At 41.9% G+C, this 288,358-nt stretch overlaps 9 protein-coding genes and 3 long non-coding RNA genes across 26 annotated transcripts; 6 read left to right on the top strand and 6 right to left on the bottom strand.

Moving 5' to 3' along the window:
- Positions 1-27,321: 27,321 nt before the first annotated feature.
- Positions 27,322-37,917, top strand: LOC113009250 (NXPE family member 3-like). 2 transcript variants are annotated; one of them, XM_026147449.2, is made up of 7 exons: positions 27,324-27,576; positions 29,432-29,585; positions 31,911-32,336; positions 34,449-34,741; positions 34,964-35,034; positions 35,965-36,171; positions 36,255-37,917. In XM_026147449.2, exons 2-7 carry the CDS (start codon positions 29,466-29,468, stop codon positions 36,806-36,808), a joined length of 1,671 nt encoding a protein of 556 aa, XP_026003234.1. In that variant the 5' UTR covers positions 27,324-27,576; positions 29,432-29,465; the 3' UTR covers positions 36,809-37,917. The 2 variants fall into 2 exon arrangements, with proteins under 2 accessions (XP_026003235.1, XP_026003234.1); XM_026147450.2 differs by lacking the exon at positions 35,965-36,171 and having other exon boundaries at positions 27,322-27,576.
- A 560-nt stretch (positions 37,918-38,477) lies between these two features.
- On the bottom strand, positions 38,478-41,195 carry LOC113009251 (angiopoietin-related protein 5-like). 2 transcript variants are annotated; one of them, XM_026147454.2, is made up of 7 exons: positions 41,036-41,195; positions 40,683-40,763; positions 40,536-40,563; positions 40,343-40,434; positions 39,623-39,740; positions 39,237-39,422; positions 38,478-39,043 (listed from the first exon to the last, which is right to left on the bottom strand). In XM_026147454.2, the coding sequence occupies exons 2-7, from the start codon at positions 40,755-40,757 to the stop codon at positions 38,745-38,747; spliced, it is 798 nt and encodes a 265-aa protein (XP_026003239.1). In that variant the 5' UTR covers positions 40,758-40,763; positions 41,036-41,195; the 3' UTR covers positions 38,478-38,744. The 2 variants fall into 2 exon arrangements, with proteins under 2 accessions (XP_026003239.1, XP_026003238.1); XM_026147453.2 differs by lacking the exon at positions 41,036-41,195 and adding an exon at positions 40,918-41,029.
- Positions 41,196-41,515: 320 nt separating this feature from the next.
- LOC145421384 (uncharacterized) lies at positions 41,516-48,918 on the top strand. Its single transcript, XR_013902726.1, has 2 exons — positions 41,516-46,468; positions 46,611-48,918. It is a non-coding gene; the product is annotated as an uncharacterized LOC145421384 (long non-coding RNA).
- A 4,176-nt stretch (positions 48,919-53,094) lies between these two features.
- selenoo2 (selenoprotein O2) lies at positions 53,095-60,145 on the bottom strand. The gene is made up of 10 exons (XM_080291626.1): positions 59,667-60,145; positions 58,590-58,793; positions 58,305-58,482; positions 58,079-58,209; positions 57,679-57,956; positions 57,414-57,576; positions 56,820-57,005; positions 54,059-54,215; positions 53,596-53,787; positions 53,095-53,506 (listed from the first exon to the last, which is right to left on the bottom strand). The coding sequence occupies exons 1-9, from the start codon at positions 60,098-60,100 to the stop codon at positions 53,620-53,622; spliced, it is 1,899 nt and encodes a 632-aa protein (XP_080147752.1). The 5' UTR covers positions 60,101-60,145; the 3' UTR covers positions 53,095-53,506; positions 53,596-53,619.
- On the top strand, positions 59,937-69,127 carry LOC113009072 (uncharacterized). Of its 5 annotated transcripts, XM_026147146.2 has the most exons (10): positions 60,381-60,681; positions 61,474-61,676; positions 61,814-61,912; positions 62,024-62,116; positions 62,431-62,541; positions 65,163-65,286; positions 65,382-66,272; positions 66,342-66,483; positions 66,699-66,751; positions 67,736-69,127. In XM_026147146.2, exons 1-10 carry the CDS (start codon positions 60,648-60,650, stop codon positions 69,001-69,003), a joined length of 3,018 nt encoding a protein of 1,005 aa, XP_026002931.2. In that variant the 5' UTR covers positions 60,381-60,647; the 3' UTR covers positions 69,004-69,127. The 5 variants fall into 5 exon arrangements, with proteins under 5 accessions (XP_026002935.2, XP_026002931.2, XP_026002934.2 ...); XM_026147150.2 differs by lacking the exon at positions 60,381-60,681 and adding an exon at positions 59,937-60,057 and having other exon boundaries at positions 61,524-61,676; positions 65,382-66,483; XM_026147149.2 differs by having other exon boundaries at positions 60,382-60,681; positions 61,524-61,676; positions 65,382-66,483.
- Positions 69,120-72,836, bottom strand: apex1 (APEX nuclease (multifunctional DNA repair enzyme) 1). Its single transcript, XM_026147151.2, has 5 exons — positions 72,678-72,836; positions 71,010-71,128; positions 70,736-70,899; positions 70,462-70,654; positions 69,120-70,083 (listed from the first exon to the last, which is right to left on the bottom strand). Exons 2-5 carry the CDS (start codon positions 71,068-71,070, stop codon positions 69,569-69,571), a joined length of 933 nt encoding a protein of 310 aa, XP_026002936.1. The 5' UTR covers positions 71,071-71,128; positions 72,678-72,836; the 3' UTR covers positions 69,120-69,568.
- A 142-nt stretch (positions 72,837-72,978) lies between these two features.
- On the top strand, positions 72,979-82,555 carry osgep (O-sialoglycoprotein endopeptidase). 4 transcript variants are annotated; one of them, XR_013902725.1, is made up of 12 exons: positions 72,979-73,136; positions 77,063-77,191; positions 77,288-77,407; positions 78,168-78,343; positions 78,490-78,585; positions 78,689-78,738; positions 78,840-78,918; positions 79,021-79,086; positions 79,770-79,860; positions 80,130-80,384; positions 80,808-80,883; positions 81,511-81,552. XR_013902725.1 is itself a non-coding variant. In XM_026147388.2 (12 exons), the coding sequence occupies exons 2-12, from the start codon at positions 77,077-77,079 to the stop codon at positions 81,879-81,881; spliced, it is 1,008 nt and encodes a 335-aa protein (XP_026003173.1). In that variant the 5' UTR covers positions 72,980-73,136; positions 77,063-77,076; the 3' UTR covers positions 81,882-82,555. The 4 variants fall into 4 exon arrangements, 3 of the variants coding, with proteins under 3 accessions (XP_026003173.1, XP_026003174.1, XP_080147753.1); XM_026147388.2 differs by lacking the exon at positions 80,130-80,384 and adding an exon at positions 81,842-82,555 and having other exon boundaries at positions 72,980-73,136; positions 81,511-81,609; XM_026147389.2 differs by lacking the exon at positions 80,130-80,384 and adding an exon at positions 81,842-82,555 and having other exon boundaries at positions 73,006-73,140; positions 81,511-81,609.
- A 1-nt stretch (position 82,556) lies between these two features.
- On the bottom strand, positions 82,557-86,186 carry LOC113009203 (uncharacterized). Its single transcript, XM_026147390.2, has 4 exons — positions 86,028-86,186; positions 83,694-84,479; positions 83,557-83,589; positions 82,557-83,376 (listed from the first exon to the last, which is right to left on the bottom strand). The coding sequence occupies exons 1-4, from the start codon at positions 86,041-86,043 to the stop codon at positions 83,327-83,329; spliced, it is 885 nt and encodes a 294-aa protein (XP_026003175.1). The 5' UTR covers positions 86,044-86,186; the 3' UTR covers positions 82,557-83,326.
- A 4,752-nt stretch (positions 86,187-90,938) lies between these two features.
- Positions 90,939-97,924, bottom strand: LOC113009311 (uncharacterized). Of its 2 annotated transcripts, XM_080291624.1 has the most exons (9): positions 97,639-97,924; positions 97,366-97,563; positions 95,686-96,676; positions 94,593-94,795; positions 94,410-94,502; positions 93,771-93,866; positions 93,564-93,674; positions 92,634-92,757; positions 90,939-92,482 (listed from the first exon to the last, which is right to left on the bottom strand). In XM_080291624.1, the coding sequence occupies exons 3-9, from the start codon at positions 95,711-95,713 to the stop codon at positions 91,011-91,013; spliced, it is 2,127 nt and encodes a 708-aa protein (XP_080147750.1). In that variant the 5' UTR covers positions 95,714-96,676; positions 97,366-97,563; positions 97,639-97,924; the 3' UTR covers positions 90,939-91,010. The 2 variants fall into 2 exon arrangements, with proteins under 2 accessions (XP_080147750.1, XP_080147751.1); XM_080291625.1 differs by having other exon boundaries at positions 94,593-94,767; positions 97,366-97,924.
- Positions 97,925-98,553: 629 nt separating this feature from the next.
- On the bottom strand, positions 98,554-280,483 carry nav3 (neuron navigator 3). Of its 5 annotated transcripts, XM_026148159.2 has the most exons (41): positions 279,416-280,483; positions 229,194-229,311; positions 225,427-225,479; positions 204,748-204,820; positions 198,633-198,807; positions 190,558-190,626; positions 184,251-184,393; positions 177,350-178,454; positions 174,315-174,430; positions 163,047-163,155; positions 153,714-153,947; positions 152,262-152,381; positions 135,523-135,646; positions 132,989-133,298; positions 131,732-132,458; positions 130,073-130,498; positions 129,321-129,362; positions 126,663-126,820; positions 126,202-126,396; positions 125,770-125,822; positions 123,437-123,460; positions 122,228-122,251; positions 121,941-122,018; positions 118,069-118,152; positions 116,904-117,015; positions 116,533-116,657; positions 113,722-113,745; positions 113,092-113,258; positions 112,787-112,873; positions 111,815-111,968; positions 108,694-108,880; positions 107,476-107,573; positions 107,285-107,380; positions 106,873-107,041; positions 106,473-106,708; positions 105,882-106,036; positions 105,448-105,519; positions 104,708-104,904; positions 104,362-104,480; positions 103,485-103,688; positions 98,554-101,669 (listed from the first exon to the last, which is right to left on the bottom strand). In XM_026148159.2, the coding sequence occupies exons 1-41, from the start codon at positions 279,671-279,673 to the stop codon at positions 101,550-101,552; spliced, it is 7,140 nt and encodes a 2,379-aa protein (XP_026003944.1). In that variant the 5' UTR covers positions 279,674-280,483; the 3' UTR covers positions 98,554-101,549. The 5 variants fall into 5 exon arrangements, with proteins under 5 accessions (XP_026003944.1, XP_026003945.1, XP_026003948.1 ...); XM_026148160.2 differs by lacking the exon at positions 113,722-113,745; XM_026148163.2 differs by lacking the exon at positions 112,787-112,873 and having other exon boundaries at positions 279,416-280,481.
- On the top strand, positions 210,254-210,647 carry LOC113009706 (uncharacterized). Its single transcript, XR_003270236.2, has 2 exons — positions 210,254-210,364; positions 210,446-210,647. It is a non-coding gene; the product is annotated as an uncharacterized LOC113009706 (long non-coding RNA).
- Positions 260,891-261,278, top strand: LOC113009704 (uncharacterized). The gene is made up of 2 exons (XR_003270234.2): positions 260,891-261,065; positions 261,145-261,278. It is a non-coding gene; the product is annotated as an uncharacterized LOC113009704 (long non-coding RNA).
- Positions 280,484-288,358: the final 7,875 nt, after the last annotated feature.

Genomic DNA, 288,358 nt, shown 5'->3' with positions numbered 1-288,358 from the left:
TTGATTCCATTCACATTACACCAGGGCCTGTGGTGCTGGCCATTACCATCCAGATTACACCACGGCCAGTGTGATGATGCCATCCACATTGCAACAGGGCCACTGCTCCCTGTGAGGCCATCCTCATTTCACCAGGGCCTGTGCTGCTTGTTGACACCATCCTCAATTCACCAGGGCCTGCATTGTTGGCTGATGCCATCCACATTACACAAGGGCCAGTGGTGCTGGCCAATACCATCCACATTTCACCAGGGCCACTGTTGTTGGCTGAGGTCATACATTTTACACCAGGGAGAGTGCTTCCTGTGAGGCGATCTTCACCACACAAGGGCCTTTGCCCTGGGCTGAGGCCATCCACATTACTCCTAGGCCTGTGGTGGTGACTGATATCATGCACATTTCCCAGGGCCAGTGGTGTCGGCTAAGGCCATTCACATTACACCAGAGACAGTGCTTCCTGTGAGGCCATCTTCACCCCACCAGGGCCTCTGCTGCTCGTTGATGCCATCCATATTACGCCAGGGCCTGTGGTGCTGACCGATATCATGTACATTTCACCAGGGCCTGTGGTGTTGGCTAAGGTCATTCACATTACACCAGGGCCTTTGCTACCCGCTTAGTACATTTACATTACACCAGGGTGTGGTCATGGCTGAGGCCAACTACATATCACCAGGGCCTGTATTGGTGCCTGATTCCATCCACAATATACAAAGGCCTGTGCTACTGGCTGATGCCATCCACATTACACCAGGGCCAGTGCTCCCTGTGAGGCCATCTTCACCACACCAGGGCCTTTGTTGCTTGCTGAGGCCATCCTCATTTCACCAGGGCCTGCGTTGCTTGGTCATGCCATCCACATTACACCAGGGCCTGTGCTACTGGGTGAGGCCAACTACATTTCACCAGGGCTTGTGTTGCTGGCTGACGACATCCACAATACACAAGGGCATGTGATACTGGCTGATGCCATCCACATTACACCAGGGCCAGTGGTGTTGGCTAAGGCCATTCACATTACACCAGGGCCAGTGGTGCTGACCAATACCATCCATATTTCACCAGGGACAGTGTTGTTAGATGAGGCCATACACATTTCACAAGGGCCTGCATTGCTGGCTCATGCCATCCACATAACAAAACAGGGCCTGTGCTACTGGCTGAGGCCAACTACATTTCACCAGGGCCTGTGCTAGTCGTTGATGCCATCCACATTATACCAGCGCAAGTGGTGCTGTCCTAAACCATCTACATTTCACCAGGGCCTGTTGTTGGATGAGGCCGTCCACATTACACCACTGCCAGTGCTTCCATTGAGGCCATCATCAACACACCAGGGCCTGTGGTGCTGGAGGAGGCAATCCACATTACACCAGGGCCTGTGCTACTTGTTGATACCATCCACATTTCACCAGGGCCATTTAACAGTGGTGTTGGCCGAGGACATCCACATTACACCAGGGCCTGTGATGCTGGCTTCTACCATCCACATTACGCCAGGGACAGTGAGGCCATCTTCACCACACCAGGGCCTTTACTACTTTCTGAGGCCATCTACATTACACCAGGGCCTGTGTTGTTGGCTTAGACCAATTAAATTTCACCAGGGCCTGTGCTACTCGTTGATGCCATGCACATTACACCAGGGCCTGTGGTTTTGGCGGTTACCATCCACATTTTTACCAGGGCCAGTGTTGTTGGATGAGGCCATCCACATTACACCAGGGACAGTGCTTCCTGTGAGGCCATCATCACATTTCACCAGGGCATGTGGTGCTGGATGAGGCCATCCACATTACACCAGGGCCTGTGCTACTCGATGATACCATCCACATTTCACCAGGGTTTGTGTTGCTGGCTGATGCGTTCCACAATACGCAAGGGCCTGTGCTACTGGCTGAAGATTTTCACATTATGCCAGGGCCTTTGGTGCTGGCCAATACCATCCACATTTCACCAGGGCCAGTGTTGTTGGATGAGGCCATCCCCATTACACCAGGGACAGTGCTTCCTGGTAGGAAATCATCACCATACCAGGGCATGTGGTGCTGGATTAGGCCATCTTCACCAAACAAAGGCCCGTACTGTTGGATGAGGTCATCCAAATTACACCAGGGACAGTTCTTCCTGTGAGGCCATGATCACCACACCAGGGCCTGTGGTGCTGGATGAGGCCATCCACATTACACCAGGGCCTGTGCTACTCGATGATACCATCCACATTTCACCAGGGCTTGTGTTGCTGGCTGATGACATCCACAATACGCAAGGGCCTGTGCTTAGGACAATCACATTACACCAAGGCCAGTGGTGCTGGCCAATATCAACCACATTTCACCAGGGCCACTATTGTTGACTGAGGCCATCCACATTACATCACGGTCTGTGAAGCCGGCTTCTACCAACCACATTACACCAGGGACAGTGCTTCCTGTGAGGCCATCTTCACCCCACCAGGGCCTCTGCTGCTCGTTGATGCCATCCACATTACACCTGGACCTGGGCTGCTGACAGATATCATGCACATTTCACCAGGGCCAGTGGTGTTGGCTAAGGCCATTCACATTACACCAGGGTGTGTGGTCCTGACCAATACCATCCATATTTCACCAGGGACAGTGTTGTTAGATGAGGCCAACTACATTTCACCAGGGCCTGTGGTCATGGCTGATGCCATCCACATTACACCAGGGCCAGTGGTGTTGGCTGAGGACATTCACATTTCACCAGGGCCTGTGGTCATGGCTGATGCCATCCACATTGCACCAGGGCCAGTGGTGTTGGCTGAGGACATTCACATTTCACCAGGGCCAGTGGTGCTGCGCAATACCATCCACATTTTACCAGGGCCTGTGGTGCTGTCCGAAAACATCCACATTTCACCAGGGCCTGTGATACTTGCTGATGCCATCCACATTACACCAGGGCAGTGGTGTTGGCTAAGGCCATTCACATTACACCAGGGCCAGAGGTGCTGACCAATACCATCCATATTTCACCAGGGACAGTGTTGTTAGATGAGGCCATACACATTTCACAAGGGCCTGCATTGCTGGCTCATGCCATCCACATAACAAAACAGGGCCTGTGCTACTGGCTGAGGCCAACTACATTTCACCAGGGCCTGTGCTAGTCGTTGATGCCATCCACATTATACCAGCGCAAGTGGTGCTGTCCTAAACCATCTACATTTCACCAGGGCCTGTTGTTGGATGAGGCCGTCCACATTACACCACTGCCAGTGCTTCCATTGAGGCCATCATCAACACACCAGGGCCTGTGGTGCTGGAGGAGGCAATCCACATTACACCAGGGCCTGTGCTACTTGTTGATACCATCCACATTTCACCAGGGCCATTTAACAGTGGTGTTGGCCGAGGACATCCACATTACACCAGGGCCTGTGATGCTGGCTTCTACCATCCACATTACGCCAGGGACAGTGAGGCCATCTTCACCACACCAGGGCCTTTACTACTTTCTGAGGCCATCTACATTACACCAGGGCCTGTGTTGTTGGCTTAGACCAATTAAATTTCACCAGGGCCTGTGCTACTCGTTGATGCCATGCACATTACACCAGGGCCTGTGGTTTTGGCGGTTACCATCCACATTTTTACCAGGGCCAGTGTTGTTGGATGAGGCCATCCACATTACACCAGGGACAGTGCTTCCTGTGAGGCCATCATCACATTTCACCAGGGCATGTGGTGCTGGATGAGGCCATCCACATTACACCAGGGCCTGTGCTACTCGATGATACCATCCACATTTCACCAGGGTTTGTGTTGCTGGCTGATGCGTTCCACAATACGCAAGGGCCTGTGCTACTGGCTGAAGATTTTCACATTATGCCAGGGCCTTTGGTGCTGGCCAATACCATCCACATTTCACCAGGGCCAGTGTTGTTGGATGAGGCCATCCCCATTACACCAGGGACAGTGCTTCCTGGTAGGAAATCATCACCATACCAGGGCATGTGGTGCTGGATTAGGCCATCTTCACCAAACAAAGGCCCGTACTGTTGGATGAGGTCATCCAAATTACACCAGGGACAGTTCTTCCTGTGAGGCCATGATCACCACACCAGGGCCTGTGGTGCTGGATGAGGCCATCCACATTACACCAGGGCCTGTGCTACTCGATGATACCATCCACATTTCACCAGGGCTTGTGTTGCTGGCTGATGACATCCACAATACGCAAGGGCCTGTGCTTAGGACAATCACATTACACCAAGGCCAGTGGTGCTGGCCAATATCAACCACATTTCACCAGGGCCACTATTGTTGACTGAGGCCATCCACATTACATCACGGTCTGTGAAGCCGGCTTCTACCAACCACATTACACCAGGGACAGTGCTTCCTGTGAGGCCATCTTCACCCCACCAGGGCCTCTGCTGCTCGTTGATGCCATCCACATTACACCTGGACCTGGGCTGCTGACAGATATCATGCACATTTCACCAGGGCCAGTGGTGTTGGCTAAGGCCATTCACATTACACCAGGGTGTGTGGTCCTGACCAATACCATCCATATTTCACCAGGGACAGTGTTGTTAGATGAGGCCAACTACATTTCACCAGGGCCTGTGGTCATGGCTGATGCCATCCACATTACACCAGGGCCAGTGGTGTTGGCTGAGGACATTCACATTTCACCAGGGCCTGTGGTCATGGCTGATGCCATCCACATTGCACCAGGGCCAGTGGTGTTGGCTGAGGACATTCACATTTCACCAGGGCCAGTGGTGCTGCGCAATACCATCCACATTTTACCAGGGCCTGTGGTGCTGTCCGAAAACATCCACATTTCACCAGGGCCTGTGATACTTGCTGATGCCATCCACATTACACCAGGGCAGTGGTGTTGGCTAAGGCCATTCACATTACACCAGGGCCAGAGGTGCTGACCAATACCATCCATATTTCACCAGGGACAGTGTTGTTAGATGAGGCCATACACATTTCACAAGGGCCTGCATTGCTGGCTCATGCCATCCACATAACAAAACAGGGCCTGTGCTACTGGCTGAGGCCAACTACATTTCACCAGGGCCTGTGCTAGTCGTTGATGCCATCCACATTATACCAGCGCAAGTGGTGCTGTCCTAAACCATCTACATTTCACCAGGGCCTGTTGTTGGATGAGGCCGTCCACATTACACCACTGCCAGTGCTTCCATTGAGGCCATCATCAACACACCAGGGCCTGTGGTGCTGGAGGAGGCAATCCACATTACACCAGGGCCTGTGCTACTTGTTGATACCATCCACATTTCACCAGGGCCATTTAACAGTGGTGTTGGCCGAGGACATCCACATTACACCAGGGCCTGTGATGCTGGCTTCTACCATCCACATTACGCCAGGGACAGTGAGGCCATCTTCACCACACCAGGGCCTTTACTACTTTCTGAGGCCATCTACATTACACCAGGGCCTGTGTTGTTGGCTTAGACCAATTAAATTTCACCAGGGCCTGTGCTACTCGTTGATGCCATGCACATTACACCAGGGCCTGTGGTTTTGGCGGTTACCATCCACATTTTTACCAGGGCCAGTGTTGTTGGATGAGGCCATCCACATTACACCAGGGACAGTGCTTCCTGTGAGGCCATCATCACATTTCACCAGGGCATGTGGTGCTGGATGAGGCCATCCACATTACACCAGGGCCTGTGCTACTCGATGATACCATCCACATTTCACCAGGGTTTGTGTTGCTGGCTGATGCGTTCCACAATACGCAAGGGCCTGTGCTACTGGCTGAAGATTTTCACATTATGCCAGGGCCTTTGGTGCTGGCCAATACCATCCACATTTCACCAGGGCCAGTGTTGTTGGATGAGGCCATCCCCATTACACCAGGGACAGTGCTTCCTGGTAGGAAATCATCACCATACCAGGGCATGTGGTGCTGGATTAGGCCATCTTCACCAAACAAAGGCCCGTACTGTTGGATGAGGTCATCCAAATTACACCAGGGACAGTTCTTCCTGTGAGGCCATGATCACCACACCAGGGCCTGTGGTGCTGGATGAGGCCATCCACATTACACCAGGGCCTGTGCTACTCGATGATACCATCCACATTTCACCAGGGCCAGTGTTGTTGGATGAGGCCATCCCCATTACACCAGGGACAGTGCTTCCTGGTAGGAAATCATCACCATACCAGGGCATGTGGTGCTGGATTAGGCCATCTTCACCAAACAAAGGCCCGTACTGTTGGATGAGGTCATCCAAATTACACCAGGGACAGTTCTTCCTGTGAGGCCATGATCACCACACCAGGGCCTGTGGTGCTGGATGAGGCCATCCACATTACACCAGGGCCTGTGCTACTCGATGATACCATCCACATTTCACCAGGGCTTGTGTTGCTGGCTGATGACATCCACAATACGCAAGGGCCTGTGCTTAGGACAATCACATTACACCAAGGCCAGTGGTGCTGGCCAATATAAACCACATTTCACCAGGGCCACTATTGTTGACTGAGGCCATCCACATTACATCACGGTCTGTGAAGCCGGCTTCTACCAACCACATTACACCAGGGACAGTGCTTCCTGTGAGGCCATCTTCACCCCACCAGGGCCTCTGCTGCTCGTTGATGCCATCCACATTACACCTGGACCTGGGCTGCTGACAGATATCATGCACATTTCACCAGGGCCAGTGGTGTTGGCTAAGGCCATTCACATTACACCAGGGTGTGTGGTCCTGACCAATACCATCCATATTTCACCAGGGACAGTGTTGTTAGATGAGGCCAACTACATTTCACCAGGGCCTGTGGTCATGGCTGATGCCATCCACATTACACCAGGGCCAGTGGTGTTGGCTGAGGACATTCACATTTCACCAGGGCCTGTGGTCATGGCTGATGCCATCCACATTGCACCAGGGCCAGTGGTGTTGGCTGAGGACATTCACATTTCACCAGGGCCTGTGGTGCTGCGCAATACCATCCAAATTTTACCAGGGCCTGTGGTGCTGTCCGAAAACATCCACATTTCACCAGGGCCTGTGATACTTGCTGATGCCATCCACATTACACCAGGCCAGTGGTGTTGGCTGGGGACATGCACATTACGCCAAGGCCTGTGGTGCTGGCCAATACCATCCACATTTCACCAGGAAAAGTGTTGTTGGCTGAGGCCATCCACATTACACCAGGGCAAGTGCTCCCTGTGAGGCCATATTGACCACACCAGGGCCTGTGCTTCTGGCTGATACCATCCTGATTTCACCAGGGCCTGCGTTGCTGGCTCATGCCATCCATATTACACCAGGGCATGTGGTGCTGGATGATGCCATCCACATTTCACCAGGGTCAGTGTTGTTGGCTGACACCATCCACATTACACCAGGGACAGTGCTTCCTGTGAGGCCATCATCACCACACCAGGGCATTTGGTGCTGGATGAGGCCATCTTCACCACACAAAGGCCCGTACTGTTGGATGAGGCCATCCAAATTACACCAGGGTCAGTTCTTCCTGTGAGGCCATCATCACCACAGCAGGGCCTGTGGTGCTGGATTTGGCCATCAATATTACACCAGTGCTACTCGATGATACCATCCACATTTCACCAGGTCTTGTGTTGCTGGCTGATGACATCCACAATACACAAGGGCCTGTGCTACTGGCTTAGGACATTCACATTACACCAGGGCCAGTGGTGCTGGCCAATATCAAACACATTTCACCAGGGCCACTGTTGTTGGCTGAGGCCATCCACATTACATCACGGTCTGTGATGCCGGCTTCTACCATCCACATTACACCAGGGACAGTGCTTCCTGTGAGGCCATCTTCACCACACCAGGGCCTCTGCTGCTCGTTGATGCCATCCACATTACACCTTGGCCTGGGCTGCTGACAGATATCATGCACATTTCATCAGGCCCAGTGGTGTTGGCTGGGGCCATTCACATTACACCAGGGTGTGTGGTGCTGACCAATACCATCCATATTTCACCAGGGACAGTGTTGTTAGATGAGGCCATCCACATTACAACAGGGTGTGTGGTGCTGGCTGAGGACATTTACATTTCACCAGGGCCTGTAGTCATGGCTGAGGCCAACTACATTTCACCAGGGCCTGTGGTCATGGCTGAGGCCAACTACATTTCACCAGGGCCTGTGGTCATGGCTGATGCCATCCACATCACACCAGGGCCTGTGCTGCTGGGTGATACATCCTCATTTCACCAGGGCCTGCGTTGCTGGCTGAGGCTATCCACATTTCACCAGAACTACGTTGCGGGCTCATGCCATCCACTTTACATCAGGGCCTGTGCTACTCGTTGATGGCATCCACATTACACCCGGGCCTGTGGTGCTTTCTGAAACCATCCACATTTCACCAGGAATTGTGTTGCTGGTTAATGACATCCACAAAACACAAGGGCCTGTGATACTGGTTGATGCCATTCACATTACACCAGGGCCAGTGGTGTTGGCTGAGGACATTCACATTACACAAGGGCCTGTGCTGCTGGCCAATACCATCCACATTTCACTAGGGCAAGTGTTGTTGGCTAAGGCCATTCACATTACACCAGGGTGTGTGGTGCTGGCCAATACCATCCACATTTCACTAGGGCCAGTGGTGTTGGCTGAGGACATTCACATTTCACCAGGGCCTGTGGTCATGGCTGAGGTCAACTACATTTCACCAGGGCCAGTGGTCATGGCTGATGCCATCCACATTACACCAGGGTCAGTGGTGTTGGCTGAGGACATTCACATTGCACCAGATACAGTGCTTCCTTTGAGGCCATCTTCACAACACCAGGGCCTGTGCTTTTGGCTGAGGCCATCCACATTACATCACGGCCTGTGACGCCGACTTCTACCATCCACATTAGACCAGGGAAAGTGCTTCCTGTGAGGCCATCTTCACCCTACCAGGGCCTCTGCTGCTCGTTGATGCCATCCACATTACACCTGGGCCTGGGGTGCTGACAGATATCATGTACATTTCACCAGGGCCAGTGGTGTTGGCTGAGGCTATCCACATTTCACCAGAACTACGTTGCTGGCTCATGCCATCCACTTTACATCAGGGCCTGTGCTACTCGTTGATGGCATCCACATTACACCTGGGCCTGGGGTGAGGACAACTATCATGCACATTTCACCAGGTCCTGCGTTGCTGGCTGAGGCTATCCATATTTCACCAGAACTACGTTGCTGGCTCATGCCATCCACTTTACATCAGGGCCTGTGCTACTCGTTGATGGCATCCACATTACACCAGGGCCTGTGGTGCTTTCTGAAACCATCCACATTTCACCAGGAATTGTATTACTGGCTGTTGACATCCACAAAACACAAGGGCCGCTGATGCCATTCACATTACACCAGGGCCAGTGGTGTTGGCTGAGGACATTCACATTACACCAGGGCCTGTGCTGCTTGCCAATACCATCCACATTTCACCAGGGCAAGTGTTGTTGGCTACACCAGTGTGTGTTGTGCTGACCAATACAATCCATATTTCACCAGGGACAGTGTTGTTAGATGAGGCCATCCATATTACAATAGGGCCTGTGCTACTGGTTGAGGACATTTACATTTCACCAGGGCCTGTGGTCATGGCTGAGGCCAACTACATTTCACCAGGGCCAGTGGTGTTGGCTGAGGACATTCACATTTCACCAGGGCCTGTGGTGCTGGCCAATACCATCCACATTTCACCAGGGTCTGTGGTGCTGTCCGAAAAAATCCACATTTCACCAGGGTCTGTGATTCTCGCTGATGCCATCCACATTACACCAGGGCCAGTGGTGTTGGCTGGGGACATGCACATTACGCCAGGGCCTGTGGTGCTGGCCAACACCATCCACATTTCACCAGGGCAAGTGTTGTTGGCTAAGGTCATTCACATTACACCAGGGTGTGTGGTGCTGACCAATACCATCCATATTTCACCAAGGACAGTGTTGTTAGATGAGGCCACTCACATTACAACAGGGCCTGTGCTACTGGCTGAGGACATTTACATTTCACCAGGGCCTGTGGTCATGGCTGATGCCATCCACATTACACCAGGGCCTGTGCTACTGGCTGAGGACATTTACATTTCACCAGGGCCTGTGGTCATGGCTGAGGCCAACTACATTACACCAGGGCCAGTGGTGTTGGCTGAGGACATTCACATTACACCAGGGACAGTGCTTCCTTTGAGGCCATCTTCACCACACCAGGGCCTCTGCTGCTCATTGATGCCATCCACATTACACCTGGCCCTGTGCTGCTGACCAATATAATGCACATTTAACCAAGGACAGTGTTGTTAGATGAGGCCATCCACATTACAACAGGGCCTGTGCTACTGGCTGAGGACATCTACATTTCACCAGGGCCTGTGTTGGTGGCTGATCCCATCCACAATATACAAAGGCCTGCGTTGCTGGCTGAGGCCATCCACATTGCACCAGGGCCACTGCTCCGTGTGAGGCCATATTCACCACACCATGGCCTGTGCTTCTGGCTGATACCATCCTGATTTCACCAGGGACTGTGTTGCTGGCTCATGCCATCCATATTACACCAGGGCATGTGGTGCTGGATGATGCCATCCACATTTCACCAGGGTCAGTGTTGTTGGCTGAGACCATCCACATTACACCACTGCCAGTGCTTCCTGTGAGGCCATCTTCACCACACCAGGGTCTGTGCTTTTGGCTGAGGCCATCCACATTACATCACTGCCTGTGATGCAGGCTTTTACCATCCACATTACACCAAGGACAGTGCTTCCTGTGAGGCCATCTTCACCCGACCAGGGCCTCTGCTGCTCGTTGATGCCATCCACATTACACTTGGGCCTGTGGTGCTGAACGATATCATACACATTTCACCAGGGCCAGTGGTGTTGGCTAAGGCCATTCACATTACACCAGGGCCTTTGCTACTGGCTTAGGATATTGACATTACACCAGGGTGTGTGGTCTTGGCTGAGGCCAAGTAAATTTCACCAGGGCCTGTGTTGGTGGCTGATCCCATCCACAATATACAAAGGCCTGTGCTACTGGCTGATGCCATCCACATTACACCAGGGTCAGTGTTGTCGGATGAGACCATCCACATTACACCACTGCCAGTGCTTCCTGTGAGGCCATCATCACCACACCAGGGCCTGCATTGCTTGCTCATGCCATCCACATTACACCGAGGCCTGTGCAATTCGTTGATGCCATCCACATTACGCCAGGGCATGTGGTGCTGTCGGAAACCATCCACAATACACAAGGGCCTGTGATACTGGCTTATGCCATCCACATTAAACCAGGGCCAGTGGTTTTGGCTGAGGACATTCACATTACACCTGGGCTTTTGGTGCTGGCCAATACCATCCACATTTCACCAGGGCCACTGTTGTTGGCTGAGGCCATACATTTTACACCAGGGAGACTGCTTCGTGTGACGCGATCTTCACCACAAAAGGGCCTTTGCCCTGGGCTAAGGCCATCCACATTACACCAGGGCCTGTGGTGCTGACCGATATCATGCACATTTCCCAGGGCCAGTGGTGTTGGCTAAGGCCATTCACATTACACCAGAGACCGTGCGTCCTGTGAGGCCATCTTCACCAAACCAGGGCATCTGCTGCTCGTTGATGCCATCCACATTATGCCTGGGCCTGTGGTGCTGACCGATATCATGCACATTTCACCAGGGCCAGTGGTGTTGGCTAAGTTCATTCACATTACACCAGGGCCTTTGTTACTGGCTTAGGACATTTACATTACACCAGGGCCTGTGGTCATGGCTGAGGCCAACTACATTTCACCAGGGCCTGTGCTAGTCGTTGATGCCATCCACATTATACCAGGGCAAGTGGTGCTGTCCGAAACCATCCACATTTCAACAGGCCAGTATTGTTGGTTGAGGCCATCCACATTAGACAACTGCCAGTGCTTCCATTGAGGCCATCATCAACACACCAGGGCCTGTGGTGCTGGATGAGGCCATCCACATTACACCAGGGCCTGTGCTACTTGTTGATACCATCCACATTTCACCAGGGCCATCCAACAGTGGTGTTGGCCGAGGACATTCACATTACACCAGGGCCTGTGGTGCTGGCCAATACCATCCACATTTCACCAGGGCCAGTGTTGTTGGATGAGGCCATCCACATTACACCAGGGCCTGTGATGCCGGCTTCTACCATCCACATTACACCAGGGACAGTGAGGCCATCTTCACCACACCAGGGCCTTTGCTGTGAACTGAGGCCATCCACATTACACCAGGGCTTGTGATGCCGGCTTCTACCATCCACATTAAACCAAGGACAGTGCTTCCTGTTAGGCCATCTTCTCCCCACCAGTGCCTCTGCTGCTCGTTGATGCCATCCACATTACACTTGGGCCTGTGGATATTGGTCAGCACCACAGGCCCAAGTGTACCAGGGCCAGTGGTGTTGGCAAAGGCCATTCACACTACACCAGGGTGTGTGATGCTGACCAATACCATCCATATTTCACCAAGGACAGTGTTGTTAGATGAGGCCATCAACATTACAACAGGGCCTTTTCTACTGGCTGAGGCCAACTACATTTGACCAGGGACTGTGCTACTCGTTGATTGCATCCACATTACACCCGGGCCTGTTTTGCTGTCCGAAACCATCCACATTTCACCAGGGCTTGTGTTGCTGGCTGATGACATTCACAAAACACAAGGGCCTTTGATACTGGCTGATGCCATCCACATTACACCAGGGCCTGTGGTGTTGGCTGAGGACATTCACATTACACCAGGGCCTGTGCCAATACCATCCACATTTCACCAGGGCCAGTGTTGTTGATGACGCCATCCTCATTACACCAGTGCCTGTGCTACTCGTTGATTCCATTCACATTACACCAGGGCCTGTGGTGCTGGCCAATACCATCCACATTTCACTAGGGCCAGTGTTGTTTGCTGAGGCCATCCTGATTACACCACTGCCAGTGCTTCCTGTGATGCCATCATCACCACATCAGGGTCTGTGCTACTGGGTGAGGCCAACTACATTTCACCAGGGCTTGTGTTGCTGGCTGACGACATCCACAATACACAAGGGCATGTGATACTGGCTGATGCCATCCACATTACACCAGGGGCAGTGGTGTTATCTAAGGCCATTCACCACACCAGGGCCAGTGGTGCTGACCAATACCATCCATATTTCACCAGGGACAGTGTTGTTAGATGAGGCCATCCACATTTCACAAGGGCCTGCATTGCTAGCTCATGCCATCCACATAACAACAGGGCCTGTGCTACTGGCTGAGGCCAAATACATTTCACCAGGGCCTGTACTAGTCGTTGATGCCATCCACATTATACCAGTGCAAGTGGTGCTGTCCGAAACCATCCACATTACACCAAGGACAGTGCGTCCTATGAGGCCATCTTCACCCCACCAGGGCCTCTGCTGCTCGTTGATGCCATCCACATTACACTTGGGCCTGTGGTGCTGAACGATATCATGCACATTACACCAGGGGTGTGTGGTCTTGGCTGAGGCCAAGTACATTTCACCAGGGCCTGTATTGGTGGCTGATCCCATCCACAATATACAAAGGCCTTTGCTACTGGCTGATGCCATCCACATTACACCAGGGCCAGTGGTGCTGGCCAATACCATCCACATTTCACCAGGGCCACTGTTGTTGGCTCAGGCCATACATTTTACACCAGGGAGAGTGCTTCCTGTGAGGCGATCTTCACCACACAAGGGCCTTTGCCCTGGGCTGAGGCCATCCACATTACACCTGGGCCTGTGGTGCTGACCGATATCATGCACATTTCCCAGGGCCAGTGGTGTTGGCTAAGGCCATTCACATTATACCAGAGACAGTGCTTCCTGTGAGGCCATCTTCACCAAACCAGGGACTGTGCTTTTGGCTGAGGCCATCCGCATTACATCAGGGCCTGTGATGCCTACTTCTACCATCCACATTACACCAGGGCCAGTGCTTCCTGTGAGGTCATCTTCACCCCACCAGGGCCTCTGCTGCTTGTTGATGCCATCCACATTACGCCTGGGCCTGTGGTGCTGACCGATATCATGCACATTTCACCAGGGCCAGTGGTGTTGGCTAAGGTCATTCACATTACACCAGGGCCTTTGCTACTGGCCTAGGACATTTACATTACACCAGGGTGTGGTCATGGCTGAGGCCAACTACATATCACCAGGGCCTGTATTGGTGGCTGATCCCATCCACAATATACAAAGGCCTGTGCTACTGGCTGATGCCATCCACATTACACCAGGGCCTGTGCTACTGGGTGAGGCCAACTACATTTCACCAGGGCTTGTGTTGCTGGCTGACGACTTCTGTTAGGTTTTGTATTGTTGATTGTCATTTATGCTTAGAAATATTTAACCATACAGTGGGGCAAAAAAGTATTTAGTCAGCCACCGATTGTGCAAGTTCCCCCACTTAAAATGATGACAGAGGTCAGTAATTTGCACCAGAGGTACACTTCAACTGTGAGAGACAGAATGTGAAAAAAAAATCCATGAATTCACATGGTAGGATTTGTAAAGAATTTATTCGTAAATTAGGGTGGAAAATAAGTATTTGGTCACCTCAAACAAGGAAAATCTCTGGCTCTCACACACCTGTAACGTCTTCTGTAAGACGGTTTTCTGTCCCCCACTCGTTACCTGTATGAATGGCACCTGTTTGAACTCATCATCTGTATAAAAGACACCTGTCCACAGCCTCAAACAGTCAGACTCCAAACTCCGCCATGGCCAAGACCAAAGAGCTTTCGAAGGACACCAGGAAAAGTATTGTAGACCTGCACCAGACTGGGAAGAGTGAATCTACAATAGGCAAGCAGCTCGGTGTGAAAAAATCAACCGTGGGAGCAATCATCAGAAAATGGAAGACATACAAGACCACTGATAATCTCCCTCGATCTGGGGCTCCACGCAAGATCTCATCCCGTGGGGTCAAAATGATCATGAGAACGGTGAGCAAAGATCCCAGAACCACACGTGGGGACCTGGTGAATGACCTGCAGAGAGCTGGGACCAAAGTAACAAAGGTCACCATCAGTAACACACTACAACGGCAGGGAATCAAATCCCGCAGTGCCAGACGTGTTCCGCTGCTGAAGCCAGTGCATGTCCAGGCCCGTCTGAAGTTTGCCAGAGAGCACATGGATGGTACAGCAGAGGATTGGGAGAATGTCATGTGGTCAGATGAAACCAAAGTAGAACTTTTTGGTATAAACTCAACTCGTCGTGTTTGGAGGAAGAAGAATACTGAGTTGCATCCCAAGTACACCATACCTACTGTGAAGCATGGGGGTGGAAACATCATGCTATGGGGCTGTTTTTCTGCCAAGGGGACAGGACGACTGATCCGTGTTAAGGACAGAATGAATGGGGCCATGTATCGTGAGATTTTGAGCCAAAACCTCCTTCCATCAGTGAGAACTTTGAAGATGAAACGAGGCTGGGTCTTCCAACATGACAATGATCCAAAACAAACCGCCCGGGCAACAAAGGAGTAGCTCCGTAAGAAGCATTTGAAAGTCCTGGAGTGGCCTAGCCAGTCTCCAGACCTCAACTCCATAGAAAATCTGTGGCGGGAGTTGAAAGTCCGTGTTGCTCGCCGACAGCCCCAAAACATCACTGCTCTCGAGAAGATCTGCATGGAGGAATGGGCCAAAATACCAGCTACTGTGTGTGCAAACCTGGTAAAGACCTATAGTAAACGTTTGACCTCCGTTATTGCCAACAAAGGTTATGTTACAAAGTATTGAGTTGTATTTTTGTTATTGACCAAATACTTATTTTCCACCCTGATTTACGAATAAATTCTTTACAAATCCTACCATGTGAATTCATGGATTTTTTTTTCACATTCTGTCTCTCAAAGTTGAAGTGTACCTCTGGTGCAAATTACTGACCTCTGTCATCATTTTAGGTGGGGGAACTTGCACAATCGGTGGCTGACTAAATACTTTTTTGCCCCACTGTATATGCTTAGAGGTGTATAATCAATTGTGTAGTGATAGGACTGTGATCTTTAACAGGCTGCAAAGGCTTGGTGTGTATTCCACACTAGAATGCACACCCACATCCTGGGAGCACGAGAGAGGTCGTACCTTCTCTTATTGTTTTATGGTAGGATTAACGTAGCTACGTCTGTTCTAGTCTAAGTGCTTTTTGTTTAGATGAACTGTTGGATTTTCCAGACCAGCAGGTTAAGGAAGTCGTTTATGGGGTCACACTCTGACCCCCCCCCCCACCCCCCCCCCACCCCACACACACACACACACACACACACACAGTATTCTTTGTTTACATGTATACCTATGTAAGATGTTATATGTTAATGACCCTATGCATATTCATGTAACCACAATTAAAGGAGTGCTATGGGGAACCTGGCTGAGAGTCTGACGGAGGTCAAGTGGTGGAACGACACTTGGCTCCAGGCAGGACTCCCTCATGCATGAGTAACATGAAGAACTTTGCCTACTTGTGTCTTGCTTTGCAGTGTAATTATATTGTCTTCAACGTTCCAGCAGATGGGTTCAAGCTACAAACCTATCAACTTCCACAATACACAAGGGCATGTGATACTGGCTGATGCCATCCACATTACACCAGGGGCAGTGGTGTTGGCTAAGGCCATTCACATTACACCAGGGTGTGTGGTGCTGAACAATACCATCTATATTTCACCAGGGACAGTGTTGTTAGATGAGGTCATCTACATTTCACAAGGGCCTGCATTGCTGGCTCATGCCATCCACATAGCAACAGGGCCTGTGCTACTGGCTGAGGCCAATTACATTTCACCAGGGCCTAGTCGATGATGCCATCCACATTATACCAGGGCAAGTTGTGCTGTCCGAAACCATCCAGATTTCACCAGTGCCAGTGCTTCCTTTGAGGCCATCATCAACACACCAGGGCCTGTGGTGCTGGATGAGGCCATCCACATTACACCAGGGCATGTGCTACTTGTTGATACCATCCATATTTCACCAGGGCCATCCAACAGTGGTGTTGGCCAATACCATCCACATTACACCAGGGACAGTGAGGCCATCTTCACCACACCAGGGCCTTTGCTGTGGGCTGAGGCCATCCACATTACAACAGGGCCTTTTCTACTGGCTGAGGCCAACTACATTTCACTAGTGCCTGTCTTGGTGGCTGATCCCATCCACAATATACAAAGGCCTGTGCTACTGGCTGATCCCATCCACATTACACCTGGGCCAGTCCTCCCTGTGAGACCATATTCACCACACCAGGGCCTGTGCTGCTGGCTTATACCATTCTCCTTTCACCAGGGCCTGCGTTGCTGGCTGAGGCCAACTACATTTGACCAGGGACTGTGCTACTCGTTGATTGGTTCCACATTACACCCGGGCCTGTTTTGCTGTCCGAAACCATCCACATTTCACCAGGGCTTGTGTTGCTGGCTGATGACATTCAGAAAACACAAGGGCCTTAGATACTGGCTGATGCCATCCACATTACACCAGGGCCAGTGGTGTTGGCTGAGGACATTCATATTACACCAGGGTCTGTGCCAATACCAACCACATTTCACCAGGGCTTGTGTTGCTGGTTGATGCGATCCACAATACCCAAGGGCCTGTGCTACTGGCTGAGGACATTCACATTACACCAGGGCCTTTGGTGTTGGCCAATACCATCCACATTTCACCAGGGCCAGCGTTGTTGGATGAGGCCATCCAAATTACAACAGGGACAGTGCTTCCTGTGAGGCCAACTTCACGACAGCAGGGCCTGCGCTGCTGTCTGAGGCAGACTACATTTCACTAGAGCGCATGTTGCCGGCTGAGGCCATCTACATTTCACCAGGGCCTGGCTGCTGTCTGAGAACATCCACATTACACCATGGCCTGTGCTTCCTGTGAGGCCATCTTCACCACCCCAGGGCCTGTATTGTTGGATGAGGCCATCCACATTACACCAGGTACAGTTCTTCCTGTGTGGCAATCATCACCAAACCAGGGCCTGTGGTGCTCGATGAGGCCATCCACATTTCACCAGGGATTGTGTTGCTGGCTGATGCGTTCCACAAAACACAAGGGCCTTTACTACTGGCTGAGGATATTCACATTACACCAGGGCCTGTGGTGCTGGCCAATATAATCCACATTTCACAAGAGCCACTGTTGTTGGCTGAGGCCATACACATTACACAAGGGACAGTGCCTCCTGTGAGGCCATCTTCCCCACACCAGGGCCTGTACTGTTGGATGAGGCCATCCACATTACACCAGGTACAGTTCTTCCTGTGTGGCAATCATCACCAAACCAAGGCCTGTGGTGCTGGATGAGGCCATCCACATTTCACCAGGGATTGTGTTGCTGGCTGATGCGTTCCACAAATCACAAAGGCCTTTACCACTGGCTGAGGATATTCACATTACACCAGGGCCTGTGGTGCTGGCCAATATAATCCACATTTCCCAGGGCCACTGTTGTTGGCTGAGGCCATACACATTACACAAGAGACAGAGCCTCCTGTGAGGCCATCTTCACCACACCAGGGCCTCTGCTGCTCGTTGATGCCATCCACATTACACCTGGGCCTGTGGTGCTGACCGATTTCTTGTACATTTCACCAGGGTGTGTGGTGCTGACCAACACCATCCATATTTCACCAGCGACAGAGTATTTAGATGAGGCCATCCACATTACAACAGGGCCTGTGCTACTGGCTGAGGACATTTACATTTCACCAGGGCCTGTGGTCATGGCTGAGGCCAACTACATTTCATCAGGGCCTGTGATCATGGCTGAGGACATTCACATTACACCAGGGCCAGTGGTGCTGGCCAATACCATCCACATTTCACCAGGGCCAGTGTTGTTGGATGAGGCCATCCAAATTACACCAGGGACAGTGCTTCCTGTGAGGCCATCATCACCACACCAGGGCCTGTGGTGCTCGCTGATACCATCCACATTAGGGCCTATGATGCTGGCCGATATCATGCATATTACACCAGGGCCAGTGGTGTAAGCTAAGGCCATCCACATTACACCAGGGTGTGTGGTGCTTACCAATACCATACATATTTCACAAGGGCCAGTGTTGTTAGATTATGCCATCCACATTACACCAGGTCCTGTGCTGCTGGCTGAGGCCACCCACATTGCACCGGGGCCATTTGGTTGGATGAGGACATTAACATTACACCAGGGAATGTGTTGCTGGCTGAGGCCATTCACATTGCAGTAGGGCCTGTGCTGCTGGCTGAGGCCACCTATATTTCACCACGGCCTGTGTTGATGGCTGATGCCATCCACAATACACCAGGGCCAGTTATTTCTGTGAGGCCATCTTCAATAGACCAGGGCCTGTGCTGTTAGCCATCCAAATTACCCAAGGGCCTGTGTTGCTGGCCGAAAACAACCACATTTCACCAGGCCCTGTGGTGTTGCTGGATGAGGCCATCCACATTACACCAGGGCCTGTGCTACTCGTTGATACCATCTACATTTCACCAGGGCTTGTGTTGCTGGCTGATGCGATCCACAATACACAAGGGCCTGTGCTACTGGCTGATACCATCCCCATTACACCAGGGCCAGTTGTGTTTGCTGAGGATATTCACATTACGCCAGGGCCTGTGGTGTTGGCCAATAGTCAAAGGAGCTTGCAAAGAAAAGCGTCTGGACTTCTTTAAGTTGCTTGAAGACGTTTCACCTCTCATCCGAGAAGCTTCTTCAGTTCTAATGTCAAATGGTGGAGAGTCCCAGATATAAACCTAGTGGGAGTATATCTGGGACTCTTCACCATTTGACCTAGCCGAACATCATGAAATCTGTATGTGTTTCATAGTGTCGAACAATCTTTGTACAGTTAAAGCCAGCAGTTAATACATGACGGAAACACCAACGTTATCTCTTTTATGTGTTTATACACAGGTCACGCTGATTACTGAACAAAAACCCAAAGATCAGATGTTAAACAGATTTATTTGCTCTCTCTCCTCCTTAAACATGTTTTTAATGTTAGTTATAATTCAGAATTGGCGACTGAAACACGTAGGACACATAAGAACATCAGGAAATAAAACACCGATAAATATAACCTCAGTAAAAGAAGTCAGCGGGGGTTACTACAGCTGTGTACCGGGGCCTGCGCTTTGTCGGTGGGATTGCTTGCGAGGCGAGCGGGTCTATCCCACGCTTTGCCGTGAGACTGGGCAGACATCTCCAAAATCATCGAAACACTTTTGCAAAGAGGCTGTATCTTGACAAACCGACCAGACACATGAAGATTAAACCACTACATTCTCGGCTAAAAAAAATATTAAAACGGTATTTGGTAACACACAAACAGGGTTTTTCAAAGCTCAGTTCTGTTAGCTTCCACATGCTGTTGTGTGCTAGAAACAATGGCCACCAGGCCAAAGCAATGGTTTTGACTCGATCAGCGTTAACCCCGCCCCCTGAGTTTGATAAAATTATTTCATGATGAGAGCCAGGCGCCAGGACTGCCAAAATGAAATAAATAAATATATCATTAAATAATTAATTAAATGTGTCAATAATTAATTAATTACATGTGTCAATAATTAATTAATTACATGTGTCAATAATTTATTAATTACATGTGTCATAACTATTTATTTAATTAATTAATTCCAATTTTAATTAATTATTGCCACATTTAATTAATTATTTAATGGTGTATTTAATTAATTCATTATGGCAGTCCTGGCGTTCCATAACATTAAACATTATCTTTGTTAGAATTAGCTTTGAGTGTATATTCCAGATATCTATAGTATTATTAGAATCATGAGATTACAACACATTTACCTCTCCTCCACTTCTTTGAAGTGTCTCCCAGTGCCACTGGTTAGCATGTTTTGGTTCGTGCAACTGGTCCGTCGGGTTATTGTCTCCCCAGGAACATTTCCGTTGTCTTTTTTCCTATTTCCGTTGTGCTTTGTGTGCTTTTGCAGCGTTTTTCTTTTTGCAGCGTTTTTCTTTTTGCAAGTGTTTTCTGAGGTTGCAGTCCGTTTGGCCTCTCAGGGCCACTGTAAGGAGCTGAATAACGCGACTGAAAAAAATCGCAGTGTTTGCCCAGCTTAACGCAGACTGTTTAAATTAAGCTGCTGTTTCACATAATAAACCCTGTCAGCCGCAGTATTGCCTTCTGTCTTAACAGTTAAAGCAGTAGAGACGAGCTGTTTACATGTGCGTGGAACTCTAGCGTCATTAACCATGCTAGCTGTTAGCTTATAGCTCATGCTAGCTAACCAGCGAGCAGTTAAAAGGACAACCGAAGCTGCACAAAACACCCACAAACTTATCTCACTACAACGTAGCGCCGAAAATATGACTCGCAGCTCGAGCTCGACACAGCGTCTGTAACATAAGACTGACATCCAGCTAACCACAGCTAAAAAGATATTTAGAGAAAACTTACTGTTTCCTCAGGTTACACGAGTTTTTTCACGCTGAAAAGTTGTTGTTTTGGCTCTCACTGAAGACACTGACGCTGAAGACATAGCTGTTCTTTTGTACTGCTTTTAAGCGAAACATCCTTTGTATGTAAGGTGTTAAGGTTCACATAATTGAGGAAGGAGAGTACAAACAACCAGGTCCAGAAGATCTTGGTCAAACAATTGATTTTAATGAATACACGCGTGGGAAGACCACTGTACGCAGACAGCACTTGATCTTCGACTTAATCAAAGCATACACAGATTTTTATAGCATCAGGGTTTGAATTAACGACACCCCTTCATACGTCACAAACAGAATATATACATACGTCAAATCAAAACCACAATGACTTTTAACACAGTTTAAAAGAACGTTGTCTTCGTCTCGTCTGGAACACGAGCCCCACATCCTGCCAGACGCTGTTCCTCTTTCCAGAGACAAACATGACCAACTTCTCACCTATAAATGAGTCTAACTAGTGTGTGTGTGTGTATGTGTTGACCTTACATGCTCTCTCATCTCACCCGTTGCACTTCTGACCTTTTACCAAACCAGAGGCTCATCCTTATGTGTAATAACCTAACTGAAACTACATGTACTATGTTGAATAAATGTTTTAATCAAGAACCTCTACTAAGAGCTTAGTAAAAGAATATAAAAGTATAACAGACAATTTGAATAACCTAGTAATTCAAATAGCCTCGTCTAACCTGCTACTCAGAATAACTTAGACTCTGCTTTCACTTCTGCTTTCACTTCTGCAAACTCTCTGCAACTTCCTGTCAGCCTGCAACTTAGTCTTTCTAAAAGACACACACACTGTTTAAACCTCTGAATACAATATCAATGCTGCAGATTCTATTATTAATGCAATGGTAATGATGATGATTATTTAACAATAGCAGTAAAATAATTTCCCTGCTCCACAAAGGCCAAGGGTGTTCATCCTCTTCAGCTCTAGCGTAGACGACTGGCTCTGCCATGTTTTTAATGTTTCTTCTTTCCGTGTGTCCGCTACTTTGAAACGCTTGGGCCGCTCTGCCCGCCACAGGTTCAAACTGGTCATATCACTGCATGGCCACATCTGATTGGTAAAAAAGTTACCGGAAACTCCACTGGCAGCATGTTATCTAATGTGTTAAACTAATTATTTTTTAAAAAGTAACGAGTCAAATTTTGCAAATGTAGCGGAGTAAAAGTACCGTTTCTTCTTCACAAATGTACTCAAGTAAAAGTAAAACCTATCGTGCAATAAAGATACTTTAAAAGTACATTTTTTTCAAAAACTTACTCAAGTAAATGTAACGGAGTAAATGTAACTCGTTACTACCCACCTCTGAGTACACAAGGGACTGAGCTGCTGTTGGTAGAGGCCATCTACAGCACACCAGAGCCTGTGCTGCTGGCTGAGGCCATCTAAAGCACAGAAGGGCATGTGCTGCTTGCTTAGGCCATCTACATTACATCAGGGTCTGTGCTGCTAGCTAAGGCCATCAACATTGCAACAGGGCCTGTGCTGCTGTCTTAGGCCATCTACGCCACACCAGGGCCTCAGTTTCTGTTGGTAGAGGCCATCTACAGCACACCAGGGTCTGTGCTGCTGGCTGAGGCCATCTACAAAACATCAGGGTCTGTGCTGCTGGCTAAGGCCATCTACATTACACCAGGGCCTGTGCTGATGGCGGAGGCCACCTACGTTACATCAGGGCCTTAGCTGCTGTTGGTAGAGTCCATCTAAGGCACATCAGGGCCGGTGCTGCTAGCTGAAGCCATCTACAGCAGACAAGGGCGTGTGCTGTTGGCTGAAGCCTTCTAAATTACACCAGGTCCTGTGGTGCTGGCTGAGGCCTCTTTTTTTTTTTTGACTAAATAATATCAATGCAGTTTATTGTAACAAGTCCTTTTTTCCAATAAGAATATAATTTAAAAAAAGAAAAAGAAAAAGAAGGGCCAACACTACAAATACTGACTCTTTGCATAAATGTCATGTAATTGTCGATAAAAGCCTTTGAAACATATGAAGTGCTTGTAATTATATTTCAATACATCACAGAAACAACTGAAACAAAGATCTAAAAGCAGTTTTTTCCCATTGTGATGTTTTCAAAGCGTTCCGCTTAATTTTATTTTGAGCAGTCAAAAATATTCAGATGAGCAGTGTTTGTTGCTCTCAAAAGGAAAAAATAAAATAAGGTGGTTTCTATGAGGGAATGATCTGTTTTGGCTTTTCTTGATCGAGCTGTTGTTATAGGTCAGTTAAGAAATAGAGAGATATTTTTTAATGCGTATTTGCTCATTAGATTGTTTTATGTGTAAAAGAAGGCCAGCTTTGAGACTAGGTCACAGGCTGAAAGGAAACTGCATGTTTTTTGTAGACTATGAGCTCCAGACAGAGTGAAACTAAGTTCAGAGAGGTTGCCCTGGCAACAGACCTTAGAAAGGGGAAGTTATTGCAAGCTGCACAGGAAGTTTTAGTGCACAGGCATATTCATAAATCAGACACAGAAAAGAGGAACTGAATAGAAGAAGTTTTGTTTGTAATGAAACTGTGTGTGTCACGTGGGACGTGTGTGACGTCTGAAGTACCGAAATAACACCATATAAGACACATGTTGAGCTGGTAATGTTAGAGATCCTGCAACTGGCGTTTTGGGCTGTGAAGGGGTCTCTCTCTTCCGGAAGATGATTGAATAAAAAGAAATATAAAATGTTTTGACCGCTATGAGTTGGGTTTTCTCTGTTCTATCATGGGGACTGTCATGAAACGCTGTGTGGCAGGCAGGAGATGTGGACCCAAAATGCAGGACTCACAGACTCAGGGGAAGAACTCAAAATCACAGCTTTATTTGCTGGCAGGAAAAAAAACATATAAACTAAACTAGGGAAACAACAAACTAAAACTCACAGGGAGATCCACACAGCATGAGGGACAACACGACACTGACTCAGAGAAACACAGGGTTTAAATACACTGGGAAGTAACGAGGGGAATGAGACACAGAAGGAGAGCACAGCTGGGAGAAATCAGAACTGACAAGACAAGGGAGCAAAGTAGGATACACTCACATGAGACATAGACCTTCAAAGTAAAACAGGAATTAGCACAGACGCAAACTAGACTAGGGGAGACAGAGCAACTAAGAAACACAGACAACACCAACTCAGAGAACTAAACAGAATACAAGAAAACCAAACTAAGACACTACACTAAAGAATAAGCTGGGACAACAAAGAGAACTAAGAACATAATACAAAAAACTCAGAGGCACAAGAAACTCAAAACACTGGGTCACTGACCCAGGACCGTGACAGGGACAAAAGAGTTAAACTGTGGTTTAATACTGTGTACACATTGCATGGTCTGAATGGTCATCTGAATAACTGAGTTCAGACTAAGTCAGGATTAAACATTGCATTCCCTTTCATCTGAGAAATGTTTCAGGTCAAGCATGCCCATATGGAAAAGAAATAGTAAAAACGTATATGTGATTACTCATGAAAGTGGCCACTTTCATGAGTAAATCATATAAGGCTTACATGATTTACTCATGAAAGTGGCCACTTTCTCATTACTTTCATATATTGTTTTAGTAAGTATCCACAAGTTTCATTATATAATTTTTCAAGGGATCTTACAGTGGGGCAAAAAAGTATTTAGTCAGCCACCGATTGTGCAAGTTCCCCCACTTAAAATGATGACAGAGGTCAGTAATTTGCACCAGAGGTACACTTCAACTGTGAGAGACAGAATGTGAAAAAAAAAAAATCCATTAATCCACATGGTAGGATTTGTAAAGAATTTATTCGTAAATCAGGGTGGAAAATAAGTATTTGGTCAATAACAAAAATACAACTCAATACTTTGTAACATAACCTTTGTTGGCAATAACAGAGGTCAAACGTTTACTATAGGTCTTTACCAGGTTTGCACACACAGTAGCTGGTATTTTGGCCCATTCCTCCATGCAGATCTTCTCGAGAGCAGTGATGTTTTGGGGCTGTCGCCGAGCAACACGGACTTTCAACTCCCGCCACAGATTTTCTATGGGGTTGAGGTCTGGAGACTGGCTAGGCCACTCCAGGACTTTCAAATGCTTCTTACGGAGCCACTCCTTTGTTGCCCAGGCGGTGTGTTTTGGATCATTGTCATGTTGGAAGACCCAGCCTCGTTTCATCTTCAAAGTTCTCACTGATGGAAGGAGGTTTTGGCTCAAAATCTCACGATACATGGCCCCATTCATTCTGTCCTTAACACGGATCAGTCGTCCTGTCCCCTTGGCAGAAAAACAGCCCCATAGCATGATGTTTCCACCCCCATGCTTCACAGTAGGTATGGTGTACTTGGGATGCAACTCAGTATTCTTCTTCCTCCAAACACGACGAGTTGAGTTTATACCAAAAAGTTCTACTTTGGTTTCATCTGACCACATGACATTCTCCCAATCCTCTGCTGTATCATCCATGTGCTCTCTGGCAAACTTCAGACGGGCCTGGACATGCACTGGCTTCAGCAGCAGAACACGTCTGGCACTGCGGGATTTGATTCCCTGCCGATGTAGTGTGTTACTGATGGTGACCTTTGTTACTGTGGTCCCAGCTCTCTGCAGGTCATTCACCAGGTCCACCCGTGTGGTTCTGGGATCTTTGCTCACCGTTCTCATGATCATTTTGACCCCACGGGATGAGATCTTGCGTGGAGCCCCAGATCGAGGGAGATTATCAGTGGTCTTGTATGTCTTCCATTTTCTGATGATTGCTCCCACAGTTGATTTTTTTCACACCAAGCTGCTTGCCTATTGTAGATTCACTCTTCCCAGTCTGGTGCAGGTCTACAATACTTTTCCTGGTGTCCTTCGAAAGCTCTTTGGTCTTGGCCATGGCGGAGTTTGGAGTCTGACTGTTTGAGGCTGTGGACAGGTGTCTTTTATACAGATGATGAGTTCAAACAGGTGCCATTCATACAGGTAACGAGTGGGGGACAGAAAAGCTTCTTACAGAAGACGTTACAGGTCTGTGAGAGCCAGAGATTTTCCTTGTTTGAGGTGACCAAATACTTATTTTCCACCCTAATTTACGAATAAATTCTTTACAAATCCTACCATGTGGATTCATGGATTTTTTTTTCACATTCTGTCTCTCACAGTTGAAGTGTACCTCTGGTGCAAATTACTGACCTCTGTCATCATTTTAAGTGGGGGAACTTGCACAATCGGTGGCTGACTAAATACTTTTTTGCCCCACTGTATGTATATATGTAGCTGTAGCCAGTCTTATTCATGATCTCACTGAGGCCTTTGCAGAACAGCAGTGGGGACAGCGCATCTCCTTGGTAGCACTTGATGGTGACTTATCGTATGGGCTTGAAGTTGGCCTGTAGTGTTGCACTCCACATAGAGTTTCCGATGAAGGATCCAGGTGTGGGGATATTCTTCTTTTTGACATCCATAATCTAGAGGGGTTTTGGAGCCAGCCTTTGGACGCAATTCCCAGAAATAAGGAGTGACAAAGAGTGAGCAAATGTTCTCTTGTACAGCCACGACAATAATCAGGTGGTGAAAGGCCTTGTAGGAGGAGAACATGTTCAGAGGTAAAAATGTGTGGGGGGGCAGGAGTGCTTGATGAGGAACCCAACGTGGTTGTGGAGAGTCTCCCCTCTTCCAGTTATTGTGCCGTTCTCATCCTCCATCCCACAGAGTAAAAAAAATACTCAGTAAAAGCAAAGGGGTATAGAGAGAAACACACTGACACTACTGGCCAAGTAAGAACAAAATCCAAGTCAATGCTGAAGTACTCCTGTCCATGTTTTTCTATCCTCCTGCGTGGAAAGTGGCGCCGCATGACGTCACACATAAACAGGAAATAACGATAGTGAGCGGTGCTGTGGAGAAAGAATTAAGAAATCACGACCTGTCGGATTTAAAATATTAACACACAAATACAATGTAAAGCTATCAGTAACAGTTAAGACGGACGAAGTCTGAGTTTGGTCCCAGTACGACGTGTCGTTTTCCCAGCTCCAGGAAATCAGCAGGCTCAATGGTCCAGAACGGCACAGATCAGGTCCTGCAGCACGTCAAACCTGTGAGTCACGCTTTGTGCTAAGAAAGACTTAAGTAGGGGAGACCGGGGATAGTTGTAACATTTTTGACATTTCTGTCTGTAAATTGGAGCTCTTTTAAGGTAGTGGATTCAAAATGTAATGCAAAGTATTTACATGTCTCGGCTATTAAATAGTGCAGCTATTTTCTCTGCAGCACAATTACCCATTGCATGGTATGGCCTCAAACACAAAGAGTGAAATGTTACAATTAACCCCATAGTCTGGGTTAGTTGTAACATATCCCGGGGTGAAATGTAACACAATGAAATAAGGGTACTAACAAAACATTAACATGTAATCTTTGTTTATTCAACACATGAATGCACTTAGAGCCATTTATGTAGCTGTGTGTGTGTGTGTGTGACAGAATGCAGAAATCTAGCTTTTGAACATATTCCAACCCCCCAAAAAAGACAAATTATGGAATTTTCTGTTTTCTGCAACTGAATATTTCATTAATTTTGGTTGGTCTTCCTTGCGTTTGGCCTCATTGGCTCAGTGGGCATTATAACCTACAACTCTTGCACCAATTTTGAACATAACAATGAAGCTGAAAAAATTTAGTTGTTCACCAGCATCGCAATTCCATTACTTTTTATCATGGCTTACCTTGGTGTGGTTTGCAGAGTGCTTCAGAAAGATGAGGAAATCTGTTTCTTGCACCCATCCTGATTTATTTCCACTACCAGTACTTCCTACTGGTCCATCTCTGACACAGTGTGGGAATGTGTATGTGTGGGAACACAAACAGTGGAGGAATTTTGTTCCCAATGGCATTAACCGCATATACAAAGGTGACCAGTGAACCTCTCTCTGCTGATGTCATTGCCCCAACTTGTTTAATATAAGTTAAAGTAATAGTGTGGTAAGTTGTAACATCTGCATTAACCCAGACTGTTGCTGTTACAACTGACCCAGACTCCTATAGCCATGAACTAGCTAACATTACAGCCAACGGCTAAAACATTAGCTCTAAAGACTTACACAGAATATATCCCCATAGACATACAAATAACATAATTTAAGTTTGATGAGTTTAACTGCAAAGCAGATAATGCTATTAGAAATTGAAATAAAGTAGAAAAACTTACTTTTTGGCATACAAATTACTTTTTTTCGTGTTAAATTGTTTGTGTTTGACAAAATGTGCTGATTTTTCACATGTGATAGCAGAACTGAGTTGGGCATGCACAGGATTAATCACATCATTTGAAACTTAGCCCTGATTGGAGAAATTGGAAGTGTTACAACTGACCCACGTTACAACTATCCCCGGTCTCCCCTACAATAACTAGAGTCAGTTATCCGCAAAAACAAACATGGCGAGGTCATATTTGTTAGGATAAGACCATATGTCATTTATGTTTATTTATCCCAAAGTTGTGAAATTCAACTACAGCTGTCATAAGTGTGCGTGCGTGTGTGTGAAAACCTAGATGAATATGGAAATGCACAGTAGTTTATACAGGAACCATTTTCCTTGTTTTAGTTTTATATTGTTTTAAATGCAGGGAAAACGTGCTGCTGTTGTACTGAAGGGTTAAAGTACCAAATAATCATAAACAGCCAAAATAAATAAATATCTGCTTACACCTATGAGTAATGTTGAAAGCTCATTTATATTTTACAGGCTGGGCCGCAATCATTATAACGTTCAAATATTTTGATGAAAAATCACTCCATGTTTATTAGCTGGCAGATGTTCATCATCTTCTATGATTCCAGAGAAGTTTTATGAGAAGTTTTATGAGAACTTTTCTTTTCTTTTCTTTTCTTTTCTTTTTGAATAAATAGTTACCAACCCTTTTTTTTTTCTTTAATTTTTACCTGTACCAGGTGAGCTGGGAAAGATGAGTACTGTTCATCGATCATGAAATTCCAAGTTTATAAAAGAAAGGTCTGCACATGCCTTCCAAGGTATGGCTGCATCTTCCTATTCTTGGTCGTGTTTGCCTTAAGCTTCGTGATAGATTTCATGGACATCCTGGAGGTGAGGAATTGTTTTTTCATTCATTTATACATCTTTTCTCTTACGCTTGTCCAATTCAGGGTCATGAGGGCTGTCCCAGCTGTCTTTGGGGAGGAGGCAGGGTGCACCGTGCACATAGAGACAGACAACTATTCACACTCACATTCACACCTATGGACAATTTAGAATCACCAGTTAACCTAACCCCACTAATTGCATGTCTCTTTATTCATTTATTTGGGACTTAAATCATTTTAGGCAGTGAGATAAGGTTCAAGAACTGTGTTTTTAGAATAGTTTCATTTAATGACAGGCATTGTTTTTGTTTTGTTTTTTTACATTTCAAAATTAGCAGTGTAGTTTTCTTGCCAATGGTTTCTGTATTTAACTGGAATGTTGTAAATATAACCAGCAGACATGATGGTGAAGGATTGATCTGTGAACTCTATGTGGCAAATAAATGTCTACCTGTGCTAACCAAGAAGCATTGTAAACAGGTGTATTTATCTTATTTCCACCAGTCCTGATACGAGAGTAATTCTTTCACCTAGCATGTAACAAATAAATCTAAACCAATTTAAAAAGTGATTGGTGATTATACCCCCACATTCCATACATTATACACCTCTCCAGAAGTCCCACAGTCACTGTGAGTGGAAACACATGTAAAAAATGTTTGTACAAAATGGCCTTGGGCACCTTAAATAGCAACATAATGGCTTCTTACACAAAAAATACAATTTCTAATCTGACAACTTAACTATAAACTTTGAAAAAAGTAACAAAATAGGAGTATATTTCACAAATAATTATTTTAAATATTGCTTCAGTAAAAATGTTTAAAATCCACAGTATACTACTAAAAGTTTTCAAATCTATTACAATCGACTGTGCTGTTCTCATTGTCAAATACAAATTCTTTTCCATTATGTGTATTTTGTCGTATATGATAGGAAAGGTCTAGAAGTTACTCCATAGTCATTTGCAATTACACTGTAAGGAGGGGAAGTCTTATTTCCTATTTACCCATTGGTAAAACTAAATACCTACACTAACTGAGCAAAAGAATGAGAAACAATATACAGAATCTTCAAGTTTTATTTGTTTTGTCCCTTTTACCAGGACAAGGTAACTCCATAAACCTTTTTTTAGGTTTGCCCCCTTATGATTGAGGAGACACGCTGAAGCTCACTCACCAGATAGCTTCCAACTCTCTTTACTTGTAAGCACAATCAATGAAGAGCAGTTACAACCCACTCTCTGAATAATGATTTGTATTCACAATGTAAGAAGAGAAGGTTAACATGCTCCATAATATGGGCTGCATCAAAAATATTGTGCAGTTAAAATGTGCAAACATCATTGTTTTTTTTGTTTTTTTGTTGAAAAACAACAAAAATCTATCTAGTACGACCATCTTTTTTTTTAACTACTCAGAAGGTACTCATTAGTTTAAAAAAAATAGATGAAGTATCCATCCATGTAATTTGAAAGTTTTGTCATAATTTCTTTCTCTTGCAGTGTATTTTTAATCTTTACTGTAAAAGTCCAGGTCAAAAGAAAATTAAACCATGAGTCACGGGCAAGCAACATGACTTACTATGTGTTAATAGACCTCTCTGCATTGACTCATACTTGTTATTAATCTCTGTCTTCCTTCTCTCTCCCCAACCGGTCGCAGCAGATAGCCGCCCCTCCCTGACCCTGCTTCTGCCGTAGGTTTCTTCCTGTTAAAAGGGAGTTTTTCCTTCCCACTGTCGCCAAAGTGCTTGCTCATAAGGGGTCATACGATTGTTGGGTTCTTCTCTATATGTATTATTGTAGGATCGATCTTACAATATAAAGCACTTTGTTTGTATAGCGACTTTTGTATTGATTTTGTGCTGTATAAATAAAATTCAATTGAATTGACCGTGGACCACAAATTACGCCCTTGGAACTGTTCTGTAGGATGGATGTCTGGAAAGATGGCTGGCTTTGTTGCCTCATTGTCCTAAATAGAGCCAACATTGTGATAAAGTGCATGTTCATGGTAAATCATCTCTTTCTGTCAGTTTAATGTTAATGTTAACCCAGACAAACCTGAAGTAACTCAGATATTGGAACAAGCTCGGGTTTAGTGCACTCATTTGTATTTGACATCTTCACTGAATAGTTTATTAATTTTACTGAAGATTGAAGATCAAGCAGATGTGGATCATTAGACATTTGTATTGGCACAAATAAGACATGAAAGTAGGAAATACAATTTCAAGAGAAACGTTTTATTGTAATTTGTTAACTGCTGGCCATTTATTTGATGGATTTTTGTGTCTGCTGTGCTCTCTCTCTGTTTCCCATTTTCAGAATACTGTGAAATCTACCATCCATAGCTCATATGCAGACAGACATTATGACTTCTGCAAATTCCAACCACTGTCCCTTAAGGAGACTCGTGAAGAACACCTCCTATTAAAGTCCATCGCTTGGCCTGAAACTCCACCTTTACCATTTCCTCATTACCTGAGCAAGACCAGTGATCCCTCACACAGCAGCTTCACCATTCTCTCAGGGAGGGAAGACGGAGAGTGGCACAAAGATGATAACCTGGAGATTCTGATCAAAATGTACGACTTCCAGGGGCTTCCAAAGAAATTTGGGGGAGACGTTTTACTTGCCCGGCTCCATAACCCGACTCTTGGTGCAGGTGTGGTAGGGCAAGTGGTGGATCATCTCAATGGCTCCTATTCTGCTGTGTTCTATTTACCCTGGGAAGGAAACGCAGAGGTTGAGGTGATGCTAAAACTGAATTTCAATGTGATCATGGTCTTTCAGTCAACCTTCCTTTTTAATACAATATGATCTTCAGACAAAGGTAGGATTCTCATTTCAAGATAGTAGACTAAACAAGACACAGGTGCAAACGATTAAAATAAGGATAGGGAAGTAAAATTCAGACACAGGAGACAACTTTCAAAGTAAAACACAGAAATGGTAACAGAATCTAACCAATCAGACACAATTCACACTTGACATAAAATGAACTAAATCTGAAAGCCAAGCTATAAACACTGAAAAAAAAGGTTTCAGGTCCTAAAAGGACATGGAAGTTAGCTCTAATTTGGCACTTGTCACGTTTAACTTTAAACTTTGTTAAAACTTCAACTGCACCCAGTCAAAAAGCCACACTCTAAAGCCGAGACCACATTTTTGTGCATGACTCTTACTGCAACCAACTTTAAGCATCAATATTATGTGATACATCATACAACCTCACTTCCAAAAAAGTATGGACGAAGTGATTTGCAAATATCATAAATCAAGATTTTCTTCATAATAGAACAATATAACAAGTTTAAACTGAGAAAATGTCCTGCTGTAAGGAGAAAAAATGTCATTTTGAATTTAATGGTAGCAATACATGTTGAAAAAGTTAGAACTGGGTCGTGTTTACCACTGTGTGGCATCTCTTCTTCTTTTAACAACTAAGGAAACCAAATTTTGTATCATCCTCACTTGATATAGGATTCTAGTGGCTTAACAGGCCTCATTTTATTTTCCTAATGTTGGTCAAAGTCTGTACTGTAGGTAGCCCAATTAAGCAGTATGTGACTCTTCTACTATGAAGCCATGATGTTGCAAAAGATGCACTGTTTGCTTTTGCATTCTCTTTCTGAAACATGAAAGTCTTCCCATGAAAATGCCATCATCTAGATGGGAGCATATATTCCTGTAAAACCTGTAGAAGAACGGATCCTCCCACCAAGCACTGATGATGCTTTTCCACATGTGCAAGCTGCCAGTTCCAATAGCATTAATGTGGTGCGCCTGACATCAGAGAAGCAGGCTTTTGAACGGAGTGCTACTAACATGTTTCCTTTCCTCTTTATTAGAATTTCAATTCATATGACCACAGAGCAGTTTTTTCCACTTTGTCTTAATCCAAATGACCTTAGCCCAGAGATGATAGTGGTGTTTCTTTATCATGTTCACATGTTGCGTCTTCTTTTCAGGATAGATCTTTAACCTGCACTTGTGAATTGCATGGTGAACTGTGTTCACAGAGTGATTTCTGGGAGTGTTCCTGGGGTCACACAGTGATTTCCATGACAGAATTATGCATGCTGTCTGTAAGCCTGAAGGTCATAGCTATCTAATATTTTTTCCCCTTATCCCATGCTTACAGAGATTTCTCCAAGATGCTTGATGATATTATATATTGTAGGTGCCGAAATATGCTAAGTGTTTTCAATCCTACATTTTGGAGCATTGTTCTGAAATTTTTCCACAATTTGTAATTTTTGCATATTTTCTTTTATTCAAAGAAACTGGGCCTCTCTGAAATGTTCTTTATACCCAAATATGTTACTACCATGTTGCCCATTAATCTAATTACTGCCAAATCCAACTGTGTTTTAGTAGAGCTCACTTTTCCACTTTTCTTTCCATTATCCCAATTTTTTTTGAGATGCTGCCATCAAATCCAAATTGAACTTCTATTTCTTAGAAAATAGTCAAATCTTCAAACTTCTAAAAGTATGTTTAAAATGAACAAAGAAAAAAAATGTATATATATAAAATGTATTTCTGTTCCCTTACAGATAAATACTCAGAGAGTGCACTGGTGTGGTAGCGGTTTGCACTCTTGGAGTACTTCTTTTGCTTGTTGATTTCTAAAGCAACTAAAACCATATTAATACTGATAAGATGACCACTATACATCGATATACATGATGTCTAAAAGTGTGGTTTGCATATTTAACTTCAACCATTTGTTCTTGTCATAAGCAGTATGCCGAGGCATGATCATTATGACGTCATCATGATCTAAGGGAAGTTTAGCTGTGCTGTATGCCAATCCACAGGGAAATACACAAATAGGAATGTCATTCTTTGTCCTCCCAGGTAACACTGGTTCACCCCAGTGAGGCAATCACAGTGCTGCGCAGTCTGACCAGAAAACACCCTGACAGGATTTACTTCAAGAGCTTCTTCCGCTCAGGCTACATCAATGAAACTACTGTCTGTAACGTATGTTTGCGTCCAACCCAGCAGCCTGTGTGCAACTACACTGACCTCAGTACAGGCGAGCCGTGGTTCTGCTACAAGCCAAAGAATCTGAGTTGTGATACCAGGATCAATCACTCCAAAGGAAGGCTTAAAAAAAACCTCATGACCACAGAGACCCTTTTTCAAAGGTGTGTATATGCCACATTATCTGTGTGACCTAAATGGGGAATTTCTAAAGTCGAGGCAAAAAGTGGGTTTTGAGGCTTTTCTTCCAAAAAGCTAATTATTTTCACTCGGATATGAAGAAAACTTCGTCTGTACTTGTGTTAATGGTAAATGGGCAAAAAAAAGGGTATTTTTGTTTTGTTCTCTGCAATCTAAATCATTTTGTTGCGTGTGCTTTGCCTCAGTGATGTCAACATGAAAGTCTCCATTCCAGCTTCAGGACCTTCCTGTGTCACTGTTTTGCCAAAAACTAAAGGTAAATTACAAGTTTTCCAATTTTTTACATTTTTTTTAGTAGTATGGAGTAAGCTAAAAGTTTTTGGATGCGATGTTAGTGTTCATGTGGAGAGATAATCCCTAAGAAGTTTTTTTCAGTGCTCCTTCAGAAGCTTGACTGCTACACATGGATCACTCCCTGGAAGCCATGTTCTGTGCCCTTGCAGTGCTGGGTCTTCGTAACTGTGTCAAAACACAACTTGTCTTGATCTCACAATTTTCTTTGCACTGTGTGTGGGCCCACAGTTGTGTGCTGATACATACTACATGTTCAGTTTCCAGTGGATATACTCAGACTTCCCAAAATGTTACAGTACAGCTGTCCTTCAGGAATTCACCTGCACAAACCTGTAAATGTCAAACAGTGACTACAGTTCCAGTTGATCTCCCACTGGATGTGCTCTCTGCACAAATTTAAGGTCCATAAGTAAATGTAAGTGATTATAACAGGACCTTCCAGATGCAATTTAAAAGTAGCTGCAACAGAAGAGTGTCATAAATGAACCATGAGCAAGAGATAAGGTTTTTGGTTTTTCTGACTAGTTTCCAAAATGTTTTGATCACAACACAAGCTGCACTTAGCAGATAAAATGCTGAATGAAGTGCACCCTCTCTCTTTAATCTTCAGTTTGAGGCAAGTTTTCAACATCCACATATGTGGTGAGTTGTAAGGTTTACAATCAAGACAGATTATGATATGTTCAAAGCTGCCATGATTTCATGTAGATGGCCACAGGGTTAAACTGTTCCAAAACTAATATAGTGGTGTGAAGTCTTGCATCTGTAGTATGATGGTAGAGTGGCTTTTTTTCTCTGGAATTTGCTTAACTTACGCATGATTGCCACAGTAAGATTAGACTTATCAGCTGGTTAAAAATATACTATTATTTATTTTTTAACGTCTTCTCAGGTTGGTCCATGGTGAGTAGGCGCACTGTGAAGTCTAGACCCTCTGGGTATTATTTCCACGGTGTGTGGCGAGCATTACGTGGCCACAGAGTTCCTCACTTCAACACTTCCTCAGCTATCACTCAGTGTCTGAAAGGAAAGGTGGTTCATATATACGGAGACTCCACCGTCAGGCAGTGGTTTGAATACTTTAACGCAACACTACCAGGTAGCTGCTCCACAAACCTCTCTGGCAACAATTTGATTTTTTTCACAGTGAAACTTAAATCATTCTCTCTGTATTATTTTCAGATCTTAAGGAGTTTAACCTGCATAGCCAGAAAAAAATTGGACCTTATATGGCTCTAGACTATGTGAACAACATCTTGGTGACATACCGCTGCCATGGTCCTCCTATCAGGTTTTCCAAAGTCCCAATCAGCGAGTTGCGCTATATTGCCAACGAATTAGACAGCTTGACTGGAGGCAGCGATACCGTCGTAGTTCTTGGCATTTGGTCGCACTTCAGCACTTTCCCCGTTGAGGTCTACATCCGGCGTTTGCAGAGCATCCGCAGGGCGGTGGTGCGGCTGCTGTCCAGGGCTCCAGATACACTGGTTGTCATTCGGACTGCAAACCCAAAAAATCTGACGCTCTATGAGACAATCACTAACAGCGACTGGTACTCGCTGCAGCGTGACAAGGTGCTCAGGGCCATGTTCAAAGGACTGAATGTCCATCTGGTGGATGCTTGGGAGATGGTCGTGGCCCACAACCTGCCACATGAACTCCACCCACAGCCTCCAATTATTGAAAACATGATTAATGTTCTCTTGTCCTACATATGCCCTAAAAAAGGTGGCTAGATGTGATTGTTTTTCAGCAGCCCATGCACACACACATTTATTCCTTGCTTATTTATAACAGAGATAAATAGTAATTAATAATTAAACTGAGCCTTTGGATTCTCATGCAACAATCCAGGAAATACTGGAACTCCTTATCTGACACACAAGCAGGATTTACATAAGGGAATATTGCCTCATACAGGCTCATTCCAATGAACCAATCTATGACACACTATGAATGTTTTATTGACAGTAGGTTGTAATTCAAAGTCACTTATTGAGTAGTTTACTCATTACCACAAAAGAAGTAAGCTTCACTATGCTGCCTTGCTTCCAAAGAAAATGTGTTTCGCCACAGTCATCTTTTCAGTGCAACTCTTATTGTGTTTTCTGCAGCAAATCAAATAACACAAAAAGGCAAAATAAAAACGTAAAAAGGGGTAACATTGAGCAAAGTTAGAAATAATTCAAATGTTTGCCATAGATATATATTCAGGTGGACATAAAAATACCGAAATTAATGCTACTAAGAAGGGACATAAGATGGGATATAACATCTCGAAATAGTCACTGATTGTTAATTTAATAATGCTAAACACTACTTTATAAAATATGTAAACCCTGTAAAATGACGTCAGATTTTACACAACACTGCCAGTGAATTTGCATCTATTTCTAGAGTACTGTTGGGAGCATTAATCTGACTGACTTCTCAGGTATTACCTCTAGAGTTAAGTGTTTACTGAAAATATCACAAGACACGTGAATGTATTTTCTGGATTCATGAAAGGACAAAAACAAGAAAAATGTTCTCCAGCTGAATGAAAAGAAAAAGGAAGTCCTTGTCTTTGCCCGTGACAGATTAAGTTAATGACAACTTAGGTTCTCTTGCCACATTTGCTAAATCTTCTATCAGGAACCTTGGTGTAACGTTTGACTCTGTCTTCACTGTCAATGCTTACTTTAAATCTCTGGTTCGTTCTTATTTCTGTTACTTGGATCACCAGGTTGAGTTCTACTGTGTCAGGCTTTGGATTGATATTTGTTATTTATGCCTTTATTTTATCACATCTGGATTACTGTAAATTCATTGTTTACTGGTTTTAATAAAGCATCCTTGGAATGCCTGCAGGTTGTTCAGAACGCTACCCACATACATTAATCCAGGTGCACTGACTGAATTATGCTAAGGACAATTTGGAGAAAAATTATTTATACCAAAAGCATGACCTGTGGTCAGATGAGACTAAACTAGGTCTATTTGGGTAAAGAGATACTGCTCATGTTTGAAGAATGAATCCATCCACAACCCAAAGAATACCGTCCCCAAAGTAAATATGAAAAAAAGATATGAGAAGATTTTGAAAGTAGTCAGCAGCAAAACTTGGGTTCTCGTGTTCTCTTTCAACACGACAATCTCCAAAAATATACGTTGGCATTCTGGTCTGCACATAGCCCTGACTTGAATCCCATTCTCAGGGGTGAAGACCAAGAACCATGCCAGAAGATGGTCAAATCTGGAGAAGTTTAAGAGATTTGCCAAAGAAGAATGGTCTAGGACTGCTCAGGTGGTGCATGTGAGACTTGTTGAAAAAGACAACAAAGGACTGCTGGCTGTTATCCAGCAAAAAGGATTTTCAACATAATTACTGGCAACAGAGGGGCTAATAATGTTGACTCTGGCATATTTTAGTTCTTGTAAAATTATTTTTAATACATAAAAAGAGAGGGTAAGCAGTGCTTTAACAGGAAGAGACCTCGGGTAGAACTTGATTATCTGGAAGGCATGTTTTTCAGTTTAGTACAGAAATGACTAAGCATTAACAATACACTGATTTTCATGCTTTTAGCATTGTATTTTACATATCTCCTTCACAGTTACTTTTCTTAAAAGCTTTGTTGAAAGTTTTTTGCAGAATGAAAATCAGCACTTGATAATTTGAGGAGGTTCCTTTCACACCGACTTGATCATCATTCTTGTGGCCTTGGCTGAGTATGGTGCAGGTGGTTTCCAGGTGCGCCAGTGGAGGCCCGAAGCCCAACCTATGTGTTCACCGTAGGAATGCCAGTCACCGTTTAGATTGGCGGACCCACACTTGCTGTACCACCACCCGCCGCCCTCTCTAACGGTACATGCTCCAACAGCAATGTCACCAAAGATGCAGGGGGAGCAGCCATCATTATCGCGGTCAACTGTGCTAAAGCCATAGCCATTCTGATCAATGCCTTTATAGGCACCACGGATGGCATCACCTTTGGATAGAGTGGGAAACAAATCAAGAAAAATGAATTTTTAAAATTCACAGGGTTTCTTTAAAGTACAAAAAAAAGAACAATATCTAACACCTGATTGCATTAACAAACAGTGAGTAACATTTATGTGTATATAAAAAGCAAAAGAAATATGGCGACAGTAAAAACTTCAACAGGCTTCAGGCTTCAGTACCTGCATTTCCACGGTACTTCCCAACATGTAGTTTGAACGCAGTTTTCTCATTTCCCAGTCTAAAGTTTTTGTACTCAGCGAAAGCAGTCCCATCTTCATGATCCCACAGATCCACCCTCATTGTCCACTTCTTGGACTTGTCTTTGGTAAGATAAAAAATCTTATTCAGCCCGAGCCAGTGGTCCTCTGAAAATCAAAGCACAAAGAAATAAATGGTAAATGGCCTGTATTTGTATAGTGCTTTATTTAGTCCCTAAGGACCCCAAAGCGCTTTATACTACATTACACTACAAAGAAAAGATTTAATATTTTCATGTTAGATCCATTCTTGATCTCTAGGATTATATATCACTACATCATAATAATAATCATTGTAATTTATTTACGTGTCAGGTTTCCAAAGCCAGTTTTATATGCTGCCCATTTTCTGTGGAAAGAAACGGCTCCTCCGCTTCGTTTTTGAAACACCGTCCAGCCTCCATCTGGATGCATCTCACAGTAAACCTGAGTAAGAAGTTCATTCACCACATATTAAGAAATTCAGCTGGCATTTACTTCTACTTTTTATCTAAGGAGCAAGAAACATTTTAGAATATGGCCTACAAGTAGTGGAGTAATTCACCTGTAATAAATGGAAATTGAATATTTTATTTGAAATTACAATCTAATCATACTAACCTATGAATACTTAAAAGTAGGTACACTACAATAACTCGGGTTTTTACAGGAAACAAAGAAATTATTATATTGTATGTTAAGTACAGTGTAAGTAATTTTAGCTTGTGTAAAATGTCATGGTAATTTTGCAGAAAAATAAATATTTATGTATCTTACATCCATTTAGATAAGGGGAAATTACACCCTTGGTCGGGGCTATATTATCGAGTATATAACCAGAAGCTCAGTGTGCTTTTTGTTTAACATTATTGTTAACTTAATAGTTATGAATATAAAGTAAACTGTATCCTGTTATCTATAACCAAATGAAACCTTGTTCTGGTGAAATCATTTGATAGATAAATTGCAGTTATAGTTTACAGTGCTGCTTCTGTTTGCTGTGATCTTATAAACATGACTTTGTTATTATTTCTTGGCTCGATCGATACCTTAAACTTGGTCGCGGCTCCATTTGGCTGGATCGTATAAACGCCACTGGATGCTCGTGGTGACAGAGTCTTAATCTGTGTGCAGTCTGTTCCTGAGGCGTACACCATAACAGAAAGAAACACAATAAGAAGCAGAAGAATAAGACTGAAATAGTATACTTATCTGAGTAATAACAAACAAGATGATCCATACCTTGAGGAGAACCTGCTTTGTCCTGTCTCTAGCAATACAAAGAAACAGTTTTAAAGTGAGTCTTAACCTCGTTTAAATATCCATCTTAAATACTGACAATACAGAAGCAGGACAGACCAAGTAGGGAAAGAATTTTAAAGCTCTTACTTTTACCCCGGCCTGTTCTGTGCAGCTCGAAAGAAATGCCAGGATGAGTCCACAATACACAACCAGACTCTTCATTTTGACCTGTGTTTAAAACAGACCAGACTGTAAACAGTGTTTAGTCCGATGAAAATTGCTGGTAACTCTGCTCTCAGAAGATGACTGGCTGCTCAGAGTAACTCTGTCCTGTTCATTACTGCAGCAGTAATAGTCAACAGTTTTTTCTCCAAACACATACTTGCGTGTTAGGTGAACCTTAAACCCCGTCTCAAGATTAACAACAGCAGCAGTCCCTTTATCCAATAGCTTAACTACCACACCCCCTTCACTGCTATGACAAGCGCGTCACTTCCTACCTTAGGTCAGTGTGAGTGTGACAACTCAAATCTGAACAACTGATGCAGTCATCCAACATGAACTGCACTGTTCTCTGAAAGAGCTTGTTTACCTAATGTTACACAACTTTCACAATGCTAATTTCTCAGACCTCTCTGGCTACACCTCTCTCTAACATTCCAACTGAGTAGTTCTATTTGCACAGCAATAAAGTCAATGTTTGTGGAAGCCAGTTACAGACATTATCTTTTTATTGACTCGGATAGCAAGGGATGTTTACAATTGCTCCTTTGGCGTCTGTAGTTAGAAAAATTACATGTTTCCCTTAAATCTAAATTTCTCTTCAGATATTGTTATTCCCCAGAGACTCTGCTCAGTCATTTCTTCTTATTCTTGAAGATGATAAATTTGATGTAGATATGAAACTGAAAGAATAAATTCTAACTACTTTTAAGCAATTGCCTAACTTTTTATTTAATGGCTCCACCAGATGAAATGTTTTAACCATTTAAGCATGGCACCAAATTTTCCAGTTATTTATGGTTTGTAGTAGTTTCAGTGATCGCCAGGTGTCCCATGAGACGTGTCGTTTTAAGTAAAATGTTTTTGCAACTTTTAACTTCAACTTTTTACTATGAAACACAGAGGTGCCACAGTTCTCAAACCAAACTCTGGAAGTTGATCAAAAAACGATTTATGTCTTATTTTTCCAAATGTTTACAGTAACTTTGGATAAAGCACTTGTGAGATGCTCCACATTTCCCTTGTGTATCTGCGATAATGTCTATATGTACTCTAGCAGGATGATTTTTGTGGTTGTTATGCTACAATCACAGTAGGAAAAACAGTGGTTGGAGAATGCAACACAACCAAAATTACTGTGTATGGTGCGCAATGAACTTGGTTGTTTCGAGTGATTGTTTCGACGACGGGGCCAGCATGACGCACAGGGTGACGGCTGAGGGAGTTGCATGCTTAATCTCTGGGTGACCTTGGTTAGAGCAACTACTTCCAACTGGTTTTTGACAGCAAAGAAATTGCAATTGTTTCTAGGGAGGTTGCAATCTACTCTGGTGTGACTGAGCCATTAAATACAAAAAAGCTAGACTGTGGTGAGTAGAGCAGACAATAATAGCAATTAAGTATGTTATTGTGTGTACCCAATAGGGTAAGCATGAACATGCATGAAGATTGTCACACATACAGCGATTATCAACAGCTATACATATAATTCTTTTGATTTTCACATTTATCATCCCCCTGTGAATCCAATGTTATTTGTTTCCACAATGGAATTTCACCACTAAATAGGGAATGAAGAAATTGAAAAATTTGATGTAATTTGGTGTCATCGAGTCAAGTGCTGACTTGGAGTCAAAATTGGGACCAGTCATTGGTTGGGAGCAATGGGACATCTGCAAAAGGGATTTTTAGTGCAGCTATCAAGTTGAAAGCTATCAAGTTGAAAGCTAGCAGTTACAGTATTAACATTTTATAACCTGTTACCTTGGTCTTGAATATTATTAATGGAATGACCATAAAAATGACCATTTTTATGGTCTTTTTTTTTTTTACCTCTTCTTTTGTGGCAAACTAGTAATGGAGTGGGCTCATTGGAGGGTGAAAGAAGGTATCTTTTGTAATTAACTGATTTAAGCCTTGTGTAACAGAGATGACTGTTAAGCTGTGAATGCTAAGTTATGAAATTTGGGCATGTGCTATGGTACTAAGGTTTATCCAATTTATTGTAAATCTATTGTGTGATATGTGTAGTGTGGTGTATTTTCCAGTTGTTTAATGATTCAAAAGCTGTATATTTTAATTATATAAAACTCTAAGTAGCCAATTATGACCAACTGTCACCAACATGATTATCACTATTGTTTTCATCAGCAGTGATTTTTGAATTATTTGCCACAATTATTCATCGGTTTTAGTGACAAAAATATTTTTAATGCACTGCCATCTACACCAAACACTGCTTTCGCATTTTCTCACCTGTACAAATCTTTACATCCAAGTAAAACTGGTCTTCCGCCTTCCTCCTGCTTTAATTCAGTGCATCTCTTATCAGAAAAATAAAAAATTGACACCAAAACTTAAAGAAATTACATCAACAGGGCATTGCCTTCACTTTTACATTGTCCTACATTCCTGCTAATTAAAATTTCTTTGCAGGAAATGTGTTTAGTATAAGTCCTTCACTACATGCATTGTAGGGGGGGCGTGGTATGAAAAGGGGAAAAAAACCCAAAGAAAATGCTTGGACACTGCTAGCATGGGCGCCCACACAAAGGCAAAGCAGGAGATGAAGCATCGCTGAATATGTTTCCAAAACAACTTCATTCTAAGCAAAGACTAGAAAATATGGTGAAGCATATCTTCCCTTTGGCTTCACCTGCACAAGTGCCAAGATAGGTCTCCCTTGCATAATTGGTTTTCCCTTTGTTGGAAGCACGCGTTGGGCTCTTCAAATCGCGGACAAACAGTATCCCACATTCTTAATTTTTAGTTCACAAACACTTCTTTAATGACTAACTACTGACATTTTGGGGATGTTAGCTCTTTATACAGTAAGGTTACAGTGGGATACAAATAATATCAGGCTGATCCTGCCACGATTTGTTCCCTCAGTTCAAATCACGGACTAACAGTATCCTACAGTTGTTTATGTTTTTAAACCCATTTTGCACAGAGAGGCATTTTTTGACAAATGTATTGATAGCAATGTTGAATATTATTATCCATCCATCCATCCATCCATCTTCATCCGCTTTATCCGAGGCCGGGTCATGGGGGCAGCAGCCTAAGCAGAGAGGCCCAGACCTCCCTCTCCCCAGCCACCTCCTCCAGCTTATCCGGGGGAACACCAAGGCGTTCCCAGGCCAGCCGAGAGATATAATCTGTCCAGCGTGTCCTGGGTCTGCATGCCCGGAACACCTCACCCAGGAGGCGCCCAGGAGGCATCCTTGTCAGATGCCCGAACCACCTCAGGCTGGCTCCTTTCGATGTGGAGCAGCAGCAGCTCTACTCTGAGCCCCTCCCAGATGGCCGAACTTCTCACCCTATCTCTAAGGGAGAAGCCAGCCACCCTTCGGAGGAAGCTCATTTCTGCCGCTTGTATCCGCGATCTCGTTCTTTCGGTCACTACCCACAGCTCGTGGCCATAGGTGAGGGTAGGGACGTAGATCGACCGGTAAATTGAGAGCTTCGCTTTTACACTCAGCTCCCTCTTCACCACGACGGACCGGTGCAGCGTCCGCATTGCTGAGGCTGCAGCCCCAATCCGTCTGTCGATCTCCGGCTCCCTTCTCCCATCACTCGCGAACAAGACCCCGAGATACTTGAACTCCTCCACTTGGGGCAGGAACTCATCCCCGACCCGGAGTGGGCACTCCACCCATTTCCGGCTGAGAACCATGGCCTCAGATTTGGCGGTGCTGATCCTCATTCCCGCTGCTTGACACTCTGCTGCGAACCGTTCCAGTGCGAGCTGGAGGCCCCCATCCGATGAAGCCAACAGAACCACATCATCCGCAAAAAGCAGATTCTGAGGCCACCAAAGTGAAAGCCCTCCGCCACTTGGCTGCGCCTAGAAATCCTGTCCATAAAAATCATGAACAGAACCGGAGACAAAGGGCAGCCCTGGCGGAGCCCATCACCCACCGGAAACAAGTCAGACTTATTGCCGGCAATGCGAACCAAGCTCTTGCAACGGTTGTATAGGGATCAAATGGCCCATAGCAATGGGCCAGACACCCCATACTCCCGCAACACCTCCCACAGGACAGCCCAAAGGACACGGTCGAATGCCTTCTCCAAGTCCACAAAACACATGTAGACTGGTTGGGCAAACTCCCATGCACCCTCAGGTATCCTTGAGAGGATAAAGAGCTGGTCCAGTGTTCCGCGACCAGGACGAAAACCGCATTGTTCCTCCTGTATCCGAAGTTCGACGAGTGGACGAACTCTCCTTTCCAGCACCCTGGCATAGACTTTCCCAGGGAGGTTGAGGAGTGTGATCCCCCTGTAGTTGGAACACACCCTCCGGTCTCCCTTCTTAAAGATGGGGACCACCACCCCGGTCTGCCAGTCCAGGGGTACTGCCCCTGATATCCACGCAACATTGCAGAGGCGTCCACAACGTCCTACAACGCCCAGAGCCTTCAGGAACTCGGGGCGGACCTCATCAACACCAGGGGCTCTGCCACCAAGGAGTTGTTTAACTGCCTCAGTGACCTCGCCCCCGGAAATTGGCGGGTCATTCCCCTCATCCCCAGACTCTGCTTCCTCCCCGGAAGACGTGTCAGTAGGTGCACCGGGTCTGTCCAGCGTCCTCCCCCGCCACCTGATCCAACTCATCACCAGGTGGTGATCAGTTGACAGCTCAGCCCCTCTCTTTACCCGAGTGTCCAGAACATATGGTCGCAGGTCTGGTGATACGGTTACAAAATCGATCATCGACCTGCAGCCTAGAGCGTCCTGGTGCCACGTGCACTTATGGACACTCTTATGTTCGAACAAGGTGTTCGTTATGGCCAAACTGTGATTTGCACAGAAGTCCATTAACAAAACACTGCTCGGGTTCAGCACGGTGGCACGGTGGTTAGCACTGTTGCCGCACAGCAAGAAGGTCCTGAGTTCAGTTCCAACATCAGGCTGGGGTCTTTCTGTGTGGAGTTTGCATGTTCTCCCCGTGTCTGCGTGGGTTCCCTCCGGGTACTCCGGCTTCCTCCCACCGTCCAAAGACATGCAGCTAGTGGGGATAGGTTAATTGGATAACCCAAATTGTCACTAGGTGTGAATGTGCAAATGAATGTGAGTGCGAATGGTTGTTTGTCCCTGTGTGTTAGCCTTGCGACAGACTGGCGACCTGTCCAGGGTGTACCCCGCCTCTCGCCCTATGACAGCTGGGATAGGCTCCAGCGCCCCCTGCGACCCTGAAAAGGATAAGCGGAAGTGAATGGATGGATGGATGGATGCTCGGGTTCAGACCAGGGAGGCCATTCCTCCCAATCACGCTGTCGTTACCCACGTGAGCATTGAAGTCTCCCAGGAGGACAACAGAGTCTCCAGGTGGAGCACCTTCCAGCAATTGATTAAAGCAAAAATGAAAGCTTTCACGTAATGTCAAAATTGAAAAGCTTCGATTTTTGAGTTCATATATTTGTTTATCTGACTCAGAGGAGTCAGTGCCTTACCAATCATGAACCTCACTGCACGTCACTGATGTGAGTTATGAAACACTGCTTAATCACTTATCTGGATTATGTGTTAATATTTTTGACTTTGTTTTGTAAAGAGGTTGAAAGGAACCAAAATAGGAAACTTCCCTCATATTGAGTTCTTATCTCCACCAGAATCCCAGCGTTGATGTTTGACGGGAATGCATTCTGAAAGCTGTCTGTGTCTACTTAAATGAAAAGCCAGATAACCTGTTCAAGGAATTCTTGGTAAGTTAAAAACGGAACGATCAGTTATTTTCCTTTTTTTAAATTTGGGATTGGAAATGGAAGGTGGACTTACTTGTCCATATGTATATGTAATTAACTTATCTTTTTCTTTTATTTTTATTTATGTGGATCTTGGAGCAAGCAGAGAAACAGAGAAGCTGACTTTGGGAGTCTATGTTGTCAGACATGAAGGAGCAAGCTCTGCAGATACACCTTAGGACATTGGTGTCATCGTAGAAGGATGCACTGTGCAGCAAGCTCTTAGTGATGTGGCAAAGGGTTGTGCCCTCCTGCTTGGACTAATCTACACTCTAAATCTGAGCATTTGAATTTCTTCAGAAGGTACTGATGGAGTTAGATGGGAACAACCTATCCATGAAGGTGCAGGTTCTGAAAAACAAACTGCTTGAGTTTGAGCAGCCTGCACTCTATAGTTCTATAGAGGACACTGAACTTCTGCAAGGCCTTTCACTTTTCTGCGTTCTTTGTTCTTGGACCTTTACCAACATCCAACTACACTGAAAAAGACTGCTCCTAACTTTGGACTTCAGTTTAAGTTTTGAAGCAAAGGTTATTTTTCTAAATATGGACAAAAATGACACTAAAGTAATTTCTCCCTGCTGTTTGCAGGGCTGTATTGTGGGCTTTTCATTGTAGCCCAATTAAGTTTACATTAAGTCATGTTAATGTTAAAAGGGCGATTGTGGCTCAAGAGTTGGGAGTTCGCCTTGTAATCGGAAGGTTGCCGGTTCGAGCCCCGGCTTGGACAGTCTCGGTCGTTGTGTCTTTGGGCAAGACACTTCACCCGTAGCCTACTGGTGGTGGTCAGAGGGCCCGGTGGCACCAGTGTCCGGCAGCCTCGCCTCTGTCAGTGCGCCCCAGGGTGGCTGTGGCTACAATGTAGCTTGCCATCACCAGTGTGTGAATGTGTGTGTGAATGGGTGGATGACTGGATATGTAAAGCGCTTTGGGGTCCTTAGGGACTAGTAAAGCGCTATACAAATACAGGCCATTTACCATTTAAAAATGTTGGAATCACAACACTTTCCAGTTTTAATCATTTCAGTTTAACACGACATTCTTTATCTTGTCTTCCTGCGCTTAAAATGCACTTGAATACATGTAAAGATTGTTTAGGAAAAAAGATCTAGAAGCATTTGAATTGCTCAAAGTGTGCTTCAACAAGTTTTACACAAAGTGTTATTAAAGTTAGGTTAACTGAATAAACTTGTGTTCGATTTTTTAAATTTACAAACTTAAATAGAGTAAGTTGCAATTCTGTTAAAGTGATTTAATCCTATAGTTTCAGTAGAGCGTGTTTTGGGTGAGTAGATTTATCAGATTTACTTAAAATTTGTTGTTCAAATTAAATATATCATACATTTTATATTTCACTAACCCAGTTGTGTGGAACCGGTTGACATAACTGGGTGGAGTAAATACAACATTTTATTTCTTAGAGTGTATAGAAAAACATATTATAGCTCCCATATCAACAGCCATAAAAGAGGGGTGGCCATTCTTATGGCGAACAATATGTCATTCGAACTCTTTAAAGAAATAAAAGATAAAGAAGGACGGTACATTGTTGTAAAGGGCAAAACCTTAAATAGTGTCTTGACTTTTGTCTGTATATATGCACCACCAAATAGTCCCAAATCATTCTTTAAAGATCTTTTTGACCTAATCTCAGTGGAGGCAGAGGGAATTTGTATTTGTGCAGGGGACTTCAACGTAATATTGAATTATAATTTGGACACGACTAGTCAAACTAGATGCAAAACACATATAAGCAGACACTTAAACTTGACACTTGAGGAAACGGGACTGGTGGATGTCTGGAGATTACTGCACCCTTCACAAAGGGACTACACACATTACTCAATTCCACACTCAGTGCACACCCAGACTGATTATTTTCAAATGCAAAAGGAAGAATGTCACAGAGTGTTAGACTGTAGAATCGGGGTAGCGGATGTCTCAGGGCATAATGCGATTTTTTAAACAATTCAGTTGGACTCACTTCCAAAGAACACGGTTTGGCACCTTAATGTTGGGCTTCTGAATAATTTTAAAAGAATTTTTTTTTTTAAAGAGCTGGAACAAATCTTCAGGACTAAAAAGGACACCATAACACAGAAACAAATTTTAGAGGTTAAAATACAAATAGAAAATTTATTGAATCAGGAAGCAGAAAGAAAGGCAAGATATTTGAAACTAAATTATTATGAGATAGGCCCTAAATCTGCCAAATTATTAGCTCGCAGACTGCGAAAACAACAGATAGATACAGCAATACACAAAATTAGAAACCCTATAACTCAAAAGTTGGAAACTAAACCGGAAGAAATAGAAAACATTTTCAACAATTACTACCAAAATCTCTATCTGCAAGAAGGAAATGTAGATGTACAATCAATGAAAAACATTTTGTACTCCCTAGATCTACCTACCATCGGGAAAAACCAAAACGAAGTACTTACTAAGGAAATCACAGTAGAAGAACTGAATAAGGCAATCAGTAGACTGAAAGCCAACAAAACCCCAGGCAGTGACGGGTTCCCCGCAGAATGGTAAAGGTATTTCGGGAGAAGCTTAACCCTATATCCTGCTAAGAACTCTGAATTGGACATTAAAGAATGGCCAGATACCCCCGTTGTGGAATGATGCTATCGTATCTTTGATCCCCAAGGAAGGAAAGGAAGGATGTAATATTGTATCTGAGGGACTTGAACACCTCCCTTCCTAAGCTTCTGGAAGTAATAGCAGAATTTCATGAATGCTCGGGATATAAACTAAACATCGCAAAAACACAAATGATTCACTTCAATTATGTACCGAGCAAAGAAATTAAAGAAGGCTTTAATATCAATTGGAAAACTAAAAAAATCAAATATTTGGGTGTCTTCATAACAAGAAGCCCAGCTTCATTGTACATCCATCCATCCATCCATCCATCCATCCATCCATCCATCTTCATCCGCTTTATCCGAGGCCGGGTCGTGGGGGCAGCAGCCTAAGCAAAGAGGCCCAGACCTCCCTCTCCCTCCAGCTTGGAGGAGGTGTACAGTTCATTGTACAGTTCAAATTATTTTCCAATCACGGATGATATTAGAAAAGACTTGGAGAGGTGGTCAACATACCCATTGGACTTTAGCAGCAGAATAAATGTGATAAAAATGAATATAATGCCAAGGCTGCTGTACATTTTCCAGGCACTGCCGGTTGAAATCCCATCTCAACAGTTCGAGGCCTGGGATAAAATGTTGTCGATATTCGTATGGGGAGGCAAAAAAGGCAAGAATACACTTCTCCACCCTGCAGTTGCCAAAGGACAAAGGGGGTGCCCAACCTTAAATTATATTTCCAGGCAGCACAATTACCCTTTATGCCTATGGTGTGATAATTCATACACTGCAAAGTGGAAACAGATTGAGACACAAGATAGCACGGACTATAATGTCCAGACACTGTTAGGAGAAAATACCTTAACTGACATTATTAAGTCAAAACTCGATCCCATATCCCAGTTTTCATTACAAATGTGGTACTCTACTGTCAAACATTTAAAACTGCAAAATGGCCGGAGGAAGTTGAGATGGATAGCCTTGGACAAGAGTTTTAAACCAGGACAATATGACTGCTCTCTGTTTAATTACCAAAAAGGACAAAGTTAGGAGCTTTCAAGAGCTTAAGGACATGTTTGAATTGGAAAACCAGGATTTTTTTCGATATCTACAACTTCAAGATTATTACAATAAAGAGATAGCTGAAGCTGAGATGATTAACCCTCTAATTGAAACATTGTGCGACGCCTACCAGCAGAAAACTACTAAACTAGCATCCAAATTATGCTCTAATTTGATGAAGAATCAAAGATTTACCTCTTTATATGTAAAGACAAAATGGGAACAGGAACTAAAACTATCAATTACAGATGAAACATGGTACCAGTTATGGGGTTCACTTCAAACGTCTACAAATCCCCTACAGTGACGGGAATTTAATTGGAAATGTCTTATTAGGTTTTTTATCACTCCTCACATTAGGAGTAAGCAGTTGGGCATACAGCACCCTTGTTGGCGAAACTGTGGTGAAATGGCAGCTAACCACTCCCATATCTTTTGGTCTTGTTCTAAAATTAACCCATTCTGGAAAACAGTGAATGATACCTTACAAAAAGTCTTTGGTTACAAGGTCCCTGAGGATTGTACTGCTTTATTTTTAGGAAATATTGATGATAGAGTTAAAAGAGAGGACTTATATTTAACTAAGATTCTTCTTACTGCAGCAAGAAAAGCCATTACCAGGCTGTGGCTTAAGCCTGAGGCCCCAACTTTCCTTCACTGGACAAACATAATTCAAAAAGTATACATAATGGAAAAATTAACTTTCGCATTGCGACTGAAACTACAGCTCTTTACTCAGAACTGGAAGAAGTGGTCAATGTTTATCATTTCTGATGCAAGAATTGACTTTACTCTCTGAGAACTGTCTCTTATCTGGAAACCATAACAACAACGACATGTAGTCCTGTAGATTTTTATGGATGTAACTTTTATTGTTATTATTAATATTATTATTATATGTGTGCTTTATCTTTATCTACCTGCATATAATCTGTACGAGGGGTTCAGTGGAAAACCAAATTACTGTCCTTTATGTGTACAAACGTTCTAATCTCTACAAATTTTCAACATGAAGGTTTTGGTTTCACATAGGAATCTTAAATTTTAATTTAGTTTATGATCAAATTCTAACTAAGAAACAAAATGCTAATAAAAAGAGATTTGCAAAAAAAACAAAAACAAAAAAAACATTACCTTGTATGTATGTGTGTGACTGTCCTTTATATTCTTACTTTTGTCCACATGATTGCTGGGAACTGATAAGGAAGCAAAGAAAAGAAAGAGCTGTTATGTAACCAAGCTCTTTTGCCTTTCAAACTTTAAACACTAAAGTTTGTACCTGTAAAAAATGTTTAACCTTTACTATAATCCTCCTTTAGAGTATCAGCCCACAGTTTGAGTTTCATTCTCATCAGTATATCCTCAGTAATAGCAACAGCACCATCGTAGCCAAATGTTTGCACCAACAGATCCACAGTGCCTGTTCTGTCCATCCCATCAACCCGAGACTTTGGAATGTGTGTGAATCCTTTCAAGTAATGTGCTCAAGCACATTACTTGAAAGGTACCAGTGGAAAGTCCTGAGTTGCTCATCGACCATTTCTTCCAAAATCCCAAGAAGCAGCTCTGGAACACGGGCCATAGTTACATGTCGTGTAATTAGTTGCACTGCTTCTGTCCATCCTCTGCTTGAGTTCAAATGCAGAAGCACTTTCAGTTTTGAGTTCATCTAGTCTGCTGTTGTTGTTGTCGTCTCACCCACTTCCTGCTGACCTCACAGTCATGTAATCAGATAGAAACTGCTCTCACTGCACACAGTTAAGAGCCGGGTGTTTACTGTAAGTGCTTTACCCCTGCCCTTTCTGCCTATTTTTCATAGAAGTCAGTACAGTATATGGAAGAACAGGTTCAGCTAGTCCACTGAAGGTGGTTGTATGTGGATTTGGGGGTTTCTTACAGTAATAAAGTAATAATAATGTAAAGTAAAAGACAAGATGCCTTTTTATAAAGTGCTTTGTACAAATAAATGTGACTCACATTATAAATTTATGAAAGACATCAGGTAAGATTTCACTTTATTGTTGTCAGAAAAGTTGAATCTGACCTGATTGTTATAAGCCTTACCTTATATACCTTATAATATAAAGTGCCTTGGGGCGACTGTTTTTGTAATTTGGTGGCATATAAATAAAATTCAATTCAATTCAATTGAGAAGTGTGTTTGTGTGTGTGTGATTAGTCCCAGCTGTGTTTCCCTCCTGGTCCTCATTCCTATGCTTGTGATTATTTTTACATTTGTCTTATATAAATATGATTAAATAAATCCTACTTTATTGAAAAACTGGCTATACCATGATTTGATGACTGGAACAGGAACTCCCTTTATCTACTTGTTGTGCTCCATTATCCCTAGAATCTAGGGATCTCAAAGTCCTCGAGGGCTGGTGTCCTGCAACTTCTCCATGTGTCCCTGTTGCAGCACTTCTGAATATAATTGGTAGGGTCATTAGCAAGACTCAATAGAACTTGACTGCATGCTGAGGTGGCAATTTAGTCATTTGATTCATGTTACAGCAGCGCATAAGTGAATGAACATGCTGCAATAAAAGTACTTTTAGAAGTACATTTTTCCAAACACTTACATTTACTTCAATTTACTTGAGTAGGGTTAGGGGTTGCCACTTCAAAACATGCAGTCAGGTTCTATACTCTTGCTAATGACCTACTAATTTTATTCAGAAGTTTTGCAACATGAAAACACATGAAAAAGTTGCAGGACACCAGCCCTCAAGGATTGGACTTTGAGACCCCTGCCCTAGATGGTATGTAACTAAATCACACTGGCTTTCTTACTAACGGTCATCTATCTGTATTGCTATTACTATTTCTGAGTAAATGTAAGACATGTACATGATTATAGTGAACAAATGATAAAAAATAAACACATTTGAGAAATTACAAAATAATTAGGAATGAAATGCTGTAAAGTATACAGGCTATTATTTGCAAATGATTTATTGGGACTTTAATTAACAGGTCTAAAATCATGTTATTTAACAAACAATATATTGTTATTAACTAATACCCACAAATTCTCACATGCTTATGCCACTAATCATATCATGTTCAGCAATTTAAACTTCTTCATTTTGTTACTATTAAGCTATATCCTGATGTTCATTTGTGTTTCAAGCCCAGGCAGATCATTGTGTGACTGGTAGCCTGAGCCATCATACTTCATCAGCAGTGACGTTTCTGTTTGTCTATTTTTTAGTCTTTTCATCAGACACATTTGCACACTGAAATAAAAGTGTGTGATCACACAAATACCAAACTAATTGCACAACAATGAACACCAGAACACAGAGGACTGCATCACATCCTCCTAACAGGAAGCAGGAAATACAGTCTGAGAAGAAAATGGAAAATAAGTGAGTTGTTGATAACAAAATGGCAACAACAGATATCATTTGCTTGTAAAATTGCTGTCCTACAGACCTTCCTCCACCTGCCTCGGAGGCTTTACGAGGATCATGTGACACAAACTGTTTGTGCCCAGGCTGGAGGCTTCCCGTCATATGCGACATCAAGCTCCGCCCCACTGTGCTCCATCTCACCACATCCATCAGGTCCAAACAAAGTTTCAGGATCAGAATATGGTTTCTTGAGAACTTTGAGAACCCTAACAATCTGCAGGACACATTGATAATAACCTTTAAATGACCTGTAACTGGAGGTACAATAAGTTCACTCAAAGAAATGAAACAGCTGCTAGACATGCAACAAGGCAGGTGATGACTGAAACATGTTTTTCTCCACCTAGTGACGGACTCAATTTAACTGACTTGTACTCACTTCAATTAATTCCAACAATAATGCTGAGGTAAACAAGCACTTCAATGAGAAATTCACTACTTAAGGACTACATTAAAGTTTCATGAAAAAAAAAAAGTTGCCTAACCTCAGAGAAGTCTCCTTTTTCTGCAGCTTGAATTGCATTCTGAGCAATGTAATTGCGTAAGACCACACGGGGGTTGATGCCGTTCATCACTTTGAGTCGCTCCTTTATGATAACAGGTAAGTCACTTGTGCTATCACACTCCCGTCCTAAACGCATCCTGAGATTTAAACACATAAAAAAGCAAGATGGTAGAAAAATGATGGGGGTAAAACAGATATTCCTGCTGATTCATACAATCTGAAACATTGTGTAAATAAGCATGAACAGATATTTAGCTAGGCAGCACTGTGGTGCGGTGTTTGCATGTACTATTTATATGTGGCTTCTTTCCAGTACTTTAGCTTCCTTTCATGGTCCCAAGACATACATGTTTGGTTAAACTGGCAATTCTAAATTTCCCTTAGGTGTGAATGTGAGCCCAGGTGGTTGCCAGTCTCTCTGTGTGAGCTCTGCAAGAGACTGGAAACCTGTTCAGGATGTACTCAGCCTTTCACAGCTCCAGCCACCTTACAGCCCTGAACTGGATAAGCAGAAAAAGCTTTTTGTTTCATATTGGATGGATGGATAGATAGATAAATCACGGCCTTGCTGTATTGGTCCATTTGATCAACCTTTGTTGTTACTATTTATTTTATTTTCAGTTGTTACAAACGGGACAGACATGTCTGGGGGATAGGAAAGGGAGAAAGAAAGAAAGATGAAGGAAAAGGAAAAACAGAGGGGAAGAGGGACAGTGAGAAAGGACACTTAAAAAGAAAGAAAATCTCCCGGATCACCTGTTGAGAGAAAAAAAAGACAGAAAACATGCAAAAAAAAAAAAAAAAAAAAAAAAAAAAGCGCAACATAATAAACACAACACCATCCATCCATCTCCATCTTCATCCGCTTTATCCGGGGCCGGGTCGCGGGGGCAGCAGCCTAAGTAAAGAGGCCCAGACCTCCCTCTCCCCAGCCACCTCCTCCAGCTTATCCGGGGGAATACCAAGGCGTTCCCAGGCCAGCCGAGAGATATAATCTCTCCAGCGTGTCCTGGGTCTGCCCCGGGGCCTCCTCCTGGTGGGACATGCCTGGAACACCTCACCCAGGAGGCGCCCAGGGGGCATCCTTGTCAGATTCCCGAACCACCTCAGCTGGCTCCTTTCGATGTGGAGCAGCAGCTGCTCTACTCTGAGCCCCTCCCGGATGGCCGAACTTCTCACCCTATCTCTAAGGGAGAGGCCACACAACACCATCGCATTAATCTAGCTAAGTGTAAATAACAGTAAATACTAAATATTGAATGTTGTTTTGCAGCACGCAGGACCAACAGCACAATGTGCTTTGAGGTAGCAGCCAAGAAAGGTGTAGTTTGTGTCTATGAACAGTGCACACCTGTGTGCACACCTGTGTGGATGACCGCGCTTGTATTCAAAAGGTTTCTCCATGTAATGATCTACTAGATGGTGTAGGGAGACATAGCTCCGTCCCCCAGGGCATCAAGCAGGCATGGAGGAGATCCAGCCAGTACATACCTGAGCAGCCAGCCCCAGACACCAAGAACCACCAACATTTTAATAAATAAATAATAAATTAAAATAAAATAAATAATGCTGTTCCATCCCAGCGGTGCTGAAGGTAGTCAGGCCATTAATGGCAAAGGAATGGGCTATCTGAGTCCGGCTCTGGAGGTCATCCATTCAAGGCCTTGACATAACCCCTCTCCCATAAGTGCACAGCAGGACTGTATGTGCCACGCCTGAGGGCATCAGCAACCAGCAGGGAGTGTGGTGAGGGGAGATAGGCCTCCATACTTTGGAGGGCCTGAGATGTTCCCAGAGAGGTGGAGTCTGAGACCCGACCTGACATATAGACACAGACAAACAGGCACACACAGACACAAATGTGCATTCCCACCCTCATGCACACATATACAAACACTTGGCACTCACCCAATGTAAAAACAGACACAAATACATATTGCACACACAATCACACTCCCCAAACATACTCTATACCCCAGGTCCAGGTACCCTCGCCCCCAGAGGGGGAAACCACACCCAGGAGACCCAGGAGGTGTTACCCTTTCCCCTGGGGTGGAGGCAAGCAGACTGCCCCCAGCTCTGCAGCAGCAGGGAGGCCTCACATCCCAGACCCCAATTGGACAGCTAACACCTTCTCCCAGCCCATCCGCCCCAATGGATAATAGAGAACGGGGGTGTGTGAAGATGTGTGCTGCCCACAATATAAAATGAGTTGGATGTGGAGCAGCAGTCCCCAACCCCCAGGCTATGGACCGGTACTGGTCCGTGAGTCGTTTGGTACCGGGCCACGAAAGTTGAGGCTCAGGTGTAAAATTCATGGTTTTTATCGTTTTTATTGTTAACTGTGTTTCCCTGGGTCTTTTCCTGTGTGTTATGAAAAAAAAAATTTTTTTGGTTTTATACTGGTTTTATTTTGCTGTATTTATCCGCTACACCTTAAAGGCCGGTCCGTGAAAATATTGCTGAACATAAACCGGTCCATGGTGCAAAAAAGGTTAGAGACCGCTGATGTAGAGTACAACAATTATTCTTTTGTTTTGCATCTTCTTTTCAGTTTTTCTGGTAAACATTCATCAGCGATGCTATTCCAACAAATCAGAGTGCAACACAATCAATCACAAGTACCCTCAGTGCTCTTGCAGATTGGGGGATCTAGGGACCAAATCAGTTTTTCAATTAATGTGCTGCACCAGCCGCTTTTGTAGAAGCCATAAAAAAAAATTCTGGCTTTCTTTTCATACCTGTATCGACCAATCCAGTGGATCCAGTCATCACGTTGCTTCCTTTTAAGGTCATCTTGGTTGGTCTCGACGAGCTCCTTGAGTCGGCCCAATAATTCAAGCTGTTCGGTCATACCTGGGCTGTCTGCCACCATGCCATACATGAGTGGATTGGTTTGTGCCAGAGACAGGATCATTGCCAGTTCACTAAAAAGAGACATGGTTATGTTTAAAGTTCATTTTAACCCTGGGGTCAAATTTGACCCCATGGTTTCCCTAGAAAACCAATGGGGTCGGCTCTGACCCCATGGGTTCTCCAGGGTTAAGTCCACCTCTAGTGCTTCTTGGTTTTTCCATATATACATTATTTGAGTCCTCCACAATATACCCATTTAAAATACCAGAAAACTTAGCTTTAACTTACAGATTATCCTGGTAAGATTGGCTCCCGAATTGCTAGCATATAAAAAGAAGAACAGATGTAACGATTTGAAACTACAGTGGTAAGCAAGGATTCGAGTAACATTGGGAGTATATGGTGGGCAATTGGCAGATCTTATATACATGTTCTGGTTGTTCTATGAAAAGAACATCAGCCACCATACACCCCCTCACCGATCTTCCATTGTTGGCTTATTAGCCACCTTTAGCTCCTCAATAGAGGCACACTGCTCTAGGATGAGGTCCACCACTGAGCCCACAGTGGCTCTCTCACTATCGCCCTCTTCAGGCCAGGGGACACGACTCAGCAAGCGGAAGGTGTTTGTGAAATCGGCACCTGGAAGGCATAATACCAAGGCACAATGGTGACAGAGTGAGAGGGAGAGGACATATAGGTAGCTTAATGATTAGGCTTCCAAGAATCCTTTTTTTTTTTTACCTGTGTTGTGCATGACACGCAACAGATCTGATACAAGCTCTCGGTCCTCTACCTCTTCTATTCTTACAAGGCCCAGCTTTTTCCTCATGATAGATAGGTAGAACGCCTTATACGTGGGCATGAATTCATCCAGGACGGCTCCTGCCTCTGCTGGATCAAGCTCAGAGCCCAACGCCTCAGCTAGGCGAGCCAGGTTCCAGCGGCACACAGATGGCTGTGCTTGGTACGAGTAGCGCCTCTTTTTGTCTGAGGCATTGCTGACAAAGTCTGGATCAAATCTGACACACAGAAAGACGGTCATCATGTATCATATAATACAAGCACAGAATGTAATTTTCAGTTACTATGCCTCCAAACACTGCAGAGTTAGACTGTAAGGCTTCTACTCTCCGCTGCATACCTCTCCATGAAGCCAAAGGGGCCATAGTCCAGGGTAAGACCCAGGATGCTCATGTTGTCTGTGTTAAGGACACCATGGCAAAAGCCAACACACTGCCACTGGGCCACTAGCCTAGCAGTTTGCGTCATCACCTGAAAATAAACAGAAACTGAAAACTGACACACCAGCATGGAATGAACCAACCTAAACGGAGAGTAAAACACGTGAAATTTTTGTTAGTTCTCACCGCTCTGAAAAAAGCCAAATTCCTGTCTTTCCGGATGCTGTGAGCCTGCTGAATTTCAGGATAAAAAGTGCCACCAATATAATCCAGCAGCTGAGCACGGATATCATCCCGCCCGGCACTGGGACCCTGCAGACCTGAGAATTCATCTCGGCCCAGAAAGATTTCAAAAGAGCCAAACCTTCAAAAATGAAAAAAAAAGAGAGAAAGAGCCATGATAGCATCTGTTTTTTAAAAACACCATTATTACTTATATTTTTCTCTCTATACTGCTTCCTGTGTGGCAACCTGATGAATGTAGGAGCGACACGAAGGACAACTGAGCAGCGCTCAAGAATGCGTTGGCCATTGTTGAGTGGATCTCTGCTGACATAAAGGTCAGAGGTAACAAGGGATGCTGCTCGAGTGCTGGGTATCCCTAAGGCAGCCATGGCCTCGCTGCAAAGGAACTCTCTGATGCTGGAGCGCAGCACCTTCCTGCCATCGCCGTCTCTGAGAAAATCCAAAAATATGTCAGATTATTCAGCTCTCAGTAACCATCAAGTGGCCAAGCTATTTTAGCAACTCAAACAAAGGCTGAGATAATTTATGATCAATTCCAATCAAGTCATAATACTAGCACAATTCTTAAAATCTGAGAGGGGCTTTCCCCCTTAACTTCAGCTGCATCCAATGGTCCTTAAAGGTGATTTTTTTAAGCTAACTTCATCCACTGGGAAGCCATGGGAAAAAAGTTTTTCTTCGAGTGCTAGAAATGTGGTTAGGAAAGATTGAAAAACTACATCCTTTTGTTATTTATTTACTGATTTATTTTTAATTTGAAGAAAACCTTTTCAAAAGCTCTTTACCCCCAGGTCAGTGTGAAAATAATAATAAATAATGGATTAAGACTGCTGAATTATAGCTACTTTCTTTCTTTTAGTTGACAGTCAGATGTTTGCTGTGCATATAACACTTTTGGAATAGTATGATTATTTCGACCTCTGTTAGAGGGAACTTTCTCTGTTTAACCTCCTTAACATTTAATTGAACACCCCTACACTAATCAAATAAGATGGAAAGGCTGGGTGCGCTTATTTGTAACAGGCACACAGCTATTGAGCAGCATTTAATGTGTGCCAGGCAGTTAATCTCTTAAGCAGCTCTGCCCGGGTGAACGCTTTCACGTGAGCTATACTAATGTTTGCTATGTCACTTACTGAAGTGACCTTATTTATCATTTAGCAAGAAGAAAAACGGTCCCGGATGTATAAATATCAACTTTGTCCATGAGATGAGTCTGTATAATGTTTGAAAACTGAGATTAGTATTTTGGTCTAGACAACCCAAAACGTGGTGTCCACATATGTGGGAAGCAAACAATACCTGGAGTAAGGTGTGACTCCTGCGCCTTTCACCTGAACCTCCCATCTCCCGTGTGCACAAGACTCCACTTCACCGAGATACATCACAGCCCCATCTCCGAGCTGACCCGCAAACAGCCCGAACTGGTGCCCGCTGTAGCAGTGCGCCGCTGGCTCGGAGCCTGGCAACAGCCTGGAGCCACTCATATACTCCGGACCCAGAGGATCGCTGAGCACCTCCTGCGCACTCAGGCCCAGTAGCGAGAGCGCTGACTGTGATAGTGCCACAAAAACAGGTCGGACCAGCGGTTGGAGAGCCCGAATTCGGGAGAAACAAGCCTCTGGCACCACCCGAGACCCGGGTTGGTCCGAGTCATCTATTGGTAGTTTTTTCAATACGGTGTTATTGAAAGGTAAGCGCCCCAGAGCCGACGGAACACACTCAGCAGACTCCATGAAGACGTCGTGCGGCTTAATATGAGCCAGTCATTCATAATCACAGCTGTGTGGTGGTGTCTGGGACTTTGTAATGTCAACGAGTGTGAAATAGCCCCAAGGATTCAGTTCTATGAGGTCTAAATTATGTGTATGAAAATATTAAGTTTAGAAATATAATAATTTGTCATCAGTGTTATTTGTAAAAAAAACAACAACAAGGGGGTGGGGGGCAAAAGAAGTTTATTTGGGGGAACATGGGACGTTATACAAAGAATCTCCAGCAGATGGCGGTAACAAGACGAAGAATGTAACGTAACGTAAAAAAATATATATATATAAAGAAGAAGAAGCCCTTAGCAACAAAAATGCAACATGTATGATGTAAATATGTGTGTTTTTAATATTCATACGTTTTTCCTCTAGCAGCTCGCTTAATTTAGAAAAGAGCTTCCAGTTGGATAACGACCGCGTTCAGAGCTGTGTCTTCCTCTGGCTGTGTGGGTAGTTGTCAGGCTAACAGCTAATAGCAGCTAATCAAACTTTTCAGCACCGATCCGAGAAGAAGATGGATTCAGGGGTTTTAATGGCCACCTCCAGAGGTCGGTTTGTGGAGGAACACTTAACACACTAAAACACATTTTCTAAACAATTAGGAGCAGGTCACAGTTGGGTTAACGCAGACATTTAGGGATTCGTTCCTAGCAAAATTAGCTTAAGTATACAACATACCTTTGAAATTAGCTCTGTATGCTAGCTTATTGTCTTATTCCTGTGTGCTAAGGTTACCTTGACAAATAATTTTACAGCATGTCTTATGAACGTGAATGCTGAATGTACAGACTAGGTAGCAAACATGGGGGAAATGAAGGTAACGGAGTTTGAGAAACATTGTTGTTGTTGAACATTCACTTGGAGGTTGCATTCAAAAACAAAAAGCTCCAGTAGGTAATGAACGAAAACGCTTTTGCTCACTGTGAACTACATAATATTATTGTCTAACACCATATTTGTTTTATTGATTATACCGTTTTTTATTATTCAATACAAAAAAATCACATAATGTCTCGGAAGTAACTGTAAATGATAACTTAAAGTTTACATCCCAAAATCATATATATATTTTGGTGTAATGTAATCGTTAACATCACAAGCTAATGTGATTTTCCAATATGGTGTCTATATACAATTTTTGTCCTATTCTCAATTAAATATAAGATGTAAATTATTTGCATAATTACATTTCATTGTTATTAATTAAATTTTACAGGACATGCAACCTTTTTTTTTTTTTTTTTTAAAAAACAACAAAAAAACTGGATAGTCTGAAACGATGGGCTTTTGGTTAAGCATAAATGGAAGTACAGATTTTAGTGGTTTCTTTTTCTTTACAGGTGACTCATTACCTCTGGCATCACTGCGCCTTCTGGTATCTCCTTTGCAGCTTATGACAGCGTCAATGTGGCAGGTGCTAAAGAAACAGGACGTGATGAACTACTGGAAGGTGGCAGAGTTTGTCTCATTGGTGGTGGATATGGTCCCTGAGCTGCTAATGTGCAAATACAGGACTCAACTGAACCTAGGGTTAAGAGCTAGAGTGAGTACTAATGATAGTTATTTTAAAAAAAATAAGGCTTTAGGCTCATCACCCTCATGGATGCAGATAAACTACATGACTAGTAAACTGTGCTGTGAACAAAGGGCTTTTCTACTTTTTTTCTTCCCCTTAAACAGTATATTCTTGAATTGTGTCGAAATGAAGACCTTGTGAAACCTGAGTTTATCATGCGTTACCTGGACAAGGTTAAATCGTCGCACACCACCCTGGTAGATGTGAGTGTTTATACACAGATTAAGTTTTCATATTCAGCACACCTGTGTTTGACCCTTAATCCACTTAGTCATGGCTTTATGAGGAACATAATTTTTATACATGTGTTGCAGATAGAAGCCTCAAAAGAGGATGTTACAGTTACCTTTCTTGAGTTGATTCAGACTCTCCTCAAAGACCCTGAAGAGAGACAAGACTTTTTCACGGTGAGGCAGCATAATTTACAACCCGTTAAACCAAATGCACCCAATTGTGTTATTTGTAGTGACAGTAAATTTCATATGAAGCAGATTTCTGTTGTCATTATTGTTATCAAGCTACAATACACCATGTTCTTTATTGTTTACTGTAATTAAGAATGCATGAATGAAAATGCCATAAAAGATAATAATGATGACAGAAACAAAATATCCAAAATGTATTATTTTTAGGGGTTAAAATGTTAAAATAATATATTACACTGCTGCAGTGTCTGGGTGTGGTTTTTATTTGGGTTCCAGTAACATTGTTTTTATCACAGGAAGTCTTTCCTGCAGAGTTTGGATCTCAGTATGACCGTGATCTGCAGACGCTGTTTTGGGAGTTCTACTGTCGACTGGCTCAACTGCTGCCTGTTCCTGACGTTGAGCAGGTGAGAGGTGTTGTACTGATAAATACAGTGTGTAACAATAAAATTTGTTCAATAAATCACTATGATTTAGTGAGTCACTATATAGGATCATTGTACAAATACTGATGTGGTAATATAAAGGAAGTGTTATATGGAGGTTTCCCACAAAATTACCAAAAAGACCCCACCCCAATTAATTGTATGTTTACAGCTATTTGGTACAGCTCTTAAGTTTAATGCAGTTTAATACAGCATATATGAAGCTTCAGTAATTTGAGTCTTTGATGTCAGAAAGTTGGCAATTCTACTTTGTGTTTATTATTACAGTCATGGTGATAGTGATGTATTGAGATTTTATAGAGATGTGACATTAAGTTGTCTGCCATTTTGGACAATCATGGTGACAATGTAGGATCAAGTGAATAAGGCCCCAGTCACTCAGGCCTAAAGACCAGTCCACAATCATCTTGTAGCCACTGGTCATGAGCGAAAAATGAGTGTTCCTGATAGTGATGTGTCGGTCGCGAACGAAACGGCTCTTAGAGCCGACTCTTTGAAGTGAACGATGCGAGCCGGCACCTTATTGGGAGTCGTGGGGTTTTTTTTTTTTCTTTCTCTCACCCTCTCTCTCGCACTTTTTTTCCACTTCACTCCGCACGCGAGCCTTGTGCTTTGCGCTGGGAAGAGGGGGGAGGGGCAGTAGTTACACTCTCAGTAGCACAGGAACAGAGCGGGAGGGAAAGAGAGCCAGGGACAACAACGTCACATTAGAAAGGTATAGTAATCATCTACAACTATTTTCATTTGCGGATGATAAAGGATTCAGAAAGTTTATTCATGCAGGCCCATATGACAGAGAATGTGCATCTTCTTTTTGTTTTCGTATTTTAATTTATATTTAATTGTGTTGTGGTTTGCAGTGTTTTGTGTTGTTTCACTTTAAATTTGTTTAAAAGGAAAAAGCTGAAAATTTAAATAGTTAAAAGTTGAAATGTAAATAGTTGGTTTTTGTATTATATGATTTATTTATTACATTTTATGTGGAGTGAATAAATAAAAGTATATTTACAGTGGCCCCTAGAGACAAAGCACATAAAAACTCCAAAACACGTACAAAACACAACAGAAGTGCTCCAGGATGCTGGGCGCAGTGTTGAGCTTTTGTTACCTAGTGGCTACACAAGCCAGCAAGTACCAACAACCGGATTTGGTGTGTGGTAGTAACAGGTAAATGAACTTTTTTTTTTTTTCAATTATTTGAACATATATGAGTGCTTGTGTATAAATACACACACACAATACACATGTGCTTTCAATTGTGTAATTTAAGTGATCTAGGTAGCTCTGGTTTGGAAGTTCAGTTAATGCTAGAAATGTGTTTTGGAGTTTGTACGTGATTTTTGGAGTTTGTATGTGCTTTGTCTCTAGGGGTCACTGTATATATTTATATATAAATAAAACCACTTTTTTTTTTCTTTTACATTAGTAATTCTTTTTGTGAAAGAGCCGGCTCTTTTTAGTGAGCCGAGCCGAAAGAGCCGGTTCTTCAAAAAGAGCCTAAAATCCCATCACTAGTTCCTGACTGGTTGTGTTTGGTTGCTCGAGGTTGATGATAGTTGCTGGGAAAATTCTGAAGCCTCAGTCAGGCAGAGAGTCATTGGCCCTGTACTATGAAGCAAGTTCGGTATACCCAGGATATATTTATGCCATCTGGCTTCAGATTTTTTTTAAAGATTTTTTAAAATATTTTTTAATATACAATAACAATAAAAAGGTTATGTACATAAAATCCAAACAACAAAACTGGTTGAAAACCTACAACTTTCTGTCCATGTAGCATTTATTCCAGTAGTCTTTGCACTATATGCTCATGCTCATCAGTTCACAAAATGTGTTTTTTGTCTAACTCTTAAAGGTAAATGGATAAGAGCTCCTTGTATCCTTGTATTTGTCTAACTCGGTGTCTTTGTTTAGCTTTCACTGTGTCAGCATATTTTACTCTGAGCAGTCAGTTTTAGTAAAGTTTCAAGCCCAATGACACAAGAAATTACTGCTAATAAATTATATGTTAAATGAGTCAAAATAAGTTAAAAATGTATTTTTATTAAAAATATATTATAATAATAATAATAATAATAATAGTATTATTATTAAAATGCTTCTGCATTCTTAGTCCTAAACCAGTGATGAATCTTACACCTGTTGTAATTTTAGGATCCTGTATGGGTCTGTATTATAGATGTGTAGAAAACTGCAAAAGGTCGAATCAACACGTAACAAATTAATGCTCTTAAATGAAAGCTGTGACCTAATATTTTAAAACCTACTTATTGTAGTGTCACCTGTTATGACATATGGAAAAAGATAAAGTTTATGATTAATACGAACTACATTATGTCACTGCTAATAATGCCACGTGCATTAGTAACACTGTTTAGGAACTGGTAACTGTCTGCACTTCTGAGGATTTAGGCCTTTTCATTTATTTAATCACTTGTACTAATAATGCCTGAACTACAGTAAAGGCACATTTTACTTGATAATACCAATGGTTCAGGTTGTTTTTAAGCTATTTTTGAAGTTCAAACCTGTGTTTAGGTAATTAATTCAAGTATACTGCATATTTATTACCTTTACCACAGACTGTGTCCTGGCTCAGAGCTGAATCCTCTGCATTGGAGGATTGTGTTCATGCAGTCTGTGAACCTGCAGATCTGAAAAATCTGCTCCAACACCACAAAAACCTTGCGCATTTAGAGCAACATGGTTAGTCACTTCTTGCAATCGCATCAATTGTATTTTACATTTTTGTGCAAACCAGTGGAAGTAACTCATGAATCTACCTCATTCCGTTTGTGCAGTTCCACCTTCAAGTATGGGCGACAGCATCGTTTCCTCACTCTCTGCAGTCCTCCCCAGCAGAGGATCAAAATGTATAGAACAGGCCAACGAGTCAGATCCACCACAGGGTACCGGTGAAGACGCACACACTGTGACATTTGTGGATGACATTGCAGTTGAAATAATCGCAGTGACTGATTATGCAGAGGTTGAATTGGGTCCAAGCACTGATATTGAAGTGCTGATGGGAGAACACTGCTTTGAAGGAAGAGGTGCTAATGCAGTGGCTGAAGATTCATTGGTCACATTTGCTGAAGAGAGAGCCAAGGAAGAGGGGTCAGGTGAAGCAGATGAGAAAGAAAGACAAGAAAAATCAAACGCCCATTCAGAAGTGAACATGGTTGACTCGGCATCCCCTCAGCCTGTAATGCCTGCGGGGCCGCATGACTGCCCTGACTGCGAAAAGAAATTCAAGTTTGCGTCTTCACTAATTGCCCACAGAGTCATCCACACCGGGGAGCGCCCTCATCGTTGCAGCGACTGTGGCCGCTGCTTCTCCTTCAGGCAGTCCCTCGACAGACACCGGCACACACACAAAACTGGGCGCAAGTATAACTGCCTCATCTGCGGAAAGATCTTCAACTCCCTGTCAGCACGCACTGAGCACAAGCAAACGCACATGAAAGACTACGTTTACACCTGCCAGCAGTGCAACAAGACATTTAACTGGGAGCTGTCGCTTGCGAGGCATCTAAAAACTCACACTGATGGGCAGACTGCAGACGTGCCTACAGACCGCTGTGAAGATGGGAAAGACTTTGCGATGGCCGAGGCCAACATCAGTGAGGCTAATGTTGAACTCTCTGAACTGCAGTGCCAGGTGCAGGCAGATGATAACTGCAGCCCAGACGGTGAGCAACATAAGGGCAGAGAGCCTCAGGGTCTCATCTCTGAACCTGACAATGATGTCATTACTCCAGTCAAGGTCCGTACAAGTGGGCGCAAACGCAGACCAACCATGAAGATCCAGCTGATAAATTTACAGAAGCAAATGATGACTAAAAGCAGGAAAGAGATCACGAGTGCAAACCCTCCTCCACTGAAGCCTTTGCCTTTAAGCTGGTAAAAACTTGCTTTTGATGCGTCATGTTTTAGATATGGTTTAGCTAGTTCCTGATTTTGTTGTGGTGGCATGATGCATGCTCTCTGAAACATAACATCCTGTTTTGCTTACACTTTTTATTACAAGTGTAGTTGTACACTTGAGTATAAAAATAATGGGAAAGAGGCTGATTAAAATAATTTTTGATTAATGTCTCTTTTCTTTTCTTTTACAGTGCAGAACACTCATATGGGTCACCTGTGGTCTCGTCGAAGGATGCTAATGAGAGCAAGTGTTCTTTAGCATTTTGGAGTTACTGAATCTTTGCACCATTAATACAAAATCCCAGAGAGAACAATTCATAAATAAGATTGAATAGAAAGTTTATTTATAATATTTATATAATATTATAAATGTCAAAGTATTGATAGATGTAGAAATTATAACTTTATTAAAAACGCAAGCACACTAATAAAGGAATAAAAAAATCCATTAAGAAATTGAAATAGTAAAAGAAAGGGCGATCATAAAATACAAATCACATAAACGCAAATCTACAAGGGTGTGCATGAGAAGTGATCAAGGAGGTCACTGATTCTGTTAGGATTGGCTCATTGGGCAGGTGATTTCATGGCACAGGGGATCTGACAGCAAAAGCAAGGTCATCTGGAGGTTTATCCTCAACTGTGGAACAACCAGTTCACCTTGTCCTGGTCAATATTCCTGCTGTGTATAGTTATCGGTACAGTCTTAAATTAATTTTAAAAACTGTACATGAAGGTAGGATTGATGAAGCCAGTGCGAAGTCAGGCTGCCACATAATGAACTACTTGGAAACAGGAGAGCTTAGTTTGTTAATGCTAGAAAAAAAATTGAATTACTTTGAATTCCACCTGACCCCCTCAAAGTCAACTTTTTTTAGTATAAGTATTATATTATGACATATCTAATGAAGCTTCGTCACCTTTGAATCATGTCATTCGATTTACTTTAACTCAAGGGTTATTTATATAGAGCTGTTCAAAACAAGTCACCTCAATATGCTTTATATAACTGTCAAATAGCATTTAGGGTCACCGGCTAGGCGTATCTGTGGCCTCTTATAGTGCATAGCAGTGAAAATAAGCCTGAAGTACCTTATTAAACAACAAAAAATATAAAAGCATGCAACTGTTAAAACACAAAAGTTATAACAATTTATCCAACATTGATTTTGTTTTATTTTTAGTATGTTTTGTTTTTTTTTACTCTCATTTATGATCATTTTGTCAGGTTCTGCAGCAGACAGCTCATCGGCTGCTTTCTCCTGTCCTGAGTGCTCCTTCCATCACTCAGAACAAGCACAGGATCAGCAGCACATCTATGACGTTCACTCCATTGAGATCACTGAGGACAAGTCAGTTCTTCAGGCACTCACAGATGAAGAGGGAAATTTTAGTTGTGCAGACTGCGAGAAAAGCTTCAGGTTCCTTTCCTCACTAAAAGCCCATCAGCGCATCCACACAGGTGAGCAGCCCTTCTCGTGCTCCCAGTGCGGGCGCCATTTCTCTTTCAAACAGTCGCTGGAGAGGCACAAGCAGACACATACCTTGGGACGCCAGTACGAGTGTGTGATCTGCGGGGAAGTCTTCAAGTCCCTGGCTGCTCAGAAAGAGCACAAGAGCACCCACATGGAAAATGGGGAGTACCTGTGTTCAGATTGTGGGCGCGCGTTTACCTGGAAGTCAGCACTGGTGAGGCACCTAAAGACCCACAGCCTGGATGCTGGCAAGTCAGAGGATTCTTACAAATGTCCTCGCTGTGATTTGAGTTTCAGCTGTGCCAGCTACCTCAACAGGCATCTCCAGACTCACCAGGAGGAACGAGTCCATACCTGCAACTGTGGAAAGAGCTTTGCCTACCGAGCAGCTCTTACTGCACACCAGCGTATTCATCAGAAAGAACGGCCACACATGTGCACACAGTGTGGCAAGGGCTTCCTCTACAAGGGAGGTCTTCTGAGCCACATGAAGATCCACTCCAAGGAAATGCCATTCATGTGTTCTTTCTGCGGCAAGAGCTTCAAGAGAGAACGCAACATGAAGAAACACGAGCGCTGCCACACCAGAGAAAACGTTTTCAGCTGCTCACAGTGTGACAAGAGTTTTGTGTACAAGGCAACACTTGTCAGACACGAGCTGACGCATTCAGGTGAGAGGCCGTATCTCTGCTCTGATTGTGGGAAGGGTTTCTTCTCCCACGCAGAGCTTTTGAAGCACGAACGATTCCATACAGGCCACAAGCCCTTCCAGTGTCCCCACTGTGGCAAGAAGTTCACTCAGTCTTGCTACCTTACTATCCATCTGCGTTACCACACCGGAGTCCGACCATACGCCTGCAACGAGTGTGACAAGAGCTTCCTGAGTGCCAACCGCCTGAAAAGACACCAGCGAACACATTCAGGGGAGAAACCTTATGTCTGCGGAGAATGTGGGAAGGGTTTCAGGCAGTCTTATAATCTGAAAATGCATCAGAGGACACACGTCATGAAGTTTCCATAGAAATGATTTTCATTGTATTGACTGCATTTGAATTGTGTTGCAGGTAAAACACACTGACTAGAAGTTTGTTTGTCATCTTGGCTTGAATTCCTCAAATAATAAAAGTAACAAGGTACTATAGAAATTCAGTCTTTTATTGGTAAGTGTGGCAACAGAAACTTTAACCAAGGTTTGGGGAAAAAAATGTTTACAACAAGACACGTTATTTTCTTTTAACAGCAGTTGATTCATTTTACACAGTAACAAATATCTGGCAGTTCCTGAAAATTAGCTTACACATTTTGATTATTTAGTGTTGCATTTGTTATAAAATTGTCAAAAGAAATTTGGATCTCATTTAGGGACAGAATTCAGTTACAGGAAGGAAGGACATTTTATGTAGAGAGGGGGGGAAAAGTACAAGAAAGTATGTCCTAAACTACCAAGATGAAACGCTGATTTTACTGTAAGAGTGAGTTTGAGCAGCACATAGAGAAGACACCTCAGAGTGACCGGATTATACAAGTTGAAACAGACGTATGAACAGACTGAAGGTTATGCAAAGCCTGTTGAACTCAGAGTGAACTTACACAGCTATGTGCAGAGTGATAGGGCAGTGGTCGCTCCCCATCGCTTTGTTGCGGATCTTGCTGTCGCACAAGCCCGGCAACAGAGAGGATGACAGCACAAAGTAGTCGAGCCTCCAGCCCACGTTCTTTGAGCGGGCATTCATCATGTAGGTCCAGAAGGTGTAGGCGTTGGTCTGCTTGGGGTAGAGCTCGCGGAAGCTGTCGACAAAACCTGCCGCCAGTAGCTGGCTGAAGCCTTCGCGCTCCTCGGGGGTGAAGCCGGCATTTTTCTTGTTCCCCTTGGGGTTCTTCAGATCGATCTCCTGGTGAGCAACGTTGAGATCTCCACACAGCACCAGGGGCTTCTGCATGTCCAGCTCACTCAGGTACGCCCGGAAGTCCACGTCCCAGGTTTTGCGGTAATCAAGGCGAACAAGGCCTCTGCTAGCGTTTGGCACATATGCCGTCACCAGGTAGAAGCTGGGAAACTCGGCAGTGATGACACGGCCCTCCTTATCGTGCTCTTCTTTGCCTAGAATATTAGTCAAAATTAAGTCAGTTGCTTCACCAGTACTTAAACTGTTTGTATAGGTTTAATGTGTTGGTAAAGCATACTAAAAATGTCTCTGTTGGTTTCATCTAAAATTTTATACTGATAAGGCAAAAACATTAGTTTTTCAAGAGCAGGAATCTGGTAATCACACAATGTGCTCATTATGGGAGGACCTTCTAAACTACCAATGGGGCTTCATGCTAAACAGTCCCTATTTGCTGTTATCCACTAATAATTTAAAATAATCATTTACTTCAAACATAGAAGATTACACATCTTTAAAATGTTGCTGTACATGTTTTTTTGCCATTTCTAGGCACCATAAATAACTAAGCAGAACACAAAGTTCCCCCTTACCAATTCCATAGGTCACTTTGATGGGTTCAGTCTTGCAGAGCATAGCCACCCCACTGTAACCCTCCTTGTCACCTGATGCAGCCCAATACTTGTGAGGGTACTCAGGCATTGAGGTGATTTCAGCAGGGAGGGCTTTCTCTGCACACTTTGTCTCCTGTAGGCATAAAATGTCTGGATCCTCCTCTCGCACCCACTGGGAAAAGACAAATGTGCTTGTTAGTATCAGTCAGTCTCAAAACTAGCTAATTAATGCTTCTCCAGACAGCAAACTCACATCCAGGCCCTTCTTTTTAACCCAGGCCCTCAGCCCATCCACATTCCACGACGTGATCTTCATGTTTGCGTTGCGTCCGTCTTTGCTGGTCATTTTGTCAGGAGGGTCATCATACAGTATCGGAGCCTCTGGTTCCTTGGCTGCCTTTGCTTTCTTTGAAGGAGCTGTGAAATGAAAGACAAATAGCACAGGGTTGGATAATAGATGATGTTGGAAAATCTATCTATAGTAAAGGAAAAATCCATTTCAGTTCATCAGGGCATGCTGGTAGTACCAGAGGCTGTGTCATTTTCTCCTTCCGCAGCTGCCTCTTCTGCCTTCTTGCCCCTCTTCATACTTGAACTCACTCGGACGGCAAGCACACCTCGCAGACACACAACACCACAGGCACCGCTGAAAAACACAACAAGAACCATTTAAGTAATGCATCTGTTCAGTGCACAAAGGTCAAATGCTGCACCAGTATGCAGGACACACAGGAAGGAATCTCATACATAATAGAAAACAATCTCAACATTGAGGATTTGTTGCGTTTCCACTTTTATGTCTTTGTGTACACGTAATCAGCGTTTTAAAATGTAAGCCACAGCAGTCTGAAACAATCAACTCTGTATATTTTTATATATTTTATTTATTGTTTACTCTATTTAATTTGTAAAATGTGTACACACACACACACACACACACGTAGAAAAATATTTAGTATACACATCCAGAAATGCATATACTATTATATATTGTACATATATTTATTAGTTTCAGATGTAGCCATTCTTGTATTTTGCTTGTTTACATTATTGTATTTTGCACAACTCTGTTGCTTGTGAAGCTTGCACACAAGAATTTCACTCACATGTGCTGTACCAATGTACCTGCACATGTGATGTGACAATAAAAGTGATTTGATTTGATTTTGATTTGATTTGATCATCCTGTGTTCTGGATAATTGCAACCAGCTCTTTTCTGAATCAAGACAAATTCAGAAAATCAGCGTTAGTTCAAGTTTTAATTCAAATAAATTAAAACTAGATTGATTTAGCAGAGCATTTATATAGGTTGTTTGGCTGAATACAGAGCTGTAAACATGATTAAGGCCAACAAACTAGAAACGGAAATTAAAGAAAAAAAACAATAGAAGGAAATGGAAAAGGTTTCAACACTGTAAAGGTAGCAGGTACACCAGAGACTTCTTGAAGAAATTTCACCAGTATGATCGGCAGTTGCTGACTTATGTTATTATATTCAAAGATGCTCAGGGATACATTCAGAACCTTGCGGAGCGTCTTAACTACATCTGAAATGTATTATTAATAAAAGTAACTAATACTGGACAGATGCTGCTGATATCAATGTTTATGTTTGACAGTTAACAATTTGGATAAAATTAAGTCCTTCTATCGCATAAACATACGTAAAACGAAAATAAGCGAACATAAACACAGTGCAGAGGAGCAATAAATACGTACAGTAAGTTTTTCTAGTTCTCTATGTCTGTATGCCGAGAATTAGACTTACAATGGCCGACTTCAATGTGACTATTTACATCCTAATCACATTTTCTGACAAAGCGGAAGCGAGATGAGCTTTTATTTCAGTGCAAGTCTCTGGTTGAGTGCTTTAAATTCAACACATTGTAGAAATTGGCGACCAGCTGATGTAAAATTAATGCATGCATATAATTTAACAGCAACAGAATGAGCTATTAGGAAGTTTGCCATGTTAAACAACAAGTTTAGCTAACAGCAGACTGTGCTACCGCTAGCCTTTTCTCTCTGACAAAGAAAGCATGCGGCCTACGCCGAGAATGAATGGAGAATAAGCAGCCAGCTAACAAGCTTTCCTCCGAGCTTATCTGATTATCAACGAATGCAAATGCGCTGAGAATAATTAGCGTCTTCATTTCAAACACGTTTCGGTGAAAAGACATGCAAATAACCTTACTTGCACTTTCACAACAGGATGTAAAGCCCAGACAACTGCTGCTTCCCAGGCACTCCCCCCCAAACACACACACAACACACGCGCCACAGCACAGCTAAGACTTCTGTCCACGTGCTTTGCTGAACTACTGACTGTCTAAACACATGCCTGAAAATTACCGAGAAAAATTCCACATTTGTATGTCTTCTTGAAAAATAAATACGTACTTGCTGCTGTAATGTACACAGTTTATTACCGTGGCATGTTAGTTAAGTAAGGCTCTGTTTTTACGTTGTCTTATGTTAAGGGAAAATGTTAAGGCAAAATGGTCTGTCAATCCTACCAGTGTTTGGGTCCTCTGGGCTTCGTTATGGAGGAGCTGAGCTACAGAAATTAGCCCAGCCAGTTAGGTTTACGTGCGTAAAAGTTAAAGCGATATGAATTAAGATTAATGTGACCTACCGAAGGAAATTTTAAAAAGTAGGTAAATATATTTTGTTTTCAAAACCGCATCACCATAAATTTACTTTTGGAAAAAAAAGTCGGTCTGTTCTCTGGCGGTTAGCATAGGAGCTAATTAGACAGCTATCAGGATGCTTATGCTTTGGTTCTTTTAGAATAGAATTGAATAGAATGCCTATATTGTCACTATACAGTTGTACATATACAGTTATATATATATATATATATATATATATATATATATATATATATATATATATATATATATATATATAATGTACAATATACAAGACGTAAGTAATATGTAATAAATAGTGTTATGTATATACAGTTGAGTATTGCACATGGAATTGGTATAAATAGTGTTATGTATACGTTATGTTGTTAACGTATGTTATGTTTACGTATTGATTGTCCGAACGTTTAATGTGGAAATATGTAGGTTAAAGGTGTATTATCAGGGTTAAAAAAATGCGTGCAATAACATGTTATCTGCATAAAAATGTTTGCTGCTAAATAATTTGAATCTTGAATTTTGGTGTTGATTGTATTTGTGTTGTGGTCAAGTCAAGTCAAGTGGCTTAGGACCATCCATCCATCCATTCGCTACCGCTTATCCTTTTCAGGGTCGCGGGGAGTGCTGGAGCCAATCCCAGCTGTCATAGGGCAAGAGGCTTAGGACCATATAATAATAAATATGTGCGTGATGAAAGTTGGGCAGCTCGACTTTATATGCTCATATGGGTCTGACCCTTTCACTCCTTTGATTTTTTTCCGTTTTGTACATAACTGTTTTTGGGGCAAATAAAATGCAAGTAGGGATTAAAACCGCAGAATTAATGATTACCGGTGCTGGAAATACTAGCGCTTGATGCAGTGTTTTGATTTTGTTGCCACGGGTACCCACAAAGCAATGCGCGAAAGTCACGTGGTCTGTCAATCTCTATCCGGTTGTTCAGTCTGACGTCACTAGCCGTGTCTGGGTCTAAACTCCGCTGCAGGTCCATATCAAACGATCACTATGGCATTACTGAGAGTTGAAAAACTGTCTAAAGTCTTTCATCTTTAATAAAATGATCAGTGTCTGCTCTACCAGGCGTAACAATTGAGTTTAACATCCAGGCATCCATGAAAACGGAATTTATGACATTTAACGGAGTTAGAAGTTAGCAGGGAGTTAGCTCGCTAGCTTCTATCTAAATACAATATAGCATGTCCTGACTGCGGGGTTTTGGAAACAAATTAAAACGTACAGCTCTGTTATCACTTCCAGCATAAATGAAGACAGAAAACTAAACAGCAGTGACGTTTGTAGGGTTACTGAAGTTGGGCTAGCTGGTATATAATGATGTGCTACGTGACCGCTAGCGACACAGGTATGTTAGCATAATATAAACAAGCTAACTTTTTTTCCACTGATAAAAGTTAACGTGAGTGTTCTCGGTGGTCAGAAACAAATGTAATCGCATGGCAGGATGCTGTAAAAGGACCAAACTTCAACCAGGAGAACAACTGAGATAATCCATCCACAATACGAGGTTAGTCATTCATATACTGCTGCATGGGCTGGGCTGTAGTTACATCCTAAGGTTTTAAAAACTGAGCTTAAATAAATGATTAGCGGTAATAAAAGCCGAGGGAGGTCAACAGTGATCACTGACTGTTTTAGGAGCTTTTTGAGATCAAATAGAAGAAAATACATAACATTAAACATGTTAACAACACAAAAGCCATATTAAACGCAGACAACTTTAGACCCGGAAGTAGGATTCGTGGCGTCATCACTGAACAACCGGATTGTTATTTCAACCATGAGCACCGCAACACCAGACAGAACAGCACGGTACAGACACAAGACAGTGCAGACACAACAGTGCAATAGAAAAGGGCAACAATGACAGTGGGTTGTGCAAAAAGTAACTTGCTGTATGAAGGTGTGTGTATGAGATTGTGCAGATGAGTGCTTGAGATAGTTATGTGTATGAAGGTGTGTGTGTGTGTGCGTGTGTGTGTGTGTGTGTGTGTGTCAGTCCAGTATGAGTGTTCTGACGGCTTGGGGGAAGAAACTTTTTTGCAGTCTGGTAGTGAGAGCCCGAATACTCCGGTACCTCTTGCCAGAAGGCTGCAGGCAGGGTAAAGAATGTGTGTGAAGTAGGGCTGAACGATATATCGCATTTGCGATAATATCGCGACATGATCAAGTGCAATTTTCTAACCGCAAAGGCTGCGATTATACTCTGGACATGTCCAAATTCATGGGCTGCATCCTCCTGAGGCCGCATTTGTAGACCGATTACGTCACAGCGACGCGCCGAAGGCTGTCCAAATTACTACCATATCCCAGAATTCATAGCGCGGCCCAGCCAAACTCCAGTTTCCAGCAATGGCGGCCGCTACTAAGTTTTAAAATTACTCATACTAATCTTTCTGGGTCACAAAATAAACTTTTAACATATTTTCAGGCGAGAAAGTAGTTGTGTAAACATCAAATATCTGCTCGGTTTATCAAGATATCCCATATTTGCAAAAGTGCTTCGACGTTTTCAGAGGCGTCTGCTACCCACCAGCTCGACAGCTAGCCGGGAGCTCGAGGGTTACTGATGCGGCCGAGAACGGCACAACTCCCGGCACATCATTTTCAGATCACCGCGGAGTTTCGCTGCTCGGGTTAAACGTGATATATAAGTCACGTAGACAACCTAAAAATGTTATTGTTGGGCTTTTTTCAGTGTTTTGTTTGTTCGTGAGTAAATCGGTTTGGCTGAGATTAAAGTTATTAGATTAGATAAAATAAAACTTTATTAATCCCCCGGGTGGGTTCCTCCTTGGTTTTCACACAGCTGACTAAACGTCAAACAGAAAACTTATTAAACAGAAGTATGAGACAGTCGAGAATTTACACCAGTGTCTGGTTATATTTTAGATAGCAAGAAGCAGACGGCCGAGTTTATTAAACTCCACCGAGACAGCGGTGACGCTAATCAGAACTAGACCGTCCAATTTCACGCCTTTAAATTTTAAAGGCGTGTTTGTGTGTGTGTTTATACAATTGCTATTATGTTTGCACTTTATGTGTAATGTTACTGACTGCAGAGATCAGTAAGATGTGTGTATATTTTATTTATTAGTTTTATTTATTTAATATTATTTTTTTAATTGAATGACTGTCTAGTAGTTCACAGATGTCGAAAAACTGAGTGTGGTAAAGCCACTGATTTTGTTTATGTATATTTCTGCAATCTGCACATTGTACTGACTTTCATTTTAATGTTTACACCAGGGTTCCTTGTCAGCACTTTATGCTCAGATGTTTGTAAGCTAAAAATAAACTATTGTGTATGTTCAAATATACTGTTGTGATTGAAGAAGTTAAATAAAAATGTCAGTCATCAATTCATGCATCACCTCATGTCATCATAACAGAGGTCTGTCTTCCAGGAAAGAACAATTTAAAATTAATGTAATATAGTATTGGCCATACTATATGATGTATTGCTTGTCTTTGTTTAATAATACAGAAGACAAAGACCTTAAAAAATAATCGCATATCGCATCGCAATCGCAATATTGGGGCAAAAAATCGCAATTAGATTATTTTCCATAATCGTTCAGCCCTAGTGTGAAGGGTGCATGGGGTCCTCCACAATGCTGGTGGCTTTGTGGATGCAGTGGGTGTGATGAGTGTCTGTGCTGGAGGGAAGAGAGGTTCCAATGATCTTCTCATCTTTTCTCACTATCCGTTGTAGGGTATTGCGATCTGATACGGTGCAGTTACCATACCAGACATATTTAGATATGTGGATGTCTAGTCCAAAAATTTCCAGTATAATCTGATTTTGTTTTATTGTGCCTTTTTCTTGCCTGTAATAGACTTCCAAGAGAGATGAAGGGTTTAAATGAAAAGACACTATAACAACACAGTGACTTCCTTCTTTCTGAAACAGTTTTTTCTGCAGCCATGACTGTAGTGATTGGATTTGAGGGCAGTGCCAATAAGATCGGCATAGGCATAATCAGGGATGGGGAAGTGCTTTCCAACCCCAGACGGACTTACATTACACCTCCGGGTCAAGGTAAGTTAGAGTTCCTCTAAGATATTAATGATAACTCCAACATACTGCTTATATGAAAATCTGTTAGTTGACTGCATGCTTTTTTTTATATCTCAGGGTTCCTGCCAAGTGACACAGCCAGACACCACCGTGCTGTCATACTAACCGTCCTGAAGGAGGCGCTGGAGCAAGCGGGGCTAAAACCTGCAGACATCGACTGTGTGGCATACACCAAAGGTAATATAAAAGATTTTAACTTTCAGATGTCTGTCAAAAATTTATCCAAACATGTTCTCATCAAATAAGGGTCATAGTGAACTTTAAATAACTGAGAGTTGATTGTTTGTTAACAAACAAATGTTAGTTTTATATTGTAAGTTACTCAAAAATGTCACTAATTTCTGTGTGCCATTAAAGTTCAGACCTTCGTTAATGAAGAGCTCCCAGTCAGAAAAAGGATAGCTTAAAGAGATAGGGGATTTTTCCTAATAAACAAGCCAAAGAACATTTGTCAAGCTCCACAGTTTATAAAGAAAATGGATCATGTCAAAATTTCTCTTATTTGTCCTTCCTTTGACAGCTATGACAATTATTAAGGCCTGCTTTAAGAAACACATGCTTATCTGACTTACATCTTACATCTTGGGTTTTTTTTTTAAACTATGACAGAGAGAATATAGCTTAGGGCTATAGCAGCTTTAGACTCTAAGAACATAACTAATGGAGGGTTCAAAACCACCTGATCCAGCCCTAGTTATCAACTATAACAAAAAGTAAGTTTAATCAGACCCTGAGGAGTCTGAGAGCTGAAGGCTCTGGCTCCCATTCTATTTTTATAAACTCTAGGAACTTAAATTAAGCCTGCAATCTGAGAGCAAAGTGCTCTGTAGGAATATTATTGTACTAAAAGGTCTTTAAGATATGAATTGAAATAAAGGGACTGTGATTCTTGACTGATGTCTGTAGAAGACCAAACCAATAAGTTGTTCTCCTTCAGGTCCTGGTATGGGTGCACCCTTGGTGACGGTGGCTCTAGTGGCACGCACAGTTTCACAGCTTTGGGGAAAGCCGCTGCTCGGTGTGAACCACTGTATCGGACACATAGAGATGGGACGACTTATCACCAAAGCCAACAACCCCACCGTGCTTTATGTTAGTGGGGGCAATACACAGGTTGGTTCCTCCCTGTAAGCCTCATGCAGAGCTTTTTGGCACAGAACATCTGCACTGCATTTTCTGATGAGCAGCTGTCAGCTAAACAGCAGTATATTTGAAGTAGAAATGCAGTTTGAGTTTTGTTCATCCTGAATTTTGTGCAGGTTATTGCATATTCAGAGCGGCGGTACCGAATATTTGGGGAGACCATCGACATTGCAGTCGGCAACTGTTTAGACAGGTTTGCCAGAGTTATTAAGGTTTGTGTCATACTTCTCAACATGAAACCATCAAGTTGCATTTCACTTAGTGCAACAGATTATCGAAGTAATCATACATCTATGAAACGATTTCTACACTCAGATTTCCAATGATCCAAGTCCAGGCTACAACATAGAGCAGATGGCCAAAAAGTGAGTGAGATCACTGAATAGTTGTGAATATTTAGTGTTCTTTATGTCTTTTAATTTTTTTTATGTTTATTCTAAACTTTGCTTTCTCTCCACATTGCCAGAGGGAGTCAGTATGTGGAGCTGCCATATACAGTAAAGGGCATGGATGTGTCCTTTTCTGGCATTTTGTCCTACATTGAAGTAAGTCCTTTGCTCTTCTGTAAAGTTGGTTGTGTCATATTGATTGAGTTATCTCAAGGCTACTTTTGGTTTACGTTCTTTACATTTATATTCCTTCCACAGGACGCTGCTCATAAGATGCTGAGCTCTGGTCAGTGTACATCAGAAGACCTGTGTTTCTCACTTCAGGTACAGCATAGCGCCTTTATACACACGAAAGTCAGAAAGTTCATATTTTGGTTACGTGGAAAACATTTGATCCAGTTACCTTTGGTGTCGCAGTGTAGTTATCCTCTGATAAAACACGTTAAAGGAGTTTTTCTCATTGACTTTATAAGATTGTCAGAACATATTCTGAAACAAAAATGCTCCTTCTCATTTCAAGTGCAACTGGAATGAAAAGGAGCAGCTGGCATCTTCTGGCAGCTGGTTTACCAGGTTTTGTACATTGTGTGATTTACTGAAAAGTGTGATTCAATTTGTTTAAGGAGCGGCACAGAGGAGGTTTCACACTTTTTTAATTGATAAAATAAACTAAAATAAAAAAAGAACAAGCTTTTCACACACACTGATTTGAACATAAAGTCCTTTTTTGAAAAGCTTGTTCTTTTTTTATTTTAGTTTATTTTATCAATTAGTTTTAGCGAGAGTTACGAGAGTTTTAGCTAATAGATTAATTACATTTTGATTACTGAAATGATCAGTTGAAAGCAGCACATTATTTGAATTGTTTAAGATGATTAAAGCATACTGGATTATCAAAATATTTACCTCTTGAATTTCTGTTAATCAACTACTTGTTGCAGCCCTGATTGGTGTGTTGGCATCAGTGATGTCAGTATTTCCCATTAGTATTGCTTCTGTCTTTGCAGGAGACATTGTTCTCCATGCTGGTGGAGATCACAGAAAGAGCTATGGCTCACTGTGGCTCCCAGGAAGTGCTGATTGTCGGGGGCGTTGGCTGTAAGTATATCTGAAACGATCAGCTGCAGCTTATTCTAAAATATTAAAGCAAATATGCTGAAGCATTTAAGTTTTTGCAGTCATTTTGTGTGCGCTACTTTTACTGTTATGAAATGCTTTGCAATCAGAGTGTAAGGCTCGATTTTATCTGTAAAGAAACGGGAACACCAGTTTTCTTCTGTGTAAAATCCAACAGAATAAAATGACTTCCCACAAGCAGTAAAGCTGTCTACATGAACTTCAGCAATTCTAATTATTATACTCTACAGCGATGGGATACTGTCATTGCCTATCCCTAGCCTGGTTGAGGAGTTTAAATGTGCAGAAGTGAGGCCTGAGATGTCACTCATGGACTCCCACGACCCCATAGTGAGAGGCACTGCTCCCACCCTAGCAACGGGGAGGAAGTGGACCCCAGCCACATCTGTGCTACAGGCGAAATCCGCTCTTCGGCATCGTGACGTGGTGGGTCACGTCCAACAGGGCAGAGGAGGATAATGGCCGAATCACTCGATGAATCCAAGGTCCACTACTGATGATGTGTCCCAAATTTTAAAATGATAAGCTAGATCAGATCTCTAATCCCTAAACCTAACCAAGGAAGGAAAATGGCAGATTAGCCTGGGTAAAAGACCGAAAGTTGAGGCACACAACGATGCGTGCTGCTGACAAAGTTTCTGGGCTGCCTTTCCATCCCTCAAGAGTCTCTCCATCTAAAGCAATGCATTCTTATCAGGGACTGTAACATCTAGTCCTTCTTACTGATTCCAAGGTTCGTTGTTTCTAACTACTGTTTGTTTATGTACTTATTGTTACAGTCACCCAGGAATGCCTTGGATCCCTTAAAGTCTAAGCCCATTTTTGAAACTCCTCTCTGTTTACTGTTGCTATGAATGGAAATGAGTTCACGCTCTCAGAAATGTGTTTATCTCATGTTCCAACCACAGGTAATCTGCGTCTGCAGGAGATGATGGGAGTGATGTGTAAGGAGAGAGGAGCAAAGCTGTTTGCCACAGATGAAAGGTAACCCAGTCTGCCCAACACTCAGATCCTTCACTTTCATTTCCATTGAAACTTCACTAGAATTAGTTTCACTTTTACACGCACGAGCAGCAGTTTGGTCCTAAGACCGAGTACAGCATACTCTCACCCACCCTACTTTTAAGAGTTAATGTGTTTGTTATTTTCAAAGCTCTGTGAATTCCAGGTACCGTACAGTCATGAAATTTCCTAGCTGATTCCACAGTCAACTGTTAGTGATATTTTAAGAAAGTAGAAATGATTGGGAATGACAGCAACTCGGACATAAAGAGGTAGGCTACATATAATCACAGAATGGGGTCAGCGGCTGTTGAGCCACATAGTCAAAAATTTCCATAGACACACCAGAAGGTCAGAAGCTGTTATAACTGCAAAGCCTGTGGATTAAGAGTTGGATGTCACTCAATCTCATATGTGTGTGAAGGCAGATGAGCAAATACTTTTGGTTATAAAGTGTACCATTCATAGCCACAAAAACATCTGATGTATGAAGCTGTTCTTGTGTGAACACATGCAATGGAGCTCTTCATTGTGACTTTTTCAATTGGTGTGATAGGATGTTGATCTGGCTGAAAGATGCAGATAACAAAGATCAGTTTGTTGCCACAGATTTTGCATTGACAATGGAGCGATGATCGCTCAGGCCGGCTGGGAGATGTTTCGGTCTGGTCAGGTGACAGAGCTAGAAGACTCATGGATCACACAAAGGTAAGGCTTCATAGACCTTTTCAGTTGTGATTTACGGTAATAACCCACCATAGAATCACATTTATGTTCCTTACTCATTATAGGTCGATTATATGTCTGTATGAGTTAAAGTGGCTGTTGGGTTTAAAAGTTGCTAATCCTGACTCTAGGATGGAAAAATTCATTCGTATTGTGTTTGTGTTCATATTGCTGTGCTTGCAGTAAATGACCATGGGTTTCTCTCCTGTTGCAGGTATAGAACAGATGAGGTGGAGGTGACATGGAGAGACTGACTGCAGCACCATCATTTTGTGGTCTGTTGTGACACATTTAGCGTGGTACAGCGGGCCTCAAACATAACACAGCAGCTCCACAGATGAATACTTTTCTGTACATCCAAAACCTGATCTCATCACATGTTTGAAAAACTATTCAAACACATCCAAGAGACATACTGCTGTAACATGGTCCTTCATGAAAAATGTCTCAAACGCTCAGACTGTAAATTAGTTCAGTTCCTGAGCTATGCTTCACTGGTTAAGGCCTTTACACGCCAACAACAACAAAAAATGCAGACTATTAACCAGGAAGACTGCAGGTTTCCATTTTGAAGGGTTTATCCAGACAGATATTTGATATCAAAGGAGCTGGTTTCATATTTTTAGTGCCTAACTAACATTTAAACAGCTCACACACAGAGCTCGGTGTTGGATTGTATGAAGGAGTAGCTTTGTATTACCAAAAATTTTACTTTTCTTAAATTTCCCACCTTTGTAACTTTAGGTTCTGGAGATGTACCCGCGGAGGCCCTCTCCCAGAACTTGCTAGTATAATTTCTTGCACATTTGTGCTCTTATGTACAGTTACAGCAGAAAGTTTCTCATGAAATAAGTGAGATTTTCAACCCTGTGAGGTTGCCAGCAGTAAATGACAATTTGTATTGAAATAAAGAGGATTAACAGATCCACTCAAGTTTACTCATTTTTATTAAGCAATACTGTCCTTTTACATTCTTCCTCCTTCTCCAGTGTAATTTTTATTTAATAAATTCTTTTCAAAAATCAACACACTGAACATGGTGACATCCCTTATGGATTCGTAAGTAACATTCACCCAATTGGGACCAAATGAAAACAAAAGGAACACAGCATTAATATGGTGATGTGATAAAGGGTGAACTCTTCTGTGCCTTTGACTACACCCCCTGTAAACTGAAGACTTGGGTACAGGAGTCCTCTGCATACATTAACAGTAAAACTCAAGCAGGAATGAGACATTCTTCTGATTTGTAATTGATGGGGGAGGGGGAAAGTCACTCTGGTGAGGGCTTGCACACAGGGATTGGTAAACAAATTCTTTGAACAAAGTGCTTGATTGACCACTCGCTTCACAGAGGACAAAGTATGATAAAAACGGCAGCTTTCAAAAAGGAAACAAATTAAATTACAGCGCCTATAGTTAAAAAAAATAAAATAAATCTACACATACAAGCTTAAAATGGTAATGTGAGACAATGAAAACAGGTCTGATTAATTAAGGCAGGCTTTCTGTAAGGCGTTAAAAAAAAAGTCCATTGCTGTAAGATCTTAAAGGAGTTAGTCCAAAGTGTCTCAGTGTGGCTTTGCGTGAAGACATCATCCTGAGTGCAGTGTGTGAGAACAGGACTCAAATTCGTCCATCTTTATGTATTTTATGTGTATGTACTTGTGTGTGTTTCCACTAGGGGCCTGTCACACTGCTAGGCTGGGTGCTCCTTGGTGTCCTTGTACCAGATCACCCTTTTTGGATCTGAGAAGCCAAAAAAAAAAAAAAAAGTCAAAAGGGACGCTTCATACAAACAGCAAAGATTAGACCACTTTGTTATGCAACACATTTTAGCAAATTACCATCAATGAGTGTGTGTGACAAAATAGTAGGGAATAATGTCTTGCGCATATGAATGAATGCGCATAAATTAGGAAAACTCACCTTTTTTCTGTCTGTTGCAGATAGCGTTCCACTCTATGGAGTGAGAGAGGGGAAAAGAGGTAGTTGTTATTCACCATAATTTCAGATTTAATGATCTCTAGCCAGATGTCATTTTTAAAGCTTCTTGTGGTGGTTACCTTTACTATGATAGTTCAGAGCTTCCACTAGGTGGCGACAACTGAGCAGCAGCTTTCCATTGCTCTCGTCGACCTCTGCGCATGCAATTGGGTTGAGGGAGGTAGACACTGGAATTGGCCTTTCTTCTGGGGGCCTCACTGTGAGAACTGTGTCTAGCTGTAGGTCTGCTGGATGTTTAGAATCTGTGGGCAGTGGGGTACTGGAACGGGAGTTGGGGCCAGAGCCCTCTGTGACTGGTCTTGCCTCGCTAATGAAACTTAGACCCCACTGGTTCTGTAGCAGCATGCCGATGGCAGGTCGGTCTTCCTCCAGTGCTCCAGTTGCAGCTCCCGCCTTCACCTTGGAGGCATAGCTAACAGCAGGCTGTAGCTTGGCAGGACTGTCTTGCACTGGGAAGGCAGGTGGGGGCTTAAGTAGAGACAAACTGTCCTCGACCCATCTTTCCTTTTGATTAACCTTTTGTGGCCTTTCACTTACACGGCCAACACCCTTCTGACTTTCCCTGCGCAGACTACGACCTTTGTGCTGTGGGCCCCTGCGTTCCTTTTCCCTGCGGAAGCTAAAGGCATGGCTGGGACCCATCAGGTCACCATCGGGTGAAAGCTGCCGTGGCAGCTTGTCGCCTCCAGAGATGCATCCTCCACCCCCACCACCTCCACAGTTTCCCGAGCCAGGAGACAGGCGGCGGTTCCGAATGTGTGGCTCAGAATTGGCGGCTGAAACAAGGACTGCTTGGTCACATAGACCATCAGGCTCACACACAGTGTTGCTGGCTTCCCATGTACCTGAAGAAAATGAGCATTGACAAGTTGATCAGGTATCTGCTGTTTTAATATGTTATCATGCATACGAGCAGAAAATTCCAGTGCTTGGTGATTTGTAAGTGAAATCACTAAATCATATCATAATCACTTCCAATCAACATTACTGTCCTACTAGTATCTTGCCCTTACTTTAGTAAGCATACTTGTAGTGAGTAGTACACAAAGACTTATCACTTGGCATTGGTTAATAATGGTCTTTGCACTTGTCTCTACCATGCACACAAACATTGGGGGTAGATGACACACTTTCATGTGACTTCGGTGTGGCAGAGGAGGTGAGGCTGAACAACAGTTCCCTGTATAGCTGGCTACTTGCAAAATTGTACAGAAAAAAATACCAATCCCAAAATAGACAGGATTGCTGGAATCAAAACAACTCTTCTGAAGAAATCTACCATCAACACTTTTGATGAGCAATTTATCAAGCACCAGTATAAAACGTTTTAGGTTCAACTTCCGGAGTCGGAAGGTGGAAAAAATGTAATTAAACAGACTTCACCTCGGGCCGTACCATGTGACTATTAATGCAATCTCACACAAGATGCTGATATAATTCAGGTCAACTAATCTCAAATTAATAAATAAATAATGTTGCCGTTGGTTAAGAGTAAACTAATTGTATTCCTAACTGGCAGTTGCCCATCACAGGTCTCAGCTGTCATCACCATACTTGTCCCCGTGTCTGATCTTGCCCAATGACCTGTGTCACGCTGTCCCACTTGCTGGCTCATCATGAAAAGGAGTGACTGGGTAACAGTCTTTACGGGAAGGCTCTCCCGTTTTGGTTGTTAAATCATTCTCTGTCCGCATGGCGCCACTGAAACATACTCAGACCGACTCAGACATTACTGTTGGCCGTGTTCAAATGCACCACAAGTTGAAACATAAAGAGGAAGCACATAGCTTACAGCGGGCCTGATTAGCGTACCCGCTCCAAAGCGCCACATTTCAAAAGAACTGGTGAGACCGACCACCGCCCGGCCGACCCAGTCTCATTTACCGCTCCGAAATTTCGAGAAGCAGGCTACCTCCGCAGACTCTTCAGTGTCCCGACTATTTAGAAACAAAGATGTCAGAAATGATTTAATAGTTTCCATTTGTGGAAAACAACTCCCGCTGGTTCATGTGAGCGGTGCTTGCGGCTAAAAAGATAGAAGCTAACAGCGAGCACCGGTGTTAGCAAACTTTAATTAGCAGCGTCACGATGTGGAGCATAAAACTCGACGGTTTTATGTATCTAAAGGTTCCACTTTGACCATCGAAAAATGTATGAACATTAACTACAGCGGGTCGAGTAGATATGTTTGTTTTTACACGTATTAAGGTTGTAAAAAGCCACCCAGAACGCTAGCCGAAGTTTCGTAACTCCCCCCACCACCTCATTCAAAGCGGAGAAAGGCTTCCCTCGGCGCTGCTAGCCCGCTGCTAATGCCGCGGCCAAACACATAAATAACACATCTGAAAGTGAAGCGTTACACTCAAATATACCGAAATATAGCACAAACTCACCTGTTTTAATATGCATCTCTTTTCGCTTGATGTGTCGTTGAAGCTAAACCGTTGAGTAACTTGTTTACAGCGTTGAGATAACGACAGCCTGCTTGTAACCACCACCCGGAAGCGACACGAAAATGTGGGTGGGACAGGAAGTGCCTGCAGATAAGTGGTCCGGCGGGAATCTCGCCGTGAATTTAACCCTCCACTTCACACATTGTGATAGTGTATGCTTAAAATTGTTCAGCATTATTTTCTGACACATTTTGGACCATTTTATTGCCAAAAAAAAAAAATGTTATATTTCAGACACCCGTTTCCGAGATATATCCACAACTTGCCCCTAGGCAACTAGGCTTGTATAAAACAGAGGCAATTACTAACTCATAGATCATTACACAATTGTTGGAAAGCAATAAAAAACATAAGAAAATCGTCCAAAAATGTCAACCAATTTTGATCAAAGAATTGAAAAAACACATTTAGATTATTTAGCTTTATGGCTTGATACAGGCTTAAGTTCGAATTGTCCAATATAATGTCATATTGATTCTCATGTTGTGAGACTTTGCTGTCATTCTGTGTGAAACTTAATAAAAACAGTTCTTTTGTGCTGTAAAACAGAGCCGCACATTACACTTTATAGACATTACCTCTGTTTTTTCTGTGCACCCGGGAACCCTGCATCTTGCCTTGTTCAATATTGTAATGCAATTAACCTATAACAATGCAGAGAAAACCCTGACAATTAGACGAGCCCCTATAAGCAAGAACATGGCTACAGTAGAAAAGGTAAACTCCCTTTTAACAGAAAGAAAGCTCCGACAGAACTAGACTCAAGGATGGGCGCTGTGGGTCTCTGCTTCCTTGTTTTCTCTTCATGCTTTTGAGATATCCCACACTGGATTTGCACAGACTTTGAGCAATTTTGCATTTAAAACCACATTTTCATTTTCAGGTGCCCCTACACCTGGAAGCTCAGACAGATGGACACACTTTCCAATGTAAATTTAGGATTGTAAAAATAATAATCTGATATCATTATTATTACTTGGTGCTACATGAAATAATATTATTATGAAAAAACACACAGTTATCAAAGTCTTCCACAAAAGTACCCCTTATCGCACAAAGAAAAACTGAATTTCTGATCAGGCAAAGTAAAAAAAAGCAAAATTAAAAACAAAAACGCTCTCCACATCTTCTTACACTCACACGTATTTTTGATTTAGAGTTTATGTCATTTTAAATATGATGGAGGAAATATTCTTACCTTCTTCTCACATCATGCGATCGTGTCACTGTGTCAGAAAAGGATGCCCGATGTTCAAATCACGCTTCATAGTGATTCCCACATCTTATTGAACTGAAATTAGATACCTTTCCAAACATTCTGATTGATCATTTAAGTTCACATGTACTGGGCCTGAGGCTTAAAAATGTTCTGTGTTGTGCTGTAGAGGATTAATGTACAAAACAGACTACCATGACAACTCATGTGAAAATCATGTGGACACTTTATGTCAGATACAATTTTGTGATTACTATTGTTACAACACTCATTACATTACTTTTTCATTATTCCACAAAATGTCCTGAAATGTATTGTCTTATAATTACAGTTAACCCCTCTGAGGTAGTGTTAGAGCATGGTTCTTAAGCCCAGGTCCTCTGCCAGAGGCCTGGAAGTTTGAAGGTTCTGCACGGTATCCTTGCTGTTCCTAGGTCTGCAGTTTTCTGAACAGACACCTCTGTCTCTGACCTCTGTGACTGTGGAATCTTTAGAGCCAATCTTACAGCTTGGCAGTTGCAGCTCTTAATGCTTCTATTGCCACCGGGACCAGTTGTTCTTCTAGCCACTGTTACTTTTCCTGTGCTCCATCCTGATGTTGCTTTCAGCTGGGATTGCCACACATGTCACAGCTGTGATCTTCTGTTCCTTCCAAAGCACCACTATATCTAGTTGGTTGGCCAGCAGCTGCTTTTCTTAGCCCTGTGTTCTCAACCACCTTTGGTGGTAATGATAATTGGAGACTTCTAATCTATATAATAATAATGGATTGCATTTACAGTGGCTTGCAAAGGTATTTGGCCCCCTTGAACTTCTCCACATTTTGTCACATTACAGCCACAAACATGAATCAGTTTTATTGGAATTCCACATGAAAGACCAACACAAAGTGGTGCACACGTGAGAAGTGGAACGAAAATCATACATGATTCCAAACATTTTTTACAAATAAATAATTGAAAAGTGGGGTGTGCATAATTATTCAACCCCCTGAGTCAATACCTTGTAGAACCACCTTTTGCTGCAATTACAGCTGCCGGTCTTTTAGGGTCTGTCTCTACCAGCTTTGCACATCTACAGACTGAAATCTTTGCCCATTCTTCTTTGCAAAACAGCTCCAGCTCAGTCAGATTAGGTGGACAGCGTTTTTGAACAGCAGTTTTCAGATCTTGCCACAGATTCTCGATTGTATTTAGATCTGGACTTTGACTGGGCCATTCTAACACATGGATATGTTTTGTTTTAAACCATTCCATTGTTGTCCTGGCTTTACGTTTAGAGTCGTTGTCCTGCTGGAAGGTGAACCTCCGCCCCAGTCTCAAGTCTTTTGCAGACTCCAAGAGGTTTTCTTCCAAGATTGCCCTGTATTTGGCTCCATCCATCTTCCCATCAACTCTGACCAGCTTCCCTGTCCCTGCTGAAGAGAAGCGCCCCCAGAGCATGATGCAGCCACCACCATATTTGACAGTGGGGATGGTGTGTTCAGAGTGATGTGCAGTGTTAGTTTTCCACCACACATAGCGTTTTGCATTTTGGCCAAAAGGTTCCATTTTGGTCTCATCTGACCAGAGCACCTTCTTCCACATGTTTGCTGTATCCCCCACATGGCTTGTGGCAAACTGCAAACGGGACTTCTTATGGTTTTCTGTTAACAGTGGCTTTCTTCTTGCCACTCTTCCATAAAGGCCAACTTTGTGCAGTGCACGACTAATAGTTGTCCTATGGACAGATTCCCCCACCTGAGCTGTAGATCTCTGCAGCTCGTCCAGAGTCACCATGGGCCTCTTGGCTGCATTTCTGATCAGCGCTCTCCTTGTTCAGCCTGTGAGTTTAGGTGGACGGCCTTGTCTTGGTAGGTTTACAGTTGTGCCATACTCCTTCCATTTCTGAATGATTGCTTGGACAGTGCTCCGTGGGATGTTCAAGGCTTGGGAAATCTTTTTGTAGCCTAAGCTTGCTTTAAATTTCTCAATAACTTTATCCCTGACCTGTCTGCTGTGTTCTTTGGACTTCATGGTGTTGTTGCTCCCAATATTCTCTTAGACAACCTCTAAGGCCGTCACAGAGCAGCTGTATTTGTACTGACATTAGATGCACACAGGTGCACTCTAGTCATTAGCACTCATCAGGCAACATCTATGGGCAACTGACTGCACTCAGACCAAAGGGGGCTGAATAATTATGCACACCCCACTTTTCAGTTATTTATTTGTAAAAAATTTTTGGAATCATGTATTTTCGTTCCACTTCTCACGTGTGCACCACTTTGTGTTGGTCTTTCATGTGGAATTCCAATAAAATTGATTCATGTTTGTGGCTGTAATGTGACAAAATGTGGGAAAGTTCAAGGGGGCCGAATACTTTTGCAAGCCACTGTATATAGCACTTTTCTAGGCACCCAAAGCGCTTCACAATTCCACTATTCATTCACGCACTAGTGCAGGCAAACCACAGTTGTAGCCACAGCTGCCCTGGGGCAGACTGTCAGAAGCGAGGCTGCCATATCGTGCCATCGGCCTCTCTGACCAACACCAGTAGGGTAAAGCGTCTTGCCCAAGCTTTCTTTTTCCTTTTGAACTACATGTTTTGTCTCTCTTTAGACCTCTACAAGTTATTTAAAGCACAATCAAAATAACACAGTTCACTGTCATGAATATGCTGCTACAGAATAAAAAATATTCCAGACTTAGCTATCCAACAAACAGGAGGGTCTAAGACTGGGCTGTAAAGCAAACATTTAAAGCCTGCTTCAGTGTGATATTCAGCCCACTGACTTCGTGTTTAATCTTTAATTCAATTTGATGAGCCAAAATATCAGAGCAGTCACTGCTGATGTACCTTTAGAGACAATGTATAGATGATGTCCAGCTTGAGCGGACTGCTAACATCCTACAAGATGATCTGTAATCTATTATTCTGCTCCAGTGATATTTACACAGATGGATGAGTTAATCAACATGTAAAACACTAACAACACAGTAATTTAACACAAGCTCACACTGGATGCAGTCCTCATCCTGTGCCAGTGGTTTCATCTAACAAAAAAAAAAAAAATCTGTCTTCAAGATCCTTCTTCCAGATTCTTCCACTTTTGTAACTTCCCTTTCTGTACCTCATTCAAATTTCTTTAGCCATCCTCCTCTTTTCTGTAATTCAGATGTTACACTTTTTTTGCTCTCTGCTTCTGTGCTTTTAAAGATTACAAATGGTTTTCTTGATAAGCCAAAACATAAATCCATAAATCCTCCATGTAGTGGCATCAGTGGGAAACATGTTTCAGGACCATCCCCACAGACAGAGCGGCCAGGAAAGCAGAAGAACACCATGTCAAAAAGGCCCTGAGTAAATGTGGTTATTCCAGCTGGCCATTTGTCAAAGCTGGGAAGACACTTAAAGAAAGCTCCAGGCAATCCAGGAGAGGAGGAGGACAACGTAGGCAAAAACCCTTAGTGATCTTATGTGTCATGAGTATTGGAACAGCTGACATACATTTTCTCAAAATACTGCCTATCTGTGGCTTTCAAACCCCAAAACACGTTGCGCCAAAAATTGGTCCGCAGCAAAGATCCGCTCCCCTGGCACAAACACAGTAATATAGTGCCAAAAAACAAAACAAAAAAATACACACAGTGAACTAATTTAAGGCTCTTTTTATTTTAAATGACAACAGTTATGTTGGAGCAACGAAGTGATTTTCTCCCAATAGCTCAAGGACTCAATAAATCCACCTTCTCTGAGTGTGTGCGCATGTGTCTCTTCAGCCTCGTAGACGTACAGAAGCCCTTCTTACAGAATGCGCAGCTGTGTGGCTTCTCGCCGGTGTGAGTCCGTACGTGTATGTTGAGGTCTGATGAGCACCTGAACCTCCTCTCACAGTAAGAGCAAGGGTACGGCCTCTCTCCAGTGTGTGTGCGTTTGTGCAGGAGCAGCTCCCCAGAGGTCAGGAAGGTTTTCCCACACTGGGAGCATGAGTGTGGTCGCTCCCCCGTGTGAGTCAGGTTATGTCGGACGAGCGAGGTGGACTTGGAGAACCTCTTTCCGCAGCGGCCGCATTCGAACGGGTGCTCGCCTATGTGGCTGTGGAAGTGTTCACTCTGAGCGCGCTTGGTTTTAAAGCTCTTCGGGCACTGAGGACAGCTGAAGGGCCGGAAGTTGCTGTGGATGCGCTGGTGCCTCACAAGCTCTCCGTGAGTGAGAAAGGACTTCTGGCAGGTGGTGCAGAGGTATGGCCGCTCCCCTGTGTGGATTCTCTCGTGGCGTGTGAGGCTGGCCAGCTGGGTGAAGCTCTTCTCACAGTATGAGCACTGGAAAGGCCGCTGGCCATTGTGAGTCAGGAGGTGCCTGTTAAGGATCTGAAGCTGCGTGAAGCTCTTTCCGCACTCTGCACAGGGGTGGGGACGCTCTCTGCTGTGGGTCTGCTGGTGCTTATTCAGAAGCCACATGTGGGTGAAGCTTTTCCCGCACTTGCATGGAAATGGCCGCTCACCTGTGTGCTTCATCTGGTGTCTCTTCAGGTCCGAGGCTCGGCCGTAGATCTTCTCACACATGGGACATTTGTACTGACGCCTTACGATGTGCCTCTGCCTGTGCCTCAGTCGATCCAGGATGCTGCTAAAGCTCTCACCACATTTCTGGCATTTATACTGACCGCCCCCCTTCTCTGACACCACCTCTGTCACCACCACCTCTGTTGTTAGGTCTAGCTGAGGGTTGCAGGTCTGGCCACAAGCTGTTCGCTCAGAATGCAGTTTGAGCAGCCCCATCTGAGTGAACCGTTTGCCACAATGAGAGCAAAGGAAGGGGCGCTCTCCAGTGTGGATGCGCTGATGTCTGGTCAGATCCCAAGAGTTCTTGAAGCCCTTCCGACACTCCTCACAGGTGTACGGGCGCTCGCCCGTGTGGGTCCGCTGGTGACGAGTCACGTCCGAGACCCGCGTGAACGTTTTGCCGCACTCCTGGCATGTGTGTGGGTCGGGCCTGTTGTGGATGGGGAAGGGCTTTGGGAACTCAGGAGGGAACGTCTTCTTGGGGGTCTCACATGTCTGTGCAGTCCTCTGGAGTTTGGCGTATTGTTCAGGATGGCTGTGCTCAATGTGCTGCAGCAGGTAGGACTCTTGCATGTGGAAGAAGGGACACTCTGAGCAGGCAAAGACCTGGGTGGACATCTCCACTGTGGTGCCTACAGAGAAACACAAAAGTTAAAATGTGCAACAAAAAAAGAGAGAAAAACTCACCTTAAAGTGTAGATGCCTCATCTAAAACTTTAAATGACAGTTATTAAAAGTGAGACAGCAAACCTTGAACAGCTTTAAAGTGACTAACTGATTTACCTTGGGTGCTGAGGTGCTCAAGGCATTTGTGGTGTTGCAGGAGAGACTTGAAGTCACTGGGATTGGAGAACACCTGCAAGCAGTCCTTCAGCACAGAGGGGGCAGAGGTAAGCCAGGAAACAGTCTGTTTGATTATGGAAAAAAAAGATTCAGTCTGAAGAAGTTTAAATTCCAAAAGACAACTGTTTTGAAGAGAAGGAGGGGGAATGGTGATTAAATATGAGACGTGACCAAATAGTCTCGGGAACCAGCTCACTAAAATAAAATAACTTTATCTGATTGAAATTTGCCCAATCTCACCTTCAAGATCATCTTCTCATGTATCACTGGACTGCTTTCACTCTGGCTGTTGGTTTTTTACCTGGCTTCTTGGGAAACCTGTTCTGTCCCTGTTTACTTACAGACTGGATCTTTGTTGAAGGATCACAGTGTGTTAAAACAGTAATCCTTCAATGTGATATTCATTCAGGTGAGTCAGTGAAGTCTTGGGGAGTACTGAGTGAAGACACAGTCCTACTAACAATCAGCCAACTGCAACTAAATGCAACACTTTTACAGCAGAGCTGTGCACTGACAGTTTTCACCCTGTGGGTACAAATTCAAACGTGTAAAATCCAGTGAATGCTGGTGAAAATCAGGGAGGTTCCTGGTAATTAATTTCTTAATCGACCAAACAATGAAAAAAAATACTTGATTAACTGCTGAGTAGTTGAAAACTAAGAAGAAAAAACAAACACTGAAAAGGCTAAAGATAGGAAAAATGTATGTATATCTTTAATACTACATGCACAAACTACTAATACTGTTACTCATCTTCAGTACCTTTGGTGACTGCTGCCCAACCATTCAACAGTGTTTGATGTATAGAACAGTATTTTATAATAATAATGAATCTTATATGGCCAATATTACGCTTTCACGTAGGCCTACCTGACCGAGGTCTGGCACCGGCAGAAGTCTTTCTAATTTGGAGAGAAACTCCCACACAAGCAGCTGCATGTCCGCATCATAGCTGAGGCCATATTCTGTGGGGAAAACCTCCTGAGAAGAACAAACATTAACAGCTAGTAATACAAAAAAAAGTTAAAAGGAAGAAGATAAGAAATACATGGATTGGCTACATCTAAGAGCATTTGCCTGGTAAAAATGTTCCCTCTCTGCTGGGTCTTTCAGGAGTGTTTGGGTTAGCTCCACAAAGATGGCCTCTTCTGCATCCACCTCTGCATCCCCACTCTGAAAGAAATCATTACAACTGAGATCTTCGTCACTATCAGACCAACAATAATGATAAAGGATGAAAAATGATCTTGGAAAGCTAACATTTATATTTGATCATCCACTGCATATTTAATGGGTGATTAGAATCATTATTCTGTTTTAGAAGCCATTCTCCCTCTCTACAGAATATGCAGATTAAACTAATCCATACCTCTCACAACCAGTAAAACGTTCCACATGACATTAACAGCAACACAAGCCCTGAATGTGATCAATCCACCGCAGCTACATTACTGGTAATACTGATAAAATATGTTGTCTCTGAACGCAGCTTTGCTCATTGCATTCAGAAAGCTCTATTTTAACTCTACCAACAGACTACGCCTGTTTCCAAAATGTATCGCCTTTCACAGTTTGTTATCAGACTTCTGATGCTGGATTTAGAGGTGAGTTCAGATGAAATGTTTCCTCTGCAAGGTCTTCACTCACTGAACTTTTAACAGTAACACAACTTTGGACCTGGACTTTGGACTTGTTCAAAATGGTGCTAACACTTACTCCTGTGTATCCCGGTGGGTGGATTCGCTCTAGGTGAGGCTGTACACACAGGATGTTGGCTGTTTCCTCATTTCTGCACAGCTCAAGTATAACCTGAAGCAACAGGAAGGTATTCATTCAGCTACTGTCACTGGATTACCCACTTGTGGAGTGGAATGCATTTCTGTGCACCTACTGACTCACTCTGGCTCGCAGCCGAAGCAGCAGTTTTCCTCGTTGCTTCGGATTGAGCAGGTCCGGAACTGATGCTGTGACCAGTGTCACAAATTCATCAAGCTTTTCATAGTCGAGAACATCCCTCCGTTGAGCCACCTGCCACATGGCTGCAGAAATCAGCCGCATAGGAGGGATCAGCAGTCTTAGGGATGACAACGGCAGGAATATATCTGATTAAACACACACAGTGGAGAGAGTTATGTCTTTTTTGGAAAGTCAGATGTCCTCTTGTGACAGCTCGGCAAACCATCTTTATAATTTAGCACCAAGAGACAAAGTTACAAGAAAATCATCTGTGAACAGGTGCACAGGTGCTAAGCTACTGTGGGTATAGATGAAGTCTAGTCTTCTCAAGACGTTGTGAGCCACGTAAGCCTCAACAAAATATTTCACAGGAACTTAAAGAAACATCAGAGAGATGCATGAAGGTGGGAAAAAATGGGTGTTTTTCAGGGTGCTGCCTAGATTAAAACACTGCTCTCCAAAGCAGCACTGTAACACATGTCGGGATTGCAAAAAATAATATAAAACATCCAACCTGTTTTTCGAGATAAAAGTTGAACTTGTTGGCAAAACAGTCCAATAACCTTTTGAGAGTACAAAAGTACTGTTTCTATAATTGGGACTCAGGTGAATTTATGGCCACATATTACAAGCAATCGATTAAAAATTCCCAGTTATTTCAAAATATTTACAAACATTTCCAAGATAGCTTAATGTTGCCATTTATTGAAAGTATATTTAATTACTCACACAATATATCAGAAATAGAAATTTAGTCATGTTGAACAGTATTTGAATATAGCCCAGTTAAATTAGCTAAAAACAGATTAACTAACTTAAAATCATAACACTAAGAACAAATTTACTTAAAAAAACAACACGAATACAGTGAACATATTGTATGAACCTAAGTATTAACGGTTAACCCATTAAGTTTTCCATGTTTACATTAGCATAGCTAACTAGAATCACTGCATTTAGCCGCGGCGAGGAGCTAACGCGCACACACATGGGCGGCCTGGCTCGCGGTACCAATGAACGCTGCTGTGACACGGACCTGTGCTCTCAACTGGACCGCTTTCCATAACGCAAACTACACGAATTCCTTTAAAAAAGTCACTAGAAAGCTGCAACCAGCAATTAATTTGCTATTAGCCCTAACGCAAAGCGGAAACACGTGGGCCAATGTGTGATTTCCAAAATAAAAGCATTAACAAGTGCCCAAAAGTGTAAAGAAAAGAAAAAAAAAGCAGCCCCGGTTAATTCAAAACATTTAAGTCATTAGCTAAACAGTTGCGCTTTATGGGTCTCAAAAGTGCAGTCACTGCCAGTGGTATAAGAACCTAACACTGAACTCAGATCCTAATAACAGATGTGATGCTGATAAATGAGAAGTTCATCCAACAGATAACAGAATGTTGTAATTTACCAAGTAGACAAAAAACTTTATTTGAAGTGTTTTCCAAGTGCAAATTTCCATGACTTTGGCATTCTAGTATTTCTCCCAACACAGCATTGTTCTTTCACGAGTGAAGGTGGACGCTAATCTTCTGGTGTCCATATGGGTCCCACACCTATTGATCGCATAGCTTGATATGACAATACATTCATTTGGAGATGTCAGATTTATTTACAGGTGATGATCAGGAAAACATGGAAACAAAACCAAAACACTAGGAAGAAGCCAGAAAATTAAACATTATTAATAAAACATGGGTTAATAAAACTACTTAACAACTGACAGTAACAACACTTAAAGTGTCTTAGTAACTTTCTGATCAAAGCATTTTGTAAGTCCTGATGACATCATTGTGACTTTTCAACAATACAGCACTTGAAATGTTTCTCGCCCCCACAGAAAAACTGATTCCACGCATTAAAGAGGATAGTCCAGTCACAGTAGCTCTGTAGTTCAGATGTTTGTTATGCAGCCAAATGATGTACGACATCCAATCACATGGTGTTAGATTCAAAGCAGAGTTAGCATTTCCAAGGGCAGGGCAGGGCGAGCACTCTGCATCTTCAAGCTCCAAAGTCCTGGAACCAACCTTTAACAAAGAGAAGTACTTTGAAAACAAAGTTCTAACACAGGGAACACAAATACTACATATATACATCTATACATTCTAATCAATAACATTTCCAGCATCTCAAACTGGAGAATTAGCTGTTCGTGTCTCAGTGTAGCAGTAATAGAAATAGATTTTGGATATGGAGGGCTGATTGGACAAAACGAGGAGCCGATAACAGAAGAAAATTAGTAACGGGGAAAAGTCACTGCGCTTCTACACCGGATATCTCGTATCATGCACTTCGAAAAGCACATAAAAGCATGACGTTAAATTATTGCATCAAAATTAGCGAAGACAGGCACATGACTTTTCTAGAGCGATAACGGCCCACCCTACACAGGAAGTGTAGAGTGTAAATTCTTAAAAATAGTACAATTTACATTGTAAATTGAAGACCTTTCAGGCAAACGTTGCATAGCTAATACTAGATCCAAGGAAGTGATCTTGAATCTTGATACCAGCTGGCTAACCACTGAATATGAGCTCTCAGAATGGTATTTATGATACAGCTGCATCAATACTAACTTTAAAACTGTTTGTTTCAAATTAGCGCTATTTAAATCCCATTTTTATATCAGGCTCGGCAGCTGTGGGACAAAAAAAGTTAGATAACATCCGTAGCCACCCACTTTTAGCTGGAAACTTCCACGCGCACTCATTCTTACCTTTTAAGGGACTAAGAAATACACGACGAGGAATAACACGAAATCAAAGACCACGAAAGCCCAGAAGTCAAACCAGTAGGAATGTTTCGGTAAAGATATCGGAGCTCCTTTAGATTTAAAGATTTTAAGATCTTCCTCTGACTCCGTTACAGGAGTCGTGCCGGGTGCCATGTTTGCTATGGCTTCAGTCTCGCGCTCCTGGAAGAGAACACGATAATCCTTCAAAATAAAATCACACCTTTGCAACAACGATTGGTTACTGAATATTATCACCTCATTTCGTCTACTCCTGCGTGTATAGATCTGTTTCCCCCCTTTGAACAATGTATTTCATATAGCAAGCGCTAGATGCTAAAAAAAAAAAATCACAAACATTTTAGGATTAGGCCACCTCATGTGACTGGTCGGGTGACATGAATTGTATAATATATAGTCTGTGACATGGTATTTTCACCTAGTTTTACTGCACTCTTACAGCTAATATTTGTGACATTCAATCAATTATATTTTCAATGGACAGCACCTAATTATAAGCATGTTACTTCTCTGGCCTTCTTTGACACACCAGAAACTGAAAAATCCTTTTCAGTTTCAGGGTGGCTGTAGCTCAGGAGGTGGAGCAGGTCACCTACTGATTGGAAGGCTGGTGGTTCGATCATTGGCTCCTCCAGTCTGCATGTCAAGTATCCTTGGGCAAAATACTAACCCCAAGTTGCTCTCCAATTCATCCATCGGAGTGTGAATGTAGTAGCACTAAGTACAGTGAAAGTGGTTGTGTAAATGGGTGAATGTGGCATGTTGTATAGAGCGCCGTCAGTACTCTGGGACAGTAGAAAAGTGCTATATAAGAATCATTCCATAGTTGTCATCTTATAATCTTGTTAGGTGCATCTTTTGTATTGGACTGTAAAAACTCTTCCTACAAACCAAACTCCAGACTGCATCCAAAGCATATAACATACACGCAATTGATATCATCAGCAGAACGTCCTGCATGTAAAACTCTTTAGAGTTAATGCCACATCTAGCACCATCTTTGTTGGAATTAGTATATACTGATCTGATTCTAAGTAAAATGTGTTTCATATTCCTTACTTTCACTTGAACATGTTTTTTTTATTTATATTTTTCTTTTAATTCTTATCATTCTAAGAGACATGAATAAAATAAAATGAACACAAAAGACCGTTTTTGCCTGTGTGACACCAAATACCATTTATTAGGGCTTTACAAAGACTACAAAATCCTCCAGATGAGGTAAATCACTGTCTCTGTCTATTTACATGATATGTTACATACAAATGTACAAAATATAAAACATTTAAGGACAAATGTTTCACCCAAAAAGAAGAAAACGTTCTCTCAAACCAGAGTAAATGCTATGGTTTTCAACTGAGATGTAACTGCAAAGTGTTAAGTGGGGAAAATGTCACCATGGTGTACACTGTTAACAGGAGTGTAGATAGGTTTGATATGCGGGTGTAAGTCTAGGTAAGGAGCAACCACCCCTTTAGCATGCAACTACACCCCTTTGCCAAAAGAATGTGCGGACCATCAACAACTTGGCTGCGGAGACACGCGTGAAGCTGAACACAGGTAGGATTGTAGAGGATAGAATTGTCCTGAGGTTGTGACAACATGACTTCTTGGTCTCTGGTGAGCTCTGACCAGTAGCACCTGTTGGTTGTTGGTAAATGTTTACAGTACGGTGTCAGATCAGCTTCGGTGCCTCGGCCAACTAGCAAGCCTAACATGGCGGTAAGCTTCAGTTAAAATGTCCAGAGGGGAAGTGTTTCTAATGAACAACTGGGATTCCTAAGATCCAGAAATATTATGGCAGGATGAGGAATACTGGAGTAAGTGCCTATTTTTTTTCTTCTCCTTTTGTGATTTTAGTGAGTTAAAAAAAAGCTGTTTCTTACTGTACACTGTATGCCTCCTGCATAGGCACAACATCCAATCACCACAAGACACACACCTGTTTCTGACAGTGTGTTAAATTTTGCATTTCTTTTTTTTTCTCTCTGTTTTCAAAGTACAATAATTTATTCGGCGGGTTAAGCATATTGGAACATCGACAGGGCAGAATGCATCTTTGATTCACTGTGCAAGACTTAAGTATTTACAACCCAACCCAACCTCAAAGTGTGCAAAACCAACCCACTCGATAAACAAAGAGAGGACAATCAAAAATCTAAATGGCTTCCGTCCAATACACGCATACATAAAGGTAAAGGTCTCCTCATAATGCATCCCCTTTAAAAAGGTTCAAGACATGCTCATCAGGCAAGAACACCTGAAACAGTTTGGTTGTGCTCCTATCAGTTCAAGTGAGCCCAGCTCAACTGGGCACAAAACAACAACTTAAAAAAATATCCCAACCCCTCTATTATATACTTTTTTAAATGTTCATACAATATTGGTCAAATTCAAATACACTATTCACTCTTTTATAATCTAACTGTCAGAAAGGAGAAAGGGTGCTTTAGAGGGAAAGGGAGGGAAAACAAACAAAAGTGGCTGTTTGTCCCACTGCAAGCAGCATCTTTGACATAGCAGGAAGCATATCAATACTATCTCGTCTTCTCACCAGAAGATGCTTGAAAAAAAACTTTTGAACATTTAAGGCAGTGGAGAAAGCACCAATATCATTGTTCCCCTATTCAGCTCTTTGACTGATCTGGTTAACTTGTATACGGATGCGACAATTTGGATTCCTTTCGGGTACCTCACGGGTAGAAACCGAAGCACATGTCAAAAAAGAATTTCTAATGAGGGCCGCAGAATACCACGCTACTCTGTTAGGTATTACTGAACTCAGGGTCAGCCTACATTGCACCAAACCCTGTGCAGACTGCCAAAAATACCTGGTTACTCCTGTTACAATCCACAGAGGGCGCTGTCTGCTCTCTTCACGGTACATTTCATCCAAACATTGACAGCAGGCCAAGAACAGCGTAATGTAGACTTCTACAACCATGTTCGGCTCTGCATTGTGTTTACATTTGGCAGTCAAATCGAAACGAAACGTTGGCACTTTTCAATTTTTTTCTTCACAGTAGTAGTGAGACTGGATCACACACACACACACACACACAGACAATGCGCTTTCGTTGTGCTTGTTGTCGGCATGGAGGGGGGGGGGGCGAGGAGCGGCTTGGCAGTGCCTGACGCCGACAACGTTCAGGGCAGGAGACCAGCACCACGAGGCTCAACTAGTGACTGAGCTGAGGGCAGCAGAGTGTGTTAGTATGCTCCAATATTAGCTACACCCTCGTCATGTTCACAAAAAGCAAAGATATTTTTTTAAAAATGGTACAGCGGTGAACAAAATCTACCCAGTAAGGAGCAGGTTTGGTTGACCATAAATAACTTTTACTGAAACCTGATGATTTGTGTGTAAACACAATGGATGTAAAACAGCCTGTGGCCACTAGAGAGCATTACATCACCTGAAAGATAGTGTAAGAGATCAGGGTAGTCAGAAGTGGAGATATGGTACTTTGCTCAAGGACACTGTGGCAGGCTGGACTGTAGATTAAATGATGGCCTGAACTTTTAAAAGCTTTCATTAACAGAGAGTCTCCTCCTGCTGCCTGTGTGCAAGTGCATTCATTTGAGTGTGTGTCTGTGAGAAGCACCTCTGTAAACAAGGAAAGACATACACAACAAAACCCGACCCTAAATGTAAACACCTGAAAATATAACTAGATAACAAAAAATCCAGTTTGATCACGCTGAACTTCTTTCATTTTCTCACACCCAAAATGAAAAGTGTGAACAAAGTGTGATGTTCCTTATCAGACACACTAAAACCTATAATATATATGAAAAGTTGTATTCTTCAAATGTTACACATCCATTAAAAATGACTGGCGAACACTATCCGATGTCAGTAAAATAGATTCGATCTTACGCATATTGTCGTTTACCTTTTTGATCACCGGGGACCAAGTTGAAGACACATCTTTAAGACATAAAATAATCTGATTTAATATTGCACCATCGCTGTGTAAAAATAGGCTTTTTTCTCTCTCAAATGTTGGGTAAATCATTTTGGATAATAAAACTTTTCATATATCATTTGCTAACTATAGGGGTGTCCGGTAGTGATGGGGGTTTGATAGTTCCCAGGTTCTGGGAGGTCCAAGGGGTGCGGGTTAGGGGATCAGTATCTCTTGCTCTCATAGTGCTGACTCCAGTGAAGAGTCTAGCTGGTCGTCATGGTGACTGGTGCTGTCACTGTCGCAGCTCTGCGTGCTGGAGTAGTTTGCTGCCTCCTGCAGCCGTAGCAGCATGTTCATCTGCAACATAATGCAGAGTTAGAATGGAATGGAAAACTAGAGACACTCAAAGCAGGAAAACCTCAGCATTTCATAACTTTAGCAGGGCTCTACTGTTGGCGTACAGGTTTGATCGTGCTCTGATGAGTGTGATAATTCCTACCCTGGTGATCAGCACATTTGCCAAGAGTTTACAAGATAAATCTGAGGACTCTCCAAATGATTACTACAGTTAGGATTTACTGTTGCTAATATTCAAAAGCAGATTTCACAAAATCAATCAAGAATTTTACGCAACTCTAAGCTTGTGGCTCCTGTTTTTATTTTATACCTTGTGAGTCAGTCTCCATTACCATGGCAAAATGTGCTCAAGAGATACTGTAATGGTAACTACCACAAAGGTGGCACATAGTACACATAGTGTTTGTAGACACCATAGCATTACAAATGTGCAAGATGAAGTTATGAAACATTACAGGTTCGTATCTGAGATTAAAACCCAAAGATGTGTGCAGTGTGACTCTTGTGCAAAAGATACTGGAAGCAGACTGGCAGTCTGACCTTTCACCTAATACAACATAATATTTTCAAAGGTTGGGTATTCATTGGAATCATTACTAATGTGATCTACTCTTTCTTTGACTGTATTTTCCATTTTCACAAAGGAATGAACAACTGCTAACTTCCAACACCTCAATGCAGTGACCCTCAAACCTTCTCTGTTTATATTCTCCATGTTCTTAAAAAAAGACAGAAAACCTTGTGCTAAATAGCCCGCAATAAAACAGCAGCACTTTTCATCCCTGCAATAGAGCTAATGGTCTAAATAATGCAGGAGTGTTGCTGCATCTGGCGCGTCACTTCAAGTGTTCCTGAAATGAGCTGTGGCACACCTGCGCTCCAAATGCTCACACGTGGACACACACACACACATTTATTAAATCAAGCCAGTTGATTTTGGGTGACTAGTCTTTATATCCTTTTGGGCTGCAATAATGATGATGAATTCTCTCTTTCCACCATTTCCTGCCTCGTCTTCCAACCCTCCGTCACGTTAAGCATCTGGTGTGTGTGTGGGTGGGTCACTGTGGTACTGAGGAGCATTCTCTTCTCAACCTGTCCTTCTTTTCTAATAGTGCTGTGTGGTACTGCAAATAGTATCAGTCTGATACCAAGTAGATCCAGGACCAGTATGGCTACTACTGACACTGATACTTTTAACTCATACAGCTTAGAGACAGCAGTTTGTCATGATTTATAAATAAGTTACATCATCAGTAAACAAATGCAAACATATTGTCTTAATATACATATGGGCTATAAATAAAATAGATTAAAATAAATAAAACAGGAAAAAAAGCATTTTCCATAGTGCATGTCTGAGGTGTATTTTTTCATTTCCCAAAAAATATTTTTCTGTACTTACAGGACAGAAATAAAGTATCGATACTGCTATGATGGCATTGATCTGATACCAACACCAGCGTCAGCATCGATGCTATCAGCCCACTTAGCTTTTTTCATTTTCATTTTGTTCTGGTGCCAATGTAAACGACGTGTTCATTCATTTGTTAGAAATCAAGTATTGACAAAATGCAACCTGCAGGTTATCAACAGCCGCTGGTAATAATTTTCAGTCCCATGAGTCTGTACCTCTTTATAAGGCCACGTCAACAACACCCAAACACTGCCTGAGCAGTGGCCAGCAGCATTGACGTGAACATTCATGCTCTACAAAGAACTTGCTCCATCAGCTTTCTCAGCATTCATGTTTGCTCTTTTAATTCTTAGTCACTTAAAAAACTCTGAGAACATCCTTTGTCTTTTGTTCCTCACCAGTGGGTCTCCCTCAGTGTCACTCTGAGACACTTGCTTGGATGAGGCGCCCTCCTTGGACGAGCTGTATCCATCATATCCCACATCCTCCGGCCTCAGCTGGAGCAGCGACTGCCCGTCCTGCTGCAGTGAGGCGGCGTTCCATGGATATGTGTCATTCACCCACTTGGATGGATCTTCCCATGCAGCTCTTTTGCCGTACAGCTGCAAGAAAGGCAGAAAAGGGAGAGAGGTCAATCAAGCTTTCTTTTTTAATAAAACACTGTTGTTCTAATCTTATGATGGTAAAAATTTATGGTCACAGAGACTAAAACAGTTTGCCACTCTAACCTACAATTTTTTTTAGCATTGTGTGAAGTGACATAAAAATCAGACACTGTGGTGATGATAATTTCTTTCTCAGTTTTATTTCTCGTCTCATGCCATTTTAACATTCATGCCAGCCCTATGGTGCATGACAAAATGGTCCGGCAGAACGAGAACCCCCTTAGATGAAAGTAAAAGCCTAGAAGTGTTTTAACACCGCTAATTTCATCTGGACTAATGTGTCCTTTGTAATAGAAATACTGCTAAAATCCTGTTATGCAGGGTTAAAAATGTTGAAATTTGATCTCAGCATTTTCTCTCACAGTAGCAGCCAGCATTCATTCACACAGACAATGGCACACATTAAAACTTGTGCAGTTAATGAGGCAGCAGTGCAGATGTGTTAAGGCTTTATTTTACTGCATACTTCCTTTTGTTTGGATTTTATTAGATGCTGTTATATACTAACCTGAAAAAATGTGTCACTTTAATGTTCTTTTTTTATTTCTAGCATTATGCTGTAAAAAGATTTATTGGTGAAACCACACAGTTATGTTTTATCAGGTCCTACCTGCAGTCCTTCCCTGACAGCCTCCAGCAGGTAGGGCACCAGGGAGTAGTTCCACAGGTCAGTGAACCAAACCCGAGAACCCTCTACATCCATGGGACAGGACAGGAACAGACGAGGGCCTGTAGGGACAAAAAAGAGAAAGAGGATGATGAGTGAAGCAAAGATCAGTGACATGGTGCACAGTTAAAACTAATGAGCTGCCGAAGAGACGACATACAGAAAAACTTTATATTACTGTGCACTGAGACAGATAAGAGCTAAAATAAGGCACAACAGAGATTTCAGTGTTAGACAAACAGCACACACACTAGTGTGTGTGTTTTTGTTTGTGTGTGTGACACCTGACCTATGGTAACATCGGAGGAGCTGTGTGCCTCCAGGAAGCTGTTGAGGTGCTGCCAGGTTTTGGGGATCCAGTCAATGATCTTAATCAGGTCATTGCTGCGCATATTCTTATCAATCTCTGTCTCAATCAGCTTCCGCCGTAGGAAGCGCCCCAGGAAACCTTTGACTGGTTCAGTGTGGTTGGTGCACAGCACCCACCTATGATAGGACAGATGATCAATGGCCAAACAAAAGCACAGAAACAAATCAATCAGCTCAACATCAAATCAAATTTCTCATCAAAACATCTCAGTTTAAACATGATGTGATAGCGTTTCTTCCATCACAGTTTGGATCCCATTCTGTGTAACTATAATAGAGTCATATTAAATTAATTTCTGGCTCATGTTAATCTCTTTCTAATCATATTGTATTTGTCCAATCATCAACTAGTCAAACATGCCAAGCAGAAATGGTCCTCACTCAGAACAGGCATCACAGCCTATTAATTCTCATTTAACAGGGCTAATTATCCAGGAGACATAATTAGAGCACTCCCTGTGGAAGAATTTATTTATGATCTCTGAGACACAGAGTATTGCAACCAAACAGATCCAAAGCTCGGCAGGAGGACAAGTAAAAGTACAAATCATTTCTCTTTTGGAGAACTGAAGGAGCTTTTAAACACAACACAATAAAAGTAAGGTATACAAGTGAATAAGCAATGTTACACAAAGAATAACAGAGCCAAATGTGTCAAACCTGAAGTTGTGATGCAGCTCGAGGTTAGGAGACGAAGACACCCCCTGATTCATGGTCCCAATAACATAAGGGCTGGACAGACAAACACATGCGATTACTTAGAGTGCTTAACCGAGAGAAAAATGCAGAGTTTTTAATACATAACATTTAGATATGTTATTATAGTGAGTTTACAACTTGACTTGAGTGGGCATGAGCATGCTACAAAGCTGTTCTTTCCTTTTGCCTATTAAAGGTTTTTTCTTCCCATATTTGAATCCAGCTTTCAAGAACAGAAGCTGAACAGACTAAAAATGCTGAGAGGCAAAACTTGTGACATCTGAATTTAGGCTGTGAAAATAAAATGGACTTGACCTGACTAGAGCTGTGAGCGACAGTAGGACTTGTCCCTGCAAGGCGTTTCAGCATAGAGGAGAGGAAAGTTTCTGGCTCACCATTTGTGATACTTGCAGTTGAGAAAGCCATTGAAAATGTCGCTGAGGGAGCCGATATGGTGGAGGTTGTCCAGGATGACCACAGTGGGGAGCTCTGTGTCCGTGTCCTCAGAGTTACACTGCTCAGCCAGGGTTGATAGGTACTGACGCAGGTCCTGTGTAGAACAAAAATATTAATTCATTTGTGATATAACACTAATTGGACAATTTTTAAATGCAATGTAACAAGTCCTCATATTTCTGTATAAAATCCATATGACATGCGCCACTATCAAATCTGTATGTAATAGCCTTTCTACCCTTCTGGATAAACTTTTATGCTTAAATTATGAATTATAATGACTTGTGACTGGTCAGAAACAGCATTCAGTAAACGCAGCAAAAATGGAGCAGGCATTGATGACAACAGATTGATGGGGTCAGTATGAAAGGAGGAGGTGGGCAGCAACAGTGGACAGGCTAAAGCAGCTTAAATAGTGCTACCTATATCAGTTTTTCCTGATAGGCAGGTAGCTGATCTGCCACAATCGTGACTGAGCTTGACTTTGTAGCCTTGATAAGCTAAAAAAAAAAAAATCTTGTTCTTCATACCTTGCTGGAATTCTGGTCGACATTAAAGCTGGCCACATTGTGCTCCGTCACTTCCTGCCCCATGTGGGAAATGATGTACTCAGCCAGTTTGGCAGCCAGAAAGGATTTACCGGTGCCACTGGGTCCTGAGAGGATGATCCGACGGTGCTCCATCAACAGGTTGAGATATCGCTGGATGATGGGCTTCGGGATGAGAGTGTCAAACACGAGACTGTCTATGCTGTTCTCCTTAACACCTGTAATGAACAAGGAAGGAAAGAGGAAAGGAAAATGTGAATATTATACAGCAGACTGGAAAATGAGGCTCAAGTTTACGTTATTGTTACCAGGTCTGCATATTTTCTGCATTGCATTACTACAAAATCTATAATCCACAAATAAAACGTCCCAGCTGACTCACCTTTAAGGTTGACCTTGATGATGTTGTTGCCACCCACCAGGTAGCCGCAGGGCAGCAGCTCAGGCACTTCAGAGGCGTGGGAGCGAATCACCTCACCCATCCTGTAGCAGACAATGCTGTCTGAGCTGAGACCCAGGCTGGTCAGAGGATCCACGCGGAACACATACTCCTGCAGCGAGGGTGAACAGTGGAACTTTAACAACTGCACAATCAGCCAAGTTTACAAATCTCTCTGTGTTGTGAGGGCTTTTTTTTTTTAAGTCATTTAAATATGAAATCAACGATGACAACAGGAGCTTTAATTTGCACAGATTCATTACTGAGATGATTTATTACACAAGCTAGTCCTCTTACAAACTACAGCAAGCTCAGTAAGGAACATCTGTCATGTGGACAAATGATTTCTGCTTACTTTAAAGAGGCGTCGGATAACCCCATCCAGGACATCCCACTTGGTTTTCCCACTCACACCTATAGACCCAATCAGGTACTCCTGGCTTTGTGTACCCTGAGGAGTTACATACATGTATTACATATAGCAATATAGCCTAGAACCTCTCAGAGTTTAATACAGTGGTTTTCCTGGAGGAATCATTCACAAACCTTGGTGATATTTGGCCCACTGCTGATGGTAACCACTATTCGCACACTGCGGCCCTCTTTGCGTAGGTTGCCCTCATAGCTGTCATCGAGGAGAATATCTGAAAATAGACCTTAATGTTAGAAGGAAAAACCAGCTTGAATCCGTCAGAATAAACACACTCTTGCTCTGCCTGCCAAAAAATATAGCTAGAAACACACAGACTCCAAAGTAAAATGCAGCTATCTTTAATGTGATAATTACATTTAGTCGGGGTTCTCATACACTGATTTTTAGGAAGTGCACAGAATGATAATGTATGAGCAGAAATGAAAGGCGAGTAAAGAAATGAGAAATCGTTCAGTGGAATGAGCTCATTTGAGTGTTTCTAGCCGAAGAATTGTTCATCCATTCACGAAGGATGTGACAGAAGAGTGGGATGATGTGACTTTTGCCACACTATTAACAGCTCCCCTCCTAAGTCTCATTCGTTCTCTTTTTTCTCAGGTTCCATTTTGGCGAGAGGAAGGGGGTACTTTGTATTCGGCTGGCTACCCTTGGCAGAGGGCTCTGTGCTCGGGTGATAACAGCCCACTGGCCCACTTGCCTTCCCATATGTCGCTGCTCTTGGCTCACCGGACGTTCAGGTAATGAGAGGCTAGGTCATCAGAGGGGGCCGTGCCTTCTAAGTTAATTACAGTCCAAGTGAGAGGGACAAAGTTTTCCAGCTCTCAAAAGGGGCAGGCCTGAAGAGATTGAAGAGTGTTTATGTAATAGGTCCTGCTTGGCTGCAAACCCCCACAGCAGGGAGGGGCAGATATTTCATCATTTTAATGCAGCTCATCCGGATCATTTCTCTCCACAAACACAATTCTCTGGCATTTATTGAGGCAAGTATGAAGAGAGCTAATCCAACTTGATGCTGCACAAAAACACGAATTACTGCAGACTATAAACGATGTCCTTCAGCATCACCAGACACACAACTCCTACACTTACTTCTCAGATGAGAAGTATGAATACAACCTTGATGATGAATACAACCTTTCTGAAAGAAGTGCCTTTTATAATCAAAAAACATATCTAGTTGTATGCTTTGTCTTGACTGTGAAAATCCTTTTTGTTTCTTTTTTTCCAGTTATCCACCCTCCCACTGCATTCACTGCCCAGAACAAACTGCTGGGTGCAATGCTGCTACACAGAGACACCTCAGATCGACGGGCTGCAGAAACTGAGCTCACCTGACATGATGGTGTCTGTGATGTTGAGGTTATTGAGGGACAGCCCCAAGGACTGACGTGAGGAGGATGAGGAGGTGCTAGAGGTCTCAGAGGGTGGCCGGGCTGTCTTCACGGGTGTGGCTGTCGGTGTTGCGTTACCGCTGGACTTCAGACGATCATTTTCTGCTTTCAGCGTCTCAATCTCATTCTGTGTGTTGCAAATAAAGAAAATCATAGCAAATCTAACAGAAACTGCTTTTAAAGACACTGACTGATAGGCTCCTCCAACAGCAGATGGTCATTTCCTGCATTGTTGTTATTCTGAATCAGTATCACTGGAATTATAGGCTGTAGGCAGCTTTTTGATCTTCGAGCCTTCTTTGTACTGAAGATTAAGTCTCAGATAAGGAATTGGACATGATCCCCATCTGACAGGGAAACTATACGCAGCCCACATTCAGAGGCATCCACTTAACTGAGACACAGGATATTCTTTAATATGTGTTCCTTTGAAAATTTGAAAGTCACAGCATCTGTGTACACTATGCTTTAAAAGGATGATTTCATTACACTGCATCAGGAGTACTGGAATAAATAATGGGAGTTTGTTTTCATGGAGAAACTCCCCTTTTTAAAAATTCAGCTTCATGGAAAAGTAAACAACACCTTCATGAGGTGTTTTCCCCTCGAGAACCTAACTTTATCAACAGATATTTGATAGGAGTCTGTTTGCAGTACGTTAGAGGCTATGCTGGGTTGCAGGTAAAGATTAGTGGAAAGCAGAAGAGAAATGCTTTGGCTCACCGACAAACTCAAAATCATCGACTATCATCTGAGAGCTATTTAGCTTTTATCAGCTTTTTACTTTATCTGCATTCATAGCTGGACAGCAAACAACGACCGGTGGAACAGGAAGTCTTGGCCTTGGCCATCCTCTGTTCTCTGATGATTATCAGAGAACAGAGGATGGCTTTCCAGACTGCTTAAAAATAGAATGACTGTTTTTTGATGATTAGTGCCTGTTTGGAGGCTGCTGGAAGTTTTTGCATTTCCCAAAGTTTATATCCTAATAGGACTTGATGTAATGGTTGGACTTTTCTGATTTAAGCTTACCTTCTTTCTTGCATAGCATTAGATGAAAACAACTAGTACCACGATCAAGTACCAATAGCAGTTTTCTGTTGCAGGTAGTGGAGGGTAAGTCATGCGGAGTATTTCTCAGTGTTGTTTACCTTGATGCAGATGTCTGGAAGGTGTGCTCCTCACAAACTAGAGTGAGATTTTGCAATCTGCATCTAATTTCAACTCACCATGCTCATTGCTGTTTGCACTATTCCTCCCTCCAACATTTTAACACTTGTCTGCTGACCAAATAACAGATTATGCTTTAACAGCAAGACATGTTTGGTTTGCATTGGCAGGAAGTTAACACACCTCTCACCTCTCACTGGAAGAAAATCAATTAACAGCAATATGTGCTCATTTTAATGTCAGTGTTTTGCCCATCTCCAGTGGCTCCCTGTGGCCACTTTACTTTTTTTTAATTCTCCTGAACTTTAACAGCAGTTAAAGCAGATTTAATCAGATTTCAATTATTTAAAAAAAAATAATTAGCAATTGAAGGAAAAAGCAGGTTGAATTCACAGCCAGACTGTTGGCTCGCTGACATGCCTGATATTAAAATGCAACTGGATGATTTCTTTTTTACTTTTAGTATTATTAAAATTATTATCCAAGTAAGATACTTGGATTTTAATTCATTTGCACAAAGACAGGTAAAATTCAAAATGTCAACATTTTAAGAGTAGGTATAACAGATATAATCACTTCATTCTATTTCTACAATTTCATAATGTCTGTATTAATGTTTTGTGACTCTATGCAGATTGTTGTTGGTGAAAAACTGCCAAAAAATGGCTCTGCTGTTACTAAAGCTTGCAGACCCCAGTACTAGGAGCTGAAAAATAAGACATCAAGCACAAAACCTGAAAGTTTGTTGTTTTCACTTCATCACTTAAATCACTTTAAGCATATTTGCACTGCACAAGACATAATGTGGATTGCACAACACTGGTCACTATATTCTTCATTTCCAGTTAATACTTGTACAGCTGCTGTTATTGTGTGTGTATATATATATATATATATATATATATATATATATATATATATATATATGTATATATACATTCTTATATAGTTCTATTGTGTATTTTGTTGTACAGTTAATTTATATTTTATTCCTTCCTAGTTAAATTTACCCTTTTTAATTTTTCATATTTATTTCCTATCTTATTAAAGCCTTTTCCTTTTTATTTCTTTAGGTCACGAGCAGTTGTCTAAGCATTTCACTGCATATCGTACTGTGTATGACTGTGTACGTGACAAATAAAATTTGAATTTGAATTTAATTATATCGTCCTACATGCTGTTATGAAGGACTGCAGCATCACTTTGCACAATGTGGTGAAAAAGCACTGACAGAGGTAACTGAATGAAACTGGGCCAAAGTAGGCGGAGTTAGCAGTGAGTCAGCTTAGCTTAAAAAAGGCTGAAAGTCGAGGGAAAGCCTGGCTTCCAGGTCAAGACAGCCAAGTGTACAAATGAAAGAAATGAGAGACAATTTCTTCATCAGTGGGCAGAGCCAGGACAGACATAATATGAAGCTATACTAATTTGCTGCAAGTTCCAGCTACACATTAACCACACTGACAGTTCTATTGTGCCTCTCATTTTACTCTTGGCCCGAAGGCAAAGAAGTTTAAATGTCATTACGGTCATTGACAGTTTCATTTTCATTCTGGATTATGAAGCTGCAGTACATTTAAGATAAGATAAGATAACCTTTATTAGTCCCACACATGGGAAATTTGTTTTGTTACAGCAGAAAGTGGACAGTGCAAAGTTATATAGCAAAAATGAGAGAACATTACCTGGGTTACACATTTTAAACAACACCATAAAATAGAATTTAATAGCTAAAGAGTGAGAGCACTAGGTGACTTGTTATGTTGTGAAAGGATATTCATATTTTTCACTACAATGACCCCTGGCAAGCTGATAGCTGTGCATGCTGATGCAGCTTGAGCTCAAATATAAATCGACACAGTTCAGCATTGACCTGGGTTTAGTTTAAGCTCACCTGCATGCGGTTCATGGCCTCTCGGATCTGGTCCAGGTGATGGGCAGAGCTAAGTGCCTCCAGGCGGATGTCCGTCAACTTGAGCTCCTTCTCCCTCAGCTCGTTCTTCAGCTGGAGGATGATTTCTGCCTCAGCCTCAGTGCATTCACATAGCCTGAAAGTGGGTTCACACACAGGGAGTAGGAGGGCTCACCTTTAGGGTTATACCAAGCACGTACACCAAGTCTGGAGAATGTGCACTTTCAGGGGGAACAAGAAAGCTGAAGTTCAAGCTGAGTCAGTCTGGGCTGGTATCACATGGGTGAACAAGGAACGTTAAGCACTTGGTACAGCAAATCCTTCCCATTGATACTACAGTACTTTATTTTAGCAATCTTACAGGAAAAGAAATATTGCAATATGTGTAGGATGTTTATGCCAGAATTTATGACAGCCATGCAGCATACCGGTTGCTCTTTTCTTTATTTAACATTAATGTTTAGTCTGAAATGTAAGCGATCATTTTCAGAGTAAACTAAAAAGGCTGATGTGGTGTTGTCATAATGACAGAGATTCAGCTGTTTTCGTAATCAGCAGGCAGATATTAAAAAAGTCGACATGTAAAAATGCTTTGTTTGCTAAGTCAGAAACCTCCACATGCCGAGACTATAAGAGTTAAGATACCACGCATGCCAGGTTATCTTAACCCAAACAATACCTGGCATGACTGTGATATATATTTATATATCTATATATAAATAGATATATTGACCTTTTGTAGTAAGATGCAGACAATTTTTTCTGACATGTCTGACAAAACAAGAACAGTTTTCTTTCCATTCTGCTACTTTTCCATAACCGAGAACTGGACAATTTTAAGGTCCTGGTTCAGTTTGTGTCCCGGAGCAAAGCGCTAATATGGAGAAGAACGCCACACAAACACAAACCACTGCAAACACACTCCCAGGGAGCATGCCACTCAGTGCCTGTTACCGAGATCTGTGCTTGTAGACCACATAACCATTTAGCTTTTTCTTTGCCGTCCAAATGGGGGAAGACTTGCTATCGCAAACGCACTTGCTACAGTAGGTAGAGAAATAGTAAAGAAATAATGAAACAGAGTGGTTGGATGAAAGAGAAAAGAAAAGTGAAGTGAGGGTCAGAAACAATTACATATTCAGAGAAGAAAAAGAAATGAGACAAGTGTGTATTTCAGTTATTATAGATCGTAGATACGGCAGAAGACAATGTCTCATGTGAATAGAACTGTGAGAGTGAATGAGTATACATTTACTCACTCTGTGGTGGAGGGTGAAGAGCGCAGCGTGGCGATACTGCCTTGCCTGTTGTCGTGCTGCAGTTTGGGTGAGGAAGGCAGAGAGTCGGTCATCTCCTCCATCTCATCGTGGGCTGACTGCGATTTGGTTTTCTTCTTGCTGAACGCCTGCTTGAAGGAGCTTCGTAACTGCAACACACATAACACAAACACACAGGGGCAGAAACATCAGTACCGGCCGTGCTAACCTCCTCAGTCATATCATGTCAGTTCATATTAACCCTGATGATATTGCATCCTGTCAGGAAGTTACTCCGTGCTGTTTCCAAGCAATGGGCACTGTCTGGTTTAGGTAAAAAGGCAAGAAGCAAGACCATAAGTACAGATGAGAATGGGGGGGGGGGGCAGGCGTTTTTAATGTTCCTAAAAATTTTGGGATGAACAGGCAGTCAAAATGAGGAGGGGCGGAGGAAAAGGAGGGGGGAGGAGAAACAATGGGGGAAAGGGGAAGGTCGCTGTATCCATGCCGACGTTCTCAGAAAAAGGAGGAGGTTGCTCTAAGAGGGGGAGAAGGCAGGGCAAACGTAGGAGCAAAGGAAGTGAAGATGAGGAATCACTGCACACAAACGAAGACACTCTGGGAACCACTGACCTGAGCCGGGAGGGAATCGGCCACCTGAAGATGCAAAACACACCCAACATTAAGCCACGCAAACACACACCCCTGCTCTGCAGGAGACTGAGTGTTGATTAAAGCTAACTGCTGCAAATATCACTGTTTTACTGGAGACATTCCAGTTACTGCTGTTGCTAGAATGGTAATAATCGTGATGAATGTTATTACAGTTGCGTTCCCTTTGGTAGGAGGAGAGCATTTCTGCAAGCATGCTCAGTGTTTGATCACCGCTGCCTGAGGTGATCTGAGGTGACAAATAAACTTGTCTGAATACGGGACAGTTTAGATCTCAAGTCAATAAAACCAACATTTTACAAAGCAAAGAGTTCAGGACGCAACATGAAGTCAGCACAATGATGCACAACACAAAATATGCAACATTTTACAACACTGACACTCATAAGACTGATATTGAAATGCTAATTATTTGCAGCTTAGGTTATGAGTTGAAATTCATGGTTGTAATTGCAGCTACATGATAATATGCAACTTCATCCTTCACCTTGCCACCCTGCAAGCCTGATGTGTGGTTTTTGTCTTTGCTTTTCATTCACTAACCTCAATTCAACTCTGTCCTCCACCCATCATACACCCAGGAAGAATTTATGCAAATGAATAATTAATTGCTGCTGAAATAAGGAAACGGCTGGTATTCATGAGGCTGGCTTGATGTTGACATGTCAGGCTTGGTGGGGAACTTTTACACTGTTAGTATGCATTTCATTTCAAGGGCATGTGTTTTGCATTGCAGCAGAGACTGGAGAATGGCTCTAGTTTGTGTGCTCCTTGGCTGAGACAGAACTTCTAATATGTCATCTCTCTCACTCAGGGGACTGCAGCAAATCGCAGCTCTCAGCCAGGGATGCTGAGTAGCTTGTACAGCAACCAGCAAAATTAGCACAGATAGAGCAGAGAAAGGGGAAAAGGCTTTATGGCTTTGGATGTTTTGGGAAAATGTATATATACATTTGTCAATTGAAGGAAAACTGCTTTAAACATACATCTGAGACTAGGATTTAACTTCAGTTCAAGATGCATTTTAGACATGTGAGTCAGCAAACACTCAGTTTCCTTTTTATTCCCCCAACATGCTCTGTAGGAGGAATAAAGCTATATGCCATGCTGTTTTACACCTCCAAGCTTGACCAAGTCCAATTGTGTAACTGAGGGATTAAGAGCTTTTCTCAAAAGCACTTTGACAGGAAATTTCGAAGAGTGTTTCTCTTCTATCCAAAATTGGAAATTTAACAAGCACTCCTCTAACCTCTGGGCAGAAACTCGACTTTTTTCAGGCTGAACCTCTGTGTACATGACATTGGTGGCCTCTGCTTCTTTTCCAACCTCATCTGCATGTTAGACTAAATATGAATTTCCAAGTGTTTCTCAAACAGTGACTGCAGTGTGGTTCATTATGCTTGATCCTCTTTTAGGTCAAGATGCCTTCAAGACTTTGCTGCACACTCTGCATACTCAATCCTCGGAGGAATCTCAACTCAAATATGACTAAATATTAGATTTTTGATCTACATGGTGACTTGATCACACGTATCAAACCAGTTAATCACAGACTGATTCAGTCATGTAAGGCAGCAAACACCCACTTTACACTAAAGAAGGAATGATTGGGCATAAAAAAAATCAGAGCATTAAAAACATGGATTGGCATTTTGGGGCAGAAATGATCCATTTGCTTTTGATTTGATGAGCAAATAACGACTAAATAATGCAAGTTCTTCTGAGCTCATGCAGGTATAGTTAATGCATTCTTCTTGTAGGAATGTGGATGATTTTTAGTGAGAGCAACAGTACAATCACATTTATTTGATAGAGCTGCAAAAATATCTTTTCTTTATGCAAATAAGACATTTAATCTCTTAATGTGGGCATATAAAGCACATCTAAAATAGCTTCAATGCCACTGAATAATGTATATGTATCTAGGGGATTTTTTACCAAATCCACCTCCAACAATGTCTGGATATTTTCATGTGAAAATATAAAGCATCTGTTGGTTGCAGCAAATGAATGCAAGCCAGAAATTAAAAGACACCTGCATATATAGCATAATCTCAAAATACCCAAAACAGGCAGCTGAAAGTATTTTGAATGGTGCTCATGGCCATTGATCAGTGGTCATAACAGTTTGCATATTAATGATCAAGGAACCGACCTCCCAGCCCATTGTTCGAAGACCATTGCTAGTTTCAGTCATTATGCAAATGCACTGTTTATAAGATTGGGGAAACCTGCCGAGTGGGAGAAATGACGAAACCGAAAACGCTGCGCCCAGATGAACAGAATCAACCTTTTGGGGCTTTGGTTAAGAAGTACTCAGTTCCACCCCTCTCTTATATTTTGCCTTAAAAATTAAGCTCAAGGTCCAAAAGTGCAGTTCATTGTATGAGCAGTTGAGGCTGTCCCCCAAACAATCAATCCCAATAGAAAGGCATGTTTAAGGCATAGTACAACAAGTGCTTTAAGTCTTTCTAGCTAACCTTCTGTTCATGAGTACAAGTATGTTTTACTAAGGGTGCAGCCACTTTTACTGTTAGATTTTCTAGCAGATTTTTGTGTCTGTGCGATACACTCGTAAAGCGAATGGATGTAGCTTGTTAGTAAGAACTCAGATTACACCACGCTCCCAACCAAAAATCAGGGTGCTATGTCCTTTCATGATGAGTCTTTGAGAAGAGCCACTGTTAGCCACTGGAACTATGGAAGGTTTGAGGTCTGGTTTTGAAATGTGATTTTACTCTGAAGCTTTAGTGTTTTTATCTTTTCACCTACCCAGCTCTTCTTCTTCTTCTTTTTGTCTTCGGCATCCTTGCCCAAGCTGCCCATACTGGAATGACTGGCTGCGCTGTTAATACTGGACATACTTTCAGAAGAGTGCTGCCGTCTAATCCTCAGATCTGGAAAGAACAGACAAAGCTTTCTTTAGTGCAAAGAATGTTTAGGTGAACAGTGTCACTACATTTATTGGTTGATACTGGTTCTTATTTAAAGTGCTGCAGGAATTGTTTCTTTCAATCTGACTCACACAGCACAAAAATCTGTAAATAACAGGGGTTCAATTACCTATGGAGCCAGTTGCGCTAAATGTTCATCCACTTATCAAAACATCATTTAATTTTGTCTCCTGCCAGCCTGCTCATTACCTTTGTCAAGGTGGTTTGGGCCATTGAGTGCCACCTGGATAGCTGTTTGGGCGTCTGTGTTCTGGGTCTTCAGCATTTCTATCGTCTCCCTCAACTCTGCCAACTCGGACTCCTTTAGTCAGAAAAAAAGAGAGAGAACAGGAGGTGCTGTTTTATTTTTTATTTATAAAGACAGAAATCTCTGTAGTCTAAATAAAACAGACTTTCCAAATCCAAAATCAGTGATCAGACCAGGTTATTTTTAAAAAGGATGAGGAACCCAAAAATGTTGGAATCGTCCCCTTAGTTACATTACTGAGAGCAGATTCTTAAATTTGGCATTGAGGTAGCTGTGTGTGTGTTTGTGTGTGCGTATGGATGTGTGTGTGTGTGTGTGTGTGTGTGTGTGTGTGTGTGTGTGTGTGTGTGTGGGGAGGGGTACATTTTGAGAAATACAGTAGATTTGCCCCAAAGCCAGCACCACCTGCTTAGAATAAGAAGAATACTGGACCAGATAAAGGGAGACTCCTACTCTGTCTTTCCCCAAAACTCACTGAGGGCTGCAGATAGGGTTTTCACTTTAATTAAAAGTTAGGATGGCCTTGTTTGACAAAGGCAGCTCACCCATCTCAGTCTCCTTTAATTTATAAAGGATTAAAAAGCAGCCAGGGCTTGTCAGCTATGTGTGCATGTATATGTGAACAGAGGGGAGCATTCTTCATTTGTGGTAGGGGTATGCCTAAGAACATATTGCTGCTGCTGTGATGAGTTTTAGTTCTTTTCAAGCTCTTTTGAAGTCCTAGAGAAAAAAATAGCTGCGGGCAAAAAATGATGACGGAAAGACCGCTTTAAACAGATTTTTGTTATTAAACTGGATACTTTTACTTACATATAAAGCACTGAAGTTTGAATCCTAAGCATGTCAAAAGACTTTGGTTAAGGTTAAGAGCACTGCTAGAGAAAAACTTTACCAAGTAAACTCCTTCAGCAGAAAACTTTTCACGAGTCGAGAATTGAGCCTTTAATATATTTTTATTATGTCACAGTGACCAACCTCTGACTTGATACTTCCCACTGAAATTATTCAGTGCCACACAGTTTCACGTTTCTAATCATTTCTCCTCTTTGTAGTCTCTTTTGAAGATGCCACACAGTGTATTTTAAATTCAAGAATAAGCTCTTGTACCTTTTGCTCGGCTGTCATGGTGAGGCTCTGCAGGCGGCAGGTCATGTTACTCAGACTCTTCTCAAAGGCTGCCACCAGGTGAGCCTACAGACACAGGAAGACAAGCAAACTTAATCCTCGCTTTTACTTTTTTTACATGCTTTGGCTCACTATTTATGTTTTTCTTATGCAAATCGAAAATCCAGATTCAAAAAGAGAAAGCACTGAAGTAAATAAAACACACACACACACACACACACACACACACACACACACACGCACACACACACAAGCCCCAACACATTCTGTATGCAAAACTACAAAAGTAAATCTCAGAACTGAGTTCAATATGAAATTTGACTTTTCTCGGTCAATACAATAAACGCAATTTCTACTTGGCCATTTATAAATTAACATTAAAATGTTTTTAAAACCCCTGTTGAAAAAAAGAGCTCTGACAGAGAATCATCTGGTGCGTTTTGATAACTTTGAAGTGAGTTTTCGCTTGATGACTGCGGACAGAAAAAAGCTTGGTGTGGAAATTTTATTTGCCCACGAGTCTGAAGGCTTTGGCTGTGCCGTCCTGAGGAGGTTTGAAGAGGGAGCACTGTATTACTTCACTGCTGCATCCAACTGCTGTGAATTAAACACCGTGGACGCCAAAGATGTCTCTCTCAGCTAATTAGAATAAGAACGCATTGATACCTGAAAGATGGTCAATGTTTGGCAACGTCATGCCATCTGCTCTGCGGGAATCATGGTTTTGTGTGTGTGCGTGTGTGGATTTGGTTGTGCATGTGTTTTATCTATATGTGTTTATAGGGATGTCTGGTGAAGCCTTATGTTCATCAAGGCTGCATGTACTTTTGTGTGTATTCGTTTGTGTGTGTGCTGTTCGTTCATTCTCCCGTTCTAAGCAAGACACAACCGAGTCACCTGTCAAGCCTGGTGTGTCACAGAGAGGTGGGAAGCATGCCCAGACAAATCTACACACAGATACGCACACACAAACACCCAAGTGCATTTATACACTTTCATTTACCGAATTCAGCAGCATTTGTTCTTGATCTTGCCCTCTAACAGTTGTGACAAAATCAGAAAAGTCCTCATCTTTCTATGCCTATGACGACATTTGGCCCATCCAAGTCCATAAATAGACACGTGCACGGAGTAGCACCCTGTGCTGCCTCTTCCACTCTGTGTCCCTGGCTAAATCAGCGTAGGTCTTGACCTTTAGAAATGCCAACTGTTCCGACACATCCCTCTAACTCCACATCTCTTTCCAACTCCACCTGTGAGGCTCCAACTCATCAACCCCCAGCCCACCTGTCAGCTCTGAGGGAGGCACCAATCAAACTCTCCTGCATCCCAGGGCTGAACCATCTGTCCTGTTCTGGAGGCTTGAGCCAGATAGTGTTTTCTGACCCTTGTCCTGATCCTGGGGTCTCAGGTAAAGGTTGACAGTAGGCCAAATCAGAGAACTAGATGATGAGAAAGTCTTTAAAGTCACAGCTACTTGATGCCACCTCTGACGATGTACACAACATCTCGAGGGTGTTATATGTTACCAACGACACAGAGTCACGACTACTGTGTTCAAAGCCAGCAACTACTGCTGGGCTACATCCTACACTGTAGTACAGTACAAAAACAAGGGCAGGTGACGAAAGGAGGAGGCCCAAAGTCAGGAAGGAGGAAAAGGAAAGGAATACGAACAGGAAATATTGGGGAGGGTTGACTCTTTTTTTAAGCTGAGCAGAAAGGAGAAAAAAGGAGAGGGAAGAAGGTCAGGCTGACAAAGTGAAGGGTGAGAAGAGGGGGGGGGGGGGGACTGGGGGAGGAGGGTTGCTTGTATGAACTCTTAAACCCAGTATGTCAGCCAAGACAGGAAAACCAATCTCCTTCATGGTTGAAAGAAAATACTGACTAATACTTTTGCCCCCTAGTCCCTTTAGCAGGATGGGGTGTCAGTTTTGCTAATTCTGGTCTATTTTGCTCCAATACAACCAAAAATATTTAGTGTATCAAAATGATGGCAAGGCTAGGTGTGTTTCTAAAAGCAGTGGTGAGACAGTATGAGAACACTGACTGTGTCTTAGCATAATATATATTTTATAAGATCAACATTCAATTTCCTGCACAAACCCAAGAAAAATAATAATAATCGTTAGTGCAGCGGCAAAGCAAATGTAATAGGATCACGATAAGATGACCTCAGTCACGGCACATTTCCTCTCTGGTCCTCTTTTATAAATTGTGTGGATGAAATGAAAAAGCACCACGCCAGTGAGCGATGACACGGAAAGACGACACCTTCCCCATGGAGCTTTAAAATGTATCTTTTGCCTTCATCATGACTTTGTTATTGTTAAACTGTTGTCAAAGGAATGTAAGATTCTGTAAGATTTCTCTGTCAGCTGGGGAAAAAATTCTTTGACATTTTGAAAGCCACACACAAATGTAAATGACCTTTTATTTCACACCAAAGCTGAACAGAATTAACAAATAAATAGCTACATTTTATAAGTGATTTTAAAAACTTCTTCCTAAGGCACTGACATTAAAAAAAAACAACTTTTTACTTTTATTTGCACATCAAAGAGTTCTTATATTTGCTACCAGTGACAATGTGTAGGCTTTTATACACCTATAAATATATATATAAATATACACTCTCATACACGTGAGAGTGTGGGCAGTAACAGAGATGATAAAAAAAACCCGTCTGTGGCAGGTCTTGAGTACATCACAATGAGATTTGGACTGTGGGTGGAGAGTATCTGAGGACTCCTGAGGTTGATATTGCCACAGTTACACTCCCCACTGGGAGGATGAGATGAGCTTAGAACACTAGCAACCCACCATGCTATCATGTAGATGTAGTGTGATGCACTTCTAGCATATGTCACTAGTGTATGTGGGTTTCTCTTGTCTGTGCTTACATATGACTTGGTTATGACACTAGTTGCATATTACACTGCTATTTAATTTCAAGACGTGGAGGATCCACAGTGCAACTCGTCACCTATAAATTTTAAGTGCTCCTGCGAATAAACTGCATCAGAAAGTACATTTGTATAAAATGTAATCTCAGCTACATTTATTACATCCACCCATCATGTCATAAATAAGTAACATGACTTCCCAACACTTCTTTGTACCAAAAACAGCAAAGCAAAGGGTTTTGCATCAGCTATTGTGCACAACTAGTCAACTATCATCAGGAAAGACTGAAATATAATGCTCTTTTAAATATCTGTGAATCGTTTTTGCCTTTTTCCACACTCTGCCTTCAGTTTCAGCTTTGCACAACTCTGTGATCAAAGAAGAGGACTGAAGCGAGCAACCTGACTGCTTCCACGCACGATCAGACACTTGGCATTGATGGTAGGGAGGTGGAGTCAGATGCTGAAGTCAGTCTAACTAAATCTCCACAACGACTTTGTCTTTGGGTTGAAGGTCTCTGCATCTGTTTCACCCACGCATGACGCACTTGTGTCGAGATTCACTTATCCTCATCTCCCTGTTCTCTTTCTTCAGCCATCTATCTCTATTCTATTCTCTCTGCTTGATTGAATTCGGGAGAGGCTCTTTGCTGAAAACCCACCAGCTGAGACAAAAGCAGAGAGACAATCCTCGCTGTATGAGACACACGAGCACACGCAAGGAAAAGCTCTAACCAGGGACAAGAAAACAGACACAAACCTACAAACAGGCAAAAGCAAATACACACATGAGGGCTTCAAACACACAGCAAAGGATTTAGAGGGTGTCTTAAAGATTTGTATTCCTCCTTCAATAAGCAGCGCTTCCCATAAAAGCTCTCTGACAGCAGGTTATCGTGCAAATGTTCAGGCTGTTTTGACGGCACCTTTTGAAGTAAATAAACTCACGTTGGCAGCCAGCTGAGATGTCAGAGTCGCCACCTTCTCCTGAGAGGCGTCCAGCTCCCGACGCAGCTTTCTGATTTGCTGGTTGGGAAGGAAAAACGAAATGTGAACATTCGGTTAATGCGCCTAAAAACCATAAAGAAAGTAAGACTGATTGTGATGTAAACACGATGTGAATTTGCAACTCCCATGGTGATAACTCTGATGTAAAAAGAAAACTGTGCAGGCACATGGGAAACTGTTTAAAAAGACACTGGAGTGAAGTGTGAACATAAAGTGTGGGGGATTACCGTGGAATTTTGGACTGTTTGGCCCTTGATTGAAAAGAAAAGAGTAAAAATTAACGCTATGTTGCATGCCTCCATCAAATAGCAAGTCCTGATGTGGCTGGAGAGACAGAGGTTATCAACAAGCCACAGCAATGTTCTTTTCATGGTTTCCGCAGCAAAGTGAGGAAATGGAGACATTTATGCCTGAGATGGTTCAAAAAGTTTTTGCAAATACCTGAAATTCATACTTATATAATTCACAACAGCAAGACGTCTCAGTTTAGCAAGGCGGACAGCTCAGTGCAAGAATGCAAGAACAGTTTTCTGGATTATCATATGATAAGATTAGCTGTATATTTTTATTCAGTCACTCAAAAATATAATGTCTTTTTTATTATTTGTTTTGAATTCTAAATGTGTTTAGATTTACTGCACAGTCACTGTAGTCCACAACTGTTAGTTTGCACAGAGTGAGCTGTCCCGGAATACTAAACTCCACTTATCTGGCAGGGTTAAAACAAACACTGCAGTGTATTTGCGATCACTGTTTGACCCAAAGTTACGCTTAAAGCACATGTAGAGACAAAAGGGATGAAAGTCAAACCATAAAACTGGAAAATCAAAGTAGAATCAGTGATAAACTGAATAGGCTTTTTGAACAAGAGCCAAAGGTCAGGGCATGGATCCCATTACAGAGTAAGTGTTTGTAATGAGTTAACAATAAGCTATGCAGAATAGTAAGGATGTGTAGATATTTATGATCTAGATGAAATCAATGCATGATTAGATAAAGCAATGCGACATAGAGCTAAAATAATTGATTGCAGAATTTACTTTTATTTATTCACAAAACACTCTTTTGTTTAGTTCAGAGATCAAATAGATATCACTGTTTGTGCTTTGATTGACATGCACAGATTGTCTCTGAATACAGACGCTGTGCAGCACAAAGACATTCAGACACAGAAATCAGCCAACAGGGACATGCACGTGACATCTTAGACTAAATCCCACACAAAATCAAATCAAATGGGTCAAAAGTAACCTTTAGGGATGCACAGCAAGACACAAGGCACTCGAACCTTCACCCACACCACAGAGCTGCTCAGTGGCTGTACCGAGCAGTTTCAAAGCATCGGTGGCTCTAACTATAAGCCTGTTTAGCTGAAAGCTGATAAGGAGAAGCATACATGCAAACAGAAAGATGGACACAATGTTAGCCGCCCTTACCTCTGAGTGAGCTTTTTCCTCTGTCTGTAAGAATCAAGCAAACACAGTTTAGAAACATTTGATCGCTGCTCTGGGGAGATGTGTTCCATCAGTAAAAGCACCAAAAGCAAAGAAAAGGGTCATTTTAATTAAAAGTAGATTAAAATGACAGAAAATGTAAAAAATTAAAGAGGAAATGGTTTATGTACAGAATGACTCAACCTGATGGAAAACTTTGTAAACAAAACCATCTCCATCGTTCATCTGAACGTTTACTTTGCAAATTGCTAGCGCAGTCTGAAACGGGCAGACGTGTGTGGTAATCGATTCCTCTTGCTACAACTAATCCCCCACCTCACTGAATCCGAGAGTCGAGCACTGCATGTGCTATTACTGCAGAATCTAAATTGTCAAGAATTTGTTACTTCAGACAAATGCTGTCACAGAAACTTGCCATGTCTTCTACAAAAATAGAGAGGAAAAGGGAAAGACTGAATGCTACGTAACATCACTGATAGGAGAGGACGGAAAAGATGTTCACCCTTCAAATTAAAAAATAAAGATGATTTCAGTTTTATTTTATTTTTGTATGCAAACATATGAAGTTTGGAGCTCAACAGAAAAAATGTTTGAAACAGTCTGAAGATCAATCTTGTTTCAAATACTGGCAGCTAGGGATGGGTATCTGAAGGTTTTATCTTCAGAAACCCATCCCTTTGTCACCGGTTTTATCCAATACCGGTGACAAACTAGTACTTTTGAAACGGTGCTGAACCGTTGAACACAAACTTTGTCCAAAAACCTCTTATGTTTAGCTGTTTTTGTGTAAAAAGTTAACAATGTTAGGCTTTTCTGCAGCTATAGGGCATATATGGTATCACTCTTGGCTGGAAGCAGTGCTTAAACAATGGAAAAAACAAACTTTGTCCAAAAGCCTCTCATGTTTAACTGTTTTCCACTTTTTCTTTGGTCATTTTAGCCTTTTTGGCCTACTCAACGTAAATTACACACGAACAACATCAAGCTTCACACACAGAGAAGAACGGCTGCTGCCGCCATCATCATCCGTCATCATTTCTGCTACACTGGCAGGGCTAGGGGCCAGGACTCTACTCTTCTGGTTCTTGGGGGACGTTGCTAACTCCGGGTCCGATAACAGGCACCACACCCGCAGTAGATGTGCCCGGTGTGAGCTCTTGCAGCAAAGCTATCAAATACGGTGCATTTCTCGGCTTTTAAAAAACCGCTATGCGTCGCCAGGTGTTTCATTAGATTTGATGCTTTAGGGTGATACTGTGCAAAGGAGGTTATCCTTTGCACAGTATCACCTTAAAGCACTTGTTGCAGGCTGCTGAGTTTGCTGTGGAGTACAGCCAGACTTTTGCCCGCTTCGCCTTGGGGATTTTTAATCTGTAGCTCTGCTCTAAAAGATCGTACGTACCTGGGCCCGCCTACTATCCTTGGAAACGTAAAATGATGGAATCCAAAGTGTCTGACATCTCAGGAAAAAAAAAGCACCGAAATAAAGCACCAAAATGTGCGCTGCTTTTCGGTCTGGTTACTACCGTTTATGTCAGAACGATACCGGTACCCATCCCTACTGGCAGCTGCCAGTGTTACCCCTCAGCCTGCATGTAGATGCACCTATGGCATCACTTTGAAAGTCCTAGATGACATCCTCCTTGATGTATTGTGTTCACAGGATGTGAGTTCACTGAATTTGGAACTCAAATTTTCAGTAGATGCACCAATGGTATCAATTTCAAAACACATCATCATACGTCGCCTTGATCTCAGGTTATCGCATTCACAAACTTCAGTGTCCACGCTATTCATCCAACTCCCTGGTGGGGTGATGACAAAAGGATTTTAAGTGTGCCTTATAGTGTGGAAAATACGTTATACAGAAGAAAAGAATAGATCGCGATATATATCGTTACCGCACATGCTTCAAATTATATCGCGATATGAATTTTAGGCCATATCGCCCAGCCCTAGTGGCGTCTTCTTAAAGGCTAGAAGCCAAAAGAGAAAGGCAGAGAAGATGCTAAACTGCTTTTGCCAACTTCAAAATGCTCTATGTGAGTGGAGGAAGGCATCAATTAGGACTGAAAAAAATATTGTCACCCCGTCCTGGTAAATATTTGCAAATAGTTACAGTCAATTCCTTTTTCTGAAAATCCTTCTGAACACAGTGATTCAGTAATTATTTATATTACAATATAGAAATTGACATGTTTGTATGGAATGCTATTACTACAGAAAAAAATAATAGAAGTGAAATCTCAGATATATTGCTATGGTTAGGGTTTTTTTCTCAGTAGGGATTTCTGTCACACTTCTTAGATACTTACCGCAGAATACAGTGACGACGTGCTGGAAACCAAAGACAGTGAGGAGCCATGGACTGTAAGACACAGAGTAAACAAAGACTTTTAAGGTAAAACGTGGATATTTGTCCTTTAACTGTCTTCACCTTGTGACTCAGTTTGCAATACTTATATTATTAGAAATTATTTGGCTGATTGGTCAGCAGCTCTTATGCTTACTTATTCAGAAAATGTAAAGTGAAAAATTGCAATCAGTTGTGGGACTAAAAAAAAAAACAATTTAAAATGCTGACCAGAACAGAGACCTATCAGCAATGCTGGTATCAAAGCACTTGATAGCTGGTGGGACTTTGCTTTGTTGAAAGTGACAGTAAAAACTGTTTTCGCTGTTTTAGCTTTTTTGTGAGGAATTGGGTTTGTTCTGGACAGTCCGTCGAGAATGAGTGTGTGTCTCACCTTCATCAGTGCTGTCTCTGAAGGACCCAGAGCGGCTGATGGCACGTGGTCGTTCCTCCAGAGAGGTTGCGCTGCCACCCAGTGGGTGACCCTCTCCATACAGGTCAAAGGAGTCCTGGGTGGGGATACTGTTGGAGCGGCTCATGCTGCTGCTGCCTGGTGGCAGGTTATACTGACTGATGTTGGTGGGGCTCACTGCACAGAGCAAAACATATACATCTACCATGTTATATTTTCACGTGCGTTTCAGTCATCAATCATTCATGCAGGCACTAAAAACCTACTTATAACAAGTTGTTAAATAATAATCACCTCAGATTATTTATTTATGCACTGAAGAATGCTTTAATTAATTACAGATCATATCACAAGGATCCTTTTTGTGCTCATATGTCTATCATAGCCTTTGTTGATACGATATACACATTTTAGGCACAATAGGTTTTTTCCTTTTGACTCACAGAGGTTGGAGTAGTGGTATTTTCCTGTGGTGGTGCAAGAGGCTCCAGGAGGAGACAGAGGGGACTGGCTGCCAGTATCCTGAAGACCTCCTGTTGAATGGGACCTCAACCACTCCTTCCCTTCTTCATGAGATGTCTGCCTGGAGGAGGTAGGGTATCTGAAACCCACAAAACACAGTTTAAACTCAAGGCAAGACATTACTTTTTAGTAATGAACTTTATTACTTAAAAGTTCAAGTGATGAAGACGTGTAAACTAATGAAGCTACACAGTAGAAGGATGTGAGCAGATGGCATAAAAATATTAAAAACCATACCACACAGAAGTGGATGTGCATGCATCTACACGCATGCAGTCATTTATGTATAATAACTATATATATTCACAACACACACACACACACACACACACACACACACACACACACACACACACACACACACACACACACACACACACACACACACACACACTACTCAGGCTTAAAGCTGCCAAACACACAGACTCTGCTGTTGATCTCCTCTCTCCCAAACTCTAAAGTAATTCAGCAGCAGAAGCCCCCCTTATCGCACACATGACAATCGGCCATATTTAATCCTCTGAGGATGATAATTGAGTTTGCACTCATCTCTTTTCAGCGGCTTCTTCCTTCCAACGCCCCCATTACTACGCTTGTCACATCTGACCCTGCTCTAGTCCTGTGTCTGTGCTCGCTTTTCTCTCCAGCAGCAATTGGGCGTCTAAGATTGCACTGAGTGCTGTCAGACTGCAGCTGGAGTTGAAATGGAACAGACTGAAATATCCAAGGGTCAGTGTTTGAGTCGGTATACTTAGTGCTAATATAATCACAACCAATCCGCTTATTTACAGCGTATGACTAAAGGAGGCAAATCTATTAATCTAAGCTCCCCATGTAGAAAGTCTACAGTTTATAAAAGAGCTATTTGGCATGTTTAAGATGAAAACAGATTGCCATTGCCAATAAAAACGTTAAAGTGAACACTGCAGACCGCACTGAGGCAAAAAAGGCAAAAGCGTCGTGCGAGATCAGATGGTTTTAGGCTCCATATAGCACGAGCGTCAAATGCTCGAAAAATGAAAGAACACCCAGCATGCCCCATCCGACACCTCTCCAGCAGTACTCTATAATTGGCTGGAAAGGCTGTTCCCTGTATCAGTTGTGCCACTGTGATGAATAGGTCATGGTGCTTCAGTTTCCGTCCACTCAGTTACAGCTAAATTCAAAACATTCATTCTATACTCGCCTCAGCTAACAGAGCAAATGTTATCGGAAAGTTTAAGCCATTTTTGGAAGCCGAGAAAGAACTCAGTGGCTGCGTTTGCCACATTTCTAACTTTGCATGAGATGAGTGTAGGATTAGGATGAGCACAGAGAAGCAGACAAGCAGACAGATGGAAAAACACACTGCTCCCTCATCATCCCAGATAGCATTCATAGTATGTTAGAGATTTTTTTTTTTATGCATCAATTCAAAGAAGTCAAAATCTAATTTGAGCTCCAGAGTTTGTTACATAATTGCATGATAAACAGAAGGGAAAAAACTCTAAAAGTTGAAAGAGAAAAAATCCACAACTAGACTCAAATATGAGTTCCCTATATATTTAGTCAAATGTAAACAGACTGTATGTGAAAAGATGGACATAGTTTATTGGGCTAAAAAAAGGAGGTTTTCAAACGACATTATTCCTAGGCAGCGGGGGTTGACTCCTCAAGATGAAAACAAGACTGTGGGAAAACAATGCTTGTGACCTCAATAAACATTTTCCTGGTGAGTTAGGCTCTGTAGTTTAAAGTCTTAATAAACACAACAGGATATTCATTTGTAAATTATGGATGATAAAGCAGGTCATGCTTTATTAGTGTCTCAAGGGAATTAACCATCCATTTAGGTGAGATTATGGTGGCGATGTTTGCTTTTTATCAACAGCCTTTGATCAGTGCTTGACTTAAGTGCTAATATAATCAGAACCAATCTGCTTGTATCACTAAAGGAGTCACACACTGTAAATCTGCAGTTCATAAAAGAGCTATTAAGCATACTTAGGATGTAAACAGATGGTGTAAACATAAATGTTTACGCTCATTTTTTTTTTAATATCGACTCTCAGTTTTTATTTAATCTTCAAAAAGTTTTTATTGAGCAGTAGTTTTTCATTGACCCACATCCTTATCAAACCTGTGTACTTTATCATTATCACCTCAGCCTAATTATACATAATTCTGAACATGAACTGATGGAGAGTGGTTGAAAAACTAGTTAATAATTTTTATCGATTCATTTATCTAATAATTTAAAGCAGGGGTGTCCAACTCCAGGCCTCAAGGGTCGGTGTCCTGCAGGTTTTAGATATCACCCTGGGTCAACACACCTGAATCAAATGATTCGTTCATCACCATTTAGCCATTTAGGTCATTTACCCATTTAAATCAGCTGCCACCGCCTTTGAGGCTTGGAGTTGGACACCCCTGCTTTAAAGTAAATATTTTACTGTTTATTGATGACTTTTACCTGGGAAACACTGCTATGGATTGTGCAAATAATGACACATGAAAAACAACACGGAAAGCCTGACATTAGAATGCAGATGCATGTATGCATGTGATCTACATGGAATGTGGCTGCAAATGTGTTGTACCTCAGTCCTTTTTTGGGAAGTGTGTTTCTGTCAAGTGGCATGCTGTTAAAACACAGAGGATGAGCAAATTAGATGAACACCTGTAAACATTTGTTTTGTGATACACAAGAAAAAGAACTGGTCACATTTTACAAACTTGACTTTTGACATACACAAAGATGCACACAATGGAAAATCCATTAAGACATTACTAATGCACCTCAGTGCAAAAGACTACGTGGATAAAACAGGCAGAATTGAGATTGTTTCATTTTTGAGACAGCTGAACTAGTGAGGGGAAATAAATGTGTTTGCTGCTTCTATGCTCTATGATGTAATTCATGCAAAGTGTGTGGACAAAAAAATGGAAAGGCCTTTATAGAGGCTACACGTAGGAATGGGTGTCAGAAATGATCTACTGTGGTATTTTTTCTGTCATGGCTTTGGACTGTGAAACTATCAGGACTGTTAAATGTCTTTAATGCTAATTGCTATCCTTATAGTACTTTGAGACAATAACTACTGATTGAACTAGCAGATATGTGAAATTTAGGAGTAGAGGAGGTATTATTTATTTATTTTCTATAGTATCAAAACCATGCCAGAAAAAGAAACTTAAATTGAACCAAACTGTTTTGTGAATGAATGATTTCTTTCTGTTATTCATCTGTATTGTATGTCTACATCTTAGGATAGGGAGATAAACGTTTTGTCTCTGTTCTCAAATGAAACAATGAATACGATTCTTCCCAATCGTATTCCCTGTTACTCACCCCTCAGACAGGGTGGACTTGACACTGCCGGTTCGTGTAACCTTGGGCCCATGGTGGCCCAGCGGCATATCAATGGACTCAGAGCTGGTGTGCAGACTGGTCATGCTTTGGCAGCTCAGTGTGTCCTTGCTGCCAGCAGATGAGCTACAGGCAGGCCAGGGCCGAGCGTTGGAGGGCAGGGAGAGGCCAGAGGCTGGGCTGGAGGCCGGGGAGTCGGTGCACATGTCTGGGGTTTTACCATACAGAGGGCTGCTGCCACCGCTCAGGCCGCCAGCGCTGCCCAGGCTCCCAGTGCCAGAGGAAGGCGAGTCCAGACTGGCTTGTCTCGCCAGTGTGCCGTGCGGGCTGCCCAGTATTGAGGGGCACTTGCCAGAGTCGGGCGTGCCAGGAGAGCTGGCCTTGCTGCTAGCTTTGGTACCAAACAATCTGAGGGCAGAGAGGTGGGTGCAATCATTTAGAAATGCTCAAAAGACAAGTGATGAGCATCTGCAAGATCCTTACTGGAAAATTTAAGGACTCTGGTATACTTCGGGTGTGACAAGTGCAGTGATCTCACTGGTCAAACATTACAAAGAAAACTACTACAATGGTCACAAGAAACCCATTTTAGGATAGTGGAAAGCAGCTTTTATAAACATCCCCTTGCTTTGCTGTAGCAACAACTTTATATAACAGATAAAAAATATTAAGCACATTTTACAATACATTTCTCCCTGGCAGCGAACTCGACCTCGGCTAGATGTGAACTCTCAGTGATTTACACTGACACATCTGCTTTCACAGCTTCGCCGTTTCAACCCTGTGACTTTAAATAACCTAATCTGTTAGGCCACTCAACCCTGTTTGCCTTCTGCATATGCTCAGGCAGCCTGCTACTCTGCTTGTGCCTGTCCCACTCTGTCACCGCAATCACACAATATATAGGTGACACACTCTGGGGGGAAGAAAAAAAGCTATGACATGCAGATGAAACGTGTTGGCTTGACAGATTGGATGGGACGGATGTTTGGACGCGCCTGCCGAATGCATGCTTCTAATGAGTGAGGGACTGGTGTGCAGAGAAAGTCCTGTCTCTTGTCAGTTCTGATAAACACTGCTGGGTTGAATTTGCTGAATGAAAAGCCATCAGACCCTCATCTTCAGGGTAAAGATGTGTTGCATTTGCAGTGACTTATCAGCTACACCAGGGAGCAATCTATGTTATGGCACCCCTTAGCTATGCAGCCAAGTCTACTGACTCTATCAATATTTCCACGGAGGCAATCTAATATGATTTATTAAGTGTCTGATATTCATCCTGCACATCCAAACATATCTAAAATTGATAGAGATGGCATATATTTTAAGTGAAACTTTGACATTATGGATATCTTTTCTCTCCGTTATAGAAACCTGGGGAATAACCTGCAGTGGAAAAGCGTCACTAAACACCACGTATCATAATGGATTAAACTCGCCTAAATTCTGGAGAAGATATGGTGAAAAGATTCAGTCTTTCAAAAAAAACTGCCCCAAATGTCCTTGCTGTAAAAGATGCTGCTTTTAACTAACAATCAGGGAATTGAAAAAGAAATGTGATGAAATGCTGGATTCACACAGAAACACAAAGTCAGGGACAAAGACAGAATGAGTGCAGTGTGTGCGTATGGTGTATCAGACCTGCGAAAGGTTGGAGAAGCGATATCGGGGTACTTGGAGCCTGGTTGCCTGAGGCCTGACTGGCCTGTTGAGGTGGAGGTGGGGCTAGACTTTGGGGAGGTGGATAGTCCTGCTGCTGGGTCTTGATCTGACACCGCCACTTTCTCCTTATCGGTCTGGTTGATGGTGATGGGACTAGAGCGTTCTGAGCCCACTTTTCCATCCCTGCGTTTAGTGCCTGTTTGCGTTGTTGCCCCACCAGCTGACTTGCCACTGACATTTGAGTCGATGCTGCTGGAGCTGGAGCGATGCCCACTGCGCCCTGCGGCCACCCCACTGGAGGATTTAGCTGGCCTGGGTAAGGAGCGGTACTGCAGGGTCACTTTCGAGCCACTGCAGCTGAGCAGGATGCCATCATCCTGGGGCTGTGAGCCATCCAGACTGGTCTTCCGCACACCACTGATGCTTGCACCTTTGCTGATGGCAGCTGAAGATTTGGGTGCCTTGCCCAGGGTGGCTGAGCCACTGGCGAGTATCGCACCACTGGAGGTAATTAGCGTGCCAGTGGCACCCTGGATCTTCTTGTAACCAAATGAGCCTGTGGTGGGTGGGCGTGTGATGCCAGAAGGGGGTTTCTTGCCTTCGTCCCCACTACTCCTGCCAGCGTCTGAGGGTGAGCGCTGGATGCCAGATGAGCTCTTGGAAGGCACCTTACCCTTCTCTGAGGCTTTTGCATCATCGGTTTTGCCTGTCAAAGTACACAAATCCAAAAATATCACCAATCATCGCATCATCTGTACTCGGAGTTTACCCTTTGGTGCCATAGAATCAATATATTGGTGCCCACAGCCAGAATCACAGCAATCGTTGCTCATGCTACAGCCAACCAAGTTATCTGAAGCACAACTCGCTGTGTTTAGTAAACATTTAAGATTCAGTCATGTTCATCTTAAATCAACATTATTATTACGACTTCTTCTTCAGCGTCACGTAAGCCCATTAAAGTTATTTTTGCTCTTTCTATAAAGATCACTTTCTGATGTCTGATGTGAAAAACATTCACTAGGAAATCACCTAGATACAATCATTTTTAATGTTCTAATATTAATACCAGTAATACTCGATCAATATATGTTGTAGATTAGGGTTTTTTTTAAAATGGAGTCTCCTTTGTTCAAAAAGTCACATTTTAATTCTGTCCCAGTCTATAATCGCTTTGTATAATTGCTCTACTTCCAAAATCACTTCTAGACAAAGATGGCAGGCTTCCTCTCCTACCTGGTGTTTTCAGGGCAGCGGACGTCCCCTTGGTTCTGGGTGGTGTAATGCCCACCTGGGCTGTCATACCCCTTCTCCATGAGCCTGTTTGGGACATCTGGGCCAGCGCAGCTGCCTTCTGACTGGCGTCCTCATACTGGCCCTGGGTTTGGGAGGATGGGGAAGATGAGGAGGTCTTCCAACGGGAAGAGCCACTGCTAGGATCCATGCTTGCATCCAGCTCCTCCTCTACCTTCTTCAGGTCTTCAGCTCCAGCCCAACTGCTGCTCACCACCTGCTCCGCATGCTTGGATCTGCTTCCTTTCTGGGACTGTGGGGGTTGTCATACAGAGAATCAGGGAGTGCACACAAACTGATAAATAGATGGAAGAATTCAGTAACAAAACTGTAATGCTTCTGGGCTGCAGTTTATACCAGTAAGTCTTAAAAGCATTACCTGATCATCACTGCAGTTCCTTAACAATATTTATAAAGAATGCAAAAAAAAAAAATGCAGTGACAGGAAATGATTGCAAGCAAGTTTTATATCTTGGTTTGTCAACCCTGCCTTAAATGGAAGAAATCAAATAAGTCACAATGCTTTGAAAATTATATGCAATATTTAAACTATTGAAAGGTGACACACTAAAGCAATACAGTCAGCAAAGAGTCAGCAAAAAGAAGTAAGTCTCTGCACAAGCTGAGCAGCGTGGTTTATGTCTGCATGTGAAGTGTTAGCTATCTTTGGAATCTCCCACATCCAGATCTCTGCTTTTGAGGCGCATATGAACGCACCCACACAAACTCAAACACATAGCAGTGACAGCTAGCCTACCGGAACAGATGGTCAGTCTCCCTAGCAACGGTAGAGTCTCTTAAGAGCCCAGTCTGTTAGGTATTTCATGAGGGGCCAAGAATACTTGGCAGAATACGGTGAACGTCTCTGAGGAGAACCGAGCACCGGCCCTCTGTCCACAGTTAATTCCTTGAGCACAAATATAGAAATCAAATTAAGAAAAATAGGAACTGTTCAAACTATAAAACTATACAGTCCTGCTCTCACTATAGCAAGTATGCATACTGCTGTGATTTGGTGCTATTGTTGCAATATTATCAAAGGAAATGTCAAATCACCATAAATCCTCAATCCCACATTGCCCCAATGCAATGCAACACCAAAAAAAATGAAACCCTCCATGCCTGCTTCTTTCACACACTCCACCGCCAGTTTATAATGGGAGCTTATCCCAACGGTAACAAAGCAAGTCAAGTAAGCGTGTAAAATTGTTGGTGTGTGCCTTGATCAAGACATAACACAAAGTTGAAAGAAATGTGAAAGTTTAAATAACAAGATGTGACAAGACATGCAAAGTCGTGATTTTCAAGTTGGTCACGGCAGGAAATGTGTTTTAGTTTGGGAGATAATTACTGTGCAACTAACACTGGTTACTCACAGCTGCTAATTGCTCTATAGGTATCATGACTGAGACTTGATGCTACATGCTCTGTGAGTGCGGCTTTGAACTAAACACTAATCCTACAATAACACCATGGTCACGATGGTAATATGCTTATCATTTATTACATTTAACTAAAACACATGAGGAGGTATTAGCGCATATATTTCATGAGATTATGGGAGAGTAGATGACTATGAGTGCATCCATCCATCTAATTTTTTCCTGCTTATCCAATTCATGGTCATGGGGGTTGATGGGGGGCTGGAGCCTATCCCAGCTGCCATAGGGTGAGAAGCAGGGTACACCCTGTGTGGGCTAACACAGAGAGACAGGCAAGCATTCACACTCACATTCACACCTATGGCCAATTTAGAATCATCAATTAACCTAAACTCCATTAACTTCATGTCTGTGGACTGTGGGAGGAAGTCGGAGAACCCACGCACACACGGGGAGAACAGGCTAACTCCACACAGAAAGGTCCCAACCAGACGGTGGATTCAGACCCAGGACCTAGGCAATAGTGCTAACCACTACACCGCTCACGGCAGTGCTTTCATTCTAATAACTAGATATTAGACAAATATCATCAAAGAAACTAAAACTAACAATGAAAATAATAAAAACTGACCAAGGAAACAATCAAAACTGAACTGAAAAGAGTCAAACAAACTGAAATTACAGTTGAAAATAAATGGGCAAAGCTAAAATAAACAGTTTAATGTGAAACTGTATAATAACTTTGATGCTTAGCAGATGTAACATTAATCAAATTCATCCTGACCTGTGACCATTAATACTAAACCCCCCCAATCATACTATATGTAGCAACTTATAATATTTTTGCCACATAAATAAATGAAAATGAAGCATTATGACATATGGTGGTACTAATGTAAACATTAACATCTGCACCAGAATTTATGGTAATCTCTCTAATTAACAAATGAGTAATTTTGCCTGAACCCATAGAGGCAGAGACATGGAACAGAAGCCTAAAAAAGTCATAGATGATGACGAGCCACAGACAACGTGTGGCTATCCCAGCTGTGAGCCTATTTGAGGCTATCGAATGGTTATTTTTTATGTGCTCACCTGCGCTCCTTTGCTTTTGCGCGATGAGCTGACACAGGAGTATGCAGGTGTGTTCAGATCATCAGTACTGATGTTGTCCAGTGTGTCACTTAGGCCGCTGCTCACTGAGCTGCTGTCGTCCCAGCTACAACAGGAGAGAGAGAACGGACAAAGAAGAAGACAATGGTGAGGCCACAAGAAGAATGAAGTTTTAACCATCCACGATAGCAAATCATTTCCAGTCATCAAACCGCTGTGCTCCTTTAGTGCATAATTTGATATCATGAGTTTTTGAGACTTCCCAGTTTAATTGTTTTCCCCACAAAATGACATTTGTAATGTAATGTAAATTTTTGTGTTTGCAAGCTCAAGCATTATTTGCTACTATCAGACATAATTAATCACCTGCAGTAATAATACATTAGTTTGTATTTGCTTTCACTGAGCTCTTACACACATATATTCAGACAGGCAAACTGAGAGTCGGCCGGCACTATAGATGTGACAGCTCACAGACACATGTACAGTCCTGACAGTCCTCACACACAACAACTGGTTTACATACCAACATATCGAGTCTCATCTGTGTGTGTTTGCCTTTGTGTGTTGGTCTGTGTGTGTTTCGATGACACACCCGTAATTAGCATGACAAATCTAACCAAATAGCTCCAAGACTTTAATTTCTGAAAAAACAAATAAAGATGTACCGAAATGAGTGCTCACACCACATCACCCTATAATATTCAAACAGACAACAATGTCAAGGGGCTTTGATATGTCACAAATGTTCATTTTGTTAAAAAAAAATGATAAAATCAGAATTAAAAACATAAAGAATGAAATTCTGGAAATGGAGAACCCAGAAAGCAGGAGAGGCGGGATAGTAGGAGAGCTGGAGATGTGCAGACATGTGCAGAAGAAGCCCAGAGAAAATGATGGTGCTGTTGAGTCAAAAGCATAAGAGCTGTTATGCTTAAAACATGCATATAACTTGACTTTTGTTCCTTTTAATTGTGTTTTTAGGCATGATAATAAAGAGAGAAACCTACTCTACTCCTGTTTCCCAAACCAAGGTGTACAAAAACACAGTGCCTGAGTGTAGGCACTAAATATTAATCGGTGGTGTATATTCACTTGACACCTGTAATGAATTTAGCGGTGAGCAGACACCTAGCAACCCAGTTGTCCACTGGTGCAATGCAAAATTGATTTGGTCTTCTGACAGATTTCAAATGAGCAACATTTATCTTCACAGCCCAAATCTGACCAGGCCCCTGACTCATAATGTCTGCAGGAAACTTTAGGTGAAACAATCTGTAATGAGATCAACATTTCTAGAAATTTAGGCTGGAAAAAAACCTGCCCCATGTAAAAAGAAATATTTCTATAAAAAAGCACAAAAGCAAACATCAAAAGTAGGGCTGGGCTATATCATACCGTTCACGGTAATACCGGTGTAATTTTGGGCAACGATAGGAAAATGAAATATCGCGATAGAATATGGGTAAAACGTGCATGCGCAGTGCCTAGGTTTACATACGCACATGGCGGCGACGCAGAATGAGAAGAGCGAACACGGATCGTTAAATGAAACGGATGAACCAGAATTGGTTTGTAAAAATGCTGCAACTTCAGTGGTGTGGAACTGGTTTGGCTTTCGTCCGTCAGATACACAACAAAGCACTATTTTTGGTAGCGCATGCTAGCGGGCCGTCGTTATTACCGTGTTGTTTGGAAAATACGGCACACTTAAAATCAATCCTTTGATATTTTTTTTTCTGAAAATCGACAGTGCCCCTTATAATCCCGTGTGCCTTATGCATGAATTCTGGTTGTGTTTACTGACCTCGAAACGATTTTATGTACACGGCGCTCGAAAATCTGTCAAATGTTTTAGTACGACTTTGCTAAGCTACGAACCCGCACCGCTTGATGGATTGCCGGAGCATTACGGCTATATTAGGCAGGAGCCTCGCGGAGTGATATGTATGATATGTACTGTGCTTCAACGTAATATTACCATATTGTGTGTGTGTGTGTAACCTCTTTTTAAGTTGTGGATATTATACATGGTTATGCTGAGGATATGTCGGCCAATTTCCACTGGAAATACCTTTTGGTTAAAATGTCAGCGAGGAATTTGCACTGTAAATTTTTTATATAACTTCAATGCACATAAAAAAACAGCTGCTTGTTTAAGTGAAAATACATTAATGGGGTTTTTTGCACTAAAGTTGTGGAGTTGTAAAGTATTTTGTCTAGTGTCAATTATATCGTCAGTTATATCGTTATCGCAAATTTTAAAATTTATATCGTGATAGATATTTTTGGTCATATCGCCCTGCTCTAATCAAAAGCCAATTTCTTGTTCTGTCATTCTAATTTTTTATTCTGAGATTTCATTTTCCTTCAACTCAAAGCCATTATTGGAAAAACGTCTCAGAGATGGAGGAATAAAGCACAGCAGAAGCTTGTCGCACAAAAAATAAATGCTATCCCAGCTGTCAGTCTGAGCTTTTCAGTCGTGTATCTCCAGCTTTAGAGGAGCTATTCAACAAAAAAGAAGCTGCTGTTGAGCACTGAGAGTGAGCTTCTAATATCAAACACAAGTCAAACCAAGTGTTGCACTCAGTGTGTTTCTGCACATGCCAGACTTTTACAAACAAAGCTTGATCAATGGCAGTGAAACATGCCTGGCTTGCTTTGCTTTAATCTTTTCCTCTTAAGCTGATACTGCGGCTTACCTTTCACTGGATGAGTGTCCAGGGTAACTGTACAGGTTTGTTCTGGTTTTAAGATGCATTTAAAATTTTGGTGGTGACAGGCTGCCAGGTCACCTTCATGATCTGATTTAAAGTTACCCCTTTGCTCAGCACAGCTTGTCTCACAAACTACAAAAGTGACAGGGGGAGTTACGCCGCACACTGCTGCTTCCTGTGAGACCAGCCTTCCTCAGCGTGACAGACAACAGGGGCAGATGGAGTCTAACTTAAACCTCCAAATGAACTTGGGAGCCCTCCAAAATAAAACCCCCGCCAAAAAAACATTTTTGTTAGCAGAAACACAGAAAGATGTCTTTTATGTCTAATTAAACTTAAAATTATTGATATGAAAAGCTGAACATTAAATTCTATTTTTAAGACAGGATAAGCAGAGATCAAAGACAGATGGTTTTGCACACCAAAAATCATTCAAGCTTATTTTAAAACTTCTCTGTTTACACACTGTTAGCAGTTTGGAATTTGCTCCAAACTGAGATTAACTGGACTCGATAAATCAAGTGCTGAGCAGTTACAAAATGCAAATGAGGGAATGGTGAAACAGCAGTGGGAAACTATCATCATAATAAGTAAGCAAAGGCAGATGGCAGTGAAAAAGCTCACTGACTTCAAAATAAGACTTATTTTGCACTGGTCCCCTGGTAACAACAGATTGCCCTTTCATTCTTTGGTGGCCTCTCTAATGTAAAATTAAAAATCATCTTTGTGAAGAATTTTTCTGAACGGTCGGGGAACGACTGAATGACTTTTTACATAATTAACTCTGAATCATGCTGAATTATTGCTGCATGCATAACTACAAAATGCAGATGATCAATATCTTTATCATTCACTTCTTTAACAATCCATCTTCAACCAATTTATGTTAAACAGTATAATGAGCAATGGCAGCATCTTTCTTTAGTGAGACAGTGTTGCTAATGTTGGTGCTATATTTGGAGAAAAATTGAGAATTCTTGGAATAAACAAGATGATATTTTGGGATTCTAATCACACAAAATATACTGAACAAAACAAAGGAAAATAAGTTCCAGATATCTCAGCACAAATTCAGGTAACAGCTGAGCACCGGTATTGATCAGCTCCCACATATCCTGCACAGAGCTCAGAGAAGACTCCTATTACTGGAGCTTCAGTGTTAGTTGAGCTCAGTGAACAGTAATGGATTACTGGTCTTGGTTTGTGTGATTTGGCTGGGGACTGCTGCAGAGCAGCATCCACGCTCTGTGGAACTTCCTGGGATAAAGTGTTGATAATACAAAAAGAAAACAACAATACATTCTCCTCCTCCGCTTTAGAGCCTGGCTGACTGTAAGGGGCTGAATATTTTATCAGGATGACTCCCTGAAACTGGCAGAACTCTGACTAACCAAGCTCCTCCTCTCAGACTTGCACGTCACAGCATCTCCTACTGGAGAGAGTGGTATCCTTAAAAATGGCACAGACGAACTCAGTAACCCAACAGCAGGAGGCAGGCGGGCCGGACTTCTGTGTCATAGCTTCTTAAATTAACAATAAGTTACAATGTACAGAACAGACTACTCGAGTGGAGATACTGGCTTCTCTCCCTTATTTCAAAAGCAAGGCAGTAAAATGAGAAGATGGTGTGAATCACAAGTCATAGTGTGAAAACATGCGACTTCCCTCGTGATGCTGTGACGTCTCCAGCTGTAATGTCCTACATAGTGCAACTTGTTATAAGTCAGTATAGGACAGATTCAGTGGTATCGAGCTGTAAGGTAACTAGTGCTATAAAAAGGTTTGGCCCATTTTTAAGTCCCCGGGACCTGCTGGGGAAATCTCAGCATGGAAAATCTACAAAAAAGGACGTTAACAAGGCACCTGCTGACCCAAAAGGAGCTTGAGTAAAAAGTGCTCATGAGCTAAAGACAGCTACCTGCTGGACTGATGTTTTTATTTCACTGCAGATTCTATTGTAAATCTTTGATTTTCGCAAGGTGCCTCCATGCTGTGAATGCAACCATGCAAACATCATCTCATGCAATATTCAATACAGCTGGTCTTGTTCCTTCCACAGCCCAGAGGAGAAATGCTATTAGCGACGTGAGCAAAGGCTAGCACTCGGGATTACACTTTATCTTGGTGATAAGCGTGATTTTGACGAGTACTTTAATAAATATTTGGAGGCGGTAGTACTGAAAAGTATTAAATTGGTATCGTACAGATGAAAGAATGAAACATTTCCTCAGAGGACCTCTTATGTAACAAATCAGGAAAGAAAAACACGTAAGTTTGTCACATTGAACACATTTAAGTGTGTTCATTTTTATGTTTTCAGCTAAAAGAAAGATTTGTCAAAAGAAAAAAACAACACTAAGACAGTCATTTAAATGACGAGGATAAACAGGAAATTGAAGTGACATGAACACAACGATTACCTCAGACGACCAAACAATAAAAAACATTCAGAGATAATAATCAAACCTGATGAGCAGCATTTTAATTTAGTCTAAAACAGTGGAGTGGATTGTCTTTGAAACAGTAAATACCTCTTAGGACAAATGTAGAGACTTAAATAATGTAAATGGAAAGCACTCATTTGCATAGAGACTAATCCAAATTAATGCCACTGAGCTCCTGCAGTAAGACTTAAAAAAAAAACATTAAAAAATGCAAGTCATAGACTTGAAATGATTTGCAAGCAATAGGGTCATTTTCTCCTCGGATGGAGTTCTTACAGAGCCGAGCTATCAGAACAAACTGTACAATATGACGGTGCTCAAAACACACAACAGTGTTCACAGGTTCAAAACAGAGCTTAGGTATAGAGCAGTTTCCAGCTTTGCCATCAACTTACCTCCCATGGGTTGGGTGCTGTCTGTTGTTTTATCAAAGAAGAGTTCTACTTTGTTCAATACCACGCCTACACTACCAAGAGGCAAAACCCCACCTAGCAGAGAAGCTAGGAGCTGTGGCTCGACTGGGAGTCAAGAGAGAAAATGGAAACGAGAGAGAGAGAGAGGAGCAAAGGAGTCACTCAGTCTTCCACTTTTACCCACTGCTACTGCCAGCTCCCCCTCCTCTCTCTTCGTCTCCCCTCCCAACCAGGATGGGCCTCTGCCAGCCAAGGAGTGCCAGGAAGACATGTCGTCAGCAGGGGGTTACTAAGGGTTAATTAAATGACGATGACAATGCAGAATAGAGTCAAATCAAAGAGGAAGGTCTATTCTGGGGAGCAGAATTTGTTCTGTCTTTGGTAAAAGCCTCTGACTGGAAGTGACCTCATGAATAATGCGTGAGATGCTCAGCAACGACTGTCCACGCAGCGTTGCGTTGGGATATAATTAGACAGATTCACGACTCCCCTCTTTGATTCTTAGGCAAAGAAAAACTATAGAGCTTATTTCTTTTCACCAGTGAACTTCCATTCACGTAGTTTTGTTTTGCTGAACACTTGATTAGAAAAGCTTCCAAGACATCACCGACATAATGAGCCATGGGGTTTAACCATTTTCTTTGGATTTCCCGTTCAATGCTAACGTTAAGCATTCCATTTCGTCTTTTAATTTTAACTGAAGATTGGTCTCTGATGGCAGAAATGTACTTTATCAGGGAGAAGTAAAAGTGAACTGGATGCTGGTTGCTGTGTTGGGAAAGAGAAGTCAAGCAGCATTTCCTTAAAATAAGAAATGTCCCAGAAAAAAAGCAAACAAACTTAACAATCAGACCCAGCACTGACTGTGGAATCGAATTCACCTCGACACAACTCAATTAAAGGAAGGAGCAGGGTGACCTTGGAGGGATGGGCTGGAAATATGTCTGCTGCTAAGCAGTGAGCCAGCAGGACAACAGCAGTGCCTGGCCTGACTGGTTAATGTGTCCAGACGTCCTACTGCAATGCAGTCAAAGACAACAACAAAGTCTTTAGCTGTTCAGCACCGTAGGGTTTACAGCAGTCTAATACATCCCAGCAGGGGTTTGTTCAAGTCTATGGCAAGCTGCTGGCAAATGCAAACAAATAACCCGCATAAGCCACAGTTGGTCCAACCACCAGCCTCCTCCTCCTCCACTGGCCTGAAGCTGGAAACTTCACTAAAATATGATTTAAAGCTCCATACAAACAAATACAGTACGGCATGTGACGGTAAGTCAGCAGCATTTTTGTATTTTCTGAAGAAAATGTGAGCAATAAACTACAAAAGCATACTGTTAAGAAATGTTTGGGTTTTGGACTGACACTAGACAAAACACACCAACTAAAACACATCACCTCAGTTCATTGGAAACACCCCAGACCAAATAATCAGTCAAATTACACTGATAATAATCAAGAGCATCATGGGAGACCTCCAAAGTCTGTTCCTCATCTCTTCTGTAGGATGACATTAGAGGCTTATTTAACAGCTCCGTGCATAATCTATGATGCTGGTTTGCTTAGGTACCAGGATGATAAATTTAGCCATGTGAGGATTTGATTGGATAAAATGGAGGAGTCCATCTGTGAGGAGAAAAAAGGGACATCAGACTTACTGCCAGATTCAGAGCAGGTGGTGAGGGATCTTAATCTCTACATCAACAATGGGTGAGCATCCAGTCTCTCAGATGTCTTACTCTCAGCCCTCTACTTCTGCACCATGCAGCACAGATTACATCACTATAAATTTAACATATTTCTTTAGTTTGTAAATATCACTCAACTTCCAAATAGGGAGGCATCGGAAGCTTATTCACCATCCAGCACAAGTAACAGGAACTGTTTCTTTTTTCTGTAGGCTAGCAGTCAGGTTGCTAGCACAAGGAAACACACAATGGATGAAGATATACCAAAAGTTCAATTTCATTCCAGAAATCCCATTAAAATGTGGCTGTTAATGAATTATTCTGTATGCGTGAAGCTTAGCAGCACTTTAGAAACCTGTGTATCTTTACTGTTTAAGGGTGAGGTTTTAATTATAAATTATAATGTGGATTAAAGTAATTCTTATGATTTTCAGCATATGTAACCTTTGACATTATTTGCAGGCGGGGACCCTAACATCTGAACCTATTTCTTTTTTTAAGATCCTATTCACTCAATATTTAAAAGTGCCCTGAAAAATATATGGGACCCTCAGATTTGATTTGACCCTCAGATTTGATTTGATTTGATTTTTGATTTGATTTAATTGTATTTATTATTAAACACAGAAAGTTCAGAAATCAAGGGGAGAAGCAGCTTGACTGTCAGGACTTCAGGCTTTGTCTATAAAAATAATGCTGTTAAAAATATACTATGTATGGTTTTACTGCAAATGACCAAACTGTATGTTGTGTAACCACAGTCCACCTATTTTGACTGACTGTAGGTGGAGATGCTGCGTCTGTACCAACGTTGACACCAAACCTAGTTTTGAGAATGACGCATGGATATTTCAGAAATGTTATTTTCTGAGCTGTACTGTGGGAAATGAAGGCATCAACAAAAGAGTAATGCCACCTAGTACTCATTACAATGACACTGAACTCACACAGCAAATAAAAGCAAGGAAAAAAAGGTGTGTTTTAAATGAGCCCTAGAAGCAGCAGGGCATCGGTGGGTCACACAGCCACCGTCTGCTCTGTCTGACAGGTGACTTGGCAAACCAAACCTAGCATCCTCTGCACTTCTGAAACAGAAAATCCTTTGTATTCCTGGGATTACAGCAGTAAAACTTGATAGACAGTGGCAGCACAGTGTCAGCTCTCCAAAGCCCCTCAGCTGAGGTTTGCATCTGACCAGCTCTGATCTCTGCGTTTCACCAGAATAAACAATCAGCCGCTGACACACAATCGTGTGGAGACAGACTTGACATGGTTTGCCACAATTAAGGACTAAAAACGTAACTAGTTAGTACAACAGTCACCTGGAATGATAAAGACTAAACAGTCAGCATTTTATTTAGATATTTAGATTTGTTGATTTTCTTCTCTATCAGATGGTTAAAAGCAGAATTATGTATTGAATCTGGAGTCTGATGATACCTAATTTGGGACACAAACAGTAATAGGTTTAAAGGCTTTGTAAATGCTGTTTTGCTGTAATTATACCGCAACACTCGTCATTTAACAAGATTACGATTTCATAATCCACAACAGAGTCAGGCTCCATGGCAGTAAAGTGAATTAACAATGACAGCAGCTTTGTTGATTCTTATCTTCACTAACTCATTAGGCCTGTCAGATGATGAATGGAGTCATATGCTTGGAAATATTTAACCAAATGAATTGATGAACCCGAGGCAAATGCCCCTGTGGTCCATTCTTCCTAAAATCTATCCAACATTACCTTGTAATCCACCTATTTACAACAGACCGACTGTTGAACAAATCTGGATTGGCCGAAAAGTCTAAACTCAAAAATGCAATTAAACATTTCTTAAATCGATCCTCTTAAACAACACGAGACACCCCGGAAAGGAACGAATAAATCTGATGCTGTCACTTCAAGTTCTGTTTTTTCTTTTTTAGTTTCATCACAAATCTCTTCTGAAAAACATGCAGACAATTCAGTGTTTTGAACAAATTCCCAATCCAAGTAAACTCTCAGTGGAACATGGTCCGCATCAACAGTCAAATAAGCTGCTTGCTTCTCTTTTGTAAACATGGCACTTTAACTAGAGAAACTTATTCAATTAAAAGTTTTAAAATCAGCAGAGCGTTAACACTCGAAACACATTTGGACCATTGCTGGTAATGGATGAAATTTCTTTCTTTCTAATACAGCTCTAAATCACTGTACAGGTAAAATCAATGGCTCTCCTTCCTTTTTTCTTCCTGAGTTGTATTACATCTATTCAAACATGTGGGTTACGGTACAGCTGGACACACACACAAATAAGCATTTAAGGAACACCTACATGGAGTCTCTATTATTGGTGTTGAATGTCACAGGAACCTCACACTGTCATCATAAAATTAGTTATCAACACAGCCTGTGAATGCCTGGTTACCACACAGGCATTTGCATCAAGAATCCAAAAACTGTCCTCATCTGTGACATCTTCTGAGCGTACGTAACACATTGTTACAGGACATGATTCTCTCATGCCACTTCATGTCAGTGTAATGTGAGTCAGCACTGTGTCGTCACAGTTTTTCATAAGTCAAATCACTCAGACCTAAGATCACTAAAAGTCTAGAAAAACTGCATGAACAGAAAGTAAGAAAGTGCATACACCATACCCTGAGAGAAGAAAAAGTAAAGGAAATAAAGGATTCATGATTGCATGTTAACTGTCCCCTCCTAAACTGATCACATAATTTACTTGTGATGGACAGACATCAATTGCAATACACACCAGAGCTCAGCATCATCTGATGCAAATCAGAACTATTTTGTCAAATTATACCATGGGAAAGGGTAATAATAGCTCATAAATCATTTTATGCTTTTTGCTTTTGCTCTTATGTCTGATGAAGAATAAGACCAAAAGGGCGGGTGACTGAATCAGCCACTCCCCCCAGCCTTAATCACTTTCAGTCCCAGGCAGGTATGGATGCTCAGATGACCCAGATGAACTAAAGCAGAACTTGACCATATGGGACGTATCATCAATGAGAGAAATAGACAGGGCAAGCCTGACCTCACTCAGTAATATCCCTTCATCCTTGTCACCCACAAGTCCACGCTGATGAGGCCAGGTGGATAGTTCACCTCCGTATGGAACCAGGGGCATCTCCAGTGCGTCCCTGCTGCCACTTAACTAACCAAAAGATGAACCCCTGTGCACGCTAATTGTCTTCAATCAAGTTGAAACATTTCTATATTTAAATATCGTATTAATTAGTAATGGCAGGAACATACTTCCTTAAAGGGCCTAACTCCTCTATGAGGTATCAGCACATTTAAATTCTAATACATGACTGAACATTTATAGGATAGTGAGGGTTTAGCAGGAGTATATTTAATCAGGCCTATCTTTATGCTATGGTGTTTTCACATTAATTGTAGTTATAGCCAGGAGTTGAAACTGATTTAGCATTTTCAGTTGAGGAGTAACCAAATTTGATAAGCAGTTTCACAAGTAAGAGTTAACTTCCATGTGCTGCAGCATGGAGTTGTCAGTGATGGCATGGAGATGCTTGGTGATCTTTCACATGAACATCATGCACATTTTCTGCACCCATACAACAGAATACATGAAAGACATTGAGGTCAATCCATCAAACGATGTCCACGTGGATATAAAACAGGAAACGTGATATTCAAATAAATTCTGAAACCTTTTCACTGGATAAAATTGGAATGATGTTCTATGTTTGATCAGTTTAATCGGTTTTCATGATCTCTGGAATTAAGAATTTACTAACGGTTTGCTAAATTAATTCAGGTATAAATGTATTTGGTTAATTAGTGACCAGGCTTAATGTCTATTTGGTACAATTCTCATCAGTAATTGGAAAAGAGAGCTTTTCATCTAGTGTATATCTGGCATTTTGAACAGGTCTATTCTAAATATTATTTTGATTTAACTTCTGATTTTTACCTATTAGAATTGTAGTTTAAACATGTTCTTTTTTGTTTAAGTCTCAGTGAAATGAAAATACATTTTTTAAAGTGTTCATACTTCCTGGATGCTGGATACTTTCTTCTTTTATCTCGTGCTATAGGCTATGCTATATACAGTAGCATAGGCCTATTCAGACCTAGTTTTATCCTTGAGATCTTTCTCCTTCTGCTGGTCTAACAGCACAGGTATACAAGGAGGCTAACAGTTAGTCTTCTCCAGCATCATCGCACTAGTTCAACAACCAAATCTGCAGGAAATTAATATCCTTTTTTATCCATGTTTAAACTGAAATATCATTATGAAACATTATGCCTTTGGACCACTTTTCTAAGGGTAATCAATCATCATACTATAAAGATTTTATGTATGTGTGTTCCTTATTTCCCCCTAGATGAGAAGACCGATCTTGATCAAAGTTTGCATAAGGAAAATTCAATATCTAAATCACATATCACACATATTTTACACAAATTCCACAGTCACATATATTTGTACATTTGACAGATCAGCTGAGTATACATTGGAAGATCAAATACACATATTTGACTGTGAGGAAAAGTGGAACCCAGAAACAGTTTTGAGGTGCAGTTAGGAGGTGAGGGGTCAGTTCAGGGTAAGACTTATGGGATGTGTGTGGGTAAGCAATAGTGTGTGTGTATATAAAGAAAGACATGTGTACATGTGTGCTGGTGTATATGTGTTGGGAACATAGATAAGACCAGGATTCAATGGTACTCCTAAAGTCAGAAATGTCATGTCGATCTTGCATTTAGCAGCATGTGCTTCCTGAAGTTCCACACAGAAAAGTTATTATTGCCATACACACACACAGATACACACACACACACATGCACACACAACACACTTATATCAGTGCCAAAGAATAGGAAACAGGAGGAAAACGGAGCGTCCAAAAACAGGGAAACTTTCCCTCGAGCATCTTTGAATGAAGAGATGGCTAATTAGAGTCTGGTTGTGTGGGCCACAATTTGCCCATTTTTGAGAGGAAATATATCTGTATGCAAGCATCTGCACAAGTGAGGGCACATTTGCATGAACATACACACAGTTGGGTACTCAAATCAGTGATAAAGCATGTCCCAATTATCACAATTTGTTAAGTTTAGCCGGTGTGCACTGAGGTGGAAATACTGAAAAGGACAAATGTCTGAAAAACTGACAGTTGCCAGAAGACTTTAGAAAGCTTAGATAGCAGAAGCTTTGAGACGCTCCAGTTTCAGGTGCAATACAAATATATTCGTCCTAAGCGGTGCCCCTGGAAGAGATCAATGAGAGAGACTTATATAATGACTGCGTTTGTCATTGGTAGTAAAAAAACCTTCTCCTCTAAATCTCTTCACTGCTTACGACAGCAAAGACAAGTAGAGCGGCTTCTCTGCGACTGTCACTGCTACGCGGAGTGACAGGCCGAATCCTGCTGCTCAGCAGCACACACGGCATATGGAGAAGTCTGTACATGCACACAAACACACATACACCCACACCTAAATACACTTAAATGTAGTACACCAACAAGCTTTCTTTTGTGAAGCATGGACAACACAACCACAGCACACTTTCAACACATATAAACTTGTCTCCAAGCCCCCGAAGCTTTAGACAACCAAAAAACGCAGAGCCAGCTGCCACAGTCCAGCTGCGAGAAAGAGATGGCAACACACTCGAGCCACCGGGATGCTAAAAGAGAAGCCCTGTTACTTATTCATGTCTCTACTGAGAGCGGGGAGCCTGCTGGTGTCAAAACACTCTCTTTGGGCGTCTTTTCTTGACAGCAGAGCCATGAGCATGTGCTCATCTATGTTGTATAACAAGAAGGTATTTTTAGGCAGGTGCTTTTAGCCAAGGCTAAACTCAGCATTGTTTTGAAGCAGACTGATCAGAAGAGGGATCTGAGCTTTTGTCATTCAGCTGTTTTCGAGCAGATGGTTGGCTCCAGGGTACTCGGTTCTAGCACAGATGAAATCACTGGAATACTACTTTGCGAATGGATGCCTCTGACAGCCAGTCAAGTTGCAGTTTACGCCTTTTGTCCAAATTTGTCTGACTGTAAAATGTTATTAATTGTCATTAATTAATTCCACAGTGACCTTGACCTTTGACTAAAAAAATCTTCACCTACAGTCCCAATGAATTCTTGTGCTAATCTCAAAGAAATTCTATTAAAGTATTCAGATTATTAGTTTAGTGGGATTGGAATCCACATGCGGAAAACCTGAAATATCTCCAACCACAATGTCACCTGCAGGAAACCATAAAGTTACTATCAAAAGCAGCTGTACGTGTGACGCTTATTGACTTTGTTCTATGACAATTAGGCTCTGTCCTAATACTGAGGATGAAAGCACTCAAAACTAAAACTCCTCTTCTAATCTTTTGTCTTTTTGTAAGACATAGACACACTGGCACAGCTCATTTAAAAAGAAATGGAGATGCGCACATACAGTATCTCATGTCATGACCACTACAGTAAACATTAAGTCCACGTGGTCCTAGTCCCAGATGGTTTCAGTCACCTGCCAGCCATGATGAGTCATTTAGATACATATCCTGAGGGGCTGTGTTGGTTTGGGATAAAAATGCCATGGATGGCAGCCAGGGGAGCCGTTATGGACTGTAAAAAGCACGAAACATAACGAGCCTCGTGGGAACTCAGTTTACGTACACAGACCAACTTCCACTTTCTGCCTCTGAGGAACCCTGTCTACTGCTGCCAGCAGAACTGCGGAGAGAGTAATGTGCATTTTTGTATCCGTGCTCATGCTTGAGGTGGTGTAAAAGACATGAGTGTAAGTGTGTGTCCTTGTGTGTGCAGTTTTCCAATTATTACTTATGACAGAAAGGAAATCCAAAGGAGAAGGACGAGGGGGGGAATTTTAATGGCCACAAATTATTTACCTTGCTGATAAAAAAACCAACGAACAATAAATGCACAGTTATCTCTTGTGAACAAATAATTTGTTCCAAAGTAAACTTACACTATCAAACTATCAGCCAGAGACGGATTAAATCCCAGACTCTAATCTAAGAATTTCTCAAAGTCAAAACCCAATCTCCTCCATAATTGGGATGCTGTGTTAAATGAAAACAGAGTGTAATAGTTTGGAAAATATATTAAATTGAAAATATAATCTGATTAACACTTTGATAATAAATGCAGAAGAAATATTAACAGTCATTCAATGCACTAATTATCACCTAAAATTATGACCAAGCCAAGTAATTTAAGCCAAGTATGTTCACCTGGACAAAAGAGCAGTTGGACGGACATTTGAGACAGAAAGGTATCATACACTAGCTGCCAGTTACAGGGCAGGCAGAATTTCATGGATACAGTATGTTCACCTCCTAAGCAACTGCAATCAAGATAGCTGGACATGAAACGTGCGAGATCAAATACTTTCTTGCATTTGTCATTCCTAGAAAGCCAGCTTACACATCTGAGGTAAAAAGTTGTTTAAAGTCAGTGAACAAATTATTTAAACTTGGGCCTCATCCTCTACTCATTTCACTTCAAGCCAAGGGGCTTTATGGAAAAGCACGCTGTACCACAGAGGTAAAGCCAGGCTGAAATGTAGAGCTGAGTGAGAAATGGATTTGCCCCCTGAGTTTCGTCATGTGTCCGTGGGAAGTGACAGCCTAGCTACTGACAATAACACGTGAGAGGCATGCATTTTGTGCATTTCTGTGTATATGCTTGCCTGCATGTACTTGATTTCATAAAGGAAAAGGAAGGAAGGAATGAAGTAAACAGGGTTCCAGAGTTCAAATTCTTTTCCTTCTGGGAGTCTGTAGCCTGCGGGCATCAATATTTCCTCATTGCCCCTGAGGCCCAAAATGCTACTGCTGACTTTAGTTCAAAAGAGCAGAGCATTTTTGGATTTAAGTCAAGGAAAGGTGAGAGACAGTTTAGGCAAAAATATTTAAATACAGAGATAAAATGCAGGGTGAAGCTGAGCCTTGGCAGTTTGCTTGGTTCATTTTTATTCTTATCCTAAGACATCTTTTTGCCTCAGTGTCAAATCTGATAGGTCAATCGGTTTGAGACTGATGGGGCAGGTTAATCTCCTATTCTGAACCTCTGGTCAGGACTAGTATGTTTTGCTGCTTGGCCAATCACAGATATGATCAAACTCACCTCGGGCTGACTGGCTTGACTGACTGGCTTGTAACAAACAAGCTTGTGAGGCTGAGCACATAACCAAGAAATGGAAAAACTGCCTGGGTTGCAAAACAACTGAATCATATACAGAAAACACACATATTACAAGCAAAATATCACCCGTGTTTCTGCAAGTCATGCGTCATATTGTGTAAATCTGCCTAGTGTAACCATGCACATGTAGCATTAACAGAATCATAATCTTTAAAATCACAGGACTACTAAACGCTGCCACTCATTAAAATCTTGACAGAAGCTGAAGCTGTGACACTGGGAAATGTCACTGCATCAGTCAATTCCCAGCAGTCTCTCTGATGGCTTGTCATCACAATCTTAGCCTGACAGCTTTAAATCGATCGCCAACCCTCCTTCGCCCCTTTAAATCTCTGATGGTGTTACAGCAGACTTGTATAACCTTTGAAGGACATATTTCTTACTTCCTTCTTACCCTTTGTTTTTATGCCAGGCACATCTAAAAACCAGGAATGACATTTTGCCACAACGTTTCAAAGAGCCGGAAAGTAAATAAATGGCAGACAGAAATGAGGCAGGTCGAATCTTCTTGCATTCCACGCATGCGCAGGACTGGAACGTAAGCGTTTTCGGCCGTTTCAATGTGGACGCACAACTCTATGAAAACGACTGAAAACGATAGTGTGGACACGGAGCGTTTTCAGACGTAAACAACGTTTTCAAATCTATCCAGGCTAGTGTGGACGTAGCCTTAGTCACTTGCCCATTCTCTGGACTTTGTATCCTATTAGGTTTGTATCCTAAAAAGCCTATATATTCCATTAGCTTTAATATCTTTGTACTGATATCTAATATCTTTAATTGTTTTGGGTAATATACCCAGATATTCATGCTTTTTAGCTCCATAATGCTCATTGTGCTGAATGCTTTAACCGACAGATACAATCAGGTATAATATGATATGGCTGCAGTTGCTATGGTGCCAACCTTTCTGCCATTCTGACCACAGCACATTGCTTTTTTTCACACGCACATGCATCACTGGCTGCAAAGCACAGTCCAGTGGGTTTGTCTTAGCAAACACCCACCTGGCTATGGTTGAAAATGAATGACAACGAAGCTATCAAATTCACAGCCAGATGCTCGGGAGAGGAAAACATCAGCTAAAAGCCAACAATCAAAAGTGGAATGTGAAAAGCTGTGTTCAAATTTGAATATTAACAACGTGCTTGCATGAATCTCAAAAAGTGTGAAACCGGAGCTACTCCCGGGTGTGAACCACAAATGAATCAAACAGGCACCAGAAAAACAGGCAGCTATGACAGTCTCCATCCTCACCTGTCAATGTCACCCTGCATCTCTTTGCTTCCTCTTTGGGATACGTCTCGAGAAGAAGCTGCATCTGAGGCTCGGCCGGTGTTCCGTGCATACAGATGAAGGCTGCCATCTGTAAGGTATCTGTGAGGGGAGAACAAATTACAGGTATAAACGTTTAACTTCAGTTTGCTTTAGAAAGTTATTCTTTTTTAACTCGTGGCTCTTACACTTTAAGGTCCTTGTTTAAGTGAAGAAGAAGCAAATTATGTCAACTAAACATAAAGGAAGATGCTACCTTGGCTAATCTAAATAATGAACATGAAGACTGTGTGTGGATTTTGCAAAGTCGGTATAGAGAAGCGAGTTTGTGTCTCTGTGTACCTGACAGTGAACGAGCGGTAAGATTTGAGGCAACTTCCAGATAGCTATCAGACACGGCTGGTAGAACACGGGGGCCATTAGCGCTGAGTTAATTAAGCTAATAATTCAGCTAATCACCTTTCCCTCCCAACATGTTGTTACATTTTCTGCTCTGTTCTTCTTCTTTAATCTTGCAGATACCTTGCTACATCACACCTCATCCTTACCATTCCCTCACAGTTTTCTCTTTACAGCATATCTTCTATTGGGAGTGTGTGCTCACATGATTGTGTGGGTAAAATGTGAAAAGCCTTTTCTCCTACATGCTTAAGTCATTTATTGCTATTGAGCGAATGAAGGTCAGAAGCCTGCTGCTGTAATGACTTGCAGAAGACACAAACTCATCCATTCTCACTCAGGTAATCTGTCAGTGTCGTGAGTCCTCTCAAGGTTCACATAAATGTATTACTTGAAACATCCTGTGTGTGGTTTTACTATGAAAAAGTATACATAGCCTTGCTGTATGACAGTAAGCTATTTGTATTAATGTGCAGAGAAAGGCAGGTAAGGCCTTGGTGACTGTATGAATACAAACTAAGCATGAATTTCTGCACACTGAAATGGAAATCTGTCACATGTTAGCAAACAAATGACCTTTAAAGTGGACTTTTACTGAGTATAAATGATGTGGTGGTGATATTGTGCACTTAAGATATTTCTTCTTTATACAGCAAAGCATAGTTATGTATTTAATTTACATGGATTACATGGTGGTGCAACATGTTTAAAATCTACGAGCTCTGTGTTCAGTGCATAAAAAGGCTGAGAGCTACATTATTCAGAGGGAGGAATAAATGTAGGAGGCACAACTAAACAGAATGCTGTTTCACACCACAGCGTGGCACAGAGGGATCAGCTAAAACCAATTCAACTTATTTTGACTATAAACATCAAAAATTCATTCAGTTACTGAAATCACAAATAGCCCTAAGATAAATATTCAAAACACTGTCCTGCACTGGTCGACATTTTTTGGGGGAGGGTTACTCGTGTCTTAAAGACTGAAAATGAGAAAAAAATAGCCACAGGCTTACTACTTAAATGTACACAAACCTGGAGGGGTCTGAGTGCCCACTATAGCGCCCTGTGGTGGTGCCTGCGCCTGTTGTGCTCGCCCTGGGCGCAGCGTAGCCACTGGGCATCGAGGGGGCGTCACCTGCCTGGAGACGTGGGGTTTGTGATTGGCCCAGACGCCAGGACATGGGGGAGGAGCGTGCAGCGAGGGCAGGTATACTCCGCCCATTCACCTCAGTGGTTACTGTCGTGTCAAAGGTTGTTTCTAATGTACTGTGGAGAAAGAGGGGTAGAGACATAGAATAAAATAATTTATATTTCCTCACAATATACATTAAAAATGTTTTCCCCATCAGAATGATGTTTTTGAAAATCCTAAAAGAGTTTTGAAGATTGCTAGGTGTATAGAGGGTCTTGGCAAAAATCACAAGTCTAAGACGCTGAAGTAATACCAAGTACACGCCTGTGCAAAGGGCAAATCAATCAGGTGAAAAGATCAGTCATATTTTCAGTAGACAGCCTTCTACAGTTGAGTTCCACTCCCTTCATCTCACAGGTCTTTTTTCTAACACTGTGCTTGTTTGTGCGTGTGTGTGCGTGCGTGCATGAGTGTGTGTGTGTGTACACATGCATTTAAAAGTGTGTGACCTTCATAAAGTGCTGTTTCTTCCAGCGTTTTAACTTGAAGGGGGAGGAGAGAAGAAAGACTCCCATGAGAACTTATGTCAGAGCATCACGGTACATCACACAAAGATGGAAATGGAGGGAAGGAGACAGCTCTGCTTCCGCTCAACTATCAAGTGGATTTGATAGAAAATAACATTTGGATTAGGTGCCCTAACAAGGCTAAAGAAGGGAAATGAATCTCTTCAAAACACATCTGCTAATGTCACAACAATAAGCACCTGCCAGTGCATCTAGTCATTGGCAGGTTTGACTATTTTGAAGACAATCTGAATAATTTGGAACGCTTGCTGTAATATTCCCAACCCATCTCATGAAACCTGTATTAAATCTCATTGTTTTAATCACTAATGACAGAAAATGCCAAAAAATGTTTGATAAAGAGTACTATAAGAGTATAAGAGAAAAAGACAATGATGTAATGATGGACAGAGACCAAAAAGCACTGACTCACTACTATGACCATCCTCCACTAACTGAGGAACTGCTGCTTTTCCCCTCCAAGTCTTTACCAGGATCTGCATGTAAGAACTGTCACATTTGAAAGATCAGGATGATTTATTGCATGGAATGAAAGCAAAATCCAGCCTGAAACTTTAATTATTTATGTGAAGTAACAGGATAATAGAAGTAAGGCAAATGAGTCAAAGTGACTGGACACCAAGCCCCGCAACTCCACAAACTACAGCATATGTGCACTCTCAGTGAGAAAAGTGGGAACTCACTTGAGCTCTCTCTACTGGGGAAAAGAGTGCACTGCAGTCAAATAATGAGAGAACGGACAGACCTAACATAAAACCAGGCATCTCTGACAATCTGTTACTTTAAGGATAAGCTGGTAATGTGCATTCCAATCACAAACATCCTTCTGTGTGCAGAATACTAGCATGAAATTGAAATGATGCACATAACACAAGTGGTAGCAGGCGCTACAAATCATCTGTTTTTCAGGACAGGATATAATGATTTTATGATCAGATACCAAACAAAAACATTATTTGCATATTTATAATATAATAAAATTTTGCATAATTTCTTGCATATTGGCTTACTGACTGTAGCACATCACGCAAGTGAAATGCAGGATAGTAGTGGGAGTAGTAGGAGAGGCCTTTGCCTCTGCACACTGGTCTCATTAGGTGACAAAAGCAGTGACACTTTAAAACAGCGTCTCACACATAACAGTGTTAGAGATGTGAGAACAGTGTGTGTGTGTGTGCTTAGCGAGAGGACAGAACGCTGCACCCCTGAGATGCCAAGTGCCAACATAAGAAGGACAGCAATGCCACCCATATTCACTACACATCTTTATCAACACCTCCTGAGATCCACACACATGCTCACATGGCCAGTGACGTAGGTGATTCAATGTTATAGTGTCTAGCTAAAAGAGAAAGAATGCTTATCTTATCCATCACACCCAAATATGGAAATCCAAAATCAATTTGCCACAGTATAGAAATCAAAATCATTTAACCAGTCATACACAATGTGGCCCACTTAATCAGCTTATCTTTATCTCCAGGCAGCAGAGAGAGAAAATGAGGAAGGCAGATAAACCAAGAGTGACTCTGCATGTAGGTGTTCAAATAAATAGGCATGAAAACCAAGAATATGCCTGAGCAGCAAGTACAGGAAAAGTGCTAACATACCTTACACATCCAACCCACCACATATGTATACTCATGTCAAAACACACACACACAGCAATAAAAAATATTCAATATTAAGACCACATTTCCCACAAACCCTTTCCATTATCTATAGAACAGGACTACAGCCCCCAAAAATTGATCTGAGACTATTTTTACGCTTGTCCAAGGGCTTGGCATGGAAATAATGCATGCTGACAGCAGGGCACTGCTTACTGCTGAGCAATGCTTAATATAAATATGCTGGACCTTGTTCTTGCAGCTGCTAATGAGCTCTGTGTTAATATCCAGTTCATGGGAGCTTGTCGTTAGCAGCACTTCAGAGACACTGCACATGTCATGGTGTGTTTTTCAGATTCACAACTCTGCACTCTTGCTGTTCAAGTCACAATCATCCTTCTGAGGCAGACAGATGGTATCAAAATTTGATAATGTATACAAAATGTATAAAATGTCATATGCTTCGTTGTGGATCTGATTGCAGATTATAAATCATAATATTGTATTGCTTGCTATTAACTGTTATTTTAGACAACTATATAAGTTACTCTCTTTTATGAAATTGAGGAATAATTTACTTCAACATTACCTTTCAAACTACTGAAGAAGTGAATTTTTAGTAGGGCACATAGAAACCTAGGGATATTTGGCATGAAAAAAAATCATCTGCAAATTTTTGTTTTTTCTATTTTTCTATTTTTTGTCATTATTGGAAAATTGCAGTTATTGAAGCTGTTTTCTGCTTTCACAATAATCAGGTTAACAGCGATAGCAGCGCATTTGGTGGATTACACAGTTGCTACTCTCCAACTTTTGAGGGGAGAAAATACATGTGTGACAACTAAGATTTTTGCATGTTTTGTTGAGTATTTTGTGAGTTTAGAACTTTTGCAGTAAGGCTGCTGACATTAAAAATGCTATTGACGCATACATTGTACACATATTATAACACATAATATCCTCACTTCTTAATTCCTATATGTCAACTCAGAATCTCCTTCATTCCAAAGCAATGAATAATTTAAGACGTCCTATATTCACTGTTTTCCAAATGTAAACACAGAATAAACAAGCCGGTCTCAGGAAGCTATTATGTTCAAAATGTCGTCTGGCGGTTGCTAAATCCCTTTGGGACCAAACGGCAATCCCTCAGGTGCCAGCAGACTGGTTGACATAAAAAAGGGGCGATATCCCTCGACTGTTTGCTGTGCTAGGTTTGTCCTTGAAGATTATAGCTTTTCCTCACATGTGGAGTTTTTTTGCATAGAAAAAAGTGGCTGTAAATGAAATGTGGGGCTGTATGTGAGAGCCCCATCGCATCTGGATATCTAAACAATGGTGTGAATGCCACTCAAGCTGTGCGATGGCGAAAAGCAAGGTCAGTTCAATGAGAGAAGGAGACTGTTTCAGAGTCTGTGTAACCGTAGCTTAACCACATGAATCTCTGTCAAGCGGGTCAATCCTTTCTGTAACATTAGCCCTCACTATCTTCCAGACAAGGGCGTAGTTTCAGTCTGTTCTGACATAATATCAAAGCTATTTAAAGAAAAGATAAATGTATGTGTATGAGTGTGCAATCACATAACACTGAGCTTATTGGAGAAAAAAGTATTTGCAAACTTGCTTCTAAAGTTACGATCCGTTTCTGTCACGGTCCTGGGTTGGGTCGACCCAGCATTTTGAGTTTCTTATGTTTTGGTTTATTTTTGCATTATGGATTGGTTATTCTCTGGTGATACTGTTTTGATTACAATTATATTCTGATTCTTTAGTTATCTGATGATGATGTTGATGACGATGATGATGTCTGGTTTAGGTTTTGTTATCTTGCCCTTATGTTTGGTTTAGGTTGCCTGTGCTTAGTCTTCTTTCCCCTTATGTCCCTCTGTTTGTCCATGACGTCATTATGCCTGTTTACGAGTCTGTCTCTGTCTGGCGTGTGCTTCCTGTCTTATTTTGTAGGTCTGTGTCCTTTGTCAGTGCGTTCAGCTTTGTGCTCTCCCTGTCTCGTCAGTGTAATCAACGTCAGCCGTGTCTCCCAGCTGTTTCCTCTTTGCTCCGTTCACCTCTTGTATTTAGTGTCTGTGTCTTCCCCTACTCGGTGTCGCATTGTTAACGTCTGTTCACCCTCACTTGGATTTCCAGTCCTCCTGCATCTCTGTTTAGAGTTTTGTTTGCTTTTGTGAGTTTTATTTTATCTTGATGTTCTGCTCCAGCAATAAAGCTGCATTTTCTGTCTAAACCTCGTGTCCTGAGAATCCTGCATTTTGGGTCCACCACTCCTGCCTGCCTGCCACACAGCCGACCATGACAATTTCAAAAGATGGCGTTTATTAGTAATGGCATCATCATCCCCCCATTTCAATCAAAACTGCACATAATGTGCTTTTAACTTCAAGTAACCATTTCATACATTTTAATTTGGAGTATTTTTCTTTCCTGTTGATAAGGGTACAAATACCAGAAAATCTTTTAAAATAGGAATGTAATGAGTCAAATGCCATAATTATCAAAATCATCAAGCTATAACTAGCTCCTAGGTCTTGTTAGATCTGATCCTGCTTAGATAATGAAAACACGATTCCTATCTTGAAAGTCACACTTAAATTTTGCAAATTTGCTTGAGCACAGAGCATGAAAAATTCCTGTAAGATGCTTTACTGCAAAAGCGTCTCAAAAGGAAGACCTTTTGGTCCTTGTTCATTCATTTAGTGGTGCATAGGCAAATTATTTATTCTATCTTTGGCAAATATAGTCTCACTTGTTTTTCTAGGCACTCTTGAAAAAGTAAATTAAGTATGTTTCAGCAGCTAAAACTAACTTCTTAATCTTGCAGTCTGCTCGGCTGGGGTATAAACAGATGTAAGTGCTTCCTATATAGGAAGCAAAGAGAAGGACAGAGTAATGAATATGACAGCCATGTCTGCTCGAGCGTAACAGTGATTAATTAACTGAGGTACAAAGCTTCTTGGTGATTAGCACCATTTCTTATCCAGGAGAGAGATTAGGGTGGCCTGGCTGGGCTTTTGTTGTGGACAGAATTGGTATTCAAACTCAAAGGCTCTCTTTACATTCAAACATTCACAAGCTGACTTCCCATTTTACACTCGGTCTAATGACTGAAAGCTGAGCGGTGATCCATACTGCTGCCACCGGTACCTACTGTTTTACACTGTTTCACTGCTTTAACTCACATACACATATACACCATACACAATGCTAATGTGGTGGTATGATGATGCATTTTTCAAATACTTCACGCTGACTGGCCTTGTGCGTCTGATGCATGAAAATGAGACTTGCCTCCTTTGACCAATCAGACACCTCACACCCCAAACCTGTGGGTCCCATTGGATTAAATGTGGTGGTAAGACAATGCCGCTGTATTGATTGTGCCTGGCTGAGACTCCTCTGAGGAATAAAGGAGTAGAAAACAAACACAAAAGCATGCACACACACACAGACTGCCATCTGTCATGGCTGTCGACAGCCCGGCCACCATCTTCCTCTGTAAATGGGGCAAAACACACAAAATAATAGACTGAGGGTGAAGGAGAGAGGCGAGGAGGGAACATTTCGCCCAGGGAGCTGATATAAACCAATAGATCATTTTGCCTTTGCCGCAATCTTTTCACTAGATTCTCTACGGTGCCTACGGCTCCCAGGTAGGACAGCTTTTTAAGGTGTTGGTTGTCCATCAACTCCTGAATGCCATTACATGTGTGCCAGCTGGTGAGGAAGGTGGCGTCTGCTTTTAATTAAATCCAGGATAGGTGGAGGAGAAGATGGCATGCTTACAGAGTGAGTATCATTAATAGTTGGGGACATATCTCCCTGATAAATTGTACAGAGTGAGTCAGTCCAATCAGATCTGTTTATTTGCTAAGGACGAGTGATGTACAAACTCACTTGGGTAATCTCAAGATTCAAGATTCAAGAGCTTTATTGTCAATACAGTAGTATACACAATATACAGTGTACCGAAATGCCCCCCATGGTGCATTTATAAATATATAAAGGATATATCTCCAAGAGATATAAAACTAGGAATTACATATAAATAACATGCTATGTTTTGGTAAAATTAAGGGATAAAAAGGTACTAATTACTAACTATACAATTCTATACAATACTATAATTGTAACTATACAATATTAACTGTATGATAAAGACAGACAGGACAGAGACAATACAAAGTGGAATGTGCAGTAGGTATTGAATAGAGATAGATCCAATCCGATATTACGTATCGGTATCGGTCCGATACTGACGTAAATAAAGGGAAATAAAAAATGTAATCCGATCCATTAAATATCAAAAAACTTGCGACACGGCGTAACTCGGCTCATAACTGTAGCACGTTGGAGTAGTATGCGTCACGTGATAGAGCGGCTGTGTGTATTTGTAGCCTCGCTAGCAATCCGGCATTTCATCTCCGAGGAAGTGATCCCAGAGAGAAGTAAAGCAAGTGTCATCTCTGAATGTTTGTAAAGCATTCCCGCGTTAAGCTTAACAACCGATATATGGAGCGACTGCCTCTCTCTCTCTCCCTCTCCTGCTGCTGCTTCAATCATGAAACTGATCAATGATCAGCTGATCTGTCTGTGAAGGTTCTCAGTCATCCAGGTCATCGTAGTCAAAGGAGCTTGCAAAGAAAAGCGTCTGGACTTCTTTAAGTTGCTTGAAGACGTTTCACCTCTCATCCGAGAAGCTTCTTCAGTTCTAAGGTCAAATGGTGGAGAGTCCCAGATATAAACCTAGTGGGATTTTCCCCCCACGGAGGGACAAAAGGACCCCCTGATGATCCTCTAATCGCCTGAGCCAAGGTGTGAAACTGGGTGTGGGTCCCAATCAGCCAGAGTTTCGGGTGTGTTCATTGTGAAACCTGGCCCCACCTTATCATGCGAATTCCTGAGGTCAGATGGCCCAGGATGTGAGTGGGCGTTAAGGCGTCTGGGAAGGGATCTCTGATCAGCTGATCGGCTTTTCTGTCGTGAGTCCGTCTCTCTTGTTTGTTTATCGCCCACTTTGCACCAGAAAGAGGAAACCAGCGGCTGAACAACAGCAGCACGTTTAAGCTTAAGCTGTTGTTAGAATTTATTTAATATTACTTTCTACACCAGGATCTTTTTCTACGCAGCTGACGGCTGGTAACTGTGCAGGGGCGGATCTAGCAAAGTTTAGCCAGGGGGGCCGATATGGCATTAACAGGGAAAGGGGGCACAAAGACATACTTTTGTTTCTTATTCTCATTTAAAATGTCGAGCTTTTAATAAATATTTATCTGAATCTGACACCCAAAGTTTTAATCTGATGTAAAATGTATAGAAGTCCATTACTGTATATAGTAACTATTAAGTCTAATATACCCTAGTAAGCTATAGTACTTTTTCCTTTGGGAAGGTACCATCTGTGCAGTCTGCAGTTCTGTTGAAGAAAGATGTTGAATCTATTTAGTTATTCTTCAAAATTAATTGATTTCTGTGCATTTTTTTCCCACACTGCATCAAATTAAAGTTGATTATGTCGATTAAGCATCATGAGGTGGAGGGTGGGTGGTTCCCTATTTTTTTGGGTTTTTTTGCTGGGAGTTTTAGAACCCTATTAGTCAGGTTGCTTACTCTTTAAAATACCAGAATAGGGAGGATGGAGCAGGTTTAAGTTTATTAGATTGATCAGTGTTGCTGAACTATGAAATATTTTGGGTGCAGTCTATTTTTTGCATACAGGTGTAACAGAATAGCTTTAGTGTTTGTTTTTTAACTTGAGTTTGAACTTATACAAAAAGCAGCAAGATATTAAAAAAAAATTATTGATTAAAAAACACGCTATATCGGATTCATATCGGTATCGGCAGATATCCAAATTTATGATATCGGTATCGGACATAAAAAAGTGGTATCGTGCCATCTCTAGTATTTAATACCAGTTTCAAATTATTGTCGGGATATCATTGACGAGACATGACAAAGACATGTGCAAAATGCAAAATGTGCAAATATAATATAATTTTGATGAGTATTGTAAGGTGTTTGTAAAGGCGTATGTGTATATCAGTCCTTTTGTGGTAGTGAGTTGAGGGCTCTGACTGCTTGGGGGAAGAAGCTCTTCCAGTGTCTGGTCGTCACGGTTTTGATGCTGCGAAACCGTCTGCCAGATAGAAGGAGGGAGAACGGTGCATGTGAGGGGTGGAGAGTGTCCTTCACTATGCTGTTCGCACGTCGGATGATGTGTCTGTCATAGAGTTGGGAGGTGGATGTGAGAGGGCCTCCAATGATCCTCTCTGCTGTCCTCACTATGCGCTGCAGACACTTGTTTTCAGCGAGGGTGCAGTTCCCGTACCACACAGTGATGTAGCAGCAGAGGACGCTCTCAATGGTTCCCCAGTAAAATGATGTGAGGATAGGAGGAGGGAGACTGGCCTTCTTCAGTTTCCTAAGAAAGTGAAGACGTTGTTGGGCTTTCTTCATGATGGTGGTGGTGTTCAGGTTCCAGGAGAGATCGGCTGATGTGTGCACACCCAGGAACTTCACACTGTTGACCATCTCAACAGCAGATCCGTTGATGTGCAGAGGGGTGTGAGCCATTGAGAGACAGGTTGTTATTCTGACACCAGTCTACCAGGTGTTGTACCTCCTCTCTGTGCTTTTACAACTTTAAAAAAAAATAATTAGTTTTTATATATTTATTTTTAGTGGCGATGATGATGTGATGATACATATGGCTCTGCGAAGGGAGCATGTTCTATATTTGGGTTGTGGAAGTATTGATACTACTGTGGCTAAAGCACTGGGTAGGCGTATCTGGTAAAACACATGACTGGTTCAAGTTGGTTCTGTTGGTTCACATGGTAAACCACAGGGTTCTGTTCTTGGTCCCCATTTTATTTTTAGTGCGTTTACTTCGTGGTTTTTATCTTGAAAGGTGCTATACAAAATAAATAATCTGGATAAAAACCAGAAACTGTTGTGTTGTTGCATCTTCAGATTAGGGTCATCCATTAAGCGTTCAAAGTAAAGAGCTCTGCACGCCTACCTGTGGCTGATCTGTGTCCCCCGTAGACTGGACATGGTCTCTTCTAGGTTCTGCCGCAGGTCAGCGATGTTCTTTACTGTCCTCATACGTCTTGTCTCAGGGTCTTCTCCTGCACACATACATTTTTACATGATTTACTCAGATCCCTGGACATACTTTTACAACAAGCACCTGTCACCCATTTACACAAAAGCTACAAACACACACAACATAAAAAGTGATGAGGATGGCTGACATACAGTTTTTCATTGGATTTCACTGAAATGTCTCAGTAGGGGGAACAAAATGATGACCGATCACAATGACAGACTGCATTACGGTGAATGTCCCTAACCCACTTGCTGAGAATTTGGATCTCATACAATAAATCTGCCTGTCAGGCTGCACTAACATGCACTTCTTCTGCTTTAAAAAGTGTGTGTATCATTTTATGCGGTATTGACATTTTTCCTTCAGGCTGATGCTGAAATGTCATGCCATGACACCACGCAATCTGTCACTTAGTTTGGGACACAGTCATGCCCGCATGTAGAAGCAAACTCTGCCAGAGCTCCTGTGCTTCTCTGTCAGACATGTAGAGAAATGCTTCCATCTCTCTACCTCGCCCTAGAGCAGGAGACAGCTAAGAAAGCACTTCATATATTTTATGTTCTCTTTCAGTGCCTCGTTTACAGATGAAGAATTTGTTTCATTAAGCTTACTGAAGTAGTGTTGCTAATAAGCACTGGACGGGCAACATTTCAGAAGTGTGAGCAGCGACCACAGACCAAAGTATCTGCTTGTCAGCTCCAATTAAGCTTCTCTGTTAGCTTGTCAAGCTAGCCCATACCCACAGGCAGGTACCACACAATGGGTAATTAACAAGTGGCACGAGACACAGAATGGATGGTGGTCACAGTGCTTTCTAGTTTTAAGGTGATTTCACAGGGAAACTGTCTCCGTGGCACAATAAATGAGCCAGCAGATGTTGGCCAGTGTTGTGTAATGGTAAAATGACTGCAAGAAGCTTTTCTCTGTGTTTCAGGCAATGCAGCTGTGATTACAGTGTGGGGCACATTAGGGCAGACGGAGGTTCTAGAGATTTGAAAAGGCCTCAGGGAACTCCTCTGGGCCAGCTCATTGCCATGGGCAGAAACCACAGTATCTGAGTTCTTTATCTTCTGGAATATACAGCAGGATTATTTTGAATTTGAACAGAAATGCTAAGCTAGTTTCCTAGATAACACATAACATTGTAGGATGGAGCTCTGTTTTTTGTACAGATCCCGTCTTTTTGAGTCTACACTGAACAACGTGATCAGGCATGAACTACTACAAAACTGGCAGTACGTCATTCATTTTACACACTGAGACCAGTCTTCCTGCTTTGCAGGATGTTATGTTACAATACACAGTGGTAGAGTCACTTAGGCACATTTAAAGAAAAGTGCCTTGATGGACACATTTCATTTATCTTTGTTTTGTTCAAGCTTTGTTTTTGAAAGAGAACAACTTTTATTTTATTCACTATTTCACTATTTATTTGATCATTATTTGCTGCAGTTGCCTAAGTTCTTGTGCCTGCTGAGGCTCTACTGAATTAAAAAAGTTTAATCTGTGACTCACAAGAGCACATGGTACAGGTCTGGCTAAACCTTATTTTTCAGTCACTAAAGTCTTGGGTCGTTTCATATGCTTTTAGAATCCATTCACTTTTCATTAGTATATGGGGATATGCCTGGCCAGGGAGCCGCTGCCAGTCCCCTCTGAGGTCATCCCCAAACCGCAGCCTCAATTCATGTTCAAGCCATCTGCCATTACCTAAAATGAGGACGTGGTCCGAGCTAAATTCCAGAAAAGTCCACACTGCAATATCTGTTTGTTTTTCAAAGCTCAAGACTTGACCTCAATTACAACATGGATCTTTTAGAAAGGCTAAAGCTCCTTTAAGAAGGGAGATCCTGGATCACATTATCTTAATGGGAAGGGGAGCTCTTCACTGCAAACTCAAAACATTACAACCGCATGATTTTGTCTTTCTTTGTAATCTAGTGATGGGATTTCCGGCTCTTTTTAGAGAATCGGCTCTTTTGGCTCAGCTCTCTAAAAAGATCCGGCTCTTTCGGCTCACAACCGGCTCTTCAGGTTGCTTTGTTGCTTTAATTAATTTATTATTAACAACACTATAAAATTATGCACAAAAAGAATTACTAATGTAAAAAAAAAAGTGGTTTTATTTATATATGTTTATATATAAATATATACAGTGGCACCTAGAAACAAAGCATGTACAAACTCAAAAAAATCACGTACAAATTCCAAAGCATGTACAAACTCTAAAACACATTTCTAGCATTAACTGAACTTCTAAACCAGAGCTACCTAGATCACTTAAATTACACAATTGAAAGCATATGTGTATTGTTTGTGTATTTATACACAAGCACTCATATATATTCAAATAATTTAAAAAAATGTTCATTTACCTGTTACCACACACCAAATCTGGTTGTTGGTACTTCCTGGCTTGTGTAGCCACTAGGTAACAAAAGCTCAACACTGCGCCCAGCATCCTGGAGCACTTCTGTTGTGTTTTGTACATGTTTTGGAGTTTGTATGTGCTTTGTCTCTAGGGGCCACCGTAAATATACTTTTATTTATTCACTCCACATAAAATGGAATAAATAAATCATATAATACAAAAATCAACTATTCACATTTCAACTTTTAACTATTTAAATTTTCAGCTGTTTCCTTTTACAAATTTAAAGTGAAAACAACACAAAACACTGCAAACCACAACACAATTAAATATAAATTATAATATGAAAACAAAAAGAAGATGCACATTCTCTGTCGTATGGGCCTGCATGAATAAACTTTCTTAATCCTTTATCATCTGCAACCGAAAATAGTTGTGGATGATTACTATACCTTTCTAATGTGACGTTGTCCCTGGCTCTCTTTCTCTCTCTTTCCCTCCCGCTCTGTTCCTGTGCTACTGAGAGTGTAACTACCGCCCCTCCCCCCTCTTCCCAGCGCAAAGCACAAGGCTCGTATGCGGAGTGAAGCGGAAAAAAAGTGCGAGAGAGGTGGTGAGAGAAAGAAAAAAAAAACACGTGACGGCTTGCGATAAGGAGCCGGCTCGCGTCGTTCACGTCAAAGAGCCGGCTCTAAGAGCCATTTCGTTCGCGAAGGACCCATCACTAGTTCCTGTGCTATTCAGAGTGTAACTACCGCCCCTCCCCCCTCTTCCCAGCGCAAAGCACAAGGCTCGCGTGCAGAGTGAAGCGGAAAAAAAGTGCGAGAGAGATGGTGAGAGAAAGAAAAAAAACCCCACAGCTCGTGATAAGGAGCCGGCTCACGTCGTTCACTTCAAAGAGTCGGCTCTAAGAGCCGTTTCGTTCGCGACCGACACATCACTATTGTAATCCGTCTTTTTCTCATGTCATCCCTGATGTGCAAAACTTCTCTCACCAGCTCTCCTTCAACAAAGATCCAATTACAATCCCATTATAAAGTGACATGAAGCAATCTAGTCCCAGAATCTCCATTATGAACGGACTCTTAATGAAACATTGAGAAGCAGTTAAAGGTGCGAATGTGTGTGAATCTATTTGTGTGTGTGTGTCTGTGTGTGTATATAAATGAGAGCCATAGCAACAGTGCATGAGAAGAGGTCTCACCCGAACAATGCTGCAATGACATGACTGCATCCACAGTGAAACCAAAACATTACAGCGTTACACTTTCTGCTGTAAATAACTGATTTTAAAGACTAGCAGACTTGTATGGTTAAATCTTTTGCACCTGATGACGTAATGTAGCAATATGCTTATACAATATTTTTTAGCTCCTACTTTCAGTTCCAACCCTACAGAGAGGCGAGAAGCCACCAAGCGCTCATTTGGATTCAAGCTTACATTCAGATCTTGGCCTGGAAAGCACAGGAAGCAGCCAAACTGAGACCAGGCCAGTGTGTGTGTGTGAGAGAGAGAGGGGTTGAGGGAATAGAATCAGGAAAGGTATATACACACATTCTTAGACACACACACACGCACACACACACACACACACACACACACACACACACACACACACACACACAATGCTCGATGTTAAACAAATGCTCCTTGAAACAGAGTTGACACAACAAAATGCAAATGGCTACTGTTTAAAATTGACGCATTTATTCATACACTCGAGCATAAACACACACACACACACACACACACACTGTACAGTACCAGTCAGTGCTTACATGTAGTTCCTTCCCCTACTTTTTCATGCTAACTGGTACAAATAGCCGTTACTAGTGCTAAATGACGTAATGTAGCAATATGCTTACATTACGTGTATGTAGCAATTGTAATGAAGTTGGACTAGCTGATATATAATGATGTGCTACGTGATCGCTAGTGACACAGCTATGTTAGCATAACACAGTGAAAACGCAGCTGTTTCTATGGGTTTGGGCCTTTCGTCCACACGTAAACTGCATTTCGAATCACCGAAAACTGAGATTTTTAAAACTCCTTTTTTGTGTTTACGTGTGGACGAGGAATACAGAGTTCGTCATGCAACGTCAAAGGTATGTGCCTTTTTTCACGTCACGCAGTGAGCTACGTTATTGTGTACATGAGATGAATTGCAGAATGGCAGATAGAGACAAAATACTGTTACTGTTAATCTGACTATCTGCAGTTTTTACACGTTTAATTATACACACGCAGTTGCTGTCCCTCCATTTAGAAAGGCAGAGGCGTCACAGTGTAATTATTTTACATGTAGTTGTTTTTTTCCTGTGTAATAACAAACAAATTTCCCACGTGTGGGACTAATAAAGGTTATCTTATCTTATAATATTCAACATTGCTATCAATGCATTTTTCAAAAAATGCCTCCCTGTGCAAAATGGGTTCAAAAACATAAACAACATTGGGATACCGTTTGTCCGTGATTTGTAACAACTAGATATGCTTCATCATATTTTCTAGTCTTTGGCTTAGAATGAAGTTGGTTTGGAAACATATTCAGCGATGCTTCATCTCCTGCTTTGCGTTTGTGTGGGCGCCCCGTCAAAAACCTGTCCATGATGCTAGCAGTGACCAAGCGCACCCCCCCGCAGTGGCTCTGCGCCCCCCCCCAGCAGCGGGCCCCACACTTTGGAAGCTCTGGCATAACATAAAGCATAACACAGTGAAGCTGGAGGATGAACGCTAACTAAGTTAACGTGAGGGTTCCCGATGGTTTTTGACCAAACTTCAATAAGGAGAGCAACTGAGAAAATCCATCCACAATACGAGGTTAGTCATTAATATACTGCAACAACATGGGAATAGAGCAGCTGTGAGAGAATTCAACATTAATGAATCAATGGTACAGAAGTGGAGGAAGCAAGAAGAATGAGTTGAGTAAAGTTTGACTTATCTGTTTTGTTTAACTTAATGCGCCTTATAATCCATTGCGACTTATGTATGAAAACAGATCCGTTCATCGACAGTACACCTTATAATCCGGTGCGCCTTATGGTCCGAAAAATACGGTATATCTAAGTGGACACAAATGTGTTTCCTGGCAGCCACTTAAGCACATTGAGAGCCTGTTAATTACATCAATGAACACTATCTGTTTAATGTAATGCATGGTTTTATCTGACACACACACACACACACACACACACACACACACACACACACACACACACACACACACACACACACACTTTTTAAGCACTTTCAAGGTCCATTTTCAAGCTTTTCCAGCACATTACAAAAAAAACAGAATGCATATTTCACTTCGCATCGCCTCAGTAAGACCAAAATAATAAGTCTACACATCAGATATTGATGCTTCTTTCCTATGTGACACAAGAAATAGGAGACAGATGTTTGTTTGTTTTTTTAAAGTTCATTCATTCAAAACTAACTGTAAGATGTTTAACTACATTGCTTTCTGTATTATTGTTAAAGTTTTAAATGATCACCTTTAACGTGTTTATTCTAATAAAATCATGTCCAGTATGACAGGCATGGAGAACAGCACTGACTGGGAGAGGCTTTGAACAGATGACATACTCAGTTCAATTCAGCATATAAGACTTCATCTGCCTTAAATAAAAAGTGAGCCTTAAAGTATGAAATACTCATATACAAAAACACATCAAAATTTGTCTTAGTGGCTGATAGTGCCCGACAGGTCTCAATGTGAGCTTGAAGCCATTATGAATTTAAGTTGTTTAATGTGTAGGTTCTCACGATAAACAGATTCAAACAGTCACACATTGAAACAGACTGACACGTAGAGGTGCAAGGCAGCCCAGGCGGAGAAATTTTGCTTTTATACTTTGTGACAATCTGATAAGAAAACTATTCAATCAAATAGTTATTTGTGGTTACAGTTTCTAGCACTTTTAAGCACCAAATCCAAAATCCAAGCACTTTTCAAACCTTGAAAAGGCAATATTAAAATCCAAACATTTTCAAGGATTTCAAGCACCCCTACAAACCCTGTGTATGAAGTTGATGATTGTTAAAATAAAAAATAAAATGTTAACAATTACTTGGTTGCTCCTAAATCTACGACATGAGTATATACAGAAAAGTTTGACATGGTATGCAAAAGAAAAAAATAAAGAAATACACAAACAAAAAGTTTCATAATTGTCAGTTTCATAATTTCAGATTCAAAACTAACATTTTCTTTGATTGACTCATATCACTTTTCAGAAATCCTTCTTAATGACTCCTGTGTTTCTCTCACGTTAAAGCCAAGTTTGTGCACATCGTTCCACATGGGAAGATGGCAGATGGTGTGTACACTGGAAAATTTGACATATATTAACAGAGCTGGTGCCAAGGTATAGCACAGTACCAGGTTAGACTCCATCAGCTGAGATTTACATTAAACCACTTAAAGCTGCATGCTCAACAAAGTGCCTCATTTGCAGACTGTGACAGAGTGAATGCAGGTGAAAAATAGGATGTGTAATATCTAGGAAATAAACTACTGCTGCTGTGCAGATCTTTTAGGTGAGAATGCAACATATCTGTGAGTGTAAAGGTATGGACTACAGGAAGCAAAGTGTTCTTCAAGAGCATGTTCTTGCAAAACAATGCCTTAACCCTTTAAGACCTACCATAGAACCAAGTCCACCAGAGCTTGTCTTTATATTTTTACATGCTGTGGAGCCATTTTTGGGAGCAGTTCAAGTTGCTATACATCAATACAACCGTTATAGCCCAAATTTTAATAATATGTATGCATTAAGTCAATAATAACTACAAAAATTTAAATTCGTTTTTGGTTTCTTTTTTACATATATTTCTAGTTAGAGAAATGCAAGAGGCTTATCCCTCAAAACTGTAAATACAAAAAGGTTGCACAAAACAGTTTCCAACAACAGGAAATTTATTTTAAGTGTCTTCATAGCTTTATTATTGAGATACAGGTGAGATGATTTTTATATACTTACTGCAGGAAAAACGAAAATAAATACTATAATGCAAATTTGCAAAAAAAACAGCAAATGCCATCTATTCAGAGAAGGACAGCTTGACTCATCATGAAGGTTATGAAAATAACCATCCTATCAGAGCTACTTTGCTTCTCAGTTTGTTTCTTTAAAAAGCAAGATTTTAAATGAATAGAAATTGTTTTTTAAAGCTGCTGATTGACGTGTGTGATCACGTGTGTAATATGTAATAAAAAAAACAACACTTTTAAAGTCCTTTCTAGGCTTTATATGAGAATGAATGCTCACTTACGTGGGCGAGGCTGTGCGTGCAGCACCTGCTCCAGGTCACCCAGCATGGTGAGGATCACCTCCTTATCAAGCTGAGCTGTTCCTTCACGAGGACCTCCCTCAGAAACCTCCTCCTCCGCCCAATATCCGCCATCTTTCTCCCTGCCTCCCTGTTTCCCACCTCCCTTGTCTGCTGCTGCCACCTCCTCATCGGACCGCCCCCTGCTGACCTCTTCATCTGTTCCTGCCACCTCTCTGGACCTCCGCTGTGCCTCAATCCTCGGGTGGCCACTGTATGATGCCCGCTGTGGCCGCCCTCCTGCTGCTGTGCATCGCCAAGGGACTGGAATGAGAGAATGCTCTGACTGAGAGAGCACTTTAGTGAGGGAGAGCGACAGAGATCGAGCTCTGGTGCCCCTTACACCTCCGCCTCTTGTGACCACATCCTTCCTGGGGCTTCCCTGCAGACTGCCTCCTGCCCGTTGTGTGGAAGATGAGTACAATGAAGAGTTTTGAGGTTGGGAAAGGCGAGACGGCGGCAGCTCGTCGAGCTCAAAGGTGTAAACCTGCTGTTCGCCATCACTGAGCAGGGTCAGGTTAGTAAGCGAGCGCTGCTTGATCCGCAGGTTGAGGTTGTCAGGGAGAGGCTGCGGAGGCCGTCGAGCTGGGCTGCCGCCCTGATAAACCGAGAACTCCGCTCCTCTCTTCATCCTCTCTCCTTTTCAACTAACCTCTTTACCGCTGGCAGCTCAGAGACTGAAACTATACATGCAAGTGGATCTACCTGTGCATGGCACTCTGTTTCACATCTTGACTGCACTAAAACTGAGAAAGCAGATGGAAGCAAGGAGCGCAAAGAAAGCAGAGGAAGCATAAGAGATGGAGCCCCAGGTCCTGCGTCTCCCGACTGATGTCCAGGCTTCAGTGGGCTGGAGGGAAAGCGAGCAGAGGGAGTAGAATGGAGAGAAAACCACCTTCTCAGGCATGTAGGTAAAATCCAGATCCATCATTAAGCCAGCCCATGGTCATGGTCAGGCGCCGAGCCAGACACAAACATTCATTTCTTCCACTCCTTCCCTGTCCGCATGCTGTCTCTCTGTCTTCTTGGCTCCTTTCTCCTGCTTCACCACAGTCAGGGGCGTGGATGAACGACTCGCTACATCTCTCGCTCCTCACACATTCTCTCTTCCTCTTGCGCTCTCTTTATCTTTTCCCCCTATTAAATGGCAGTGTCTTTTCATTCACTCTTATCTATCTCCCCCTACCTTCTGTCTCTCCTTTAATTACCACCTGACAGCTACGCTCCTCCTGCCTCCTCTCTGACGGTTCCTCTCTCCTCACAGCGGAGAGTGAACGGTGGTGAAGCCGGCAAATGGGCTCACATAGCTCTCGGAGCGCCTGCATCTCTCTCTCTCGCTCTCTCACTCACTCTCTCCTTTCTCACATTCTCTCCCCCCTCTGTGTTTATCACCCTCTCTTTCACCTAATCTCTCTCTTTCTGTTCTGCTCTTACTAGCCCTCTTCCTGTATGCCTCCCTTCCCCCTCTTTCTCAGTGTCTCTCCATCTCTCTCCCTCACAATGTGACAATGAGTTGCTTGGACAGTGCACCTGTAAGCTTGCAGCCCCCGCTGCACCACTCTGACCACCCAAACTTAATTAAATGCTATCTTGAGGAGCTAAAGCAGCAAGCCTGCAGCTTATCGCGAATCAACAATGAGATCACCGAGCCAACATATTCCCATCAATCACTGGGAGCATTATTAGCACTGTCTCTATTAGTCACAGCTGTCTACCACAGCATTCTCTAATCGTGACTACTAACTGTTGGAGGACCCTGGAAGCAGTTGCCTCAGAAAACATAATCAAGGTGATCCTAATCATCATGCCCTATGAGGTACTTCATCGCAAACTGATGTTTTATCATGAATAAAAGATGAACAGATGAAGACAAATAAACGGTGACACTTTCAAGCTCAAGCTTAACTCAACGTATGAATGAAGAGTTTATATAGAGTGCTGCTTTGATGTTTTAAAACTGGTCTTACTGACACTGGTTCAGTCTGTATATGTAAATGTATATGAGAAGTCTTGTCATGTGGCATTTGTGGTATGCATACACTTGAATTTCCTTCTCAGAGACTCATTCCTGTCTCTCTACTGAAGAGCAGGAAGAATGAAGACTGCAATGACCATGAAGCGAGTGACATTAAAAAGCAAGTGTTTGCAATGGCCCCCAAACAAAGAGAACGGTCAGCACCGCAGTCTAATTTTATCCTTGAAATCACGGGCTTTGGAAAAGCCGCGACCAAAGCAAAATGTCTGGAATGTTGCTGCCGACATGACATCCCCAAACCTATAATCACATGCTGTTGTTTGTGTATGCTGGTCTTCTGGCTTCACTTTGAACTTGACGTCTGAATTAAGAAGTTTGATTTTAAATGAAGACATCACCATCTGAATCAAGTGACCTGTTCTAAAATGGAAAACCCAAAAAGTCTCAAAGGATCCTCTGCGATAAAATCAGTGATGAAAAGATTATGACGCTAAAGAAAAAGGAGAGAGGACACATCTACCACAGATGTAACCTCTGAACTGAAGGCAGACCAAAGAGCTATAAAGGACGAAAGAGCTGTCACAGTGACCTCTTCATTTGGAACTGGTAAAATGCAACTGAAACAAAGAGATTTGTCTGTGCCAGCAGTTTGTGTTTTGATGGTCTGGTGCCTGCTTTAACCTCTCATCCTTCTCCTGTCTGGGCTTTTGTGGTTAGAAACTCCTTTAAAACTGGTCAAATGTCCCTCAGTCCTGAACTCTCAGATGCAGAAAAACGCCACAGTAGTGTAATTCCAAAATGAAGACAACCTACAGCTCCACTTTATGTGTGTATATGTGTTATGTGTGAAGCTTTACATACAGCCATACCGATCTTGTCAATGTTTTTGATAAATACTCGGAGACTGGCAATGATAAACCATGTACATGTATGTATCATGGTGACTGGTGGTGGTGCAGCAATGCGATTATATCAGCTGGTGGCAGCCTGGGGCGAAGTAAACATAGCTGCAGATGCTCCCCGTGTCCAGCTGTCACTGCTGACCTTTTCCTTTCCCTACATGAAACCAGCCCAGAACAGGAACCCTCCCAGTAAGTACAAACAGACTCACTTTAGCACATTCACACACCAGCTGCATAATACCAGTACACTGAGTTGGCCACAGCAGCAGCTTTCAAAAGGCTCTCTGATCCTGCAGCTACTTTTCCACCTATACTCCATTAACCTCGTCTCTGACAAATATCAGTGTGGACAGCTAATCCATATTGTACCAAGAGTCTCTACCTAAGCTAACACATTTTGTTCCAATCGTTTAATGAAGGAAAATGTCATTTTAAATCAGTTCCTTTAGCATGTAGCAGACCACTGCAGTAGAATTATTTATCTACAGGGACAGATCATAATGCACAGATACTTATGCACATTCTCACACCCACACTGAGAAATATCCTCCAAGCGGAGCCCACATCTGTGTGGTGACCTGGTGCATACCTGATATCTCCTCCAGGCACTGTTTGGCTGTCTTGCTGTAGACTAGCTCTCCCTTGGTGGGGCTGAGGCAGGGGTCGGCTGGGGCCACCATGGTGCAGTCATTTTCTGAGAATGTCCTAAAGGCACAAAGAACAAATAACACACAGCAGTTAAGAAGATAGGTTTATCAGATATTTCAGTCTAACCTGAATTAAAGGCACTGCAGTCATGGAGGGATGGATTTAACTAAATTTGCTGTGTGCTTCCTCTCCACCAGCCTGAGCTACCTCACACTGTTTGTTTGCCGATTTAAAGAAACAAAGGTGGAGTCCAACACTCCTCATAAGATAACAGTCTTACATGTACATACAAACTTTGAACAATGAAAATGCCACAAAACCATGCAAAAACAGACTAAAGGCACAGAACGACACAGTTATACAGCTGACACGCAAACCCAACAGAAAGCCCTCTCACGCAGGAACACACAAACAGTGAAACACATACAAACTAACACTTTAAACCACACACAAAATCCCGAAATGCACACAGTAAAACTGCATTACAAACTGAGAAAACAAAAAACAGGCAGGCAGAGAACTAAGCACAAGCTACTGAACACCATGCATTTCTTCCAATACATACACACGCGCGCAGACACACACCAGGGACGACCACCACCTGCAGAGCTGCAGATAAAAATTGGCTTCCAATTGTGACAACAGCATTCGCCTGTGACTTCAGTTCATGTGAAAAAGCTTTTCTTCTTCCTGCAAGCTTCCCTCACCTCAGTGGATTCACAAAGACGGAGACACAGATATTCACTACCATTGCTGTATGGCACAGTATCACCCAAAGAATAAGAGAATAGATATTGGGGGGGGGGGGGGGGGGTGCGCAGTAATAAGATATTTGACTCTGCTGCTTTAAAAAAGAAGATTTACTGCTGGTCATGTAAAGAAATGTGATTGAAGCTGCGGAACTTTGAAAAAAAATATTAACTGCACCAACAATTTTTGTATTTTTAATCGCCCCCTGTAAAAATTGTCCGGTCAACCTAGGTTATGGAAGCATAGGATGAGAACGGGCATTGCAAACTACATTTCTCTGTGGTGCAACTGTGAGTGCATGAGAAAGAGAATGGGAAAAAAATTATTTCTGCACACAAAAGTGGTCTGTTAAGCTTGGAAGATACAACAACTTTAAGTGGGCAGGGAGAAAGAATCCAAATGAGACAAGGATGCCTAATTGTGGCAAAAATGCTGGCAGCACAGGAGGGGGCCTTTATGCATGGTGACGGCTTTGGATGAGGAAGAACATGAAGATGGAAGCCGCAGATATATGAACGGAAGGATATATCTTAGAACACAGCAAAAAGGTTAAGATCTGCACATGAACTGTTCCTCGAGAATTTTATTCAACACCGAGTATAGTCTGAGACACATTATTACGTAATATGTGTAAAAGATGGGATAGCACGGCAGTGGGGCATTGAGCATTCTCCAGGGTGTACGCCGTCTCTTGCCCTCTACAAGAAGAACTGGATAAGCAGAAGAAAATGGATGGATGGATGGCCTACAATTTCATACCTACTATTATGTAAAAAAGCACAGGTGACTTTCACTGTAACACTTTTGGAGGGGGCCAGCGTTAACACCACAGATATTCTGACAACCCATTAACTCTGCATGTCTGTTGTTTCTAATGATAAACAAATTAAAACACTCCAATGTATCTCTCTTGTACCCTCCAGATTCAATTCAATTCAATGTTATTTATACAGCGCCAAATCACAACAACAGTCGCCTCAAGGCGCTTTATATTGTAAGGTAGACCCTACAATAATACATACAGAGAAAAACCCAACAATCATATGACCCCCTATGAGCAAGCACTTAGGCGACAGTGGGAAGGAAAAACTCCCTTTTAACAGGCAGAACCAGGCTCAGGGAGGGGCGGCCATCTGCCGTGACCGGTTGGGGTGAGAGAAGGAAGACAGGACAAAAGACATGCTGTGGAAGAGAGCCAGAGATTAATAACAAGTACGATTCACTTCTTGCAAAGTTAATTGTTGCAGATGCAAAGTTGATAAAGTGCCCCCCCCCCCCCCCCCCCCCCAAAAAAAGAGACTTTCTTAACAACTGAGAGATATATATAGGAGCAGCTGCGACGGATGCCAAATTTGAACTTTCTAGTTCCAATTACTGACCAAGATGGCAAGAAACAGTGAGTAGAAGTCCAAGCTTTAAAATGTTCTCTCAGAAAACTCTGGGTAACATCACAGATGGTCCATCCACTTCTACTACACTCAATGCTTCTGTTTACTTTTTGCTCACTGAGTAGGCTGCCTGTGTTTTCACACTTTAAGTTTTAGTTCCCTGCTTCAGAGCTGACTATCACTCATTATCTCCTCAGGACTGATAGCCGCAGAAGCTCACTAAATGTGTGGGATTAAAGGAATGCTAATGCTCGAAAGAGGCACTGCTGAATGTGGCAGAGCTGACTGTGCGCTGCAGAGGAGGTAGTTCAGAGAGAGAGAGAAAGGGTGAAGGATTTAGTCTTGTTTAATGGGATTCCTAACTCCCTTTTTCTCCTAACACAAAGCCATCCTAGAGACTATTTTTTTTCTTTGGGATTTACCCACTTCCTGCACCTCTGATTGCTGTAACATCATGAAACCATGTGCCAGATGCATGCCTCTAACAACACTGGCTGAATGAGGAGAAGGGGAATGAGTTCTTGAACACTGCCAATGTCTGGATGCTCACATCAAAGATGAAACCCAGACAGTTAAATAATAGGCTTTGGCAAGCAGCAGGGAGTGGATGTTAATTTGTTCAGTGATGCCTGTGAAGGGATGTGGAGGCGAGAGCAAGACGCACAGTGGGGAGGCTCCAGCTGATCACTGGGAGAACTCCAAGATCTCATGGGGTGTGTGAATGACTGTAAGCATGTGCGAATGTGTGCAGGCAAAAAACGGGTCAACAGGTTGCTCTCGCTGGGTGTCCTTTGAGTAATGACGATAGGACAAATAAACACACACACACGCGCCTCACCTGTACATGAAGGGGGCCACAGTAGCTGTATTAGGATGGTTGTGCTGCTGCTGCTGGGGAAGCTGAACTACTCCATTTCCTCCTGGTGTTCCTCCCCCTCCCCCACTTCCTCCCACAGTGGACGCAGACAGGGCTGAGGTGCTGGTGGACGAGGTCATGCTGGTCCGTTTGCCCTCTGAGCCCCCTACGGAGCGTTGGATATAGAAACTCCCACTTTGCCCCCCTTTGGTTAGCTTGGCCCTCTCTCCCTCTCCTCCCCGTATATTTCCGCTGCTGTTTAAGGCGGCCTGGTTTTGGGCCTGGGACTGACTTTGCGGCTTTGCTGATGATGCTAAGGGACCTTTAAGTCCTGGCTTTGGGATGCCGCTTGAAGCTGAGGGGGTGCCACCATCTTTCTTCCCTGACGATGACTTCCCTCCTTTTGGGATGAGGCTGGCAATTTTTGAGGACTTCTTTGTGGACTCGGGAAATGTGTCGCGCTCCTCTTTTGGGGGAGAGCTGTCCTTACAGGACTTCCCAGACTTGCTCTTGTCCTCCTTGTCTTTGGAGGAGGCTTGAGACCTGCTACCACTGGCGGACGCCTTTGAATAAGAAGAGGGTGAAGATGAGGACGTTTTGCTTGGTGCGGTGAGGGACGATGCAGGGGTCTTTGTAGCCATTTGTTTGGCTGTAGCACTGCTACTAACACTGCTGCACGCTGACCCTGTAGGCGTCAATCCATCTTCACCATACTCTGATAGGTCATCTTCCTCCTGCAAAGCCATCTCCACCACAGATGGTGACGCTCTTGAAGCTGATCGGGGGTTAATCAGCCGAAATTTCTCCAGCATTGACCTCTGAGGCAGTGCAACACTTGACCCTACTTTTGACCCATCCCCTTCTGGGGCTTGCGGTGATGGGGTGGTAGAAGGGGAGTGTGTAGGGCTTGCCAGCATGGATGAAGTTGCGCTGTGCTTAAGATTCATGGACTTGCTGCGCCAGGACTTGCCAGCTGTGGGGGATGGGATGGCAGAGGCCAGCTGCTGCCCGCTGAGGCTGGTGGGAACCATGCCACCAACACCACTTCCATTCATCCCACTAGGTACTGGGATGCCTCTCACAGCCTCTGAACAAAGAGAGTAGAGAGAAAGAAAAATACAGGATGATGATTAAAAGGGATATCTGGTTAATTACAGTTTTTGATGTACAAATTTGCAATTTCAAATAACCAATTGATAAGCTGCAACAAGTTATTACTAATCTTTCTGTGATGAGATTGGTTGGAATGATTTTCCCATTGAGATGTTGCACAGAATTGATTACAAAAAGGAGGATTAGTCATGTATGCTGCATTACGCTACCTGTAAAGTGTTAGGTTTCCCCAAATTTTATTGCAGTTTGATAATTAAATGCAATTTTCCTATTTTATTTTATTTTATTTTTTTTACTTTTTATCATAGTCATTTATCAACAAGTTATTAGCTAAAATGCTACACTTCCGCAGGCTTCCTGGATTTATTTGACAAGAAAAACTAGTTCAGAATACTCAGCTGACTCCCTGCTGACTTCCTTTGTGGTTTTACACACATTCAGCAAAAAATAGTTAACTCTTACATTATTTGGGGAAAATTACAAAAATAAAACCCCAGAGCTTATTCTCAGGTGACAGGATATCAACAGCGAGTTGAGTTAAAAGAAAAGACTTCATGTTTATTACAACACCGGTGTCTTACAAGGAGTTTGCATTCAACAGTGTTTTACCTTCTTGTTACAATTCTTTGTAACCTGTAACCGCATGTATACATGTATATAACAGACTTATAAAGGACAGGCTATCATGTTATGGTAGTGACAAACAAATTCTCACCATCATAAATAATAAAGGAGAATTTCCTGAAAGGAAGCCATTCAATTAAAATATTGACCTTTTCTGGAAAAGATCCACCTCCCAATGAGTAAAACAACAAATGAAAGTTTGAGAAGCTTTTTTTTATTTACTCTGCAGCTTCATTCCCTGAACATTTTTTATTTTGGGATATTCATATTCTGCATTTCTTTTTTCCTCTTTCTACTTTCATCCACACAGCTGGAATTATACTGCATACAGCTATATGAAAGATAAATAACTACCTTTCACAGATCATCAACACCTGTGTATCTCTTTTATACATAAACATTATCCCAGACCTCACAAGTATAGCATTTGCGTTAGGTATGCACATGAACACAACTTCACCTCCCCATGAACACAAGTTTGAGTTACTTTCTAACTGAAAGAGACAAATAGCGGGGAAAAAGTATCAGCAGAATTATGATAGGGTAAGTAGAGAGAGGCGACAGAGTGACAGCATGAAGTTATGCTCCATTAGACTGAGTGTCTGTCTGTCTGGCTGTCACTCAGCACAGTGAGCAGGGTTCAGCTGGCTGTGAGTCACCCCCACTCTGCAGTTTAAAGCCTCCTCAGGCAGGCAGAGGAGGGGGGCTCAGATTGAGCTGTGGCTGGGGCCGAAACACTTTAACCGGCTTATGCTTCTGACAACATCCTGTAAAACCTTTAAACATGCCTGAAAACACCTCAGTGCATTCGGCACAATGTGTCAGGCTGTAAAGTGTCAGGCCCTCCTTTATATAATATTGTTTAAACTGTAATTTAGGAAATGGCTGTAAGATACCTGATAATGGTTTGGCCACACTTTGAAGGCTTTAAAAGTGACTGACTAGAGCAGGGGTAGGGGACTCCAGGCCTCGAGAACTGGTGTCCTGCAGGTTTTAGAGCTCACCCTGGGTCAACACACTGAAATCAAATGATTAGTTCGTTACCAGGCCTCTGGAGAACTGCAAGACATGTTGAGGAAGTCATTTAGCCATTTGAATCAGCTGTGTTGGATCACAGGACACATCCAAAACCTGCAGGACACCGGCCCTCGAGGCCTGGAGTTCCCTACCCCTGGGCTAGAGCAAAAATCTGTTGGCTTCACATTAGTTAAGGATTGATTTGGATAACCATATAATAATGTGACAAGCAACTGACAACTGGAGACATTTTTAGCCAATAACAATTTTTTAATATTAGAATGATTGTAACAAGTTAAATAAATAAAGGAGTGTCTGCTAGGGTGTAAGTCTAAGTGGAACTGCAGTTATATGTGTTGTTGTAGCCAATCTATGTTAAAATAAAATAATTTTTTAACATGTGTTAAAGTGTATGGATCTGTTCTGAATGTGCTGGTGGGTTTGTGTGAAAGGATATCTGTACAACAACAAAATCAGTTTAAAGTCAATTAAAAAGGATAATGAACTGGCAGCCCCCCTCTTTTTCTACCATGAATAGGTTTAAAAGCTGAGATAAGTCACAATACCAAAGTTTCAAATCTCAGATGAGACCAAAAGAGCTAAATATGGATTGAAGACTTATCAGTTAAATGCTGGTGCAAAGAAAAAACATTTGCAGCTCCAGTAGCATAGCTGTTGTTTTGAGCGTGTGTCTTCCTGGCAAAGTCCTGGAGTTTATTCTTATGCTTATTCCTGCAACACTTATTGTTGCAGGAATACGCACAAAGGCATTTAGACTTTGCAAGGTATTAAATGGCTGTCTGTGGGAATAGTTTGTCAGCATGATAGCTTCCTAAGTGTGGAGTAATAAAACTTTACAGGTGATGAGATGAAAACGAGAGCCAGGTTAAAATATGTGTAATCAGATCCATTAGTCCCAAGTTCAACAAATATGTACTAATTACTTGTATCTGCAACTAATAGTAATATATTACTTTATAGTTACTGTGTACTTATGAGTCTGAATATGAATATGTTGATAGCTGTTCCTATGTGGTCCCATCACAAGACTGTCTCAAGATGGTCATTTCTTGTCCAGGCAGTCATGTGGCACAGGCATAAACGTTGATTACAGCATACATTGTGAGTGTGTGTGTGTGTGTGTGTGTGTGTGTGTGTGTGTGTGTGTGTGTGTGTGTGACCACTATGCTGGCCCCCATCTTTTGAGATAAGTGAATGACTTTTACATATCTGATAAATCTGACTGCGAATGAAAGAGATGGCGAGCATTTGTGTGAGTCTGCCTGCGGTGTGTGTCTCTGCTTGTGTGTCCAGTCAATTAACCCTGTCTTCAGAGATTCCCCTTCCCTCCTCCCCGCTCATCACTTCCCCACCCCAGAGGCAGTTTCACAGCACCACCACACTTTTCACCGTGCAGTGACTTGCTGTTGCCGTGGCAACAGACTCTTATTTTCCTTTTTTGCCTCAGCGACCACGGAATTAAATGCCACTTTGTCTGGGTGGCGGTGGACCCTCTGCTAACAAATACAAACACACACACAAAGTCAGAAGCACACGTGCCCCTGACTCATGTATGTACTGACAAACCCTTCTGTTTACCACACAGTTAAAGACTGAAATTCACCTGGTGTGAGTTTCTACACACTGGCCACACTCCAGTTTAACACATTTGAACTTGCTCTGCTTCCCACTTCACATCACTGTGAGTAAGACAAATTATCGGCTTAAGGAAACCAGCACCTTCTCCACTCTGGAGTACTGGAGTTTCACAGCTGCTTCTTTATCTTCTTTCTGACACACAAACAGAAGTATTTCTGAAGTATTTGTTGTGCATACATTTTTTGCAAATCCTTACTAAAACAGTATGACAATGTAGTTTGAAAATATATGAAGGATGTTTCTCCTGTTTCATCTTTCCCTTTTCATGTGTCCGCTGTTACAAATGCCCATACCAATAGATGGCAAACAGATAAAATCAAATAATATATTGACCTGGCCATTGGAGCTTATTGGCTCTGATAAAAAAAATATAGAAACAAACTAGAACGCTAGTTTTAAGTAAACCCTGCCCCTTTTATAGATCAGACAAGTCGACATCATGTACAAAAAACTGCCATGTGTAATCTCCATAATCTTAAATGGCTGTAGTACTAACAGGTGGAAACTATGCAAAAAGGAGGAAAATGTGATAAGTTTTTCTTAAATAATATTAAAACACTTTCAAACTCATTTATGCAGTGGCCTGGCTTCATTATTAAAATGAAAATAAAGAAATTATGCATAATAATATCAAATAAATAAGAAAATGAAATCTGTAAAAATTGTTAGAGGTTGGGATGAACATTACAGCATTGTCTGCTCAGAGCTGAATACTATATTTGTACTTGTTTCCATTAGGAATCTGAATTTGCACAGTCACAATTAGAAAAGATGAAAAGATTTCACATTAAACGAGAACATGTCCTATAAGGGGCGAATGTAAGTAGCTGTAAGAGAGGAGGGGAAAAAGCTTGTGGCAGACACTTCCTGTATCTGTTTATGTGCCTTTTGATTTCTCTGCTACCTGTTTTTGGCCAGAAGGATCCGACTGCATAGCTGACATTTCCTCAACAATTGATCCCCCCTCCACTTTTTGGTTTGTCTATTTTATTTTAAACCAAAACACCTTTTCCCTCTCCCCTGCAGTGAAGCACCAGTCCTACCGGCTTATCTCTCCAAACTGAGGCTTTGTCTTTTGGCAAGACTCCACTGGAAAAAGACACATTTGCCCTTTAATACCCTGCGTATCATTTTCAGGAGAAAAAGGGGAAAATGTTACTGAAACCTTTGAAACTGTGACGTAACTAATAACCATAATAAACCTAAAAAAAACCCTGACATTTAAACCCAATTATAACTAAAAGCACATTAAGACTAATGTGAAATGTCAGTTTCTCAAGAGCTTGTTATTCCCTGTTTTTAGCAATTTTCAGTTACGATTGATCACATACTATCTTTCCATCCTTCTGTGTTATCTTTCACCTCCCTCTTCCACTGAAGAATCTGAAGTTTCAGACAGAAACTGGAAGGGTGAGTGCACATGTGAACTTTTAGGATGAAAAGGAAGACAGAGAGAAATGCAGCAAGCGTTTGCTGCAGGCATTTCACTGCTATCTCTGTTGGGTACCATTCACTGTGTCTCTCCTCCACTACATCACCATCTACTGATCCTTTGCACTGTTTTCCTCAATGACTGTGCAGTGCTTTAAGAATAAATGCTGGCTGTCTTTTGTTAGAAAACATTTTTGCCAAAGTAAAAGGTTTGTTAATATACCTTCAGGAGTGGCGTTATTATTATGATGATGCTGAGGCATGAGAACATGTTTTAATTACTGGCATTGTGTTAGCCAATAACTCATATGAATTCTTATGATGGAGCCATGACAAAATCTTAAAGCTATTATAAAGTGATCGAACGAGCCAACAGTAAAGAATTGTGTAATTAACACATTACGAATGGATATATTTACTCTTCACAGCAGAATGTGGCCATTAACACAACAAGGACTTTTCAGTAATTACTTTTCTGTTAAATAAAATGCCACACACTCACTCTTGGCCTCTGTAAGACCCTTTTCTCAAAAACATTACTCTTATTAGCTTGATCGTACTTGACAAAGCGGTTTCCTGGATTCACCCCCTGCTCATTTCTCAAGCAGCTCTATTCGTGCTGTGAATATTTTCACCACCTCCACTTAATGGTATCTATTCCAACTCAGTTGGAATGAAGAGCAGTGGATGATTCAGCAGACCAGTTAAGACTAGTGACATCAGCCTGTCTGACTTGTGTGAGTGGTGCCATCAAGTGGTTGGGATGAGGAATGGAAAATCACTGCCTCTACCTACTGCAGGAGTAGGCAACTCCAGGCCTCGAGAGCCAGTGTCCTGCAGGTTTTAGATCTCACCCAGGGTGATTAGTTCGTTACCAGGCCTCTGGAGAACTTCAAGACATGTTGAGGAGGTCATTTAGCAATTTGAATCAGCTGTGTTGGATCAAGGACACATCTAAAACCTGCAGGACACCAGCCCTTGAGGCCTGGGGTTGCCTACCCCTGACCCCATAGTCAAACTCTGTAAACACACTCTTTACCTCTATCGTTGCCACTGGCATACTGAAGAGGCTTGCTCTTGTCAATGCTGTTGAAGCTCTGGCTCCGACGGTTGAGGTTGGATGAGCCTGGGCTCCTGGAGGCCCCGCTGCCCGCAGCAGGTACTCTGGAGGGCCCTGGTAACCTGCAGGAGAGGTAGAACAATGATAAGTAAGATGACTGCACATTAACTCCAACCCAAAAAAGTCAAGGAAAGGTGGTTTATTTATAACAGGGGATACTTTAAAATCAACAGTCCTTTGTCAGTAATAACTTTCATCCAGTCATTCTGGAGTTCAAATGTGCAAAAGTCACCCTTCTTGTTTCAGGGAACAGCAGAATTACAGAATAACACCAAGGTACTAAAATGACCACCCCTTCCAGAACATCAAGCTCAAGCACGGCTTAACTAACTGATGACATCTCACATTAGCTTCACCTAAAGCACACGGAGATTTGGTGTCCCGTCACTTCCACTGAAAGCGCCTTTAAAGTATGCACTGTTACCTTTAACTGTTAGGCCTCGACTAGACACAATAACAGATGAGATACACATTGAGATTTAAAAATCTACAAATATTGGTATATTTTCTCACAAATAACCAGCCCTGGATTCAGTATGTGTCAGTGTGTAAGATGAAGAGAGATCAGAAGTCTTTGTTTCATCTTGGGCTAAGGAGGGAGGATAAAAGAAAAACTGTGTGTTCAGGTGCACATGTGCTGAGAGTCTGTGTCATGACAGGCTGATTGAAAGCTCAGAGCTGATCAGAGCTACTGTAAAGCCACGCGTGATATAAATATTTCCTTCGCTTCAAACGATCATAAAAAGGAACTACAGTCACATCTACCAGGGGGGTTTGTGTTTTCAGTCAGTCTACTTTTGAAACACACTTTTGCATCATTTCTTTCTGTTGACACAGTCAAAGCTGCCAGTGTCAAATGGTGATTTGCCATGCTGCAGCTGGAGGAGTTTCACAACTCCCAGAAGCGTGTTAAAAAGAAGAATCTCATCAAAAACCTGTTGTACAGTAACGTTATGCTGCATTTTTTATGTGGTGTGCCAGATGCATTCATACATCTGTTTGTTAGCACGTTTCTTCAAAAACACATTTAGCAGCTGGTTCAAAGATTTTGACAAGCTGGATCTATTTCTGCTGTAACTCAACATGATTTTTCCTTTTTTGGTGCCTTGGTTTCTCCCACAGATGCTTTACACTGTTTTCATGTTGAAACAATATCAAAATGCAGGTTTGAAAAAGGGCAGAGATAGCTCAAAACCTTAAAAAACGTTTATGGAACTTTGAAAAAAACAACTTCTGGTGAAATAGAAAATGTATAAGTCAAGATCTTCTCAGAGAGAGAGAGAAAACGCTGGACTGTAACAACTTGATGTCTCTGCATGAACTTTGCCATGACCTTAAAGATAATTGATTTGCTATGCTGAATATGTCGCTTGTCTGTATCGCAGATGGAGCCGAGATGTCGGAGGGAAACGTAATTTAGGCTCTGAATTGTGCAGTGGTGAAAAGCCCTCTGGGGGAAAAACATATTTCATATATTCCATTCTGTGTTTAAGGCTTTCATGAAAATAAACAAATGAAAGGACAGATTGACATCTAGCATGGATAACAAACCTCCTGACTACTAAGAAATCTCTTCCGCCACTGCTTTCGGTACTCTTCTATTTCTCTGCCACATGGGCCAACTATGATACACTTCATAGGAAACACAAAGTGCAGTTCTCTCTCACTCAATATGCTTTAGTTGAGAAAAAACATTATTTTGATTTTAAACATTGAATTTCAGTGTTCGGAGCATCAGTTAACTGCAAAGCAATTCACCACCAACAAAAAACAATCAGTGACCAAATCAATACGAGTAGAGTTTGATCAAGGAACAACAAAGTTTTCTCAGTCCTTTATTTCCCTAAAGTATCACTCTAAGACTTTAAAATGAGGGTGAGTAACAGAGCCAAATTAAAAGCTGCTGACTGCCCTCCTGACACGCGTGAATCTGCAACAACTGAGGACAAGCTCACACTGACAGTCCAAAACACTAAGCGGGTAAAATACGCGTCCCATCTCGTGGCACACGATGCTATCGTTTTAATTCTGACTGACACAGGTATGAAGGTTTTATGCACAAATTTATCTTGGAATTATAAGACAGAAAATCTCATCTAGGGGATTTATTTACTCATCTGCATCTGAACTTCAAGTTTAACTCTGGAAAATGTGTGAATCACTGACAAATCTAAAATATTTTCACACATTATGCAAAAGACTGGCTCCCACCTAGTCTTTTTTTCACTGCACAGGATCAATTTCCTTTATGTCTGAAAACATGCCATGGCATCGATGCAGAAATTTGCCGTATCAACCAAATCGCCTGGATGAAGGTCTTATTAAAAAAATAGCTGCTGAAAAAACTGCTTCCAGTGCATCATTAAATATCACTGGAGCAGGACTGTTTTTTATTTTCCTGGGAAGGTAGCTCAGGTAAACAAAGCAAGTTAGTTACTAACCAGGTATCTCTTCCAGTCTGTGATGCAACAAGGAACAAACAAAGCACTATATTAAAATCCAGCAATTATATTATGGCAGCAAGAAGCAAATTATTTGGATCTAACTACAAAAATTCAAGGCAACTTGGGTGTCTCCCTCAGAAAATGGAACAAGGCGCAGCAGGAAGTCAGAACAAAAACTGCCAAATATGTCAGCCCCATGTGCTGAGCAATGAAAAGATGGTTTTACACAGACAAAAATAAAATATGCTCCTGTGCACAAAACTTCATCAAGAGGAACAAATGTGTCCCTTACTCGCACTTCCCTTCTTTGAATTACTATATGATTTTGCATCCCACTGTTCATTTGTAGCAGACGAGCTGACTGTTAAGAGATGCTGATCCAGGCCTGAGCGCAACACTGGTGCTTTACCCGAGAGGCCTCGGTGAGCTGCAGCAGGAGGTGGTTCTCGGGTCAGAGCTGAGTCTGCCATTCACAGAACAAAAACAGATGGAGATGTATAGTAGCATGCACATAATGCAGAACATTGCGCCCAGAAATGCATACAAAGGCAGACTAGCGTTAATAGTATATATCTGCTTTAATATATTTAGTCTGCACGAGAGGAACAGACGGGATTGATAGACAAAGACAAAAGAATGAACAGATCTAAAAGGAACAAAAATATGAAATGGGAGGGGGGATGAAAGTGCACACAAACAGGGGTGCACATCAGAAAAGGAAGGCGCTGTAGCTGCAAACCCCGACAAGAGAAAATGAGAGATAAACAGTAGGAAATGAGATGGAGATTGAGGCAATTCAGATGGTAATCAGAAGTAGTTCCTTTTATCATAAGATTCTTTCATCTTCCAAAATACATGTTTGATAATACATCGGCAAAATGGAAGAGAGAAAATGTGATGCAATTCCTCGACAGGGAATTTGTTTTAGACTGGACAGATCTGAGGTGAGGTAGGGAGGTGGGTGAAATCCTTGCAGAGCAAAGAGAGTTCTCTGCCCTTCACAATGTTGTGCCATTGAGTCTGTGTATTCAAAACAGCCCTTTCCTTATCTCATGACTAGTTCTTATAACATCTGTTATAACCCTGTATTTGCAAGAGTGTAAGACATCTGCTCTGACACATCTGGCCCCCACATGGCCACTCAATGCCACATCAGGCTTATTAAAATGGTAGAAAGATACCGCAAGTAGGCGGGTGGCCAGCAAACTGCCAAACATCACTCCCTGCTGCTAAAATGAAGGCCACACCGTACCGACATTTAATACGCAACATCTAATGTACACTCTATTTGAAATCATGGCAGCTAAACTAATAAAACATGTTGATGGTTTTATAACTTTCAGTGTGTTGTTCAGCTGCTCTGATATGTCAAATGAAAGCAGAATAACTCAAATAACTAAATTGTCAAGACTGTGCTAACATGAGCTGAGCAAACAAACAGGAGATGGACTTATGGCAATGAGAGAAAGGCAACTCAACTCAAGGTCCACTTGAGATATAAAATAAATTAACTTTTGCAATATTTCTGAGTTGAATAAAGTGTCACCATCATTCAACGTCACATATTCTACTGAAATTAAAACTGTACTTACATTCCTACCCATCAATGGAACTTAAAGCTGTACATAATCCTCATAACAGTGGAAATTAACGCTATATTTTCAGATCATGAACCCAATGGAAAAATAAGAATGGACAGAGAACAAAAAAGAATCAAAAACCGACCCCTTGGAAACACCATGTGAGAAAGAGGTGAAGGATGAGAATTGTGTGTCTACCAAGATGTACAACTGGAGTTAAGGGCACAAAACATAAAACGGATAAAGTGTTGTGTTGTCTGACAGTACACAGAAGTTAGTTAGCATCCATAAGTCCTGAGTAGTGATGTGTCGGTTGCGAACGAAATGGCTCTTAGAACCGGCTCTTTTTAGTGAGCCGAACCGAAAGAGCCGGTTCTCTAAAAAGAGCTGGAAATCCCATCACTAGTCCTGAGTGGTGATCCACAAAAAAATAAAGCACCTAGCCCATGGTAGTGTCAGGTATTAGCGCAGTTTATTCAGGAAGTAAATCTCTTTTGTTGTAATTCAGGTCAGATGTCCACATCAAAGGGAACTAGATTAAAAATCCACAACCCATTATGTGAAACATATGAATAGCTATTTGTTGACACCACTTATTATGCACAGAAAGCCAAAACATAACCTGCGCTTATGTTTCGTTTACTGTTCCAACATCAGAGAAGGCAGATTATAGCAAAGAGCTCAACACTGTCTAGCTGATATACAAAATACAAAAATATTTAGCACAGTTTCCACCACTGACAAAAGGGAAACAAAGAGCCTGAATGTGACTGTGTCAAGTGAAAAGGCCAGGTGTAAACTGGATAGGTCCTTGAGTGTTAGCTAACAAGCAAGCACCTCAGACATTCTGAGGTAGTAAGAAGCACACTAAAGCTCCTAGTACCTTGAGGGAAACATTCCTCACCACATTCAGCACAGTGCAGCATGAAAGACACACAACAATTTATTTCTATTTTAGAATTGCTAAAACTTTCTTGCTTCGGGGATAACAGAGGAGGCAACTCGTGGTGATTAAAAATAACTTCTCAGAAGGCAAGAAAGTAATTAACTGTGGTAATCAGCCTTGAATGAAAATGAGATGGCAAGAGAAGAGTGCCTGCACTGTCACCGCTCACTAATATAAGTGATTTGTTTGTGTGCGCGTGCGTATGTGTATCTTCATCTGTTTGTGGGGAATTAAAGAGCTATTTCTGCAGAGCGGCAGCAGCAGTGATGTGAGAGGGCAGATTATCACCCATAGGGCTGGAACTGCTGGCTGCAGCATTTTTGCCATTGCTCAGTGGTGGCTGGAGAGGAATTATTTGCCAACGTGCTGGTTCCCACTGCTTCTGAGTTGGAACAAATGCTGCAAGCATCAGACAGCTGAAGGAGGCTGTGCACATGCAGCACGTGTGGCTACATTTTAAAGTGTATGTCTTGCATGTATGTGAAAAATCCCTTTTATCTTTGTTGTTCTGGTCTGCCCATATCTGGGAATGAATTTCTCACCCTTAATGCTCATGTTTAGAGCTGTTATAAGTTTACCAGCTCACACAGGACACAGGTTCCCTGCCTAGCAGCTATATCAAAGTGCTTTGCAACACTGTAGTTATTTATTCAGCATCTTTGTCAAGGTGTTTAAAAGTGCTAAGGGACACAATACGCAAAAAACATTTCTTAGGCAGCACAGGCTCCCAGAGGTAAGCACCGTCTGCTCCGAAGCATAAGGTTCTGTGCACTGGTATAACTGAATCCTCCACTAAAACAGTAATCTCACTGAGACTGAGATTGTGAGATTGTCAACAGGAGGTAGCATCCAGTTTTACTCATATTTATTTAGAAACAAATTCCTAGCAAGCATCTTTACAGAAATACTGTATCCATGTAGTGAGTACACACCTTTTGTGATGGACTCATAATGTTTAAGGAGTCTGTATTTCATGTGGGAACATAATGGCACAAGCACACGAACATTTAGCACATCACATTCTGCTCTTCACTGTCACACATTCGTTCAAACTACCATAAAGCTACTGCAGCTACATCCTGAGAACCCAAGAACAAAACCCAAATTCTTATAAGGTGTTCTGCCTGTTGACCTCTGACCTGACTGTGGAGAGAGCAGCTCTTCAAAGCCCTCCCTGAAAAAAAACTAAATTGCACATATTAATTAGCTTAACAAATAAAATAAAGACATTTAAAGATCTATTTTTCCATAATTACCTGGTGTTTTTCTTCTGTGGTGAACCTATTCCACTGTGGCCTGGAGGACTTGCATATCGTGCTGTGAGACTGAGGAAAAAGCAGAGAAGATGGGCAACACTGTTAACACAGTCAGATAAGAAATAAGCCCAGTGACTTGCTGGAATTTTCTTAATCCATGTCTTAATGTAATAACGTGTGAGAGGGGAGCCATTCAGATGTAAGCATAGGAGGGGGAGAGAGATGGACCAAGGGATAGAAGAGAAGAAGCATGTGGTAAATACTGTAGCATGCCAGTGCACATTTCTTTGATTTTTCACATGATGGCTCACACATGTTTGTTACCACACACTTATGACTAGGCCAATAACATCTCCTAATCCATTTATAGGGCTGTTGACACACACACACACACACACACACACACACACACACACACACACACACACACACACACAACAACTTTCACAAACAATTTTCTGAAGGCATGGTTTGAAGAAACACACAAGACAGAGGCAAAGGAAATACCCACAGCACCAGTCACAGTTAGTCATTGGCAGAGATGGGAATGACTGTTACAGGAAGGAAACTCTATTCATGTTTGACATGTTTGTAATTAAGCAACTTGTAGAATGTATTTTCAATAAAGATGTGCTTTTACTGACCATTTGTATATCTGGTAAAGTCCTTCTCAATTACCATGGTAATCTGACCTGCTTTTAAATGTTAGCTCCTACGTCATTTGTTTGTTTTTTAGTGAGAAAATAGACTTAAAACAATGGAAACATTAGCTACCTACTCCTTAGCTGCCAAGATGTTAACATACTAGTGTACTAAACAATAATCTGATGATTAAATGATGTTAAATAAAAGCATATAAAATAGATAAAATTACAAAAATGAAAGATAAAAAATAAACATCAAATGTTCAATTAGGCATATGTGATGGCAGAATCATGTTACTAGCTAATGACAATAAAACAAACAAAGATGACAAAACTTTCAATGACCACAATAATTGTGGATTCTAACCAAATCAATGCTTTGCTAGCAGCTGCTAGCCCTTTGTCCGGAAGACACATTTAACTGCTACATATTAGACAAATTTAAGCTAGTTCCCAGAAGAAACCCTTTGAACTAACATTACCTTTCACAGGCTGATCACAGGTGGAAACCTGAGCTTTCCAATCATTGTCTTGATGAATGAGAACAAGATGAAGTTCAGTAGTAAAACCTTGAATCTGTCCTCTACTCAGAGTTTGCAGAGCTGCTTCGGCTGAAGGACAGAGGAAGCAGCAAACACCAGCAGTCTGTTTAGAGCTCCTTCTTTTCTGACAAATGAGAACAACTCCTTCTCTGTTTTGTGTTTGTGGGCTGCTGGTTTGGCACTGGTGACTGAAAGTGGACAAGACGGACAATAAACTACCTATACTGGGTCATTGAATGAGGCACAGCAACTATCTTCTGTAAGTTCGCACCACTCAGCTATTCATAAAACTGATTATGAAAAAGTGCTAACAGGTTTTACATTATGATATTTCAGGCACAGGTGACACCCACCAAAAGATGATTAAAAAAGAAAAAACTGGTTTAAAGAAGAAATGACTACAAAACCTGCAGTACAATTATATACTACAGAAATGAGGATTAGGGTTCAGCAAAATCTTTAGCTGTTTCCTACTTTAACAGAATTTGGCCTAAAAATGTAGAAGTACAATAATAGGCTGGTCTAGGCCTTTTTGCAGTGATTTGATTAAATATGCTGAGTACACATACATCATTTTGTAGAATCAATGAGAGCAGAAGAATCATTTTGTTCATAAGTTAAACTATGAAGGATTAGGCCCTTTTACGGTGGTGGGAAAATTATTAACTTTTCAACTGTCCATCTTTACTATAAGTTCCATTTCTCTCTCTCATCTTTCTCCATTTACACCTCTTGCTCCAGACAATTAAATTCCTTTTTAACCCACCTGTGATGAATGCAGAGCTGCAGTACATCTCTAATTGCCTTTGCAGGTTTTCATGACACCTTGTTATTCTAACAAGCTCCTGAGCAGAGAGTAGAACGCAATTATAGTGACGAGCACCTTTGCATCATGTTAATAATGAACTATGTAATAAATGATACATCAGTGAATACTCGCAACAAGACACCCACAATGTCATCTCCTAGTAGCATGTAAGTGTTCCTGTAAATATTCTAAGAGGTCTTTACTGCACAAAAAAGCCAAGGTGTGACAGTTTAGTGGAGCCTGTCACATGCTAAAGTGCTCTATCAGCATTTTGGGGGGAAAAGAAGGTGGAGTCTAAATTTGTGCATTGTATTTCTTTCTAAGAAAACCTTTTGTCCTTCTGCTCTCTGTCCTTTCTCTCTTTTTACCCATACTCAGAGTAAAGGGCTGTAAAAGGCATGGATGAGGTAATATCTAAAGGCAACAGAAGCTGCAGGAGTATAACGAAAAGGAAAAATAATGCGGGAGTTCTAGCAGTATATGGACAGTAAAAAAACCTAGAGTGTTGTGTTTTTTTCCATTACAAGACCCATCCTTACCCTCACTTCCAACTATATTAAATGTAATGAAACATGAAGGCAATGGTATAGTCTCCAGCCTGGGGTGCTAATCCAACCCACAACATTCCAGATCATTCCAGTGTGGAAAAAAGAAACACCAGAACACATGAGGGCAGGATCAAGAAATGGTGATGGAATAGGGGTGGTGGAGACGAGAGGGGTGGGGGATTACAGTCTGTCACTTTTCATTGTATACAACATACATCAACGTGGCCTCTCTTTAATAGTCCGCGACACTGCAGTGCATATGCAAGCCATATTGGATACCATTGCTGTGCTATTAATTTCAGTTTCAGCTTCCTGGTAGCCACATCGCTGAGGTCAGACACAAACTAAAACTGATGGGTTTCAGAGCCAAAACGTGAGGCATCTGTGTGCTCGAATCACTGTGATGATAGCAGGTAATAAGATGTCATCTGACCTTGACATCAGGGGATGAATTTCCAACAAAGAGCGTTCAAGCTTGAGTATCTCACACAAAGCCACATATCTAATTCAGCATGTATCAACTCCACATCTACTTTACAATAATGCTGGCTAGGCAGCAGTTTCTAAGCAACATGCTGCAAGTAGTTGAGGAACTTGAATGTCACAACACCAATAAAGTAACACACCATTCAGTAAGAGGTTGAAAGCACCAGCAATGTGCAAAAATGATTTCTGACCTGCCATTTATTCCTTTACCCATTTATGGGTAAAGGAAAACCAACCACCTCTTAGTAAAAGATGAGATGCAAACAGCAAATTCATCACTATTCCACATCTTCAGAGGCATTATGCCACATGACCAAATGTGGTGCCGTGTCCAGAATAACATAAAAACTGCATATTTTGCCACTGGATTGGAACATTCTGCAGGACACAGTAGAAAATTAAATACTGCTATAAAATCAAGAACAAAATTTCCAACCAGGCGCATAGCACTATTGGAGCTGGAGCATGGATAATTAGCTTCAAATACATACAGTACAAAACTGGGTTTTTACAGTGTAGTATCCCATTCATTAAATAAGCTGTTGACAGACTAATGTCTTGAACACACTTCATTTCAACTTCTCACTGGCAAACATCGTGTCCGTATTAACAGCCTATAATAAAAAGCTAAACATAAAACATGTCATATAAAAGGCTAAACCAACAAACAAGAGGAACTGAACAATTTACCAGTTCACGATGCCACTGAGACTAATCCATCCTCCTCATGTCATCGTGTAATTTCCAAATATTGTCCAGTGCCTGGATGCTACCACACACACACACTCTACAAGATCCAACTATACCTATGAGATGAGTCAATCTTGGCCAGGATGCTTGCTCTCCCGTATGGCAAGCGGCTCTTCCTGTCGCGAGACACAGCGGTGGGCAGACGCGAGGAGCGCCATACCAGTGGGTCAACGTGGTCGCCCCGGGACATGGCGAATAATAAGAGGGAGGGTTTGCTGTGCCCTGCCAGGCCTGGGCCCCCCTGCCTTGTAGAGCACTGAAAGACTGAAAGACTGTGGCTCCGGGCTGTCGTGCTGTGTCCGATGGGGAGTTCCCCTTAAACACATACAGAGTCACACTCATCTCATCCCCTGCCCTGGAGACACCAGCTAGGCCAGCAGGTGCTGTCTATAGAAAGCTCCCATACCACAACTACAGATGAGCAGCAGCCCAAATGAATCTCTGTGTGTGAGTGTGTATATATGTGTGTGTATCTCTGAGGAAGAGATCATTTGCAAACTTTAAAACAAAATCCATTCAGACATGTTAAATCTTCAGGGTCGACTGGAGCTTACGGGAGCTTGCAAAAATGAGAATTAAAGTAGATTTCCATGAATAGATTTAATTACATTTCCATGTTTTGAGAGTGAAAAGGAAGTGGAGCCTGCACCAGCCAGACATGAAGCCTCACACAGAAGAAACTTACAATGCTTTAATATTATCTGAATTAGACATAATATGAAAAGTAAATGTCTCCCTGTGCTCTGGTGGTAATTACTCAACTTCATGGAGTCTGTGTTTCTTTAATATACAGTGAAATGTTCCTGTTCATGTGTGTAATGTATTATTAAAATATAGTAGTACATGTGCTGAAACTATGAAGCTATGATACTCGACTCAGCATATTACTTTAACACAAGTCTAATTATCTGATTATCGTTGCGGTTAACAAAACCCCTAACAATGAATGAATGAATGAATGAATGAATGAATGAATGAATGAACAATTACGTTGTGGCGATATGAGAAATAAATCCTGCGTGTTGCCAATGACATACATTAAATTATGGAAAGTGATACTCGGGGAATTTGGTTGAGAACATTAAATCACCCGTTTATGATGTTTGAGTCATGCATTCATGACTGGCTCATTCTGACTCACACACTGACACTCAGACACACAATTCAGAACTGTGGGACCTTCTTAAAACATTGCTTTAAAAACCAGCAACAGCTCATGAGATTTCAAATGATGACAGGTCAAATTATGTTGCATCTCTAGACTGTTCTTAACACAATATTTTTCCTGATTTGAAAGCAACATTATCAATGAGTTCCTTCATTTCCATCCTTCCTTCTGACCTTTGCAGACTGTCTTCAATCAGCTATGGATGTTGTCACATTTTGATAGCTTATTTTTCACAGACAGACATGGACTGATCCTCTGACCTCTAGAGACGGACCGATCCGACCGATACTGACCTAAATTACTGGATCAGATATTGGAGAGAAATAAAAAATGTAATCGATCCATCAAATATCAAAAAAGCACCTCACAAAACTTGCGACATGGCGTAACTCGGCTCATAACCTTAGCATGTCGGAGCAGTATGCTTCACGTGATAGAGCGGCTGTGGTGTGTGAGACCTGTCGGTGGTCTGGTTGAGCATTTGGAGCCTCGCTACCAAACCGGCATTTTATCCCAGAGAGAAGTAAAGCAAGTGTGTAAGTTCATCTCTGAATGTTTGTAAAGCATTCCAGCATTAGGCTTAACAACCGATATATGGAGCGACTTGCCTCTTCTCTCTCCCTCCCTCTCCTGCTGCTACTTCAATCATGAAACTGATCAATGATCAGCTGATCAGCTTTTCTGTCGCGAGTCCGTCTCTCTTGTTTGTTTATCGCCCACTTGGCGCCAGAAAGAGGAAACCAGCGGCTGAACAACAGCAGCACGTTTAAGCTTGATAAGCTGTTGTTACAATTTATTTATCATTACTTTCTACACCAGGATCTTTTTCTACGCAGCTGACGGCTGGATCTAGCAAAGTTTAGCCAGGGGGGCCGAGAGGGCATGAACAGGGAAAAGGGGGCACATAGACATACTTTTCTTTCTTATTCTCATTTAAAATGTGTAGCTTTTAATAAATAATTATCTGAATCTTACATCCAAAGTTTTAATCTGATGTAAAACATATAGAAGTCCATTACTGTATATAGTAACTATTAAGTCTAATATACCCTAGTAAGCTGTAGTACTTTTTCCTTTGGGAAGGTACCATCTGTGCAGTCTGCAGTTCTGTTGAAGAAAGATGTTGAATCTATTTAATTATTGTGGAAAAATAATAGATTTCTGTGCATTTTTTATTTATTTATTTATTTTTTTACACGTGCATTAAATTAAAGTTGATTACATCGATTAAGCATCACAAGGGTGTGGGGTGGTTCCCTATTTTTTTTTTTGCTGGAAGTTTGCAACCCTATTAGTTAGGTTGCTTAATATTTCCACTAAGTACTCTTTAAAATACCAGAATAGGGAGGATGGAGCAGGTTTAAGTTTATTAGATTGATCAGTGTTGCTGAACTATAAAATATTTTGGGTGCAGTCTATTTTTTACATACAGGTATAACAGAATAGCGTTAGTGGGTTTTTTTTTTAACTTGAGTATGAACTTATACAAAATGCAGCAAGATATTAAAAAAACAGTTTTATTGATTTAAAAAATACACTATATTGGATTCATATCAGTATCGGCAGATATCCAAATTTATGATATCGGTATCGGACATAAAAAAGTGGTATGGTGCCATCTCTACTGACCTCCACTGTGGCCTTCAACATTATTCACTTATTAGTGCAGAAGAGAGACAGTGAGGGTCTACATGGAAATCATCTGAGACACTTCTTTGGTTGAAACAAATTCTTTCTTGAGATCTAAACTAAAAAAAGATGAGGAAATGTGCAGCTTCTGTAATGGCTCGTTAAGTGTGTATGTATTGATTCGTCAAGTCTGAAACTAGGTTGACACAGCGATGTGCTTCCAACAATTCACTGTTTTGTGTATGTGTGTTCAAAAGAGAGAGAGAGTGAGAGCATTCACCACCTGTTGTGGGGGTGGAATAAAGAGGGTGGGAATGGGAGGCAGCTGTGCCCCTAATAACCCCCCTAAGACACGATACACTGACCCCACTGCCACCATCTCCTAACTCAACCAAACACAGTGAAGTCAAAGCTCTCGACAGTATCATCTTACTCACATGCCCACTCCTTAAATACTGAGACTTAACTCTGTTATTGCACTGGTTTAATGCATATACTCTCTCTCTACAGTCACACACTAATAGAAAACATCACAGCCAAACCGTGTGGCTGTGTAGTAACTCGATCTGGCCGGGGGGAATGCTGCTCATGTGTGGCATCTCAGGCCTTCTTTTAAATGCTGCTGTGTCTATTTACATCACACAAGTACAGGCCTTCTTTGCTTCTGCTGCCTTTTACAGCGCTCATCCCTCTGTAGGCCAACACTTCTGCTGTATAATCCACGTCTTCTTATACTGTATTTCTAAATAAACATACAACAAGCATCGTCATATTAAACACCTCTGGGGTCCTCACCTGATGAAAAGCCATGAAACAGTTCTGCAACATCTTCTAGCTTATTATAGCTACCTTAGTACTAAATGATGCTGTCAGCTTTTGCACTGAAGTGCTTATAAAGCAAATGTTTGGCATTTATTTTCTGTCAGGCACAAAAAATGATCAATGATACTCTCACATGTGTTTGTTAAACACAGGCTCACAGGCTTAGATTAGATTTCTGTTCAATGGATGGTCAGATTAGAACCTGAGTCAGGTCTGAGATGTACCTGTGTGCCAAGTCTGGTTTCTCAACTCTGTGAGGAGTATGTGTTTTGTAGTGAGATCAGAGACTAAGATTTCAATACTTCATTAAGCACTTTGGGTCAGCTTGTGTTGTTTTAAAAAGCTCTACAGTATATAAATCAAATTGAGTTGACTAATGTAGCTTCTTTGCTTTCTGTCAGCTAACTTGCCTCGTCTTACACATGGAGCTGATGCAGCAAAAACCTTAATCATCATCTTTGTATCTTGTTATTCATTTCCTGCACCACAGAGAGGAGGTCACATCCCTCAGTTTTCTGTTTAGAAAAACTGTAACAGGACCTAATTGAGCATCTGAAAGTGATAAATCAATGAATATTGCAACATCAAGCATGCATCCCAAACAGGCAGGCAGCACAAGGGAAGCAAAACAAAGACTGATCGGCATGAAAATCTGTGTCCATGTTTAGTGTAACATACCTGGATTGCATCTCTTGTGATTTGTGGCTGCTGGCAGATGATGCGGTGCTGCTGGTCTGCTGGCTGAGCTCCACCAGGGACTGGTAATACTGCTGCTGTTGCTGTTGCTGCTGTTTGTAGCGTGACAGGATGAAGAAGAGACCCAGGATGCTCTTTAAGTTGCCATTCCTGATTTCTGGAAGGTAAAAATGGATTGTAAGTGTTTGCCGTGTTAGTTATTTAACAATTCCTCCATCATACAGCCATGGACCTACAGAATCAAATTCTCTATGAATAGAAATGTGACTTCAGTCTCAAGCTCAGTCATCGCGAGCGTACACGCAGAGCACACATGTGCGATCTGCCTGCATCCATGTATCCTCTAAATCTACCTATGCATTTTCTTGGAATTAAAGTATTTTCTGCAAGTGAAAGTAATCAGCCAAAGATAACATTTTCCCAGAACATGTATTTTGACTTTCAAGCACTATAAAACGAGCATATGCTGATTGTGGAAGAAGAAAAAAACACTCAGGGACAGAGCTCAAGAGCAGCTGTTGTGAAGCAAACGTAAGTATTTAAAAAGAGCAATTACATAAAGATACACAGAGTTATAGAATAAGCACTTCAGTTACTTAACTGTATTTAGCAGGAATGATTAAGGCCACTGCTCAGAAGAAGGTCCAGCTGTTATACTGCAGATCCAAATAAAGCATCTCTAACCCGAGCTACACACAGCTGGATAATTTAGGAGCGGTGACCAGTAGGGAACTACTACTCTGATGTATTACTGGCACAAGTCTGTTGGACAAGCAGCCAAAAATATAAAAGAGCTACTTTGTTTATAGTTCTGCTCTCGCCATGAAATAAGGAAGTGACTGCATGTGCTGCTGGGTGAGGGTAGAAGTGACACATTTCTGTGTACTGATGAAGGCAAAACCATTCAAATGCGTGAGATAAAAAGGAAGAATGAACAGTTTGGATTTTATTATCTGAATGACAACTAAAATGAAACAAGCTAGAAAACAGCAGCCCTGATAACCACGAATGAATCACCATATTCATGCTGCAAAATGAGCTCACAGCAGAAAAGAGTAACAAACAACAATAATAAGATAGAATTCACGTTTTGGATATTGGATCTTCAACAAATAGCAGAGCTGCAGATAAAGTAACTTCTTAAATATGCTGAAGAGGCAACAGAAAGAATCCTCTAATCAATAAGTCTATAGTGTAAATCTTACCCTGAACACTTTTGAGTTAATCTCAGACAAAACTCAAACAAATGCTTCCCTCACACACACACACACACACACACACACACACACACACACACACACACACACACACACACACACACACACACATAGTGCTGAAGTAGGATCCAGTCGGCGATGAGGAAAAAGAATTGATCACTGGCTAACGCACCCGTTTGTGAAATGGGCTTTTCATACCAAACCCTCAGTGAGAGCTGGCACACAGAGGAATGGGAAGAATGGCAGTGGCTGACACAGGGTTTTTACTACATTTTTCAATCTGGTGAGGAACAAACATTCCCCCGGCCATCCGTGGCTATGCTGCAGAGGCTGTGAAAGTTAGGGAAGATTAATCTCTTGGGGGCGTTTCCTATTTTCTAACACCCAGAGGTGGTAATATACACTAGGCCTTTGAGAGAATCAGAACAGAAAACGCTTTCTGTGCTTTAGGGAAAATAACGTTGCAGATTCTGCTGCACTGGGACTAAAACTGTTTTGCAACTTGTAAAAAAAAACCCAGCCCCCGCTGAAATGATACTGTTGAGGACAAGAAGCAGAATAATGCTTTATCGATCCAACAGAATAAGTGCTTTTGTGGAAAAACTCAGCAGCTCATTTTCTTTAAAGAAACTTTAACAGGATGCAGGCTTGGGCCAAGGTGACAATACCAACCACGCAATTCAGCAATGCTAATTTCTATCCCCCTTTTGAGAAGATGTTGTCTTTTCACATGCCTTTAATTTTTGGTGGATGATCTAGTTCCTCTTTCAAATTATCATGTAGCATGTAATTTCCATTTAGACAGGGGATGAGTCCCAGATCTGTTAAAAGAGCCATGTAACAGCGTTGTCCCCTGCAAATGACTTTAGAGGTAATTGGCAATGACAGACATGTTTTGGAGCCAGCATGACTGCCATGCATACTATGTTCACGGGCCAACATTTTATTCTAGTGCAGTGAAACTGTAAATACAGCAATCGTTTTGTGAACATGTGCACAACCAAAGGCTGATTTGTCTTCAAAATATTTGTGTTGTTTAGGAAAGCAGGACTAACAGTTGTAACCTAAATTGTGTTTAGAATTTAGGTATGAAGATGAATTCCTGACGTCACTATTCTGCCATATTTTCAGTTACTTTTCTGGCAAGAGTTTCTACACAAATTACTCAGCTTATCATCTAACAAAAGCTCTGTATGAGTGCCGGCTCAAAATGTGATGTGAAACTCTCCCGGTGAGCCACCTTTTTCTGTCCATTTAGAGTAAAAAAAAAAAGAAGACTGCAGGATTCTGTGAGACACTAATGGCAGTTTGGTAAAGCTCACATTAGACATTTTTTGTCAGAGATCCATACCTGCTTCATGCCAGCAAGTGTCAGCAGGAGAAATGCTGCTCTGGAGCATTTAAAGAAGAAGTTATTTAATGAAACAGCGAGGCTAGGCAACACATGTCATCACTAATAGCCTGTGTTGCCTCCTTCACTTTTCTCATCAGCAGCTTCTGCCTTCTCTTTACTTCCGTAAGCTTTTTCTAAATAATTGTATTTTCTAATTTTTTCACATTTTCCATCATTGCACTGCTTTGTCTTACTACCTTTCCTACCTCTACTTGAAAGGCTTGGGCCCTGCCTTCTGATCAGAGGACAAGTGTGTACCCGTGGTTGATCTTGTCCTAAAGCCACTAATGAAAAGGACTTTAATGTGGTGAGTAGGTCATACTATAGGTTTCCTGGTAGCACTGGAACCAAAAAGAGCCTGTCTTTTTAATAGCCTCAGTGGGTGAGACCCTGCATTGGAAAGAGTGTTTAATGACCTGCTGTACCCCTCAATGTAACCAATTATCAAGTGTAGGAAACATGTGTTTGGGGGCTTTACACCTGCTTTTAAGGGTGGAAATGCTACACTGAACTTCCTGAAGATAATTATCGCATTTGAAGAGGTAAAACTTTATGTTGCCGCTTTGAGATATTTTGTGTCCAAAAGGGTTGAACTTGACCATGTGTTTTAGTGTATGAAGTTTGTCTTTATAACATGTTTAAGTTGACAACACAGCAGCATGCTCTCAGTAGCAGTGCAAACATTGGAAGCTGCAATTTCAAACATATTAATAATATTAGTGCAACTAGTATGGATGCTAAGTAGGCTTTAGGTGATGATAGTGTAAGTTGCAACAATGACTGAAATGTATCCTTGCAAAAATGTCAGATTTAGTTAGTCATGAGGATTTATGTCTGGGATCAGTTTCCACTGTGCCAACACATCCGGGAGATCTTAGGTTATTGAATTTTAATTGGAAGTCTTTCTTTGTCTCAAGTCTTTAGTAAAAAAAGCCACCATCATCCTCCTCTGTAGTGTGTGGACTCAATTTCATTAAAGCCTATAAGTCCCCTCGGTGAAATGTTTGTACGGGGACTAAAACACTCTTCAATGAGACGACTTTTTCCGGAACTTTGGTTTAAAGCCTCCCACCAGTGAGCTGCAAGGAGACTTCTGGAATAGTTATTGCAATAAGTAGTTTCTAGGTTCCTGTATGCACATCAAGCCTCCCACTTTATTTTATTCCCACATCTTGTAAAACTATAATAAAGACTGCATATTGCCAGGAAAGCCCTGGGCAAATTCAGTTAGACATGAGAGGGCAGACACGGCTGTCTCATTCAAGTCACAAACACAACCAACACATGCTCAATAGAAGAATGACCAAGAGAAGCCAGCAAATGAAATGCATCAGCAACAGCAATGAACAGGGTAACCAAATAGCCCATATATTTACAGACCCACTTTGAAATTCCAAGCCCAGCAAGTCACTTTGCTGTTTTTAGTGTTGTAACTGAGCATGGAGAATTTAGAGCTGTCAGTCAGTGTGTCAGCCTGTTAGGCTATTTCTGCTGCTCGAGATGTCAAGGGCAAGTTCAGCCCATTAATATTTAAAGGGAGCAGAAACAACATGGGTCGGAGCAAGCACTGGTCCTTGTAGATGTGCATTGTGAGTATAAACCTTTATGAATATGATATAACCATCCCAATACGTACTGACAGAGAAACTATTAAATGTTCTTTAAGATCTCCGTACTTTGAAACGTAACAATAACAACGATTTCATTTATTAAGGGGAAAAAAGCTACGCAAACCTACCTTTCCCTATATGAAAAAAGTAATTGCCCCCAAACCTAACTGGCTGAGCAGCAAAGACTGAAATTAGTCTTTCACATCACTGTGGAAGAATTTTGGCCAACTCTTCTTTGCAGCATTTTGTTAATTCAGCAAACCTGAAGGATGCTGGGTAGAGGTCGGCCTGTTAAAAGTCATGCAAAGCATCACAATCAGATTTTATGTCCTGAACTCCATCTTGTTCTTTTGAGTCGTTCAAACGTGAATATGTGTGTTTCACTGTCCTTCTCCTTGTCTAGCAGAGATCAGAATTCATGTTTTCATCAATGACAGACAGTTGTCCAGTTCCTGAAGAAGCAAAGCAGCCTCGTCACACTACCACCACCATGTTTGACTGTTGGTATGATTTTCTCTTTATAAAAAGTTGTGTTAGTTTTATGCATGAATGAAACAGGATGCAAACCTTCCAAAAAGTTTTGCGTTTTACTTGTCAGTCCACAGATTATTTTACCAAAGGTGTTGGGATCATCAAGTAGTTTTTTTTCCAGTGTGTGTGTGTGTGTGTGTGTGTGTGTGTGTGTGTCTGTGTGTGTGGTCAGCTGTGATTTTTGCTTCGGAACTCTTTATGTTGAATCATGATCACTGACCTTCACAGAGACTGTGGGGCCTGCAGTTCTATAGATGTTGTTCTGGGTTCTTTTGTGACCTCCTGGATGAGTCACTGATGCCTGTGACTCCTGATATCCTCACCACTGTCCAAAGTTTTCTTCATTTGTGGATAAATGGCCCTCACTTTGTTTCTCTGAAGCCTCAAAACCTTAGAAATTACTTTGTACCCATTTCCAGACTGACAGATGTTAATGATTTTGTTTTTCATCTGTTCTTAAGTTTCTTTAGATTGTAGCATGATGCGTTTTATCTATTTTATCTTTTATCCTACTTCACTTTCTCAGAAAGGTTCTATTTAGGTGATTTCTTGTTGTGATTCGGTGCTATAAACATTAAATAGAATAGAATTATTCATACCTTGGTGTAGCTTGCAAAATTTAATTCAGTTTTTAAAAAATATGCTTAATCACAGTTTATTTATGATTTTTGATTATCTGAAACATGCAAGTGTGACAAATATGCCAAAAAAAGAAAACAGAAATGGCACAAATAAGTTTTCACTGCACTGTATGTGCTGCTTGCTGTACTGAAGACATTTTGACTGCAGTTGTACATACAGATACTTTTTTATGGAACCTTAAGGTGTCCCTGCAGAGTCAAATCAAATGTAAAACGTATTCTTAATATATTGTTTGGAATGTCTAACCCTAGCCTTGTGAGACAGTTTCAGACAATCATTCACTTTGGCAGAAGCCGTTCAGAGTAGAATGCTTCATAAGACTGGCGTGTCTTATAAAGCATGTACTGTGTACCCTGATGGTCAGGAGGCAAATCCAGCCCTGCAGTTTTTATCCTCCCACAATCCACTCTGATGCCCTAATGACTGCCTACACTGCCATAGTGAAAGCTGTCATGATACCAGTGTGGTAAATTCCATTACCGTGAAGTACACTCACATGTCTCGGAAACAGGCTTAAACCAGGTTTCTGAAAACATTTGGTACTGTGAAGAAATGGAAACCTACCCACAGAGGATGGGTCGCATTGAAGCCAAATTAATTTTCCAGATTTAGAAATTAGACAAATACAACAGCCACATCTCTCTTCTGCTGCTCCACCGACTTAATTAAGTTTAATCAGGCCTCAAATTTTGTATTATTCCTACCTTCTGCTGAGAGCCCTTGTACATTCACTCCTTTGGCATCCAGGAAACTGAGGCAGGCATCCACATTCTCAATCTGTTGAGAAGATGGCAGACAGTCAGCACAAAGCACAAAGGATGTGATGACACTTAACATTCAATGAGCCTAAATGTCTCGGGGCAGAGGGCTCAGAGGATGGAGCTTATCAGCATTATGACCCATAAAGAACATCATTGTGTGGTTATTACCCGACCCCCGCACAACCTTGGGATCAGGCCGCATGACATACTGACTGCAGTGTGACGCCACCTACACAATCCGCTGCATGTCATGTTCACGGATTCAAGGGGAGACACAAGGCCATATGTACACAGTATGCTGGTAAGTGGTAGAAATACACCCCCAGAGTACTAACATATATAAGCAAGACACAAAGATATGTGGTACTTTGACACATACAACCCAACAACAGAGACAAACACAGGAATAAGCGTTCGCATAATTTACACATAAACACAATGACAATAGTACAGTGTGGCCCACGCTCACAGTGTAGGCAACAACTCCCACCTATGTTTCAGCTGTACAAAGGCGCACTGAGGCTGCAGTTATGAGGGGGATTTTTGCCATCCTTGACAGCAGCTAGTGGGTCGCTTCATTAACATGGTGGCCACCCGCCAATCCCCCTTAATAGGCCTTTTATGATCAGGCCAAAGGTCTTAGCGCTTTACGCAGCGCAGTGTGTCAGGGCCATACAAAGGGCAGGCTGGGCAACTCAGCCAGACGTCCAACGGGCAATGATGATTCATGAGCTGCAATTCCCTGTCAGCCCTCTAAAGCCTGCTAGCTTTTTCTCTCTTTTAAATGTGCGCTTGCTCTGTATTCTTTTCTCTCTTCATCAAAAAGAATCAGGACACTGAGTCATATCTGTACACAGGCTGTTTGGCAACTGCATTGTCTTCAATGTGTTATGTGTCTTTTAGTAAGGAATCAGCTTAAATGTAACAAGACACGGAACTTGATATTTTAAATGTTAGGGCAGGGCTACAGCGGTCATATGTGGTGAAGCTAAAAAAAACCTCAGAAAAATTGATAAAACATCTCTGTGGATTTTTTCCTCACACAGGTGCAGAGCCCTGGTCTGAGTGCTACTTGAAGCAGTAGTGTCCACAGATTTTTTTAACTCTGTCACTCCCTGCAATGCACAAAAGGCTCAATATAAGTGAGCTGAGTGAGGAAGTTAAACTTCTCCAATAAAGTAAGATGGATTCAAATCCTACAGATGAAGGCTTGCAGAAAGCCTTCATCTTTTACCATATGAATCATCATGCTGACACAATCGCACATGCAGCACAAGCTAGAGCACTTAAAATAGTATGATGACACAATTAATTTTATGGTTAATGCGGATTCCATTTACAACAAAACTAATCAGAGATCATTTTTTGGCAGGACATTATGAGGCTTTGGACTGATGGAAAGGATCCTTATGCTCACTGTCAACCTGACTGTGGAACAAACAGAACGGGATTGTCAGAACTGCTGGAAAAATGAATGGTGATCTAAACTTCACTAGACAAGCTGGATCATCAGTTTGTCTTAAGGAAAGCACCATCTATTGGTGAGACAGAGAACACTCTCTTTACTCTGACTTTGAACTAATGCCCTCAGGACGACGTTGTAGGACGCCACTAGCTGGCAAAAAGGATTTAAAAAGAGATCATTTGCGCCAAAAGCAGTAAGTATACTGAATAATAAGAAGCTGTGATGTCCACTCAAAGGCTCAAACAGCACCTCAAAAGCCATTGCTGAAGTACAGCAACCACTTAGCAGCCACCTTGTCTCCCAAATATGATGTTTATACTGGTTGTACCAATGGGAGGCTGCATGGGACACAAATTCACAGACGGAGCTTCTCCATCTGCCTGACACAACTTATAACCACCCACACACAACAAACCCCCACACATTTCGGTTTCCATATTCTTTCCCCACATGTTGCGCTCAAAGACGAACATGTGTGCTCTGGCGTTAACTTTGTTTGATTCTTCCAGACGCACGTTTAGAAGTTTGCATGTTGAGAGACATGTGCGAAGCAGCATTCGTCTCATTACGTCAGTCTAATTAGGTTTGAAGATGTGTGGTGTAGGAGTTCTCGCAGTCTAATGCCTGCCAAAACAAACAGCTTATAGGTACAAAAGATATGCCATCAAAAACATTTGCGAGATAACAGACGTTTTTATCAGCAACTCAACTCAGCTCATTCAGTTGCAAATATTTACAACACAAAGGAGTGCTGTACTACTTTGCATCTTCTCCACGGGCAACGTATGTGTTTGAAGTCTGATTTAATAGCTGATAAAGACAAAAAAGGACCAAACCCATAAACATGCAGTAAATCTCTTTAGTTGGAGACAGATCTGCCAGCTTTTAAAGCATCACAGAAACAAGCCTGTGCTGTTATCCTCTGTGACTTCAAGTGGTCAACCAACTATGAATTCTGAGACTTTTAGACATAACCGCTGTTTGTTTTTAGTCTGCATTAACTGCAAAATGACGTAAACAAGGGGAATAATGATTGAAGGCGTTGATGACGGCTGGAGCATTAATGTTCCACAGGGTCCTGGCGATGTTTAACTGCTAGTTTGGTGGGTGGATTGGCTTTGTGGCATCCTGTAACAGCCTCTAGAGAAACCGACATAATTTATTTTTCCTACACATCCTGGCATCACACAGATCCACATAAGCCATTAAAAGCCATTTGAAAATGGGGCATTATGATGAGGCACACTTTACTAAATCATGAAATACTTTAAGCAGAAAAAGGGGAGCACATATTGAGGGGTGACAGGAGTGCACATGTAAAACACACACACGAGAGGAAGGAGGAATGAGGGGTGCTGTTAAGTTTCTGCGATGAATAACTTTGAATTAAGCTACATTTCATTTACAGCGTCACAGTCCGAATCAAAATTCCTGATTCTCTGTAACATGGGCAGCAGGGCAAAGACGACTTATGCAAGTTTCATCCTTTCTGAGGATGAGGACTCCCTGGTACACCTGTCTTACACTGTCTTGTATAAAATCATTGGATGCTGAGGTAAAGCCAAAGGAACACAAATGAGCTACACTCATTTTATTTGCATTTGTATTACAAAACCCTAACCTGCTAAATATGGAGAGAACAGTTTCAAATTTTGTCCATGTGATACAAAGGCCTCTGCAATGATCATATACGTCACAGAAATAATGAAGTGCTCAGATGTCTCTTTGTCATGATGGACTGGTGAAGCCTAAATCCATCTATCAATCTCCTGCTCCCTTCTCCCCTCATCCGTGAACCCAGAGATATTTTAAACTTCTCCATTTGGGGCAGAAACCTGTCCCTGACCCCAAGTGTCAGTGTCCATTCATCCATTCACTTCCGCTTATCCTTTTCAGGGTCACAGGGGGCGCTGGAGCCTATCCCAGCTAGGGCTGGAGGCAGGGTACACCCTGGACAGGTCGCCAGACTGTCACTGTCAGTGTTTTTTCCCTTTAATGGCTGACGACCATTGCCTCAAACTCGGAGGTGCTAATTGTCATTGCTGCTGCTGAAAACTGCTCCAGTGAAAGCTAGAGGCCACCATCTGATGAAGTCCGCACAACCACAAGATTTACACAAAGTAGAGATGAGACCAAGGGCCACCAAAGTGGAAGTTTTCTGGCCCTTGTCCCCACTTAGAAATTCTATCCATAGAAATAATGAACAGAATCAGTGACTAAGAGCAGCCCTGGCTCCCCCACTAACATACTTAGGGAAATGTAGCATACCATTTGACTGCCACCCCTCATTACAGGCAGCCATCATCATATATGTAGTGAGTGTAGATAGCAATTACTCAATCGGAAACATGCAGATCCTTTATACAGTTGGCACAAAAGTCATTCCAGTTACCAGATTTCCTTATTTCCCCAAACACAGGTGAAGAGTGCAAAGTTTGAATGAGACTTTGTGCCGTATTAGACAGGCTATTAATGTTAAATAAACCAGGTTGAAATACGCCAGACGTTTCCTATCATGGTGGGGTATTGAAAGCTCTAAAAGATGTTACAACAAAGGGCTGCTTTTAATGCCGTATCTGTGATGAATGTGGCATTGTTGTGTCATGTGTCACCTTTTTATCCTTAATAGCATCTTAAAATAAAAACAACCACAAAACAAACAAAAAAATGTTCACTTGAGGACTTTATGGCTACTGCTTTTTCATATAAATCAAAACTACACAAACAGTTTAGAGACTTTTTGTCTTGAGGTGTTCTTTCTTCCATTAAAACACCCTGTGAATTTTTCTAACCACAAAATAAAAATAATATTTAATAGTACTTGTGTTAAAAATCTTGTCTTTGCTTAAAATTTTCAGTTTAAAAAGCAAAGTTATAGAAATTCAACTCTACAGTGGTACATTCTCCTATTCTTTCTACTCCAGTAAGACTCAGTAAGAGAAACATTAGATGTTGGCTACATCTACTGTACATGTTTTCAGTTCAATTCCCCGAAGTCCCATCTTACATATGAAAAGTGAACTGGAGCACGTTGGGCCTCTCTAAAAGTATCAAGTGACTGATGTATGATGGTTGGAATTGGAAAGTGTTATCCCTTATATTGCAACTGTCAAATACAAATGAGCCAAACACCTCAATTATCACTTTCTACGGGACAGAAAACAACCTTCTTCAAGACAAGACTGGAAAACCAGGCGTTAGCGCTTTGTAGCCCATGAGCACTGCTAAGTAATTGAAGGGTTTTACTTAAAATGCTACATCTCCACTGGAAAATAAATGCCACCTTACATCCTTCAGTCCGTTTTTCAAAAACACAGATGACTCAAGCTTCACAAACAGAGCCATTTTGTGAAGTTTTGGCATGATTCAGTAGAGTTATAGCTTTTGTTTTTAAACCATTTTATTTTGAAGCCAGTAATCATTATATGAATCCTTATTATTTATTATATATATTTATGTTATTCCACACCTACATGGAAACATAATTGCAATCCTGGCCATCGCAGCACTGGGAGATTTAACAGAGGCTCTTGTTTGTGCGTTGTGTCAGGAGAGTGACGGAGCCGACCACATATTTATTCACGGTTGCTGTTCACACCCTCGGCTGCAGCTCTGCAGCTCACAGTCGGACATATACCAACAACAACAACCTACAACAGTCAGAGCACCAAGTTTATGGCGTTATTTTTGTGCCCTATTCTGAGCGCACGTAAAAAAAATAAATAAAAATTGAGCGCATGTAAAAAAAAAAATTTGCAGGTGCAAGTGTTGCATTTTGATGAGAAATTTATTTTGAGCGAAGAAAAGCTCAATTTGAGTGAATAAAAATTCATTGCTGCGTTCAAAAAATGTATTTCTGTCAGGGTCCCTGTGCCTACCCGGTCGGCTCAGTACGGCTACATATGTTTTGTATTCCTTTTTTTATTTTTTTCCTGCTCTCTCCTTTCCCCTCTTTCCCTCCTCCCTCTGCCTGGGCGGAGCTCACCTGCGGGCTCCTGCCCTTGGCCCACGCACCTGTGGCTCATCACGAGTGATCCAGCCCCTTTATAAGACGGCAGCCCTGTGTTTCTCGTCGCTGGACCGTTGCCGACCCTCGTCAGTGTAACCCCAGCTCAATGACTTCAGAAGTGTTTCATAGCGATTTACCTAACTACCCCTTCGTGTCTCTGTGTACAGATTCCCTGGACCTACCCCTGTGTTACCCGAGTGAGTGGAGTGTGAGGAGGAGTGGACGGAGAGTGTGCGAGTGTGAAGAGGAGTGGACGGAGAGTGTGCGTGTCTTTCCCGTTCGTGTGTGGACCCCCGGAGCCCGGCTTTCCCCTCACTTTTGTAAATAATCACCTGGTGCATCATAATAAAGACTCTTGTGCTTTCAAGACCTAGAGCCTGCGCGTGAGTCCGTTCAGTCCCGTTGTGACAATTTCAGTGTTTGCTATTATCCACACACACAACAGCAGCCCCTCAGTTTTTTGCATGTGTTGCTCGCGCTATCAACATTTCTGCCCGTGTGCGTTCAACTCTTTCTCTACACCGTTATATTTGTGCCACAAAACCAGCCAATCACAGACTTGGATGCAAAAAATCTGGTTGGCTGTTCTGGTCTCCAATCAGCTCGAAATGACGAAATGCAATATCCCAGAATCCATTTCGTCCCAAACTCAAACGAGGCAGTGGCGGAGGAACACATAGTGGCGGAGTTTGAAATATTACTCTGTCTGGGTCACAAAATAAACTTTTAAGATATTTTCATGCGAGAATGTTTCTGTGTAAACTTCAAATATCTGCTCGATTTATCAAGACGTCACATATTTGCATAAGTGCTCTAACGTTTTCGGAGATGCCTGTTACCCACCAGCTGACTGGGTGGTCTCTCGGGTTAAACATAATATAAAAGGCTGAACTGACAAAAAATCACCGACTACACCACCAGGTATTATACGAAAAACCATAAAGCCTTCGAACTAAAACAAACGCTGTTGTGACAGTGATGTACACTGTCTTGTTGGTATATGGGGGCTCAGGGGCGATCGTGGCTCAAGAGTTGGGAGTTTGCCTTGTAATTGGAAGGTTGCCGGTTTGAGCCCCGGCTTGGACAGTTTCGGTCGTTGTGTCCTTGGGCAAGACACGTCACCCGTTGCCTACTGGTGGTGGTCAGAGGGCCCGGTGGCGCCAGTGTCCGGCAGCCTCGCCTCTGTCAGTGCGCCCCAGGGTGGCTGTGGCTACAATGTAACTGCCATCACCTGTGATACTAGAAAGTAATATTAAATAAATTCTAACAACAGCTGATCAAGCTTGAACGTGCTGCTGTTGTTTAGTGCAGCATTTCCTCTTTCTGGCGCAAAGTGGGCGATAAACAAGAGAGACGGGACTTCTGGCAGAAAAGCCGATCAGCTGACTGATCAGTTTCATGATAGAAGTAGCAACAGGAGAGGGAGGGGAGAGAATGAGAGAAGAACAGCTTTGTGCCTTTTTTCATTCTAGCTGAAGTACGGGACCAATCACGTTCCTTTCCCCCTCAATAGGGATGTATTGTAATTGGTCAAGCCCAGAGTTGATCATGACCAATTGGCTAATCCACCACCTTTCATTATTTATACTGTTACAAAAACAAACAAACAAACAAACAAACAAACATAAAAATGAAAATGCAATAACTGGGTGAGAGGGGCTGCTATTGTGTGTGTGTATGGATAATAGCAAACACTGAAATACATTTTGTTCACTCAAATTGAGCTTTTCTTCGCTCAAAATAAATTTCTCAAAATGCAACACTTGCACCTGCAATTTTTTTTTTTTTTTTTACGTGCGCTCAGAATAGTGGCACAAAAGTAAGGCCATACAAGTTTAAGCCGGAGAGGCGTGATTGCGGATGTGGCCCAGGTGCGTCCGGCCCACTGCAGCAGCTGCACCGTAGACCACGCCCCGCCACATACCCGACTGAGGCCGGCGAACCTTACTCCCGCGGCAGGAAATCGGGAGAGGCAATCAGCGCCCCGGCCCCTGGCCCAGCGACAGGGAGGTGTCCATCCGCCCTCGTGTCCAGCGGCGGCAATGAGCCGAGGCTCCCCGGCGGCTCGGCAGGCGGGCAGGACCGAACAGCACGCTTGCGTCTAGTGGCAGAGAGGCCGGACCGGACAGCACGCCGACCTCCGTCTCCCGCTTGGCAGGCCCTGCCGGCGCGCTAGCCTCGGGTAAGGACGCTGAGATTCTTTTTTTGCCCCAACACGGTAATGAAAGTTGACTGATGACTCAGGTGTATCCAAATAAATCCTGCAGACACAAACCACTGCGCCACCCTTTTAAGACTTTTCTCTAAAAGACCAAAATCGATACCAACTAGAGCTAAACAAAATTAGCTCTGCCTCAGAAATCCCTGTATCAAAGTTCATCTCTCTTCTTCCAATCACCCCACATGGCAAAAGATAAAGACTGTTTTTGTACCTATTAATTCCTCTTGGCACATGAAACGTAATGAGGCAGAACTCCTCACTTGTGGAGACAACACATAGTTGTGATACTTTTTACAGCCAGAACATACTTTATTAATCACTGCTGCTTTGAAATCTAAAGGTTTACATGGATAAAAAGCCAAATCCCTGTGCTCTCTAGAGGCCACTTGTAGTCCAAACGTCTAGCAAGCAGAATTAAACATGATTTTTCTTTCCCCCCCCATAAAAAGCCAAGGCCTGAAGGATACTACGGGTTAGAGTGGTTCACCACACATTCAGGATTTAGAGCCACTCAGCCTTTCTTTCAAATAAACCAGTTCTCTTGCTGTCCGTGACCTCTGCATCAACTCCCTTCATCAGATTTAGGGTCTGACACTCTATCTTCCACTGGTGTTGTCCTAAACCCCCATCTTGTCACTATCAACGCATCCACAGCAGGCAGCTGCTGACAGACAATGAATCAAAACGGATAAAATGAAACAGAACTTTAGTGTAGCTGATGGGCAAAGGGCAGGCTGGGTTAAAGCATTCTGTCTCATAATCCAGGGATCATCGCTCATCATGTCAAAACCCACAGCAAAGGAAATTTTTCCTCTCATCTGGTACTGGCTGAAGAACCATTTGGTGCAATATTGATCACAACATCAGTCGCCATAATCCCTTACCCTGTCTGAAATCCTTCTCTGCTGTAGCTGAAGATCTGTGGTTGTTGCTCATTTTTTAAATCACCATAAGAGTGAACCTCACACACCCAGATTTATCCAGCTCACTCAGGCTTACAGAGGTGATGTTTGTATTCACAGCAGCCTAAATGTTATGAAGCTCTGTGTCATAAAACTTTTCTAACACAAGAAAACCAAACTGAAATCATTCAATTCAAGTGGTTCCTGATTTTTATCACATCGTACCCCATATTCCTGTAAATAAAACTATATAGCTTTAGCAAAATCCTTTGAAGATGATGCAGCGCTAGCTCAGTCAGCACGTAAACACACATGATGTATAATCAACATGTGTGTGCCAGCACAAACCTATATCTATGGATGTCTCAATTAAATATGGTGGCGCATTTTCCAGTGTTTACAGCATCAAATAACTTGGAGGTCTTCCATGTGGCTTTGTGCATCTGCTGCACACACGGGGTGTGTGTCTGCATGTGTGAGAGAGTGAAAGCAAGGCAGACAAAGATGTTTTATGGATAAAAAAGTCTCTTCATCAATGTCTGGCCTAATCCCTTTAAATCCGTTTTCGCTGTTTGAGTCAAAACTCATTATCGCTTCAGTCAATGATGGAGTAATAAAAAAAATATTACAACAGTGATGCAATGCACACACAAAGATTGCTCCTACTGTCATTTCATCTGTCCCCCTTTATCCGTCTGTTCTCCCTTTTATTTTCTTTCATTTTGGGCACGGCTCAGTCTGAGCCACAGTTGGACAAACTCTAATCGTACATCAGTGACATCAGGAAAGAATCAGCGAGTTCTTTTATTTTGAATGCAAATATCCAAGAACTTCTCCAAAAATGGCTGATCAGCTAAAGAAACAACAAAAAAATTGTTTATAATCCTATAAACTAAGAAGAGACGAATTTTAAAAAGAAGAGTCAAAAATCTAATCAAAGCCGAGACTAAAATATTCCGAGTTTTAGTCCCAGCTGAAAAGCAGTGGAGTGACATTATTTGGTTAATGGAGCACACCTTTTAAACATACTGAATGGCATCAAGATAACCAATCTCACTTAACCTCTTCCCAGCTGATGGTTTTGCAAATAACTCTGTCAGCGAGTGACAGAAGAAACAGAAGTATTCTTGTTGTGTAAGAGAGTAAGCAAACACAGAAGAGGGCAGAGGAGCGGAGGGTGTTTGTCACAGACTAGAAGACAAGTATTTCTTGTTGGCTTTTAGGCTGACGCCAGGTATGTCCTTTGTCTTCCTCATATTCACTGTTGCAGTCCTGCTCTAAGAAGGTAAACGGCACCAACATGATGGATGGTATTACTGTTGACAGGTGACAGATTTGTCTGCCAGTCATGGCTGAGGCTGTTTCTCCTGCGAGGGTCAGTGAGGTTAAGATGCTCACTTATTAGGCCTGTGTTTGTATAACCTGCTGAGCAGCAGTGATGCAGGAGTGAAATATGCTGCCATTCACTCACTCTCTCACCCACTCTTTCTGCTCCATCAGCTGAGAGAGTTCTGTCCTTCAGTAAAATGCCTGTCTGTAAGCTGCTTCTAACTCGCCACATTCAATGTGTCTGTTTTACTTTATTATGCACACCATATTAGATGTCCTTTCTGTTACTTATCTCGTTTAATCCTGTCCTCATTTAAATCATTTCAAATATCTCTAAAGACTGATACATATAACTATTTATGACAACACAATAAAACAACCTATAGAAGAAAAATAATAATGGGAATAATTCATTGGCCTAAAACATATGTAAATGGGTCCCACTTAGTAAGTTGTGATGCCAGAAGTCTTACAGGAGTCTTAAAAAGCGAGTACCAACAATAAGGCTGTGTTTTTGCTTCTGAACCTAAAATAGTGGTTTGAGAAACTCTTCTCAAGGCTGCAGAAGTCACGCCGCAGCATCTTCTCTCTTCTCACCCGCCACAGAAGATAAAACAGTGCTGCAGATTTTACAGCAGCCTTTCACAGATGTTGAATGTCAGATATGATTTAGTCTGCTGGAGTGGTCAGAATGTGGCCATAAATTTTTACTTTAAATTCCTTGAACTATAACACCACTTACAGCAGGTCCTGTTTTTTTTGTTTTTTTGTTGTTTTTGTTTTTTGTTTTCTGTTTCACTGGTTAATAAGGACAAGCACAGTGTGGCTGTTTAGGAACCAAAAGCTGGGTGTACACATTTGTGGTTAAACCCCAATAATCTGCAGAGATGTGACATGTTATAGTAGGTCCTTTGTTGAACCGACTTTGTGATAAATCAGCTGTAATCACAAAGAACTGCTAAGACATTTAAATATTCCCTTGTACAAGCAGTGAGTGGGCACTACTTTTAATTGTGTAAAGCCAGTGGAATGAAAACATAGGAATCACATGACTCCCATGCAAAACTACTGCTAAAATCATGAATTTTGACTCTGTAAACACGTGAAACACAGTTTTTCCTTTTTCCTTTGCAAGGCTGAGCATACTACAAGCTAGCCACTTTCTGTTCAGGCAGCTAGGAATGAAAATGATGCTTAAGGACCATTTGCAGCAGTGACACATCCAAAGTCATGCAGCCCGTGGCTCCGGAAGGTGCCAAGGGTCACTGAGGGCAGGGAGGTGGATGAGGGAAGCTACTGTAACAGCACAAGCTGAAGGTTGGCAGTGAGTCATATGGTATAAACGTACAGAATAAGACAGATTGAAGAGTGACACGAGAAAAAAGCATTAAAGAAACCCATGCAAGCAAAAAACAGGTTAAGGACAGGGTGAGTGAATCGGTAGAGGACAGCTATTCCCAAACTGAAACAATCACAGGGAATACGGGTCGGTCGAGAAGGGTTGCAGCTGGTATTTCACAGTGAAACAAACTGAGGCAGATCAAAGTTTAGCAGTGCTTCACTGTGCCCATTTAACAAGCCAGCTCTTCGCTCCCTTACAGAACATTTGCCGATACCATTCAGCTATAATGAGTGATTAAAAGCTTCCAATTGAGACAAGTGAGCTTGTAACGAGCCCCAAGGTGCTCCATTTATACCACAACCATGTGAGGGGGTCCGTCGATGCCCAGAAAACAACAGAGAAAAAGACATATGCCACACGGATGCTTCAACACATATAAAGAGCAGAGATAGATAAGCAAATATTGTTCATCAAAGCACAGATGCTGGGGCATTTGGGTCTCTGCACCTGATCCAGTAAAAATTAGATCAAACTTAGACCTTTGGTCCCGAGTTTATTTTTGATTTAGTCATCCTGAAATAGATTGCAGATTTTCACTATTTCACTTATAAAGACCTGCTCTTACTAGATTTCTAGTTCTGTGAATGCATACTTTGCTAAAAGCTAAACAATTCCTCAGACGTCCACATGAACACGACAAAATTAGCTCGTTACATAGATGAATTATAAAGATTAGGAAACACCAAAAGATGCCTCTAAAATTATAAGTGGCGCAAATACCCAGAGGTTCAACCCGATATCACAACAAAGCATGTAATAGGCAGTAGCAGTTGCAGTAAGTTTCAGTGGCAACAGCTGAGGGAGATATTTTATTTCAAGCCAACATGAAAATAATCACAGGAAAGTGTTTAAACAGACATATTAGCTCCCTTGCTTAATGGACTCTGACGATTAAAGGCGTGGACTGTACTTCATGTTTTTTGCTCACTATCGACTTTGTGGCTTTAAATATATCTCCCCCTGCTGGTAATGCAGCTTCTGCATTCGTATCTGCTTTATATTTTGAAGAGGCAAAGCGTGAAATGGACACGGTGGACCGGCATCTCTAATACATGTTTTGCTGTGAAACCGGGTTGAGAGGTTTCTATATAAGCTCTGCGTCACGTGTGTGACTTTGTTTTGGCTTTGATGGCCCATCAAAGTAGAAGCATGTGTTGCACAGCTGTGTGATGATGATTAGTTAGTTCACTACTGCTGATCAAAATTACAGTAGTGATTTTTCCCACTGATCAGTGCCACTCTGAAACACAATATTTCAAATATCAAATGTAGTTCCAGCAAATGTTAGCTTCTAGTTGAGTGTGCACCCTGTACAGTGATCCTGGGTGCAACCCTCTTCTGAAAAGATTATTACTACTATTATTATTCTCAAAGGTGTTACCTCAGCCTTTGATGCAGAAGGTATTTATTGATGTGTTTTAGATGTTTGTCCTATGGGTAAAAATTGGAATGTGAACCCTTCTAGTCACTCTCTACCCGCTCTGCCATCAGGGCATACAGACTGAACAATAAGAATGAAATATATTCGGTGTGGATGTAGCTTCAGCAGCTTAAACGGGCCATCTGCCTCCTCCTCCTTTACTCGCTGCCAGTCGCCGGGCATGCAAAATGACATCAGGGATGTTTCAGAAACCCTGAGTTCCCATCATCCCTTTGTCAGTGTATTTCCAGACCAAATGACTCTCATAATAGGTTAGTCGTCTGACAGCCAGGGCTGCTGTAATCAAATCAAAGACCAGAAAAATACTGTCACACAAATGCCAGTTGGTTTTGCTTAGCAGGAACCCAGGCCAGGAACTCAAATTAGGAACACAATCAATTAGAAGCAGAGATTAATAGCGAGCTGTGCCGACGATGAAGCGTCAGGCCAGTGAAGATAATGCCACTGAGCGACTCGTGCTGTTCGTCCTTGCGTCTGGCTGGTGTGCAAGCTGCCAACAGATGGAGCCCAGATGAAACTGGTGGACTTTTATAGTCTCCAAGAAACCCTCGATGCAGTTAACCCTGAATTGCAGCACACACCCAGTCTAATCATGAGAGAAAGGCTAAAACGCTCAAAGTATACATTTGTAAATAACTATGCTGATCAAATCATATCTGGTTCATTTATAAGATTTGTAGTCACTGACTGCATAGATTTGTGCCATGCAAGCAGTATTGTTCCGGGTACCGAAATGCATCAGTGATTGGATGAGTGGGTAGTTAGTTAAAAACGATCATTATCTTTTAACTGCTCATCTAGCAGCACTCAGCTAATAATGTTATTTTGTCTAATACTTTAGTTAATGACCAAATACTTTGAGCAAACCAGCTTCAGCTAGACAGTGTATGTGTTTGTTAGTGCATCAAGAATTTATTATTTATTAAGAAATGTAAGGAAGCAACTTTTCTACTATAGTGTAGCCATTCTGAGCATGTTCGCCACGACATTTAAGCTGAACATTTGACTAATTTAAGCTGTTGTGTTTACTTCAAACTGAGCACTCTTTAAAGGTTAACAGCACAGAAATCTCATGGTTATGATTTGTTTTTATGTAATTAAAAAATTGCAAATGTCTGTTGCACATCACTAAATAGAAACAGTACTTCAGATACCAGTCAGAGGAGCTTACATTCCCTCACAATATATTGTGCTTTTTAAAGCACTTTAAAAAATGACAAGCAAAAAGACAAAAATTGTCTGAGTAGCAGCCTTTTTATATCACATCAGATTTCTTTTTCCTGAAGAGTGAAATGCACTGTATTCTAGCAGACATGCAGTGCAGTAAAATCTGACTGTGTACTGCAGTTTGACGCAATCACTTCAAATTAATCAAAAGAGAAAAATTTGCATTGTGAAAACTAAAAATATTGAGGGAGGTCCAGAGCTGCCAATAGCCAGTCTAAACATGATCCACGACACACTTGAAAAGTCAATAGCTCAAATGAAAAGCAGTACGAACGAGTTGATTAGCTTGGTGAGTTGTTTGATGGAATCTTTCCTACCAGGGCCCGGACAACCTTCTCCTGACTGATGCAGCAGCTCAGCATCTTTGTATTCATTCATGTTTGTTTTCTCCTGACATCCATTGCTGAGGTCGCTGGAAGCCACACACACGCGCGCGCGCACACACACACACACACACACACACACACACACACACACACACACACACACTCCCTGAGAAAGTCAAACTGCACAGTCATCCGTATTGCAAGGAAGCACTCAGTGGTTTGCTAATGATGTCTGTCTATAATGAAGTGGATTAGTGTTGCAAGGCTTTAATATTTTCTGCTGAATGGGCCTCTTCTGCCATCCCTCGCCTGCCGTTCTCGTGTTTGAGCTCGATTCTTCTGAGAAATAATTTTGGGGAAAAAAAAAAGAGAATCTCTCGCTCAATTCAAAAACCTGGGTGTGCATCTAATTTCTTTAGATGTCTGTACAATTATGAGAAACTGCACTGTCAGGGGGCATGAGGTTTTACATGACAGAGGGAGAGCAGCGCATGCCGCAGGTGAGGGAGATGAACAAAAACCCTGTGTGAGCCCTTTAATCCACAGAATGCATTTACAGCTTGACATCACAGGCATTTAGCAGATAGATGTCTCCCAGATTCAAAAATGAAAAGAGCATTCAATTCACTACAAGTATACTGGGGTGAAGACTATAGTGGGAAAAACGAAACTGGTAATTCCCAAACCTTCAGTTTCTACTCTCTATTGTTATCACAAAGCAGAAAACAGGTTAACAAAGAAACTAAAGTGCACTTTGTTGGGTTGACAGCCTCTTAGTATTAAAACCCAGTTGTTACAATCTCTCATTATCTTTGCTGGGTACTGTAGTGGCTGCAGATGTTCCTTCTGAGGCTGAAATCAGTAGCCCGCTGGATACAGTAGTGGATGGTATGGTCAGGTAGCCTAGCACTACTCTGTATTAACTAACATATTAACAAACAAGAAAACTGTTTTCCATTCCTGGAAGCATTTGTTTTACAGTACAGATGTGGCCACAGTAGAGGTCTGATATAATTTGCTTTCGCTTCACCTGCAAGTGACAAAAAGGAATCTGTATGCATTATTAAAATGATTAAGTCCAGGATCAAAGCATCTAAAAGAGGATATAAGAGACATGAGAATAAGTGTAACTATAACTTCAAGTGTATTATTTAAAAGGTTAAGCTTAACTGTGCTTCAGCTGTGCTATTTCCATCTCCATTTCAGTGTTATGCATGAGATAAATGGAGGCTTTTGTTATACACTGTATTAGTAAGGCGATCAAAGATCAGACTCTTTAACATATTGTTCTTAATGAGAGCAAATTAGACCAGTGAAGAGAACTTGAAAAGAGTTTCTAATAATTCATACTTCCACTGTTCTTCAGCATATTATCCCACAAGCCCATGAGCAGTCAAAGGTAATACCCTTTAGTCTTGTAATTATAAGGGCCAAGAACTCAGGGGCGATGGAAAGGGACTTCCAGTGTGAGAGGTCAACACGAAACGCAAAGACTGTGAAATCTATACTCAATGGAATATACTTTAAATTTTACCCTTCACTTGTATGATAAAGCATGCTTGCATGAAATAACATGAGAAGGGGGAAAATGACTGGACTGTACTGACTGTTTGTAGAAGATAACTATGAAACGCACATTTTACACAATTCACTTCAAAGACCAAATAAATATCAACAACATTTTTTGTTTGTAACAAAACAACAAACTGCTGGAAGTGACTGGATTTCAACTGACCTGTGGCCCTTTTTGTATTGTGAACAAGGATTTAGAGGGGAAAAAAAAGAGCGCATTATGTATGTAGATTAGCAGACGAGCTTGCAGATGCTGATGTCGTGCTGGTTTCTGTTCATCATCTTCCAGCAGCTGCTCAGTTGGCCTCGCTCCACTCGACAGAGCGCCAGCGACCTACCAGTTAGAGAAACAGGCTTGTGACTCCAGGATCACCGCCTAAAGTCCCAAATGAGGGGGAAAAGCTGTGCAGAGGAAGTAAATCAGACTCATCTGTCCCTCCACTGACAGCTGTTGCTACTGTCATGTCTCTGGCCAAGGCGTTTAAGCTCCAGGTGTAAGGTGGCCAGTGGCAGATTTCCAAAATTCACAGCTCATGTCATAAATACACAGCCAAGAGTGAGGAAAAAAATAGCTTGATATGGGGAAAAGTTGTCAGTGAGTAACTTATGTTTCAAATTAATGTTAGTGGTCGAGCTCGCAGGATAGGCAACCCAAACAACATTGTTTTGCTCTCGGAAAGCCACCATATGTTCAAGTGTTATCACATTTATCTCTTAGGGTAATACAGTTCATTTGGTGAAGCCAAGGCAAAAGCAGTTTGCAATCTGGGATCATGTTCATACAGACAAAACATAAAGCAGCCAATGGGCAAACCTGGACTTGATCACTGCTACGTGAACACACACATTAGACTGTGACTTCTGTTTTTAGGGCCCGAGCACCGAGAGTGCGAAGGCCCTATTGTATCTGCTCCGTTTCTTCTTCTTCTTATTATTCAGGCAAAACAACGGCCTTTCCGAGGGCCTAAACATGGTCAAAAACTCATGAAATTTTGCACACATGCCAGGTCTGGTGAAAAATTGTGTATTTTAATGGTTTTACATATGAGCACTGGGAAATGGCTCTACAGCGCCACCTATGCCTTGTTAAATGCAGCCCTACGACCACATCGTTTGAGCTACATGTATGAAATTTGGCACACATGTGTATCATGCCAAGACGAACAAAAGTCTGTGGGCCCATTGACGCAAACCCAACAGGAAGTCCGCCATTTGGACGTGAAGGTGACATTTTGGCTCTAATTTTGCCAGTTCCATGCCTCGAACTTTTTCGAACTCCTCCTTGGGATTTGGTCGTATAAGCTTCATCTTTGGTCAGTGTCAACTACACACCTGGGCCATGTTAAATTGCAGAGCTTTTGAGTTTTCACAATATGGTGAGGCCGTGGCGCCATGGCGAATTTCGATGTCTCGCCATGAAAATCTTATTGCCTCTCATTTTGTCATACATTTTCTGACCTTGACCAAAGTGAACACATATGATAAGGCTCCACCCCTGAACATATTTCAACTGCCATATTTGACATCAGGGACAGCGCCACCTAGTGGGAACAGGAAATGTCATGTTTTACACTTTGGGGTACAGTATTGTGATGGGTGACATCTGCAGCCTCAAATTTCTCCAGGAAAGCCTTAAGAAGTTGGTCTTGGGTTACAGTGAAAACTGTGAGTTTTCGCGAAAGGGTGTGACCCCAGCAGAATGGCGAACTTTGATGTCACGCCATGAAGAAACAAATTGGTATAACTCAATGAAATCCAGTCTGATCAGTACCAGACTTTACAGGCATGATGTCAGACCCGCCCTGAACGGATTGATGTGCCCATTGTCGGGAATACGCACAGCGCCACCTAGTGGCAACAGGAAATGTCATGGCTTTAATTTTGTTGTACTGATTTTCACAGGTTCATCGTGGCCACCTCAAAAGCGGTGAATATCACAATCAGTCCTTCATGATGCTTTAGTGCGAAAATTGTGACTTTAAACTGAACGGCGCACCCTGGTGGCAACGCTGTTCACCATGAACAATGAAGTGGGTTTTCAGGGGCTTGGAAAGTTTAAAAAGTCTTGAAATTTGGTGCATACCTCCAATGTGATGAGGGCTTTTTTGCTATGTGATCATTTTCATTGAATATCCCAAAATGGCTCCACAGCGCCCCCTACAAAATTTCAAAACCACAGCCCCTGCTCTGTGTTTTATGTATGAGTCTGAAACCTGGTAAGCTTATGGAAGATATTAAGATGTACAAAAAAGTCTCTTGGAGCAATATCCCAAATCCAACAGGAAGTCAGCCATTTTAAAATTAATGTGCAATTTTGGCAACAATTTCCCCTCTTTTCAGGCACCGTTCTTTGACGAACTCCTCCAAGGGATTTCATCAGATTGATGCGATCTCCAGTGTGTGGAATCTAAAGACCTTTGTGATGTTAAATTGCGAAGCTTTTTGCATTCAGGGAAATGGGGTGGTAATGGCGGCACGTAGTTTCAATCACTCGCCAAAAAGCAGTAATCTGCTGTCAATCAAAAACACAATGTTCAATCTCTCCCAAAGGTCATAGGCGTGATGAGACTCGAGCTCGGAAATGTTTGTTATGCCATTTGTCAGTAATAGAGCGCCACCTAGTGGGACGCCTAACTAATCATGAATGAATGAGATGAAATGTTAGCTGGTGGTTAAATGCATGAATTCCATCAATGTGACATCAGATCGGACGTGCTGGTTTCAGGTGTTGGGCGTGGCTCGACGCGCCGGGGGTGCGAGGGCCCTCATAACGCTGCTTGCAGCTTTAATTAACTTTATTTTTCATAAAGTTTTAATGAAGTAAGAACTGATTATTAGCGTTGTTTCACAATACTTTGAGTCTTTTACAATCTGAAACGGGACCTGAAAATTTAACTGTACATGAAAAGAAAGACAAAATCATAGAAGCTGCATCCACCTGACCATGAAGGTTAGCGTGAACTTAACAGACTCCTGCTTCACTTTACACACATTGGTGCTTAGAGTGCTTTGTGCTTAACACGTAATTTAAATGTAAGATTAACATGATTTCACATATCCTAATTAGCAAGCTGCTATTTTACAGTATCTGCCATTGTAAAAACCTTCAAACACTGCTAGGTGGCTGCATCGTTGTAGAGTTGTTTGTATGTGCGTGACAGATATTTCCTTCCTTTCTCACTCACTCTATAAGCAACTGTGCTTCCTCAAACTTCTTTTTCCCAAGCTGGCCAGACCCTCTGCAGTCAGAGCAGGTGGTGGATCAATGGGCTTAGTAAGCGACTGGGACAAAGAGCAAACTGCACGAACACACACAAACACCCGGAGCGAACGCTGGCGTATCGAAACACATACTTGCATTGCTGCAGAAGCTTGCCCTTAGTGACCAGTGCAAGAGTCTGGATTCAGCTGTTTCCAGGCAGGACTAGAATCATTTTATGTGACAAGAAAAATACATTTGCAAGAGTTTTATTTTTGCAGGTTTTAACACAGTGAACTCTCACACACATTAGGGGTCTGCAAGGTCTTGATGACTCTAACGTTTTCTTCCTTCCTGGTTCTTTAAACTTGTTTTTCCAACATAGTGCACAGTCTGCTTTCACCACAGCTGGACTCACCATGGAACAGCTGAAAACTGCTGTGTGAAACAAGTTGTAGAAATATGTTTCGGTTCATTCTGGTAATGGGATGCTTTTGGGAAGAAACAGTGATTTTATCAAATAAATGTTCTTGCCTTGTGTGGAAGTCCATCTGTTAAAATTGATCCATATGAGAAAATAGCACAAAGAGACACTGTGGTACACCTATGACAAAGGTTGACACACAGAGGACACACGCCGTTGGGACCAAACACACTCGTCGCCCCCAGTGTTTTATTAAGAAAGCAAGCCAGAGCAGCTAAAACTGCTTTAGTCACTTTTAATGGCAGGAGGGCAAATGCCAAGGGCAAACCAACACTACATAAACACTTAGTCAACTCTGGTTAAAGTGAGGGGTAATTATCTCACAGTGACGAAAATCAGCGGTTATGCAGCCGTCATCTCATTAACAGAGGGGAAACACGACACTGCCAACACCACTCAGCCACAGAGCAGCCAGAAATACAGATTTTTCAAAATGGCAAAGAAGTCCAAGATGAAACTGTTTTTGGTCAGTTGGTCAACTGCGGTTAAAGTGGTCATCACCATCTTTCTGACCAGAAAAACAAGAGTCATGAGGGGCTCTGATCATATATGACTCTTATTTACTGTTAGAAATCTGTGGCTGGGTTCAGGAGAAGTGAGACTTTGCATATACAAGAGGTGGTGAAAGAATTGCCAACAGCAAAGCGTATTATAAAGGGAACTAGTTGAATCAGTTTTACTACTACTGCTAACTAGTCAGTCTGCATTTAAAAATCAGCACAAAACCAACAGATTGCAAACTCAAACCAAGTGTGAGTACTTTATACAATGTAACTTTTTCTCACTCAAATAATATATGAAACCATTACTTTATCTTAGCTCTTGATCACTTAAATCCAAATAGAAGTGAGAGCTGCTCATGACAACACTGTCTCTGTTAATATATTTATATCCACAGGTTTATAATGCTGTCAGTCGCTGTTGATGAGGGCATCTCCTAAATGCTGCCAAATCTGTCTTACCAGATAAATACTCTTCATTAACAAGCCGCTCTCATGCAACAGTGCTTTAAAACAATATAAGAGTTAGGCTAAAATGCACTCACCATTTGCGACTGGCTCCTGGGGCTGCTATTGATATCCTCCACCTTCTCATTCGCTGCATGAGAAAGGAAATGAAGACATGAGATTTTTACAGTAGACCCATACTGAAATTTAACATCCTGACATCCAGGGACTTTTGAGTTCAAGGTAAAAAATACAGCAGGAAAACTCTGAGATTAGCGCTGGAGAGTGCATGAGTGAGTGCGTGAGCGCACACGCGCGAGTTAAGGTGCAGATCAACTCCGGAGAGGTCTGGGAAGCAAAGCTACCTAATTCGTCAGCTGCCGCCAGAGAGTTACTGACAGGCCAGCTTGGCCTCATTGTCTGCAGGAGGGGTAAAGTTTCAATCTGTGTGTGTGTGTGGGAGAAAGGGGGAGAGAGGGAGAGACGCTGGCGTGAATGTGAGAGTAAGGAAGTGAGACAGGAGAAGATTTAGTGAGACAGACTGCAGAAAGGAAGAAACTAAGCACATAGACAAGAAAGTGTGTGTGCATGTGTGTGTCTGTGTGTGTGTTTAAAAGAAAGGAGAGAGAGTCCCACACAAAGTTTTGCCAAACTGATGAAGATGGAGAAAAAAGGAGAGAGCAAGCTATGACAGATGCCAGAAGAAGAAAAAGACTGTGTGAGAGAAAAGTGTCTGAAAGATGCTAATACTTTATTATATAAGAGCCACTGCTGGGTAACTTACTTGAAAAATGTGATGAATTACTCATTATTACTGTGTGGTTTCAGGCAGCTTAGCCAGTTGTCAGTTTGGGAGGAATTTACTACCAGCAGCTAGCATGGCAGCAGGGACTGCATTTGGCTGCTGAAGTCCTGCCCTGTGTTCAGGGTCTAACCGAATACAGGCTTATAAGCAGCTCATTCAACACTACATGTGTTACTGCCGTCCAAAATAATGCATAAGCTGAACAACGTCAGGATGGCACTGTTTGTCAGCGTCTTTGATAGATGATCCTTTAAAAATGTCCTGACATGTGTGTGAAAACAGCTTGGTTACTTGGTCCCTTCTCGCTCTGCTACGTCAAAGCTGAGGCGGTGGTATGTTTTTACTGCTCTTTGTCTGTCTGTCAGCAAGATTATGCAAACACCACAAAGCCAAATGTCAAGAAACCTGGTGCAATGATGCTCCTGTTCTCTATTAGGATTATTGGAGGTGGATTTTTAAATAATCTGGTTGCAAAATTAAATGCCATAAGCCAAAGAAGCCATGCCAACATCTTCAGCTTGCTTCCTTAATTTATTGCCCTCATTGAAGTTCAAATGGCTGTCTAAAGGAATGAAATGCATGGGAATCAAATTAAATCCCAATATTTCAGAGATCATTGCCACTAATTTAGAAATTCTATTAGATAAAATCAAAAGTTAATTTGGATAATCAGAGCAGGATACAACTCACACTGTGGGGAAGGTAAACAGGAAAGATGATTATAGCCCCACAGATAAATTATACAACTGTCATGGATCCACTGTGTATTCTGCAGCAGTTGTTATTTGGATATAATAATACGATCAAACAGTTTCTTTGGAATGGAGGAAACTCTGGACAAAATTAGCACGTCTATCACTGCCACACGTGTAGGATCCTACAGCACGTCATCGAAATGGCAGAGCTGGCCAAACACTGGACTGGGAAAAATTCAGTTTGAACTGGATCTTGATTGAAAGAGAACTTCCCTCTCCCTTTACTCCTTTATAAGTATAAACTCAAGCTATGAAGCAGGAGTAAACCTAATTTTATGACAATGTGAACAAATATAATGTATTGTATAAAAATGTAGAATCTCTCCTCTATGTGGTTTAATACCAAAATAAGAATTGGTATAAACAGACTATTTGTGGGGCTCAGTGGTTAAGAAATTGTGTCAAAACTGATGGTTTCTTCAAAGAAGGTGATTTTATTTTATTTATTACACTCAAGGAAAAACAGAATTTGGTGGGATCTGGTAATTTTTGGAAACGCCAACAAATAAGGGATTATATAAGAAGAAATATCCAGCTGCATCGAGGAACTATCCCAATGCTGTGTCATTTACAACTTCCAACAATATACCACAAAGCATCCTCATGGTATGAAAGGTGTCCCTGGACAAACAGGAACATCAGCAGTCTTAGGATAACCTGGGGGGAAAAAAACCTTCACGTTCCATGATGAGTCATCGGAGAACATTATTTCCAAAAGCCGGAAATTTGCCAGGGAAGCCAAAGGCGAATTTATTTAATACAAAATAGTTGATATTACTATCCTCGTTCCCTTACATAAAATGGTTTTGATTAAAGATGGTTTATGCTGGAAATGAAGGACTGAAAGAGGCACTTATGTGCATGCATTTTGGGAATGCTGCAAAGTATTTCCTTTTTGGAGAAGATGTTTGGGATTGTATGGACCACCAATGTCAGCAAGGCTCTGGGGTGCCTTACTGCAGCTGAATAGGTTTGTTGTGAGAGCATCAATGGTGTGTTTTGTAACTTGTGCCAGACTCTGAGATTATTTCCAAATCTTAAAAACTCACTGAACAAATGATGGACAGCTTTTGAGAAGCTTTTGTAGAGTTAATTGTAAACGTAAGATGCCAAAAAAGCAACTGGACTGTTTTTATGATTTGTTATCCAAAGACAAAGGAAAAGAATCATTTGATGTGTCTGATCCACATACTCACTCCATGTCTTTGTCTGACTTTTTCTTGTGTCTTTTTTTGTATTTTGACATTTAATTAAAAGAAAAAAAATCTAAATTTAAAAAATAAGAAACCTGGTGCAAAGGTGGAAAACAGGCAAAGGAGGAACCCCTGTAATGTTAGATTGGGATCACCTTTTATTCAAACTACTGGAAGGATTTTGGTCTTAGAGGAGGAGGTTTACTCTGAGTCTTCATAACAATTGTATTTTAACTGAAATTGAAGTTAGTACAAAACCAAATAGAAACAGTCAGTTGACCTGATCCACCCAATTTATCCACTTATCCCAAAATTTATAGGAGGTCTATTTATTTGTGTCAGGAAACTGTTTGCCTCCCACTGCAACAACATCACTGGCCAGTCTTCAGTCAATCCTTCTCTGTGCAATTTCTGCTGAGACTGCAAAAATCATGACCGATATCAGCAGCTGCAGTTTTATTCCATCTATTTAATCCTAATCTCTCACACATGTTACACAGTAAGGTGTCGTCAAATGAAAACAGGAACAGAAGGAGAAAAAAACAGAGTGAGGGAATCAAGGATGGAGAGAAGCAGGGTGCAACAAGCCAGAGAGACATGAGGCACGAAAAAAAGAGACCAACAGAAAGGGAGAGAGAAGTAAAGACTCTCTGTACTCCAATGGGAGACACATGCCTCTGCACCCATGGGTGAGTTATAGATCTGTGCTCTTATAGTTTGCCCAGCACCCAAAACAAGAAAGAGCTGCTGTGATTTGGCCCAAATTTCAGACTGAGAAACGGCTTCGCTCCAACTCACCACAACAAAGCTCAAATACTGTGTCTGTGTGTTTGTGTGAGTGAGTGGGTGGTCGATTCATCCACCAAACAGAGCAAACTATAGACACACACACACTCTGTTGGTAATACATGGGCTTCATCCATCTGTACTTCATTAATATTCTTTTTTTAAATATTGAAAGTTAGACTCAAAGCAAGACTGTACACTGTTTGTATGAGAGAAGTCAGTGTTTCTGTCTCTTCATGACTGTATCTACTTTACCTTTTTAACTGTGATCTGCACAAAAGTGGATTAAGTTAAAACACTGAAAGAGAACACACACAGATGCTCACCTATGATCTGGATGATCTGTGCCAGCAGGACTCCATCGGTGACATCCTGGCTCAGGTCCTTGATGAGACGCGGACAGCCAGACTTGGCCAGGTAGTGATTGGCCCAGTCTGTGTAGATCTGTAACAACAGAACAAACACTCTGTCAGTTTGTGTGTATTGTTTTAGACCCATTAGTTACACCACACAGGATCCCAACAAATCATAACATTAGTTACGGGATGTCGAAAAGTTAAGAAAGACTGTACACTGAATGGCAGAAAGGAAGGGATGCTGAGTTTTGTGGCTTTGCTCTAAAGGCTACTTGAACCTTGCTGACTGTGATAGCCTTCAATCACAAAACCAGTGCTGAGATCCCCTCCCCGCCATCCATCCTATAACAGCGTTCTGCTCTGCTCCTCACACTTTACAAGAAAAGTGGTAAATGCCTGCCAGGGAATAATGTTCAAACACTCGGATTCCTTGCACATCTTTGCTGCTCAGGCACAAATATTTCATCAAGGTTTGACATTCGGGCCCAGACACGAACACACAAACACACAAACACACACTTCATCCTTAATACTAGTTCTCTATCTGATGCTGGCATTTGATTTTAAAATGACAGACTGCACAACTACTCTGTGTTTCTATACAGAATATTTAATGAACACCCAGAAAACTAGAACACTGCTAAACAAATTTGAAACAACTCAGAACAGATTTGAAAAGTCTTCCTTGATGTGTAAAACACAGATCCAGATGTTTGCAGGAACAGGTGAATTCACTTCCTAACTGAATCTTTCAAACCTGGAAGGGCAGCAAGTCATACAATCCTTTGCATTGTCGCCTAAAACTCTTAACAGAATCTTTATCTTTCATTAAAGCCCATAAGCTGACTGATAAGTGAAGCTTTGTCTGTTGAGATGCAGATAAGTCTTGACAGCTGTTGCACATTCACCAGGCTCCAGAGATGAAAGATGTGAATCACATTTGGCCTCCAAGTGCTTGGCCCCATGCACTATACAGAAGAATCAGTGGCTATGCAGGGCCAAGGATTTCCCTCTAGCTTGCAAACTTTACCCTTGCCCTTCAATCTTCAAGATTTCCTTCCAGACTTCTCTGACTAAGAGTCAGGCAGCAGTACCAGCTCTTCCCACTGTGATGTGGGTGCATTTGATGCAGATTTTAATAGACAGCCATAGATGAAGTCTTTCGTCCTAAAAGGCTCGAATGGAGATGCAGCAGCAGCCCATATAAAGACACCAACTGCTACAGCGCTGCTTGCTAAAGCTGTTCTTGTAATCCCAGATGAAAAAAAAAAAAATCCAACACAGACCTAAACAGCAAGAATGACTTTGTGAAGGGAAAATCCCCTCAAAAATGTAAGATCATCCATTAGGGTAGGAATCTACAACTTAAAAAAGGATCAGATTCTCTTGAGTTGAACTTTGAGATTTAATCATGAATAACAAGTCTACATGAAGCTACACAGCAGCTCAAATTTGAGACATTTCCTAAGAAATTTCCATAAAAGCCAACCATTTCCCATGTTGAAGTAATCCTCACATCCCCTCATTTACCTCACACGCTGCTCCCAATTAAAAGCATTTCTCCCCCGCTCTTTTCTTTTTCTTGGAAGCGGGAAGTTTGCTCCTTTAAAGTTGCCGCCTCTCATACATTTGTATCTGTTGTGGTTTCCTTCAGCAACTTTGTCCATGATGAGAAGTCGTAAAGTGTAACCCAGAAAAAATGAGAGCCGTCATCGGGGAAACTCCCGTTTCAATATGAATGCTGGAAAACAGACATCCGTTAAGACCTGGTCGCAAAAAAGAGGCGCACGCTCGCAAATGAGGAGACTTGCGTAGACGCACTGAAAAACACACTGTAAATGCAAACCGCGTCCCATCGGGGGGCAAGTAAACAAACAGGAAAGAGAGACGGGGTGGGGGCGGCGAAGTGTGTGGGAAAAAAAGGAATAAAGAGTGTGTGGCAGCTACAATCACAGCAGGCTGCAGGAAATTTCAATAAGGCTTTTGCAAAATCTGCTCAACTGCTAAGGTCATCTAGTCGACACAAGCTCAAAACTGAAGACCAAAGATGAAGGAACGGGGGTTTGATTTGTATCATATTTAGCAGCCACCGTCTTCTGTTCCTGTTCCCTTTTAAGGATAAGGAAAGAGATGTTTAAGGCCTCTGCGGGGGAATGCAACCAGACACACTCATGTGAGCAGTGGTCAAGTTTCCATAAGACACACTTGGGTAGACAATTCAAAAAAAAAAAAAAATCAAGAAAAAAATGGCAAATTATTCACTTCTACTCATTGAACTGGTCAGTTTGTCAAATTTAACAGCTGGTGGCAATAATTCTCCAGTTAGATGCCATTGGACCATTGCAGAAGAAGAAGGCATAACCAGAGAGTCAAGATGCAAGTTTCATCTATTAATCTAACAGAGGTCAGACTCTCTCAGGCAGCACTCTTTGGTAGAGCAGTGTTAAGGTTAAATGCTTCATATGAATCAGAATTAGTCTGCTTTCAGTGTATTGACACCTCAGGGAAGCCCAAAGAACTTTTGTTTTTGCAAATATAAAACAGGTGGATGAACTTGGAGGGAGTAATCCCTTGAGGAAGGTGTGATACTCAGCAGATTCAATAAATTGGGTGAAATTAAGGCTAAAATAGCCAGCTGCTTCTGCATCTGCTGCAGCTCCTTGAGGGGTATGACTCTAATGTAAACAACATCTTCAGAGGTGTGCATTATCAACATGTTTACTTTCTGAATTTTAAACTTTGTTTGCCATGATGTGGCAGTTCATCTTGCAGACTGATAATTGTAATGTTTCATTGAATGAGATTCCAAGAATGCTCGACAGACCAAACGAGGCAGATGAAATATCAAATCGGGGACCAAGGCGACGCTGTTACAATAACTTGAATGAACATGCAAACAATTTCTGAATTGATTGAAATGGCTTCCAAACACAAAATAAACAGGTTAGTTTACACATTTTGTATGGGTTGGGGGAATTTTGCAAAAACTTGTACAAACAGATCGACTTGTGTGACAGTTTTAGTAAAACTTACCACAAACTTTACCTTGCTTTTACTTTATTGCATAAGTGGACTAAGATATTCACTTTTCCTGTGGAGGAAATGTGAGTTGTACAATGTAAGCAAGTTTGTGACAGCTTACTCAAAAATGCTGAGTCACCTCGAATGTTTGTTTTGTACTACTAACCATCCCACTTTTGAACAGTGTTTGCTTAAAGATTCACATTCAAACTAAAATATGTTGGGAAAGCATACACCACCACACTGGAAAACCCACTTTGCTTTTGTCCACAATGCCACCAAGCTATGAAACTATATGACACACGGAGACATTGCTGTAACGCCTTTTGCTGTAGGAAAAACCGTCTTATGTTGTTCCAGATCTGTGTCTGGGCATTTTGGGATATCTGCAGTCAGCTGATCGGCTTCAAAGAGGGGAAAAAAATAAACTTCAGTAGAGCTCAGGCACAGCATGGCAAACATGAAGAGAGACTAAAAGAAATAAAGACTCTCCGTTTCTCACTCCAACTTCAGTTAGAAAGAAAAAGGTAAGAATGAAACAAGCCGATGTTTGGAAATCTAACTCTAGTCCTGACTCCAACATTGACCTGGGAGCTCTCCTCACCTGTCTCCTCAACCATCTGGTCTTACTATCTCTTCTCTGCTCTCTGAGCTTCTGACAAAGCGCACACATCAAAGAAACATTTCTCAAGAAGCTTGCCTCCTGTCACTGCGTGAGCACCGGCTCACTCCCATTTGAGTCTGTCAGCCTCCTGTACTCGTTAACCCCTCCTCGCTGAGTCCCAATTGCTTTGGGAAGCAGCAGCTGGCACTACGACAGAGGCAAAACATCAGCAGTAACGCCACCTTCAGTGGTGCTGACTGAGACTACTGACATCATAGACTGACACACATGCTGGGTGAGACAACACACGCATGCATACAATACAATTTCCAAATGCCCCAGCTTCTCATATGCAAGTAAACACACACAATTATTCCCCCTCCTCCTGGCCACCCTCCTTCCTCTTTCTCTCTTTCGGCAGCCAGCATCAATCAGCAGAAGTCCAGTATCTCTGGTGATCTTATCCTTATTGGTACCACATGAAGTAGCTCTCGCCTCTTTTTCTCCACCTGCTCTGCAGACCTCTCTTGTCCCCTAGCGCACCAGGCTTCCCAAATACTACTAACAAGCAGCTCTTACCCCCGGAGCAGACAAACTGCCTTCAACAGTCCTGATCACAATGCAGTGACTACAGCTACGCAGGTACTATTGGCAGAGTCTGCAGTGGCGCTGCTCAGCCTCCGGGGGGAGCCAGGTAAAAAGAGAAAGATGAGATGCAGGAATGAGGCACAAATGGGGAAGAGAGGAAGTTCACCTATAAAGTACTCACTGTATTCATTAATGTACTTCTACTGAATGACTGTTAATGTATGGCCTCTTTAATCAGGGCATCATTCCAAAGCTGTCTAATAAATTAAGAGCTTAATTGCATTCAAGGAGTTGGAGCAGATACACAGTCACTCGGAGGACATTTAGCTGTGTAATGCCGTTTGAAATATGCAAGCCAGGAGAGAGACGTCTCTTCTGTGGCTGCACTGGCTCAGAAACCAACTTGGCACCAGTGCCGCTCCCGCATGGGTCCTAAATGTAATTAAACACAACATGAAGCCGCATTAAGTAAACGAGCAGTGAGCCAATGGAATCAATGGTTCCGCCACCATTCTCTACTTCATCTACGTCTGGTTCATGACAAACCAAGGGCTGCTTGGATCAGACAGAAGCAACACTGGTTAAAAAAAAAAAAAAAAGATATCCACAAAAGCTCTAGCTCAACAGAAAATCTGTACTGGTTGTACTGTTCAGCTGACAGGTGATCTCTGATAGGATCCAAATAAGTAGAATTTGACAATTTCTTCTCCTGAATGTGCGAAAGAATAATTTCAGCAGAAGAGTCAGTAGGTTGGCACTGTGCTTGTAATACCTGGCTGCAAATGCTCTATAAAGGTAAGCACTTCAGCACATGAATGTTAAAGCAGAGCTCAAGCATCAAATCCTGCACAGGTCTTTCTTCGCAGAGAATGTCAGACAATCCAATAAAGTAACAGTAAACTTATTCAAGTAGAGTGAGGCATCGCAAAGTAGTGCTGAAGAAAGTTCAGTAAATGACTGATTTTAAATTTGAAAGCAGTGTGCTACAGAGAGCCAGCTAAGGAAGAGTGGAGGTCATCATTTCTGACTGTCGAGTTTGAGTGGCTTGAACTTTTTAAGATGTAAAGTGCATCTAAGCCGATGCTCTTTAAATAGCAAATTCTGGAGGAAGCAAAAGCGTCAATCTGTTTCTGTAGGCTCAGTAAAAACAATGACTTGCATAACGCTCGACATTCTGAAGTTCGGCTGAAGACGACTTCCAAACCAGAGGGAGCCATGACATTTCAGGGCAATAACTTTTGGAATGGGAGCAACTGACAATCTGCAGCTGCATTATCAAAGCAGCTGGAAGCCATTTCTACCATGAAAACCTTCCTGGTGTTTCCAGGGATAAGTCTGACTCACAAAATGTTACCTCACATCTTCATTATCTTGTTCTGGCATAGCAGAGAGAGGGAGAGAGACCTTCAAGCCCACCTAATCTAGAGGTAATAGGAGCAGGCGGCCATCCAGCAGGTTTTACTCCAATCTTGCAAAAACCCAAGTGGGGGGAGTTTACAAATCATAGACTCAAAGTTTCTTTGTGGCCAGCCTGGCGCTATGAGGGATCAAAAATAAGAACTTTATTTACAGGATGTATAATTCTGCAGAAAAATACAGGATTGGACCTAAAATCTGGAGGCCATGAACGGGATGAGTGGGAAGCACCTTTGTTGTTATGCCAGCTGTCAATCACAGCCAAGCCTGGATATGTTGGGTTCAGATATGTGGGGCTGAGAGAACAGTCACGTTCAATTTACAAGAATGGTGAATCAGAGTTACCCGGGGACAAAACACACAAGATAAAAATTAAAGAATAAACGAGAACAACAGTTTATGCAAGCCTAAAAGAAAAGGAAGAAGAGGCTAATTAAGTCAATTCTCCTTAATTCTCTGCTCTTGGGCTCTTAAATAAAAGTATTACTCAACATTTCCTGTGAATTTATTCAGTGTGCATCACTGTTTGCTTGGCTTTATCTTTTCCAAGGAAAACCGATTAAACGTGTGTCTGTTTCAACGTCTTGCTGCAAATTCGCCCAGCTGGATCCATTTATACCACTCAAATTTATTGAGCATCTCCATGGCAGACAATGGACATGCAGTACTAGCACCAGAGTAGAATGTGAGTGTGAGTACATTTTATACATTTTCTAAGCTATTCTAAACGAGTCAAAGCAGTAATTTGTAACTTTCAGGCTAGTGCTGACCACATGACATCACTGCAATCAGCCGATAACACTAAAGAAGCACATGCTGCTAAAACCTGAAACATTCAGTCATCACTTTCTCATGCCACAATCTGCCAAGCCACATTGTCATTTCAGGGGAAACCCTGAGCAGAAAATGACATAATTGCACGGCTGGGAGAGGTTTGGACACACAATCCATGCTGGATGTACTTGTGCGCGTCAGTCAGCGCTGATCTCCTGTAGTTCAGCAGGACTGAAGGCCAAAGAGCAAGGAGAGGAAGATGGAGAGTGAGAGAGGGATGCTAGCCAGACAAAAAGGAAAAGAAGCGGCAGCTCCAAAACAGCCTCGAGACAGATGAGCACAAACACAATTTAGAGACAGACAGCGGCAGGCAGACCGTATTCAGACAGAGATGAGTTTGTTGGCCAATTTGATAAACTGTCTGTGGTTATAAGCACCAATTACAGACAATCATTTGCCAAAGCAGCAAAATTTAAGGTAGCACAGAGGGGAACTATTACATCTTGCTTTCCATCACTCTGTGCCAGGAAAAAGGCTCAAATATCTCTTATCATTCTGTTTTACAAAGCCAGCCTGGCACAAAAAAAACTAAATGTTACGCTAACTATAAAACACCAAGTATATAATATAACTCTGGGGCTGTGACTACGAGCATCAGCACTTAAGAATCCATTTTCTGCTCAACTTTAACCTTCGCTACGAGATGAACAGACTGCTGGGGGTGAGATTCTTTATACGAAGCACACTATCACTGGATCAACTCAGCAGCTAAATTATGTTTATAAGACAGAACCCCATGACCGCCATTTGAGAAAGTCATTTTTATCCAACCTCCAAACACACTCTCAGCTAGAAGCTGTGACACCAAACAAGGAGCCAGAGGAGTAGATTTGCATCATCTTCAGGTCTAACAGATTGTTGAAACTGCACAGCTATAAAACAGAAAGGTGAGGTGCTGAAATCACAATATTTACAATGCAACGTTCAGATCCAGGCATGAGTAAGTGTGTATTATGGAATCTGGCAGTGTCTTTCTTCCTATACTCTCTGAATAAAGGAACTTCATATATTTTATTATATGCATAAACTTTAGTCATATATTTTCGGTTTTTTGAATCATTTTATTTTACCACTGTTATATAATGTCCTTCGCTCTACAGTAGGTTTTATTACTGGGATTAAAAGAAAATTACTACAAGTCCCACAAACACACTAAATCGCAGCTGTGTGCTCAAAGAATCATCTCTTCCTCCAAAGTACATGTTGACTGCAACAGATGCCGGCGAGGTCACACGCGCACAGTGCACGCTCACATGGAGGTTTATAAGACGGTTGCGCACGCAGACGCAAACAGTACAATACTTTACCATGGAAACCGCAGCAAGTGAGGCAGCGTCTGGCCTGCCGGCTCTGTGGCCTGTGATCCAGACGCTGCCACCACTGTGCCGGTGAAAGACACGCATAGTGTCAGTCGCACACAGTTACACAAATATATGAGCTCTCCGTGGCTCACCCGTATTCTGTGCTTTACAAAAGAATCCACCCTAAAACAACAGCACAAAAAATGAATAAGTAAATGTTGATTTCAAATCCAGGTTCCAGACAAGTACAGCTTGAGCCAGCTCTTACAGTCAGCAGGTATTTGTGTGATATGTAAACATCATGTGGGGAACTGTCTTAATTAGCCACTCAGCTCACCAGATGAGCTCCTTCTACAGGCCCAGATAGCTATACACCTCACCATAGTGATAACAACCTTAATTTGGGGCTTGTGTTGAATGCCTTTCCTGTTTAGAGGCCTTAACAAGTGGCCTGGGGCTTCCGGCTGTCACCCAACTATTCCGGGATGCCACAGGGCTCTATAATCATTCGTTCTGACCTCTGCAAGCTCCGCCCAGTCAAAAACACACAAATAAATCAGAAGAAACAAACAGGCTACCGTGTCATTAGCTATTCCTGTTGTAGCACAAAGCGCTGCTAGAAATATATGGACACAAACAGCTTCTTATCATGATGACAATCCACCACGACTCCGTCAAATCATTCCCCCAGAGGGTTTGAATTATTCCCTAAACCGATTCCAACAAAAACCAAATCATGAGGACATGATCTGTGTGAGTCATCGCTGGCCTGCTCCGATTAGTCACACTTCCTCATTTTTCATCAAATCAAGATGAGTCAGCTGCTGAGTTTGACTGGCTGTGGTTGGTTGACAGCATCAAATGGGCTCCAGTAAGGCACGAGTTGGAAATACTTTCACCGACAACAACTGTTGCTTTTGCCATCATAAACTGTTTGTGAAGAAATAAGAATTACTTGCAATTAAACATTTTATCAAATGCACATGGGAAAAAACGCAGACATACAGTAAGTCACTTGTGAGACGGGATTGCTGAGATTTGCAGACCTTTACCAGCACATGGCAGAAATGCTGCACCAGCTGCTAAAATCTTGACCAGGTATCAGCCCCACTGGACGTTTCTGGCCTTTATTGTTTGCGTACAAAGCCCATTTATTAGCCAATTTACATGCTGTATACAACACATGCCTGTTTGGTTTCAGTCGGGGCTGCCATCTGCTTGTTGAGAAACAAATTAATGTAGATTGCTAGATTAATGGGTTTTTGATTGGGTGGCAGCCAGAATGCCGAGAGCCAGAGCCTGCTTTTATTAACAAGCCTCTCAGAGGACGAGGACAGGATGGCGACACTACGCTCGGCCACTTAGTGAGCGGGTCAGACTGCAAAACTGCTGATTGTTTAGTACACTATTGACTCTGAGAGCACAATGTGAGTCGTCCGTGATAAACACGCTTCTGCGTGAGCATGAGAGAGCCATTTCTTTTAAGTGGCTGGTTTTACTTTAAATTAAATATTTTCTTAAAAGCAAAGGGAAATACATCACTCTCTCCTTTCTGTCTCAATGCAGTGCATTTTCTTTTTTGTTCCATCAGTGAGCAGCAAGAAAATATATTTTGATTAGTTATAGGTTTTGGGATAAGGATGAGTGGTTTCCAGCCTTGACTGACACACACTGGTTTCACTCTACAACACTTCGTATTCCATCACTCTGAGTAATCTGTATCTTTCACAGAACTAACAGTAGAGGGCACCATAGCAGAAACACCAGCATTTGGCTTTTGTGTCGCTGCGGGCTGCCTGAAAGCAGTCCGAGGGTCGTACGAATTAACTTAATGAGTCATTCATGGATCGCCTGTGAATCACTGTTTGAGAGTGAAAGCCAGAAATGGCTGGCCACTTCAAAGCCTAAGTGGCTTTGGCTCTTTGGTTAGTAATGAGGCATATTTCCCTCTGTTCTCTTCAGCCATAACCTATAAACCAGATTCCCCCTGCCCGGGCCTTAAAGCAACAGATCTGTGAGATGCAGTGTCTTTTCAGAAGGTGTGACTTATCAATTGACTGTGTAGCAGACAGGGTGCAGGCAATTTAAGATGGACATTTTAACCTTTTTCTCTTTTTATTGTAATACTACCAATGCTGTTTTATTATTATTTTTTGTTTCTTAGACTGAGTTTTACTCTCCTCTTTACTCATCACCTAGTCAATGTTCGCACAGTAGAAACAAAAACGTCTAAATCTAAAATACAAACGATACACAGAATATAAAGAAAGTCATCTCCATTAATTTTACATATAACTTATAGTTTGTAATTTTCTTTTCATTCGTGATTGTTATTATTGATATTGGTGAATTAATTACAGTGCAGTGAGGCTCTATCAGTGAAGTAAGGGCATCCTGATATCTGCTGCATTCATTTTGACTGTACCTTTCTTTACTCGGTGCTTTTATTAACAAGCCTCTCAGACTGCTCATTGTCATTCCAGCAAATCACTGCAGCACTGATTTGCTGGAATGACTTAACTTTGATTCTCTTATGCTATTACCCTAATTGTGCATTTCAAGTGCCATGTGAACAATGAGAGCACAGAGCAGAAAGGAAACCAGACACGTTAGCTCCATTATGGAAAGACATGTGGCATTCATTTCAAGCAACAGTTTTTAAGCATACTTAATGATGTTGGTAATCCATGGAAGTAAATTGTATTGGGAACTTGTTTAAAAATAATATGGGATATTGTAAATTCTCAAAATCAGTGCAAGCTGACAGAGTTTATGACTCCACCTGGTGCACAAAGCCCTAAAGAACTGCCTACTTTTACCATTTCCAGCCATTATATTTCTTCCACTGCAAATTGGGGTAAATAAAGGACTCAATCTACCCAAATATAAAGGTCTCCCAAATTCTTTTACACTATAGATTCTGCACACCAGACCTCCACAGCTTCTTCACATTCATCTCCTTTCATTGCTGAAATTAATATGCTTGAGATTTGCAAAAAGAATCTGTGCGCCATGAATGAACCTCTTCGTGCCATCAACAGGGTCGAAAAAGGTCGATAAACTTCAGTTTCCTGTAGCTCTTTTGATGTCAGACGCAGGGGATTCCATCACGGCACTTCTTCAAATAGTTTGAAAGAGAAGCTTCAAGGAAGAAAGTTCACGATGCAGAGATACCTCATACCCAAGAGTAATTTAGCAGAAAGTAAGATTTAATGCTGATTAATATTCACAGTCACTGAACTGATGAAGCGGTCAAACACAAGCCAAAGCTTTCATTTAGCAGCAAATATTTAGTCACCTCCCAGGGCAAAGTGGTTATCATTCAGTGCCTGGCGTGCCAGTTCTGTGCTGGCACCAGCAGAGGGACCTGCAGACCAGAGGAAAATGGCCTTGATCATTAACTCTCTCGTGCCATTAGTCCCCCGTGGTTTTTACAGTGGCTCCACCAGCTCAGTTAAACCTTACCCGTCTACATTCTACAGTGACATCATTCATAAATCACTGTGCATTAAAGCAGCAGAATTAGCAGCTAATTAATTTGATGAGCTACCAACAGAGGTAATAGCGGGATGAATGATTTATGCTTATCTTTATTCTGTCCTCTCTGTACTGCTCTTATCTACAAGCTGTGCTTTGTTGTTGCAGTTGCCAACATCTGTGATGGGGATTAATCAACTTTATCTAATATCACATTGTATTTGATAAACATTTGTCTCGACAGAGGAAAGAGTGGAACTAAAAGCAACAGTATATTAGTGTAACAAAAAATGTGACTGCATTTTTTAGACTAGTGCTCATCCACTGAAAAAGAAAACCCACGGCAAATACAGAACCCAGACAGACAGAAGCTTGGTACCCACGGGAGAGTTCCAGTAACAGTCAGCTTATGCAATCTGCAGCCATCAAAGAGTTACACCGACACCGAGTAAAAAACACTGCTTAAATAACGGCTGTGGTTAGCTTGGCTCTTAGTACCCACCAGCCCTGACATTTACTGTAAGTGTAGTGTCAATGTACTAAACATCTGGAGCTGGTGGTCCGTGACTGGGCCCTGAATCACAGGTGACTGCTGCTGAGTCACAGAGTTTTTTTCACTCAGCCCTGCTGGAAGTGTCTTCTCCTTTCACTCAGACTGGGAGTTGCTCATTCTTGGTTTGTGTGTCACTGTTGGCATTTGTTTATTTTCCCAGTTTCTTTTCTCACATGCTGTTGATTGATTGTGTCTTCATGTGTGTTGATTGTTTTTGGTGTTTTGATTACAGAGATTTATAGCTGAGGCTATCAATCAAACGCTACTGCTGCAAGGGCTGCAACAGCTGTTCACATTAATATGTTTTTTCCTTTACTAATCTATCTTTTTTGGTCAATAATATGTGAGGAATTGATGAAAAATAGACAGAGTTATTGTTTTGACATATAAACCAACTTTTTTTCTTTTCCCTCCATCCAGCTGTTCCAGAGGTTAGAGTGCAGTCTGTCAGGATTTCCTTGTTTTGAGTTTTGCTTATGACAAATTTAAAATTGGACACAGACACAAAAGAACACACTTCCACCAGTGTCACTTTTAGTGTTTCCTCACTGGTCTCTAAGGCAGTTTTCATCCATTAATAGCTGTTGACATGAAGCAACAAGAGGGGTTCCGTTCTGCATGTGCTTCTCTTGTACCACACAAACACACACACACACACACACACACACACACACACACACACACACACACACACACACACACACACACACACACACACACACACACACACACACACACACACACACACACACCTTTCCACACTCTAAGCCATCCCACACAGCTACAAAAACAAAGTCCAGACAAAGGAAGGAGGGCGTGCATGGATTTGTGTGTAAATCTGTGTTCAAGAATAAAAGAGGCAAGAGGTAACAAAAGATCAGACGTGTTGAGATGAATATGTTGAAATGAAGCTTTGTTAGCCCTGAACTCAAACTTACGTTGTGTGTTACAAAGTCCGTTTTAAGTACATCTAAGAGTGGAGGAAAATTAAAGAGTCAAAGCAAAGGCAAACAGAAAGTCAGAGCTGGGATTCTAAAAACATCTGTAGGAACAGGACTTGGGACAAACACCTGCTGACTGGAGAAGGAACCCAAAGAAAGAAAACAAAGGAAACAGAGGGAGGCATGTTTTTTATGCGTGAACCTGCAGAACTTCCAGCCAGGGCAAAAAGAAAACACGAACAGCTATTTTGACTCAAGTTGACAAATGGCGCTTACTTTCCAATTCCCTGTGATCTTGTTCCTTGCAGTCCTGAATTCTGTTGTTTGGCAGTAACATGGGCCAAACAAAAAAAAAAAGCTTCAGGACATGTGGGCTCACCAGTAGCAGCGAGGTCGAGGCAAGCCCTGCCAGTTTGTTAGCATGCAACTTTAAGTGCATTCAAAGGAGCTCAGTGTGCGAGACCTGGCTTTGCACACTAGCTGTCAGAAGAGAGACTTGTCAAGCTCAGTGAAGGGATGGAGTCTTGTTTGATCTCTCTCCCCATCAGCCTTTCTTGTCAAGAAGGACATTTATGAGAGGCGATGTGTTGAAGGGGCAGCTGAAAGAACTTTTTTTAAAGATCATATCATGCTTGAAAATCTCAGGGGCCTTCATCACAGCATGTTTTAAAAGCTCCTTTTAAAGTGAGTGTTAACAGCAACCTCCTCTCTGCTGCTGCCCTGTTTAAGTCGGTCGCCTATTAGTGTCTCCCACTTTCCAAGGGAGAATGGGGAAGTGGGAGGGGTGGGCTCTGCAGATGGGTCTGAGGGGTGAGAGACGGTGTGATCAAGTTGCACGGACCCAGCGGCTGACAACATTATTTATTAGGCATTCCTAATGGATTTAGAGTGACAGCAGTTTCAGTTCACTGGAAGGGTCAAAGTCAGAGACAACAGAACGCTAATGCCAGCGAGGGTGACAGGCAGATTTGTAACGGACCCCTCTTGGGCTAGGGGTGGGTGGCAGATTGGGGGCTCTGAGAATTCAAAAAGCAGAAAAGAAGACGATTCAGAGGAAGCGGAGCGGGATAACTGTTCTTCTCTCAGAGGAGTGAGAGTGATGGAGAGAGATGTGTCTGGGACGAGACAGCGAGCGTTTTTCCAGTCTATTTGCCCTCCGTCTAGACCCAGAGTCAAAGGGGCAGGCCCAATAAAAAGACTGGATATTGCAGCACAGACACTGGGTTAGACAGAGTCCAAAAATACTGATGGTAGGCTGTACTGTGGAGTAGCTGAGGACACTGAACTTCAGTGATAGCCATCAAGAAAACTCCCACATCCACAATCTATCTTGCAAAGACTTTCTACCAGAACTCTCTCTGAAGGTTCCAATTATGCTCCAAATAAAGCTGAATAGGTCTATCCAGACACTTTGCACCAAGGCCATTTGGATACCTTTTGACATCAGAATAGGCAGCAAGAGTTGAGACTTCATCTGAGACAATGGAGGTGGTATTAATAAAAGCTAGCAATATATATGAGTAAACAACTCAGTATTTTATTAGCTTCCATTAAACAGAAAGAAGTCTTAGCCAGCACAAGAAAGACAGTTTCTGAAATCCTTTCCAAAGGATAAACAGAAACATAAATTAAACAATTCTGGTCGTTTGGGATCAAAGTATACGCTCAAACCAGCGTTTGATGTAGGCATGGACCGAAATGTGCATGTTTAAGAAGAAATGCAGTGTATTCTGATGTTGATTAAAATACACCAAGTTCTGGCCCGCAGTTTGATCATCACAGTCCAGAGATCAAAGGGGCGAGTGAACTGTAGCTTTCTGCACCAGTGAAGAGCACGGGTCCTGTTCACTCCTCTTCCACTCAGAGGTCACGAAGCTGAGGCAGGTTCCAGGGTTCAAGTCCCACTGGGGCTATTTAGGAATACTCATCACATAATAAAAAAGAACCACCACAGTTGGTGATTTCTATGTCATGTCCACACAGGCATGACATAGTTCACAAATCCACACAGGCATGACATAGTTCACAAATCACTCCCTCTTGACCTTGACAAACAGCTTTCTGTATTTAAACCTAAAAAAATGCAGCAGCATCGAGACTCTGAAAGGCAACCAGTGTGACAAAGTGGAGAATTACAAGCACGCACCTGCCAGGTCACTATTTCTCTGGCTCAGAGTCAGCACGGTTGGATACAGTTCCTGTATTCAACATTGATTTGTTTCCTCCTACTTAGCTGAGAAAAAAAACCCCCAAGAGTTGCGGAACTCTGACAAGACACCTGCAAAGAAATTTTGCTTTATGCTGCCATGATGCAATGTGACACACATCAGCACACACTCTTTGCAGAGGAAAGGGGCTTGACCATGCAATGCTTTCATTTATTGTCTTACAAAGGGAACAAATGATTAAAAAGGGAAGAAAGGCTTATGAGGGAGTGATACTTTTGATTGCTTTCAGGGTTTTTCTTTACAGATTGAAAACTTTGCAACATTTAAAAACAGGGTGCAAAATTGACATTGGAAAGCAGCAGCAGTAGCTTGTACACACTAAAACCCAGGAATTCCTCCAGAGCTACAGTAGAGAGGTTTTTCAGCATGACTTGGCACTGAACCCTCAACAAACATAAGACCTTGGGGGAGAATCAAAATCCTTTTCAGAAAGGATGAGACCTTGAAAAGCATTTGGATAAGGTCAGCTCTTCCACCAGAATGTATGAGCGTGCTGTTAGCAAAACCATTATTAGAATGCTCTGTCCTACATGTTTCCACTGAAAAGCAGCCTTTTCTGCTCATTAGACATTATATAAAGCCACACAAATTAAATTAGTGTGTGTGGGAATGTGGGCAGTGTGGAGGTGAGGGCTGTAGAAAGCTTATATACTTTCTCTGCTGTAATTTTCATATTCATACTGTTTTTTTTTTACATTTTTGTCAGAATGTACATCTCACAAATGCACAACATGCACAGACCAATACAGCATCAGTGCATATGAAAGACCAGTGCTATAGTCATATGAATAATCAAAAGTTCTTAGGAGCACTTCTTTTAGATGTTACAGCTGAATTCACCTTGAGCTTTCACCCTAATGAAGAGTTTTCCTTCAGGAAAGACATAATGTGTCATGTGTTCTACGGTGGCACATATTCTAACAGCAAAGAAATTTACTGTGTTGTTCCACAAGGTTGTTGCTTGGGCCCTCTTTTTTTCTTGACTTTTAGAAACTGTTTACCTTATTTTGTTAAAACAAACAAACAAAAAATCAAAAAAACTTGAATTAGTTATGCATGCAGATGCCATCCATCCTTCCATCCATGGCTGAATTAAGTTAGACTGAGCCCACTTTTGAAACACAAAATACTGCAGTCTTTTTTCTTCAATAAACTGATTAGCTTTTAGTATCTCGTGGTATGTAAAATCTCATGGACATGAATACAGCTGTAGAATGGCCATTGCATGGGTGTCTTGTAATCAGTCTTTTTGTGAGAGTGGCCTGAAATTAATTTAATGTTTAAAAATATAAAGGGCTTTCCAGTTATTTCCCAACTTCCTTGATTTTACCCTTGTGGTGACTAGAGATTTAAAGAGATCTTGTCTTAGAATTAAAAAAGACAGTTGATGATAAATAAAAGTATATAGAGTAGGTGTGAAAATAGTTGTGCTCTTTTTCGATGCCAATATTAAAAATTCATGAACCCAAAGTTCTCAGCAGCCCATAAAAGTAAAGTAATATAAAAAAAATCTAATGTGGAAGAACGAAGGGCAGCAGAAGGCAAGAGGCAGAAGGAGAAATAATATGAGGAAGCAGCTAATCCTTTATCAAAGCTCTCATCTTCTGGCCAGTGGAGGGGAGAAATGGTGATAGTGAGTGTTGAGTATGTAGACAAGTGGTGCTCCCTGCTATGAATACCAACCAGGTGATCCAGCCACATCTGCAGCACACAGTAGGAAAAATAATACCAAGGTCACACGTAAGTGGCTGGTCTTAAATAATAACCTGTCTATTTAAGTGGCCTGCAGTTTAGTAGATAAAGTGTGCCACTCAGAAATGCTTCAGGAGTTTGAAAAATCATTTGCTACTCAAAAAGTGAGAAATATCCAGCTGGTGCATGTGATATGATTTTGTCTACACTGGAGAAAAGTTGCTTGTTAGTTTTTTCATGTCCAGAAGGCTTCAAATGAAGAGGAGCACTACAAATACATGAGTGAATTAGTTTATCAAGTGAACCTGCCAAGTAGGAACTTAATCTCGCTCTGATAACAACAAGTCCTGGATGACTGCTTCGATTTGAGAATTGACCTTTTCCCTGCAGTCTCAACAGAACAGCACATTCTGCTGTCAGCTAAAAAACTCCAAAGAGGCACTTTTCTTGGCTCACAGGCCTGGGTGATGGGCAGAAACCAACACGTAAATGCGTATAGCAGTAGACTTGTTTAGGATTCAACACCTAAGTTTGTTTTCAAGTGCTGTGAATGACTGCCATTGGCCTTTGAGTTTCAGACTTGATAAACTGTAGTTATTTCCCTTTTTTTTTTCTAATACAGATCAGGATTTTCATACATTTTTTTCAAAGCTCACTTTGATCAGTGGTTGTTGATCAATGGTCATGAGAATTTGCATAATTTTGATGAAGGAACTGACCTCCCAGCCCATTGTTCCTTCAGTGGTACAAGTTTCAGTCATTATGCAGATAAGATTGGTGAAACCTGCAGTCAGCTGAGACTGAAGAAGCCACTTGGATGAGTGACGAAACGTTACTCCCGCTGACAAAGCTACATCCAGATGAACAGAATCAACTTTTGGAGACATACAATTTTTTACATAGTTTTACGAAAACCAAACTGAAAGCCCAGGAGGTACTGGAACAGCCAGGGTTAACGACTCAGCAGATTGGTAGTTAACAGAGGAGGTGCAACGTTGCTCGTGCCTTTCAAACAAAAAGGATGGAACCCATTCTGAAAACATTTTCTTCAGTAACCCAGTAGTGGGTTAACCGAGCAGCAGTTGAAGTAACACTGCAAATAGCGGATGCACTGTGGAGCTAAAGGATTTATGAAATATGTGGTGCAAACCATGGCATAGTGCAGTGAAATACATAAAAAATCCAGGAAAATCCACTTTAGCATATTAAAAACACTAACAAATGGACTTTTGCGCCTCACACTGAGCTCTGAGCGGACACAATGTACAGAATGATCCTACAATATACCGCAGCTTGAAATCTGTGCTGTTGCAAAATGCTGCAAGAGCAAGCTTTGATCTTGCAGCATTACAACACCAACTCCATCTTCCCTCCTCTGTGCTCCCAACATCCACTGCTGCCTGTTAATATTCTCAGCCGCTCCCCCCTTATCTCACCCCTCTCCCACTCATTCTTCTGCCTCTATCTGTCCTCCCGTTTCTCCACCATTTTCACCTTAATCTTCATATTTTCTCACCCATTCATCTTTCCTTACTATTACATCTTCTCTTTATCACCTCCTTTTACTCCTCCTCCTCATCTTTCCTTAGACAAGTGATCACAAAGCCATGCGTGCACCCTCGGATATAGAAGGAGGGAGGAAGAGAAGTCTAGTCTCGCCTATGAGACAGAGAGAGATGATGAGAGAATCAGGTGCTATGTCTGGATGACCTAATGAATAAGTAAAGCTGTAACCTTAAAATGGGGAAAAAGGAGACAAAAAAGATGAAGAAAAAAGTTCTCGCTAATGTGAAAGAAAAAACAAATTGATAGCTGGGTTTGGTTTCAACAGCTTAAAGAGCACAAGAAGCAGTAATGGAGATCTCAGGCCGTGTTTCTGATTTACCACTTCAATATAATGTGGCTGCCCCAGAGGCCAACAAAGCAACGTTCCTAGGAACAGATAGAAATTTACTGCATTCATGGATGGATTGTCAACTGACACCTCGAGCTCCCCCCGATGCAGCTGTAGATTTAGCAAAAAAATAGTGTAACTTGTGCCATTTCTCAAAGAACATAATCCAAAGCGCTTTTCAATATAAGGGGTAGGTGGGGATCCTGTGGGAATTAAATCCCCGATCCTGTAAACCAGCAAGCAGTTTGGATTTCTCAAAATGAAAACCACCTTTCTCACACCCCCTCCAGGCTTGCTCTGTTTGTTTTAAAGGGCAAGAAGGAACAAAGGGGCTGATTGGGGTCATTATGATGAGGTCAGCACATTTGTGCTCAGAAAGGTTTTGTAGAGCAGTAAAGCAAAGGTTACTGATTCATTTCAGATAAAAGATGACAAACTTTGTGGACATTTCTTTAACAATAGCTTGTTGTAATTCTGGTACCTCTGCAGCTCACTAAATACCACACTTAGTCTTGTTTGCTTCTCCAAAGAAATACATGACTGTATTGTAACTTGTTACTAAGCTAACAAGATATATCTTAATTGAATGATCCTTAATATACAGAGACTTCCCCTTGGACAGAGTACAGCCAGGTGTTTCCTCATTTCTCTTTAGGCTAAGCTAAAATAATTTAACTGATAGTTGATTAATTATATGTAGATATAACTGTGGCAAAAGGTTCAGAATTCCAAGAAAGAGAAAGTGTTGCAAGGTTTTTTTCTAGCCTGATCTACAGCAAGTACGCTGCTTACATCCATCCACCTCTCTTACATTTATGTGGTTTGACACTTTAAGCTGCACTGGACACTGTGTGGTTGCACTGCAGCTGATCAGGTCACGAGTTTCACTCCTGCTACTGGACTAGTGTGCCCTTGTGTCTCCTCGGGCATTTCACTACCCGCTGCTGCGGTGGACAGCAACACAATGCGTCATTGTGTTGACGCACATTTGTGGACACACATCTGCGTCCACAAATGTGCAGACACTCTAAAAAGTAATTCAGAGGCTTAATAAATATCACTATAAATATAAGTTAGATGAGCCTGATAAAATCTGTGAATATCCTTTTAGTAATTATTTGAGTTTGATAAGTTGAAATAAATGTCTAAAATGTTAACGTATGTGTTTGTGTTAAATTAAGGTATTTATTTACATTTATCTCAGACATAAAATTCAGTATGTGGTTCACAGAATACCTTCTTTGCATGAACTTAATATTTTTGTTTGAAATTGAATCAAAATATTTGAGAAATAGGTATCTATACTGCTCAGAATCTTGTACTAAAATCATTAATTATTCAAATCAATATTATTCGTCTTGTAATCGGAAGGTTGCCGGTTCGAGCCCTGGCACCGACAGTCTCGGTTGCCTACTGCCTACTGGTGGTGGTCGGAGGGCCCGTGGCGCCAGTGTCCAGCAGCCTCACTTCTGTCAGTGCGCCGCAGGGCAGCTGTGGCTGCAATGTAGCTGCCATCACCAGTGTGTGAATGGATGGATGACTGAATGTAGTGTAAAGTGCTTTGGGGTCCATGGGGACTAAGTAAAGCGCTATACAAATACAGGCCATTTACAAAATTGAATATTAAGTACAATTTTGATTACGTTCAGTTTACAATATTAAGTAAATGGAACACAATTTTGGATTAACTGACCATCTATATTTCAGTTACATTGACCAAGCGTGTCAGTGTTATTTTTTTTAGTTATTTTTCATGTTTGTGTAACAACTACAATTATTCATTTCAACTTAATATGTTTAAGCCTTAGTTATTCAAATGATCAAGTATATTGAACAGATTTGACTGGTTTCCAATCTACTCAATATTTTCAAGTGTAAAAGTGTTGCCTCAAAAATTTTTTAAGTAAATGTCAGTTTTAGTTTTTAGAGTGCAGAAATGAGAAGCCAATGGCAGCATCAGAAGCAAGGTGTGTGTGCTGTTCACTTTCAGTTTGCAGACATTGGCTTCAGGTACAGTCACAGAGAATACTGTTTTATTTTGATACTAAAGTCTTTTTTCATAGATTATCACAAATCAAATCAATGGAATTTATAGTAGAAGAAATTCTGCAATAGTGCAAACTTTGACTACATATTAAAAAAGTGCAGAGCCTTTAAAAAGCTACTTTACTGTCCTTGCCCTTTGAGTCATCTCTTTAGCTTTTCCATGCCATCCATCATTGGCTGAGGTCACCGCAACCTTTAAACTGAAATATTCTTGACGTTGCTAAAAGTAATCATTAGGGGAAAAAATAATAATAAACTGGCTTCGGTGAAGATATAAAGGATGGGGGGAAAAATCTCCTTTTTTGAAGAAAGTGGGCAACCCCCTAATTATCACTAAAACCCAGAAAGTTCCACATGGCTTTGCGGCCACGTGACGATGAGATGGCTCTCTGCTCACAATGAGACTAAATCATCAAAAAAAACCAAAAAAAAAAACAGTGAGTCATTTTCGCCGATAAAAACTGCTGTCCCGGGGAAGGCTTTGTAAACGATACGATCCTTTCAAATGGAGGGTTTTGAATGTGCAGGTCCCTGAAACCCTAGACCTCAGGCCACTTGGTTTTTGTGGTGCGTGTCAGTAATTCCTCTGCCTAACAGGGAGAAAGTGATATTTTGCAGCCACAGGGGAATTGCCCGAACACCGCAAACCTCATCTTACTACCCTTATATACAGAGGATTTTCCAAGAAGGGGTTGGGGGGTTGGAGGGGGCAACAATTCAGTTATATAGAATGAAAACATTTTTTCTCTTTCTTTTAATTTCCAAAAAGACAGATCGGTTTATAAAGACATAGAAGGAACACAGCGAGCTGGTGCACGTGCACACATGCAGCCACGCACCTTAGAACGTGGACCTCTAATTCTGATCTACGGTCGCATCGTTCTTTTCCAGGAAGGTCAGTGGCCCTAAAGAGGAATTGTATCCTCGCTGAAGGCAACATCTGGTAGGATTGGCTTTAACCTTGCATGCTCTTTGCTCCCTGTCTACTCAATACGTAAAATAATACGTCCGGAGTCATGACTTCCAGAGATGATCACGTCCACGACTTCCTCTCCTTTAGTTACCCTTCTATTAGTACTGATACCACTTCAGTTTGCACCATATTTCCCATATCATTTTATTTTACAGAAAAACTTTGGTTCCAATACAACTAATTACTACTAATACAACTGCTACACTACAGTGCACATACACACAGTGAAGACTACAGTTTATCACTAGGTATTCTCAGGCTGTGTATTATTTATCCTTAACAATTCATATAGATATTGCACTATTGTATATGTAATTCTCCATTATCAGCCCTTTATCAACCTATTTATGTTCCTGTGTTAGTTGTGTGACACAAATACTGGAGTACTGCAGTAGTCTAAATGTTTTTAATACTAGGAGCATAAAGCAGAAAAATAAAAGCAGGGAAAGTTAATGACAATGCCATTCTAAGTAACTTTGAATAGTGTACAGTACAGTGTGTCAGCTTTAAGCACCACATCTGTAAACTGTTCAGTGTTATGTGGATCATTGTAAAACAGCCAAACCAGCTCATACATCGCATTTACTCGGGAATTCCTCACAAATACTTCACACGAAAGAGTTGGTGCCGTGAGCATCAGTGTAGATTTGTGTCAGCATCAGCCTGTGAGGCATTAGGTATGTTACATCAGTGTGAGAAAACCATTTGGCCTGTCTTAACATTCTGGATAAGACTGCACCTCCGCTCACACTGCGCCACACACCAGCATGCTGTCAGACAATCACACTGTCAGGAATGTGCGTCACCTCCAGCTTCAACAATACCTAACTAGAGGTGAATGTACTTCCTGGAGCTTGGTGACCTTAGATTGCTCAGGTAAACACTGAGTGACCTTCAGTAAACAAAGCCACTTATTTTGTGAACACAAGACCCGTCAGTAAGCATCCTTTAAGAGACCGTGTCTCACTGCAAAGAAATGCACGAGATCAGCTCCCAAAGTGTGTCTTTGACTATTGAGTGAAAAAATGGTAATGGTAAATGGCCTGCATTTGTATAGCGCTTTTCTAGTCCATAGGACCCCAAAGCGCTTTACACTACATTCAGTCATTCACCCACACATTCACACACTGGTGATAGCAAGCTACATTGTAGCCACAGCTGCCCTGGGGCGCACTGACAGAGGCGAGGCTGCCGGACACAGGCGCCACCGGGCCCTCTGACCACCACCAGTAGGCAAACACGGGGTTAGTATCTTGCCCAAGGACATTTGGCATGAAGCAAGGATGCAGCCTGGGATCGAACCACCGACCTTCTGATTAGGGGCTGACCTGCTCTGCCACCTGAGCTACAGCCACCCCAAAAATGGAATTGAATTAGAATACAATAAATGTGTTTTACCAGCTAAAGAAAATGCACCTTTTATATATGAATTGAACAATGTACAGTACCTAATCAGACACCTAAAAAAGGTTAATGCATATAAACAGTTTTTCCTGTGTAAGTCTGTCAATTCTTTGTTGGAGAAACAAATAATCTGCTGTTACTTTGATGAATTAACCTCTCTGCTCATCATCTCATTGCAGTCAAGCCAGATGTTTTGCTTTAACCAAACAAGTAGTAATCCAAAGCTAACCCTGAAAAAGTACCTTCACCTGATCTGAAGGACGGCCAGCATGTCGGAAGGTTGTGCAGCAATGGAGTGCATCAAATGTCGATATGGTCAATTACTTCTAAAACCCCTAAAGACTGAGACGAAAGGCGAGCTTGTGACTGAAACAGGGGGATAGAGTTGTTTTAGAGTATCTATAGTATCTATAGTCATAAAAAGTGACTTACAGCCAGCATCACGGTGCTAATATTAGTCATAAGATCAGACGCATAATGAGATGCTGAAACAGAGATGCTGAAAATTCTACATTTACTGGTTGATTTACCACGAGCTGGCCTGCTGGAGTATAGGGACACTGGGATGGTGCTTCCTCAGAGAAAGACAAACATGTCTATGTATGAGAGTCTGCAAACAAGCCTCTGTGACTGTCTGTAAACTCAATTAGCATGGCATGAAAGACGAATGGCGTGTCTGTGTAATTGTCAAAAGGAATTATGTGCTGAGAACAAGCTGGAGAAATTTCATCTTTGCAAAAGCAAAGCTGTCAAACAAATTACGGTTCAACAATAGTCATCCCCTTTTTCTCCTTTCTATGCATATTGAACAAAGCAGAGACAAGGATAAGCATGTTTGTTACACATCATTAACCACTATATCATGTCACATTGCTACTAATACTCTGAGACTAATCTTCTTTCCCCCAATGTCACTGATAAGCTCGCTCTATCTCTTGACTCCTAAGTAAAATCAAATGTACTGTGGGCCTTGAATCCCCACTCATTAGGATATCAAAGTCTTAACAAAGGACACTTATCTCTTCCTAACCAGACCCAGCTAATTGAATCCAGAGCTAGATAGAAATCTAGTGAGTGTGTCAGTGGATTAGTAGAGCCTGTCACCACGGTAACCCATGAGAAGGAGGAGCACTGAAGTTGCTTGCTGGGGTTTGTTGCTTGCAAATGACACTGCAGAGCATTCTCACTCAATATCCGCCCGATAACGTGCTCTTCCTGAGGCGAGTGAATCTGTGCTGCGATCCTTCATGTCTCTCAATCTGTGTCAAACAGGAAATGAGAGCAGATGTAAAACATGACTGTTCACTGACTTGAGACCTCGTTGTTTCCAGGCCATTGTCATCTGGCATATCTGATTAACGTGAAAACTTTTAATTGGAAAAAAGGGAGCTATCCATGGGTTCCTCATTTCCTCTTTATTCTATTCCCACCATTGATATTGCAAACCGATCTCCCCCTTCCTTTTTTATTTCTTCCTTCTGTTTAGTCACTATCCAGTGTGGATCAGTTGATGTAAAAGCAAAGCGTCCGCCTCTCAGCGGCAAGCTCTTGAAGCCTCAGCTTGCTGAAGACCTTGAGATGTGGGGAGAGTAACTTTGACACAAAGTCATGCAGCCTGCTGAGATCAGGAGCTGTGGCGTGTTAACCACTCTCAAAAACTTCTTGGCCCAAGAAGAACAGCGGTTTTGTCTGGGGTGTTGGCCTTAACTAACCTCAACACCAACATATAGTCTGTAGACTGGAGACTGTCAACAACCTGTGCCATGAAGAGAAGTGTTGTGTCCGTGTCTTATTTGGTGACTGTCTGTGAAGGCTTTTTTGTTTTTTTCTTTTTCCTGTTGGTTGTTCTTATTCATTCTGTAAGCACCCTGACACAACTTATCCATATTCCACAGTGGAAATGTAGAGAACATGTCAGCTTCTTGTCAGAAATTGACAATTTAAATGGCACAAGAAACAATGTAGCAAAGAATATGCACATATGAGAATTTCAGAGAAATGTGGGAATATATTGCGCTTTAAACACGTTTCAATAACTCCACAATTCATTGCAGTTTGATTCTGGATCCTTGGCTGTTCTGACAAATCTACAAATCACAAAAACAACAGAGTTGATCAGTAATGCACTGATCTTTGCCATTTTCTCTTTTCCCAGCATTTCCTTTCTCATGAACTCTAACAGTGTCAACTCTCGCTTTTCCCTGGAGCATCTTCCACTTCTTCCTGTTTCTACTTTGTCTTGTGAAAAATACGCTTTTGCATGCTCACAGAAGGAGTTGCAACACAGGAACGCATGCTGGACGAGGCAATCCCTTGCTGGATTTCATCTAAGTGCCAGCATGCGCTCCAAAGTGAAAGCGTATCTTGGGAACGTTTTCGCAAGCTGAATCTAGAGGTTTAGAGGGGGCGTGCAGGAAAAGGGCGGTTTGTAGAACTCATGTTTAAAACTGTTCTTTTCAGAATTTTTTTGTTAAAATTTCGCTTGCATGTGCAGCTATAACAAGCGTGCACTGAGTGCTTTCAGTGATTCCTCGTTGAATACTATCTACAATCAGCTGACATGCTGAGCCACCAGGTGCAAGAACAAGTAGGCAATAATTTTCTCTCTACTGATCTGGATATAAGCAAAATAAATGAAAAGGTTGTGGAGGTGATTTCAAATTTTGAAATGAGCCGGGTGGAGCTGGAGTTCTTCCAAACAGGTGCTGCTGAGCTGTCGTCTCAACAGGAGGCTGTAGGCAAGGCAGACAGTGTAGGTTTGTGTGTGTGGTGGGTGCTGGAAGGAGGTTTTTATGGTTATTGTATTATCTTATCCTCCTGGGAACTGGTCCTGATCTGCTGCTTCCTGCTTTGGGGGAAGAGATGGGCCAGAATTGAAGAGATAATGTTGTCTAGCCAAAATGACTGTGTGTTACTTTGTGCATTAGATGAGAAAGAAAATAGCACTGGACTGCGGCAGATTTTTCCCCTCATTTCTCTTCATTTCATGTAATCTGCACATGCTTTATCAGCTGCTACCGTGAAAGAGCAATGACATGCAACTACAATTCATATCTGGAGTCATAGCGGGACACTGCAGGTATACATGCACCTGATATTTGTGTTGTTTTTTTAAATAGAACACAAGCATACACTGGAGGAGCTCGACTGCATGCAGTGCCTTGAAAAAGTATTCAAACCCCGTGATCTTGTCCACATTTTTGTTGTGTTACAACCACAAACAATATATTTTATTGGGATTTTATGTGATAGACCAACACAAAGTAGTGTATAATTGTGAACTAGAAGGAAAAATATATGTGGCATTCAAAGTTTTTTTTTTTTTTTTTAGAAATAAAAATCTGAAAAATATGGCATTCATTTATTTTCAGCCAGTCAATACTTTGTCTAACTGGCTTTTGGGGCATGTCTCTACCAGCTCTGCACATCTACAGACTACAACTTTTCCTGTTCTTCTTTGAAAAATTGCTACAGTTCAGCAGATTGGATGGCAGGTGTCTGTGAACAGTAACATTCAAGCCTTGCCTCAGATTCACAACAGGAGTTAGAGGAGTCAAGCAAGGCCAGAATCAGCCCGCCAAAGATTCCAGTTGGCCCAATGAACATCTTCGGAGAATCTGAAGGAGGACAGAAATGTTTGAGTTTTAACTGCATTTCCATTCTTTTTTATAAAGACCTCCCCTATGGCAATTCATATAACACCATAGTAAATAATTAAAAGGTATAATACATATAAAATACATATGAAGTTGATTGTGGATATTTTGGTCACACACTGAAGTAAATGGCCTGTATTTGTATAGCGCTTTACTTAGTCCCTAAGGATCCCAAAGCGCTTTACACTACATTCAGTCATCCACCCATTCACACACTGGTGATGGCAGCTACAATGTAGCCACAGCTGCCCTGGGGCGCACTGACAGAGGCGAGGCTGTCGGACACTGGCGCCACCGGGCCCTCCGACCACCACCAGTAGGCAACGGATGAAGTGTCTTGCCCAAGGACACAACGACTGAGACTGTCGGAGCCGGGGCTCGAACCGGCAACCTTCCAATTACACTCTTGAGCCAAGATCGCCCCCTGGAAAGTACTAGAGAAGTATTATCACCCACTGATGGTACATGATGAATATATTTCACTCAAAAGGAATTATTAACCTGCCATTGGCTTGAAAAGTTAAGAAACCAACAAAGTCAACATTAATGGTCATACAGAACTTCATTGAAATATATCTAATAGTTCAGAATGAAGCTGGATCCAAATGCCAGATGGACTGACATACCAACACTACAAGCATTTAGCTTAAGTTTCATTCCCTCAGGGCTTCTGTGTCTTTTCCATTTTGACATGCCAAGTTTTTCTCAAAGTCAGTAAAAACCTTTCACAATATTTGGTCTGTTATTAAATTTTCTGGTGAATTTAATATGTTTTTTTAAATGCACAATTTGAATCTGAAAGTAAAACAAAGGATGAGAGAATACTTAGGCAAAAAATAACATTGCCACAGTGCATGTTGGCAGAAGTTAATCTGGACAGGAAAGACACATGCTCAAACACACACACTTCAAGCTAGGAGGGAGGTAACGCAGTGATGTAGTCTGGGGTGTCTGAAACACAGTGACAGGTAAGGATGGGGGTTGTATCAAGTGTGCAGGTGGGATTCTGAGGAACCCAAGCCACCCAGTGAAGGAGACTTCAAAGGAGGTTCCAACAAGAATGTCAACATTGACAGCTTCTGAGTAACACACACACATGCACAGACACACACAAACACGCACAGACATGTGATAAACACAAATGTTTGCCTTTGAGGTTTAAGAGGGTTCTTTTGCTGCCATCACAGTCAAACACTAACCATAACTCTAAGTGCTGGGATTGTCTTTGTGGTGCATGTTATTTCGTCTGCTAGGACACACACGCGCACGCTTGTGTGTGCGTGTGCGCACACACAATAAATCTAGGTGACATGGTTGTCTTGGTGGAATATCTTATTTCACCTGTTAGCGCACACACAGCTTCAACTGTTCTGTTTGCCTTTATGGCATATCTTATTTCATCTGCTAGCACATACAGAGATACACACACATACAAACACGCACACATCAAGAGATGTCTTAGAGGCTTATGGCAGTATTTCATCTACAACCGTAATGCCCAAGCACACATATATAGTCCAGAAGCTATGGCGGTCTTTGAGATACACCTCAAAAGAACAAAACAAGAAGTGTTTTAGGGGAGTCTGGGTTTGAGAATGGCAGCCTGTGATCTCAGCTAGCATCACAGTTGCTTCAAACTGACAAAAGAAGAAGCAGTGCTCAGACTCAAACTCCAGAGGAAAGATATTCAGCAACACTATACTGCAAATGCACCTACATACAGGTAAATACATGATAAGTATAAAGCAGTGGGGAAGCTGTCCCAGTTTCCTTTTAGGCTTTTAATCTTTACCTTAAAAATATATTCAGATTTACTGAAAGTTTCAAAACATCTGGAGCTAAAAAAGACCCAGCCACACAGTGTGTTACAAATCTCCTAAACACACTCTAAATCCAAACATAAGACCATAAAGTGAATTTGCCTTCTAAGATAAGATAAGATAAGATAAGATAAGATAAGATAGAACTTTATTAATCCCTCGGGTGGGTTCCTCTGGGAAATTCGACTTCCAAAAAAAGCACAGCAACGACCGAAGTTACAGTTACAGAATTGTTATATATATACACACACACACACACACACACACACACACACACACACACACACACACACACATATATAAATACAGAGACAAATATAAATAAAATATACAAAGGGGATAAATAGAATAAATAGGAATAAAAAATAAAAATACAAGTGAATTGCACATTTCAAGTATTGAGTCTATTGCACTGTTGACTATTTACAAAAAGTATTGCACAAGGTATTGTACAGTGAGGTGAAGAGGCACTACAGCTTAGTTGTTCCCCCCTCCTTTGTCCTCCTGTTTCCCCTCCCTCTCCCCTCCAGAGAGGAGTTAAACAGTCTGATGGCGTGTGGGACAAAGGAGTTTTTAAGTCTGTTAGTTCTTGTCTTGGGGAGAAGCAACCTGTCACTGAACAGACTCTTCTGATTGTTTATGGCCGTGTGCAGAGGATGCCCAGCATTGTTCATAATGTCCAGCAGTTTCTTTAATGTCCTTTTCTCTGCCACTGTCACCAGAGTGTCCAGCTTCATGCCGACCACAGAGCTAGCCTTCCTGATCAGTTTCTCCAGCCTGGATGAGTCCCTCTTTGCTGTGCTGCTCCCCCAGCACACCACAGCATAGAAAAGTACTCCAGCAACCACCGACTGGTAAAACATCCTCAGGAGCTTCCTGCAGATGTTAAAAGACCTCAGCCTCCTGAGGAAGTACAGTCGGCTTTGGGCTTTTTTATACAGGTGCTCTGTGTTGCATGACCAGTCCAGTTTATTGTCCACCCACAGCCCGAGGTACTTGTACTTGTTGACCACCTCCACCTCCTCCCCCTCTATCTGAACCGGCAGTGGACCTTCTCTGGACCTCCCGAAGTCCACAACCAGTTCCTTAGTCTTTGAGGTGTTGAGTTGCAGGTGGTTTGTGTGACTCCATGCGACAAAGTTCCTCACCAGACTTCTGTACTCCTCTTCCTGATCATCCCAGATACACCCCATGATGGCTGTGTCGTCTGCAAACTTCTGAATGTGGCATAATTCAGAGTTGTAGCAGAAGTCAGAGGTGTACAGGGTGAAGAGAAGAGGGGACAGCACAGTTCCCTGTGGTGCTCCTGTGCTGCTGACCACAGTGTCAGACGTGATGTCCTTCAGCCTGACGTACTGTGGTCTGTCGGTGAGGTAGTCGGAGATCCAAGCCACCAGGCAGGGGTCCACCTCCATCCTGTTCAGTTTTTCCTGAAGCATACAGGGCCGGATGGTATTAAAGGCACTGGAAAAGTCAAGAAACAGGATCCTGACCGTGCCTTTTCCCCCATCCAGGTGTGAGTGGGCTCTGTGTAGGAGGTACAGGATGGCATCCTCCACTCCGACACCCGCCTTGTATGCAAACTGTAGTGGGTCCTGGGCATGTTGTACCTGTGGTCGGAGGAGGTTGAGGAAGAGCCGCTCTAGAGTCTTCATAAGATGTGACGTCAGTGCCACCGGTCGGAAGTCATTCAGCTCATTGGGCCGGTTCTTTTTGGGGACCGGGACGATGCAGGATGTCTTCCAGAGGGCGGGCACTCTCCCCAGTTGCAGACTGAGGTTGAAGACTCGTTGTAGCGGCTCCCCAAGTTCAGCAGCACACGCCTTTAGCATCCTAGGACACACCTTGTCTGGGCCTGCTGCCTTTCTGGGGCGAAGCTTCCTCAGTTGCCTCCTGACCTGATCCACTGTGACACTGGGAGATGTTTGGGAGGAGGGGAGGGGGGGAGATGTCTTGCTGGTGAGAGAGGGATTGGAGGAGGGGGGTGTCATGGTGTCAGGAAGGGGGGGAAGCGAGGGAGGCAGGAGAGTGGGGAGAGGACTCTGTAGTGAAGGTGAGGGTGGGGGGGTTGTGGGCTGGTCAAACCTGTTGAAGAAGTTGTTGAGTTCGTTTGCCTTCTCCACAGTCCCCCCCACTGTGCTTTTCTTGGTGTTGTGGCCTACATTTATCATCGCTGAATGCATTGGCTGCAGAGCAACAGCAGTTTACATTTCTCCCCTCCTTTCCTCCTGCACTGATAAGGGAGCGATTAGGAGGTTATCTTTCAGCCAGATCTAACTTGAACACTGCTCACTTCTAGTTGCCTCTGTTACGTGTGAGTCCAGACAGACCTTAGACGAAGTCCTCCTGACAGCCAAGTTATTCCTGTCGTTTCCTGCTTGGAAGGGCCTCCACCTTGCAACATCAAAGCAGAGCAAAGCGCCTCCATCGCCTTGGGAAAGTCACTGAAGCTAATCCTCCAGCTTCCAGACGCACGCGTGATAAAACTTAGATACAGACTGATACTGAAAGACACACACAACCCGAGTCCTTATTGTTCAGTGGTGTTAGTAGCAGATGAAGTGGGATGATGGAGCAGCACAATCAGCAGCAGTGGCCCAAAAAGTTTTACAGTAGTTGGTTTTGGGAAAGCTTTTTGCTTATCTGTAATAAATAAGTTTTAGAAATAAGTCCTTTAGTCATGTTGTGGGGTTTTTTGCCTTTAAAATGACAAAGAAGATAAAATTATGCTAGCCTGTACAAGCTAGGGACAAACGCCTCATTGATTCAATCTAAAATACTAAGCTGCAATACGAGCAACTAAAAGTAAGACTGACATATGTGTCTGTAATCACTGAAAGTGGAACTGCTGAAGAAAAACACGCGCACTAATAAAGGAAAAAAGAGCGAGAAGCAAAGAAAGTGCCTTTTTCATTAGAGCAACGAGCAGAGGAGGATATAAGACACAAGAGTGCAATTTCAACAGAAAGAAAAACATGAAAGCACTACATTAAACAGCAGACTTCTCCGGCCATGCAGTAACTTAAAACAAAATAGGCTGCTATTACCATGATGAAATGCTGAGCTTGTGAATCCCATAAGCATGTGCAAATATCAAACCACCAAACAGCACAGATATTGAGAAGGGGGGAAAAATGAGCTTAATTATACATTTCATCCCTCACTGAGACTGTCATGGTCCCCGTGCCTGCTCGGCTGGCCCTGTGTGGCTACATGTTATGTTTTGTCTTTTCTCTCTCTCCTCTCTCTCTGCTCGCTGCCTGGGCGGAGCTCATTGTGAGCTCCCGGCCTCCACCACCTGTAGGCAATCACCTGTGGCTCCTCACCTTGTTTGCTCCCGCTACTTAAGGCAGTGACTGAGAGCACCTCGCCGCTGGACTATTGAATAACGCTCGTCAGTGCTACTTTAGCCTCAGCCAGTTTTGAGCTCTGTCCGTGAAAGTTCCGTGCTAACCCTTGTTCTCTGTATGCAGATTTCTCGTGTTTGGTTTGGAGACTCTGGACGCTTTTCCCGACCCCGCTCTGCACCCCTGGGAACCCTGGCCCCCTTCTCCTTCACCTGTATATAGTGCACCTGGAGTGTGTAAATAAACCTGTTTTTCTGAGATTTCAGTCTGCGCCGAGTCCTCCCTGCTCCTCCGTGACAGAGACAGTTTTAGGGAGTGTTTTGTTGCCACAGCCTTGCTGGCCAGAATAAATCCTGTGTCTTAGCTGCTACTGCATCTTGATGCTGCCGGTCAGTATTTGTTGAATGATATGAAAAGCCTATAAAAAACTCCCTGAATTTCATTTCATTACCTGAAACCGAACAGACGAGTGACACAGAAGACAAGAAAAGCTCTAAAAGCGATCATCAGTGACCTGCATTTTAATCGGTCCATTAACGTTCTTATTTTCCACTAACGGGAAAAAGAGCTTCTGTTCATATCTGCCACCTTTTTCCCCATCACCATCAAGTTCAGCTTCACGGTTGATGAATGTTTTCTTTCCCTTCAGGATTAGGGGGCAATTTCTTACAACCTGGATCACATTTTTGTAGATGTAGTTGGCCATCGGTGTCATTGTCTGACTGCTTACGTGTCTTGCTCCATCTTTTTAGCGATGTTGTGGTCTATTCAATGATATATAGCTATTAATAGACATCAATGCCATATTTTATTAAAGCAGAAATATCCCATTTAATGTCAGGCAACGTCAATGCACTTTTAAAGCAAGTATTGTAAAGCCCGACTTCCTTATTTTCACATTACAGCCTCATGTGTGAATATTACACTGTTGTTAGAAGCTATTTGTTCTGTGTTTGGTTTTGTTATCTTATGATTGTATGCCATTTTGTCAATTATTTCTGCTGAGATTTTTCACTTTAAGCTTTTACTAATAAAAAAATCCTCTGCAATCTACCCTTGGTTATTGAGAAGTGAACTGAGCTGTGAAGTGGATCAGCTCTAATCAGAGAGCCAAGTAAAAAGTTGATCTCTATCCATGCAAAATAACTGCTAACTGGAAATCAAAGTCCTCTCTACATTCCCACTATAAAAACTGACCACTGAAACAATTATGACCGCATCTAAATTGGCCCCACTGCACCCTCCCTAAAAACACAATCCATCAAGAAATGTGAGGGAGAGCTGCGGTCTGCGTTTCCTCACTGCTTAATGAAATGCCTGGATACAGTCAAACAGCTCCAGCTACTCGAGGAAAAAAAAAAATCAGAAAAGGCTATCAAACTGAGGTCACTTTGCTTTGTGCAATCTCCCCAAATATTCCAAAATATTTCAATTAAAACTGCACAAATCAATGCCCTTGTCTCCTTCTAATTTTACAAGAGGCCCTCGGAAAAACTCCCTCTGCATTCTTGCACACAGTCAGCAGATGTCCAAATATGTTTAACCTTATCAGCTTTATGATATGGACTCCAAGGTTTATACTCAAGGATGTTGTCTGAGCTGCTCTCGCTGTTTTGAAATTACTAAACATAAAAATGTCCTTTAAACTAATAGCAACATAAGTTCCATGGAAGCTGATACAATACAACTATGCAAGCAGGCGCAGTGGCAATGCGTTGATGTTTAGCCATGATCACAATAATTGGCATAAAACACAAAACAAAGGAGAAGATCATGCAATTTGTTGACAGCTGGAAAGTCAGAGGATCATTATGGCAACTCCATAGAAGTGTGTATTACATATAATAAGCGACTTATCCCATCACTAAAACCAAAAACAACAACATGTTGGTGGAGCCAGTTGTGGAAAATGCTGACATGCTGGTGGTTACGGTGGAAAGGTCGGGATCTTTGTTAGAAAGCTACATCGGCACATCCAAGCCATCGAGTTCTTGTGAAATATTCTTGTGTTCTTGTGGTGCGAGTTACTTCTTAGCCACTGTAAGTGTAGGGTTTTTCATTGTTATTTTTTTCATCCAAAGCAACAATTTTTGCCTTTTTCTCTTGTATATGATCGACATCTCTTGACCTCACTTCTTCTCTGATGCTCCCACCTATCTCTTTTTTTCTAGAAAAAGAGCAGCATCTACATATTGAACTTGGGTGTTTACAGCATGTGTTCAGTGGCAAGACATGAAGCCAATCCTGGGCAGACCACCTCGCTCTCTTTGATCATCTCTCGCTCATTCTTTCAGCACTTCACTGTATCTGGTGAACATTTACAGCTTAAATGTTGTGCTGAGCTGAAGGAACCCAGCATGCTGCTAATGCTCTATGTAAAGCCTCAAAGTCAGTATCTTGTCCACTTGTGAGGTACATCAGACTGCTGGAAATTCAGCCAGCAAATAATACAGCAGAAAAGCCCTCCAAGGAGGAAACTTTCTCCACCCTAACTTCACCACATGTAAAGGCAAAACAGCAGCATTATTCATGCCATGTCAAATATTTACGACACTGTGTAGTTTATTCAGCTTTGGCCAGTGTTCCTGATGTTGGTGTTGGTAAACAAAATCCTTACAGGAGATGCAGAGACTCCAATTACACAACGTTAACTGAAAATATCCAGATTTCTTCTCAAAGTGAATGACACAAAACAGACACTTTGCTAATAAGTAATGCAAACTGGCAGATAGCATTCAGATATACGTGCAGTCTTTTAACGAGGCAGTGCACAAAGTTCAGAGGCGAGCAGCAGCCGATCGATGCAAACAGCCTCATCAGCTGACCTCAGCCTGTCAGCCTACAGATCTGGAAACCACCTCGGAGTTTTTTTATGATGCTCTGAGCTTCCCAAGTTCCAGACATTTGGAAAAGCTTAGTGTTTTGTGTTTGTGTCTCTGACACGACAGATAAATTCAAAAAACATTGGTGAAAAAGACAGGCCTTTTGAATTTTTGGTGATTTACGACAGCACAATGTTGCACCATAAAAAGTGCCTCTTGGGCCTTGATGTATTTGCAGTGGGTCGTGTGGAAGATTGGACCAAAATCAGGATTTTTAGAAAGCTTTTATTCATCCGGGGGAAGACTGACTTAGCATGCACGCATTTTCAGCGGTGCTTTACTTACTCATAATGTTCCACGCTCTCACGTCTGGAAGCCTTCACCTGCTGGCTGCCGAGCTCCTCCAGCCAAGGACTTACAATAGACAGCCAGTGAGCGCCTTGCTTAAGGGCACTAATGAAAACGTAGGCAGAACCTTTTTATTCAAGTTCTGGATCCCAGATTTAACCGCAGTGACTGTGTGACCCCTGGACTGCCGTCTTCTCAAAGTGTCAGTCACTCAGCGAAGGCACTAGCTGTGGAAAGTGTGTGCATGCACGATGATAGTTGTGTGGTGGAAACTAAAGGTGGAGGGGAGGACAAGCACAGTCAGAAAGAGTGAAGAAAGAAAAAAGCCGGCTTTTTTGCACTCAAATTTCCAAGTTTAAAGCAAAATGGGCGTCTGCTGACTGGGGGGGGAAAAAAAATTCAGGGAAAAACGCCAACTCCCAACTGCCTTAGGGTGAGTGTGACTTATCAAACCCTGCAAAGAGGATTGATACAGGAAAACGTGCAAAGAGGCCGCTTTGCTGAGAGGCCTTCGTGCAATTTTTCCAGTGAGGACAGATGGAGGACTGCCGCTAAAAAACACCCTAACTGGGAAAGGATTGTGCAGTCCTGACGCAAGAGGGGCACAATTCCACATGTCACAGAGCGTCAACAAATATGTTCAAATATTTAAACAGATTTCCCTATAATTACACCCCTACTGACCCTTGGATGCGATACTGCCTCTGGGCCGACCACTTCAGGCTCGTGTTGAAACAACCGCAAATTAATTCCTCACGTTAGGCGTCCAAGTTTGCCTGAGACGGTATAATGCTGCGTACCACTTGACATGGATGGCAGCACTCACCGGCTAGGCTACTACTTCCAAGGCAAACATACTTCTACCCATTGCGGCTAATGCTCCAGCCCAAAACATTAGCTGAAGTGTCTAATGCTGAGGACAGACAGAGTGCAGCCACTAAGTAAGCTGGTTGCTGTCTAAGCTTGGTGTCTGGGCTTGGCAGGTTTGAGGACAGTGGCGGAAAATGTACCCGTAATTCCCTCCTAACGTCCCCCACCCCACCTCCCTGTATACCAAGCGTCTACTGACACAATGACTCATTCAGGCTAAAGTGTCTCTATTTAACCTTACCACTTTGTCTCCTGACAGTGAACTCTACTGCTAATAATTAATAAGATTAAAAATGAATCTTTTTTCTTCTTTTATCAAGATTTCCTCAGCTTTTCTGAAGCAGTAACAAATGGGCAACAACTCATCCTGGGTGTGCAGATTCATTCAGAAGGAAACACTCCTGCAGACAGCAAAACCCTTTTATTTTACATTCCTTGTTTTAAATGGATCCAATCAGCACTACAAGGATAATATAATTCTTCCATGCAAACTAGGTAATGTATTTTTCTTTACAAGGACTAAAGCACAAGGCCGTGGGTTAAACTTCAAGAATAGTGCAGTTGTAAACACCATGCTTCACTGCACACACATTATTAAAATCATAATTTTGTCTCCCATCACGGACTTGAGTCACACTCCTACCGCTCCATTTGGAACAGTTACCCCTTTACAAGATGAAAAGACAAAGTGTGTGTGTGATCTACAGCCAGCTGCTTCAGCCAAACTTTGAATGTATCAACTTCTTGGCAAGTCATGATAATTTTTATTCATCAAATAATTTTAATGACCCTTTTCCCCACAGACTAGTGCAGAATAATTGTAGCGCTGGTTGGGTTTTAAAGGACTGATACAGACACAGTCTCGCAGGCAACCTGTCATGTGTTGCTATCTAGATAACGCAAATTCCAAGCCAAGGTTTTGGGTCCCATTTGCACGCTGCTACCCATGCTTGCTACAGCTCACTCCTACAGTGCTGCAAGGTGCTGCTTTGACATTTTCACTGCAACATCTGTGAAAACATCAGGTGTTAAAAGGGATAATCTCAAAATACCCTGGAATGTTTGCACTTAGTCATTTGAAGGGGAGCTGTGGTTCCTGTTAATACTTTATGGGGTTGTTTGCAGCACTTACTGTATATATGTGGGCTAATATACAGCAAGCTGGTCCTTATATCATTTGCCAAATCACAACTTATTTTGTAATAATGACTGGCTTACTGGACATTAGAGGGATGGTGCATAACCACTTATTGAAGACACTGTTAAGATGACAGATTATTTCAGTGAGGAGGCTTTACTTCCTCCCCATCTATACCTGAGATTTACACTTCTTATATAATTTTCTTGCACCCATAGGAAACACAGCAACATATTTACATAGTAAGTGCACATTTTCAATAACACAGAAGAATCTGAGTATTATGATCAAGCATTTGCCTTTATTGGCTTTCTCAAAATTTAATCCATAACCCGGAGTTCTTGCAAAAACACACATACAAAACACACATCAGACCATTAGAGCTGCTAGTAAGATGGTGTTGAGCATAGTAAGCTGTAAAAATGTCTACATGCTGCTATGCCAAAGGCAGAGAAACCCTCCCAAAATGAGGGTAAAGTGGGCCGGTAAAGAGTAAACAACTTTGCTGTTAAGTGTTACAGCTCAGGTTGTTAGTGCCAAGTGCTTCTCTGGAACTGAGATCTGGGAAAATGAGGCTCGCACATACATAAAGGCATGCACACATTCCCAGTCTACAAAAGGTTTGTAGACCCCCCCAAACCCCAGGACATGCTTTAATTTCACACAATTGCAAACATGAATTGTGTATATTCACACTAACTGATATCGTAGACTATATAAAGAAAAAAGCTGCGCGCCAAGTTCCTTCTAAGATATTTTACAGGCAAGAAAATGTGCAGCAACCACAAGCTTGAACTTCCCCGCCTGTTTTGAAACAAATGTAGTGTTTGCTTCAACTATAATAAGGCCTCACTGAAACAGTAATACGATAATAATAGAGTTTTATGGCTTTACAAGATAAAAAAGTTTCCTAAGAGAAGGCCAAAACAGTCATTTTGATCTTGTCTCTGTGCTCTTGCTCAGCAGTCACAGACTCACCTGTGACTAGAGCTAGTTATTAGATGCCACTTGTTTCTTTTTTGGGTCATATTGGGCATGGTGTTTCAGCAATCTTCCTGTACTATTCATCTGTGAACTATTAAGATATTGTATTTAGTCTTCTAAGTAGCTTTTGTTTGCCAACAAAGGGAAATAGTTCAATGGAGGGTGAAGGAACAGTAAGAGTGTTATGATGTAGCTTTAAACTCTTACTTTCTGTTTCATCGGGGAGAATGTACTCTTGCCCAGGAAATGGTGAAGATAACCTCTCTGGCATGTCCTGGGCCTACTCCTCCTCGTCCACCTGGGCCTCTGGACATGCCTCACTCAGGAGAAGCCCAAACCACCTCAACTGGCTCCTTTCAATGTGGAAGAATAGCAGGTCTACTCTGAGTTGCTCCCAGAGGTGTGAAAGTATCACCTATCTTTAAGGCTGAACCCAGCCACCCTTTGGAACAAGCTCATTTCCCACCTTTGTAATCTAATTTTTGGTCAAGCGTTCTATTAAAAAGATGAAAACCGCATTGTTCCTTCTGAATCTGAGGGTTAACAAACGGACGGCCTCTCATGGCGCATATCTTATCACAAAGACAGGAGTGTGGTGCGTTCCAGCAGATTTTGCTTACCCCAAATACAAATGAAAAAAGTTTGACAAAAGTCAAAAGTTTGTGTCCGCAGCTCGGACACAAACTGTTTGTTGTTGTTTGTTTTGTTTATCCGTTTGCTTCACATCTGCTGGCACAAAGAGGTTTTCCTCCTAGTGCTTTGTCACAAAGCATCACCATAAAGCCATCACCTCCAACATGTTCAAAGAACAATGAATAATAATAATAAAATGTAAATAATGGTTCCAATTTAAACACAAAAGGTCTAGCAGCATTCACTGAGGACTGGCTCAAAAAGAGATCCCATCTTTTCTAAACTTACAATACTGTCTGTTGAACAGCATCTCCAACTCCTATGGTCTGGGCATGATAGAACATTGTATTGTACATACTGTGGCTTCAAACCGTCTAAATGCCACAACTAAGTGAGGGGTGAGAAGGGAGGGAGTGCCGTGTAGCTCAAAAAGAAATGTGCTCCAAATGAGTGGCACCTTAGCCAGTGGAACTTGAATTAGGTTTGAGTTGTTGGCTCAGACTTCTTCCATCTTGGGTATCCTTAACGTAAGGCACCTGGTCCATACAGCACCCACCTCCCAATCCCACAGCTTCAGCCAGACAACCTCATTTCACTTCCTCTCCTTCTGTCCTCGCCTACTCTTAGAAAAGTTGGCTTGAATCTACAGATTCGAATTTGGTTCCTTAACCTGTGGTGCAAAGCAGTGTCCCTGAACCAGCTACTACAATTTCCCCTCTCTCTTCAGGCTCACATTTCCTTCCAACCTCCACCCTGTAGTTACCTTACCTTCACCTCCCCTCTGTCAGTGCGCCCCAGGGTGGCTGTGGCTACAATGTAGCTGCCATCACCAGTGTGTGACCGTGTGTGTGAATGGGTGGATGACTGGATGTGTAAAGCGCTTTGGGGTCCTTAGGGACTAGTAAAGCGCTACACAAATACAGGCCATTTACAGGCCATTTAGCTGTTCCCTCCACAAGGCCAAAAAGTGAACCAGATGCAGAGAAAGATTAAGGTTTTAAACCTGAATGAGGTGCCTGCATCTCCTTCCAATCCAGCAGCTCAAATGTCCTAAATCCTGCCATCTACCGAATGTGTTTCTCCGGTGAAGATAGCAGAGTCACACTCTGCACTGAGCAACTCATCTTTTTGTGAAGTACCTTGTATCAGCTTTTCCACATGAATCATATCCTCTCCACTCACCCTCAAATAATCTTTTCTATCCGTTTCCCTGGCTGTAGTCTCCTGCACAGTTCTTTCAAAATCATTATCTGGCTTCACTGTACTTTACTTTGAAACCTTTCTAGTCAAAGTACAGTGAAGCCAGATAATGATTACCTATAGGTGTTGCCAAAAGTTTACTTTGAAACCTTTCTAGTCAAACTTTTGGCAACACCTATAGGTATCTGCATTTGAAAGAAGCAATACAAAAGCCTCTTGTCTCATCTCCAACGGGGCAGTTTGGTTGGACAACCTACTGGCAAACAACAGTCAGCATGATAGCTGCTACAAGGAACCTCATGCCCTTTCATTAAGACTTCAGTCTTTTCAGTTTTAAAAGCAGGAATACAACATAAAATGAGTCTCTGTGGCTCTTCATCATAACAGGATTTTAAAGGCGAATCTTTGCTTTTTTCCCATATCAGTTGATGTCAGATACAAACGCTTAAATAATGAATCACTGAGTTAATGACCTTCCAGTGTTGACACAGACATAGACTCACTGTAATTTACTTCTGCAATATGAGGGCAACGCATAACCATCAAGAAGATTATTTTTAAAAACAAGCCTTACAGTTTAGTGCTATTAATCAGATTCTTTGTTTTAGAGGTAGGGATAAAATAGGTGGGGGTGTGTGGGTGGGTGGAAGCTTGGTGATGCTACTGTCCCCCTGGCAGATGGAACTCTACAAAAACATTGTTTATTTAAGTGACAACAACACCCAAGGCCGCTGGGTTGGGAGAGGAAATCAGAAGAGTTTTAAAAAACTCTTAGAGCACGCATCACCAAAAAAACCAAGGTTGTTAAAAGCTAGTATGAGCTTTCACATGGGAGCAACAACAACAGCAGCCAGTAAATAAAACCAAACTGCAATGTGTGTCAGGAGACGTATCCTGTGAGAAAATTCACTCTGATCCAAAAAGCAGAGCTCTGCTGACCATGTGGGGAGGCCAGCAGAGAGGAAAGAAAGTGAAAGGGGAGGAATTAGACTTCAGCTTCCCATGACGGCGCCAGGGCATGTAGTTCATGTTTAACACTCATTAATAGCAGTGTTAACACTTTATGGGCAAACATAATACAGCCAATAGAGGAAATAAGGTTGTGATGTTGAGGTGGAAATAATTTTATTTTATACTGGAGAGGTGCTTTAATGGAAAGGCCCATCTGTAGCCCACACAAAAGACTAGCAATAAAACAATCTCACAGGGAAGTGGGATAGATGTGGGATACATTTAGACCCGGCTTTCCAAAAATGGACCAAAGATATGAGTGAGTTTCAATTAAAAAAAAAGAAAATTAGTTTTTCTTTACATATATTTTCTACAGATTCTGGTTGATCTATGCATCAAATTACTGCAGAGCTTACAGCAGATTGTACACAGTGTAATCACTTATTAGATTTCAACTATTTCAACCACACACTTCTTCTTCTTCCTGCTTGTAAGCAGCGTCAGAAAATACCAACCCTCCCACTTCATTAAAATGACTTTATAACTTATATTACTGTAAAAATTCATTTCATTTTTATTGACAGAGGCGCACAGACAGAGACATGCACCCACAAGGCTCCAGTTGCAGCTTTGCAGCATGCAGTTTTACAGTCCATTTACTTTTACCAAAAGGCCACGGACACATCAAATGATGCCACAGTGCTCGAAAAAAACTGGCCAGAGGTTAGAGGGGTCACGCGTCACTGAGCCAGTGCATGACCTCATGACTGCATTATGATTCACGAGGCTGCCTCGACCTGCATTATCTTTCCACAACTGTAAATCTACAGAAGTTGTGGCTATGCATGTCCGCATCACACAATGTCAGAATAAACTAGAACAGCCAAGCAGACTGTTTGTTTCGCGTTCCGAGTTACAGTCTATATAAATTACATTAGAACAAGACAACGTCCACAATATAAAAGATGCTGCGGCACGTAATCGGGCCTTCCATTAAACTGAGGCTACCATCTTAAACATGCAGCCACACGTGGTACTGTTAGCCAATATGAATCAAGGTACAACAAATGCTTCTCAAAGCAAACATGCTGAAATATGAGTAACAGTAATGATTTCCAGTTGACGTTTTACTGGCTTTTACATAAGGCTTCTGCAGACACAAAAAATACACAAAATAAGAAAAACCGACATGTCTGGACTGAAAAAAAGGAAAAAAAAATAATGAGAACACAGATGCTGGTTGTGGGTAATGATGAATCTAAATGTGAGGGCTAACCGCTCCACAAAAACATGTGTGATCCGTCTGTTAAACGCCCCGTAAAAGCTCGAGCCAAGGGAGGGTACTGCACCAAACCACCACCCAGTATCCCACCAGAACAAGCTTTTCATCCAGCTGGCTGCATCTGAGGATTGGTTTGTATTTTCTATTTATCAAAAACAGTCAACAGTAAGCCCTTAAATGTTATCCAAGGATGAATGATTGGTGTCCTTTTTTATGCAGCATTCGGTCTCATTTCATATTGCTAAACATGCACACCTCTGAGGTGCAATCTGCAACCAGTGTTTTATAGTGATAAATATCAGTGGGCAACTGGAAATATAGTCTTGCAAATGTACCTTTGGAGTCAGGAGATGAACTTTGCTCCAAGCTTTTTCAATGCGTACTGCCATGTCCCTATAAAAACACAGCTACCTGCCATTTGTCATAACAGAGGAAGACCCAGTGAAATTTAGCATTAAAAATAAAACACACATATTGGCGAGTCGGTGCATTGTTTCCAAACTATATAAAGTCTAAAGCAACATGTATAAAAAGAAAATTGTCTGATATAAACTTTAGAACTGGAACATTTTAATATTTATGACTGAGCTGACTTGTGCCCTAGAGGAGTACTTTGGGTTTATTAGCTTTGTATGAAAATGTTCCAAAAGAAGATGTGCATCATTTTTTTAGAGCTACTGAAAATCTAGATAAAATGGTAAAAATTGGAAAACATTTGACGCATTTAGCCCGCAGACATGTTATCAGACTGTGCCTTTGACTTGATAGTATGTACAGTCACCCTTGCACCACTTTTAGGTGGCAAGAATCCTTTATTTCTGTTCATAGTTAGTGCTGCGGCGGCGTAAACCCTGACTCAATACCTCATCACCAATCTTTCTCCCTGGACGTCTAAAAGCACATGCTTTGTGGCTATTTTTAGCATGTGTTATTGGATGTGTTAGCATGTTCATTCCCTGTCAACGCTTGGTTGGATGCTTCTGACACTGGTTGTTGTGGCTTTCCCAGGTGTTTCGAAAGAGCTGCCTGACTCACTGTTTGACAAGCTGTGGTGATATAGTGCAGATTAACCAAAATGAATCAAGAAATAAAAGGAACAAGTAAAGAGAAGAGAAGAGAAGCTTTCTGTGACAGCTGGAGACAAAACTAGTCCAGGTGTGTTTTAACTTTCTCCCGCTGCTTTTCTCCTTAAAATATCAAGGAGGAAAAGATGGTCAGATAAAGGAGGAAAATAAGAAGGAAAGGTGAAGGAAAAGTTAGGGAAAGGATTAAAAAAACATGACAAAGAGAGAAGGGATGGGTGTAAAGGTCAAATGAAAATACCAGTAAGTGAGTAGCAGGGTTGGAATTAGAGACAGGCTCCAGTCAGGAGAGACAGAAAAAAGGACTCAGAGAGGAATGCTGGGAATGGGTAGGAGCAGAAAGACAGTGGCAGAAGACAGAGTGGAAAACAGAATTGCTGGGAAGATGTAAAAAGAAGCGCTCGAGGAGGAGAAGAGAAAAGAGCATGCTAACAAAAACAGGGCAGACAGAGAGACTGCTGACAGACAGCTGAGTTGAAAGAGGTAAAGAGGATCTACCTCCACCACACACTCCAAACTTCCTCTGTCTGTGACTGCAAATATCTCTCTGCTGACTGAAAGTAACCTTGAAGTATTGATGGTTCAGACACTCTTGTCATGTGAAACTCAGTTCATAAATTGCTTTTCAAGAGGGCCTCAAACATAGGATAGCAGTATACTGATTACATACAGACAGCAAATGGTCAGCTAAGCCAATTCACGACCAAAGACAAGAAATACAAGCAAGCATGCACAAACAGACACAGGAATAATAAAAATGTATGTCGGTATGTGTGGACAGATGCAAGGAGATTATATATATATATATATATATATATATATATATATATATATATATATATATATATATATATATATATATATATATATATATATATATATATATATATACATATACATATATACATATATATATATATACATATATATATATATACATATATATATATATATATACATATATATATATATACATATATATATATATATATACATATATATATATATATATACATATATACATATACATATATATATACATATACATATACATATATATATATAAAAATCCTCAAATGCACAATTCTGTGTTTGTTTTTCTTTTTGATGACACAACAAACAAGAGATGAAGATGAACAATTCATGGAACATTTGATTCTCTTGGAACATTTAAGGTTACCTTTGAACTAGCAGAAGGCCTGGAGCATGCATGGCAGCGTGTGCACGTATGCAAGTGTGTATGTACATGCATACATGCATGACAACAAGGCATTACTTTGTCATGTAGACATGCATGCACCGTTTCATGCATACAATTAGTGCCCTGATTTTCTGCACACAAAACCCTAGTTAAACACCAGAGAAACCTCAAAATGTGGGGAAACAACAACAGGTTATATAATCATGGAGCCTCAGGTGGGTATAATGTATGATGTCAAGCCTTTTTCTTTGAATAAAGCAATGAATTCCTAACAGCTCTAACACATTTTATTTTCATAAAATTGTTTAAGACTCACAATAAAAAGCAGCATAATTTGCTTAATCCTGGCTCCAGTGAAGAAAAGAAGCTCAAACCCTCATGCGGTTTTTCATTGCTTTCTTCCAAAAAGTTGTGCAGCGATTCTTGTTTTTCTTGGTGTTTTGGAGGGAGCAGGATGGCTGCACTTCCAGGGGAAGGTATTTTTAACCGGTGTGGCTGTACTGTAAACACCAGCCTCTCTGTGTGTTCTCACTCCAAGATTTAAACACAACGGCCGACAGCAGGCTCCCAGCAGCACAGAAGGCAATGAAATACAGTGTGCAAGACAAAAAAGCACAGAAAGAGGGAGGGAAGGACAGCACTGGAAAGCATAATATTGTTTCAAATATTTTCCCAATTTCAACCCAAGGGTCATCAGAAATCTCAGCAGCGTGGGGGAATGTTGCAAAAGTGGACTAATGTAAAAAATGTGAGTGAATCACATCAGTGGTAGTTATTCAGCAGCAGCATATGTTAGGGTAATCTGATTTTTTTCACATTTCATGGTTTAATTTGATAATCTTATGGTTCAAAATAATTTGTTAGACTAAAAATCACTGCCATGTTTCCAGCTTGGATCAGGCCTAGTGAGCTGGGGTGGACTCCCCTGTTAACACATTACTTCAGATTGGCTGAACAGACCACAGGCTCGTTGACCTTCAACTGCACTGCTGCCACAACTGCAGGGACAATCTACTGCAGAGCTGCAGCTAAAACACTGAGTATGACAAAAACTGCTGTAACAAACATGGGGTGCAATCTCTTGTTACACATGTAAGTGGTCATTTCATGTCATCTCTCACCCCACTTTACTCAGAAATTGAATATTTTGTGGGTTCCTTTAAAAAAGCAGTTTAGAATCAGTGCAGCCTAAAACAATACTTTAATCTTGTCACAGTGTTTTAAAGAATCACCTCTCTTGGTCTTTGTTACTGGAAGAAGTGCTCATCCTGTTTGTTAGTATCCGCACCCCCTTCTTTTCCAGATATGGAGTTCGGCACACAACGAGTCAGACCACCCAATGACTAGAACACGTTCAGACACCCTGCAGAACCGATCTCAGCCAACCTCCCTCCCCTCTACTGGAACAAGCTGGCCTCCCTCTCATTCCCTCTGTTTTCTCTGTTGTTTCAGCAGCGTCAGAGCCACTTGAGGGGTTGAGTGAGAACTGAGTGAAAGCTGGAAAGCCAAAAAGAGCATGCCTTGACCGCTGACATCCAGGCAGAACCTGCCAGGGTTTGTCAGAGGTTAAATAGGCCAGTGCACAGCTACCAAATCTGTAAACTGTAAAAAATCAAATGACATGAAGACAAAGTTTTCTTTTACATAAAAATAAGGGTTATAGTAGATACATTTAATGGTGATAATGAATATTAAACCCAGTTAAAGGTAACTGTTGTATAAGGTTAATTTTATTATTTTGCCTGCATGGAAGAAGCTGGTGTGAAAGTGCCAAATGAATTTGTGCTGCACACGAGACATCAACTTAAAAAACCCCAAAAAACCATCAATGGCTCGATTGCTTTGCAGATGACTGGCATGCTACTGAAACCTACTGCACACAGACATGAGCCAAAAACTGATGGTAAGAGAGGCAATGGTAGAAAACGGAAAAAGAAGACAAGAGAAAGTGACAGTATCAGGGCCACCCACAGAAAAAGGGAGGTTTGTTTACATTCTGCTCACTCAAACTCACCGGACTCTGACCTTATTCCCTAAAGCATTCCATCTTACTTTCACCCATATTATTGCTTAGAGGTTTATCAGGTCAGAGCACGAGAGGAGACGCACCAAACAAGAAAAATATACAACAGAACCTGATTATTAGCTGTGCAAAGCAAACACACTGAGGATCAACAGGATGTTTTTTTGTTCTTTAAGTGGGTGCGTGTGTGTGGTGCTCTCTAGCACCAGAAACACTTACATCCTAGGATAACACAACTAACATCACAGGACATCAAAAATAGCAACATGCAACAGTCACCGCTTGTATATACAATGAGCTGCATTTCTGAGACAAAGACACCCTCACACCCCTATTCAGTGTGAGTATTCACTAAGAGAGCGCATGGCAGAGTAGCAACGTTTCAGCTTTAAGGTAACAGGTACTTAAAGTTGTCCGCAAACAAACAAATTCAAGCGCAAGCAAAGCATAAAGGCATGAACAGGCATAGCTTTAGCACCCACATATTTCTTCAAGGATGAATAAACAGAAACCCCATCAGCATTATTTATTTTTCACCCTACCATAGAATCAATAACAAGAGTGTGATGCAATTTAAAGCGCTACCTCAAAGAGAACCGTAAAATACCAGCTAAATAAGTCTCTGGGCTGTGTGATTTGGACAGCTGCCAAAACTCTAGATGTACAAGATAATTCCCCATCAGTGGTACCAATGCTGACACTTCATTAAGGCTCAGTCGACTCGCATAAACTCTTCACTGAACCCATTCATCTAGCAGCGCCGTAGGCAAGGATTGATGTGAACTGTCGGCAGAGAGTACAACAGGAAGAGCTGTATTCTAATCTCAATTGTGGAGGGTTATATGGAAGTACTTTTTGACAGCCCAGAACCATAGACTGACATGGGAGATATATGAAGAGGTAAGGTGTTGCACAACACTGCTAAAGACACACAAGGTTTGCACTTCCGCCTGCTTGCATTTGTGAGAACTGAAATTAACTTTATCTAAGAGCTAAGGTAACCTGGAAATTCATAGCATTGCAAGCAGTGAAAGTACTTCAGAAAGAAAGGCTGATCATCTGATGCAATCAGAATCTGTTTCAGTAGACAGCAATTTCTGCCACTCACAGCAAATGTCTTTCAGGTTCTCGCTTTTGCAAAGTTAGCTGTAAAAAGCCCACCAGCAGTATCATCTACAGTGAATCTAACTTAATTCCTGGTATCTGTAATATATGTACAAAGAGTTATACTAATTGTTAATTTAAATTTAGTGGCAAAATCAGAAGTTCGGAAACACAGTGGAAAGTAACACACACATACTGTACGCACAGACTTGCAGACACTCCTGTGAAATAAGTGTAGTCTATTGTGTTGTAGATCCATGGGGGATTATCCACCTCACAATAAATGCAGACCGAATTAATCCAGCTGACAGTGGCCACAACAGAAACTGGATGAACTAAAATTAACCTTGTCTGAGAAGTTTAATTGTGCCCTTTGCACGCCATTAGACACCCAAGTAACAGCCTGCAACACTTTTGTCCACTGCTTATCACAGATGGAGCGTGAGTGCGGCGGCCTTTCTCTGCCATAGCTACAAAGTACCTTCAGCTTTGGACTCGGACTATGATTTGTTTTTAGAGGAGCTTGTATTAAGATTCACTTGGACTTCCTTCTTGGCTCTGTCAAAACCAGCACTGGAGCACTTACTGTGTTTAATACTTACATAAAATATTTATTTTTCTTCCACTTTTGTCATGGTCATTCTGCTCCAGGAGTAACAATACCAATGGGATATGCTGGACTCTTGGGGACTCTTGGGTTCACGATTGTGCTTTCACAATGACATGTAACACACGTTGTTATTAATGTTTCATTAACATTTATTAAGCAGACAAGTGGAATTTTCCACCACAGGCAGGTGAAATCTTAAACATCGAAAAAATACTTTCGTCTTTGGGAAACGCCAATCATGTTAGGATGTGCTTAATCTCAGGCAAACAAGCTAACACATGCTGGCACCACTGTATATATGGAGGTGGGAGCTGCATGTGCACAAACAAGCATGCGCGGTACACATGTGCACGTGCATACATAGACTTGTGCTTGATCCTGTTGATCCTGTTTGATAAGAGGACTCTAAATTAAACAGGGGGTGTTGGTTGATGTGAAGGAATAATGACAGCATTTACTCCACTTTCTCTCCATTATTTTTCCCTCTGGAAGTCCTGAAAGTAAAGCTCTTTAGTGACTACACAACACAATTAGACAGACTAATTACCCCCTCCATACCACCCATTCCTTACACACACTGACAGGCTGGGGCAGGCAAGTGATTTCTGCCTGCCTACAGGCTTCTCAGGGACAAGGACTATAATATTGTGCGCTGATTGCACTTCATTTCAGGCAGTTTAGCTGATGCTCTGTCCATTAGTCTTGCAAACCTCTAGTGATATGAAGGATGAGGGTCAGAACTGCAGTGCACTTGCAACAAATCTGTCACAGTAGACCTTGTTGTTTATGGAACACTGAATAAACATGAACAAGAAAAGAACATGTGAAAATATAGATAGAAAGATGTGGGAAACCTGGAGAAATTTCCAAAGCATAAAAAGTAATGGACATTGGCACAAATTAAAATCAACTTCTAAATTCATCTTCTTCAATCTCCAGTCAAAAACAAACAGTCACTTATTGGAGCAAGCGGGAGTCAAGCTGTGTTAACGAGCTGAAAGTCAAGCTGAAGTTGCCGGTTCAGAAGCAGGTTAATGATGAAACACCCCCCTCCCTACCTGTTTCACAGTCACCCTGCAGGTGACTTCAACTCAATCACAGACACACTGGGAGGATTTAAATGCAGAAGGCGCACTGACCCCTGCTTTAATGCCTTTTGCCCACATTTCTTCAAGATCACGAGGAAGATCAGCAGTTTTGTTCAGTATCAGAGAAAAAAAGATTCACACTTAAGGAGTCACTTTTTTGTCTGTCAGGAAATCATGTAGCGGTAAAAAGAATCAAAAGCCGGTGCAGGGAGGGAGAGAGATCAACTAGCTAAACAGGAAAGTTTCACTTTGCGCTCACACGGCTCTGGATGTGGGATGGGCTGAGGCTCTGCTGAAGCTATTTGGCGGGGAGTTTTGAAAACTGCTTCCTTCTCAGGATACACCAGCCCCACCTTCACTGTTCCAGTTTGAGCCAAACATTTTTGCAAAAGGGAAAGAACTTGGAACAGTCTTGATCTTGCAGGGTGAAGCACTTAACAAGACTATCTGAACCTATTATTCATCTACAGCACTTTGATGCAGCTGGACGTATTAAGAATATGCTCTGAGAGCAGGGGGACAGCACCAGTAATCTATCTGAATTATTATCCTGCATGAGCGTGTACACACAAACCATGTTCCTCTAATCCTCTGGCCTACTACAGTAGCTTATGTCTCCATAGACGAGCTGATCAGGAATTTCATATTTCTCGACAAAATGCACATACAAATGCCTGAATACCTACATTTCTCGTCCGCTACTAACACACCTTACACACACACACACACACACACACACACACACACACACACACACACACACACACATTTTTAAAGCGTATGGAAACTAAATGGGCAGCAGAATGAGGTAATACACTGCCGGCAATACATTACTCATCCAGTTTCCCTTCTTAGTTGATGACCCAAAGCCGGCAAAATCATCCCACCAGCGCACACATGATTCACTGCTGTGTGCTTGAGCTCTGTTTCAAGGCTTGAATGACACCTGCTCAGAGAGCAAAGCAGCCACAGAGAGACAGTCTCTTCTCTGACACCTGTGTCTCCGAGTGTCACTACAACCTGCACACATAGCTGCTAACAGTCTGTCCATCTCCACTAACCTTGCAGATCTTGCTCTCCTCCGTCTCGGCTTTGGACTTCCCTTCTGGGCTCTTCTCTTGCTTGTAATCAGACTTGACTGACAGCTGGCATGAGAGCCCCGGGGTACCTTCGTTTGTCCTGAGTTCCTGCTGTCGGGCCATGTAGCCCTGCGAGGTGGCTGCTCTGACCGCGCTAGGGATGGGGAGAGCGGTGTGCACTGGCTTCGTGCCCACTGCAGAGGGTTGCCTAAGCTTGGAAGCTACGCCAACTACCGGCATGGCAACAAAAATAATAACAGACAAGTAGAAGACAGGTTAAAAAAGAAGAAGAAGATGAAAGGGAAGCAAATCTGCAGTGTCTCCTTCTGATGTGTGGCCCACGACGGGAAGGACAAACAAAAAAAAGAAAATAAAAAATAAAAAAAAACAGCAGTTGCCTCTCAGACCGAGAGGAAAGCAACTGCGCTCATTCTGTAGCCTACAGCCAGCAGGACTCACAGAAACTGAGAAGGCTTCTCCTTCCTCTCGTTCACTCCCTCCTCCTTCTCCTCCCACAAGCAACTACATTCCCTCCTCTTCCCCTGCACTCTCTCTCTCTCTGTCAGAAGTGTACCACAAAGTCAGCCAAAACTGTTCAAGGGGGCGTGAACTCCTCTGGAAGATATAACCACCACTCAGCAAAATGGTGATTACAGAGACCTGGCTGAGCGTGCATGTGCGCTCCCAGAGAGAACTGTCAAGACAGCTCTCTCTCGCTCTGTCCCCCCCACCATCCTCTGACTTTCTGAAGCCAATAAATAGACTTTCTCTCTGTCAACATGTGGAGCTGGCCCTTCCTTTGATGAGAAAAATAGTAAAACAAACAAACGTTATGATTTTTTGGTGGAATAAAAAGAGTTATACACAATGAGGAAATCCAACAGAGAGAAAGAAATTGATTATTTCTGTACTAACAGTTGTAAGAAAAAAAACAAATTTTTTTAAAACAGATTTTTGGCCAGGTACCACTTAACTGTTGCTACTCAGCTGCTTTATACTGAGAAAGAAGTGGACTCTCTTTCTCCCACAGCTGCTCAGCCACATTCACTGTTTCCCTTTCTCTTTGGGCTATCTGAGTGTACTCATTTTACAAGGTGTGAGACATTTGTCAGCAGTGGCAAGAAACCTTTGGTTACAAGCAGAAACAGACACTGACATGTGGGCTGCGCTAAACAGTGTTAGGTACCGGGTAACTGTTTTAGGCACTTAAAATAGAGGACAACAAACAGCAGGGCCAGTCTTTGCCTTTAAAACAGCACCAATCTCCTTGCAGTTCAGAACAGCTTTGAAAACTTGGTTATTTCTGCCCTTTTATTCAGTCACTGATTGGCAGATATTATCTGCCACAATGCAAAACATATGATTATGAGTGTTGGGCCAGTACATGTCAACTACATGAAACAAACCTGACTAAAATAACTGATGATGGCTCTACAGAAACAGATTTAAAGTTAATATTATTATTACTCTTTTGTAAAAACAGATCAAATAAAACTGATGTAGGACGGCAACAGAAAAGTTGCAATGCTGCTCCAGATGCCACACAGCTGGTTTTAAGCACTGTGAAACAAGAAACAGGCTCCTTCAGTGTCCAGTGTGGTGGAGAACGACTGACTCCACCATTTAGAAAAACTAATGTTTTTACTGTATTTGGTGTGTGTTTCTCTATAATAATAATAATAATAATAATAATAATAATAATGGATTGCATTTATATAGCGCTTTTCGGGGCCCTCAAAGCGCTTTACTATGACCATTGTCCTCTTGCGAAATGGATTTCAGCCACACTTTAGTGTTACCGTTGATTTAGTCTGTAACATTACAGAAATGAGTAAGGGCAGGGTTAATGCAGGACAGACATAAATCTGTGTGAGAGAAATTCTTCAAAGACTACGAACGCATGTAGTTTTGGTCTGTATGTGCCTCCATTTGGACTGCGTGACACAATATGACATGGAGTTTTTTTCTCCCCTTGTTGCTGAAGGATCTCTGCTCTGTGAGACACATAAAAGGGAGTGAAAGTTTTATGTGGAAAGGCTGCGTCTGGTTCAGTTTAGAGAGGCGAGGAGATGCGCTGCAGTCAGAGGGGCACATTGCGGTGTCATGGCTAACCGGAACTTTTTAACACGGCATCGTCCAATAAAAAGGGCCGGGAAAGTGAGGAAATGCAAACACAGGCCACAAATGTGACCTTGTCACAAAAATTACAACATGTCAAAAGCTACCTTTCTCCAGCAGAGCTGCAGACTCCATACACTCCCTTTTTGCTTGGTGAACAATAGCGAATTTGAGGGTAGGAATTTACTAAAAATGGCCTGATTATTTTTACACACCCTTTTTTCCTCTTCAGTACTTTTGACAGTCAATCGCCTTGCCTAATAGGGATGCTGCTTCCCCCAGCTCAGAATAGCACCAGCTACTCCAACATGTTTTTAATCATGCACCAGGGGCTGTCATGACAAGCCTGAAACAACAGGATACCACGTGAATGAGTGGCGTAAGTCCAAGTCTAGACTCCAACTGCTGCTGCCTGCCAGGTTGCACGAATCGGAGCGCATCTGGCAGGTATCCAACTCTCCAGGACAGACTGGAACTGTCAGGGAATCCGTATCTGATGAGGTCTCTTCACAGGGGTGCTGAAACAAGCCCAAATGAAACCTCGGTCAAGTCTTAAGAAAACCTCTCACTTCCTTCTGGTTCTTGTTGGTTTCTGGAGGTAATCACCTTGCACCGCAAAATCATTTCCCAGTGAGAGAAAGCTATTCAGGTTCCTACAGGTAAAAGAACTGCTGCTGTAGTGCTGAATGTTCCGTGTTTACCAAACGTGAAAGCTCCCAAAGTCAACATGAGCAAAGCAGATCTCAGGTTAACACAAACCCATCCAGGAAGGTCAGCATCCTTATGTTTGGGTACCAGTGGCAACCACTTCTGTAAAAACAGTGTAACAGCCAACTTTGTCAAGGTTGAAAGGGGAAGAGGGGAATCTAAAGTGATGAATGATTAATATTATTAAAAAGATGAGTCTTCTTATGCTGCAATTTATGTGCTAAACCTTTGATGACTTGGTGTTTCTTAACTTTATTTAAAGACCACATTCATCCGAATTTTAAATGCCAAGTCCAAACTCAAAGAACCCACACCACAATACCCATTATTTATCAGGACCAAAACATGGTATCAAAGAAAGATCCTTTTCCACATGTTAGATGACCGCACAAATTCCTCAACATTTAAGCTCCATGGGCTTTTCTGAGAAGCCCCCGCTTCAATAACTCCCAGAAAATAAGCCAAACAACAACATAAAACCATGTGTCCATCCTGATGTGTATCAAAAGTCCAGGCAGCTGGTGCTGTAGCATCTCTGTACTTGGCACACATTTGGCCCCTTAGCACCAAATATGAATGACTAGTATAGCTGACAATGTCCCAAATGCAAGATTCACAGACTATCGTGTACGCTCGTCTACTCAAGGTGTCACGCGAAATCTCCAGAGAGGAGGCAGACGGTGGAGGTCGCAGACAAGGAGGGAGTGATGAAAGCTTGGAGGTTGACTGTACCAACCATCTCTACACAGTGCATGCGACAGCTAAAAGCAGTATCATGCTATTATCCCACACTCGTTGCTCTCAAACAGGCAATAACCTGGTGCTGTGTGCAGTTGGGTGCACTCAGCCCCTCTTGGCAATAACTGTTCTTTTACATAAAAATTCACTTTTTTAACAGTTGATGTTTAGACCTACACTTCTAGCTGGAGATTGATGCTGATCTTGTCAACATTCAGGTCAAAATTTGAGTGAACTGACTACTGCTGGAAAACAAAATAAGGGTGGCAGCATTTTAGTCAGTAAGAATAATATATAGTTCTGAGTTATGGAATAATTAATGACATGTGTTTATTATCTCTTTGAGGAAATGGGTGGATGGCTAACCAATACTGATTGTTGTACGTGGTTTAGAGGAAAGATACCACCCACGGTCACATAACGTCAGCACTGAAGTTGTGCTATAGCTGTGAAAACAAACACGCCGGGGCACTAGAGATAAGAGGGGTCAAACACCTTCCTACCAACCCAGCATACACGCACACACAGTTTAAATACAACTCCCCCAGGGAGGCTAGATAGATAGTCACGCACCTGGTGCTGTCAGCACTCTCAATGCTATCAGTCAACCGCACATGAGACAACATGGAAAATAAAACAAACACATGCTGGCACACACACACACACACAACAAAGTATGTCGCTGAACATATGGTGGCATCCATAGTGTCTTAATGAACGGCATGTGCCATTAATGTACATCAAGGGTCAGCCAGGTAGAAATAAACACGCATTTGCTTTCTCTCACTGCTTAAACATTTACAAATAGATTCCTGCTCCTCAATCAACCTTTGGCTTCTCCGCAGGCAACCATCCAAGCAAAAAAAGCATGCATTCAACTAAAAACAATCGAGCATCATGGGAAAACTTGTTTCCCACAGGTCTTCATATTCAGTTGTGAATTGCTGCTTGGATATAATGTTTTCAATAAGTTTTGAATATGAACCCCAGATGTAAACGAAGTGGCTCTGCGACTATGTGCCAAACAGCTCTCAACTAGATTGTGAGTCCAAATGTATGACCTTCATTATCATGTGAACATTTTTTTTTAATTGTATTGAACCTACGTACTCAAAATAAACAGAATGTAATTCAATTCAATTTTATTTATAGGTGCCAATTATTGGAAGGTAAAGACCGTATAATAATACAATGAAAACCCCAACACCTTTGCCAAGCACTTGGTGATAGTGGAAAGGAAAAACTCCTCTTTAACAGGAAGAAACCTCTGACAGAACCAGGCTCTGCTGTGAGCGGTTGGCGGTGAGGGGAGGAAGAACAAAACAACGTATCATTAGTGTCGCTTTGACAGTGCATCTTATTTCACTTGCTTTTGAGTGAAAAAGAGTCATTTGCAACTACAGCTGTGAGATGTATTCATGAAAATCTTTCCTCTTCAAATGCAAAACGTATCTTAGAAATACACTTAATGTTCTATAGAATAGAAAACTACTTTTCTTGGATACTGGATGGCAAAGACCTGCATTTTGTTGCTCGTCAGCTCCTTCTGATTGTTCAAGGAAACAACATCTTTGATGAATTTCAGTCAAAACCATAGCACTAAAATAGCTTAGCGGTTATAATTATTACTACTGATATTCTTATGAACTTGGGTAAGGGTGAACCTTCCATTTTAGCCCTGCTTGAAATATCTGCAGCCTTCGATATCGATGATCATGCAAGTTTTATTAGCAGACAGCAAATCTGGGTTTTCTTTATACTTATGTAACAGATACTTCAGAATTCATTAATCAATGCATGTCCTCATCTGCACCCCTTGTATGTGGATTCCCCAGAGCTCAATCCTTGAACCAATTCTGTTTTCTTTATGCATGTTACGCTGGGGCCATCCACTGAATGTTTGCATCCTCAGCAGCTCGTCTGTAAAGCATAAAGCCAATTTAGCTTTTTAGGTTTGGGGCAGGGAGTAAGGCATGTTTGAGGGATGGTGGAATTTGAAAAATGTCCTCTTTCAGGACTGCAGTTATAAACAAGACATTAAGTGTAGGTTTGATTAATTAAAAGTAATTAAGGCTTCCTGAATTCCTCTCTCAGTCATGCTGCTTGAATTGCCATGTGGTGGGCTAAGAGCTCTACTACAATGAGGACTAGAGTGAAAGCAGGCATGTGGAGCAGCAGGATTTCCCCAGCACTCCAGTCGGGACAATTCTGGCTCTTCCTGTTCCTCTAGTTAAAGGGGCCACTGTGGCTTTTTTTTCACTTCTTCATTTCTCACTTGGACATTCATTTATTTACTTTTTCATTATCAGGGGCAACACTCATCACTTTATTCCCTCATATGCATTTTTTCATATTTAGTCACATGTATCTCTCCCTTACTGACTTACTCAACCTTTCCTTACTCACTACTCAATATCTGACTTTCAACAGATGAATGTAGTTTATTCTGTTAATTTTGGGAACCACTGTGCTTTACTTAAATATGCACTTGCTCAGTTATTAATTTAATATGCTGAATGCTTTCGCTGGCATTCACATTGACTCACAATCATTCTCTCGCTCTGTAGGATCGTTCCCTCTGTTGCTCCATCGTCCTCTGATGCAACGATATCAAAGTCCCCTTGGTAATGTTACTGAATGGATTGCACTGGTCCTGTAACACACACTTTCTGAGGTCAGTGTTTGGATTCAGATTAATGGCGAGAATGTTGGTGAATGTGAAAAGAGTCACTGACACCAGTCTTGAATTCTTTCTCATTGTGTTGTATGAGTGAAAGCAAAACATCATTCTTCTCCTATGACACAGAGAAACTGAGGAAGGAGGCAATAACAATGCATCACTTTAACACAGCTTGTTCTACGTGCTGGGATATTTACAGTGGCCCATAACTGCTATGTCATTTTTCAAAGACAAGCTTATACTATGAAGAGAAAATTTACCATATAAAAAGCTCTTTTGGGTGACATTTTTAATAGTATAGCGTCCGCAGTGTCATATTATGGCATGTGCTCTTTGTCCTGTCAAACGCAAATACTCCAACCTTCCCACTAAGCTTCACCCACCTCCCGTTTATAAAAAAAACCCATCCACTTTCTTGTCCTTATTGTAGAACACGTTCCTCACTTCTCTTTAGTAAAAACTTTCATTTTTGTTGCCAGGTTGGTGTAAATCAATCCCACTGATGAACATCACATTCCTTTCCCTAGAGATTTGTTATGGTTTTCCCCACATCCACCCCACATCTTGATGTTTCCACTCTTGTCAAAGACTTGTATCCTCACTGAATCTTGGATTTCACAGCTGGGGATGATAAAGTGCTGAAAGGGGCTCTTCCCTCTAAAACAACAAGCAGCTAAGGGAACGTGGATGTGCTCTAATTTCTGGATTATGCTGGAGTGACGATGGTGCTGCCTGATCGATGGCACCAGCATACAGAGATGCATGAAGCGCAATAAAGTAAAAAAAAGAAAAAAAAGAATAACTAAACAGTTAATTTGTTTTTTTGTTTTTTTTTACTTAAGCTACATCAGAGCTAGAACAACCAGAGCTAAGGAAGCCAGTCCAGAATTAAAATAGGTGGCTACTAGCAAATCTAATTTATCTAATCAAGCTACAAGACTGCTCTGGGGAAATGCAATAAAAAGGCCAGAGGAAATTCGACTAATACAACACCAACATGATACAAGAAGAATCAGGGAATACTTCAGCATTGAACATTAAAACGCCTCACCTTGGTGCATCTCTCAGCACATTACAGTACACTGACAACAGTATGAATGCTTCGTGTCTTATCTTGATCATGGTTGACATAATAAATGGAATGTAGAGAAACTTGGCTCTTCACTGTCTTTCACAAATGATTTTACTGTTATTCAGGTTGTTGATAAAACACAAGCTCAAGTGTCTTTTCCTGCTCAAGATCTCAGCTATTTCTAAACCACATGAACCCACGGTGACCAGGTGTCACAAACCTTGACAGTAAATCCACTTTTGTAACTGGTTTCCTGCTAACTATCTCATTAAAAACATCCCATAATGTGTGACAAGACTAGATCTCCCATTGTAGCATCAATCATCAGAAATAGGAAATGGTTCCACATGACTGTTATTAAGGGGCCGACTTTGCAGCATTAAAAGGCATATTTGTAGCTTGGTACAAAAAAATGTGACCTCTGTGGAGAGCTTAACTTTTCATAATAGCTCAGGATAAATTTAGAATTTATAGTCTAGCAGTGGAAGCACATTCATAGTCCACTGGCAGTCCAGCCTACATGTAGAGAGCTCTGCTGTCAGATGAGGGCAGTGTACAAAGTCTGTGGGCCACTCTTGAGGAAAGTTCTAACACAAAAAGAGCTATAATGAAACAGAATGTTACAAACAACAAAAAGTGTCCACAGCAGCCACTGTTTATGATTTTCAGTGTTTTCTTTGTGGTTCTGTCGCTCACAGTAAAATCTGCTGTTGGTTCTTTTCCTGTTCCCTCTTGTCAACCATGTCTGCAGAGGGTAAAAACCCCTATTTGCACGTTCTTCGGATGGAATAATGTATGCAGATGAGCACAGTTATGGGACTGTAGTTACACTGAACTGTAATAGAGATGTTGATTTGTTGATTGATACAGGCAATGGAAGCCAGCTGGAATCTGCCAGACCATATTCATTATGTCAAGACAGTAAACTGGACATCTTCACTGGGTGTGTGTGTGAATGTCTATGTGTTTGGTGTCTCTTGTAGCATTCCTAATGGATTACCTGACTAACATTAGGGCTTGTTGTATTCACTGTTCTGTTACCTAGCACTAAGTAGCAAATGTGTATGTCTGTCTGTTACACTTGCCAACGAAGCTAGTCGGCATTACCACTGTAAGTTTGTAGCTCAGGAGTTCCGTGTTGCTGTCCCTCCCTCGGTCTGAGAGGGACCCACACCTTACCGGTAGGTAAGGTGCCAAGGGGGTATACACCAGGCTATGGTGATCCATCAAACCCTGGTTCAGCCTGGGCCATTTCCCACTAGAGCAGTTTTGTGACGACACCCTATGCTTAGCCTTGAACCAAGTGATTGAACTGATGGTCACATGGTGCACCCTCCTGACACAGCGCTGACCTACCTGCATTTTGTATTAAATAAAGATAGGCATATCAAGTGAGCCTTGACACTCGTATGCAAGCAGAACACACCTAGTTGTTGATGCCAAAAAGCCGCCGGGAAATTATTTTCCAGGCAGCTCACTATAAGCCAATGGTGTGCATCCTGGCTGGAATGTCAGCTGGTGAACCAGCCGGCCATTCCAAAAGTGACTTTGCGCTCACTACCATTAATGGACGTCCTATTTGAGTGCATCGACATGGATCTCTTTCGGC

Source organism: Astatotilapia calliptera, chromosome 17 (genome assembly GCF_964374335.1).
Source record: "Astatotilapia calliptera chromosome 17, fAstCal68.1, whole genome shotgun sequence".
NCBI classification, from domain to species: Eukaryota; Metazoa; Chordata; class Actinopteri; order Cichliformes; family Cichlidae; genus Astatotilapia; species Astatotilapia calliptera.
This window is presented reverse-complemented; position numbering and strand designations above follow the sequence as displayed.

What these genes read in the sequence shown, in the direction of transcription:
- LOC113009250 (XM_026147449.2), top strand. Translation starts at nt 29,466, where the DNA reads ATGAAATTCCAAGTTTATAAAAGAAAGGTCTGCACATGCCTTCCAAGG. An exon ending in ATTTCATGGACATCCTGGAG is followed by an intron (nt 29,586 to 31,910) that starts GTGAGGAATTGT and finishes TCCCATTTTCAG; the next exon opens with AATACTGTGAAATCTACCAT. An exon ending in CTTTAACGCAACACTACCAG is followed by an intron (nt 36,172 to 36,254) that starts GTAGCTGCTCCA and finishes TATTATTTTCAG; the next exon opens with ATCTTAAGGAGTTTAACCTG.
- LOC113009251 (XM_026147454.2), bottom strand. Translation starts at nt 40,757, where the DNA reads ATGAAGAGTCTGGTTGTGTATTGTGGACTCATCCTGGCATTTCTTTCG. An exon ending in TGGCTTTGGAAACCTGACAC is followed by an intron (nt 39,423 to 39,622) that starts GTAAATAAATTA and finishes TTTGATTTTCAG; the next exon opens with AGGACCACTGGCTCGGGCTG. An exon ending in GAAGTACCGTGGAAATGCAG is followed by an intron (nt 39,044 to 39,236) that starts GTACTGAAGCCT and finishes CTCTATCCAAAG; the next exon opens with GTGATGCCATCCGTGGTGCC.
- LOC113009072 (XM_026147145.2), top strand. Translation starts at nt 60,648, where the DNA reads ATGGATTCAGGGGTTTTAATGGCCACCTCCAGAG. An exon ending in CGCACACCACCCTGGTAGAT is followed by an intron (nt 61,913 to 62,023) that starts GTGAGTGTTTAT and finishes CATGTGTTGCAG; the next exon opens with ATAGAAGCCTCAAAAGAGGA. An exon ending in AGAGACAAGACTTTTTCACG is followed by an intron (nt 62,117 to 62,430) that starts GTGAGGCAGCAT and finishes TTTTTATCACAG; the next exon opens with GAAGTCTTTCCTGCAGAGTT.
- apex1 (XM_026147151.2), bottom strand. Translation starts at nt 71,070, where the DNA reads ATGAAGAGGGGCAAGAAGGCAGAAGAGGCAGCTGCGGAAGGAGAAAAT. An exon ending in AGAAAATGACACAGCCTCTG is followed by an intron (nt 70,900 to 71,009) that starts GTACTACCAGCA and finishes TTCATTTCACAG; the next exon opens with CTCCTTCAAAGAAAGCAAAG. An exon ending in CAAAGTGACCTATGGAATTG is followed by an intron (nt 70,084 to 70,461) that starts GTAAGGGGGAAC and finishes CTAATATTCTAG; the next exon opens with GCAAAGAAGAGCACGATAAG.
- osgep (XM_026147388.2), top strand. Translation starts at nt 77,077, where the DNA reads ATGACTGTAGTGATTGGATTTGAGGGCAGTGCCAATAAGATCGGCATA. An exon ending in CTGTGTGGCATACACCAAAG is followed by an intron (nt 77,408 to 78,167) that starts GTAATATAAAAG and finishes GTTCTCCTTCAG; the next exon opens with GTCCTGGTATGGGTGCACCC. An exon ending in TTAGTGGGGGCAATACACAG is followed by an intron (nt 78,344 to 78,489) that starts GTTGGTTCCTCC and finishes AATTTTGTGCAG; the next exon opens with GTTATTGCATATTCAGAGCG.
- LOC113009203 (XM_026147390.2), bottom strand. An exon ending in TCTGAACTATCATAGTAAAG is followed by an intron (nt 83,590 to 83,693) that starts GTAACCACCACA and finishes CTCACTCCATAG; the next exon opens with AGTGGAACGCTATCTGCAAC. An exon ending in CTGCAACAGACAGAAAAAAG is followed by an intron (nt 83,377 to 83,556) that starts GTGAGTTTTCCT and finishes TTGGCTTCTCAG; the next exon opens with ATCCAAAAAGGGTGATCTGG.
- LOC113009311 (XM_080291624.1), bottom strand. Translation starts at nt 95,713, where the DNA reads ATGGAAAGCGGTCCAGTTGAGAGCACAG. An exon ending in CGGTGCCAGACCTCGGTCAG is followed by an intron (nt 92,758 to 93,563) that starts GTAGGCCTACGT and finishes ATAATCAAACAG; the next exon opens with ACTGTTTCCTGGCTTACCTC. An exon ending in TGAGCACCTCAGCACCCAAG is followed by an intron (nt 92,483 to 92,633) that starts GTAAATCAGTTA and finishes GTTTCTCTGTAG; the next exon opens with GCACCACAGTGGAGATGTCC.
- nav3 (XM_026148159.2), bottom strand. Translation starts at nt 279,673, where the DNA reads ATGCCGGTAGTTGGCGTAGCTTCCAAGCTTAGGCAACCCTCTGCAGTG. An exon ending in CCGATTCCCTCCCGGCTCAG is followed by an intron (nt 113,259 to 113,721) that starts GTCAGTGGTTCC and finishes TGTGTGTTGCAG; the next exon opens with TTACGAAGCTCCTTCAAGCA. An exon ending in TCGACCAGAATTCCAGCAAG is followed by an intron (nt 106,037 to 106,472) that starts GTATGAAGAACA and finishes TGTTCTACACAG; the next exon opens with GACCTGCGTCAGTACCTATC.